Raw genomic sequence first — 252,772 nt, 5'->3', positions numbered from 1 at the left:
TCAGTTGGTCACTGTCACTCGGTGACTATTGACTGTCATTTCTGAGAGAACCATCTTTGGAAACAGAATTCTCCTGTGTTGACTTAATACCCACATGCAAGTTCAAAAGGAGAAACATGAGCTAAAAATAAACCACTTCTCTTTGAACATGAGAAAAATAAGAAAAAAGGAACCACTTCTCCAGTGAGAAAAAACATATTGGAGACTTCATAAAAACAATCCTAGCACCACAGCAGCTGAGCTTTGCAGTCTGCAAAGTGGCCTGGGGAAAGGCATGGCATCCTTCCAAAGGAAACTGGAGTTGAACAGCCTGGCTGGTGTCAGGTCACATTGTGTGTGACCCAGGTCAGAGCCCAGGTCCCTGAATCACTGAGTGAAGTGGTACAAATGTTTATGTCTAAGACTGCAGTAGGATGAGGGTGGCTGAGCCAATAGCCCACTGCTGCTGTGACGGGGTCCTCCTGTTCCTCCCAGCCTGGCCTGTGCTCTTGCTGTTTTCCTGTGCCCATCTAATACCAAGTGTGTCCTCAATAAACCAATTCAGAGGGCTGAAGCTACAGGAAACAGCCCAGAAAAACTACTGTGTTTTACTCCCACTAAAAATAGTTTGATGCTGAAGTTAGCAAATGCACTGGCACCCTAAGGGGTGAGAAGAGTCTCCATGAAGGAGGGGTGGGATGGGAATAGTGGTACAAGAAGTCAGCCAGGAAGGCTGAGAAGCTAGGAGAGAGAGGGTTTCTCTCTGCTGGTCGTGGAAGAGCATCCCAAGCTGCATTTGTAGGGTATGGTTGCATTGCCACATAGAACTCCAGACACAGAGCAGGGACGGTTTAAATACTGCGTTTGTATCTCTGTGCCTGGCAGCAGCAGCTTGCATATGGCACTTATCCTCTGCTTTCAGCTGAATGTTTTGTAAACACCCTGTTTGCTGCGTCCAGGGGAGAATCAGTCAGAGCATTGAGATGCAGCACACCCAGTTGGCAAACATTTCAGTGAGCCTTTTAGGATGTTTAGGAAGACTTTCTTTCTCTGTGACTTTTGCATGGCTGCCAATAGACATGTTGCATCTCCAGTTGTTGGTTTCCTATTCGAGATCCTGTTGCCTGCATCCTCAAGCTGACGTTTATGGAGTAGTTGGTGAGTGTTGGGAGGAAGAGCTGTATCTTGCCTTGGGTTTGGCAGCACGAGTGATGCAATTTCACTCCTGAGGAGCCTGCATGGCTCTGAGATGTGTGAGCAAGTGTGATATTTACACATGGATCCAAGAGATTACTTGCCTTCTTATGCTGAACCCTAAGACAGCAGTCTTAGTGTTCAAACTAATGTGGGTATTCAGTCCTGGGTTTAAGTATTGCAGGATAAAAACAGGAGCTGTGTTGTGGCTTTAATCAGAAGTTTAAAGTGTTTGAAAATTGCATTGCCAGGGGACACTGAAGTTTTACTGGCAAAGATGCAGCTCAAATTTGAATGGAGTGAGCTGATACCTCACATGGCACTCCTGCCTTACCTACAGGTCAACTATTTGATGAGTTCTGCTTCAGGGGTGCCCAGAATCACTTAAATAAAGCAGGTCAGATGCCTGTTTCATGCCTTGGTCCCATAGGTAAAGAGATGCTGCTATTCCCATCCCAGTCCTGGGAAGCTGATCCCTCCTTTGCCCTGAAGTCGCTGTTGTCCTTCTGCTGGGGTGGAGACCATGTAGATGTCGGGGGTGACTTGCCAGCTTATGCAGCAGTGAAGCAGCCAGAATGGGTCCAGGAATACTGCTCATTTCTTCCCTCAGCTCATCAGCACTCAGACTCATTCATCCCATATCGCCAGCAGTTAACCACACACTCAGGGACAGGAGTGGGTGCTTTCCCAGGAAGACCCCTGCAGCACAACAGAGCATTTCACCGACAGCCTGCCAACATCAAGGCTAATATTCTTCCACCACAGAACTGTTTGTCCTCTGGCAGTGCAGTTTGTATTATCCTGTGGGATCTAGTCCAAGTGCCAGGGTTTTTAGAGGATTTGTCAAACTTCTACCTGGGAATTTTGCCATTTCTTTTTTTTTTTTTTTTTCTATTGAGATTTCATCCAGAAATGTCATTCCAGTTCTGCTTGGCATATTTGACTTATGGAAAGAAGTAGAAGGATACTTAACACAGTTGTGTAAACAATTGTCATTAACTCTATAAACAACAGCAAATTAAGTCAAAAGAAGCTTGAACTAATAACATACACACACACACTATAATTTCACCTCCTAAACTTTTTAGAAGGATCTGTAGATGTCTTCTTTTCCACCTCCCCTTCACTCACGCTGTTTCTAAACTCTTCCTACTTGTGGTAAAGAAGCAGGATGTGTTATAATGGTCTTGGACATGCCTGGACATGGAAGAAGCTGCTGGTTTATTTCACTTGAACAGAATTGGAAAATAAATTCATACAAAGAGATTCTGGGACTTGAGGAAAAATAACTGAACAGAAAAAAGACTTAAGCCCTTTACATTATGAGCCAGTCTTTAATAAATAACAGCTGGATCATAGCATGTAAGTGGTTGGGGGAAGTAGGCAAGCAGAAAATTTGTGATGTGGAAAAAGGAAGATCTGCTATTAAAAGACTCAGAAAAACCAGAGAATATTTACTGAAAATGAAACTTTCAATCTCTTTCTGCAAGACTATTTTGAGAGTATTGAAACTGAGCCTGAAAAAGGTATTGACTTGAATTCCATGATTTTTCCTGTATATCCATATACTTCCATTTATCAGTGGAATCTCTTCATCCTGCTTTTCTAATACACAGCTTCTAATAGTAATAATATCTGTCACTTTTCTACTTCATCTAAGCATTTTGTCCAAGTTCCATTGCAAACTGGGAGATGGCATGTAGAGGTAGACTCAATAGCTGATCTTAATTGCACAGGAATTTAGAGATTTTTGATGTCTGTATCCTTGAGTATTATCAGCAATAACAAAGGTGAAATCACTTCTGTATTTGTATTTTGTATATAAACAAGTTTCTTAAGCTGCATGTCATTTCCTCTCAGCAATGTCTGACTTGGTAGCTTAGAGGGCAAGGTCACTGAGTGATTGCCTTGGTGTTACATTATCCATCAGTGAATAAGATGTGTGACAGAATCCAATGCCCAAGAACTCTGGGGTTTGCAGGAGCTAAACTGGAATATGAAAGTTGGAAATAATAGCACCCTTATTTCATATGTGGCAATGTACTGGGGTCATACTCTGAATTTGGACACGGCCTGAGCAATGGGTGTGACAGGAAGCACTGTGGTTGTGATAGACAATTAATTCACTGTTTACTCTTTACCATTCTGGCCCCTATGACTGTCAGGCTGTCACACCAAACCATTGAGGTAACTGAAATGTGGGCAGGATCCTGCCTTTCCTTCTGAAGGGGAATGGCCAGTAAAATGCTGCACTTCTCTCTCCTCCCAAGCACAGTCTTTTATGGTCAAGGACCTGTGCGTAGAAGACCAGGGTGTAATTTATCAGCTTTGTAATAAAAATGACAATGAAATGTTTTAGTGATGTTCTAGAACAAGAAGCCACAGAGCAGAGGGCAATTGCTAAATATAAGAAGCCGAAAGAATTGTATACAAATTGTACGTCTAAAAGATGAAAAATATTTATTTAGTTTAAACTCTTGTAAAAAAAAGGCTAGTCAACGTCTCAAACCACTTCTTTAAAGATGCTGACTAGTGAAGTTGCTCTTATTGTGCATTTGTGGAAATGCTAAGCTAAAAGGAAGTAATTTACTTTCTACATCTCTTTTACTCCTGCATACCAAAGAATATTCTTATTTTGAATACCTGTTCAAGTAATCAAATACCACAGTTAACACATTAAACTGCCTTGGAACATAATTTCAAAATGTTTCTTGACTAAAAAAGAGATGCATTTAATAAATATTGCAAGTATTAAATTCACAATCCATTTAATTTATATGGAAAAAAATTACCTTGAACATATGATTCTTGTAGTTAACAAAGAACCGCTTGTGATTCCAAGGATGCAGAGTCAGGACAAAGCACAGATATGAAATTACTAACTAATATATTAATAAGACACTTTCCAGCAGTGTCTTTCTCCTGCTCACCACTATGTGCCTGCACAGGGATTGCTGAATATCTAGCTGAGGTATTCAAATGATACCTCATCCAAGATATGTTGAACTGTAAAACCTTTACAACTTTAATTGCTAATTAAATTCAAGTGATCTGAGTGAAGCGTGTCAGGGAGGGAGGTGCGCTGCCATAAAGCAGAGGAAGAGGCTTCTGGGCAGCAGTTTCTCCAACTGTCACTGCTGAGGATGGCACATGGGCCAAGCTAGCATGCACAGTCATGAACATGGACAGGGATTAAGTTTCAGATAATAAATTAAATTATTTTTTCATGCTCACAGTGTTCTCAAGGAATTGGACTCACATGACTTAATTGGAAATGATTATCCAGTGGCCTCCAGCTAATTAAAAAAAAACACAAGACAGGCTCATCAGGATGTTGCTTCACTACAGTTTTGTAAGACTTGATCACAGCCTTTTTTGTCCAAAATGCCCTGGGATATTACTTCACATGCTAAAGTCATGCTAAACTGTTCCCAGATTTAAGAGAAGTTCTTCAGGTGTATGTGAACAGAAGGAAGTGCTGTGGGTTGTCATGGAGTTTGAGGAATGAAGTAATAGGCAGCTGTGTAATTCAGAATGACTGATTTTTCCCTAGATCATGCATTTACAAGACACACAGGGCTTGTCAGTGCATCTCCTCTGCCCTTCCTGTAAACACTTCATCATAAGCCCAGTATGATTTCCAGATCATAGGTGAACTTCTTGCAGAGGAGGGCACTTCATCCAGTGTAGCATGTACTCTCTCAGTAGCTAGCTGGGGTAAACCAAGGGAAGCTTACACAATGTCTTTGACAGATGCATTGGACACCAAATCACACAGCTGTGCTCAATACCAAAACCCTCAGTGTCAACAGACACACGATTAGGGCACATATTATTAGCTCCCTCCCAGTCACTACCCACTGTCCACAGGTCAAAACTTGTCTTTCTCTTTTTTTTCCAGTGATAACTATATTATTTCTTTTCCATGGGAAATTTTGGTTACCCTTACCTGTATCTTTGTTTCCTCAGCCCCACATATGGCAATCATCTTTCCCTATAGACATAATATAATACACCTGTAGCTAAACTATAAAAAAATAATCTCATATTGCATTTTATTCTAAAGTCATCTGCTTCTCTTTCAAATCTCCAAAAAATTATTTTTACTCGCATGAACATTTTACTATCTAGTAAGAGTTTCTTTTATCTATGCAATTTAGCAAATAGATACCTGCAGCATCAAAAAATATTTAGGAGATTCAGTTTAATTAATAGTACAAATGTCAAAGGCCATGAGGAATTTGCTGTGGGTTTTTGAATATACTTTACAAATTTATTTTTTTGATAATTTGTGTTCTTGAAGTGGTTACTGATCTTTGGACTTGCACTGCAAAATATAGAATTAGAATTGTCCAATGTGACACGGGATTATCCTTTCAAACACAATAATTCTCAAAGGAGCTACACTATAGGGAATTTATCTTTGCAGTATCCAAATTTTATTTTGTCAAAACTGGGATGCTGTGTAAAATGGATCATTAGTTCATTTCTCTAATATCTGTGTCATATAGTCTCTCCTTATGCTACTTGAGAACACAAATAATATTTGTGAAGCAATTAAAAAGGCAAGAAAATAGAGAGGGATATTATAATTCTATTCACAGTACATGGAAAAGAATAAAGGGAATAATTGTTTTTGTTGTCAAGGTATTATTAATGTTAGTTGAAGACATGCAGTGAAAGGAAAGCAGGGACATTTTAAACCTTGGTTTCTTTTTAATCTGAAAATCCTCATTCTTTTGACCTGTCAACATTCTTCAAGTGACAGGGTATCTTCCTTTATATTCTAGGAAAATGTAAAGGTGAGGAAAAGATATTTGTTTAAAAAACAGTTCATCCCAATACATCTGAAACCAACTTCTAATACAACATCTAGCAATTATTTCCATGGTTTATTTCTTCTGAGAAGAAATATTGTGTATAGTTTGTTCCCAAGTACTGCAAAGAAAGGACTTCTTGTCCCCCTTTATGATTATTTGAGAATATACTCACTTGTCATTGTAGGATAAAATTAAGAAAAGTATGATTGACATGAAACATTGTTCATTTAATGTAAAGTGAGAAAGAATCTGGTGTGAGTTTCCTTTGGTGTTAATAGAGATTTCAGTGATGGAAGAGTGAAAAAATTCTCCTGTTGCAATAAGGGCTCAAACATGGCTCAATTAGAATAAAAATCATAGTTGGAAAAGAAAGTGAAATAAATTGCTGCCCATTTGGGAAATTCCATAATATGGAATATGAGTTAATCATGAATATGTGTTAAAAGTAATCATACAAGTCTCTTAAATTGTTAATAGAGAATTTTTCGTTATTTCTTAAACATAATATGCTTGGCAACTCCTTGTTTTTCTTTGTTCCAACAACAAAATTTCCCTTTCCCTTAAAAATATATAATAGTCAAAACCACCCAAAATTTCCCACATTATGTTTTAGCTCTTCCAAACTACTACACCACTTATTACTTCACATATTCAGAAACCATTTCCTGCTCAAAGCTGACAAATAAAGGGAAAGGGTTATTTAAAAAAAAAATTTAAACCACATTAAATTCAGAAGGTGTTGAGTAGCAAGAGCACTGAAAATATTATGTATAGTTTTCCTCCCGAACTTGGAAAATTTTGATTTCTGGTTTTACACATTTTAAAATACTATTAAATTAAGGCTACTATTATTAATACTATTAATAGTACTACTACTAATAATAATAGTAGCACTGCTACTGTTTAATACTATTGAGATCCAGTCAAATATATATTGCTTGTAAGATACATTTCGAATTTAACAGGAAAAAAATTTCCATGAAACACATCATATAAAAGAGCAGTAATGTTCAGCTAAGTGCTCAGGAACAGAAATATGTAGTTTCTAACCTTACACTGGTGCCATAGCTGATGTACATATCTATCCATGCTCTTTACTTATGAACCTACCTCATACAGAGCAACACAGCCATAAAGAGAGGCATATAGATGGGTAATTATGGTGAAAGAATAAAGTTCAGAGCTCTGATGTTTCTCTCTCACAGTCTGTTTTTTCTGTACTGGGGTCAGGACAACATCCTTACAACCAAAGTATTGTACTACAGATGAATAATCACTCTCAGGCACACAAGAAAGATTGAAACACAGCTCTAAAGCAAAGAAAATGAAAGTAGCAATCTTTGATGAAAACTGCCTTGTAATCCCCAAACTGCAATAATTACATCCATCAGAGCAGGGAAAGACCAGCACTCAAAGCAGCACTTCTGATTTCACCTGTCACAGCTAATAAGGGCTTAAACAGAACCTGTCTTTGTGCCTAAAGGCAGATGGACAGAAGGAGAGATGGACAACTTCAGTAGCTGCTTAGACACCTTGCTCATCCTGTCTACCCTAGACAAAAACTAGTAAGATTTTGCATGCACAGTTGGCCTTGGAGGGGAGATAATTTACAGGAAACGGAAAGGATGTCCTTTCACTAAACTAGCAGAGCCTGAAGGAGGAAGAACCTGGAGGGAGGTCTTTGTACCTGCAGACAAACTGCTTTAGAGTACTGGAGTATTTTTCTGCAGTCACGTCCTTTGTTAGTACTAATCCCCACACAATAAGCTTGAGGCTCAGTTGCACTTTTATCTGTGCAAAGACAGGGATAGACTTTGTTGGTAGTGCAGCTCCCATTACTCTTAAGAGGTATCTAGGAAAGAGAATTCACTGAAACTGCTTGAAAAAACTCCTTGAAAACAGAGTGAAACAGCACTTAGAGAGTTTCCTCTGTTTGTCCACTGACCACAAAAAGGCTTTTATAACAGTGACATAAGTCCTTCCACGAGAGATGTTTCACATTTTCATGCAGCTGTACAAGCAATTCTTTATTTTTCCTTTTAGTAAAACAGATAGTGCCAAAACCAGCTGGCTGTCATATTAACTACCAACTCATTAGCACAGAGAATTGGAAACACAGACCAAGAGCGTGTTCTACTCACAAGCAATTTACAGATTCCTATATATATCTGACCAGTTATATATTAAAGTGTTGGTACAAGAAGGATAATGAAAAAATGAAAAAAAAAAATCCTGTTTGCTATTACACAAAGACTGATGTGGAAAGTACAATAGGATTTTCATTGTCCTATAGAATCTTCCCCAAGAATAGAATCCTATAGAATCGTCCCCAAGGCAGTAAAAGAAATATATCTAGTCAATTTTTCTGGGGAGATTTTTAGGAAAAAATTCTTTAGTGCTGTCATTGGTACCATACTTCAGTGCCTCCCAGCAGGCATTTAAGGAAAGGAGCATTTAACCTAAATGTATTGTTAAAATATCATTTTGTCTCAGTAATCCATATCAATTTTCTTGAAGCTGATTCTTTTGTAAGAGCATTAAAATGATGCATGACTCAGGTGTTTACAAATTATTTAGCACAGTGAGTCAATTAGAAGAATCTGCTCGAGGCTCTGTTCTGGAGTGAAAACCATTGTGAAGAATTTACATTTTGCTGAAGCAGTCACGTAGCCACTTCCACACCCTGCAGAGCAGATCTAGTGGGGACTGAGCAAATGCCCAGGAAACACAGGTCTGTGGGAATGAGGAAACACCAGTGGGACAGGGGAATATTCTGAAAATCATACAAGCTTTAAGGAAGGCCTGGGCACTGATCCTTCCCAAGATCCCAAGGCAATTAGATCAGGGAATTTCCTTGAGAGAAAATATTCACTGTGTGTCTCCTTGAGTCTGGGGCACAGGTAATTTCATAAGTAGTGTCATTGGTATCAGTTCAGGAGAGGCAGCACCACATGTGTGTCATGTAGGAAATGCTCTGCACCCACTGGAAGCCTCCTGGGGACACCTACCAAGGTCAATAGGGAGTGTCACCCACTGGTCCTGGAAAGCACTGTGTGCCTTGTGCCCTCCTGTGGCTGAGCTTTTGTGCCTTCCCTGCTCCAGAATGACCCCTTTTAGTGGAGCTGTTGGCCAGCGTGCCTGGCTGTGCCCCAAGGCTCTGCCTGCAGTGTTGCAGCTGGCCCTGGGGCTGAGCTAAGCCCTGAACCCCACAGTCAGTCACCTGCTCCCCTGTCCCTGCCAGCTGAGTAGCCCTGGTGTCTCTTTGGACCAGGCCAAAATTGCCCCACAAGCCACAGTAGCTGCCAAAGCTGGTAACTAGTTGAAGTCAGGAAAAGGCTCCTTCCTTCCTTTTCCCAGTGCTGTGCCAGAGCCCAGGTTCCTCAGTCCCCATCCCAGGAGCAGAGCCTGCCTGAGGAGCAGCTGCCACCCCATACAGGCTCCCAATGAACTCAGCAGAGAAGCCACTGCCCTCATCTTCTCTCTTGCTAGAACAGGGGAGATGGACCTACAAGCTCAGCTGGAGTCTACTGAGGTCTCACTTTAGAATGCTTAACTGGAGGATTAATCTGGGTTTGCCGCTTGCACAATGTTGATCAGCCTGGGCTGTTTATTTTCTTTGTAATAACAAAAGCTCTATGAGAAAAGATAAAACTTAAAGAGGTGGAATCTAGCAATCCCTCAACAGAGATTTGCCTTGCCTCCATTTCCCTGTTATCAGTAACAGCTAAAATTTGGCTTATATCTGTCTTTTCCCACACTTCTACACTATTTGTCCAAAAGCATTATTGACCACAGAGGCTTCCTGAATCCTTCTGCATCATCTGTTTTTTATGTCTTCAAGCGTAGTTGGAAAATATTTGTACAATGAAGATTCACTTATTCAAAACAATTGTTTGCAAGCAAAGATATCGCTTCTCTTCCTTTTTGCTATTATATGTTATTTATTTTATTATATATTTATATAATAAATATAAATATTTATTTATATTCTGCCCAATCCTTATTAATTTAAGTTTATATATTCTGCCCAATCCTTATTAATTTATTTTTTCTCTTGCATGATAGTCCTGAATTTTAACTCTGGATTTTATTAACTCAACTCATCTTTAATTTTTGACTCTAAACAGAGACAGACATTAAAATGTTGAAGGCTTCCAAACATAGTAGATAGTATCTCAGAACAAGAATCCAAGGCCAAAGTTAACAATAACATGACAGAACAAAAGTATGAGTGGAACATAATTATTCATGTGTGCTCATTGTGGGCTGATGTGAGAAGCAAGAAAGGGAGGGATGATCAGTTAGCCTTAAGCATTATGATATGATGGAATAAAAACAAACAAGTCACTTCATAAGAAAAGAAATGTATCTGGATCAAAATTTTGTGCAATTGAGTATCTGATTGAGATCCCTGTGTCGACTCTGATCATATTGGAATTCTTTTAGAGAATTAAAAGCTATGAAAGTCATCTCCAGGAATGAAATTAATTTGCCTTAGTGTTGGATCTTTCCTTTTTAAAAGTTAGCCTACAGAGAATGTGATTCATCTCACCCTAAAGTACACACTTAAAATACATTAAAAAGTTTATACAAAGATTCTCTTGCTGTGCTTTAACAAAAGCATAAGACCAAGGGGGATAGAATGGGTTTACGTTTCATGCCATCTTCCTAACAAAAACCAGCTGCAAGGTCCAAACGGACCTTGGTATTATAGTCAACATGGTGATTAACAGTGACCCCATTGTGAAGTATTTATATTTTGGCTTCAATTTTGCTAAGTGACTACAAAGTATGAAATGTCATTTACTGTCTAAGTCATAGTGTCTTGAATTTCATTGAACAAAATCAATGAATTGATCAAAAGTTAGCTGGAGTAAAATGTTCAGGGACTTGACTGAGAAGGGATCTGAATTTTCTGGGGCTCTAAAGGTGAAAAGAAACTTTATGCCCCAAAGACAAAAACTTTTAAAAGTATTTCAATGTATCAGAATGTTAGTTATTCGATTAAAAAAAAATTCAAAACCAGGGGTGTTATATGTAAAGTCAGAAACCTGGCTAAATCTAAGACAAATCTTTCATAAATGTAGCAGCTTCTTAGATTTATCTAGGCTAGGAGCTCAGTCATCCAGTTTCCTAACTGCAGTCAATGAAGAAAAACAGATGCCTTCAGATAGAAGCTGAAATACTAGTGGTGTGAATCACTTTCTGTCTACCTTTCTTCATTGACTAAATGGGAACAGAGGACAATTTTATATCTGGCTTAGCATTTCATTTAGAGGTCCTTACTCTGCTAAAAGTTAGACTATGTGGTAAGAAGCTGGTGCCCATGCAAAGAGAAGGGGACCCCAACAACACCCCAACATGGCATCACAGGAGCACATCTGGCCTCCCAAAGGCTGGCATGTGCTTGCTGGGAATATGTGACCAGCCCAGATATGAGAAAGATCCATCTTCTTAACACCATATTCAGTAGGTCATGATGGCTTCAGCCCTTTACCTCTGCTGCGGCTCAGTCCTCAATCTACACAAAAGGAGATACCTGAAGAAGTGAGCCATTGTTGAACAGTGGAGGCGATTAAGCAATTTGTACAACCTCAGGGATGCCCCAGGATTAGAGAACAAGATTGCAAAATAACCAGAGTTCCTTAGGTAATGTAAGTCAGGTTTAGCTGATGAATATGAATGAAGTGTATTGTCCTTATTTAGAGCATTAATCTACCTTCAAAAACAGCCAAATCTTTCTAATTTCTTTATGCATTTAGCCAGAAAATTTTTTTGCTTGGTTTCTGGCTTTATTTGTCTCTGTGATAAAGATGAAAATTGTTTTTCTTACATAGCTCATGGTGCCAGTATGACCAGCCATGGGACATGAGGAAATGGAATGAAGCTGCATCAGGGCAAATTCAGATTGGACACCAGGAAAAGGCTTTTCACTGAGACAGCTGTCAGTCACTGGAACAGGTTGCCCAGGGAAGTGATCAATCATGGCACCAAGGCTGCCAGAGTTCTGGAAACTAATTGCCAAGCCACTGGGTTTTGCCTTCATATCAATAAATACTTACTAAAACCAAACTCATTCTTTAAGAAAAGTAATTTATATCTTTTTAAAAGATGAATTTATTTTTCTTTCACAATCAATCAGTTCTACTTGAAAGATACCTCACTGTAGCTATAGGACACGAAAGAACACAGACGCAACACCGTTCTCAAGGTGAAGGAAAAAAGGGAAGTTTTATTTTTGACTCTAATATTTATAGTCTTACAAAAGTGACAGCAGATTGGAGGGTGACAGTGACACCTCTCCAATAACACTAGTCAAACTAAGTTTATCAACTCTCTCTTCTTCTATAAAAGAACACAAAACAATGAGTTATTTACAGAAAGTGTGTGAGAAATCTCACTACAAGAATGTCAACATCAAAAAGCTTAAAAAAATTTAAAAACTAAGGTGACACCTCACCTTAAGCTCAAATTGAAATAATGCGCATGATGTCTCAGTTATCTGACTTTAAGCCTACCCTTGCCCAATGAATGCAAATAATTTAACTCAGAAGAGATTGCATAGACAGAAGAAGTATTCACTATTAATAAAGAAGTAATAACTCTACTGTGCTGCTTCTCTTGTTTTTATCTCATAGCTAAGTATAAAAAAAGGAGTTTTACAATTTATCTTGCAGCTCTGATTGTTTCCTTCTTTCTCTTACACACCTAGCTGATTTTCATCTTTTCCTGGAACACTATGGAAGCATTTCATCAAATCTGCTGAAAAAAGTCCTTATGCAAGTGCATGTTCTTTTCTGGATTTTTACTTTCTCTTACTTCCCTGAAGGCTGTCCTGTACCTTCCTTCACTGATTAACTGTTTTGCAATCATTTTTTCAAAGAAGTGAGTCCCTTACATTACATCATCTGCCATCATGTGTCATCACCTGTTCACTGCCAGGTGTTCTGGGGACAAGAGTGTGACTGAGAAGTGTTTGATGAAGCCTCAGGACACTTGTATTACACCACCTTACCTGCAGATGTTTTCTGCTGGATGATACTTGAATTCCTTTCGAAGCCTTTGAAACTAAACAACATGAAATATTTAAGGCATTGTGGGGTGGGCAAAGTGGGAGGAATGAGGTGCCTGATTTGTGTCATTTATGTGACAGCTGAGCCCAGGGAATCCCATCACGATGGAAATCCTGCTTGCTTCCATGACATCGAAATGCAGATATTGCTACAGAAATCACGTATCAGGGAAGGCACAAAAGCTCCTCTTTCAACACTAATCCAAACTATATTAATCTCCATTCGAGTCCTAGCAGGCATTATTTCCTGCTGCATGACGTAACTCAGCCTGGTGCATTTGTTCTTTTGCTGGGTGCAGAAAGGCCCTCCAGGTCTTTGCTATTTACTCCATGCCAGCTGAAGCAAGAATGTCTGACACAGCAAATGAGAAAGAGTTTTGGCACCTGAGAGCTGAAACAAAATTAAATCTGTGCAATCTGCTTGATGGAAATATCTAATGATTCAAAGTGAGGAAGCAGACTAGTCAGTGGGATCATGCTAGACAAGTATTACACCCACACAATAAATCTGGGATATTCCCAAGACAAAAACCCAATGGTTGCTTGTGATGATCTCCAGTATGAAAAATAATGAAAATACTGCCGAGCATGTGGAGCAGATCCACTTTCTCAGACCTGCACAGAAAATTTGTTTGAATTTGAATGTGTTTTAGCTACTTAAGGCTTTGAAATACAGTCTCAGATACCCCAGAAGTGTAACAATTTTTTGATGTGTTATAAGCTGTGGGAATGACCACAATGACTCTACCTGTGAAGGCACATCTCTGGCATGATCACTACCACCAGCTGGTGTGCTTGCCTTTGCTCTCCTTTCATTGTAACAGGAAAGAATGAAGACAACGCAACCTCCAACCTTTCTTAGCCAATCTCACACATGGGGTTACACTGCTTTCCTTGGCATAACTTGTGTTGAGTAGCAACAGAAATTTTTGCAGAAAGATATATTATAGAACTGAACACCAAGTCCCAGTAAATCTCTCCTTTTGAGAATGCAGGATCTGATAAACCAGCTAGCTCATGGAAAATATTTACTGTTTATACAAAAATAACTCATCCTTCATTCTCTGAAACTTCAAACAGGAAGATTTCAGCCTGAGTCTGAAAAAGTTCTGAGAGAATAAACAGGCAGGCTTGGAAAGCTTTTATTTCTCCACATCTGCCTAGAAGTCTGCTGCTTTCTTAGCAAAATGTCCAGTACAGACTATAATCTAAAAACTCAGTAACAAAGCACTGTAAGTATGAAAATTTGAAAATAAAATGCCATGTCATTCAATGAAACTTTTAACAAAGCCAGGGCACTTTAGCATCTTCCTTACATCTAGGCAAAGTGGTCTGGGAGCAATTCCTGGCTCTGAGTTTCACTTTCCTCTAGGGATCAAATGAAGCACAAACTGTAACATTGCCATAGGAAGGAAACTGAGCAGCAAAGGACCCACTCAGCATTTCCCATGAGTGGGATCCATTATAGCATTGAGCTGCCCCACAGTCCAGGCCAGTCTGAGACAGTCACCCATCCTTCCCTTCCCTTCCCTTCCTTCCCTTCCCTTCCCTTCCCTTCCCCTTCCCTTCCCTTCCCTTCCCTTCCCTTCCCTTCCCTTCCCTTCCCTTCCCTTCCCTTCCCTTCCCTTCCCCTTCCCTTCCCTTCCCTTCCCTTCCCTTCCCTTCCCTTCCCTTCCCTTCCCTTCCCTTCCCTTCCCTTCCCTTCCCTTCCCCCTGAAGGCCTTCTTTTTGGTGGTCCTTGTCTCTGATTTTCCCTTCCCCAACCAAAAGCATGCCATCCAAATTTGGGGTAAAGAAATACACCATGGATTGGCTCTGGCTCCTGCAGGCTGGAGCTCTGCTCATGGGCTTATACCTGCCAGCTCACTGTGTGTTACATCTCCGTGGAGCATAAACTCTTTGGAGGAGGAATTGACTCATCCCAAACTGGAGTTTCAAAGACTGCTGTTCCCTGGTCCACGAGAAGGAGCATGTCTGTGCTAAAACAGAAACCAGTTTACCTCAAGATGTGTGGCCTCTAAACTCTACCTCTGCTTCAGCCCTAACATTTCAGAAACAAGAGTCCCTTTTGGTCATTCTCATGGCAAGTCACTAATGATACAGTAATCACCCTATCATATAGCCTTGCAACTTCTGTCTTGGCTGTGCAGACACACAGTGTGTTGTTTAGTCATCTGACACAGAGGAAGTGAGGTTAATTATGTCATTGGGATATTTTAAGAAATAGATATTTTACATGCGCACTATTTTCAGTAACAAATTGCAATGCTAGTAATAATAGTGACATTTGTTTTGATTATATCATCTCATCAAAATTTAGTCTACCCACCCTGAGCCTAAACACATCTGTGCCACCTACACAGATGTGGTTGCTCTAAGGTGTGTTGGGGGGTGGTGGTGTTGGAATTACAGCCCCATAATCTTGTAGCCAAATCTGCGATGACGGGTGATTTAATCCGCCCATGCATTTCAGCATTGGATCAAAGCTGTGGGTCTCACATATTTGTAAAGGTTGGCTTGACATTTCTTGCTCCTTTGAGTTTTGTTTTCGTGTATCATCTCTTGTAAGGATAACAGCTGGTGGAGTTTACTGGTAGCAGTAACCTTCGCACTTTTCCTGTTGCCACAGTTTGTTCCTATCCTGTACCCCAAGGGTTCCATTCCACACATTCATTAAATCTCTACCCTGTTATAAAGTAGGTTATTTTCCCAGATCCTTTGCTTCCCAGAAGTGTACTTTCAGGCTGCATTTCTTGCCTTCTGGCTGTTTATAAATTCATTTTCTAAAACCTGGCATCACAAAATTGGTGCAGTAATCTGAGCGGGTAGTACCCTTTAGTAAGATGTATCAGAGGAAGAAAAATAATTCCTACTTTTACACAGGTTTTACCAGTGTGACTTTGTCTCATGCTAGTATTTATTACTTTATTCCTGAGTGGTTTTGCTACAACAGGGTGGCTGGGCTTCTCTGTGATTCAGTTCTGGCAGTTGGTGTTGATGCATGTTGAACTTGTAAATCTCTGATTTTCAGTAAACACAGAGAAAATGGTAGATTGCAGATAGCTAATCACTGGAGCAATACTGATGATGTCCTTGACTCCTGCTTATTTTCCTGTAATTCTGGGGGAATTTCTTAAATTTGTGTTCCTGTGGCTTGTCTTAGATGAAGTATCTTTATTAGATGAAATCTCTGTTAACTGGGATTAAAGTAAACCTTTCATAACAACTAAAACCAATACATGTCTACAAAAAATAAGGCTATAAAGTGTAGAGGAAGAGATTAATGATAATTCTAGAAACATAATGACCTGATTCCATCTGACCTGAATATTGTGTCTAGCTCTGGTCACACAGTCTTACAAAGCAGATAGCAGAAAAATGTCTACCAAAGCTGTCAGCAGAAATAAAAAATATTGCTCACATCAAAGGGCAAGAAATTGTAACATCAGTTTTAAAGTTAAAACAAATAAGAGCTCTGCTAAAGATACATAAGTAAGAAGGTTACAGAAAGTAGGTCCTCTTATTTACTCTTTATTGATATAAGAACACATTCAGTGAACAAGGACAATAGTTTAAATATAGATCATAGCCTTTCATAATGAACACAAAAAAATCAATGTTGAGTTTACTGTACTATTTTAAATCTGAGATTCGGTTGCGAATGTGGATATTAAGAATGCCTGTATCTATGCAAGAAAGAACTAAAGAAAAACAATGAAAAATTCATCAGCACTTGAAATATCACAGGACAGGATCTTGTTTACTCCTCATTTCCATTATGGATAGAAAAGAAAAGGACCATCTGAGATGGCCTGATTTGGACAGCTGGGTATTGCTGACATTCTATGACTCTAATGATTAGATTCAAAGAGAAATGTCACAATTTAAACACATGTCAACATAATGCAAGTCATTCCATGGGGTGCCATGAAAATTCTAATGCAGAGAGCTATGATTAGAGCAAGTGGAATCATAACAATTAAAATTTCCGGTGTTTATTTGAGGCTGCATGCACAGCACTGGACGGTTTAAGCCTGAAATTTCAACAAGCATTTTCCTTCTGGAGTTTATGCTTGTGTAGCCTCATAGAGGGAGAAGAAGCCCACATCCGATAGTTATTTTGTGCATCAAGTGACTCAGTTTCAGAGAGTGTAACTCATACTCTAAGTCTCCTGAACATAGCACAGAAAATTCCCGAATGCAAAGTTCTGAGCTGAGTGTTTCCTCCTTGGCACTCAGCAGAAAACTGCCAAAGGGCTTTTGTTGCCCCTCTTTTTAAATGCTTGAATGGTACCAGATTCAGATGCTGCTCCAAAACATGTGTTTGTAGTCGCTTCTCTGAAATTACTATTAACTTTGAGACTGCTTATATGAGAGCAACGATTTTCCCCAGCAGTTTGCGCATCTGTTATCTGGGCAATTATTCCCTGAACAAAAACAAAGTGAAGTCTATGTTAAGATTTCTGTTTTGTTTGAATTGTGGTTCAGATCCTAACAGGCTCTTATTGATTATTTCTTTCTTTATATTCACATTTCAGCTACTAATACTAATTTTACAAACACAGTAACTGGAGATAAGCTGGTGCTATCACTTGCTTTATATTTCCTACAACATCCTCATTCTCCTGTTAGAGATCTCTATCTCCCTATTGCAATGTCATCCACTGTTTTCTACCACTGTAGATAGACTTGGGTGCATTTTATTTCCTGCCCCATGATTTTCAACAGAATTTTAGACAGGACATTTCTGTGGTACTTTTGAGTGTGTCATTTAATTTTTGTTTCTCTTAATTTGAAATTGATCTCAGTTGGAAATGTGTTCTCATATACAAGAAAACTGGTGAGCCAGTGACCCTAATGGAGCTTCTTTCCCTGTGTTTTGGTGCAGAATATCCATATTGGAAGTATAAAAATCTTCCCAAAGCATTTTTTAAAAAATGGTGTGCTAAATTATTAGTGTTACAGACCCAAACTTTCCACAAGGAAGAGTCCTTGGGAGATTCTCGGAAAGTAGAACTGGAAAGCCCAGCCGGAAAGCCCAGCCATCAGCTAAATCTCTGGTATGGGCTACTTTGAGGCATAAACCAACCTTGTGTTTAGGCTCTGCCAGAATAATGAAAATGGCTTTCCTTGTGATGGTTTTTGCCTGCGGGGTCTAATCTAATCAGCTGAGACCAACAGATCAGAATATGTAGCCAGGAGGAGAGCAAGCATTTTACCAAGCTCAATTATTCCAGCTACCTGGCCACATCCTGGCTGCCCCTTGTTGAAACTGCACTTTATGGCACTGCACAGACCACTCCAGTGGTCCTGGCTTACCTGTACTGCAGTTTTCCTTGGGAGACCTCAAACATGATGCTTTATCCCATGGGTCCTTGCAGCTTTCATGACCAAGTCTTTTCTGGCATTTGTCTCATCCTGTCCTCTCTGTACCACTGATGCCTTTTGACCCCATCATGCATGGTTTATTTACCATTATATCACCAATGTGCTATAGCAAAATAGCACATAATTTGGACCAGTAGTAAGATTTGTATGTTAAATTCTTCTCATTCATCTGAAGACAACCTGGGACCATTAATTTAACCATAGAACCACAGAATCATAGGACAGTCCAAGCTGAGTCTGAAAAGGACATTTGCTAGATAAACAGAGTGGAAAGGACACTGTGAACTCCAGACCCTTCAGACATGGCTGATTCCCAACAGACTTTCACAGGTTCTTCTTAGGATGACAGACTCTGAGGAGAGCTGCATAATTTTTTTTGTTCCTGTGAAGAATTTATTCAGACAACAAAAATGCAGAAAGGAAATTTCTCTTACTTCCTTCCTAGGGTGGTAATCCCTGTAATAATGAGATTACAGAGTATTGTAATAATGTCATTTGGGCTAAGAAAGCAACACTTGATCCTGGACATGACCCATCTTCCTCTTCTAAGAAAAGCAGAGCAGGATCATGTAAGAGCATGTATGGTCCAGCAGAGACTACACAGTATGGCTGTGACTATTCTGAGGACACTGCTCCATCTGTGGTAGGACCCTGCTGTAGTCCTGCAAAAAGTCAAGACACAACACGGATGGCTCACTCTAATACACACAGAAATGCACCATCCTGTATTACTGTGGCAGTAGGAAATTTGTCATGTGATATTTAAATAGGAAACTGAAAGCTGCTTGTCTGCTGCCTGCTGAGAGTTTCCTTAGATAAAGATATTCTTTGATCCATTTTCTGTGAGTTAAAGGGGCAGGGGCAGAGCACACTCTGTAGCACAGCACATGGGAAATCGGTGAAGTGAGAGCCAGAGGTAGTCCTGAACGACACTGGCTGGAAATTCAAACTGCAGTATGTAATTGAAAAGCTGTGACTAAAATGGATGTACCAACCACATCCCCTGTGTTAAGCAGGAAAGAGGAAGATCACAGGCTGGAGGCAGTCTGTGTGGGCTTTGTACCCTCTGCATCATCTTAGGAAGAGCTACTGAGGTTTTCCTTGGAAAAGTTTTTCATCAGAAGCAGCAGAAGCATCAAACCCCAAAACTGGTATGGACTCACAGTTTGTGCAGACACCCAACTTTGTGCAAAAACCCCTAAACATAATGGACAGAAGGTCTTGATCCTACATCCCAAATAAGCTTTCTGGTTAATGGGCCATCAGTATTTCCACAAAGTACTGTTTAATTGTATATGTGTAAACAGAAATCATCTCCAACACAACAGGTGAACACACACTCACCACAACAAAAGTGAATGTGCAGTTCTTTGACCTAGGCTGAAGGCTGAGGTCTAGATCCTTTTTTAAGTCAGTGTGCGAAAATATTGAAACAATAAGTTTTCCTCTCCAGACTCAGCAAGAATCCATGAAGGGTTGCCATGTTCCCAGGCAGTTAGAACATGTCTATGTACGTGTATATGGAATTTCCCAGTGAATGGGATTAGAGTAAGGGGCTGCATTGTGCCTAGGACAAGACCGTACTGTTCGAAGTGCTTTGCATTGGATTCTGGAAAAGAGTAAAGAATTAGTATCCCTGATAGTGAATATATCTAGAAGCTTCCTGAACATTATTATATAATAACTTTTTACTCAGAGATCTGCATTTCAATAGAATAAATAATTAAATTCTATTTATTAGTGTCAGGTTTTTTTACTTCACATAATGTAAGAATTCACTATAGTTATCTGTGGCTTCCTCACCCACCACTACAATTTTTAACTCTGTGCAGAATCTCCAAGAAGCAAAGCTGTCACTGCCACCTAGTGTCTTCAGAGTAGGTTTCTGGAGATTATGCTAAAGGAAAAAAAATTCTTGTAACTTTGAATTCCTTCTCAAGTTTCTCAGCTACTAGCTACTAGTAGATCTCATGTAGTTCATGGAAATACTTACAAGTGTTGCCAAATTTCTCACTTTGGAAAGTTTAGATGATGTTTGCTCACTTTTTTTCCTCACCTGCAATATATATTTGCATCCTCTAAATCCTCCATTTTCAGGATCATGTAACCAACACAGAAAACTCCCTGAGGAGAATCTGGCAGATTCCTTTTCTTGCCTTATCCTTTCTCTCCCTTCAAATGACCATTCCTAGCAGATATCAACATGGATATAAAAGATGCATTAATCAATAACTGTTCATGTACTAGTCACAGAATCACAGAATCACAAAATCACAGAATATGCTGAGTAGGAAGGGACCCACAAGGATCAAGTCCAACTCCTGGCCCTGCACAGGATACCCTAAGAGTCACACCCTGTGCCTGAGAGCATTGCTCAAATGCTCCTTTAGCTCTGTCAGGCTGACACCGTGACCACTGCCTTGGGAAGCCTGGTCCAGTCCCCAGCCACCCTCTGGGTGAAGAACCTTTTCCCAATATCCAACCTAAACCTCCCTGACAAAATTCCCTACTATTAGATAGGACTATTCTGCCCATTCCTTACAATTAGGTGGATTTATGTAGTTCCATGTAAAAAATTTATGTAGTTCCACTGGCAACCTGGTGGGAAATTATTAGTTCTGCTTGTATTACATCCTGGGGGACAGCTGCTTCAGCCTCCTCATGGTCCTTTCTCCACTCACATCTCAGGGAAACCAGTCAGTTCAGACTCTGCCTCTGGAAAAAGAATTATTTCTTCTCAATTCTTGATGTTCTTGGGTGACATCCATTTGATTCTCACCACTCACCTGTGCAATGCTATTCTCGTGTGGTGGTAGTGGGTGCCAGGGCACAAGGAACTGTGGAGAGTTTTCCTTTCTGGCTGACAGCAGCAACAGGGTCCCTCTGGCTCTGATCTCAGCCTTCAACTTCCACAGCACAAGAAATTTTTTTTATTTTTTTTTTTCTCAATCAAATGCCAGGAACTGGCAGCCTGGTACTTTTCTCAGCTGAGGTAGAGCTAACCACAGAACAGCTCCCATCTCTCAGCGGGCATGCAGACACAGAAGCTGGAGCCGTGACTGGATTTGTGCCAAAGGCTGCTTCCAGTCAGCTGAGCAGCTAACAGGAATCTGTCTGTTTGGGCTGGAGAGCAGCTGGATATGATCATGCTGAAGGCTTTTGAAGGTCCAGCTTCCGATGCAGTACCTTTTTCCCCTGACAAGTGCTCAATGTTAGCAGAAATTCAGATAGATGTGAAAGACATTCATTGTTTCTCCTTGCTTCCCCGTCCACATTTGCATTCCCTTACCCAGCGCAGCTCATGTCAGACCTTTGAAACTCAGAAGACTCAGACTCAACAGCTAGCCCTTATGGAAGATTCATTATTATTTTGATATAATTTTTCACCATATTTTTGCCGAGAAAAATGAGGACTATGTCCAGAGCCTCATTTCACTGCCAAAGTAATTAAGTGAAACTTCAGCACAATATCAAACATTATTTTTTTTCAGTCATACTCTGTCAAAACTTTTTATATGTAATTGAACCAAATTATGCTTGTTATGCTTAGAGAATTGTACTGACTTTTTGCCCAGAAGTATTCTCAATATTTTATCATAAAACAGAACTTTGATTGTAGTCCGCTTTAAGTTTTTTCATTTTGTACAGCTTTTTTCCAATTCTATTTCCATGCATTTCTTTTAATCATTATAAGGTCTGGAATTCACTAGTTCACAATTTTATGTTCAGAAGACAGCTCTCAATCTGTTAGGTTATTGCAACCAACCATCTATGCCGTGTGAGCTACAGAATTAACCACACCTAGCCCACCACTAGGTAAGCCTGGTCATTTATGTCTGTTTAAAGACATTAATTGTTGGTCAGCTTTGCTTGGCAGGCCTGGCTGATTGATCGACTTAGGGGTTGTTTTTGAGAGAAAAACCCCTAACAGGACAATGAAGTTTTAATTAATTACTAATATTTAACATTCAAACTAAGGTGTAACTGTTTTTCATAGTATTCCTTAATAGTTTGCCATTATTTCTGTAATGATAAGATCTAATTCCAACTTAGTTCTTGCTTTGCAGATTTGAGGGTTTTTCCAGTTTTCCCTCTTCTGTCTTTCTTCTTTTCCAAAAAATTGTTTTTCTTGAAGGGACAAAAAATAAATTTTATTTTTAAACAGAGATGAAAATCTTAATGAATAAAATGCACAGGTTAAGGATCTTGATTTCTTTTGCTCAATAGCTCTGTATTGCTTCTGTGACAGGGAGCATAATAAAAATTTAGTAATTTCACAATGTCAGTTTATTCTTCCAGTTTATTAAATATTATTTTTTAAAATCAAAATAATCACAGTTCCACATCATTTGCATTGATTAAAACAAAACAGAACAAAACAAAATATTACAATATACTGAAACAATTACTATAGATATTAAAAGAGTGGCCAACATGAAAAAATATATTCTTTTCAATATTCTGCTTTGGATGTTCAGGTTCTCTTCTGGCACAGGCATAACCTCTATAAATGTCACTTCAGTCAACACCAGCTGAAAACATGTAGGCTGTGATATCAGATGTAGCATCATGCATGTTTCAACCTAAGTGATTCTTTTGTAGCTGCTTCCTTCCAGTTTCCCCAGTATCATACAGGTTTACAATTTTTCCAGGAAGCACTTTTCCCTTTTCCTGCTTTCCTGTCTGCTTTGGAATGGCATGTCACTGCTTCTGTACTTTCTCCTTGTTCTAAAGATGACATAAGCACCTGCTTCCAGGGGCACATTCCCATTCAAAACAGTCAAATACTTTTGAATTCCCAAACTTCATCATTGCTGCTTGGTATTACTTGCTCAGGGAGTCACCATACAGCCTTCCCTCACTCACTACACATCTGAACTACCAGTATGTTAAAAGGAATTTCAAAAAGGGAAGAAGAATTAGTTTAAAGATATAAAGTTCCTGGGTTTACCAGGTGTATTTCTTGGGACATGCAAGGAGATCCTTGAAAGGTGCTAGATATGCTCAGAATACTGGGAATTAGTAGTGTTCATGAAAACAAGCGATGTATCCAGCATCACTCCAATACTAGACGAACTTTAAATGGTGTAATGCACCTTGAAGTGCTAATGATTCTTCTCTCCTTTCCTATTAAGTTAAACCAATTCCAGACTGACAAGCAGTTGTGTAAGTCCATATATACACTGTACATTTGGTGGTAGGTAGCCTAGTACCTGTTCATAGAACCTTGCTGTCCTTTGGTAAACCTAAATGCCCACTTTATTAATATACCTATGTGCTACAAGTTGCTCTGCAGCCTGTGACATGGCACTCAGTTGTAATTAGCACCAAAACAGGGAGTTAGTATGCAGGACACGGACAATTCTTTGACTCCAGATGCTATATTCAAACTGCAGTGGTCCATTAAAGAAGTAGAGGTAACCTAAGGAAAAAGAAAGTTAGAAAGAATTAACACTAAGAAAATGTGGTGGCATATCAAAATTATCCTTAAAATAGTAATTATCTTGTTTTCATTTTTAATCACTCAAATGCAACATTTTCATATTTAAAATGCTGAGCTAATTTTTTAAAAAATCCTCATTCCATTTGCTAGAGCTGGATCAGAGTTTTAAAATGACTGATATTTAATCTTGTGTCAAATTCTTACATCACTTGATCAGGAAGATGCAGGACATTTTAATTTTTGAGACACAGATTCAGAAACACGCTCTGAAAAGCTGGATAGGAATGGGCTCCAGTTATTACATTACAACACTTCTATATTAAACATGTCACTTTAAGTTCCCTAAGCAAGAAGATCGTTTTTTGGCCAGAGCATAATTTAGATTGGAAAACTGATTCAGTCAAGAAAAGAAGTATTGATGTGAAGAAATTAAAATTACAAATGCACAATTTTATACAAGACATTAATCTCAAGTTTCAAGGGCAATTAATTGTAATAAAGTTTCATTATCAGATTATGTACCATTTCTTTCATAGACTGCATCCACTTTATCACCAATTCCTGCAAATTCTTCCTCTATCAGCCTGGGGTAGCCTGCATCCATAACTTCTGACTCTTCATCATAACTATATTGAAAACAAAAGAAAAAAAAGTTAGGGGATTTAAACAGCCTAGGAGTCTGGCCTGTGCCCCTTATAAGTTTGGAAGCTACCCACATCCAAAGCAAGCCAGCAGTCTTTGGGTGCTTTCTGCCTAGTGCAATGGTAAAATTCAGGGTGATAAACAGGGCACACCTCCACCAGAAGTGTAATAAACACAAAGAAAATAGAGCTAATTTTTCAGAACTGATCTATAAGAGTATGTGCTTTATGGAGATTATTGTACCTGGATGTATTGGTGCTATGAACCTATCCTGAGGCTGCTTGGCCCAGTGATAGTGGGAAGGGATGGTAACGTTTTAATTATGCGTGAGACCTGGTTGTGAGCCCCACTCATGGACTGTAAAAAAGAGACACCCTAGGGTGGGACAGATTTCTTGCGCACAGCACTGATACCATTTCACTTCACAGAAGGTACTCAAGGAGGCAAGAAATTTGTCTAGCAGGCATGACCTCATTGGAAATTCTCCCAGATTAGAGCACTTTGTTCTCATTTCCTTACATTCATTCAGCTTTTAAAATCTGTGCCCATATTTACAACATGTTGTACAGAGCTGTAGCACCAATGAAAACCACAGCCCAGATTGGCCAGATGCCTGGTTTGAACCAGACTACTGATCTTTCCACATATCTGGACAGGTTATGACCAGGGACACCAAAGCTGACCTGTCCCCAGCTTACCTCCAGTACTTATTTCCAGTAAAAAAGAGAGTCTTGCCAGTGTCTTTAACGTGGACGGCTGCGTCTATTCTTTTCATTTCTTTTGGGAATCCCATTTCATAGATCTTTTTAGGGAAGTCTTCAACTATGTCATAACCATTCAGAGCCCAGACTTTCTTTCCTGAAAATATAAACAAAGCATGAGTGAGTCTTTTGTAAGTACTCAGCTGTGAGTGAAGAATAAAATGAGGAAACTGTGATCCCTATTTTCATACAACAAACAGATTGTTAGGTCATGTACTCAGTAGGTATTATACTATTTGTAGTCTAGATTCTGGGCATCCTAATTAAATTTTGCATCTCCCAATTCACTGAAAAATTTTATAGATGTACATATAGAGGTGAAATAATTTGTTTTTCAAGCAAGGAAGGTAGGATGTTTTATTCTTCTATCGTTTACCTCTGCACCACCTGTTGAACTTGATTAATTATGGGTATTCTTCTACCAACAACAGAATCGAAAACTCACCTTTAAACATGAACACAAGATCTTTGATGGGATTTTCATAAGCTGCATCTATTTTATTTGGAAGCTCTGGCCAAAAGGACTTAAGTAACACCAGTTCTGCCTCAACCATCTGAGGGTGCAGTCGCCAGAAAAACCTAGTTCAGAAAAGGAAGATATATTTTATGTTTCTTGTCATACTGTAGAATAGCAGTATCTTTGATGTCCTATAGTTAAAATAAATTGCTGGTGAATTAATGGCTATCATATAATAGAATATTGAATAGATTGAGCCCCTCAGACCTTTCCTTTCCTCACAGCCATCAGCTGCAGACTATTTCTGTCACTCACACAGTGATCATCTCAAACAATAAAAAATGTTAAGCTTCTTTAATTTAGAATAAGAGAATCACTGCTGTCCCATGTGAATCTTCACTCAAATACGTCTTCACCCAAATAAAAGTTAGCAGATTTATGTGTGTTGAAGAAAGTCACGTGAATTTAAAAATGTGCACAAAAGTGTCAGTCTTCAGCCATATTATCTTCACATCATATTGCTGGGCAATCAAGTCTGTAGTTGCATTACGAATCCTGCCTAAAAATATATATGATACAGTTTCTTAAGAGACATCTGTATTGATTTGTGCTCTTTTAAATATACATTTACCCAAATCTTTAGTGAAAAATGAAATGGTGTTTTTGCTAGCTCAGACTTTATCCAGTACACACCATCCTTGACATGGAAGTGTCTTTACCTGTCCTTGAAGACCAGCATTTCTCCACGAAGTTCTGTTATCGCATCAAGTGATAATTCCACATCACATTTCTCTGGTGTTTTGGGATGTTTTGGGTTGGGATCTTTGTCTCCAGCACCTGCAATGATATCATGTGATGTAAGCTTGACAATGTTAATTTTCTACCTGTCGATCATGATATCATGATCTCCCAAGATCATGATGAATAGAACCATAATGGGTAAAAAAATTTTTACAGAAAAATCTGTTCTCTCTTTCCTCTAGCCAAATACATTCATGAACTTTGCAGTTCAAGTGTGCTGCAATGGTGTTAAATAAACTTCCTTTCTTTATTCCAAGTTTTGAAGGTCCCCAAACACTTTATGCTTTCCATAATGAAACGTGGATAGTTCTGTTTCTATCTTTAGACTCTGTTTTACCTTCTCTTTTCAGACAGGTCAAATAGTAGAAGGACTCTGGTCCCCATCACCTACTACTAAAGGAAACAGGTCAGTGACCAACTGTGCTCTCCAGAATTAGTTAATTTTTTTCCCCTCTCAACTACTGAATCAAAGCATCTCCTGTATCAGTAAATAATTCTTAATCAGTCATGACTTGTGTTATTGAACATCTGCAGCTCACAGTAACTGTGCAGTGCATCTGCAGCAGGCTATAATGATACACGAGATAAATATTATATATTATACAGACTTACCATAGAGCTCTTGGATCCCTTGCACGTCATCATCAGGAAGCACAAAACCAGTTTTTCCAGTGTATGTGTAGATTGGGAACATCAAAGCTCCAGGGTCTCTAGAGTGTTCAAGTCCCAGTGAATGTCCAAATTCATGGGCAGCAACAAGAAACAAGTTATAACCTATAACAAACCACAGCAAAAGTAAATGTGTATCTCCTTGCATCACCATGCTGTGCTTTAACATATGGGACAATGAATGAGACAACTGAATACATGGAAAAATTCTGCATAATTCATAAAATCATAGAAGGATTTGGGACCTTAAAGACCACCAAGCTCCAAACCCCCTGCCTTGAGCAGGGACACCTTCCACTAGATGCAATTGCTTGTCATTTTTGAACTGTGAAGGGTTTTGCATTAATAAGAGCCTAAGAAATCTAGTGTCTCATATCTGGTGTTCAGCCTAACTCTTACATGACAGTGTTACTGTGCAGGGAGACTTAGATCTCTTGAAATTTCTTAGCTACATGGGAAAGCTCTAGGGTGAAGTCTTGGTCCTACTCAAATCAAGAACATTTTGTTGTGAATTAATCTGCAGTAGAGAGTCCAATATTGCAGAAATTAGCGTTAATGCCAGGAGGGTGACCTAATCCAGTGCTGAAAAAAATAGTGTTTTGCTCTATTAAACTCTGTCCTGAACAGGCAATGTGAGGAATTTTCAAATTAAATGCAAGCAGACAATGTGCAGCTGAGGTATGTTTGCCCTAGGCTTCAGTAAGGCAATGCCCATCAGGCTGTGATCAGAACTAGCTGCCCTTAGTGAAATGCCAAAATGACAGAATCTTATTTGTGTAATTTTTTTAATCACTTCACTTAGTAATGTCATATCTTAAAATTTATGCTAAGCACATGTTAAACCTCCATTTATGACTGGAGGTTAAACTCAGCATTCCATGTGTGAACAGTGAAGATAATGATGAACAAACAGTCAACAGACAAAACAAACCATCTACAGGTATCAAACAGTGATAAAATTTCCATCTATCACCATTTCAAATAATCTCAGGAACTTCTGTTACCTTTAGAATCATCTGACCAAACTTCATCATCATCGAAATGAGCATCTCCTCCATAGTCTGGGCCCGGGGGAAAGGCATGTGCCAGTAATCCAGAGGGTCCATCAAAAGGGTAGAAGTCACCATGTTCTATAAAGCAAAATTCAAACCTGTTAAATTAATGACTGCATCTTATGTATGTAAGAACACAGTTAACTTATAAAATGAAAGCAATTGGTTCTGTGTTACCTTTAGTGCCAAAGGAGATCATGATATCAGCTGTACCACTTCGTATTCTGGTGAAGTTCAGTGGTGTCACATCAGACCAAACTTTAAATGCTTTTTTGAAAGCTCTGTCTACTTCATTACGTCTCAGATCTGAAGTGTAATTCATAATTCTGTCAAACAGATTAATATCTCTAGTTAAATTGTGTGAATTGTAGAAATATGCAATGCACTTTTATCTGACTGTACACCTCATTAAAAGTTTTTGCTTTTGTCATATGATCTTATCACGTAACAAGGAGCTTAGTAGCTGCATACAGTTTAAAAAAAATTATATAATCACTAAAATAATTCAGAGATATCTGAAATTATCTAACAGCTTTCAGTAATTGGTTTTCTATGCACCAGAAGATTTAGAAAGTGTCAGATATATTCGGTATTAAGTAAAATAATATCAGTAACTTCAAAATTTTTATGACACATAAAATATATCAAGATCCTCACTTCTTGGAGCAGCAAAACATTATCCAAAGTGATTTTTAAAATGCTATAATTATCCATATTGCAGTACATTTATTACTAGCTATGGAACTAAGAGATTTTAGTGATTTCAAATTTGGAATCTGCTAAACAAACTCAGTCTGTAGCTGTTGAAAGCCCCAGATATATGACATTGCAGAATTAAAAGAGAAGGATCTACCCTGTGTACTGTCAGCCCTTCACCTCCCAAGGTCAACCTTTCTGAGGTCATGGTACAGGGATTTGTCTGAACAGAGATCTACATCTGGGATGTGAAATGGAAGAGCCTGCTCTCACAGCCACACTGCACAGACTGGTTTGCATCTACACCTCTCTGTCCAGAACAAGACAGAAGCAAGCATTAAACGAAATCCAAACAGAGCTAAGGAGTGACCCAGAGAAGTGCACGATCTGAGCCCCTACCCCCCTTTCATTTGGCACCATGGATGTGTCCTGAGTGTCTATATGGAGGTGAAATGAGGATTTCTGGCTTACAGCTCATGACAAAGTGCAATGGAAAAAAATAATGTTTACTTCCTTGGGCTGCAATGTAGGCTGGGAGCACCTTTCCAAGAGTGGGGCTGTAAAGGTTTTAAACTGCAACATTAATTTAGTCAAACTCAAATGCACCCTTCTCACCCCAGCCTCATTGCACTGAGCAACCCATTGGACAATGCATGTGGAAAGAAGGTAATAACAGTAATAATACTCAAAATACCAGGCATTTACCTGTATGTCAAATTCATTTTTGACCATTTGAGCTTTCTGGGGAAAAAGTTATATTCCCCCACATCTGGGACACCACATCTTGGTTTCTGCATCAGCTCATATGTTTCTTCATCTAGCTTGCCTGTCACCTCCAAGCCAAAAAAAGCTTGCATTTCCCGAAGTTTGGCTGCCACGGTGTTTCCACTCTTCCTCATTATGCCAGCAGGGTTTGGATGGAGGTCATAGTGAGTCCTGAGATAGCGCTAAGAAGGGGAAAAGGAGTAATAAGTATAATTTCCAAACAGTTGTAACTGCACAGCTTACTGTTATTGGAACATGCAAATGAATTATTTTACACCCTACCTCTGCAAACTGAAGGTCTTTTTCTGTGAATTCATGGCTGTCTTCAAGGGGAATAGGGATTGTCAGGCAAAATGACAAACCCAACAAGAAAAAGAAAACAGCTGCAAGTCTTGATTGCATCATGTTGGATTTCTGAAGTCTGAAGCCCTGATGTTTTAGAGAGCAGCTACCTTTACTTTTATAGTCCCGGCCCAGTGAGTCACCACTCGGGGACAAGTTAGAACTCCCTTGTTGCTGGAAGTAAACATGCTTAGATGGCTGGTTTGTTTCTCCTCCCCAACACTGTGGTTTAGGCATCCGTTCTCCAGCTGAGGCTCTGAAACTGTATCTTTGTATAAACATGAGGTCTCTGAATATTGACATAGGCTGCAGGAAGAAATGGGCATAAGCAAACCACACTTGTTGATTATTTTGCAGTAACTTCCACTGGCAATAACTGGCAACAATGCTGCAATAACTTACGTTCCTGTGCTATAAAAATTTTGCTTTTTTACCATTTGTAAACAATAATACATAACAAGGGTAATTATTTTTAAATAGTTACACTAGTAGTAGTGTAACAGTAGTTACACTAGTTCAACAGCAATTTTTATTGAAATAACATTATAGAATATACAATATGATATTGTTTCTTTGTTTCTGTAAAGAACTATAACTCCATAGCATGAACAAAAATTTTACTTCAGAGATGCTTAAAGAGAATTTCTATCTATATTACAATACACTTTACTGTCTAACACACTCAAAACCAGAAATGCTAAATATCAGGAATAGTTAAGAACATTTAAAAGCTTTTTTTGTTAGTAATAAAGCAAGTCATGTAGAGTGACTAATTTATCTTCAAAAAAACTGAATTTCATTTACTTTATGAGAAGATGACAACCACAGATCAATGCAAGAGCTAATTATTTGAGAGGGGCTATCTACCAGCTACAGATAGACAATGGATCTGTGTGTCTGGAATAACTAAAAAATGTGGGTTTTTTTCTCTTATGAGATGGATAGCAGGATAAATCTGGCATTATGACAGAGATGGTTATTATTATACCTCAAACATAAGGATTATTTCTATCTCCCCAGGATCACCACAATCTCAGCTCTTGCTATAACTTGTATCATATCACCTGCTGACAAGCACAGGTCCAAGGGGAGATGTGGTTTCTGCTGAATTTGCCTTGCTCTTTCATGAATGATTTCTTTTGCCTGTATGGAAAACCTCAGGCAGCTTTCTGTTAGACACTGGGACAGGCATCCTGGAATACACTACCCTGATGTGGATGTTCCCTTGTTGACAAAACAGGAAAAGGACAAAAATCAGTGAAGCTGAGTGTGTAAAAGCTCTATTACTCAAACAATGATAGCCGTGTCTTTATGATGACAAAGAGCAAAAGCAAATAAAACTGAGGAGAATTTGTTTTGTAGGCTGTTTCTGCCTCTCTGTCCATCTCAGCCACTGCTAAATATGGTCACACCACTTAGGAACAGACAACATCTGTTAAAGCAGTTTGTATATTCTACTTTACATTGTCAGTCAGCAGCACTGAGACTTTTACTCAGCAATGGACATAGAGACTGTTAATTAGTTATTCCACCTTTCCACCTCTCCTTTTCCACCTATTCCCTGAAGTGCTTCAGGACAAGGACTGAATCCACACTGCTGATCCTCTCGCTGCACTGCACTCCTGGCTGGTGCAGACTGCCAGATTACATCTATATCCAATTTCTTTCCCTCCAACATTTCTGCATTGATAGTTGCAGCACTGCTTTTATTAATGTTGGGGTACCCAATTAGCAGATAAGCAGTGTTTACAGTGTGTTTTCCTTGCTTTGTGTGGAGCTTAGGAGCAGTAATGCTGCCTTGTCATGCATTTTCTGGTTCTAGTTTCTGCAGTGTTCTGTAAGGAACACTTCCCTGGAGACCATGAAGCTGTGGATGTTCAAGCACTACCAGATATAGCTTAGAAATCTTTGAGTAAAATGAATAGCTTAAAACTCCATGGGTAACATTCTGGTGAATTCCAAATTCTCTGAAATTAGGTTCCTTATGCATAAAGAAGCACAGTTTTATACCACCATTTGTGTATCACTGCCCTTTACCAGATGTAGTTAAAAGGTTTTTATTATGTGTCAAGTACCTATAGAACTACTCTTTCTCAGCTCAGACACTGGAGTCTTTCAGGAGAGATTTCTTAACCAACTGTTACCACAAAAATGTGATCAGTCCACTACACTTGAGGAGAACGTGATCCCAAATTATTCCTCTGTTGTTTCAGATTTACCTTAGTAAACATAGGTCAGCTTACTGCCAATTAAAGGTGAAACCAAATATTCAGAGACAATATTTGAATGATATAAATGTAGAACTGAAAAAAAATATTTAGCTTGGCTCAAGAGTAAAATTACAATGTTAGCCTACCCAACAATGCTCCAAGGTGATGTGGAGCCCAGTTTTTTAAAATGTTTAAGCTGAAGTCAACAAAGCAGTAGTAATTGTAATTGTAATTGTAATTGTAATTGTAATTGTAATTGTAATTGTAATTGTCTTGCATGAAGAGAATGATATATTAGGCAGGGAAGAATGATTTTCTACTTTCTGGGATTTCTTTTTTCACAAATGCTCTGAAGTCCTTTGAAGTTCACCGTGAAATCTCTTTCAAAAACTTTGCTTTTTGTGCCTCCAGAGAGCTGTCCTGGGGCATTTCCAAGGAATATTTTAAAAAGTGGGCAAAGTAATTACAGGAAAAAACTAGAACAGGTAGCTTTTCTGAAAACAGCTTCTCTTTGTGTAAGAAAAGATAAGTAAAGCTGGATCTTTCCTACAGTAGGACAATGAAATGAAATAAGCAAGTGAAGATAGTCCACTGTAGTGAACAGATTCTGCATATGAGTAGAAAAACATACAAAGAGGAAAAAAAAAACCAAAACAGGGAGTCTGTAGCTGTTTTGTCACAGGGAGTAAATCAAAATGCTAAACCTGAACCTGGTTCAGTCTGAAAGACTGTGTGCAATGAGCCATGTGAGGGTGTATTATGGCTGAATCATGTTTTCAGAACATTCAGTTAAATCCTTTGGGAGTCCTGGCAATGTAAAAATATAGACTCCAATATGTTTTCTCACACATTTTATTGCTACTTATACTATATCTGTAGCCAGAAGCCTAAATTGAGGCATGGATTTATGTCTTCTGTAGACAAAGTGAAGAAACAATGGTGAAAGGCCATGGAAGCCAGTAAATAAAAGGCTCAAAGAAAATGAGCTTTGTTCCCCCTTTTTCTGAAACAGTGTCACAGATGCAGTGTATGATGGTATTTTTAAGGGGAGACAAATTCTTGACTGAGCTGGGAAGTAAGTAGAGACTTCTGAAGGTCTTACATTTATATATAGTGACTCTTTAAAGCCTCACACAAATGAAGTTTTAAAAGTTGGCACTTACAAACAAGAACATCAAAGGCAGCCTGTGTTGGGCATTGCAAGACGTAAAATCTATGGATCAGGTGATACCACTGTCTGAGTCAGAAAATTAATTTAAAACTGAAGAGAGGTGTAAATGAAGGTAAAAACAGTCAGCAGTGGTTCATAGACCTTGTACTGACCCCACTGCAACTAAGCAAGCTTGGAAAGTTTTATTTTAAAAGCTCTGAAACCCACAAAACTGCTGAATAGTAAGATTTTGACAAGCACTGCAAAATTTCTGCAGTTCTGTCATCTTGTGGGTGTGGATAAAGTTAGCTGGACTGATGGTAATTTACACAGGCACAGCAGAGACTGGAATAATCATGATGGTCTTTCCCTCCCAAGGAAAAATGGAAAATGGGGGATGGAAGATGTGTCAAGAAATGAAGTACCTTAAAGCAGCATTTAGGCACTATTTATTTGAAAACAAGAATTAAGCCAACCATGTGATTTCAACATACCTTTTGCTAACACAAATAATTGAAAGGTGTCCTGTTTTGATTTACAGTCTGTGTTTGGTGCCCAAAATAACAACATATAGTGAATGTGGTGAATGATCACTGACCCTGAAAGAGCAGACACTTCACTTAAGAAAAATAAGCAAACGTCAATGGTCCCATTTGTTAATGTTTCTTACCTCAAGGCAGTTGTATTTCAAGTGAAACATTTCCAGTGCCTGGGGCTGTGCCATCATATTTAGATGAACTTCCTCTGGGAAAAAGGGTGTTATTCTGAGGCCCATTGTGTAGATGGGTAAATGGAGTCTCAGAGTAGTTCCAAACACATGGAAATACTCTGGCTCTGCCTCTCCAGGTGGGACTCCATCTCTGGGACCTGTGGCAAGAAGTGGGGGCCAAGACAACTGAGCTGGGATGACACAGGCTGTTACAGCAACTCGACTTCTTTTTATATTAAACAGCAGCATCCCTGTGCCATTTGATGGCAAAAAGATGTAATTGGGGTGCTCAGAGATGTTCAATATGGTCCAGTGCCAGAACCAAGAAACAGATAAACATGCTCCCAAGAGGCAGTGACTCTTGCTTGAATGACATACAGTATACTCTGCAGAACGGAGATGAAGGGCACCAGAGATGGACTGGCTTTTTGTCTGCAGAACTAAATTTGAGCACCCTCCTGGGTGCTGTGTCTGAAGTCTCATATAATCATTGAAGTCAAAGCTCTCTCTAATCCCTAGACAGCAGTTTAGCTTATTACACTGAGGTAGGCACCTTGGGATTATTTCAGCTGCCTACAGACAGATTTCTAACGTTGCCAGAAGGACAGAGAGCTCTCATCTGTCCTGTGTCATATCTGACTGTCCCATACAGGTGCCTTGGTTTTCCCCCCGCATCTCAGCTGGCATTAGATGACTTCCTTTAGGCTCCTGTGCTGAGTCTGCTCATACCTGGGCTCTGCTGACCCTAGTGGAACCCCAGCTGGTTCACACAGAGATACTTCAGGTGACCTCTTCTGGAGCTGAAGAAGCCAGGAGCTATCACACTGCAGGGATTTGTTGTGTTGCTGTGCAAGGTGGCAGCTCTGCAGCTGGTGGGCAGGTGGGCAATGCATTCCTTCCAGGACAGTGCTCCTGCTCATAGCTACACCTGACCTGGGAGAAGCAGGGATTCCTGCCTCATGCCCACAGACAAACTGAAAGAGAGAAAATGCCTCAAAGAGGTACATGAATCCAAATTTTCTTTGTCCAAACAAAGTGACTGGCCAGATCAAGTACAAAATATCTACTTATCTCTATTGCTAGAAAACTGTAGGCAAACAATGGGTTCATGAGTTTGTGTCTAGCCAACATAATTTTGCTGCTCAGGGGAAGGAGCTAGTCAACAGTAAAACTAAGGGAAAATGAAACAGCAGGAAAATAGATTCAAGCTAAATACTTAATTTTCTATTATTTAAAATACATCATCATCTTACACCTATTTTTAAATTTGATATTTAGGATAGCACACAATCTCAAAAATACATTTAAAGACTATCTTGGTGGCACTGTGGATCTCTGACACCCATAAGTAGGTCTTAGTATATTTTGATGTATTTTATTTCTTGTATCAGCCCCAAAACACATATATTATGTCCTTAAAGCATTTTTATTTTAGTTCTTCCATCATGATAAAAAATGTTGTCTGCCCTGTCAATTTACTGTTTAAGTACTTTGCTGTAGCAACTTTAGCCTTAAAACTTAAGACCTTCACTGTGAATGGATAGCCATTGTTCATAGAAGAAAAATGTTAATTTTAGTTAATTGTAGCTGTTAAAAAAGTCTACATTAGGAAGAAAAATGCATTTGATGATTTATCTATAAAGCGATTCAACATTTCTTTCTAAAGTTTTGGGGACTTAAAAATTTGAATAAATTACCCAGAGGAAACAGAAATTTTGCATGTTAAATATCTAAGTGGAGTTTGAACTTTGAATTTGTGGATTCTACACCTTTAGGGGGGAAAAATGGATCCTTCAGGAGTGTGAAATAAAAATTAATGTAATGTACTCTGAAACATTTAGGTTCAGAGTACATACTATTTATGAAAATTTGGGCTAGGAGCCTAATAGAAACACACAAGTCTTTTTCCTGCCTCCACAAGCCCTTTTCTCTGATATATGTTAATACATTTACTATTGATAATGAAGACTCATAATTTCTGATTTGAATTTCACTTGGTCACTTCTCAAGAGCACTGTATCTGCAGCACCTCTTAAATAATAACAAGCCATAGCTGTCTCCACTGGATCTAGACATGTCAAACCAGTGCTGGCTGTAGTACCTAACCCCATGAAGGCCTTTGTTTTTCTAGGTATTGTAAGAAGAAATGCAGCAGAGGAACAGGGAAGGTTTGGTTTGGATTTTGAGGGTGGAGAGAAAGCCTCTCTTCAGCACCAGTGAAAAATATGAGAGTTGTGTCCATTGTTCATGAGATATGTTCATGTGTACTGAATGAGGTATTACCTGACTCCTTCCAGAGGCATCAATCATTAAAGGTACAGCCTAATTGAACTGTATTCCTGATTCCTTATATTTTTCCAAGCCAATGTCTATTGGAATTTCCATCTGAGTGCTACAAATTTCTTTTCAAGATCAGAGCTTCTCATATATGCACACAAATAATTCAGAATGATGTCAAATTAATTTAAAAAGTTGCATTGACAATATCTGAAAGAGAAACATCACAAATATTTTGGACAGGTGCCTATCCTTCACGGAAATGCATGGAAGTAAAGTTTACTGTAAATTTTTGATTTGTAAGGAGTTTTATGACTAAAACCATACATTTTAAAAACATTTAGGAAAGGAAATGTAATATTTAAAGCCATGGGTTTTGCTTGCCAGCCACATTCATGTTTATACAGCTGGGCTGTTTACAAAGCAGTTTCTCAACCCCATTGCAAAAGCTCTTGAGGGTAAGGGGGCCATAAACTAGAAGACTGATGCGTACAGTTTTATAGAAAGTAAAACAAGCAAGTGGTAAGCTGAAACACATTAAGGTTTAGATGACTGGTGAGAGATTACTAAAGGTGGGTTTAAGAAAACTCCTGGTCCTACCTAGCAAAGTGCATGTTTTCAACTATAAAGTGATGTGGCACAGAAATAACGGTCAAAATTTTTCCATTAGAAAGAAATATAATAAAAAGGGGGTTCTACATTTAATCAAAAATCTCACTTCCCCATTTGGATCAAATTCAGGGTAGGCCACCAAGATGATGAGGCTGGAGCCCTTGCTCTTTGAGGAGAGGCTGGACAGCTGGACTTGTTCTGCTCTGCCTGGAGCAGAGACAGCTTCAGGAGGACCTGACAGCAGCTTCCCAGTGGCTGTGGTGACGTTTCCTTTATACCAGTAACCAAACATCAAAGTTAGGTATTTTGAAAACATTTTAGTGAATATGCTTATGTGACACTTTAGGTATACTCAAGTCCCATACATTACAGATTTTTGAGTGAGAATTAGTAATAAACCCAATAATGTGGGGCTCCAAATGTTGGCTGTCATTTGAAATCTTCAGAGACTTCTCATGTTCAAATTTCTCAGTCGATATCTTCATGATATCAGTGAATTTTCAGTTACTGTAAAATACTGCTCAAAAAGTGATCTAGAAAAATTAAGCAGCCAAAACAGTTTGCAAATGCAAATTAATGTGATTCAGACTAAATTCTCAAGTATTTGCAATATTTTGAACATCTTATTTAGCCTATCTAATGCCTTAACACTATCTTGCACAATAACACTGCTCTATGTGAATTATATGAATAGAGTGTTTTCAGCAATTTCTCCAAATGTCTTAATTTCTCTGCCATTCTGACATTCTACCCTTTTCACCCTGGCTTCTGCTATATAAATGTCCTTCTGTATTCGCTTTTAGAAGAAGACAACAGCTTCCATTCCTCTTTTCCACATGGTAGCTGTGGGATGGAATGACAACAAAAGAGAGGAATTTCTGCAGTGCTCCTGATAAGTTGTTAGAAATGTATTTTTCATCACACTATCTCTGTTCTTATGTCAACTGAAAAAATCCATTCATGTGCCCCCTAGACTTGGCATTCAGCATTTTCTTTTCTGTACTAGCAGATAACAAGAAGTGACTTTCACTTACTTCTTCCTCTTTCCTCATCAGGCAGCATGCTCTGATTCACTGCAGTGATAAAAACCAAGTGCTACTAATTCAAACTGGTTTAGTGGGGGTTAAAAGATTACAGAAAAATAAAATTATCAGTGTTATTGGTTCAGAGAAGAAGACATACAAAAGCTGTGATGCTAGAAATCCTAGTTCATGTTCATGCTGAAAAACAAAGTTTAATAGCTTTGATGTTGCAGAAGATGCCTGGAGATCATGGTTCAGATAGGATTACCTAGATCCAGCTGCCCAAACCAAAAATGATCAGAGGCAGGGAGCACGTCTCTTGCAAAGAATAGAATCCACTGAACAGTGCACCATCAAATCACTCTCTCTCAAGTTTAGAGAGCAGGGCATTGTGTGGGCCTATGTCAAAGGCTTTACAGAAGCCCAGACAAATGACACCTGGAGCCCTTCCCTTGTCCACTGCTGCAGTCTCTCCACACTGGGTTGATCAGGCAGGACTTGCCCTGTGTGAAGCTGTGCTGGCTGTCACAAACCACCTCCATATCCTCAGCATGCCTTAGCTCAGAGGACCTCACAAAATGCAAGCAATATCCATCCCATTTTTGAGAATTACTCTATGATGGCTCATACTTGCAGATTCATAACTATTAAAAAGCTCATTAAATTACATAGGGCTTAAATCAGAATAGATTCTATCCCTGACTGTTTAAAAAGGGTTGGAGCATCTTCAGCCTTCACTATCATGATATTGGCAAGGCCATGAGACAGTCAGACCAAGGTCTTGGGAAAATTTCCAGCCACATGATCCTGAACCTTCTGCACTTTCATTTGTAAGTCCACTTTTCTCTAGCCAGATGTGAAGTGGAATTTATTACATAAACAAATTAGGAGGTATCTGTGCATAGTGGTGTCAGAATCTTTCAAGTTAGTAAAAAATCTGGTTTTCTATGTGGGTTGGTTTCCTTAGCATATAAAATGGAAATTCCTGCCTGAAAGCGAACCATAACAAATGTTCACTGAACATTTCACAAAGCTTATGTATTAAGTTGAACTATTGCTTTATGTCCTTTCAATGCAAAATAATTTACAAAACATGTTCAAAGTTGACATAGAAAACTCTGGCAAGGAAAAATACTTCTATTGCTGTCAAATAATGAGATTATTAGACTGGTTAAAAATAAGGTTTATGTATTCTTGTTTTTCTTTATTCCTGAATGAGGAAAGAGGAACATTGAAGAAATACTTTTCAGCTTTATCTAAAAATGTTACAAAATATTATGAAAGATTAAGATTTTCTCTGAAGGTTGCTTCTCTATAAATAACTACTTGAAACTATTCAAACAACTATGAATTCATAGTTATGAGTTTTTATAATTTATTTTTAGGAAATATCACATATAGCAACTCCTGACTTGCACCTGAACAAAAAGAACAAGTGTTGTTTCTATGCAATATTAATCCAGTTGATTTCCAGAAACTAAAATTCTTCAGATGGAAGAGAATGTTGCAACATGACAGATCCTGACAGATAATTTTTGATTATTAGGGAATTTGACTGAGACAAAATTTTACATCTATGCACCTTACAAGGTAGGAACTTGAGGTTCACCCACATCCCAGATTAATGCTCCTAACCACTCAGTAAAGGCAGAATCAGTTTCTCCTGCCTTTTTGTGAGAAGGGATCAATCTAGTTTTTAATCTTGTTTCACAGAGTACCTAATTCTCACAGAACAAAACTTTGATTGTACCATTAAATACAATTGCTTTCATTAAGTTTTGCTCAATTGCTTCAGTTTCTCTATTTAACGTACAAATGACTAAATGACCCATCTATCTCAGTATTCTGTCTCTTAGCAATGATAATTAAAGACAATATCTAGGGAGAACATGAGTTTGATGAGTTTTTGACTGATGCTGGATGTCTTGACAACCTTTTGTAAGAACAAATTCCAGATATTCACTTACTATTCTACAAGAGATGGTTTAGTTTCTCTATCTTTAATCAGACTCCTGTAAGCCTAATTCAATGCCCTATGCCTCTAATATTGTACAGTTTGGTCTATAGCCACTTTACACTGAGCTTCTGATGTACTTTCATGATTTCGCACATCTTAGTTTTATGAAGGTTTTGATCTCATCTTGCCCAAAATCCTCATTTGGTAGCTGGTCCTTCAGTTTAATGATTGAAATTGCCTTCTGGGTACATTCTTCACTGCCATTATTTCCTTTCTGAGACCTGGAGAACAAAACTGCACTAAGTTCTCAAGAACTGGACATTGGGAGTTTTGATATAGTAGGAAAATTATTTCCCATCACTCCCTCTCTCAGCACTTATCCTGATGGCTTCCAGTACTTTGTTGACTTCTTTTCCCTGTCATTGCATACTGAGCCATTGATTTCTGAGTGAAGATTTAGTCTTGTGGAGTTCACTCTTTCTTTCATACAATGGGCTGTTTAAATTCCAAATCCAGAAGGCAGAAAGAATGTGAGCTAAAAACAGAAGCAAGTTTGACATGGTTACAGATTTTTGGTGGCAAAACAACTCCTCTAGAAGTGCACACTGTCTTCTGACTTAATCACAGCATAAGGATTGTTTTACCTTATGGTGCATTTTTGGCTGCATTGCCTCATTATCATTTACAGGAAAAGAATAAATAACAGGAAGAAAAGATCAATTTCCCATTCAAAGCTGACATGACCAAAACCCCCCATGCGGCTAAATAAACCATAAGATAAATTATAGGATATATGATGTGCTGTACACCACACAAATGTGTGGGTTTTTTCTAAAACTGTGTGAATAACTGATGGTTTTGTTCAGTCAGAATAAGAAAAATTGAAAGCCTCAATGATTTAATGTGAAGTATTTTGTGTTTATCTTTCTTGTCAGAAGGAAAAAACCACCCATATTTCATGTTTCCTTAATGAGAGTTAAGGCTTAAGCAAGCCCAGTTAAAAACCCTTGGATAGTAACTGCAGCCATAAGATCCAGGGAAGTGATCTTCTCACACACTCTGCTTGGCACATAAGAGACCATGTCTGGAGTGGTGTGTCCAGATCTGGATTCTTTAGTGCACAGAGGACCTTATCAAGATGGTCAGGGGGTGGAGCACAGGGGAAAGAGGAAAGGCTGAGAAAGTTGGGTTTGTTCATGCTGGAGATCAAAAGGTGAAGGAGAAACCTTACTGATATCTTCAGGTACCTGACAAGAAAATGCAGAGAAGATGGTGGCAGACTTTCCCTGGATGTGCACAGAGAAAGGACAGGAGGCAATGAAAACAAAATCAAACATTGGAAACTCCACTTGGGTGTTAGGACAGTTTTCTTTGTCATGAGAGATGTAAAATGTTTGAAAGGCCTGAGCTTTGGTACTTTGTCCTTGGAGGTGGTCGAAATTCATATAGTCAAATCCATTTGTCTAATTAAATTTGAGGCAGTGGTAGTCTGTATGACATCTCAAGGATCCTTCTAAACTAAATTAACCTATATTTCTGCATTTCTTTGAGTGATGGTTGTTGCTGGTCCAGTAAATGATTGGAAAACCTTTCAGAAGGAGCCTGAGTATTTTACATCTGAGCTGCTGAGAAACAACATTTAGCACATTTGCTGGCTTTTGTCTAGGCTGGGTCATGTTTCTTCCACCCAGTTCAGATTTGTGAATATTATCAGGTCCACTGAAATTGTATTTTGTTGTGAAAAAATAATTGTCTAAAATGTTTTTAAGCTCTAAACTTTGCCCAATTTCATAGTAGTGATTCAACAATAAAATTCTAAAAACTAGTCTTCTAGCTTCTGAATGTTTCACAAGCATTAGATGATTAATCCTCATATATATATATTACACAACTACGCATTTTTATGCAGGGCAAATAGTAAAATTGAGAAAATTGGTCCCTAACTTCAAAGTTATCTGTCAGTTCCATTCATTTCTGGCAGTTTTTTAAGCCTCTCACTTTGGTCCTTAAATCCAGATCAATGAAAATTCAGTGGTAGGTGTATAATAGAGGATCCTAAAGCTATTAGTTAAATCCTCAATAAATATTAATTTACAGACCAATAACATCAGCAAACTCACTAATGACAGCCATAGTGCAAATTCCAGTACATGATGCTCAAATGAAGTTTGCAAATTAATTCTTCAACAAGTAAATACAACAAAAGTATATCCACTGCTATTGGTCTTACAATCCAATCTCCATGTAATCACAGCATGTTGATATTCCAGCTCCAAATAAATATCAACTTGACAACCCAAAATACATGTATGCCTTTGGTAGCTTTTTCCATTTAAATTCTATGCCAGGCTCTCTAGTGATTCATATGCTTAGTACATTCCTTTAAGAAAAAAAAAGTCAAAGTGACTGGCTAAAAAATTCTTGAAAATCCTATCTACAAACACTTTGTAAGAGGGTGAAGTGTTCAAAATGGGCTGTTCTTAATTCTTTCAGTCTGAAGTGTACATGTGTGGGTGAGGACCATGCATATGAGTTAGAAAATGACTGGGGACATAAAAGAGTGAGTAGATTGCCAAAGCCAACATGCTGGTGTTATTGTGCCCACTTTAACTTAAGACAATGGAAACTGTTCTGTGATTTGATAAGATTTGATTAATGGTTCTAGGAGTTGCTTAAACTATGACTCAAGTCTAAGCCTGAAACTCAGTCAGTATTTTTAGATTATTAAAAAATGGGAAGACAGTTGAGGCAGGGAACTCCTTCATATTGTTTACCTAAGGAATGAAGTGTAAGGTGTTTTTCACAGGCAATTGAAAGCAGAGGTCTGTTCTGTGAGTCACTAGTGGATTTTCCACAATTACTATTAAAAAATAACTAGAAGAATAACAACAAGCAGCTCAATTGCTAAATGACTTGCAAGTTAAAGAAGGGTCAAATTAACCTCTTCTAAATATTAATTATTTCTCTTTAAAGCACTAGAGACTCAGACTCTGTCCAAGCACAATGGAGTGTTGTCATTTTTGCAAATACTTTAGCTGAATGATCCATTTGACATGATATTATTTTTAGTATTCTTTTTTTGAAGTCTATGGTTTTAGACAGACACTGCTCTGAACTTATAAATTTTTTGCAAAGAGTCAAAAACTGGTGTTAAAACATCTGAAAGATATAGTTAATTTATTCACACTGTATTTTCAGACAATCTCTATTGGATGTATGTGGTAAAATGTAACCAACTTTCTCACTTTATCAGAATAGTTCCATAGTTCTGGGGCTCTGGTAAATCTAAAACTTTTATGATTAAAAAATATGTTTTTTAACACAGTACTGTGCAGGCAGTGAGAGCAACATGATATTTCTGCAGATATTTAGATACTCAGTTATTTAAATGTTTATTCAGAACTATTTTCTGAAACATCTGGATCTCTCTCCGTGTGATTTGACTTGTCTATGCAGACGCTGAATATGTGTCATGGGGAAAATCCGGTTCAGTTTGCCCCAAATGCCTTTTATCTGGGAACATTCTGTTCAGAGTAATCATCTTCTGTTTCTCTTAATAGATTCTGGTGATTCAGCCAAGACATTATTGATAACAGGAGCTGCAAAATACTTTAATAAGGGCATTCTTTGCTGATAGGAATGAAGCTACAGAGATGTTGATTTCTCTGAAGAGCTGCTAAATACCAGGGGCTTTTTTTTAGATGTTTGAGTATTGTCTGACTCAGACTGAAACCAAACCAAAACAAACCATCACAAGGGGTAACATTACTGTCAGTCATCTTTACAGAGTAAGTGGTTAAATTCCGATGCGATGACCCCTGTCTTGATCAACAAGAAGCAGACTTCCAGTGGTAAAATGTTGAGCCTTGAACAGCTCAAGGCTAAACCCCAAACCTGAGATAGTAGAAGTGATACACATACTATTAGAATGGGCATGGCACAGAGGAGGATGAATAACATTCACTGTAATTATTTACTCCTACCCAACCTGAGTTAATGAAATTTTTGGCAGCAGTATTGGAAAGAGAGGTCAGTCATGCATTCCTCTGAATAAAAGCCAATAAAACAATAGTTATTAATAAAACAGTGATTACAGTCTTTATACTGTGACATCTAATTAAATGGTTACTTGAGGGGACTTTCCTAAAATGTATTCATCTGCCTTCCACACCATACTTATAAACACATGTAATTCCCTAATGCAGAATGAAAGTTCTCAAGATTATCTCATTTGACATAAACTTGGATCTTAGACAGGCCTGGGGTCTGAGAAATATACAAATATGGAATAAGAAAGACCATATTTGCAAACTAGACAACATCTTATGATTTAGGCATTAAGGACATAAGGCATTCAGATTAAACGGAGGAAAAAAGAAGGTAACAGTGTACACTATTCATAAAGGGGCATAGATTCCAAAATTAATTAGTGTAATTAATTTGGGTGATTTATTTGGATTATTATCATGGCACCAAGGGAGAAAGATTTGATGGAATTACTTCCTTTTCCTCCTGTGAAAGATTCTGCATGTTGTCCCAACTACAGTCCCGGACTCAAGCAGAGTTAAACAAGCAGCAGTCTTGCTAGTCAATGTATTTATTTTTTCCCAGAATAAAAAGATGCAGAAGAAAAACTTATTTCTGGGTTTAAACATTTTCTTCACATATTCCTGGGTTTAAGCATTTTCTTCACATATTCCTGGTTTCCCCTGTTCGTTTCTCTTGAAGGACTAGCCCTTTTTATATGAAATTATGTACAAACCAGTTGTAAGCTGTAATTTACTGCAGATGAGCATGTTAAAAATGAGACTTTTTGAGAAAGATATGGCTCAAGAAATTTTGATTCATTAGATATCTGGAGGTAACTTCATAATTTACCATTTCTTGGTAGAAACCCCTTCCTAAATAAACATAAATCTAATAATAGCAAAAGACAGTGTAATTGTGTTCATTGTCTAAAGCCTCTATCGAGAAGCATTAAAAAGCTTATTAGTGTGAAATTATTAAAATTAAAGAGGGAAAAAAGTGAGGGTAGAAGGAAACTATGGCCCAAAATTTGGCTTAATATCTGCAATCCTAGGTGTGCTGGAGCTGATGGCCTATATTATATCAGGAAATGAATTTGAAATAAAAGGTGCAGTAAACATAACACATGATTCACATCTTGGTACTGAGCTCAAGAGAGCTAGATATAAATAGAATAAGAAAAAATATTTAATGAAGCAGCAAATCCTGATTTCCAATGTACCTTGAACTTGTTTGTTGTGTCCTCAATTGGAATGACTTTTTGCATTCCAGTGAAGAAATGTTTATTGCCTATTACAAACCAAGATACTTAAAAACATTGGACATGAAAAACCCTGCATCTTACATGCAGCACTAGTCATCAGAAATTAATGATAAAGAAAGGAAGTATAGCAGCCACATTTATAGCAGCAGAGCAGCTGTTAAACACTACTTGGCAGCTCCAACATCATAAAACCAGAGATGGAGCACGAGTGATCAGGGGTTGTAAATGTGCCAGGTTCTCTCTCTCTCTCTCTCTCTTTCTCTCTCTCTCCGGGTCTGTAACTCATGAAGGAGCTTGAAAACTTTAGAAATGTGGATTCAAGTTTAACATGTAGGCCCATAGTTAAAGTGCAAGTGCATGAAATTGCATGTCCATTGAAAAACATTGCTTATAAATAAAGGGATTTGAGCTATGTAGATACTGACATCAAGGATGAGCTTTTGTGGCCCAAGGGAATATAAAACTACTGAGGTGGAATGCTGTGCTCAGCCTGTGGTATCTGGGACACAAGTACAGGTTAATTATCCCATAGTTGTTTTGGCTAATAGAATTGGACATTTTAGGTAAGTCTAAAATTCTTGTCTTAGGTTGCAAATGTTACAGGACAGATCCTCGTGGACATTTTACCAGATCAAGCGAATTATGTCTCAAACATCTGCTTGCTAAAATCCAGTGGACTTGAAAAAATGCATTAAATATTAATAACATTGTCAATGCTTTAGAACTAATATTACTAGGAATAATAGAGATTTCAAATATTTTAATTCTCTATTCAATTACTAGATAATTTAAAAATATAGGCCATATTTTGAGTTTCTGGGCTTGATTCATAGTGGGTGTGGAGGACATTTAATTGTTCTAGATAAAATTTGCACATACTACTACTGATACTTACATTGTTCTACATCAGTCATGAACAGAAGCCCACAAAGAATTTAAGATACCTGGCCTCAAAACTGGTGCCCTGCCCATGTGAGTTACAGGACAAGGTCTTGGATGCCTTCAATGTGTATTATATAAAAACTTGGAAGAGAAAAAAGATGATAGTCTAAAATAGGAGGGAGATTTTTCAGAGTGACAAAATTCTACAGAGCACTTGTCTCAACAGCTGCACAAGAGAAACATTATTGATTAATAAATAATTTTTCTTCAGATCAGTACTTTGCCTGTTGGACTTCAGTAAAAATATTTTTTGCATGTATATAATCCTACATTTCTGTAATATCACATCTCTCTGCTGTACGGAACTAACAAAGATATATACTTTTCCCTGACTAACATTGTCTTTTTATCTTTAGTCTCCCATTTATAATTACAGTATTTGAAGTGAGATTGAGAACTATCTAGATATCTTTCATATCTATATTTTGGGAAAAGATATTAGAAAAAGAACAGATGATTTACAAACTCGTTTTTTGTCTGCTAAAATAAAAGACAATTATTCCATCAATCTTCTATTTTTTTTTAATTTCACGAATTTATTTGTGGTAATTTCTTTGGAGTCCTAGCAGGATAGCATCTTCCCCATCATATACCGAGGACTTATTTTTTCTGGAACCAAAGGAAAGACAGTGAGAGTACAATGTAAAAAAACAGTTTTTAAGATTTTTAGGGCAAGTTACTTCCCAGTGTCATTCCAGCAGCTGCTGCAGAACAGCACCACTGCTGGTTTCCTCCTGCCTGAGGATGATTCTGTTATGTGTAGTTGTGGAGTGTGACAAGAAAGAGAAGCTATTTGTGGCTTTCCCATTAATTCAGTACTCATTTTGGGAAGTAAGGAATCAGCAAACTTTATCTTGTTTTCATCGGACCTAAGAAGGAAGGGAATGTTATTAGGCACTTTGTTAAATTCTTCCTTTATTCTAGCTCTGGTTTCCCCCCAGAATTGCTACACTGGTATTGGCAAAACTATGCAGAGTGAATTGAAATTATTGAGAAAGCCATCATCACTGAACATCCCTGCCGTTCCCCCATGCTGCCCTCAGGAAGTGGAAATTACAGAAGTATTTACCATATCAGCTGTAAATAAAATGTTTGCCTTAAAATAATTCAGCCAGTTAAATAAAAAGAATTCCAGTGGGAAGACAACTGAGCAGCTATGTCATCTTAGCAGAAAATAAGGCTAAAGTTATCACCAGTTGTATTAAGCTCAGCCCCAGAAGAAGAGGTTTGGAGCAGCTCAGCCCCTTTGAGCCCAGCTGGCAGAAGCTTCCAGAAGGTGCTGTTTTTTGCAGGGCATGACAGGGAGCGTGGAGCCTGAGCCAAACCACAGCAATGGGAATGGCTCCAATGGCTTCCAGACAGCCTGTGTGGAAGTCTGTGACCTACTTCTTGCAACACTGCAGTGCACAAACATACTCCCTACCTAGGGGAGCTCCAGGGTAATTTCCAAGAATCATTTCTTGATACTTGTATCTTGATTTCCCCTTTTCTGTCTTCTCTCCTGCTGCCTGGCCTGAGAGTACCAGCCTACGGTGGCCTCTCCCCAGCCCTGTTTCTCAGTTTTCTCAGTTTTCTCATAATTAAAAGTGAAAGGAATATATGCTTATCATTCATCCAAATGCACTAAGATATTCACACACTTCTCTCCAAGGTACTTTCCCCACAAGAGTAAAAGCCTTTTTAAACCCCCCAGTGTCCCTCAGCAGAGTCTGGAAGGTTTTCTTTATGGAAGGCCTTGGTCTTCTCCTTGTCATACCCAGAGGACTGAGAGACAGCTCCATTCCCGGAAAGCCTGAGATGGAGAGAGAGAAACCTGGAATGAGGGGAACAGTGCCAGAGCATGCAGCAAATCCCTGTGTTCTGACTGACATCTCCATCATGGTCATGGGGCAGGATGCTCCTGAGGGATAGCTCAACAAGAGGAGCAGAAAAGAAGCTCACCCTCACTTTATTATTAAGATGTTGTACTAGAAGGAAATCAGCAAATACAGGTACACCAAGCTTGTGGGTTTTATCCCTGGCTGAGCCATTCACTTAAGAGCTGGACTTGAAGGTCCTCATGGGTCCCTTCCAACTCAGAATATTCTATGATTCTGAGAGCAAGGAAGGACATGCATAATAAAAACATAAACCCAAGAACACCAATTTTTCTTGCAAGGAACCATGACAAGTGAACTAAACAAGGAAAATTAATTTTCCATGGAGTCGTTGTATGTTCTCTTTTATCTCTAGAATACTGTTGAGCATGGCTTGCTTTCTGTAATCTCCTCTGAGGGTTCTCCAGCCTCTGTGAGGGTTTCTCCAACTTCCTCTGAGTATCATATTTTTGCTGTGATGTCTACTCCTGTTTATGACTTCTGAGTATGGTTTGTTTCCCATTAGCAGTATCTGGGCTTCCAACTGGATTTCTGATTATGAATCTTACCAGAAAATTAACTTGAATAAATTAATGATAAAAATTACCTTGAAGTGGCCATACAGCCCCAAAATCACAGCTACAGTTAAGCCCTGCAGAATGTGGATCAAACTTTAGAAAAAGCTTAAACATCCCTATGTGGGGGTGAAGATTCTGGACTGTGAGGTATGGGGCTGGTGAAGCATTGTGGTGGTGTGGGCACATCTGTGCTGTGTGCCCCAGACACGCCATTCCTGGCCGTTTAATGGAGCAGTGTGGCTCTCCTGCATCTTCTATGCCCTTTGGGAACAGTCTGATATATGAGGCTGCACAGCCAATATGTAACAGGTATGGAATGGAGTCATGTTCTCTGGGCATGCCTATGGGTATGATGTACAGCAGAGCTGTGGATCCTGTTGCAACTGACTTGGCAACCCTGAGGCTGTGTTGTACCTCTCCAAGGAATAATCTGCTAGAATCGCTTCCCACATTCTTCCCTTTTTCACTTCTAACTGACATCTCAAAATCTTGTCCCACTATCTTGCTGCAAGATAAATGCCTAGTCTGTATAGGGTAGTTAAAAACTCAGTTTGCATGCTGAGGTGGTGGAGAGGTGTGGAGAAGAGACCCGACATCAGGTCCTGTAAATCTGACTCCTAAGAATTGTGTAACTCAGCAGATTTTTGAGTAACAGCATTGGTTTCTAGTCCATTTAGTATGGGTGCTGTAATACAGACTTCTGAGTGGCCCTCACTGCTTTTTCCCATTTTCCAAACAAAAGGGTTTTTTTTCCTAGAAGCATGACTTTTGCCAAGAATGGTAACCACAAAAATTGCTGTTTACATCAGGAATTCAGAGGCACAGACAGCAAGTCTCCCTCTTGTCAGGATAGAGAAGAGAAGAAGTTTGAGGCTCTGGGTTACCTTGGTGGGGAGGTTTGGGTTAGCGTGGGAAGAGTCCACCACAAGGAACACAACATTAACACTGGTTTTGCTGCTGCCAGTAAGGACCACAGAGTGCCACAGAACAGAACATTTTTTGGCCTGCTTTTGTTGTTGTACACTAAGGTTTAAATGAAAAATTCACCTTCCTTCTCCAAATAAACTTTGCCCAGTTCGAGAATCCTAGTCACTATAAACAGCAGGTCTGACAGCAGCTGCTGACAGTAACCTGAACTAATTACAAAGAAATCAACTTCATGGAAAAGAGGTAAAACATGCCAATACACAAAGCATTCAAGGGCAGGAGGAAACTGGGTATGCTTTTAAATAGTTCTTCAGATTTGTGTCATTTACTCCGCTGTTTAAGTTCCACAATACTGCTGTGGAGAAATCAGGTTTGCACAAATACAAACAAATATGCTGTGGGTTCAATCCTGCCAGGGTGCCTAGCAGCAGAGCTTGCAGGGTGGCAGTGGACCTCCTGCAGATGCTGGGAGCAGGAACACAGTATTCTTCACTTCAGAGCTGAGCTCTGGAATGCTAGGAATAACCCTCTGACTGTTTAAAAGGGACTAATTTCAAGGAAATAATAATTCTTCATCCATTGTATTGAAGCCAAAGGATCCAGCCCCTTTATATTCTATATCCAGTACCTATATGTTCCTTAATCCACAAAGCACATTCTAGCCCTTCAGCTTTTCATGACATGCAAGTTGCAGCCCTTGTAGTTTCTTCTTCTTTGTTTAGTTGACATCTTCATAACTGAAGTTGCCTCTGATCTTTACAAGTCCTGTGAAAATGTTTATGAGAACAGAGTTTACTTCTGGATTTCTTGCCTAAAGTATTTCCTTCCTTTCTTTTAACGTTTATCACTCAGATAATGAACCTGACTGCTAAGTTTCAATAAGTTCTGCTAAGACTACTAAGTTACAGTAAATTCCAATAGTGTTTAAATTTCATCCTTTTCATCCATTTATTCTGGTATTTAGTGCTACAGTAGCATTACCATTCTGTTAAAGGCATTCAGTTATTTAATATAAATCATAATTTGTTTATCAAATGAGGTAGAAATTATCTCTCTGTGGTGTTTTTTATACAAATTTAAGTAAATAATAATTTCCCTACATCTCAAATGTATTCTTTTTATAGAACTCTCTTGGCTTCTTCCTAATGAGTTTTACAAGGTTCTCTTGTATACCTTTAAATGTTTTAGGGATCTTTGGAAGTGAAAAGAAACATATTTATAATTGTCAAGAGAAATTAATAGTGATATAATGTTTCATCCACTTCTGCATAAGTGAAAATGAAAATGAAACAAATGCTTTAAATTAAAATAAAGCTAAATATTACTCTCAGATCTTATCAACCCTTTAGATCATTACACAGCAACTGTAGCTGCTCTATATTGTTTGTCACAGATTCATTTTTTCTGCTGTATAGTCTATAAATTTGGTTTTGGAAAGAAAGAAGGAGGAAATAGGAATAATTGGTTTCAGAAAAGGAGACCGCAAGAAAATCAGGGAAGTGGTAGATGCAATCTTTTGAGAAAATAGTCCAAATCTAAGAAAACAATCATGCAATCTTTTGAGAAAATAGTCCAAATCTAAGAAAACAATCTAAAACTCTTCTGAAGTAAGACAAAGGTGAAAAGAGGTACCATTATACTTGAAGATAGCTGAGAATAAGAAGGAATTGAATAAAAGCAGAAACACTATTAAGTATGAATATAGAGCAGCAGCAGTAGCATGTGGGCATAAAATAAAAAAGATTAGAAGACTAAGACATTAAATATTGTTCGGGGTCACATACAGCAAAGAGTGTAGATCATACAATTTAATTAGAAATAAAAGAAAGACAAATGTAAGTTCATTCTGTCCTTAGCAGGTGAGTGAGCCATGTGGAGAAGGGAATCATCAATGTATGAACATCACCATGTGGGAGCACAAGGGGCTGCCAGTGAGACCAGGAATTCCATGTATTTTTATTCAACATTTGCACCAAAAGATGGATGGAAGAATGAGGATTATGACAGCATGTGTTCCTACATGTGTTTATACATGTCCTAGGTGGCTTTCTTTGTCAAGGAACTTGACCCTCTTTTTCTAACTTTCTCTTTTTTGGCCATTTGTTTGTTTATTTGCTCATTTTGTTTTGGGGTTTTGTTTGTTTGTGGCTTTTTATTTGCTTATTTTGTTTTGGTTTTTTACTTATTTTTTTGGATGTGTTTCTTTGATGTCGAAGTTGAGGGGCAATGTATAGTAAACACTTGAGGTGCTGCAGGATAAGGCAAAATCATGAGCACCTTTGTGTCAAAGCATAATTATGCATGGATGAGCAGGCTATAGCAGCAGCAATGTTGTTCCAGCTACGCCTGGAACATGCTGCCTTTGTTTATCTGTGATAGAACCTAAAACATGAACAAGGCAGTATATAATCTCTGGGAAATTACAGAATCATTAAGGTTGGAAAAGACCTCCAAGACCATCAAGTCCAAATTTTCACTGAACAACACCTTGTCAACTAAACCATGGCTTCCTCAGCTGCTCCTCATAGGACTTGGTCTCTAGACTTTTCACCAGCTAGACCAATAAATGGCATCACATAATTAATGAATAAAGCAATCATCAAACAAATTCCAATTTTACCTGTGTCTGTATGCTTCAAATACCAGTCATTCCCAGTCAGGTTCATAAAATACGTCCATTCAGACGAGACAGAATGATCTAGATTCAGAGTATAGAGCTGTTGAACTGAAAACAGGCCTGTTTGGGGACCTGAGTTGATGGCAATACTGGAAAAATGACCACAAGCTGCTGGACCAGACATCTGAAGGCAAAGTTGGAGTCATAGGCAAAGGAGAAATCTTTTCTGCATCCTTTTACTAGGACTTCAGTTTAACTTGTGAGCAGCTGCTGCTTCCTGTCCTTCTATCAATTACAGATGCTAAAAATTCCCTTATTTTGCAACTTATGAATATTCACAAAGTAATTTTGAAGGATTTCTTATGAAATAATGTACAGATGGACTTTGATTTTTTGGACTTCTTACATCTTTACCAGCCTAGATTGCTGTACACCATCTCTAAGATCATAAGCTCTCACTTCACTCAGAAACATGTGGTTACTTGTTGTGCCAGAATAAACTAATGACTACATGAAATGGTTCCTCTCAGAAACTCCCAGTCATAGTGAAATTAGGCCCTTTTGGATCCAGGACCTTTGTATTTCTAAAAACAGCTACTGGCTTCTGTTTTCTGGCATGCTGAGTAGCACTTGAAAGTCAGTTCTATTTAACAATTATTTCAGCAGTCTCTCAGTGTACTGTGGAAGTTGCCGGTGCTTAGTTTTCTTTTTTTAATTATATAGATCCTACAGTATGGCTAATATGCTGTCAAGAAGTATTAGCACATCATTTATGGATAAATATCTTTGCCCAGGTGGCAGAGAAAATCCAAATATTTATACGAATCCAAATAGTACACTAAAAATCTGATTTTGTCAGTTGTTTTGCGCAAAAATTTTACCAGTATTGAAAACAGTAAATCTTTGGTCTTCTTAGGATTTCAGATTTCAGGATTTAATTTCAATACATAGACACTGATTCAGAATTGTGAGATAATGAAGCTGACAGCCACGCCGCTGAAAGGAAGGATTGCTAAGACACACAGTTTTGGTTATAGCTTTGTCTTTTATCCTTCTGGTGTATTTTGTGATGAATACTGCATATTTGATATAATGTGAGTCCTATGGTGAATCCTTAATTCACCTTCTTTAATGCACTAGAATTCAATGTAGTTAATACAAAGAGCAGAAGTACAAGAGGGAATGTTTTCTCCTCAGTTATAAATCCATTAAATTATTCAATTAATGACAGTCATGCTGAGCACTTAATTGCTTAGCAGTAGGTATTGCAAAAAGGTTTTACCTTAACTTTAGCTTATCTGGGTTGAAAACGTCTGTTCTGCCCTTTCCCTGGAACTCATTCTCATCACATACTTTTGAAGCAAGTTCAGGAGTTGTATTAAAAAATGAACATTTGCTAAATTTTTATCTAAGGATAACTGCAAAAAATTACTATATTATGTGTTTATTGATGCCTTTGGAGCTTCCCCATATTTGTGTTGTTAATTAAATCTTTTCTGCTTTGGGAAACCATCAATGGCAGCCCAGAAGGATCTAATGTGTTCTATTTGCAGGATCAGCTTCTTTGGCCATAAATACTTCTAGATGGAAGAAAAGAATACTGTTTTGTACTCAGCTGTTCCTGGAATTAGCTTGTTAGGGGTAAGGTTGATAGTTCTTGACATATCTGAAAAAAATATTTTAAATGTGTTTCCAGGAGCAATTTAAGTGTGATCACAGCTATACAGTCATGCAAGAGAGAAGGATCCATCTGTGAGCTTCACAAACTCAATCTAATCCTGTCTGTCCCTCACAGGACTTGGTGTACTGTGTTATCATCAATATCATTTGTAGTCCCAAAAAGAACAAAGAAATGAAGAATGAGGAGACAGGGTATAATACAGACTAGTAAAATGGCAACAGAAGTAGATACTTTATATATTACATTCATGTAATAAGAAAAATGATGACACATCTCACAAAAAAAAAAAAAAAAGGGGGAATGAGTAGTAAAATGAGCAGTAAATCTTGATTTCTGACTGTTTATACCCAAACAGCTGTGACTTTGCTACTCTCTGGTATTCAGAAGAAAAGGATTCTTCCAATTAGAGACAGACAACAAAAGCAGTCATTAAACACAGCTATAAACAGTCTGTAATGGGCTGCCAAGCAGCAGGAGGGCTGTAACATGCCTTCGCATTGAGGTGGAAGATACAAAGCAATCAAAGGAGCATTGAATAGTGCCCATTACTTAATGCATAAATGTAACAATAAAATACGACTTCAGTCCCTTCACAATATAGAACTAATTTTATCTGCTCATTGCTTTGGTTTGTGCTCCAGATTACTCCTGGCTCTGCATGCAAAGAGAAAAGATTAACTGCAGCAGTTGCAGTTTAGAAGAGCTCATGGCTTACCAGGCTAGACAGAATCTCCTGGGCTGCAAATCAGTGCCCAGCCCTGCTGCCCACCAATAACGAGCAGGTGGCTTTACTTCACTTTGCTTGTGCCAATGTCTTCTCTGCATAAAGAGTACCTGGAGATGCAGAAACATGGAGCTGATATTCTGCAGTTGAGCCAACATGCTTCTCTGCCAACTAAGAGGTAGCCTTCTGCTTGAATATTAACACAAATCATAAAAATAAGAGATGGGGAAGAATACTGCGATGAATCATCTGATCATTCTCCTTATCAATGTAGGATTATTATCTACCGTGCCCAAATTAGAGTCCTTGTGCCAAGGAATTTTTAGGAAGCCTGAGCTTTGTAGGGTTTGCTCTGGAAAAAATACCGTATTTATTTTCCTTCTGAGATTAAGTTTTCAACTGTGTAATGCTGCTATCAATTACGACTATGCCAATCATTAAAAAAATGTCCAAGTATCTTCATTCTTCTCAGTGGTGTGAAAATAAGCTGATTATCCAGCTTTGACCAAAAGTTGTACCTGTGGTTGTATATTCCATGCCCCAAGATATAGAGATGATGAGAACAATTGAGCAGTGACCTATGAGCTAAGCTCTTTTGGTTTTTGGAACTATAAGACTTCATGGACACAGACCAGTTTCCTACTGACACTTTTGTCTGATACAGGATAAGGAGCCAGCTTGTCAAAGTGTCTGGATACTTAAAAATGCAGAGTCAGAAATGGGAGCTAGGTACTAAGGTTCTCTATGCATTTAACACCCAGTTGCAAGGAAAACATTGGCATGTTTTCAAGACCAGTCATGCCCACCAGTTGAGTTACCAAGTTAAGTGAAATACTGAACAGAAACTTCCAGGAAAGACTGGTGTCTGTAGCTGAAATGTCTATACAGAATTACAAGAGCTTTAAAAACCTTTGAAAGTATTAACATTTTGTACATTTTAGGAAAAAAGAATATCCTAACTGCTAATGGCTTCAGTAGGAAGCAGCTCTACATTTTGCCCACCTCAGTGCCTGAATGCCCTACTAGTTTCAGAGAGCCCTTGTACACTAACTTTCAACTTACCATAGTCTTTATATATGACTTAGCTCTCTATTTTTAGAAGAATAAGTTTCCCAGACAATATTGTGATATTGTTATGACAATAACAGAGAAAATATGGCTAATATAATACAAAAATAGATTCTTTTAGATATTTGCTCTTAATAAAATAAATCTTATAGTTGTAGGAACACAAATCAGTAAGTAGGTATGACAGTTGTCTGACATAGTAGCTAGCTACCTATGAGGACAGAATATATTGTAATCATAGAAATCAGACTTTAAAACACATTATTAAATTTCTAGTGCTGTCTATTACCAGATCATTAGGATTTCTTAGTGTGATTTTTTTTTAGTTATAATTTATTTAGTCTACTTTAAAATGTTGCAAAGTTGCTTCTATGACTCCTCTTGGGAGACTGTTTCTCACTCAAACAAATCCTACATTTGCAATATTTTGGCTATTATGTCTTAAAATAATTCAGTTCTATTGGTGGCTGTTAATCTCAAATGCTTCATTATAGCTATTTTTATACTTCAAGTTTATTTCTGGAGTATTTATTCTCTACACTAAGGTTTTCAATCACCTGAACTCTTGTAAATACATTATGTTTTTTCTTAGGCTTTGAGCCTATACAGAAGCTATATGTATATAAGGTATTCCCAAGCTAAAATCTTCAGTGCACCAAATATATTTGTTCTATTATACTCTCTATGTATGCTATCTAAACACTTTATAAACATATACCTACATATAAATATAATGTATTTACATACAAAAGCCTGGAAAAGGGAATTGTGCTCAAGAAAGACAACTTCAGGATTTATTATCTGGAGGGCCTGTTCCCAGACTCCTGGACCCTGCTCAGGGCTGCCAGATGTGAGCTCACTGTCCATGTACAGAGACAGCAGACCTTGAAGCATCACAACTGAGATTAAAATAAAAGCCCTGTGCCTTTTGCCGAGGTCCCGCTTCCTGTGTGCCAGTATCTTGCTTCTCCATAGGATGCTGGGTTGTGAGACAGCCCAGGGAGCACCAGGGCTGTGTGTTAAACACCTCAGTGGTGTCCTGGGGCTGAGGCTCTATGTTTGCCTGTCTGCACCCTAATGCTGAGCTCCACCTCACCCTGCCATCCAGATATAAGTCAGTAGCTCTGCTTGTGGTTTGGAAACTTCCCTGAATCACAAAAACTATGCAGTTTTCCTATCTGTTTCTCATTTCCATTAGGAATCACTTGCATATTCATCACAAGATGCAGAGCTCAGCAGTTGAATCAGCAGGGGAAAGAGCTGTATTCCATTTCCTTTGAAATTGTCTACTGCAGCATGGTTTGACCACTTAAATCAGTTCACAAGTCAGTGTATTATGGAATGTTTTCTAAAACAATAACATCTCTACTCTGCTAGGGAGTTTGCAGAAGCATTAGAATTTTAAAGTAGCCAGATGATTGTTGACTATATTTTGATTATATACTTGCAACAGACATGCCATATGAAAAAGTGCAGGATGAAAGTCATCAGGGAAATGTGGCTGTATGGAAAGGAACAGAAGAGTGGCTTAACTGGCTGGTCAAACTGGTTTATTTCAGTCCCTATAGTGGCAGTGGCACATTTAGCCTACTATATATAGGTATACAGTGAGTATGTGAAATGTTCAAATTTCCAGATGGTTTAAAATTCTTATTTTATTGTAGCATTTGGGGCAGAGTTCCACTAGAACCCTAGGAACTTAACATTAGACATTTCACATCACTGAGTGGGATAATCTTTTTATAAAAGTTTCATGCATATCAATATTCCAATTAAAAAAAAAAAGTTGAAAAATAAGATTTTTTTTTTAATTTTCAGCATTTCCAAGTATAGGAATGAACAAAATCCTACTTCTGTGGGACAAGATGCTACTCTTTGTGTCCAGCTAAGAGAGTGTAAGACAGAGCAAAATTATATGGACACCATGCAGCTTTAGGTTAAAAAGGGATATTGTCTTCAGTTTTAAATCTTATTTTCAGTTTGTATTGTTGTTGATGTTGGATTTTTGTGTTTGGCTTGTTGTTGTTGTTGTTATTTTTGTTTGTTTGGGTTTTTGTTTGTTTCTCGAATGTTAGGGACACATCTGTAAGTGTTTAAGGAGTTAGGTACACAGTGTTTGAGAAACCCCCCACTCCTGCGTACTGCCGCACTAAATACTCGGTGTCGCATGAGACTTTCTTTAGGCTTTCAGCCAACGCATTACACTTGAAAGAGCGAAAATAATCCAAAATTCACCTTGTCCATATCCTCATGTAACTCGAAGAAAGCACAGAGCCGGTTTATCTGAGGAGCCTTATCAGCGTGGGATGTTTTCAGCAGCCGATGAGTTCCGTGTGCCAGAACGAGAGAGCGCAGTTTCCCCTCTCAGCGCCGCAGCGCTGCCTGCCCCGCACGGAGCATGGCGCAAAGGCCGGCTGCGCTCCGCTGTTCCGTGTCGCTGTGCCGCATACCGATGGCAGCTGGAATTCCGACGGCAGCTGGAATTCCGATGGCGACAGGCCCCGGCATGGCTGGGGACACGGCCCCACCTGGCGGCGCTCCGCTGGCATCGCGCGGCTCCCACAGCGCCTGATCCCGCCCAGAGGGAGCCAGCTAAAAACAGCCTTCCTCCAGAGCTGGAATTGCGAGGGAAAGATCCACAGCAGTGTCACCCAGAGGTTAAAAACAGGTAAGTTAATTTTGGTTGCCCCCGTCCTAAAATGTATCTCTCCCACTCACAGAAGCAAATGGCATGCACAACTGAAGAAACCATGAATAAAAGAAGAAATGTATGAAGTTCACAGTTTTCCAGCATAAAATATTTAGCAAAAGCCCTTAACGTTTCAGTGTTTCCCAGTGGTATAGACAATTTATGGCTATTTTTATGGTTAAACAAAATACTGGAGTTGTCCATGTTCACTAACTCCTCACTGCCATCTGGATTCTCTGGGACCAATGAAAGAGTTTCACTTTGGACAACATACTCAGGAACACAGGGTGATTCTTGGGGGGCCTACTCAAGGCCAGGAGTTGCACTTAATAATCCCGATGGATCCCTTCCAGCTCAGCATATTCCATGACCGTGATTCATTCAAAGTTTTAACAGAGAAAATGGGCATGGAGAGATGAATTTACCTGGCTCTCAGCTGTCTTGATTAAAAGAGGGATGGAATAGCAGACAAAAGCTGGGAAAGAGGCACATACACTTGGTGGAAGAGAGAACTGGTAAGGCCAAAATTTTGGTGGCACGGGATATGAATCAACGTTGTGCTTTGGAATAAAACTACCAAATGAATATAAACTATTTCTGTATTTATTTAGACTTGCAACTATAGTAATTCTTAAAACAACAACAAGAAACCCCTGATTTATAATCCATGATGGGTTAATGCTGAATAACAAATCACAGTGTGGTACTAATGGCAAATTGACATGTGTAACTGGGCTTTCTTAAAAGAACACTATTGTAAGCAGGTTGTATACAGACATCACCCACTCCTGAAGTGAAAAAATTGGCAGCTACCCCAAGAGCACTTAATAAAATTGTACAGCATCCAAGTAGGTTAAGCCCACAGTACTACTGCATTCATAGATGCATGGGTGCTAAGACAGGGTGGGACTAATGTGGTTTATTTCTAAATTTCTTGGGCCACATGGTATTTTCCAGTGACTCCTGAATCAGTGGTCAGCTTACAAAACAAGTAATAAAAATGTGTCATTCTTACAGAAGATGTGCATATAAGGTAATATAGAATACAGATTAGAAAATCAATAGAGCACATAATTAAACTATGTACATTTTACAGCATTTGCTGTAGAAGTCTTCTTCCAAAATTTCCCAAGGAACCACAGCCTTCTGAGTTTTTTGGGCTTACCTATCACAGGGCTGATGCATTGTAAACAACACTTCCCATTACAAAATACTTAGTAAAAGCAAAGACTGATGAGTTACATCAGTGACATATCAAGGCTGTGAAAAACATGAAATATTTGCAAGCAAGCATCTCTGTATGAGGCATGAACTTTAAAAGGGACTGTATCATTGCTTACTTAAAATATAACAAATAAGTGATAACTTTAATGACCTTTCTGTCATCAAGTCCACTTCAGATGAGGTTATGAATATGACTTCCACGGGAACAAAATGATACAGAAAGAGGGGGAAAAAATTCTTTCAGATAATGCCCAAGACCTCAAGAACTAACACGTTCACTGCCTCCATCCTATAGCTGGGACAATAATGCTGGCCCAGTCTATGCTGAAATGCTGATCTATCTAGTCTGTGTTCAGTATGGTCCCTTTAATAAAAACCCTCAGCCCGTGATCAGGAAAATAAGGAACTTCCTGACAATGTTACTTTAGGAAGAAAAATCTGCATGAGATTAAGGAACCACTGATATTTTACAGAAGTTATTTGAAGTTTCTATTCAGTAAGAAGGTTCACAAATGAAATGGTCCTCATATTTTTCAAATTATATATGGATAAAGTAAAGTTAGAATTTTCTTTGAAATCATCTTCTTATAGATATCAGATCAAGCCATAGAAGCATTTAACACTATGTCCTACATGGATTGTAAGTAAAATTCCCACTTAAGCAACATTCATTGTGCAGCAGTGTTAAGAAACTCAACCTAGCCAGAATAGGCTAATCTGAATAGCAGAAGTGGGTTGTGTAGATGTGATTCTTCACATGAAGTAATTTCGCTTGCTTTCATTTCTTCTTTCTAGTTTTCTACAAACAATAGAGGAAAAAAAAAGGTACAAATTCTTAAAAGTTTGTCCAGGTCTGTATGTCTCTTCAAATAGAACAAAATTACAAGAGACAAAACAAAAGTGATGAACAGAAATGTGTTTGAGCATGCTCTTTTTACTGCTGTTAAAACCACCATGTCTTTCTCCCTGGTGGCCCAACCTCTCAGCTCATTCTTATACCTGTGACAGTGCCTTAAATCTGTTCATTCCATTTTTATTACACCTGAACTTCTGCAGGCCTTGGGCATATGTTTAATGAAAACCATTAAACCGAGATGGACTGGATCAGATCTCCAAGGAAATTGTAAGTGCTGAACAAAGTAGTTTTGGAAGGTCTTTCTTCTGAGAAAGAGGAAAGGTCTCTTTCTGAGAGATTCAGAGCAGAGATTCTTCTGAGGATCTTTCAGCTGATCCAGTGTCCCCTGCTTTGTTTTGGTCGCAGGACAGCTAGTGCTGCCATCTCCCATGAGAACTGGCTTGCGACCCATCTGCTCTAGCTTCCAATGGTCTGATGAACTCACCCAGTGCCTCTGAGTCACTGTTCCATCAACTGACAGATTATGCTGAATATGTTCAGTTATAAACATTATTTCTTCTGTTGAACTGGACCAACGACTCAGAGCAAAAAGTGATATGAAGAGAATTTGGAGAGCAAACTTAGTGAGTGCCTAAACTCCCTTTGGTACAGAGTGCACTTATCAGAAATCTAAGCCCTACTAAAAAGGAATATTCAAGTTTATAGCATTTACCCCTGAGTTTTCCTGAAAGCCACAAAAGCTCAGTAAGCTACTGTACAAAAATAAGACTGTTTTCTCTGTTTGTGACTGCTGCTCCTGAGTGGCTCAAACAATTAGGTATATTCTGGGATGCCTAATCTGTTTTGCACAGAAACAAAATAGCTGCCAATCCCCGAACTGTCATTAGAATTAGACATGACTCAGGCATCTACTGACTCTGACATGTCAAATGCAGCAGTTCTGGGGACCCCCATCAGCAGGTACTTGGACATCTGGGGAAGCGGTAGAAAGAACCTGAGGCCATTAGAGCTATAGTCACCTCTGTGGTTAGATGTTGCATAGGTGCCCAAGGTCTGCCTGAAGCCTTAGGAGCATCTGGATGCTGCCTCCAAACCTTGCTCCAGATGGAAGTGTCTACTGAGGGAATGGTGTTCTCAGGACCACCCCAACACACCTTGCACATCAGTGACTATTGGAAGAAAAAAAGCTTTGTTTACAGATGGACAGAGAGTTTCAGGATCCAATTCAGGGACATGGGGAAACTATATTGCTTTTGCATTACCAGAGAACTCTACAAACCCATCTCCACCCACTACCTGAAATTCTATAGAACACAATAATGACTTCAGTATATACATTTAAAGGCCTAGAAAGAGGCATTAAAATCACATGATTGTAAAAGTTGTAAATATAATGAAATAGTATTTCTTCCATTTTTTTTAAGGATTCTGTGGGCATGGAGGGTTATGCTTTGTGCATGTATTGCCTTAACAAATTTACAACCAGGCTTGAATAATATTGCCCCAAGTGCATTCCTTTATCTGGGATCATAGGTGTATCACTGTGATAGCCTAAAGATAGCCTTTCTGGGTCTCTTTTGAAAACATTTTAAAGCATTTTAAAGCATTGAAAGCATTTTAAAGTTGTAGTCCTACTAATAAGGTCTCTGATATTGGCTTCTTGGAGTATGTAGCAGGACTCTTGCTATTCTTTGCTCATCTTCTAGCATGTATTTTGCAAGGAGACAGCTCTGAAGACTGATGGGCTCTGGTACCATTAAGAGATTCTGTGGAGCAAAATTTAGGTGCGGATTTAGTTGTTAAAGAAATCAGTCTCAATTTAAAAAACAAATGGCCTTCTAAAAAAGCAAACTGTGCTGTTGCACTGCAACATATGCAAGATGTTTGTTAAATGCATCCTTTAAACAACAATGAATGCCCATTGATTCTTTTCTAGTTATATTTACCTAAAAGTCAACTTGCTCAGCTGCACTGTTAAAAGCTCCAAATCCTCTCTCTGTGTTAAAACTGAAAATAACCTGTTGTATTTCCAGTATTCTAAAATATAACCCATTTTCCTTGAAGCCAAAGATAGTAAGGAGATATTTATTTCTGTATTGGTTACAACAGTGGGTTGCACTGATGGCAAACATTAAAAAGGCCCACTGGATAAGGCAACAGAGTTCTATTAAACCTAATTAATTTCATCTTTTAAAAAATAATTTTTAAATGACTGTTCAAAGTCAGTGCCACTGCTGAAAGCCTGAAATACTGTAATATGTTTATAACACAGAGTCTGAGTTCAAATTTTTTGGTGGAATTTTTTTCAACTTGCTTTAGCTAGAAACCAATGTTTTCAATATTCTTCCAAATAGAAAATTATTCCTACTCCCTCTGCTCAGTCTTTTTCATCAGAGAACTTTGCTTAACTATATCTAGCAGATTTTCAGTTTCAGTTTTTTAAGTTTACTCACATTATCTAAGTGAGAAACCACTACTTTCTGTTTGCTTTGTACTACTTTTTTTCCCATTGGATTCTTTAAGCAGAGAAAAACTAAGAAAAATTAGATGGAAGGTGTAATTTCAACAAAACAGAAATATTTAACTTTGATGGTCAATAGTAACAGTCAAATTTAAATATTTCCTTGAATGACCATAGATTCTCTATTGTCTTTTATTGGAACGAAGAAGAAAACCACAATTATAACTATACAAGCATGACTTCTCTAAGATGTTTACAAAACTCATTGAAACTATACACTGAAATATTATAACTTCAATTCACTGCACTTTATGAAGCTTAACTTCCAACTCCATTATTTTCCAATCAACCTCACACCTGTTTCAAACTGTAACTCAAGTGACAGACAGGGAATCCAATGGATGGATGGCCTGCACTTCCAAAAGTGGCCTGCAATCTAAAAGTCAGCACTTCCTCTGTCTTCCACCTGGAACTGCTCAGCAGCAAAAGCTTGGCAATTAGTGTGCACCGATGACAGCACTGTTTCAAGTACAGCAGAAAATTCATTTTAAAATACCTATTAAAATCTAACAGAGAAGGGCATAAAATAAATGTCTGTTCAATCATTAGGAATCTAATTTCCGTAAAGATGAAATCTTAAAATGTTCAGAGAACCAAGTCTATGTTATTTACTTCTATTATTTACTTTACCAAAATAATTTTACAGCTTGGTTGGAATAATCATTGGTGAATTTAACTATGCTAATACACATCAAATCTTTGAGTTTAAAAAAGGCAAAAGCATTCAGTGAACATATAAACTAAGCAAGACATGGAAATGAGGTGATTCTTCTCTCTAGCATTTGTTACCACCAAGACAACAAGAACCACACAAGTTCTTGGCTTAATGATGTTTTTAATAAATACTGAGCAAAAAATATTTACTATTTCAATTGCAGAAATAGTCTAGTTAAAAGACAAGTACTACACAAAGCAGAAGCACAGTGTTAGTAGGACAGTAGTATCATTAGGTTGGAATGAAAGTTTTACTAACAACACAGTACCCAGTACAAAGAAATTTAAGCCTTGCATGCTAGGGCACTGGCTATCCAGCAAACTCTCAAACTGATAGAAAAAAAATAATATTCTGGTATTAAACAAGGACTATGAACATGTTCCCTGATGAACAGTGACCCTTTAGGAAAACAAAATGAGCATAAAAAAATAAAATAGCAAATTAAACTCTGTTTGGAAGCTTATTCCAGCTTCAAACTGCTCCTAACACTTCAGATGCTTACCCATGACTTCATAAACCATTTTCCATTGAGCAAAGAAGCATACTCACTATGTTGCAAAATTATGTGAAGAAGCCCCACAAACTGTAACACACTACATCATTAAAACCATAAGCTATGCATTTTAGAAGTACACATTGTAATAAACTTCAGTACAGCACAGCCTCAGTTGTACAGCACAGCCACAGCAATATCCTTGTGTGATTTAATACACGACCTAAAATCACAGCCCCATGAACAAATTAGAAATAAAGTCAAAAACATTGGCAAAGGGTGGGCCTTGGCACATAAATATCGCAGTGGTTCACTCAAGTGACAGTAATAATTACTGTCTTCTGATGAACACTTCAACTCTATAAAGACGTTTTTCCACATTAGAATATTCATTCTCTAAGCCAGTAATCACCATACCAGGGGTGAAAAAACCCAACAAGCCAACCCCAAACCATAAAAAGTCAGTCACCAGGTCTGGAATCAGTTTACTGAAGATTCAAGAAGGAAACAGTGTTTCACTATCAGAACTTTAAAGAGGCTCCCTCCTAGGACAGAACCACTCAAAGGTAGAAAAAACACCGTCAGGGTAGATTTGCATAGGACAGAAAGGTGACTAGCCACTTCCACAGCCTCAAAGAAGTACGTATGATTAGGAAAGCTGAGCAGAACAGAATCTCCTTTCTAATTCTCCTTACTTCAAAAATATTCAAAATCTTAGCTTCAAAATCTTTCTGAGCAGTTTCCACCACATTGAATGCTAGATGGGTAATAATTATATGTTTATTTTTCTATATAAAAATGCATGTGCAGGTATAGAGGCTACAAGTCTGAAACAGAGATAGAGCATACCCCTGGTTACATCAAGAATCATGGAAATACAGGGGAAAATGGCAGGATATGACTGTATTTTATTTGGAAATATATTTCCTATTCCTTCCCCTATGTGCCATCAGTATTTCCATTTCCCATCTTGGCAGAAGCACCATGTCACGACCCATGCCCAGTCCTCAGAGCTCCAGCAGTGACCTTTTCTTTGCATTATACTCAGTCCTGATGCAAAAAACACCTAACATGCATGAGGGAATAAACCATTTCCTTTGTTTTGTAGACAGAACCAATAGCTGTAACTACTACACAAAGCATCGCTCCAGTGCAAGTGTCAGGTGTGCAGAGAACCTATTTTTCATGTAACAAATGTTCCTCTTCCTAATGTTGTAATCTGAAAAAAATTAAAGCCATTACATGTGTCATGGATTAATAATGACTTTTTTTTCGGATGTGTCCTAACATTTTGTATGTCTTCAAATTGACATAAGTTGAGCAGTTTATGAGGATGAAATATACAGCAGTTAATCATATTTCTTTTTAAGTTTTAATTATTGAGAGACATATTACATCGTAAGATACTCATTCTTTTTTCATTAGAAAAACTAATTCATAGTTAACTGACTTTCAATGCTAAAATAATTTCACATTAAGCCTTTGATAGTTAGGAGGCTAGATACCACATCTACCATTTCACTTTATAATTTAGTTATTATAATAGGCGCAATAAACCTTTCTGAAATATCCTAATATTTAAAAGATTTAAAAAACCCTCACCTCAGTGCTATTTACCAGAAAAAAGTAGCTAGCAGTCTATGTTCTAGCCCTTTAATTTACTACCATAAAATGAAGAGTCAAAGTAAACAAACTAATTCTGAAAACACTAAGGAAAAAATTAAGTTGCACATTAGCTAGAATTGAAATCAACCAAAAATACCTTTATTTTACAATCAGCACTAATTCACGACTGAGCTGACAAAAATACACTCATGGATAAATCCCTGAAACATAGATTCTTTTTTAAATTGTCATAATTAGGCAAGAAATTTAATTCAAAAAGCTAAGAACTTTATGTGTCGAAAGCAACTTTATCAATATGCGGTTTCTGGAGAAACAGGACACAATCATTACATTTTCATAACTTATAAAGTAGTAAGTGACTCAACAGAAACACACTGGAACCAACTTGGATTAAAGAAATAGTGTTTGGCTCATCAAGACAAACATCTGTCCAGTCTAAGGCCGATAAAATAAATTCAGTAACTCACATCTTCTGTCATTGTTATGGTCACAATTCAGGGGAAAAAGCCAAGGGGATCCAAATATGTAGAGTGTCATACTCTGGTTAAATAGAACAAAATCAGGAACAAGATTAGAGTTTAGAATCCAGATGACATGATACACCAATTTCATTGTGGTGACGCACATGGCAGTGGCTTGACATTAAAAATTAAGGTAACACAGGCTACATAACCTTGCAGTGCATGTTCAGGCTACCTATTACTTCAGTGCCCTTTCTCACAGAGACAGGAAAAAATACAGGAAGAATGATAATACAGATGGATAAAGAAGTAACAAAACTCTTGCCATCACTTGTAGATATGAGATGCCAGCTGTCCATATACCAGTAAACTTCTACTGGCTCAGGAAGGCATCAGGAACTTGTCAAAACCAATATAAAGCAGAAGCATGGAGGCAACAAACAGGCATTGCCTTAGGTCTCAGAGAGACTGAGGGATGGCATCAGACCTCAACACATAGGAAGTGTCAAGAGTCGAGCCAGCTGCAGCTGTAGGGAAAGCAGTGCTATTAACTCAAACGTATGACAGGATGTTGTCTTTGATCTGTAATGGGCTCTGAAAGACCCTATGGAAGAGTATATTAGGAAACACCAAGTCCTTTCCTAAAAACACATATGACCCAAGAGATCCACTGGGGGAGAGTGAAGGGATGCAGCGGGGGAAGACAGGAAAGCTCATTCCCTGTTCATTCACATGCACTGCAACAGGTTGTTGGAACTGTGTTCATTCAATGAATAATTAATGAGAGTCAATGTCCAAGATCATGATGTTCTATCAGCATCTAATAACATAGGATCTAGTCAAGAACAGTGTTTGTTGTTACTCACAGTTGTGATAAAGTTCTATTTCCTACATCTACACACAGAAGCAAAGAAACTCTTCAATAAGGTTGACTTAACAATGAGGCTGATCCATCTTGCTGGAATTAAGTTACCTCAGTGATTTTATGAACAAATACACATACACAAATAACACATAAGGAAAAACTAAGAGGCAGCATGACAAAATAAGTTTTCTGCCCTATTACATACCATTTTATTTATCACACTTAATAAAGCTAAACCTGTACAAGTTTCTACATTTTGCTTTGAAGGAACTGTTTACTAGCTCAAAATATGAAAATATCAGAAACATTGAACTTATGGTCCCTTTTGCAATTTCTGTGCAGTCACTATCAATGTATCAGCACAAAGCTTTTGCCAGATAAAAAAAAACAACCCTGAACAAAAGCCACAGAGACCACAGAGCCCTCATCCAGGCTACCCAAAACAGGTACCAAGCTGATGTCCATGGTCATCTCAAAAGCCAAATTCAAAGTCTGTTACACAGAAAAGTGAAATTATAGCCATTAGTAAAGAACTTAAGAAGCTAATATAAACAGTAAAGAGAAATTGGATCAAAACTACATATACAGTTAAAGACATAGGTAAACAGACACAACTGTTCAATTCAAGATCACATTTTTACACAGGAGAAATACTACATTCTGATCTACCAGTATGGCTTTTCCCATGAATAGGTGGGTGTTTTCAGACTTTAAACTGAAAACTGTTAGTTGCCTAAGAAAACTAGAAGTGATTAATTATGCTAGGAAGAACTAATGTCAAGAAGTGAAAGTGAGATTAATGTGAAATTTATAGCATTAATATAGACACCACTATGATTTAATTTTGGAAGACATTTCACCTTCAATTTGTCATACTGTGGCAGCATATTTCACCTGTGAACTTTCATCTTAGAACACTGAAAGATAAGGCATAACATTTAAAAAAAATTTCTATAGACTGAAATACAACTGAACAAAACAAAAATTAAAGTTCAAAGACTAAAGAAAGCAGAAGTCAAGTTTTGGCTTGTGGGCATGCACAAAATTAACAAAACAAAACCAAGTTAACAGCTATTGGCACTTATCCACAATAAGCTGTAAGGTGATGTAATAAAACACAGCTAATAAACATGATTGGTTCACAATGAAACTGTACAAGCCATTAATTTTCACTGAAACAATACACCTGACCGCTGTTTCAAGCAAAAAAACAGGACTTAAAATTCTATTTTATTCAAACTTGAAAAACTATTTCAACTAGTTCAAATACATTAATCCCCAAAGTTTTAGAGTAACTAATGATTTTCAATCACTCACACAACCACATTGTAAATCCCTGAAACATGGATTTATTATAGGAATGCTGATAAAACCTTAACAGATACAAATGATACATCACATAGTGTCTTACACCTTAATGGCAAGTACTTGACTCAGATTGGTAGGTGCATCACTCCTACTTTTACACTCTAATATCATCCTCTAGGACCAAATGGTTTAAATTGAACTCACAACAGCTTGCAGTTACCTAAAAGCAATGATTTTTTAAAATCAAACTATAAAAGATTCTTCTGACCAGTATTTCAAAAGTTTTGGAAAGAGAACACCCTAGTGGGGACTAAACACAGTATGCAAGGAGTCATTGCAGTGAACTTGAAAGTCATTTCAAAATCAGCATCCCTGAAGAGATTTAGTATACAGCAGTACATCCCTTGACATCAGTTACATGGTGCATGTTTATCTGTGCATCTTAGGACCTTACAGTACCAGCAGGTCTTAGGACTGTTGAAATTAATCTCATTCTGGCACAAGCTTCCTGTGGGGTAGGGCAATTCCTAAATCAAAGGCACTCTCTTATGAGTGAAATCAGAATTATCAGCAATGCAAATGGATAACTTGTAACATATTAAAGGGAAATGCTGCAGCTTACATGAGGTCTAAAATTAGATACTTTCTGTAAAATAGGGAGAAAAATATTTAGAGCAGCTGTAGTGCGCCTGTTTACATGCACAGACACTAGCCATTGTACAAGCAGAAATCCTCCAAGTATCTTTTCCTCCGGTGCTTTCCTCACTTGGGTGAAACCAAGCTTCTACAGTTCAAGGTGACTCGCAGAACAGCCCACAGCCCAGCACTGCACTGTGTCCTGCAGCCCACAGCAAGCACATCTCTAGAGAAGCTGCAAGTGTGGTCCTCAGTAGTAGAAAAAGAGCACAGGCACACATTTGGTTGGTACTCCTTATTTCTCTTCATACCTTTCCTTTTTTTCCACCCTCCTTCTTAAAAAAAAAAAATCATCTTGGAAATACAGCTTTCCTTAAGGACAGGAAAACTCATGCTTCTTAGTCTGATTAAGGGATGTGCAAAACAGAAGTAATTTCCCTGAGGCAAAGATCTTCAAGTCATGCCTAGCTTACATTGTCTATTCTTATTTCACTTGTTAAAATATTTGGCACACAGGCCTTGATCACTGACTGAGTCTTCCAGTATTATCACAGTCTGTATAATACATTTATATAATAAAGCAGAAGCTGCAAATGCTTCATTCTCTCATTCTGGTTTGGTTTTTCACATTTACTGATTAAAATCCCTTCCCTTCTCAGTGGTGGCATTATGTCTCCTGGACATGGAGGTAGAGTGACAAACTTCTATATTTAAAGGTTGTCATGAATCCTGAATGCCTAAAAGGGCAATCACAGTAGTTTTGGGACTCAGAACACAGAGTAACAGGGTGATACTTAATATCCTGTTACATACAGCCTGTTACTTTGTCATATGTAGGTGATTAAATGGTTGCTTCTTGATTTATATTATAAAAACCACCCAGAGAGGAAAAAAAGTCATGTTATGAGTGCCTCCAGTCTAAAACTTGTAAGAAGAAAAGCCTGAAACCAAGTCTTCCCAGTTTTCCCTTTTAAAATATAAATTGCACTTGTACAAAGCAATCCAAAAAGCCTAAACAGCAGTAAAAATCTGAATCTGCCTTGCTGCAACAAAGAGTTATCTGTGTTCAGTATCTGAAGTACAGGCAACCAGTTTTCAGCCATTCTGCACACAGAGCCATTTGCTCTACCCCCTTCTACTTTGAAAGGGCCTGCCATTAAATGCCATGCCACTGGGTGGGAAATAAACAAAGAAATAAAAAACAATAGCAGGAGTTTAAGGCCTTTATCTCCACGAGGAGCTGAAAACTGTGGCACAACCCATGACCAATACTTACTACATAAATTAGCACACTCCCACCCAGGGCTTCTAAAAGTCATTCTTTCTAACATCTGCCACACAGACAATCACACCAACAGCAAGCAACAGCGCCAATTAAGCATTTTAAGGTCTTCAAAAATTCATAGCAAAGGGCACTTCTGAGAAAGATATCTTATAGATTTGGTTTTAAAAACAGACACCACACTCACATTCAAGGGACATCCTTCACTTTTAGGCCTTTGTCACAAATCTGAATCTTTATTGTTCTGAAATAAATGCTATAAACATAAGACTCAAAACAAGAACTCCAACTTTCAGTCTCAGAAGAGGTGTGGTTCAATGCCCATATCACATGTAACAAGAAAGTCTCCTTAAAAAAGGAAAAAAAATTACTGTAAAGTCTTTCTTATGAATGAAAATGCAATCCTTTGTTTTTCTCATTACTTTGTGTGTACAGGCGGGCACCAAAAAAAAACTTTTGCATTTTCTTTTGAATTCTTGCTATGACGCTTGACGAACTTTCTGCCATTCAACAAATTCATCCAGAAGTACAGGCCCTGCAAACAGACAAAACTTGGAGTTATAATTGGCAATGCTTTGAAACACCTTTGTTTTAAGTATGAGGGTTAAAAAACTACTACTCTAGGAAACATCCACGGGAATCCCATGGCAAAATACTCATAGATTAGTACAATCATTCCAATCCAAGAATGACAAAAAGTGAAAAAAACCACCATTTTATGGAAAAAATTGTTCCCGATATTTGACAGGTGGAGTGAACTGAATGGAAGGCATAAAAATAATCCCATAAATCTTGTAAATCAGCACAACTAATTCCTTCTTCCCAAAGTTTTCAAAATTGTGAATAATTAGAACATGGACCAAAACAGGACTTAGGCAATTCAGTCATGGCATGACTGACTACCAGACAGAAGGAAAGTTGTTCAGCCCCAAGTACCAGCAGGTAGGCAAAAATTGTTAAGCTACAGTTTATTATATATTAGTACAAAATGAGTTAGCTGTTTATAATTCTGCTTGCAAGTCTACAGTTGCATGCAGCAAGCACTTTCAACTAGATTCTCACTGAATACAAGCTGGCTCAAATAAATCATACTATTTACAAACTCTACCTCTGAAAAACAATTAGGAAAAATTAGTATCTGCAGCTTGAAGATGGATGGTTATCAGGGCTGTTTTTGTATTCATTGTTGGAAAAAAATTACATCTTACAGTATTGTTTCTGTAATAGAAATTGGTTTTATGCAATTTTAAAATTCTCTGCTAATATTTGAATAAGCAAAACATTAAGAATACTTACATGCACCATCTTCATCATAGTTGCTAAGATCTGCATGGACAGTTCTGCTGAACTCTAGTACATTGTACCACTGATCCTTGTTCATAACTCTATACTTCGATTGCTAGGAAAAGTAATTTCAAAATATTAAAATGTCAAGTGGCATTTGGTAGTCCTGCATCGCATTTATCTTTTTATCTTCAATGAGTTCCTAACAAGCTATTTAATGGGTAACAATGACGATTACTTACTTGATTTTCCATTTTTAAAAATACTACACATGAACACATTTCATAGTTATGAAACAACATGAAATGATTTCTTGGAAGATCGGAACAGAATCAAATTCCCCAAAACCTGGAAATCAGTTAAGCCACCACTCTAAGCTTCAAAAACTGGTATATTTTTGCCTTGCCCTAAAGTGGGGCATATCTATCTCAGATGTATTTCCAGAAAGAACTATTTAAAAAATAAAATAAATCTTTTCTCCAGGGTACAATACATTATGATCAAAAGGACATGCAAAGCAAACTTGAAATGTGTGCAGATGCAGCTGAAGAGACTAGTGGGGCTCTACTACTTACTTTCAAATTTATATTTACAGTAAAACCAAGATGGAATTTTAGCTGCCTTTGATAAGAAAGGGGCTGGGGCACAGGGAGGAAGACAAGGATCTGCAATGCATACAAGAACATCACTGTTTCATAAGCACATTGAGCAAGGTAAAAGGAGCAATACGGATACATTCTTGAGTAAAAAAGCCACAATATTCTCACAGAACAGTCCAACTACTCTGCCAACATTCACAAAGTCAAGGAAACTTGTACCTCCAGGTATTGATAAAATACTGAAAACAGTGGCCAAGTTCTTCCAAGCAGAAGAGCTAACATGGACTTTGCAGTATCAATATCAAGACTTCGCTGGTCTTTTTCCTAAGGTTGAATAAAGAAAGCACAGAAACCAGTCAAGGACAAGCTTGTTGAATAAATAAAAGTAAGAACTTTCCTAACATTTCAGCAATCTTACCCTTGCAAAATCAAAGGCGTATCTGTAGATATTCTTAAAGGATGAAATGTCATTCAACTGTGACCGTAAGAAGTCAAATTTACTCTGTAATTTTTCTGTACAGTCACACCTTAAAAAAAACAACAAAAAACCAAAACCAAAACATTAGGAGTTCAAAACACAACATCAGGCAACAAAAAAAAATTGCCAGCAAACATAAAAAACTAAAATCGCCAAAACGCAATCATTAGATATACAGGAGTAATACTGTAAAACTGACTTGAAGAATCTTTAACATGCTCAATATTTGCAGCTTACTGAAATGATGAATGCTGGCTTCCATAAGCAAGTTTTTTGTTTTAAATATATCAGCAACATAATACAAAGTGCATGCTTCACATCTCAAATAATAGTTTTTTAATTCCAAACTCTGTAATCTATATTCATACCCAGCAGTATCTTATCTTCCAATCACTATGAATGTTTGAAGACAACATCATTCAGTGGGCATTAAGGGGTAAAATCCAGCTGTAAATAATGGGAAAATGTAAACCCTAAACATGTAGTTTTCAAGTGTATGTTTACAAATGGCAGGATTGAGCAGGCACTCTGCAAAACATACTAGTCTGCTCATGTTTTATGACTGATAAATGCAAGCTCTGATAAAACTTTAATCGCCTGATTAATACTCAGTAACTATTCAACTGAAAAATCAAAGGCTGTATGAGAACATACAGGTCCACTAGTCAACAGGATAAAGCCTTGGCAAAAATAACCCTCTGGCAGAAAGATCTCTTTGTACTTTACTCAGCAAGGAAATAGAAAATGGGTCAGATTCACCAACAATGGCAAAGGAGAATGCAATTTAACTTTGATAATCCTCCAGAAAATACTCACTCAATAGAACAATTATAACAGGACATTCTATTCTTATAAAAAAGCTGCCATGACTCAAAAAGAATAAATTAAAAAATCTGCCTTGCCTTGTATCCTTCATGAAGAAGCATACTTTCAGAAATGCAGCTGTACATAAATACTTCCTCTGGTCACGTGTCCCCCTTTCAGCAGCCTGCCTCTCAGAGAATACATTTGCACCTCTAACAGCTCCACATGAATTTGTCACACAGGCCCCCAGCAAGGGCTGCTGAGACGCTGGGCTTTGATGCTGTACTTTGCCCACAGCTGATACTTCCTGTTCCTCAGATCTGCCAGCCTTTGTGTGTGCACAGCTGTCAGTCAGTCTGCCTCTCTCAGACTGTGACAAGAGAAATGTAGCAATTCCAACTGATGCAACCTTTTATTATTTCTTGTCCCTAGCAGCATCTACCTAAAGCAGCACTAAGTCCTAGCCAACACTGGTGTTAAATTAATAAAACTATTAGCTAATTAGGCTACATATTCAGATGACAACTAGTATATTCTGTGATAACCATATAACGTACTGAAAAGAACCCTTGTTAAATGAGATTTGGTAAATTTAACTAAAAATAAAATTACTTTTTTTGTCTTCAGCCATCTGATGTGTCTATATTCTACTATTTAACCCTTAAAATGGCATTATGCTATGCTAGAATGGCATTGTGTTTTTTATTCATATCTCTTCTAATGCTGAAAGCTTCATATTTCCACCAGAATGTTCTACACATTTGAGGACAAATCTACCAATTTAATCTACCTAAATGCTCAAGTTTTAAGTGTACTTGTGACATATAAAATATTTATAGTGGGTTTATCACACACTGTTAAATATAATTTGATAGATCATTTACCATATCATGGGTAAACTCAAATTTCAGTATGTTTAAATTTCTTGCAAACTACTTTGTTAAAATTGTTCAAGTAATCATAAATCTAAGAGCAAAGTAAAATGCCAGCTATTGTCTACAATACTATTGGCTATGTGTATTTTAATACACAATTGATTCTTTTGAAAAAGTTGGTATGAAAATGAGGAATAATTAAGTGTCACGACTCCTAAGCAATTTATTATCAGTGCATTTATAACCAAAAAGCCAAAAGGATCATGCTCAGACCAGCACCAACCCCTGGATCCCGACACACAGACATGTTTTGGTTAAAGCTGTTTAAGGCATTTTTGTACCTAGCCACTGACTTTCCTCCCAAAAAGAGGCAAGGAGTTGTCAAACTCCTCTTTTACAGAGGTACAGCTGCCTGTGTGTCTGCACCATAAAAAGATGACTGAGGTCACCCATACTTGGAATAATCTTCCTAATAACCAGAACAACCTTCTAATTAGCACAGGTGAATTAACACTAAACTCCTGTATAGACACTAGAAAAAGATGTGATTTCTGAAACTATCTTTACTGAAAGATAGCACTGAATAGTGTTACCTCAAGATCAACAAAATTAGACATTAGCTTACTACATTCTCTTCTCATCCCTATGTCACATTTTTAACAAAACTCAAATTAGCACTACAAAGTGAATGTATTTTAATTTCTGTTGAGATAGAGAGATCATCTGAGGCATAGCTAACACGGACAAAGTGATGATTCATTAACTCCTACTCAGATATTCCAATGTTTTATATTTCATAGCTATTCACATATACTTGTCTTTTACTAAAAAGAAAAATCAGCAAGATGTATACAAACATTAAACCAAAAGCATTTAAGGTTATTATATACATTTCAACCTAAGATGGATGAAATAATTGGCCTAGCAGAGGTACTTGATTCTCTCTGCCATGAAGAGAGCTTGCATATATACATACATATATATGTATGTGCACACACTCATATATAGGGCAGAATTCACCCTACCCACACAACATACTGGAAACCTCCCAGCCTAAGTTGCTTATGTCTCATAAGATATTTAGGGTTGAATTCATTTTGACAGTATCTACCTCACCACACATTTCTTTTTCTCATCTCTAAACAGCAAACTTCACCAGTGTATTACGAAACAACATGCCAAAAGAATGTCACTTCAAGATTCAGGCACCCAAATGCTGCCATCTAACTGTAGATTAGAGATGTTCTAAGCTTCAGGTGTTGCCATTCATACAGGACTAGCCAAGCAACCTCTAAGAGCAATTCAGGTGACCAGCCATTAGGTCTTCGGGCAAACTGCGTATTTCCCTGGGCTCCATTACACTGACTGGATCTCCAAAGATTGCAGTAAGAGCTTAAGAAATCCAGCTCTTGCGTATAAACCAAACATTTAGGTATCTTACCATTGAGCTGAATCCCACCCTGTGGGATAGCACCGTTCATGCAATTATCTTGTGTAACATTTCACGCATTTTGAAATAAAGATTCTATACAGAAGTCTATTAGAATACACTCTAGGGTTTTAATGCATTTCAATCTCATTTCTTCATACAAAAATTACAAAGAAAAGAAATAAGCTGTGTAAGCATGCAATAATATTTTACTGTTTTAAGTGTAAAACCCTTTCCCTCCAAACTTCTGTCAGACCTTTCAAGAGAAAATAGATAACCCCATTCCAGATGGAATCCCATAATATGATCCTCCCTTCTTAGTAAGCAACAACAGCACAAGTCTACAGCTTTGTATTTTCCTTCATCATGGTTTAACCTCAGATGGTAGCTAAACATCACAGAGCTGCTTGCTCACTCCCAGCCAAAACCTGCATGTATTTTTTAGCCAATGGATCTTCAGTTGTGCTATGTGAGCATCTCTGCTTCACTCAGCTGCTCAGCCAGCTTTTTAGAGAGCAACAGGGGAAGCAAAACATACATAGCAACTGCTTTAGGCTTAGGCAAGTGCTCTCACCAGAAGTCTGTTTCTATGAAAACACACAGCAGTACCCTATTTTCAGTATTAAACACATTTAGACTACAGCATGACCAGCTCTGCTCTGAAAAGAACGAGAAGATTTCCAGTAAGCAAATTATTAGAAACAAACTCTAAAATATGGGCTCTGAACAGGTGCCTGATTTCATACATCTATGTGCTTGCATTCTGTGAGACTGGTCAACTCTCGAAAGCTTCTATTTGGGCATAAAAATTAAATACTTCAGATAAGTGACTAATACCCATTCACTGCATCTGAAAAATCATGCACCCAGAATTAATCTGTCACCCTGAATTTCAGGCAATTTAATAATTCCCGCTCCTAATTTAATTTCTGGTGATAGTCACAAAATAATCAAGGCATCTGTCAGAAGCCTGATCCCAAATCAAGTAAGAGTTGAGAGTCAGTCCAAAGTCACTTACTCCATAGTTTTGAGTAACCAGAGGGTATATGCCTGATACAATCTCCCAAACCAATCCTCAACTGACAGGGCACTGTGCTCTAGCTGCAATAGGAGCTCCCTATTTGTAATATTAAATGCAGTGTCATAAGACACCCTTAAAACACTAGGGTACCATAAGTAGTTACACAAAGAACGAACAAAAAGTAACAACTGACTTAAGCTTCACAAAAAACTGATTACTTTAATGTAAGAAATAATCTCTTTAGGCAGAGCATTAACTAATCAAAAACTCAAATGCAAACAGAAAGAGCAAGAAGTTAATTTATAAATTGAAAAGGTGTTATTCAAACTAAGCATTAAGCATGGCTTCTGATGTGCATCTAATAAATAACACCACTAGCCAAAATTACTATCCATGCAGTCCTCATCTACAAAGCTCAGAAATCAGTAAAATCTTTCCATAATGTCAGCGCCGAGATATGCTTATGTGCATCTCCAGATCTACTTATTTATATCTGCTAACTAGAATGGTATTTTAACATATTATTGCAAGAAAAGGAAGCCATCAAAACCTGACTTAACAAGGTTTAGACAATAATTTAATCCTTTGAGTGAACTCAGATTAATTTTGCAGTTGTGGACCAAAACAAGAACTAAAAGCTTTTTTTGTGTCTTATTTCCAACATACATGAAACAGAACAAGAATAGTTAAGTTATAGGTACAATCATAAAATTAGAACATTCTATTAGATATGTAAAAACACTCTTACTGTAATGAGGTCATTCCTTTTAACCATTCTTCCTTGGTAAAAAATCCCATGCTTTCAGCCTCTAGTTTCCAGGCTAAAACTAACATAATAATCTAGGGGAAACAAAAATAAAAATAAGGGGAGGAAAAGTAGTCAGTACGTAAGAAAAGGCTGATTTACTAATGTCCAAGAACAAAACTCTAAAGCATTCAAACATGGTAAGTATTGTGATACGTGCTTCGTCTTCATATTTGTTACCATTAAAAAATTCAGCTACATGCAATTTTTCCCTCAATTTCAATTTTTGGAAATTAAGTATTACTATAATAAACCCACCCAAAAAACCTCACACACCAGCCAAGTAAAACTGATGTATTCAGCTGAAATATCTTAGAGCAGCTCCTACAAGGAGGAAGATGAAAAACTCTCTGCTTAGTGGAGTTAAGAGTTATACACAGCATTTAACCTTATCAAATATCCCCTTAGGTGTTATTAGCACTATGAAAGAAACTTACATTTTCAGGTTCAACACCGATGTCTTCACAGAATTTTTCCATTCCTTCAGGGCCTACAACTTCATCAGGACCTTCAAAGCAAAAACCACACCAGAGTGAAATCCAAGTAACATTCACTGCTCATAAGAGTTATGAACAATAATTAGGCTATATTGCACCCAAAGTATTTCTAAAAACATTGAATTACACTATTAAGTAGCTTTTAAGCAAGACCTATTCTATCAAGTGCAATTGTGTAGACATGTATGTGCTACAGCAGAATGTTTGTGCTGTGCACTGCCTCCCTACAATAGCAGTTGAGCCCTTTTAGTTTTTTATCTGAGTTCTCAAAAGACTCCATTGAGCTTCTTATTGATGCAGCTCAACTCCAGTAACTGTGGCAGTCAATTGTTTTAAAACAATTTGGGTACTGCTACTCTCTGCTGAAGTTACTTTATGAATAATGTTACTTAAAAAATTATTTTATCAACAACAAAAAAACCTAATTCTGTCTGAGCTACTATTACAGATATTCTTTTGATGGTGCTAACATTATGGGTTTACACTAACACAGAGGGTGAATCTGCAAATAATGTAAGATGAGTTTTACAATGCTGAGTAAAATAAACAAAGTGAGAACAATAAATTGAAGAAATGCTGAGCATGTTAGCCATATACAAAGCAAAAAAAAAGGTTCAGGGCTACAATGAAAACAAATTGATTAGGACCACAACAGTTAGTGTTATGCTGTCATTTCTCCATTTTAACAGGAAAGTCTCTAAAATGCAGCAAAATACCGCCTTTAAAGAGTGCATACGGACACACACACTCCAGGGCATTTGTTCCTCTAATCTCTCTGGCTTCAGTTATTTTGACTAAGCCTCCAAAAATGACTCCTACTGGGCAGGCAAATATTATTAAAAGGCCTGTCAACACAGTATTTTAATGTCCTGGATCATTACGTTAACATTTAATGAGTATGAACTAATGTAAAAGGCAAAGGTTTTAGCTTCCAAAACAACATACCACTTCACAACTTTCTGGCAAATTTTGCTACTTATAATAGGCAGAGTCCTTGATGAATCTGTCTCCACTTTATCTGCTGCCAGTGTAAGCAGAAGCCTCTTTAAGAGTTTGGGCAATGTGCTTTGAATAACTACTCACTGTGAGATAAGAGCATTGTCAATAAAACCTATTGAGAATGGCTACTTTTGCAGAAAAATAAAATCCAACTGACACTTAACATCATTAATTCCTACCTCCTGAAAAACATTGCAAAGGACATTTTGCCTAGGTAAGCAAGGCCAAACAGTGTTAGACAGAAAATTCTTTAAAAAAAACCCAGCAAGTTATGAAGAGAAACACATACAAGGGTTCACTGGTAATGACAAGTAAAAGCTCGAATGAGTGTTTCTGGTCCAGAAATCATACATAAAACTCATACACTTATATGCATGTATATAATTTTATCTTTTAATGGAACCATATTATCTTCTATTGTATATAATTTAAATGGAATTCTAGCTCATGCTAGCAATGTGGCATTCTTTGATTGCTGGTTAACTAAAAGTATAACCTCTTACATTCAATTCTTGACTCAATAACAAAGCCAAAATTTACAGACATTAATTCTGAAGAATGTGCAAACAAATTTATCACAAGAAAATTAACTTTGAATTATTATTTCCCTAGAAAAGACTCCACTCCAGAACTCCACTCCAGAAGACTACGCCTCAAACCTAAAGTATAGAGGAGATTACTATAAACAAGAGTAGTTCATTGGTGTGAAAAGACTGCAAGGAAAATATCAGTCCTGATAAATACTCAAATTGGCAGATAAATCAGCAGCTCTCTCCATACTAAGATCTGGCAACTAATGAGTTTTAATCACCAACCAGTTATGATGAACTTTAAGTAGTGACTAGACAAGAAATTAATAATAATTCAGAAGTCATATAATCCACAAATAAATATCAGCAATAGCGTAATAAATTCAGCAAAATACACTGCATTCACTTCAAGCAGCTATTCAATGGCAATTGTGAGTTATTCGAAAGAGGCTACTTCAAATATTTCTGTAATGAAAACATTGGTATTTAGAATATAAAAAACGTTAGTACAAATTCTCAGATGGAAAACCAGTATAAACCTCTATTATTTTGTTTTGTATAACAGAAATCCAAGGAGCTTAAATCATGACCTATATCATTAGCCTTCCAATATGACCACAAAGAAGATATAGACACATAAGCATCAATCTGAATTATCTCTCAATGTCCTGACTTCTACTTGACAATTTCAAAGCAAGAAGTGAATCACTCAATATATCCTGGCTCAACATTGTACTGCTCAACAAATGTTATTTCCTTTAAAGTTATAAAGCATAGAATAAACAAAAATAAGTCAAAAAGAACAAATACCAAGAATGTAATAATAACAGCTATCCTAATTCAAGTGCATGTTATAAGGAAGCAAATATGGACATTTTTATGTCTACATCAGCATACAAAAAGCAAAATGCAAGTAGTATTTTATGTATTGCTTTATTTAAAACAAAATCATATTGTTTCAAACATGAATGCGTTGCATATTACCTGCATATTCATAAAACCAAGCCAGGCACTTTTTGCTTGAAAAATGTTCCTCTCCACTTATTACTTTACCAGATGCTTGTGATCTGCAGTAGCAAATAGAAATACAGGGATGAACAGCATTATTTTAATGACACATATGAAAATGAGGAAAAATTAAATTACACAACATTTATTATGAATCTATTTAAATTGTTTAATGAGGTCAGTATATATCTGGAGTTATGCTGAATTTCATAAAAGGCAACTGTGTCATCCTCAACTGCTGCTGGAACATAAAATTACCTTTGGATTACAACCACCTCATAGCTCAATTTATTACAACTATTATCTTTCCTGAAATGCAGAAGTACTGTTATCTTGTAGATATTAAACAAAAAAAATCCCCACACAGATGGCCAAAATATCACTCCTCAGTAATTCAAATGCCTTATTATCTGTTTTTATTTATACATACAGGCATTTAATGTTAGGTCTCTAATAAGCAGCTTGATTTTCAAGAGTGCTGAACATGCACAGATCCCATTAAGGTCAACAGAAGCTGCAGAGTTTGACATATTTAAAAGTCAGGCTATTTATAGTTAACCATCCAAATCTGGGAAAAATACCCGGTCAATTGGTTTACATTATACATGTAATTAAGCATCTACAAATTCTATAGCCATTTGGTACGTATACCAGAATAGCAGCGTGCAATCTGTGGCAAGATTGAAGCTGCTCAGCACACTGAGCTTCCCCCCATCATTGTTTTCATTATGTAACACACAACCCAGTTTGCCTAGGAAGTGAATTCTCTAATTCATCATTCATTAAAAGAATGCACAGAATTTCTTCCAGTAAAAACAGCGACTACACAAAGGCATCTTCAGTCAGTAAGGAGTTGCAGCACCTTTTCAAGGCATCCTCCTTTCAAACACAAATTACAGACTTTTAAAACAAGCTAAGGTTATTTCTAACAATGAGGTGAGAACTAATCATATGAGAGGCTTTAAAATTATGCAGCTCCCACATTGCAATTTTAAAATTAAAACGTCAAGCAGGAGAAGAATAGTTCAATTCTGAGAGGGGTGAACAACTTTAACTCCCATGTATCATTTTTAGCTTCACTGGAAAAGACAACACTTAAGAAGAAGCATTCTGTGCTGAAAGCTAGAATTAAAGGAGTCCTACGAACATTCATCCATCCATCCAACTGGCAATAGGAACACAAGTCACCAGAAAGAGGCAGAGTCATATGGTGTGCTATTGCTTATTGGCTTTATCCAGATTAACATAGATCTATTTGTAATCACTGATTTTACTAAAGAATATTACCAATAACTTGTTGTGTAAGAACATAATGCCAAAAATGCTTGTGTATCCAGTATTTTCTGATCACCTAGCATGAACTCTCACTGACATCACAGTTTCTGCCCAACAACTAGCTCCCTGTAGAAACTGTTTTTTTCCTTTTCCTAAGCTAAAAAAACACTAAGTAAAAGAAATTAAGATCCTAAGTTTCAGTTAACAGTGTTCTAGAAAGATAAACTGAAAGTGAACACATGCAGACAAGTGCTAAGATGAGCAAGGAAACTGAAATTTGGTACTACAAACCAGAATAACTTAGTTTTTAGAAGTATACAAGTAAAGTATGAGAAAACAGAAGTGTTCCCTCTAAATATACTTTGAGGCAGAACCATGAGGGAGTAGAGTAGCACAGATGATAATGCTGCACAAGAAGAGATTTATAGGCAAGGAATAACAGATAGAAACTAAAAGGTCATCAATGACTACAAAAAGTGAGATCTGGAATGGTTACCCAAAATGAACAGTCATAACAAAATAAGAGCCAGGGTGCTTCTAAGCTCAAGTTTGGCCAGCCAACGAGAAAGGCCATACACCACAATTTTTTGCAATAGCCATTCCCGTAGTGTGGATTTCGCAAGTCCTTTGTTATCCTCATGTCCTCAGGACGCTAGTCCTAACTACTGTTTTACCAGCATACTTAACAAGGTCTAATAGATGAGGCAGGCAGTTACTTCGAGGAAGCCACACTGTAAGCTCCTGCTGCACCGCACTAATGGTTTATCATTCTAAAAGCAACTTTCGGGTATCACAGCATAAAGCCATCGTTTTATAATAGTTAACGAACAAGATGTTCCCGGCTCCTATATTTATTAGAGAAACCTTTCCTGCTCTTGTTTGCCAGTATGCTGACCAATCCTACCAATTCACTGCGAAAAAAAAAAAGAAAAAAAAAAGGGGGGACAAAAAAAAAAAAAAAAAGAGGAAACGACGATTTAGCACACACAGACCCTCTGAGTACTGGCAACCTTAAAGCGAGGAGAGCCGGCCACCCCAGCGAGATAGAATGAATATGGGGATAAATGCCAGAACAGGCCCTTGAGGTAGAGCCAAAGGCAAAGCCAGCCGGGAATGGGAGCCGTTCCGTGGCGTTTCTCGCCGAGGCGTGACCATGCCGCACGCCGCCGCACGCCGAACGAGCGCCGCACCTGCACCGGACGTGCCCCCCGGCACGGCCGCGGCCCTACCGGGCCCCACACGGCCGCCGCAGCCCGGGGCCCGCGGAAGAGTGGCCCGGGACGTGCCCGCCGGCACCGGCCGCCGCCCCGCGAGACGGTACCTGCCGAGTTTACATTTCTTGAGGCCGGTGTCGTCCGCCGCCGCCGCCCCCGAGGACTTCCTCTTCTTCTTCACCGGCATCGTCCTGCCTCGGGGCGGGGCCGCCCCGCTGCCGGGGCCCGCAGCCGAGGCCCCCCCGGGCTCGCTTCCCCCGGCCGCCGCCGCCTGCCGAGACCGGCGGTGAGGAAACGAGATGAGACCCCGTTCCTGCTGGTCCTCCCCAGCCCCACCGGGCGCTGCCGGCCCCCGCTCGCCGCGGGTAGACGCCGCCGCCGCTCCGTTCGCAGAAGCGGGTGTCGTGCCGGGGGCGGGAGCGAGCGCGGGCGGTATCGGCTGCGGAGAGAACGGCGAGAACGACCCGGACACAGACGGCGCCGGGCAGGAAGTGGTAGCGCCGCCGGGCGGGGCCGCGCCAGGACCTGCCCCCGGGAGGGCGGGGCTTCCGCGCGCGTTTCCCGGCCGGAGCGGGGGCCGCGCGCCTGCCGGTTACAGCTCGGCGTTTGCAGCGAAATAAACGGGGGAGCGCCAACCCTTCCAGCGCTTTCGAACCCGCGCGGGCACAGCCGACAGCCAGGCGGGAGCTGGGTGTCCCGTCAGCGCTGAAGGCGGGCTCGGGGCTGGGACAGCCGCCTGCCGAGAGCCGCGAGCGGTGGCCGAGAGTGCCTGCCGAGAGCTGCGAGCTGCTGGGCGGGACGGGAGGCGCTCCGTCCTTCCAGAGAGCCTCTAGAGAAGCGGCCGGGATCGCTGAGTGGGGCGCGGATCGCTACGCCCGCACTGGCCCGCGAAACCACGGGCAGCCACAAGCTTGTGGTCCCGGTGGACGGTCTGAGCATTCTCCCAGGGCTCCCCGGGGCCGGGATCAGTCCTCCGCCTTTCTGTACCGGGCACCACGGGCTCCCTAGCGGAGTGGGGCGGGGGCGAGGGAAACACCCGAAGTACTGGGGCGGCCGTGACACCGTGGTGCAGCTGATAGCAGGAGAGCTGCTTCGGTGAATCCAAGGGAAGCCTGGCAGCGGATCGGTCCGGCCGGGCCCCGGGTGACTGCCGGGCGCTGCTGCCGTGCCGAGGAGCAGCGCGGCACCTCTTCCGTCCCGCCCGCTTGTCCACCCCCGTCCCGCCCCGTTCCGCTGATTGCCGAGCGCGTCGACCGCCGCCTCCCTGCCCGGCGCCACCCGCAGCTAGGCCGCCTGCGCGCCGGGGCCGCCATCTCCGGTCACCATAGTGACGGGCCCCGACGACGCCGGGACGGCTCCGGGCCTCTCTGGAGCCCTGTGCCCCGGAGCGAGCCGCCGTCCTTCCCGCCGTGAGCATTTTGGGTCTTCTCCCGCCAGCGCCTGCATGTGCTCCCGTGGTGCTCTGCATCCGCCCTCGCCTTGATCCTGCCTGGCGGGGTGCGCGCTGCCGCCATGGCCGGGGAGGGAGACAGGAGGAAGCGCTTTATTTCAGCCACGGCTGCCAACTACTTCGGGCTGGAGCCGGCGGGCGGTGCCGCTGCCCTGGCCGCGGGGCTGCATTCCCGTCCGGAGCTCAGCCGCTTCCTCGACGACGGCAATGAGTTCCTGCTCGTGGTGCAGCACTCGGGCGCGCAGCTCAGCGCCTCCAATAAGGTACCGTGGCTTCCGCCGCGTCCCGGCGTGCGAGCGGGGAGGCAGAGCCCGCAGACTGCCCAGGCTTGGTGGCCGTAAAAACTAGTGTCAGATTTGGGAGACATCTCCCTCCTGCGAATATCTGTGCAGGTCTCTGTGTCTGCTGCAAGCTGCTGGCGGCTGCCGTGGTTTAACCCCAGCCAGCAGATAAGTACCGCTCACTGTCCCCCCACCTCGCCGTGGGGAGAAGAATCGGAAAGAAAAGAACGCCGTGGCTTGAGAGAAGAACAGTTTAATAACTGAAACGAAATAAAATGTAATAGCTAACTACTTACACGCTAATAACAAGGTTAATAACTGTAATGAAAAGGGGCGAGAGAGGGGAATAAAATCCAAGAGAGACAAGAGATGCACAGTGCGGTTGTTCCCCACCCCCTGACTGATGCCCAGCCCGTCCCCCAGCAGCGATCGGTGCCTCCCGACCAGCTCTCCCCAGTTCATACACTGAGCAGGATGCTTTGTGCTACGAAATATCCCTCTGGCCTGTTCGGGTCTGCTGCCCGGCCATGCTCTGTCCCTGTTTCTTGTGCCCTCCTCACTGGCAGAGCATGGGAAACTGACAAGTCCTTGACTTTGGTAACTACTGCTCAGCAACAACCACTGTATCAGTGTGATATTAGCATTATTCTCATACTAAACCCAAAGCACAGCACTGTAAGAAAATTAACTCAATCCTTGCTGAAACAAGAACACTGTCCCCAGAGTCCATGAAGACCATATGGTCAGCTGATGGTACATTCGTTAGTGGATTGTGCCCATGCTGGTGCAGTTTTAGTGTGTTGTATATTGTCTCTATGTGAATGGCCCGGGGCATGGAGTTGGATGTATGGTTTCCTCCTGGGCATGGCTGCATGCACGTGTCCCAAAGGATTGCATGGGCAATGTCTGTGTAGGGAATGGGACCCAATGTATGGCACATTGGCTGATATTTGACAAATCCAAGCTGGGTGCTTGTCCAAAACATGCATTTTTCAATTTGATGTGTCCAGCTGTAAGCAAATCTGAGGTTCATTGTGTGAAATGTCCTCCCTTGAGTCTTGTGTTCAGCAAGTGACTCTTGGGATTGCTACCACGGGCATGTGATGTGCACTCAGTGTCACCATGTACGGAGGGCATGGTGTGGTGCCAGCCACTCAGAGTGTACAGGCAAGGTGTGGGTCTTGACAATGGGACCTATTGTTCTGCAGTGAGACCAGGGACTTGGTGTCTCTTATGTCAGTGGCTTCACACATGGAAGAAGCATGTAAGGAGTCCTCAACATGTGGAGTGCAGACCTGTAACTTACATAACTCCTTGGTTAATCCTCTGTGAAGTCTAGTGCCTGCTGTATTCAGGCAAGAATGAACATATATGTGTACCAGTTTTTGGGAGTGCTGCTGAGCCACTGTCTAAAATACAAAGCAGCTTTCAGCAGCTGTGGAAGATCAGATGCATATTGCTGTTATACTCTGTATTTGTTGTCTCAGTGAAGGTATGTCTGTGGGAGTAGGGCTAAACACTTGATAGGAAAGTAAAACTGATACTGTACAATAAAACTGAAAACTGTTCTTACTACCCTTTGTTTCTCTTATCAGAAAAACAGTACACAAATGTTTTCAATGGTACAGGATCTGAGATTTCACTTAGCATATTTTTGCTATAAATTTATCAAATGTTTAATAAATTTTCCTGTTCTATGAATTCTCTTCAGCCACAAATAATTTCAGTAATTACTTTATGGCAATTTTTGGAACTTTACCCATAAGTTGGGCTGTGGATGGAATGTTCATCAGGCTACAATTTATGATTTCAGTGATGAAGGAGCATGCCTGTCTCTGTTCTTGAGAAATCTATGAATAATGTATTTACAAACTCAGGAGAACCATACAGAATATTTAGAATATATAGAAAAATATTCCGAAAGGTTTGTAGCATAAAAATACAATTAAATGCAGTTGGAAGAAAAATAGACTTAATGCTTAGTTTCTCTAGACACAAGATAGAGTTTCTCTTTTGTCCAGAGAAAGTGGTAAGTGGAGTTTTCAAAATGTAGTAAGAAATGATGATATTTGCAGACATTATATGCTGTAGAAGGCTTTATGTATTTGATGTTGGAAGTCAGGTTCCTATGGACTCAGAAATGAGTATCATAAAAATTATAATTTTCTGTGCAAATCAAATACTACCAGAATTTTATCAGAGCCCAGAGGGAGTAATATGGCTATTTTATATTTTTTCTTGATGCAAATTGTTTGTGTAAATGGTGTATGCAGTTTAGCAGTTAGTAACAGCTTTCTAAACAAATCCTGTTTTCTTGATTATTACAGATTGAAACTACTGATTCAAAGAATAATGTGTTGGTGTTCTTTAAGCTGAGACCTGATGTAATTACTGAAGATAATCTTCACAGTAATATTCTTGTGTCATCTGTGCTAGATTCACCAATCAACACCCTTTATCAAGCTGTACGACAAAGTTTTTGCACCAGTATTACTAAAGGTGAGCAATATACTACTTTAATGTTCTGTAGATTTATATTGAGACATTGGAATTCAGTAGGATGTTACCTAATTCTGAGCTAAATATTTTATGTTATGAAACTAAAATGTTTGAGGAGATTAAGCAATGGGTGATAGCTATAGTTGCTAAGTTAAAGAAAGTACTTAAGCTCCTATCAGTAAGGATGAGAGGAAGCTTCTGGTCATACATATGCCTGACTGGAAATGTGGAATACACTGGCCATTGGTGGTTAATGTGGAAAAACAGCTCACATGCTTTCAGGGTGCCTTTATGAACCTGGCAACTGACTTTTGATTTTGTAATAAAAATGTTTTTTGTAGTATTATTCTGAATTGTTAAATCAAAAGAATGAGGTGCTCTTCCTTGACTTTAGGGAAAAAAATGCTACATTGTCCCACCATGTGGTTGGTACTTTATCTGAATTTTGTATTTTTTTAATGATTAATGGGAAGAAAATACTAATTGCTCTATCATGTGAGTCATAATTTTTGAAATTTTCATTACAGGATGAGAAATGGAGTAAAACATTTGATCCCAAGCTCCAGAAACTTCTAAGTGAGCTTGAAGCTGGCTTGAGTACTGCTCTCAGAAGATCAGATCCCAGTTACACAGGAACAAAATTCAGTGAAGATGATGTGCGAGGTTTGTTTTGCAATTATGTCTTTTATAGTTAATTTTTGAATTCAGAGTAAATAATTTATTTACAAGTTGAGAGTTTAGGTTTCCCAGTGATTTCACAGTGTAAAATATAACTGGTTGTTGTTAGTAGACTGGAATTACTTATGGTCTTGCCAGAAGACAAGGGTTGACTTTTATACTGCATCTAGTCAGGATCAGAAGTTAAAGGATATTTTCATAACCATATGTATAAAATAGCTTTAGAAAGTATGACTGAATGTATTTTATAAACATTCATTCATTTAATATATAAATATTTTCTATTTTATTTGCAGCTATACTTACACCAACAGATGAATTTCAGTTCTGGAGAGAATGTGCTCATCGTGGACATAAAAGATGTAGTAAAGAGAGAGCTTCATACTTTAGAGACCTATTTGAGGACATTGCAAAAGTATGTTTTATTTTGTGTGATCAGGGAAATATTTCTAGACTTAGTAAGAATCACTCTTCCTATGAAATGTATGTCAGTATGTGTACACTCTTTCCAAATATATGAATATATAACTATTGAGTTATTTTTTGTTAGGCAAAGTTTTAAATGATATTCATGTAGCTTGTAGTGACAGTGGTGCGTGGGAATGCTGACATTTACTTGGGAGTGGATTTGGTCATTGAATACTAGGAGCCACTGTGGAAATACAACTGTCTGCTACAGTTTGTGAACTGGGGATTGACTCATGAGATGAAAAGGACACTATTAATGCTGTTATGCAACACTTCAGGCACTCTCAAAGCACTTCTTTGAATAATGTTTCAGATAGCAATGAATACTTCACACGAATAAACTTACACAAATACTTGGTTTTTCAAGAGGATTGTGACATATTCTGTTATGCAGTAAACCTCAGGAAACTACAGCACTTGCCAGCTTCAGAAAAGTGTAAATGTTTTGACAATGCTATTTGCAAAGTAAACATATTCAGGATATTTTTTTCTAGGATTATTACAACTTGGATACTCTCTCATTATTTGAAGTTGTGGATTTGGTGGAGGCTACCAAGGACACTGTTGATAGTGTGTGGAGACAAACAGAGCATGATCCTTATCCGCAGTCTCGCATGCATAATCTCTTGGATGTGATAGGTAAACCTTTAAGTTTTTATGAAATGAACAGTTGAGAAAAGTAAAGTGATTCCTTGAGCAGAGACCTTCTTCCTTGTAAAGGCACCAATAACAGCCCACAGCATGAAGGTTCTTGCTTCTTGTAACTATGATCCATGAATATTTGCCTTTTAGTATGTGGTAATTCAGCCAGTTCTGATGCCATTACATATGCATGGGAATAGCTAGTTAGAAGATAGTTGTAATAGATAGTTAGAAGATGGAGTTGGATATCTTTCAGCCTGTGGGCTGGATTTGTCATGCTTCTGTTTGACTCCCTGTCTTTCTTTCAGAGGAGAAAACTTACTTACATAAACTCCCATTAAAGGTTGGTTCAGTCTGTGTGAAGATGAGAGCAGGATGTGCAGACAGGTTCTTCTCTCATTCTCTTTGACAGCAGCCCCATGTTTGGGGACAGGCATAGGACAATGAGTTTGTGTGCTCCTGCCAGATGTGTGTGTGTGTGTGTGTGTGTGTGTGTGTGTGTGTGTGTGTGTGTGTGTGAGGAAGAGTTGTGGAGAGCAGCCAGATACAGCCATTGCTGCTGATAAAGACAGGTGATTGTGTGTGGAATCCAGAATCCAAATCCATCAGCTTCACATGTTGGACCAACTTCTTTTTACCTTGGAGATATTCAAGACATTTATTGAATCGGAAACAAAATAATCAGTTAGTGCTGCATTTGTGTGGTTTGAAATCAAGACACTACACTATATTTTTTTAATGTGATTGGAATGTGGTGTAGCTTTAAAGTAATTATTTTAAACAAACATCTTGTTTTTTTATTTTTTTTTTGTCTTCTAGGTGGCTCACTAGGTAGATTTGTTCAGAGAAAATTAGCAGCTTTGAATTTGTGGGAGGATACTTTTCACAGTGTTAAAGAAAATATACAGGCTGGCATCTTGGTTTGTGAACAATGGGTGTCAGCTTGTGAATACCTAACTGGACAACTGTGGCAACATTACACTCTACATCCATGGAAAAATGAGAAATATTTCCCTGAACTGATAGCCAAACTTGGCCAACGTCTTGATGAGGTAGAGGTTTGAATTATACATATTAGTTTCATTAGACACAGAATTAAACAGCATTGTTTCAAGTTAAAAAAGGGAATTAAAATACTTTCATGGTCTTTTCAGAGTCAGATAGTATTCTATAATCCGTTTGTCTGAGTCTTTCAGAAATTCCTTGTAGAAAGGAGAGACATGTGTGCTTGTAAATATAAATTTTATGTAAAAATACATTTGTTATATCAAATACTTTCTTTCCCTCATAGGTGCTAACTGTTAGAACACTTCATGAAAAACTTATGTTCTTTTTGCCAGCTGGAGAAAAAAATTCTTTACATCTTTCCCATGTGTTTGAGCCCTTTGCTGGCCTAAATCCTGTACACTATAATCCTTACACAGAGGTATAATGCTTATTTTTAATTTATTCACATTCTTTCTGTGTCTTTCTACAATGTATATCGCCCTAAACTAACACATGAACTCATTATCTCTAGCCATTATGGAGAGCAGCAGTCTCTCAGTATGAAAGAATTCTTGCACCAGTTGAACAAAAAATAGCAAGCAAATTGAAGAAATTTATTTCAGAAATTCAGGACAGTCCACAGCAGGTATGTGTAATTCTGTATTCTGAAAACTTTCCTGAAGATCAAGTTATTTAATTCCTAAGTGGTCAGTTTAGGGGATAAGAGTGAGTACTTAGAGCCAAAGACAGCACTACTGGGTGGTATCAGCCTCTGTTTAATTTTTTTTCCTAAGAAAGTGATAACTTTTAAAAATCTTTGTATTCCAGCTTCTTCAAATATTTCAGAAGCATAAGGAACTGATAAAGCATCCATATATAAGCAAAGAGTTGCTTTTTGAGAGGGAAACATTGCTGGCAGCACTTCAAGATTATGTCAAAGGTATTTAATTGCATTCGTTTTTTTGTGCATGCAGGGATCTTTATTTACTTCTAGAATTATGCCAGTTTTCCTGGTATATTTTTATAACTACAGTAATATTTTTATAACTACAGCTCTATTAGATTTCTGTTCTAATTAATCTTTTCCATGTGTTAGACTATGAGACAGATTTTGGAACTCGATGCCATGGTGTTCCTGGTGATGTTTCTGGACCACTGTCAGGCAAGAACCTTTCTGAAGTTGTCAATAATATTGTATGGGTACAGCAGCTGGAGCTGAAGGTAACAGATTCTGTTACTGTATACATACATATTTTCATAGAACGTAAAACATGGTATTTGACATTTCTGTGGGGAATTTCACACAGAAGAATTGTGGGCTTCTCAAGAGTTATATAATCAAGGTTCCTTATCAGTGGTGCTGCTTGCTAAGTTGAATTTTATTAGCAGACCCAGAATGTAGTCTTTTTGTAGTAAACTGAACTGCCTCTTAAAAAAAATCATACAGTAGATGTTTTTGTTAAATTTTACCCTCCAGTTTGCATTTTAAAAATGTATTTAGGATTCACAGATACCCAGATTCTGAAATCCTAATCCTCACTTGTTATTAATAACCTTTGTAGTGTCTTCTTGAAATCGAAGAGTAGCACATTTTGAGCTTGTGCCTGCCAGGGAATTTGTAGTAAATGTACAACAATTCTGTTTTAATTTTGTTTTTTTTTAGTTTGTATTTACACTTTAGTAGAAAATATTAAACATTTTTTGGACAACATTGACCAGTGAAAACTAAAATGTTTTTTGTGGACATAAGTGCCCTATGCAATAACTCTAAATTTGAATAAGAAGATATTTATCCCAGAATAACTATTAGCCTGATTCAGCTGATGTATGTCAGTTTTATGTCTGCTTTAGGCTGTGCTCAAATTTTTAATTGCTCTCAAATCTTCACTGATTGTATTGACTAGGATTTTAATTTGTCCACTTGTAGATATGAAATTCCATTTCAAATACCTTTGAGTATTGTCATGGACCTTATAGATAAAACAGAAGACTCATGGGAGATCTGTACCTTTACAGAAACTTAATTAAAGACCAAGTGTGATATCCTGGGGTATCTTAATAGAGGTGAATGCAATTGTCAGTGTTGTCAGTGAACAGCTTATTCAAACCCAGTTTACAGTAAAGAGAATTCAGACATTGGGACACAGTTCAGAATTCACTTTTTTTTTTCCTAATCAGCTTTTGAATCCCGCTTGGATGTTTTGTAATACTGATTTTTATTGTGATGATTTTTCTTTTCTGATTGAACACTGGGAAGTTAACTTTCTTTTCTCTGTTATTGTGTTTAAGGTGGATGATTCTATCAAGCTGGCAGAGGCTTTATTGTCTGACTTACCTGGATTTCAAACTTTTCATCAAAGTGCCAATTGTTTTCTGGAACAGTTGAAAGTATATGAGCAAGAACAATTTGATGATTGGTCTAGGAATATCCAGTCAGAATTATCAAATCCCAAGTCAGGACTTTGGTAAATACACTCTTGTTTAAATAATGTTTATTAAATAATGATATCTGTGGTGGGGTGTAATTCATTAGAACTTGATAAAGGAAATAAAAAAAATTACAGGATTGAGAATGAATGGAGAGACAAAATGGAGCAATTTATTTTATTTTCATCATCCTGCCAGTCTGGCTTGGTAAGGTGAAGTATACAGGACAATATTTTTAATTATTAATTAACAGCCAATATTGGAGATCAGTAACTAATCTTGAAGTTTCTGTTAGGACCTGGAATGAAAGACATGTTTGGTTTGCTCGTTGTTTTTATTTGTTACTCGTTGTAGTCCTTATAGTGGTAATGTATAGAGACTAGATGGGAGTATAGCTGTGATATACAGATAACACATGTAGAGTAACAAATTAATTGTTATGCACAAGAAATTCTGCAGTCTACATAAGGCAGATGAAAGAAGGGTAAGCAGATCAATTTAAACCTCATGGATTTTTTTTCCCAAAATAATAAAATTTCTGTATGGGGTTTTAAAATATATTTTAACAATTTTAGTTGACTGGCCACATATCTTCTGTCTTCAACTCTGAGTGTTGCAAAATTCCTCTGAAAAGAATTTGTCCACAGTTACAGGGGATACAGGAGTTTATGCTTAAGCAAAACCTTTTATTTTAATGAAAATACTCAAATATATAACAGCCATCTAATTTATCAGTACTATAAAAATTTGTTATTGTGAGATTTTAAAAGATGTGAAGTGGTTTATTAAAAGAACCAGAAAAGAAGTAGGTCCCTACAAAGGGGAGTCCAATGGATATGGGAACTAGAAAAGAGATGAGGAAAGAAAAAAAGAAAAAATTGAGTAAGGCTGAAGTGTTTATGAAAGGATGGTGATAGAAGCATTGCTAAAGTAGGAAAAAAATTAGAATAAAGTCTGAAGACAAGTTGATGTTCTTATTAGCATCTGGCTGAATATACCAAAATGCTCCATTGATGCAAGTTCTGGTTCTTAGAATTGATTCCTTCATTATTTTCTCCCCACTTCGCAGTGCTGGAGACTGGGGCTGGTAAGGCTCCTGCTTGAGAGACTGTGACAGATACAATGTAATCTAGAATACTGTCTAGCTGTGAGTTACATGTTAACTATCGTCACAAACCTGAAAAACTTCTTAAGCAAAAATGATCTGTCTTATCTTCATTGGCTTTGAATTAAAGGAAAGGTTACTGGAATAATTTCTGAGTAAATGAAAATGTTAATATGCATAGAAAAACAAAATAGAATGACATCAAGCTGTTTAGAATAGTTTGTTATATTATGGTAAGAAGGGAGAAATATCAAATTATATTCAGTAATATGATTGATTTTGGTCCAGTATCCAAGCTAATAGCCCTGTGATGGAGTTGGATCCCATTTCTGGAACATTAAACATACTTTACTCAGATCGTTTGGTGACTCTGCTGAGAGAAGTACGTCAGCTTTCAGCACTTGGGTTTGCTATACCAGCTAAAATACAGCATCTTGCAAACACTGCACAAAAATTCTGCAAGCAGGCGGTCGTCCTCAAGCAGGTATAAGATTATGCCATAATACCTTCCTGTTCTGACTTCCCTGCTTGAATTTCTCTACAGTGCTGTCTTTTCTGTCTGTGGGGTTAAGCTTTTCGCTGTGCTTGTCTGTATGAAAGTGACTTCTTTCTTGAGCAAATTAGTGAAGCCCATTAAAAAAAACAAAAGTAAAGATATGCTTTACAATTTCAGAATGTGTCTTCTTTTGAAATATAATATTAAAGCCATATGAAGTTACTGTATGAATATACAAAAATACGAAAGTAATTAGTTGATTACCTGGTTTTAGTTTCAGTTTTTTATCATTATCACTAAAGGGAATTCTCATAAAATGTAGCAACTTGTCCTCACCATTGCTAGTTTTCAACAGAAAATATATTAGCAAGAATTTTAATGGAAGTATGTGTGAGGTTTTGGGGGGTGGGTGGTCTATTTTTTTGGTTGCACTGAATGCCACATATGTTTTTGTTTGGCTTATATTTCAGTTCAATTTCACATGAGGTGTCATTGATATCTGGGATACCCCTACAGCTAGGGCAAAGGTGACATGAGACTTTTTATGTCTTCTTTTAAATTTAAGCTCTCCTTTTTTTACAGGTGGCACATTTCTATAATTCTATTGATCAACAAATGATTTGGAGTCAAAAGCCAATGATGTTACAATCTGCTCTAGCATTTGAACAGATAATTAAGGTGAAAAAATTCCCCTATCTTAGTCTTTTTAATTTCAGTGGTATCTGTGCATATTCTGTGATGCTTTTTTTACATTTATTGCATTGTTATTAAAAAAATAATTTCTTGATAAACAGGGGAAATTGATTAGCAATTATTAATGTCACATTTTTGGTTTTGATCTGTGCAGAACAAAGACCAGGAGAGGTGTTTAAGGTGTCCTCTCATCTTCAGATGTCTGCTTATGTTTGTGGCGCAGCAGTCTCAACATCAGTTGATCTATTTCAAACTCTGTTAGGAGTCTGTCATGAATCCCTCTCTAGTGCACTGATGTAGCTATAATGCTATGCCCCTACATGTCTGTGATTTGCCAGAATATTTTGTCTCTATTGCAGCTAGGGAAAGAGAGATCCTCCATTTGTTTTGCTAGGAATAAAACCATTTTTGTTATATTATCACTTCTGGGTGTTGGTTGATAGACTGTCATTAAATGCTACAAAGGTTGTGTGTTTTTAAAGCATCCAAAATCAGGTCCTGGAGGAAAAGCTCAAATAACATGGGATAATCCCAGAGAACTGGAGGCTTATATCCAAAAACTCCAAGGTGCTGCTGAACGGATTTCCACTGAAAATAGAAAACTAAGAAAGTGGCACACAAACTTCATTCAAAAGGTATATTTTCCAGATGAAATTAAAGTCATGTCTGTTACAGCATACCTTAACCTTTCTTTAATTTACATGATGATGAGTATGTTTATTATTCCTTAAAATTATTTTAACAGGTCACGTCACTTATGAATATTGATCTACTGCGGCAGCAGCAGCGTTGGAAAGACGGACTTCAGGAACTCAGAACTGGTTTTGCCAGCCTCGAGTCACAGGCAGGGTTTGATTTTCCTACTGCAAACTATGAACATTTGACTTTTCAGTAGTAATCAAGATTTAAGATTCTGATTAAGGAGTTACTAGTTGTCTTAGGAAAACATCTGTGTCCTAGTTAATGCCAGATGTAAGATAAAATCACAGATGAGGAGGATGGAGATAATTTTTTTATGTCATACTAGCAATGGGAGAAGAACTTTTGGTCAATGACAGATGTTAGATGTGGAAATGGGAAAATCTTGGGTAAGGTAGATCCGTTGTGTCTGAGCCATTAATGCAAGATAAAATGAAGAAATTGATACAGATAATGACTGATACACGCAGAATAAAACAAATGTATAAAATTTGGAATCAAAATGCATTTCTGCCTGAAATAATGAGAAAAACATAGTTTTCTTTGTTCACTTATCAACCGACAACTTTTTGAGTAGACTCATAGAATTGCTAAGGTTGGAGCAGACCCTTAGTGTCATTAAGATGATAATGATTTTGATTAAAAATACCATATTTTTAAAGTAAGCTATTTTTCAAGCCAGATATTATTCAAGCCACTTTAGTTTTTCCTATAGCCTTCAGCAATCAAAGGACTGTATTCTTGGATGGATATGTTGTTCTTATCCTTTATAATGCAAATGCAGATTACTTTTGTTGGTATTTGCTAGTCAAATAAATGCAGTGTCTTTACAGTATTTTACTTCTAATTTTGTTTTCATTCTCTCAAGATAATATAAAAATAATCTGGCTTGGTTTCTTTTCAAGTTTAATTTGTGGATTTTTATCTTTAAGTTGGTATATTTTATGAAAAGAATCTAGATTTCCTTTAGGACCTGTTGGAAAATTATTTTGATATTACAAAATGTTTTTAGATGGAAAATTACCTGAACTGTTTTCAGTCACTCTTCAAAAATCTTTGAGTAGAAGTGATAAAACTTAACCAAATGTATATTTTTTTCACGTTCCAAAAATAATAAGATGGTGTAGTCTTACTGCTGTTGTCATCAATATGTTACATATTTCTTTAAAAACCCTGTTATAATTGTCTTAAGGCTTAATTAAGACAACTTCAGGTTTTCTTAATCTCTAGAATCTTTATGTTGGAAGAACTCCTATAGGCAGCTTTGGATTGTAGGACAGACCTTAACTGTAAAATTTCCTGCAGCAACCCTGGACTGCCTCCAAAGCCCTGCCTAAAAATCTCCAATTAAACAAAAGAACCTTTTAAGCTGGGCGGAGTTTGTAGCTTTTTTTCCTAGCTTCTGTTGTCCTTCTGCAAATCCCTTCATGACTTGCAAATGACCATTTAGCTCAGTTGATCAGGGTGCTAATAATGCCAAGGTAATGGGTTTGATCCCTGTATGGACAATTCACTTAAGAGTTGGACTTGGTGATCCTTCTGGGTCCCTTCCAGCTCAGAATATTCTATGATTTACAGAACTTGACTGTATGGTAAGACTTTCCATGTCCTTACAGTGAAGCAGATTTCAATGAAAAACTGAGTTCTTTAGGTAAAATTTTACATTAATTTATTAGTTAACATTGTTCTGTGGAAACACACAAGAATTTTTATAAATAATATTTAAAAGGTAGCTTACATACTATGAGAAAATAGAAGGTGTGATACAGGTTTAAGTCTCATATTTAGCCAGCTCTTTATGTTATTTCCAACAGAGTCCTGTGCATTTTAGAGTAACCCTGAAGAACATTCTGGTTAAACCAATGGGTGATGAATATCAGTGAAACTGCTATGTTGATTTACCACAGAGACTGTTTGATTTGTATTTTTTTTTATTCCTATATTAATTTGAAATAAATGCAATAAATGCAATAACTGGTCACAAAATCGAAAACTCATATCTTGAGACAGAAGGGGCCCACAAGGACCAACTCCCTGCTCCTCGCAGGACTATCTAAAACTAAACATTGTGACTTAAGTATGTTGTCCACATGGTCCTTAAACTCTGACCAGCTTGGTGCCATGACCTGGTCTGTGCCAGCTGTGTGATTACTGAATTTTAATAAGATTCTGGTATTTGGATTTTATACCGTATAAGTTTCATCTTATAATTATGGCTTGAGGAATAAAATAAAAACAAACATTGTTAAATTTTAGGGTTTCAAATCGAGTGATATGAAAGCTTGGAGACAACACTGGAATCATCAACTTTACAAAGCTCTGGAGCATCAGTATCAAATGGGCTTAGAAGCACTCAATGAGAATTTACCAGAGATAATTATTGATCTGACATTCAAGTAAGAATTTTTTTTTCCTTAAAAGAAAATATTCGGGTGCAGATTACATTAAGGTACTAGTTTTTCTGTTATGTGTTTCACTTTTTAGGCAAGGTCGCTTGCAATTCAGACCTCCTTTTGAAGAAGTACGAGCTAGATATTACAGAGAAATGAAGAGATTCATCTCTATTCCAAATCAGTTTAGGGGAGTAAGTGAGGCAGAAGATGAGTCTATATTCACTGTTATGACCGAAAGAAATGCAAATGGATTTCTGACCGCTTTCAGTAAAGCAGAGGATTTGTTCAGAAGGCTGACAGATGTTTCTAATCAATTCAAGGTATTTTCCATAGTGGACCTACTCATACTTTTTTTCACTTAGATTTGCATCATTTTATGCTTTAGACATTCTAGAAGTAGCTGAGCAATGACATATGTGAATTGTTGTCCTTTTCTTCAAGGCGTATAAGCAAAAGCTTAGCAAGTCCATCCATGTTAAGCCAACCACTTCAGCACATGTCTGACTTGAAGTATATCTATAGTTCCTTTTGAATACTCTGTATAATAGCTGATTTGTCAGTCTTTCTGTTTGAATATCCTTAAATGTGTGAACTGTTTTCTACCTCCTGATTTTTGCACTAAGAAAATGTACAGATAATTGAAGAAGCACAAGGGTTAAAGAGAATGTAACTTGAAAACATTATTAAAATATTTTAATGTTATTGAGAAACATTTTTTTAATCTGGAAAATATTTCTTTTCCATGGAATAAAAAATAATGTTGGAAAGGAATGGATTGTAATTGGCCAAGTAGATATGGAACATTTGGTGAAGACACACCTTTCTAGCAAACAGGACTGGGAAAAAAATTTCAAGGCATTAAAAGTGAGAGGGAAAGAAGCAGAACGTCTTCCAAGGTATAGTGTAACTCTATTCTTTTGTTTGAATGATGTATTCTATCAGATATTTTAAAGGTAATAGTAAAATAGAGATGAAGATATAGATAGAATTTCAAGTGTTTTTAAAATGTGTATGTAGTTTTAAAATGTTTAAATGTTTTTAAATGTTTAGATTTCGATTTTTCATTTTTATTTTTAGATACTCTCTTTTATTTGTGTCACCTTCTCTGAAAATTAATTACTTCCTCCTGATATAACGGGAAACTTCCTCAGAATTCAGGGCTAGTTCTGAAATATTCCACAACATAATATTTTAACAAATCTTTTAGATAAGTCCTGTACATGTGAAATATATATGGGAGTTAGGAACAGACATAGCAAATGTTTGTCATGAAGCAATTCCTGTAATGAAATATTTGATTACCTCTTATAATCTATAGTTTAAAATATGGTAGGGTAGGCTTTTATTCCTATGTATATTCGCGTGAACCTATTGTACTGCATGGTTAGAGTTCTAAAGTAAAACTGGTAGGAATCATGTTTAGAGCAAGGAGAAAGATGTGACATTTCATGCTGGAGAAGTAGAACTTGCTGGCTAGTGATACTATAGTGAATAGTAAAAATTCCATGATTTCATGGACAAAATGAGGTGAATAGAAGAGAAGCTGGCTGATGTGCCTCATAGGCAGATGGAACATGTTGCTAAGAAATCCATGAGGTGAAAAGATTAGTGTTGAGGGAGGACAGTCAGGAAGATATCAAGTAAGGTAGACCTTCTTCATAGTGTTCTTTAGGTATCTGCTTATGGTCACTGATATATTAGATATGGGGCCTTGAAATCACTCTCTATGGCTTTTCTTCAGTTCTTATTGCTGTTGAAGGCTGAGTTAGGAAACTGTGATGGAAATCAGAGAATTAAAGACATGAATATACAAATAATGAAAGTATTTTTCTTTTGAGTATGGTAATAGCCTTTCAGGATTTTATGACACTGGCTATATAAAATCAAGCCATTTTCTAACTATTTGGAGAAGCAAAGCATTGGACCTCAGTCCCCATAAAACTGAAAGTATATATACATAATTGTAAAAATGTCAATACTGTGGCTTAATTTCTCAAGAAGCTATGACTTTCACTTGTAGAATTATAAGGGAAATTTCTGATTAAACTATAAGTTAGGGTAAACTATACTTGTGCATAGATGTAGAGATACTAACGTGTAAGTATGCTACTGAATATTTGCTGTCTTTTAATATCTTTTTTTTGAAGCACGATCAGAATAGATTGTTTAACTGTGAATTGCAACCCTGTGAAAACTGTGATTGATGATTTTATCCAGAAGTTGTACGACGTTCTAGTTGTTTCTTTGCGAAAATCTATTCAAGGTAAATAATATCAATGAACAGTATTTTAGTTTTGTTTGTTTCTGTTGTACTTGGGCACATTTGTGTTAATGTAAATACGTTCTTATAGAAATATTTTACTTTCAGGCACAGTGAACTGCAGAAATCACAACGCAGAGAAAGTAATCTGTTACAGCTGTGTATTCCTCAATATTACTTTTTCACTACAGACATAGCCTAGGACCCTTTGATGTCCATTGTGTATCTTTCCTGTTTTCTTGTTTGGACCACCTCTGTTACAGATGTAAAAGAACACATATGAACATGGTTTTGCCTGTTTCTTTTATCTGAAGAAAAATTTTGTTGCTTCAGAGAAAAAAAATTATTTAATGTTTGAGGGAGGAAAATTTCCTAGGTGCCTGAGAAGGTGTCATAAAATGTAATAAAAATGCTATTAGATTTTTCTTTTACAAATTTGAAATACTTCATGAAGAGTCTAAAATAATCTGGATTTATTCCATAGAGCTGCTTGTCAAAACTGTTAAAACCATGTTGAAGAACACAAAACATTTCCCTGTTTTGGGTGGTTGACCTATATGTGGAACAGCAGGTCAAAGTGGAAAAAAGCATAGATGATGGGGAGCAACAGTGCTTTGTGCTTTAAATCTAATGGTTGTCACAAAAAACAGATAACAGAGATTGTGCGTGAAAGTGAATAATTTCATAGCCTGAAAGGTGAATCTTTTCTGAAAGATTTCCTGGAGGTGTACAGCTCTTTCTCAGTATCAAAAGAGATTTACCTTGGCAGGTAAATACAACATTATAGCTTATGCAGACATTTGTTTGTGAGTCTTTTCAATATGTAAAGCAAGGTGGGTTTAGTTAGTTAGCCTCTTTAAAAGACTCAAACCAAAATAAACAGAAGAAACCCCCAAAGAACCCACAAGCAATTTATATCTGTTTACCTAAAAAAAAAAAAGACCTTTACAGCCTTTGAAAGTATTTCAATAAATGCCTCGTATTTATGTTTAATGTTCAGAAGGAGCTCTGATACTTATGGTCTAAATCATACACTGAATGCAGTGGATTACATTTGAAAAGCTACTTGTAAACATAAATGCACAGTTTTTGTTCAGGTAGTAGACAAGATTGGAGTCTGCAATTTTCAAACAAATACTTTGCATACTTATGACTAATGCTGTATATTTGTGCATTTTTCTGACTTGGATTTTTAAAACTAGAAATATTCTCTCCACAATAACTTTGTTTTCCATCTTTGTGTAGCTCACCTCTGTGATGTTTCTACATTTCTCACTGATGCCATGGAAACACTAGTGATTAGGCCCCAGACTGTAGAGGAAATAGCAGAAGACAATTTAAAATATTTAAGCCTACATGAACGAAAAGAGGGGGTAAGATACTATTTCATTCCATTCAGAGCAACAGGTGTAAAACTGTAATTACTTTATAGTATGGAAACTTACATTTAATAATAACTAATAAAGATCATGCTCAGGTCACATAGGGTCAGGGCAGTAGTCCTTGTAGCACAGTAATTTGTGTCCAGCAGTGGAGTGATTTATTTAGGGGAAAACATAAAGTCAGGGTAGCTTTTTTGATGCTTTTGACTTCTAACCTTCAACCTGAACCTTGTTGAGTTTTATGTGGTTCCTGAGCATATAGTAACACTCAGTGGATTTCTTTTCCACAGCCTTACCTTGTCTTCTCTTGAGAGCAGACATGTGTTTGACATCCAAAATATACTCTGGTAAAGTGTAGATCAATTACCCATTACATCTAGAACCCCTCTTTTTATTCTTTTTTCCAACTGGCCCCTGTTAACTTCATACCATTTATGTCTTATATTGGAAGAGATATGGACCAAACAGTTCCTATTCTTCCTTTTCATGGCACATGACTGTATTCTACTTTATTGTGTCTTATATCAGTGATCTCTCTTGTAGATTGAAGAGTGTTAGTTAGCCTCATGTTTTCTTATTCATAAGCCGCTCATAACTTTGATTATCCTTGTTGCCTTTTGAGAAGCCTTTTCTTTCTGTTTCATTTTTCTGTGTGATCAACATATTTTTCTAAGTATTTAAGATCTTAATAAACCATGGATTTACATGATGAAATTGTAATATTACCTCTTATTATCTTTTTGGTGTCTGTGACTCATAATATTTTTTGCTTCCTACTCCTTAGATTAAGCTCACATTTTGGTAAAACTAGTTCTCATAACCCTAAGATAGCAGTCAAGTGCAGTTTTTATCTTAGGACTCAACTTGTATATGTGAAATTTATTTTTTCACATTTATGTCACTTCATGGCTATCTACGTGAATTTTGCTTGTCACCAGTATCATCAGTCATTATTTCTTATGCATTCATTCTGTAGTTCTTCTCAGGTGAAGTATTTTAATGCCAGAAATAACATAGTATCACCAGTAAACTTTTTCATCTCACAGACTGGTCTCCTTTTCCAATTCTTTTATAAGCACTTTGAGCAGTCCAGAACATGTACTAAGAGAAAAATGAACTGCATCCCAGCCAAAACCAGCAAACATATGCACAGATTTATTGCATCCTGTTGCTCTGCTGCTCTTCTTCAATTTAACTGAGTTGATCTCTGCAATATGTAAGGTGGCACTTATCTCTTTCATAGCTGACATTCACTTCTGTATATCTCATGCTAGGATCAAGGTTTAGAATTTCTCTAAATACCTCGGATACTATTTTTTTTCAAATATTTTAATATTATTCTATAAGCAATATTAAAAAAGCAATTGTATATAAGCTTATTATCTGTGCATACAGAATTGGTGATTCATATGTATTTGCTTTAGGTAAACAGGATTTGCTGAATTTTTACATGCACACTTATTTTTGATCTTTCCAATTTTAGATTTTTCTCCTGTTTCAAGAGGCTGAAGATAAAAACAAACTTCTGCGAACTGTGGCTGGTGCAGGTTTGGATAGTATCAGTAACCTAAGAGCTACATGGGATAAATTTGAGTTAATGATGGAAAGCCACCAGCTTATGATTGCCGAACAGGTACAAATGAAAGCTTAAAGTTTTACTTGAAAATGTTGAAATTATTTTGAATATGTCTGGAACAATACTTTTTTTTAGATTAAATCCACAAATATTGTCAGTTCAAAAATAACATGAGTATTACTGAGTTGAGGGAGAGCTGTCTAAGGAAGAATACTTAGACTCTTAAGAAGTAACTGTTAACTCTGAAGCAGTAACTAGGGGAAGCTTTCGTTGAACTGATGCTAAAATAAGTTTGTATTGTAGTAGTTCTGTCTCAAAACAACTTTCTGGTGACAGAAATAGCTTAATAAATGCAATGGTTAACAGAGGAAAAGAGGATAACAGTTTAAAGAGAGCATTTTCATTTCTTTATCATGATTTTAGTATTGAAGCATTTTATTTTCTTTTCACTCAACTTTGCTAACCTATGCACAGTCCTGTAATTCAAGTCCATAGGCAAACCACTTAACTCATTTGAAGTTCTACTGAAGATATCAATTTGCCATACATATAGCATTTTTCCTATATGCTATGAGAGGCAAACCTAAGTAGGTAGCATAGGCTGAATAAATGGGTCTCAAGTACTAGCATAATAAAAAAAGTAGTGCCCTCTTTAAAAGAAAAACAGAGTGAGGAGAATAAAGTTGAACTATTTCTTCAGGTATTATACAAGAAGTTTTTTGAGTTTGATTTTTGATCAAGTAGTCATTATCAAGTTTTGAAGTTGATGCATAGATTTTGATAATAATTGTAGATACAAACCATTAAATAATGTAATTTTGCCTATTGCTTTGCAGATGGAAGTGATGAAAGGAAATGTGCTTTCACGTATCAATATATATCTTCAAGATGTGGAAAAATTTAAAGCTCGCTGGGATCAGCTAAAGCCAAGTGATGATGTAATTGAAACAGGTGGTCAAGATGTACTCGAGAAAAGTGCTCAGATGATAAAGGAAAAAAAAAAAGAATTTGATGAACTTAAAACCATCAAAGAAAAACTCATGTATGTGTGTTTATTTCCCTGTATATCTTATTAATTAATGTTTTGATCTTTTACAGCAATAGTATCTCCGAAAATGTTCACTAATTTTTATCACAACAGATATTGTAAGTAATTCAATTTGTTTTATATGTTTTTCATTAGCTTTTCAGGGTCCTTTTTGTTGGTTTTACATAACATTAATTTCTTAAGCTAAGTTTTTCTAGGTGTTTTTGGATAAATAAATTGAGAAATCTCTTAAGGTCTTGCAAAAGGAAGTTTGTACGCTAAAGGCTTATTTCTGACTTTTGAAATTCTCACTAAGAGAAGGTTTGGGATATTGGTCCAAAAAGAACCTCTTGTAACTTAAGTGGACGGGAGCTCACCTCTCCCAGTAAGTGTCTGGGCTCATTATTGCAGATCTTGAGGATGATGTTTTCTATTTAACTTACCTTGGCATGTAAATGATGGCAAATAAAATTAGTATATTTTTTTACCACCAGGAACAAATGATCAATTCAACATTGTTTTCTTTCCAGCTTTGATTTTGAAGGCACAAATTAATTCACCTTTCTCATAAATAAAAAATAAATGAAAGTTTATGGAAAATAATTGTGAATATGGGAGAAGGTTATTGTGTAAAAGAGTTATCACTCATATTTCTTTATTATTTCTATTCAAGAAGGAGATTATAAGGAAAATACAGTTGGCAGCAATATTCTCCAATAAAGCCAATGACTTTTCTTAAAAAAAGTATGATGATTTCTGTATGGTAACATTTCTTAACCCACAAAAGTACAGTGGAATAATGTAATGCATAATGCAATGATCTTTTTATGCAGTGAAGAATGCCGTCATTTTAAGTTGGAAGAGCCTGACTTATCATTGTCAGAAGCTGTAAGTCAAGATATTCAGACTTGTGCAGACGTCTGGGCACTGTATGAAGAGTTTTATCAAGGTTTTCAGGAAAAAGCCAAAGAAGACTGGATTACTTTTAGGTGACATTTTGTTCCTTTATTTTTAATGGGTGTACAAGTGTGGTTGTGGTATTGTGTTTTTATGACCTTTTTATGTCTGATTTTCATGCAGAAGTAAGATATACCTATTTGAAGAATTTTTGTTTAACTGGCATGACAGACTAAGGAAGATGGAAGAACATACTGTAATGACAGTAAAGTTGCAAAAAGAAGTGGACAAATATAAAGTAAGATGCTAATTACCCCGGAAATGTTTAAGGCTAGGTTGGGTGGTGCTTGAGCAACTTGGTCTAGTGGAAGGTGTTCCTGCCCACAGCGAGGGGGTTGGAACCAGGTGATCTCTAAAGTAATTTTCAACCCAAATAATTCTGTGATTCTATGAAAAAGGCCTGTGAAACAAAAAGCGTTTTGGTATTACCAGGTAATGTACTCCATTCTATACCTCATTGTTCATTTCTTACAATAAAACCATGTTAATATTTAACAAAATGTCTTCTGCTAGTGTTTTGAACATTTCAATTAATTTTGGGAACCTTTAGTTCTCTACAGTAAACAGAATGGTCATTACAGCTTACATAGACACAGAGTTGTGAGTTGTCTTCAGAATCATACTCCCAAACTTTAAATTCAGGAACTGGAAAAATTGTACCTCAGTTTAAGAATTTAGATTTTATTTTTCTTTGGGTAGCATGTCGCTCCATAATCAAAGAGATGCAATTTTCATAACGACTAGATGGATTTACCTGTGTGTTTTTTATATAGATGATAATTCCACTCCTAAAATATGTAAGAGGAGAACATCTTTCTCCAGACCATTGGCTGGATCTCTTTCGTCTTCTGGGTCTTCCCCGAGGCACTACACTTGAGGGTCTGCTATTTGGAGATCTATTAAAAGTGACAGACGCCATTATTGAAAAAGCAATGGAACTTAAGGTATAAAATGAATAATTTTAAATACAGGATCTATAGATTTTTTATGGCTTACTTTATGTGGTATATGTTGTTCCATGTGCATATATTTTAAATACTGTAGAAGTAGAATTTGTGTTATATTTTTGAATGGAGAGTTTATTGCAAGCTCTGTAGTTTCATATGAGATCTATTCTTGCTTTGAAATAGGATTTGAATTGTCGAGCTCAAGGTGAAATCACAATCAGAGAAGCATTACGTGAGCTTGAACTCTGGGGAGTTGGAGCTGTCTTCATGTTAACAGATTATGAAGATAGCCAAGGCAAGACTATCAGGCTTATTAAAGACTGGAAGGACACAGTCAATCAAGTTGGAGATCATCGCTGTCTTCTACAGTCTCTTAAGGACTCTCCATATTACAAAGGTTTTGAAGATAAAGTGTCCATCTGGGAAAAAAAGCTAGCTGACTTGGATGAGTACCTGCAGAATTTAAACCAAATTCAAAGGAAATGGGTCTATTTGGAACCAATATTTGGTCGGGGAGCTCTACCCAAAGAACAAGCTCGTTTTAGCAGAGTTGACGAAAACTTTCGGTTAGTGTTATGGAATGCAGCTTACCTTTTGTAGTATTTTTGACATGTAGTCTGGAACATTCTTCATGGTGAAAATATATGGAACAATTGGCATATGTATGCACAAGAAGGTCAGTGGCAGGAATTCAGAAGATGTATATGTGTGATGGCAACATATATCTGAATAAAGGTGGTAATGTTTTCATTTAATGGGAAACATGTGAAGAAAGGAAGGGTGTGAAGCATCAAAGGTTGTGAGTAAGGCAGGCAAACACAAGGTTAATCTTAGCAGCAGAAGTAGAGGGGATGGAATTGTTTTTTCAAGAATCATGGTGAAGACTATCACTTTGTTCACTAAGAAAGTCACACAGTTTTGGAGGAAACAGATGATTTATTTGTTCCAAACAAGTAAAAAGATAAAAAAGGGAGTAGGTTTTAGAAATATGGAAAAATATGTACCATTATCTGTCTTGGCCTGAGTTGAAATGACTTAAATGGAAATAAAAGTCAAGATTTTAATTTTCTTTGTTCAGGGTAGAGAAATTTTAGTGAGAAACTGTTGTTCTTAAATTACATTGGAGAGACGTTGAGGTAAATTCTGAAATGTTTCATCATTGGTACCAAAACCTAAAAGTTATATATCAGCTGTTTATATTACTTGTTTATGTGTTAATTTTTATTTACATAACTTTATATATGTCATATTTAAATTAAAATTATAATTAATTTATGATCTTTTTTTCTGTCAAGGTCCATTATGTCAGATATTAAGAGTGACAATAAGGATAACTTCACTGAATGCCCGGGCAGGAATAAAAAATACCTTAACTACCATACTTGACCAGCTTCAGAGGTGTCAGAAATCTCTGAATGAGTTTTTAGAGGTACAGTGAACATTAATACATTTTTAATAAAGAAAGTCAGTAAGCTTGTGTTTAAATCAACAAAATTGGTTTATTCTGTTTTTATATAGGAAAAGCGGTCAGCCTTTCCAAGATTCTATTTTGTTGGAGATGATGACTTATTAGAAATTTTAGGACAGTCCACAAATCCTTTGGTTATCCAGATTCATCTTAAGAAACTTTTTGCTGGTAATGCATTAATCTTTATTTGTGAAATTTACTTATTTAGAGATAAGCGTCTTTGAAGCCAAATAATATGTTGCAGTTTCTCTCTTTCCATGACTGGACACTTAGTAATTAATGTTTGACTTTGAGAATATATAACTTTATTGATGTTTTCTGATTAATAGGCATTAATAGTGTGAGCTTTGACGAAGAATTTAAATACATAGTTGCCATGAAGTCTGTAGAAGGAGAAACTGTGCCACTTAGAAATAAAGTTCTTCTATCAAATGATGTGGAGGTAAGAAAAATCACATCCTAGTGTAGTTCAAACATCATTGAGATATTAATTCCTAATGTAATTTTGAGGTTTTTTGTCTCTTTGTCAGGTGTGGCTAAGCAGTTTGGCTTTGGAGATGAAGGAGACCCTGAAAAAAATGTTAATTGACTGTGTTGATGCTGGAAAAAAATCACAAGGTTCAATTGATCCATCGCTCTTTCCTTCCCAGGTAGTAGTTGATCCAACAGTGCCATTGTGTCGTCCTAGAATTACCAAATAAGTTATTTTTTTTTAGATTTGATAGAAAATAACCCAAATCAAATCCATTTTACTCACTGATCATGTAGAGCAGTTCTTAAAAATATGTGCTCTTATTAAATTCCTTTGCAAACATTTGAAATATTCAAGTCTTTTGCATGGCATTTTGACATACCGCTTAATGAAAAAGACTTGCTGTATTTGATTATGTTGTAAGTTTAGGCAAAATTTTGCTAGGTTTTTGGATGGCTTTATTTGTTCTTAGGTCATAGCAAATGTAGAACTTTGTTTAAAAATTATACAATAAAATATTTTAAATATCAGACATAGTAAGCAATTGCAAATTAATTGAAAAACTGGTTCATTTTTATATGTGTTCAGTATTTATAAAATATAATTTGAACTTTCTCTTCCAAAGATTCTTTCCTTGGCAGAACAAATTCTGTTCACTGAAGATGTTGAAAGTGCTATCAAAAACCATAATCTGCAACAATTAGAGTTAGAACTCACGGCTAAACTGGACCATTATACTAGCATTGGTAGTGACATGGAAGATACTGGGAGTACAGGTAAAAAAATGATAATTAATATATAAGTCTTTATTATGACTGCAGTTGTGTAGTATTTTACATTGTTTATTTAAACAGGAAATTATATAAATGTGTTTTGAGTTCACAAAGCTGAGTTACATACAGTCACCTATTGCAGCCAAGATTAGAGTAATTAATATTTCAAAGTAAACAAAAGGATTTTTGTATATATCTTAGAAACTGTCTTGGAGAATTTATATATTTGGAGACCTCTTTTCTGAACTTTTTTAGTAAGTTTCTATCTTTTAGCTTATGTATCTACTGTTTCGCAGGAAGTGGGTAAACAACAGTTGAGGTACATTGTGTCAAGCCAGTATATTCTGTACAACTGTGTAGGTGATTCTCTTTTTCTATATTAGATGTCCACATCTGCCTCTGAGCTACTAATTTTGAGTACCTTTGAGGCAAAATAAGCTAATTATTCTCGAGACATGATTGTTCTAAATCTTACGTAGTCTGAATGGGTTAGAATAATTATGCCTCTGAGTGCTTTTTTTCTTTTTGACAAGAGGTGGGGCTTTGAGTGACTACTTCAGATAAAAAAAGTCTACACTGCAGGTTAGGTGAGATGGCTTTTATCTTAGGTATAAAAAGACTCAATATGTAGTTGATAATCTTCAACCATATTTGTATAGCTGCTTACTGCATTAAATTCTAGCTTACAATTTGTGAACTGTAAACATCTGATACATTATTTAGAATCAGGATTCATATCACCTACCTCCAGAAGTATGTAAGCGTATTTCTTTATCTGAACTCCCTTTCTGTGCTCTTTCTATAGCTGTTTGAGAAATTCTCTCAGTTACAGAAGAGTGTTCGTTTCATCTCTTGTATAATACAGTACATTTATGTTTTATTTTGGAAAACAGGTGGGATTATGAAGTGAGTCATGATTATTCTCACTTACTTTGATTTAATTCTCATCATGAAATGGTATAGAAACACATAAACATTGATTTCTTTCAATGAAACTAAATGAAACAATATGCTCTAAGAGTATACTTAATTTACCCAATCTGTTAATGAACTTTCACTCCACATCACCATAATTATTCTGAGTAAAATCTCCAGAGTGTGTGTAGTATGGTTGTCAGATGCTCAATAGTTCACTCAGCAGGTTGAGCCACACTGATTGCTGAAGTGGGCATGGCTCTTAACACTCTTGGCATAAATTGCTTGGCAGAAAAGCCTCTCCCTCTCCTTTTTCCTCTCCCCCTCTTCCTCTGTCTCAAACCCCACCTTCCCCCCCGCCCCACCACGTAGAGGCAGACAAAGTCACATCAAAATGACTAAAGTTACATGATTTACATTGTCTGTCAGGATCTTATTTTATGCTGCTTGCTTTAGGAAATAAAAAACCCCTTTATATAGTTCAAACAAGATGTAAATAAAATCTGCTGATAATAGAAAGCAGCACAATGAACTTGTGAATGGGTAATGTGTGTCTTCTTTGCTATACAAGAATGATTTTTTCTTTTGGTGTGATTATTTGTAGAATCTGGAATTCTTGAGCTCAAGCTTAAAGCTCTGATTCTTGATATTATTCATAACATTGATGTGGTGAAACAGCTGAATCAAGCTGAGGTGCACAGTGTTGAAGACTGGGCTTGGAAGAAGCAGCTGAGATTTTATATGAACAACCAAAAATGTTATGTTCAGATGGTAGATGCTGAACTCCAATATACTTATGAATATCAGGTGTGGTATTTTTACGTAGTGGCTTTTATATATGACTCAAACACTTCCTCATTTCATACATGCTGCTGATTGTCTCCGAACTGTTGTCATTTTTCTAAACTTTGTTATGTCCTTAACATGCTATTTCATAGATAATATTAAAAGATAGGGTAATAATTTTCATTCCTAATGCTGATGGGGTAAATGTAAATTGTATCAAATTATCATCTACATAGTTTTTAATATACTTGCTTTTATGTATCCGAGTGCAGTTGCATCTGTAGTTGTGAAAAAAATGGAACAAAACATTGGCATTTGACAGAGAACCAGGACAGCTTTGTAAACAAATTTGTGTTCTTAATGAGACAGAAATTTTGGCGGTTGCTTTATATTATCAAATTAATTACTTATGAATAAAATTAAAGTAATTAAATTGCCAGTATTTTCTGTTTACCAATCAATATAATTTGTTTTGTTTCTGCAGGGGATTTCCCCAAAACTTGTTTATACACCTCTGACAGATAAGTGTTACCTAACTCTTACTCAGGCCATGAAGATGGGCCTTGGAGGAAATCCCTATGGTCCAGCTGGAACTGGGAAGACAGAATCAGTGAAAGCCTTGGGTGGGATTCTTGGAAGACAAGTATTAGTCTTTAATTGTGATGAGGTGAATATGGTTTAGTTTAATTTCGGAAATGGATATCTACACCCATACTTCATAAAGCAATATTATATTCCAGAAATAATATTAAATTATTATTATTATTATTAGTAGTAGTAGTAGTAGTCATAGTTGTAGTAGTAGTAGTTGTATTGAAATTATTATGGAAATTATTCTGATAATTTTTCAGTTGCCCTTACAAATTTGTGGATATTTTCAAGGACCTGCTTTTTAGTGGATGGGAAGACATTCTTTTATATTTTCTTGTTATTTGAATTTTGACAACATTTTTTTCAATTTCAAGGGCATTGATGTGAAGTCAATGGGACGCATATTTGTGGGCTTAGTGAAGTGTGGTGCCTGGGGATGTTTTGATGAATTCAATAGGCTCGAGGAAGCTGTTCTGTCTGCAGTATCCATGCAGGTTCAGACCATTCAACATGCGTTGAAGAAACACAGTCCTGTATGTGAGATGCTTGGCAAAAAGGTACAGCAAAACTTCATTATCTTGTTTCAGCCACGCTTAAAAACTGACTTCTGTAATGAAGCATACTCCACCCAGCATTTCTCAATACTGTTTCATCTGACAATATATCATTACAATGCATTTCTAATGCTAGGTTGAAATGGATCCGAATTCTGGAATTTTTATCACTCTGAATCCTGCTGGAAAAGGTTATGGAGGAAGACAAAAACTGCCTGATAACCTCAAGCAACTTTTCAGACCAGTTGCCATGACTCATCCAGACAATGAACTCATTGCAGAAGTTATATTGTATTCAGAAGGCTTTAAGGATGCTAAAATACTGGGTAGAAAATTAGTGGCTATTTTTAATCTAGCAAGGTAAGCTTTCACCTCCCCCCGCCTCTCCCCTCCTTAGTAAAGTTACCTTTCTAACTTTCTACCCTTGTAGCTCTTAAATCTAAATGGTTTACCATGCAAATCTCTGTATGGATACTTTTAACTTATAAAGTTGAAATACTGCAATATATTGGGAGGTTGAGATGTGAAAATATCTTGAATTCAGTTACAACAAGGGAGCAAATTGCTGCTCCCCTGGGATCTCACTAAATATAAATGTGAGCATATGAATGCTGACAAGCATTGTGTTGTATTGAACTCTCAAAACTGTTGAAATGCAAGTGCCTGTTTGGTTAAAACTATGTGCATTAGAGAGTACAAAGATCAGAAGTTATAGTGAATGCTGTTAGAGTCAATAATAAATACGTGTTGAATATAACCACTGAAAATTCCAGAGTGCCATTGCGGTATTTCTGAGATGCATTTCAGATGGCACTACAAATATGTGACAGTTTCTTTTTTGATCAAACCTTAATTATAAGTGTGTTCATTCACCAACCCAAAATTTCAGATGCTGTCACTTAGAGCTTATTGCAATATTGTTGTTTTTAAATTCAGGGAGCTTCTGACACCACAGCAGCACTATGATTGGGGTTTACGAGCACTGAAGACTGTTTTGAAAGGCTGTGGCAGTCTTCTTCATCAGCTGAAGAAAAGCGATGCAAAGCAAGAAGGTAAGATTGACCATACCAAACTTTTGATTTTTTAGGATCTTATACAAATATAATTCACTCCAGCTTTCTTGTTCACTTGAGTTTTAAAAAACCATGGCTTGTATCTGTAGGCAATTTAGGAAAGAAGAAAATATCTATGGAAGCCCACCTTCACCAGGAGATCACAAAAGATTTATCGTAGTCTAGATTGAGTTTTTATATTATGATAAGATCACAGATTACAGTACTTCATTTGGGAATAATTTTAAATGATTCTCAAAGTCTTGTTTTCACTTGGCTTAGGACAGGAAAGTTGATCATCTGATGCTGTCAGTATTCATTAGTTATCAGAGCATTTTGACTCTGAGTTTTGCAAAAATTGTCACATGGCACTAGATTCAGATTGGTAGACAAATATAAGGATAGGTAGGAATGATAGAAATATATTGGACTAGACTGTGTCACTGCATTTTTTAAATATTTTTTTAAGTTATTGTTTAGATGTTAAATGAGAGGGAATTAAAGAATATGGAATGGATGAGCATTTCACATCTTTAGGAGACAGCTACTGGTTTCTGTTTGCTTAACCAGTATATATTTGAAAGTTTGCAGATTTTGACATAAAACATGGTCTGCATCCGACCAACATCATAACCTCCTCATATCTGTATAAAATGCATTTGTGGGCATATATTGTACTTAAAATACCTAGCTTGCAAGTAGAATGGTACATGAACTGAAATTCTGGAATCTGTGCTCCAATTCTACTTTCAACGTATGAGCAGTGTTGATACAGCTTAAACTGATCTGTTTTCTTTGTTTTTCTTTTCAGTTAATGAAAGTCACATAGTGGTTCAAGCTTTGCGACTGAACACCACATCAAAGCTTACATTTGCAGACTGCACTCGTTTTGATGAGCTGGTTGAAGATGTATTTCCTGGCACTGATTTTAAAGATGTGGAATATGCTGAGTTAACTGCAGCTTTACAACAAGTCTTTGAGGAGGCAAACTTGGAAATTATAAGCACACAGGTAAACATCAACTACAGCAACAAAACAGTATTATTCTGAATTAGAATTGATTCATATTACATTCATTTAACTAATTTGTGTTTTCTTTTGAAAAATCATTTCTAAAAAAGTGAGAATAACTGGTTGTTAGATTCTAATCACATGTATACAAAAAATTAGATGTATGTTCAAAGCGATGTAGATCAGTTATGTAATTGAAACAAAAATAGTGCAAGGAAAATTAAGATGTGATGATGTGATACACAGTTTGATTCAAGCCAGATACAAACACCAGTGAAAATTTTGGACCGTGAAAGAATGAAACATGTGAATATTTGATTTTTGCAAGCAGTTCTCTGCCTAGTTTTTATTTACTGCAGAACTGGATGAAGTTTTATGACTGAAGATTTGTTAAATTCTCATTAAAAATATGCCCAAAGATAGCTATTACTTTTGTATTAGTAATTTAGTGAAATGCTTCTAAAATGTAAAATAAATTTCTTCATAAACTTTAGTATCATAATTCTAAATATATCTGCTATTATCTATTATTTAAAAAACCAAAATTTTAGAAAGTGTCTGCGTGCAAAGTAAATCTGAGAAACACTGTAAAGGAACATGTTTCATTTAGCTTTACAGTTTCACATAGCCATTATCTCTTTCATTGTCTAGATCAAGAAGGCTTTGGAATTATATGAACAACTGCGTCAAAGAATGGGTGTAGTTATCGTAGGTCCCAGTGGTGGAGGTAAATCAACGCTCTGGCGGATGTTAAAGACAGCCCTTGGTAAAACTGGCCGAGTGGTGAAGCAGTACACAATGAATCCCAAAGCCATGCTTCGGCATCAGCTGCTGGGCCGGATTGACATGGATACCAGGGAATGGTCTGATGGAGTGCTTACAAACAGTGCTCGGCAAGTGGTGCAAGAGCCCCGAGGTATGTCTGAGAGGGACTTGCAGATGTTACACTGAAATTACTGAAATTGTTCCTTTTCAAGTGCTTCTTCATATTGTGGTATTGTTTGTGGATAGCATAAGGCAAGAAAAACTTCTGGTAACAGTTGTAGCCAAATGCCTCGGTACATTCTTTGCAAATTTTGTTGTAAGAAAACAAAATAGGCAGCAGAAGGTAAAGCATGTGAGGAGTATCTTCATAGATGTAAGCCATAATGAAGAAAGAATAATAAATAACATTAAGATAGCAAGCGGTGATATTTTTGAACTGTTTCTCTTGGGTTTGATATTTTATTTTTCTGTCTGAAAATAGATGTTACTTCATGGATAATTTGTGATGGTGATATTGATCCAGAATGGATTGAATCTTTGAATTCTGTTTTGGATGACAACAAATTGTTGACTATGCCCAGTGGAGAAAGAATTCAGTTTGGTTCAAATGTCAACTTTATATTTGAAACTCATGACCTTAGCTGTGCTTCTCCTGCTACAATATCTCGAATGGGAATGATCTTTCTCAGGTAAGCCAGAAGAGCATTACATTCTTTTAAAGTGAGCAAATATATACTTACTTGAAAGATGTTCTCAAGTGAAGGGAGCAGCTGCTTAGTTGCTTACATTTAGGAAGTCAATCACTGAGGAAGTTTCTTTAGGTCGCATATCCCTTCTGTGGTGTTTGTCGTAAAGTTTGACTGAAATATCTCAGATTTTTTCTACAAAAATCACTGTGAATCCAGTAAAGAATGAAATTCTTTACTGGAGAGCCCAATATTCTTTAAATATTGGTTAGAAATTGTTAAAGTATATTACTAGACTTTTTCTGGAATTTTGTTGTTCCTTTAAAACAATCTATCCAAAGACATTGGTGTCTTGTATTTATCTGAATCTTGTTTTGTTTTGACTTAGTGATGAAGATACAGATCTTAATGCTCTAATAAAGTCTTGGATAAGAAGTCAGCCTGAAGAATACAGATGCAACCTTGAAAATTGGATTGGGGACTATTTTGAAAAGGCTTTAAACTGGGTTGTAAAGAAGGTTAGTAAATGAATACTTAATCAAATTTCAGCTTCTGTTAAGTATGATTCATTTTTCTAGTTTATCACTAAATGTCATTCAGATTAATTTTTGAACTGTAATTAAAAAAGATCTCAGCACTTTTTAGATAGAATTATAGAATTGTAGAATATCCTGAGTTGGAAGGGACCATCAGGGATCACTGAAGTCCAATTCCTGGCCCTGCACAGGACCACCCCAAGAATCAAGCCATGCACCTGCAAGCATTGTCCAAACCCTTCTTGTACTCTGGCAGGCCTGGTGCTGTGACCACATTAATGCTGCTCCCCATACTCCCCTTCTGGAGGACTTGAATTTGCATTGATCAAGTAGCTTATGTGCTGAAAATATTTTTTAGGAGACTTTCTAAAGTGGCCAGTCTGGTAGTGTGCTGTGGCCAATGTGCTAGTGTTTAAGAGATGTGCATTATCTCCTCCTGGGCAACATACATGGTCCTGTTGTGTTCTTCTAATTATTTTTCCTCCTAAATCTTTTACCCATGGCATTTTTTTAACTTTTAAAGTAATAAAGTAAAAGCCATGTCATTCTTCCTGAGGCTGAAAATTCCCTTTGATGCCAAAGAGCAAAATCCATAAATAATCTGTTCAAAAGGAAGATTTCCAGTGTACAGTTATGTTTATTCCTTATAGATTCTCAAAATCTGTGAGGAAAGTTCTGATTGCTTATCCTAAATTACGTTAACTCATAGTCTGGAACTAAAACCACCGTATCATTGCTTAGAAATAATTTAATGTCAGGTTAATTTTCTAGAACAATAGCCATGTTGAGATCTTACCTCATTTGTGTAAATGTCAAAAAGCAATGAGTAACAAAAGCATGCTAGCAATACATCACATTTATATTGAGGAATATATTTAAATCTACTATAAATTTCAATTTACAGAATGACTTTGTAGTGGAAACAAGTTTAGTTGGAACTGTGATGAATGGACTGTCTCATCTTCGTGGAAGTACTGATCGTGGACAGTTTATTATTAACTTGTTACGTGGTCTTGGTGGCAATCTCAACATGAAGTCACGACAAGAATTTGCAAAGGAGGTAATCTCTGCGCTCTAATTTGATTTTGATTTGTGTAATCTGTAGGGAAATAGCTGAGAAGTGAAGGAATGTTTTATGTGTCACTGATACATTGCATCCATCCCAGATAGCAATCGTTTGGTCCTGCACCAAGAGACAGTGAAATGCCCTTGTCCATGCTGCTTAGTGCCAGGACCCACTGCAGCAGACTGTGTTTGGCTATATGTATTGTATATGTAATTCAGATTTATTTTGTGGGTTTTTTTTCTGTTCAGAATACTTGAAATAGAAACAGGACTTTACCTCCTCCACATCAGGGAGGTATTCTTAGGTATTCTTCTTATTAGGATGCCTAATATAAAAAAAATTAAAGCTTTTCTAAATAAAATTTAATTTCTTTATATTATGAAAAATGGAAGAGTAATACAGTATTGTATAGTTAAGGACCTAATCATAAAGCATATGCCTGATATGATTTAATTTTCAAAGGCAGCCTCAAACTATCAAATCAAAGAATTATGTGTTTGATTTTATGCAAGTATTCTTTGAACATTCTTTAGACTTGCTTGAAATGTTAGATCTTGTTGTTAGGAATATGGATTTAACTGAAGTTTTATTTTTATTTTTTTAAAGATCTTCAGTTGGGCACAAGAGTCTCCTCCTGATCCAAGGAAGCCCCTGGACACATATTATGACATTGACACTGGAGAGCTAATGCTGTATCAGCTGAAAAAACCTGAAAATCTAACAGCTGATGACTTCAGCAATCTCCAAACACTTCCTGTCATCCAAACCCCTGACATGCAGAGAGGTTTAGATTACTTTAGACCATGGCTAGATATTAATAATGAACAGCCATTTCTTCTTGTGGGTCCTGAAGGATGCGGAAAGGGGTAAGAATAGTTTCTACTTTAACTAATATATACTTCTAGTTTGACAGAATCTGTAATTTTTTTATAATGCTTTTATCATATGAGTTTCTGATAGAATATGACTGGTTTAGGTCATTAATTAAAAAAACCTTATGTAGTGGCAAGTAAGTAAATTATGAAGCTCTACAGGGACAGTTCAGACTGTCACTGTGCATTCAAGATATGTGAATGTAGCTTTTAGATATGAAACAGGATCTTTGGAAAACCAAATGTCATGGAGCAACAGCTTAGAGCCACATGAGATCCAGTCTCATTTCAAGAGGCACTAGATGCCTTGTGCAGGCAACTCAATTTAGCACATCCTGTTGCCTTTATTAGATTCCTTATTTAGATGGTTTGGGTCACTAAACCAAGGTATTGAATTAGCTATTTGTTTTGTGTAGCTGTATACACTACACTTCCATTGAATTTTGTAAATGGAAAATGTTACAGTTTTAAAGGCAAGAATATTGAATTCAGCAAACTTCATGTTCCACCTATTCCATTAATATAGGATGTAGTAAATGCATATTAGTTCAAAAACTATAAAATATCTTTGGATACACAGCATTTTAATTTATTTATGCCTATATGTATATACATGTTTGGTTTTCTAGGATGCTGCTTCACTATGCATTTTCTCAGCTCCGCTCCACTCAGATTGCCACTATTCACTGCAGTGCACAGACTACTTCTCAACATCTTCTACAGAAATTAAGTCAAACTTGCATTGTAATCAGCACAAACACTGGGCGAGTGTACAGACCAAAGGACTGTGAAAGGCTTGTTTTGTACTTAAAAGACATCAATCTACCCAAACCTGATAAATGGGGAACAAGCACTCTTGTGGCTTTTCTGCAGCAGGTGAACACTCATGTCTATTATTTATAAAGAGACTCAAGTATACTAGATATAATTTAGTGTATGCGGTAAATACCTACATTGATTAATTTCAGTGTTAAAATTCTGCATCCTGTATTGACATTGGTTTTGTTTGTGCTTTAATAGACTATGTAGGTGTCAGCCAGAAATAAGATACCATTTTTATTTGGCTGGTATTTATAAACAAATAAAGACATCACTCATCTCAGTGAGTTACAGTGCAGTAGACATATGAATGACAAGAAGATTGCCAGGAGCAGTCAACATGGATTCACCAGGGACAAGTCATGCCTGATGAGGGGAAGAGAGTGACTATAGTCCACCTGGACTTCACTGAGACCATTGATGCTGTCTCCCAAAAGATTCTCACAAGAAGAGCTGTTGATACAGGCTGCATAAGCAGATAGCGAGGTGGATTGAAAGCTGACTGAAGAGCTGGGCCTAGAGGGTGATTGTCAGTGGTACAGAGTCTATTTGGAAGCTGTGATCTGTTTTAATATCTTCATAATGATTGGGACAATGGAGTCCTGCAAATGTGCAGATGACAAAATTATAAGGAGTAAGACACCTCAGACAGTTAAGAAAGCAGAAATAATGGTGTATTTTTCACTTTTTTATGATATTTTATTTTGTATGATACTCTGTTGACTTTCCTTTAATGAAGTATTTATTTAATTATTAAAGGTTCTTACATATCAAGGATTTTATGATGAAAATCTGGAATGGGTTGGTTTAGAAAACATCCAAATTGTGGCTTCCATGTCAGCGGGAGGAACATTAGGAAGACATAAACTTACTTCCAGATTTACCTCTATTGTTCGTCTCTGTGCAATTGAGTAAGTACATGTAAATTAGTCAAACTCTCAGAGCTCAGATTGAGCCTCTCTTTATAAGGACCTCTTGTCAATTTAGTGTTTACAAAGATGGGGCTATTTCAGTCTTTCATCTTTTCTCACAGTTTGTGATTGTCAGATTTGGTGCTTATTTGGCGCTTCTTGGTACCAGAGTCCAGCTAAGAGGAATCTACAGGTGCCTATTGGTAGTGAAGTGTTTGAAATATGTTTCCTGTTGGATAATTTTGCTTACAGTAGACTTCTTTCTGCAGCTTTATGTTAAGGTGGTATTTGGTTATAAAGTTAGAGAAATTGAAGTTTATTTATTTAAATTTGACCATATCAACAGATGTATTTAGAAAATTTCATTGAGTGGCCTAGTGCAATAAAATGATGATTTTTCTTAGCTGCTTGAAGTGCTATTCAATGAAATTTCTCAGTAATTGTGTATATAAGTTTAACTCAGTTTTAGTTAAGCAGAAAAGGTCCATAATGACTAGGTTTTTTCCCTTTTTAGCTATCCAGAAAGAGAACAACTGCAAACTATTTATAGTGCCTACTTGGAACCTGTACTACAGAAAAACCTAAAGAATCACCCTGTTTGGGGTTCTTTACCAAAAATACATCAGCTAGCAGGATCTATGGTTCAGATCTATCAACAGGTATGGAAACCTTTTTTCTTTCTTCAAGGAGATGGAGAGTTCAGATATTTTATTACAAATAATAAGCTTTTGATATTAACAAGCAAGTAAAAAGGTTTATCAGTATTAAAATCTAAGCTAATATCTTTTTAATAAAGTTGATATCAATTTTTGAACTTCTTATTTTCAGAAAACCCTAGGTATTAGAAGCAAGCAGAGTAAGCAGTAAGTGCTCTTGCTTTCCCACAGATTTGTTTTAGGATTTTGGCACTCTTATCTTAACACTTCTGTACTTTCAGTTCCTGATTTATAAGATGTGGATAGTAGTGTTTTACTACTTAATGGATGAGGAGACAGTGCAATGGATGATTGTGTGTCTAGTTGTTACAGATGCTGTTATGAACACAGAAGGAGATATGAGGGGGGCATCCTTTACAAACATCAAGGACTAGCTATTACAATGGTACAATGTTAAAAGCAGGTGTTTACAGCTGGACACATGTTCATTTTAGCCTCCCACTTGAAATTTTAAGAACTTCTGTCTAGTAAAGTTCTTAACTACTTGCTTTTCTTAATCAGTACATGGCCTTCCTGGGGAAGGTACTGTGTGGTGCTCGCTGTAGAATGTATCAGTGTCCCCATCCAGGCAGAAGCATGATAGAGACTTGATCCTTTTGACTACGATGTGGGCTCAGTCGCTGGCTGGCATGCACCTCTTAGCAGGAGTTTTCCTGTATTCCAATGACATTATTGATGTATTCCAGGAAATATGAGTTGACGTCTCGTTACACTGTGATGAAATAACTGATGAAAGTAGTTATTCCTTGAATTAAAGATGTAGTTGTAAATTCGAGTATCCTCTCTGGGCAAAGAGTAATGTGAAGTATTTTGTAGTGAGAAGGTATTACTATTTTAGGTAGGTTTTAGTGAGAAAATGTTAATAATTTAGGTAGGTTTTTATTACATTTCGGTATTGCCTTTGTGTTTCATATTTGGTATTGTTTAAAAAAATTATGTATTTTGTCTAATAATACTGCACTAACAGTCCTAGGTGAGATGTGCAGTTGTTTCCATCATAAAATGATACAGAAAAAATGTTCTGAGAAAAATCTTTCATTGTCAGAAAACAAGACTTAAACAAGGAGTACATTCATAGAATATCTAAAAGTTCACCAACTAGAAAACTAATCTGTCTGGTACCTTAGAATAGTACTTTAAATTTTACAATATAATTTTTTTTTCCTTTCCTTAACTCCCATTTTTAGGTACGAGCAACATTCACAGTTGATGATCACAGTCATTACCTTTTTACACCATGTATTCTTACTCAGTGGGTTCTTGGTTTATTCAGATACGATTTAGAAGGTGGTAAGTCACTTGTTTCGTTTTCATTAATAAAGTAGTTCTAAAATGGGCTAGATTATCATTGATGTCAGTCTTACTGTTGGCACCACATTCATCTTTTTAAACTGTGAACTGTCTGTAACTCAATGGAGGGAAAAAAAGCCTGACAGTTCATTCCATAACATAAGAGTAAACAAGTTAAAAAAAATCCAATGATGTTTTAAAATACGTGTGGGAGCTATTTATGGTTTAAGGGAAGTTAATGGTTTGAGACTGCATTCTTACTATGGGAAATTCCACTGTGCCCCCTACTCCTCGCTGTTTTGTTATGTGTTTTTTTGTGTTTTGTGTTGAGGTTTTTTTGAGCATATGTGTTGTTTTCTGTATTCCCAGAGCCTTGCCTCTCATGCTTGTCCTGCTGTACCTGGTTGTATAAACCTGGTTTATACACATACTTCATAGGCTGCTTTCTAATCTTGTTTTGTCTCTGAAATTGGTATTATTACTACATCACAAGCAATTACTCATTATGTTTTAGCTTTTACATTCACTAGAAGGTTGCATAGAGGGCTGCTTAAAGAGGATAAAAGTGATAAGAATGCTGTGCTCCCTTTCCACTTATTTTCTGGGATCATGAGATGGTAAATGCAGCTTGAATGATGTCAGAAAAGCTGTACCGACAATCAATGAATGGGTAATCTCAGCTGATTTAAGGACTTCTTAGTTGTATCTAATGTTGACATGTGCATGTGCCTTTTCAGTGATGAACAGCAAGGTTTGTTATTTACTCATCTTCCTTTTCACTTTTGTGAGGAGTATTTAACATTTAGAGTCTCTGTTGGCATTTTCTAATACAGACTGTTTTGGATATTTATTATTATTTTAGTATTTGTTATCAGTCTTTCTCTTCCCTTTTAAAAATATCTTCTGGATTTTCTAGGTTTCATTGCCTGGAAAACTGACTTTTAATTTTAACTTTGTGTGCAACCCCTTGTTCATTTTTGTTAAAAGCTGACACTTGTTTTAATAGAAAGAACTTGCTTTAATTGAATATATTTCATTTTATCTTGTAATGATCCAGAAAGAAATTATTAAAAAGCACTTCATAATGTTTACTTTTTCTCTTATTTCTTCCTTCCCGATGCTCTCCTGCTGGTATGTAATTTCTCTTGCTCATTTTCAATTTCATATTTTAAAGTAGAAATTTGAAAATCTATTATAAATATATAAAATTAATTCTCTCATTAAATTTTGTAGGTTCATTGATACAAACTGCAGACTTTGTATTGGAAGTTCTTGCTTATGAAGCACGCCGCTTGTTCCGTGACAGAATTGTTGGCACGAAAGAACTTCAAGTATTTGATAACATTTTGACCAATGTGTTTCAAGGTGATTGGGGCTCAGATGTTCTGGACAATATGGCAGGTAAGCCATTTGAAGCATACCACACAAACCTGAAATATTTGTTTAGGAAATGCCTAGTCAAGTTAGATAGCATATGAGTTGAACACCTGAAGTTTCAAAAGTTTCCTTTTCTTTCACAGATACCTTTTATGTAACGTGGGGAGCTTGTCAAGAGGCATTCATCACACCAGGCCAGGCACTACCACCACATGGGAGGCCACTTGGCAGACTAAACTCAACAGACCTGAAAGATGTTATTCAAAAAGTGAGGCACGATTAAAGAATATACACAGCAATGATTCTAGAGAGTTTTGGCTAGGAGTAACATGCCAGCAACCAGGTTTATTGGGGGGGCTGCCTCCTGTTCAAAGAATCACTTTTTGCATTTGGTGAAGGGAATACTTGTGATGTTATGTGGCAGGCAGTAGGAAGTATGTAGCAAGGTTAGGTTGATGAAAGGACATCAGTTGCCTTTCCTGCTGATTTACAACAGTTCGATGAACCAACATTTTGAGAAACATTTATGCCCATATATATTTGTGTATTGTTTAAGTACCTAAGTGTTTTACTAAATGATTTCTTTTTGAATTTGCAATATGGTAGCATAATTTTTGTTTGAAGAACTGCTGGAGATTTGGCATGCTTTTAAGCAGTTAAAGTACAAAAAAGTGAGCTTGATGAGGAAATGCAAACATTTTAACTCCTCCAGGATATCCGATTTTTAGGATGAGAGTTTTGAGATTGTCACCCTTAGTCATAGTGTTTGATGGCCTGCAGATGGGAATCTAGCACCTCTCCTTAAGTGCCAACTTGTGACCAATACACTATATGGGAAATTATGAAATTCAATAGCCTCAGTAAGCAGGGAGTTTGTTGGTTTTATTTTTTTTTCCTGACTGCAGGATACATTGGGCTTCAAAGATGAAGTTTTAATGAGTATAACAAGGCCATAATTTAATCATAGGATCTGCTGTTGTGTGTCTTTCACTAGGAACTTCCATAATAAGCAATTATGCAGCAATTAGGTGCCTAAAACACTCTCCTGAGTTATTAATGAATCTGTAGTCAGAAACACAGTGCAGACTTCGTTCTGGTCCATTATTCAATTTTAATTAGTTCAGTGGTAGATTCCTATTTCAATATATCAAAGACTTCCAAGGTGTTCTGGTGCTGGGCGTAGTGTGATATGTTAATTTTTGATATATTTATTACTCATAAAGGGTATATGAGGTTTCTAAATTCTGTGACAAAAATATTTTTTTTCTGAATGAAGCCCAGTGTGGTCTCTTAAGCTTTTAAGCCCTTCTTTTCTAAATGTTAAAAGGTTGGGTGTTTGCATGTCTCACTACTTATATTTATTATTAGTGATCCAATTTTTTTCCTCTTTTTTTTTAATAGGGTATAATTCATTATGGACGGGACAAAAAAGAGATAGACATTTTACTGTTCCATGAGGTCCTCAGTTATATGTCCAAAGTGGACAGAGTGCTGAGTTTTCCTGGAGGATCACTTCTTTTGGCAGGACGGAGTGGTGTAGGTCGTCGGACAGTTACCTCTTTAGTCAGTCATATGCATGGAGCTGTTCTGATTACTCCCAAAATTTCCAGAGGTTATCAGCTGAAGCAGTTCAAAACTGATCTTAAATATGTAAGTCACTCAGTTTGATCTATTTTGTAATGCTGTAGGTGTATGTTAAAGAAAAAATAAAGAATATGGGAATTTTGAAGGACGCCAAAGGTTGTGGAAAAGAGATATTTTAAGAGAAGAAAAATGATAGTCTAAATGAAACAAGTAATTTTTTTAGAAGTTCTAAATGTGTTTACTGTTCTTTAGAGTAACTGACTGAAAATCCACTTTTTGGAATCCCAAAAATAATTTTTTAGAAGTTCTAGTTGTGTGTACTGTTCTTTAGAGTAACTAACTGAAAATTCACTTTTTGGAATACCAGAGTTCTTTTTGATTGTTGTAGAACTTATAAATTTGAAGTTTATTGTGAATATTTATGTGAAAGGCTTTTTTCATGTATATATTTCCATGTTGGTATATACTTTTATTTTCTGTCTCTACTATGATCTGCCAGTTAATAGTAGTTAAATCAAATAAAATTTTAGTGATTGATGAAAGTGTACATATTATTTAAAACCAGATGCAAGCCTTGAATCAACAGTTTCTCATTACCTTCGGCTATGCTAAGGAAAATTCTAGATCTTTGCCTACACAAAAGAGTGATAGAATTATATCATTGAGTCATATACATAAATGTACTCTATGAAAGAGCCTGTTTTAATTATTTTTTCATTACTAAGCTGTATATCTAGGTAAAATATTCCTTATATTTGATATCTCTTTTAACTGAATCACCTGGAAATCTTTTGTAAATATATAATAGTGTAGATGCTGTGGAGAAAATGCGTATGTGATATCTAGTCAAGGAAAGATTATGATCTGTGCCAGTCCCTGCTAACTCAGAATATTGTATGATTATCATTCACTTCCGGACAATACACTGAGATTTAAATGTCTTTCCTGCTTCTAGGTGATGGAGCTTGCAGGCATTGAAGCCCAGCAGGTGGTATTGCTGCTGGAAGACTATCAGTTTGTTCATTCCACTTTCCTGGAGATGGTAAACAGTTTACTGTCCTCAGGTGAGTCAAGTCCAAAGAGTGTATGGTACTACTTTTACCATGCAGACTTAGCCCAAGGAGGCAGAATTAGATGATATTTTCTAATTTTACGTCTCTATCAGAAGGTTTAGTTAGCTTTCTATGCTGTTTTAATTAGAGTACTTGTATGTAAGAACCTGACTCAAGGTCCACTTAGCTGTCCTTTAATTTACCATATAGTACACTGCTTTTCGTTCCTCTAATTCATTTCAAAGGAGTTTTTGATAACAGTGTAACAGCAGAATGAAAATGCATTCTACTCTTCTGCTTCCCTTTTATAATAAAACTCAAAAGTGAGAGGTTTCCAGTGCTTTACTAGATTGTATAGACTGAGTTCTTTAATTAAATAGTCACCAGCAAAGCTCACTTTTCTGAAGTGAGATGATAAACAACAGTAACAAATAACAAAAGTGACTTTATTTTAGTGTCCAGCTTTGTTCCTGGATCAGAGAGAGGATCATTGAAGGACTGAGTCAAAGTTGCTAAATGATTTTTTTGGAACTGCAGTAGTTTAAGAGCTGATTAATAAGTGCACCAGATTCTTCTGTCTCTTATGTGCTACCCCAGATCTACTTACAGTATCAGATCTTGATTATCCAGTGTTAAAACTTTATGTCTGAGAATCTAGACAGCTACTCACTTTCATGTTCCTGTGTCCTGGTGTATGACAGTTTGGTTTGATTTGCTTTGTATGCTGAACAGGGTCGCTGTCTTTGGGTAGATTTGAAAGAGCCTTTTTCAACCACGTTTCAGCAACATAAACAAAGTAGACTGTTAAATAGAATCACTGTAATTTGTTTTTTTGTTTTCATGATACCATGAAAAGAATTATTAAGAAAGTGGGATAATAGTCAAGAAAGTATAGAGGTGAAAACCATGAAATTTGAATTCTCTATACAGAGGATTCAAGGGAGACCTTCAAAGCAATTTAAAGAATTCTAGTGTATTTTATCTCATTCAAATTCATTCTTGAAATAGGAGAAGTTCCTGGGCTGTACAAAATAGAAGAATTAGAACCATTGCTATCTCCTTTGAAGGATCAAGCTTCGCAAGATGGATTTACAGGACCAATTTTCAACTACTTCACATACCGTATGTCAACATAGTTATAATTAAAATATGAAGTTTAAAAAGTGGTATAATAATGTACAAATAATTTCTAACATAGTCTTTTTATTGTGTGCAGTTTTTACTTTTAATTAGTAATCAAATAGCAGGCAGGAATAATATTTGTGATGTTTGAAGGCACAGAACTCTCAGCTGAAAATTTATTTTTCTGTCTGAAATTTTGTATTGATGAATGTTCTACAAATGTTATGAAATCTGCTGTTGAAAGTAATTAGAAGGAAGAAAGATTTTTTCCCATTATTTTCTGCTTTGTATAGCTTTTACATTTATCTAGTAACAGATTTCTTCTATTGATCAGTTATACCATGAAATCACTTTGGATTCTGAGTAATTATAAGCAAATTTAGAGATAGTTTTCTTAATTATTTATGTTTCTTCCTTGGCCCAATGAGAAGATTAAATAGTTTAGAAAAAAATCAAAGACTATGACAGAAAGAATACAGTTATAGCAACTAGCCATGGAACTACTTCTGATTGGTTCTATTGGTCTACATGAATTAGAATGAGAAGTAGTGCTTTCTGCTTAAATACTGCCAGCTCTTCAGAATTAAAAAATGCACTATATTATAGAGAATGAGAATTCATGGTACTTAATAAATTTCTACCTACAAACATTCCTTTCCTAGTGTGATTTGATGTTATAGGCTCTTTTTTTTTCAGAAATTGCCTTGTTATAAGTATTTTAAAAAAGGTAAATTGTGTTGTATTTGCAATAAATCTACCATCATGTAGTCAGATTGTTATTTACTAAAAATTGTTGCATTTTCTTAGGGATCCAACAAAATCTGCATGTTGTCTTGATCATGGATTCTACCAATTTAAATTTCACAATAAACTGTGAAAGTAATCCAGCACTATATAAAAAGTGTCAGGTTTTATGGATGGAAACCTGGTCAGAAGACAGTATGAAAAAGGTAAGTTGCATTAATTGTGACTTACTTAAATTAGCATCTCTAGATATAACTGAGCTCTGGTGAATAAGGTCAAGATATTTAAGGTTGTGAAGGAATAATTATCACTGTACTTATTCAATCCCTTTGTACACTTATACAAAGATGGAAAATTCCACAGAACAGTGAAGCATTATTAGCATTGTTATTTTATCAGTAACATTATGTTTTGTTCTCTCTGTGGGCTGACTTGAACAACATGCTGACTACTATGGCTCTGACCAAACACAGCATTTAAGAACAAAATACAGACTACAAGCGAAATGTTAAAGCCAGTTGTATTTTGTTTGTGTGCTGAGGTTTTGGTGTCAGGTTGGCCTGCAGGGGTGACTTCTGTGAGAGGCTGCCAGAAGCTTCCCCCATGTCAGGTGGAGTTAGTGCCAGCTGACTCCAAGAAGGATGTGCTGCTGGCCAAGGCTGAGCCCAACAGCAGTGGTGGCAGTGCCTCTGGGATAAATATCTTCCACTTTAGAGAATAGGAAGTTATCAGTGACATGGAAAGGCAGAATTTATCTTTCTAATGCTAGAAGTATTCTGTAGATTCCTTATTTTAAGTGTATAATTTTCAATCTTTTCAAAAGAGAAACTAAATTGAAGGTTTGTGTTTTGGTTTTTTTAAAATTTTAACTCAAAATGTCATTGTTCATAATTTTCATGCAAAAAATTATGGGGTTTTTTTAGATACCTGAAATGCTTCTGTGTGATTCAGATGAACAAGAAAAGACTGGAAAAACACATAAAGAAGTTAAGAAAAAACAGTCAGGTAATATTTATGTAGACCTACTAGTTATTATTATTGTTATTAAACACTCGATCCCATGTTGGGCATAGATAATAACATAGATACTTTGAGTATGTGTTTACCAGCATATTCATAGACTGATGTTATTCACATGGCAGGCATTTTGCACAAGGGAGCATTAGTCTGGAACCTACATCCTGGCTGATCAAATGCAGTCTCTTCTGTCACAAGCAATCATTGTATATATATATATATTCAGTTTTATACACTGATTTAGCTGTATCTTGTTTTGGTCAATCTCTTCCTTCTATGTGGATATTATTTCATAACCTGAAAATTTGATGTTTTGAGAGTTTTTCAGTTTATATATTTCATTATTCTTGTTGTAGATTTTCATTTTACTTTATTAATTTCAAAAACAACTTTGTTGGAAGTGATGCCCCTTTTTTAGAATAATTAGTTTTTATCATAAGGCTTCAAATATAGTCATGTTAAAAAGAGTGTCTCAAACATAATCTAAGAGACCCGTGCCAGCACTCACTTGCAGAATACTACTTTTAGCCACTTTCTATAAAAGTAGTACTTAGAGGTCATGGTACTAACAGAATATAAGATGGTAAGTAGATCACTTGGAGTTTCTTGGTTTACATTGCTTTTTAATAGACCAATCAGAATAATGGGCTAAAATAGTATTTGGTGTTCGCATTACCATCCCTCTTTATCATAGATCATCGTAATTAATCTAGGCTGCAGTACTTATTACAGACATTCATTTATATATAGATATGCTTTAGCAATTTTTTCTTTTGTAGGGTAATGCGGTTTATTTTACAGTGTCTTTGAGCTTTTTTTGAGAAACTGTTCAATAAACTGAATGGCAGGAAAACCTTTTAGTTTGCCTGTCATCAGAGATAAGGGAGAAGACAAAAACACATGGGCTTTATTTCTAAAACAGTCCCAAGTATTTTAAAATTCAATTTTTATGGAAGTAGTTTCTTATATGATTAGCCTTCAGTAGTCTGCAATTAATTTTGCTGGCTTTTCCAGACATCAAACAATTTCATTGTATTTCCTTCTGAGAAATAGGCATTTCAAATGTATTTCCATGTTGTTTCCCTGAGGGTACTATAAAAAAGTATAGTCTTTGTGTTGTTTTGAATACTCTTAATTCATATCTCTAAAAGCAAGCATATTCTATTGCTTTTTCTTAGTTATTTTAATGTGAGATAAAATTCAGTATAATTTTATCTGTATAACAAATGATGTTGTACAGGTCATTCTGATTTTCTGAAGTCATTTTTGGCAATCCACGAATCATGTAAAATGTATGGAGCAACACCCAGCAGGTATATGACATTCCTTCGTGTGTACAGTACCATCAACAGCAGTAAAAGAAGAGAGCTAATAAAAAGGCAGAACCACTTGCAGGTATGTGTTTAAAGCCCTTAACATATGACTTTTCAATATTCTTGCATTAGGAAATGTCTCTTGTATTAATGCGCTGTAGCTGCTAGCATGATAATGTGATGTGTCCTTTATTGGCAAATGCTCATGCTCTGGTTTCAGGAGAGAAAAATAGTATCAATCTTAATGCTCTTCTCTGTTCAAGTGCCTGAAAGAGTGAAAAGTGGTTTTCTTGTTTTTGTTAAGACTTTTCCTTGAGAATGTATCAGACTGGGCATGTTTCTTGTTAAATGCTCTGTTAAGTAAAGGTAATAATTTACTGGAAAGTTAGAGATGTTTATTCTCAATCAAAATATTTTCCAGATAATTTTTTTTCAAATATATCTTGAAATATTGGTATTATATAAATAGTATTAAGTAAAAAATGTAGAAAGTGTGAATAAACAAAATAGTTAATTTTGAGCATAATTGAAACTTTATTTTATATCTATGTTTTTTAGTGTTCAAATATGTAGAAATCAGATAATCTATTTTATTTCATTCTGTTTAACTTTTATTGATTTGCTTTTAGGGGAGATATAGTTACATTGAGTTAATATCAGTTAACTGAAATGCTATTGAATTACTGGGAAAAATATTATATGCTAGTTGTTGTTTCATTAAAAGGTTATTTTTTTGAGATTTTTTTATCTTCTGCCTGTAGTAATAGATCTTAGAGCAACACAGCTAGAACTACCAGATCTAATTTTTAGGTTAAATAATATCAAGAAAATGTGAAAAACAATTAAAAAAAAATAGTCTACATTATTCTTTGTTTGTCCATACTATTTGTAGCAAGTGTTCATTTAAATTCACTTCAAATTTGTTCCTAAATATTTGCTTCTTATAAACCTTTATAGGCAGGTGTTTCAAAGCTGAATGAGGCTAAAGCCCTGGTAGATGAACTGAACAGGAAAGCTGAAGAACAAAGCATTTTGCTCAAAACGAAGCAGGATGAAGCTGATGCTGCTCTTCAGGAAATTACAATATCTATGCAGGTAGGTATACAATCACATCAAAAGTGGGGGGGGGAGAAAGAGAAAAAAAGCTGTTTTTCTATCTTTGGTCTCTGTAACTGCCTATGTTTTCTGTTCTTTTCAACTGTTACAAAACCTGATGCATTTACAAGAATTTACCTAAGGGAAGGTGTGAGCCCAGAGGCTTGAATAAAGTTGCAACAGGACAGAGGATTATGTAATTTAAATCAGGTTAGAACTGGCTGAGTAGGAAGAGATCAGTGCAAGTTTTGTACCTGAGTAGTGTTCACTGTTGTAGTTTAGTCTGTCTGAAAGTTTTCCTAGAACTTTGCAAGTCCAACTGATGGGTTTTATGTTTATCCCAGATAGGGAATTTCAACAAAATACTTACAAGTAGCACTATTTTAAGTAACAAATACCAGGAATTAAATTTGTGAGCTATTAGAAAATATGTATTTCATGAGGTCTGGTTCTCAGAAGTTAACCTCAGACAAGGTTAGATAATATCTCAATATTCATCACTCTTTGAATTTTTATTCTTCAGCTCAGAGGCAGACTTTTTTTTTCAAAATTCTATAATTTTCTTTAGTAGTGTTTTCTCAGTCAAGTAAAATAATTGTATAGACAATAGGTCTCTACATTGATACTTCCTGGAATTATAAATGTAGGATAAACTGTAATGAGTCTACTGTCACTACACTGTTGTTTTTGGGTTTTTTAATTTTTTTGTTGTTACTGTTTAATGTGGTCACTCTGAAGTTTGATGTCAAAGACATTCTCTATATGCAGTAGAATAAATGCCTAGTCTTTCAAACCATTTGTTTCACAGTGCTTTAAAGGTGCATTACTTCCATTCTTTGTAAGTCTCTTCCTGTAGGCAGTTTTTAATATTTTTGGGCTCGATCTGTCTATAGTACATGAATTTGAATAATAATGATTGGCTTGGTGTATTGATGATTTCAGTTTTAAATCTGCTGTTGTCCTGTAGAGTTACAGATATGTGGGTAGCACATACTACACTGTAGGAGAAAATCAAAGGATAGGCCAAAAGCAATGAAACATGATGGCCCCATTGACATCAGAAAAATTACAGTGGAAGTTATATTATTTAGATTACCATAAAGTATAGGTGCCCTCTAACATTTTAATGTCACTTCAAATGATCTAGCTTATATAACAGAGAGAGCTCTAATACATACAGGCTCTTTTAATCTCCTTTCAGAGAAAAGCTTTTGACCTACAACTGAATGTTAAGGTTTTGTTATTCAGAGCAATCATTCAGTACATGTTCATTTGCATGAAATGTCTAATCTAGTTTTATGTAGCTAATGTTTTATGGATTTGAATGTAATCTTCAATAATATGCTGATCTGTAGCTTGGGTTAAGTGCTCAAAGGATTATTATTATTTTAAGATTTTCTCTGCTTTTATGCATCTGTTACCTTCTGCTACAGCTTCAACTCAGCAGTTGGTGGTGATAACGTGTTATATACTGGAAAAACAAACTCTGGGCTTCGCTGTCTTTATCTTTTAAGTGATCTGAGCCTAGAGTACTGATATTTTATGTTATACTTTTATCCTCAATGAATAAAAGACTTTTAAGGTCCTTTCTACTGTGGTTTAATGTACTGGATATTAATTGTTGTACTGAAGTGTTTAGGATTCCTGGAGATGGCTAATAGCTACTGTCTGCCTGTAGACACTGGTAGGTACAGTACAAATCCAGAAAAAAAAAGTGTAAACCTAAACAATTTACAATATAAGTTTATGACATAAGACAGTTATCCTTACAGACAGATTGGTACAAAATTGCAAGTAAAGAATCCCTACCATGATTAGGAATTCTAGCTAATAAGCTACAGTTCCAATACTGCTGCTTTTATGAACATGATAGAAAAAGAGTGTTTTAATGGTGTTGTGAAAGAAATTGAAATTGAAATGGGATCAGGATGAAGACAGTGAAAGGAAAATAGTACTTTCAAATGTAGTAAGAATGTTACAGAGGCTGTCAGCCTTATACTTTTACAGGAAGGCTGACATAGGAATGCAAAATCAGAAGGAAGGGGAAAAAAGTCACAATGAGCCTCACAGATAGAGGTACAGATCTGGTCTATGGTAAAGAAAGGGAAGGACACACTGTAAAAGCAAATTATGCTTATTCCATATAGTTTATTTACTTAGCCAGCCTGCCTAATATCAAATACCCTCAGCTATTTTATTGTAATTGGTATTGTGCAAATTTTTATAATGACGACTAAAAGAAATAAGAGACCTAAAGGAATAAAATCTATGTAAATTTGCAAGCTAAAGGATTTTTTTTTTTACAGAGTGCTAGTGAGCAAAAAGCAGAAATGGAAAAAATAAAACACCGAATAGCAGAAGAGGCTGCAGAAATAGAACAAAGAAAAAGAAAAATTGAAGATGAACTGAAAGAGGTTCAGGTAAGAGCTGATAAGTAAAAGTAATATTTTGCAGTCTGATTTTATCTGACTTATGTCCTGCTTTGCAAAATAGTTTTGCAGAATTTATCCCTGCAATTCTTAAATTTTACTCTAAATTATTTTGATATCAAAATGTTTATGCATTAGAAAACAGTATGCCATGTGGCAAATAGAGATTGTCGTTCTGGCATTTGTGTTCTGTTAGATAGTAATTACAGAAAGAGTTTTCAAGCCAAATCTTTCCTTCACCTGCTGTTTCTATGCTGCCATGCTCTCCACCTGAGTTCTGCTGATTTTATATACTGTTTTTCAATTACTCATATTTTATATAAACCAAATACATTACTTTGATTTGATCAAGCTGGTAACATAGGGCTTTGTATGATCAGCTGAATGGACATAGTTTAGTGGGAGATAGTTTACAGTTATTACTAAATCCTGAAAAGTGTATATCTAATGATGATACAGCAAATTGCTTGTTTAAGAGATTTTAGAGCTGTTAAGCATCAATTTTTTTGGGAGGCATGTGTGTTCACTCATTGCTTTTAGTCTGTGTTTTTCATACTATGCATTTAAAATTTATACTAAAGACTAGGAGAACAATACAAGAACTTAATTTTTTTCCTTTTAAATATCATAGGTACCAAGGAATTATATCTTTGTATTGAAGGAGACATAGAACTACAGGATTAGACCCATTCTGTGGTCTTTGATAAATACGAAGGATGTGCAAAGTGTGCACAGTCTTTAATGATAATCTGTAACTTTGTTTCCTCACTATTTTGTTGCTTTGTTGATAAGGGTGAAGGATTTGTTTAGCCACTGGAAATAGAAAGCTCTTGTGGCCTGTACTTCTGCGGATGTTTGCAAAGAGTTCCCCTTTCATGCCTATAAATAGTGGTTAGCATCATTATTAAAAGATACCTGTATCACAATGTCAAGATTATATGATACTGTTTTATATGGAAGTGTACTGATTATCACTTAGTAAATACATGGCAACTTTTTAGTAACTTGTAAACATGAATCTGCATCAATGTTAGTTTCATAGGTAATAAAGTATTTAAAAAGAACAAGAAATTGTGTGAAAACTGGAATGGGAAATGTTCAGTTTCTCATATGCTCATCTCTCTTTTTAATGTATTTTCATGTTTTAAGCCATTGGTTAATGAAGCTAAATTGGCTGTCGGAAATATAAAGCCAGAGGCTTTGTTAGAAATCCGGTCACTACGGATGCCCCCTGACATAATCAGAGACATTCTAGAGGGAGTTCTGCGCCTGATGGGGATTTTTGATACTTCATGGGTGAGCATGAAAAGGTAAGAATTTTATTTAACCTTTAAAATTAAACAATGAATAACAATGTGAACTACTTTCTATTATATTCTGGAGTCTTGTGCTCAGAATTCCTCGGTATCATATGGAAGTAACCTTTTTAACATTTGTTTCTTCTTTACTTATTTATTTAATTATTTTCACAGTTTCTTGGCCAAAAGAAGTGTAAGGGAGGACATAGGATCATTTGATGCCCGTAATATTCCAAAAGAAATACGAGCAAGTGTTGAAGAACTTCTTTCTAAAAACAGAGCATCTTTTGACCCAAAGGTAATTCCTGGTTCCATTACGTAAAATGAAAACAAGACCAAAAAAAGACCAAAAGAAAAGACACAATTGCCTGGTTTGCGAGAAAAAATTTTAGGATGAACAGTTAGAGAAAAAGTGATGAATTCTGCTTACAGAATTTGTCAGTATAAACAGATGAAGATGTAGCAGAGATTACTCTGTTACATACTGCCTCCTAAAGTGAAAGTTTGGTTGGCAAGTGTGAAGGAGTGGGATAAGAAGTCATTATGGAGTGGGGTACTCAAAGATTTTCCTACTGCTATAAAGTAAAACTCAGACCAAGGAATATTAACTGGCTCCTTTGGCGTCCTTGTATCAGTAAGAGTCTAATAAATCATTCATTGATTTACAAGTTGTTAATTTCAGTTTAGCTTCATAGTTGTAAAAATACCCACTGTGGTTTTTTACGTGGATTGATGGCCTTCAATGTAATCTTAGTAACAATTTAAAAGATTAGTTCATTAGAAGAGTTGGCTTATTAGCATATTTAAGTTAGTAACTAGAAAATCTGTTGCCGTTACTTATCCTGTATTTATGTCTTCTACATTATACTTCAAGGACTTTCTTATAACAACTTTACTTGTACTGAATTTTTCAGAATGCTAAACGAGCTAGTGCTGCAGCTGCTCCATTAGCAGCTTGGGTGAATGCCAACATCCAGTATTCCCATGTCTTAGAACGAATTCAGCCTTTGGAAAAAGAAAAGGCTGGCTTGGAAGCGTAAGTTAGACCCTATTACAAAATCAGTGCTTTTAATTCCAATGGTGGTGGGTGAAACTGAAGCTGCCAAGGAGGAATTTGAGTATGAGGAAAGGCTTCTTTACTTGAGGGTGACAGAGCGCTGGAACAAAGTGCCAGAGAGGTTGTGGAGTCTCCTCCTCTGATATTAAAATTGTGCCTGCACACGAACCTGCTTTAGCAGGGGGTTGAACTAGATGATCTCCAGAGGTAATTTCCAACCCTAACCATTCTGTGATTCTGTGTGAATTGAAGTTTATTAAAAACAAAAGATAAAAGATAAGCTCATCCAGAGGCAATAAAATGTACATCCTGAGACAGAAGAAGTAAGTGTGCAATAGTTTCTTTTTCCTGGAAGCTATGCCTTAGATGTTTTTTGTACAATCATGAGTTACCTGTCTCAGCTGAATACTGTCAAGGAGAAATGAGCATCACAGATATGCTTAAAATGTAATCTGTCAGTGAAACCCATGCTATTTTATGAGATATACAGTTCCTCTTTTTCAGTCGTGTACTGAGTGTTATCAGTTTCTCCTTAGGATCAGAAAGATAAGACGTAGTCCTCTTACCATCCATAACCTGAGGAATCTGTACTGATTGTTTTTCCAGGTCTTAAAATTCTGTATGAGAAGAATTTGTTCTGATCTTTAGGAATGGGGTGTTTGGTTTCCATTTTAAAAACTATGCGATGAGAAGCTTTTACATGTGAAAATACATATTTCAATATAAAACACAATGAAGAACATCTTTGAACTATCTCTATGCAAATTACTTTCCTGTTGTATTTACTCTTTTTTTTTTCCCTTGGTTCCATAGTCTTAAAATAAATGTTACATTTTTATAGTAATCTCAAGAAAACCGAAGACAGAAAACGGAAGTTAGAGGATCTTCTGAACTCTGTTGGTCAAAAAGTATTGGAACTGAAAGACAAGTAAGTTGGATGTGTTTATTTCAAGATATAAAGAAAAAACATGGATGATTTTACAGTATAAATAATGAATTTTATCTAAGGAAATCTAACTTCCTGTCCTGCAAGATATTTACATCAGAATTAGTGATGCTCTGGCAATCTGTACTCTCAGTGGAGATAAATATTGTTAGATCACAATTCATCTCCTTGATCAGACGAAATAAATGCTCCTTAAAAGTACCTGCTTCTCACTTCCGACTGTGTTGGTAGCCTTTATTGGAGACATTGTAGATATCAAAGGGAAACAGTGTGTTTATCACCTTCTGAATCACAGAGGACTTCAATGACTCCTTAGGACTTTGGAAACATTCCTATACAAAACTTCTGCTGATCACAGCTTGAAGAGAGGCAGTATTTCTTTTAGGATGGCCTACTTTTCTGACAGTTAGCTAGTTAGCTATCTCCTTTTTTCTTAGCCTCTCATCAAGTACATGACTCACAGAGGCATAAAAATAGATCTGGTAAACATTTATACTTTCTCCAGATTCTGTTTAATCCAAGTTTTTCAGTTTAATGTTTTTATTATGTACTTAGTATAGGAGATACTTTGCAATCTGACATATGTACATATTACTAAAAGTCATGTTTTGTGGTCTGCAAAGAAAAAGAAATAATTATCGAATTATTGTAAATCAACTATACAGTGATTTGTTAGATTAATTAAATACTATATATTAGAGTTAAATGTTATATATTATCATTATATATTATATATTTATAAAGTAATGTATAAATATATTACTTTGAATAGGTGAATTAAATGTATTCATTATTTTATATATTAATCAAACGAAATAGATACTGAACAGTGTGAGATAATACCTAAATCATGCCTGTTTTTTGGGCATATTCTTACTTCATATTAAATTACAAAATAGACTACTGTGAATTAAACTGGAGTCATCCATGTGAATTATTAATACTATTTTTTAAACATTTGATAGATAAAATTTGCCAAATAGTTACAAATCTATGGTATGGCGTTGAGCCTGCTGTTGTCCTGACTACATGCAGAACAAAGCTTTACACAATCACTAAAATTGCCAGGCTGTTTAAGTAGAAGAAGGAATGATTTTTAGACATTATAGTCTGTATTTCAAATCCATTTTTAAATCTCACCTGTGCATCCATCTAGACTTTGTTAGCTAAATGTCTAACAAGCCCATCTACCAATTAGAAGCAGAAGGTATTAAAAAAAGAACTACTGCAGTTGTGTTCTTTGATAACAATAAGCCAGGCATTCATGACAAATTCAATCAGTTAAAGTTCTTTGAAAAGAACTGTTGGCAAGTTTAGTAGTTCATGATGGCAATTACAAAAAGTATTTGTTTTACAGGTTTCAGAATAGAACAACAGAAGCAACAAAACTTGAAGCAGAACTAAGTAAAGCTCAGAAAACGTTGCAAGCTGCAGAGATGCTGATAAATCAACTTGATAGGGAGCACAAAAGATGGAGCACTCAGGTTAGTGAAAATTTTCAAAAGTACATCTTATAGCTGATAAGTTGAAAATACAGTTTTGCACTGCTGGAGAATGTGAGTTACTGCCATTCTGCATGTCTCCCAGTGCACATTTTTTTGATTTCTCATTAGAAAATAAAGCTTTAATTTTTTCTGAAACTTCTTTTTACTTCATCGTACTTATAACCTTGCTACCAAATGTGTAAAAATCCCCCAGTATTGTATTTCATAGAAAACATACAAAATTCTGTGCTGGTTTTCAATCTCAAGAATGTAATTGTTATGATGGCTGAACATGTCAGCAGTTGGACTTTTCAACCTGAGATACAGCCAAAGGGACAGATTTTAAACAATTACAGTCGTAAAATGTATCACCTTCATGGCATTTGTGTTGTAAATGTGCATATAGGTATACCCAAAATGTTGTTTTGCTTTTGAAGTCTTCACTTTAATGCTTGAAACTTTTCTGCTGCTGAAGTAGAGAAGGTAAGTATATCTTACTTGCTCAAATGATATACATGAGAGAAACTGGCAAATCTTGGAGGCACAGACCCTTCTACAGTCTGAAACAAAAAGGAAAATCTGAAGATACATATAAGCTGAAAATAGCTGTCACTTCCAGAAAGCCCTGAGTAACTTTCATAGGTCAGAAGATCATAAGTCTGAAGAAATCTTCATGCAGAGATACATACTTCTGTGTCTCCACTGATACCGAAAAAAGCCTCGGCAATTAGACTATGCCTGCATTTTGGAGAACCAAAGTTAAAGTTAGATGAATCCTTCTTGTAGGTTGACTACCATTCTGGAAAAATTGGAAAGATTTTCCTCTGAAAGTAGCTTTATGTAGCTACCTGCTGTAGTAGGAATTGGGTATATTTGAACCCCAGCGTTTAAATGCTTCTAAAAGTGATTCCTCAGTTTTTCATCTTGGTACATTAGAAAATTCAGACTATCTGTTAATGGTATGCTGTAGACTAAACTGGCAAATAGATAAATTAGGAACTCATCCCATAATGAAGACAGTAAAAAGGCAGTATTTCTCTCCCTTTAAAGTGAGGAAGAGCCAATAAAAAGTTGCCTTTATTTTGTCTATCAGCATTTATTTTTAATGTCAATTTGATTAAAATAAAAGGGACAGGACTTTGAAACCAATTATGGCAGTCACATATGATGTTGATACACTGTTTTTTTTCTTCAAAATACTGGAACATTTCAAAACAGAGTTGATTTAGTGCAGATAAATTATTTGAAGATATATGATAAATTTATTTTTATCATGTGAGTGTGCAGTGAGTAACAGTAAGTATAAAAGTTGCACATAGTATTTTTTGTCTGTATACATATTGTAAGTTATACTTACAGCCTGACTGTGATTAGGATCACATATTTCTTGTCTTTCTTACTATAATATTTATCCGTCGGCTTATAAGTTGAACTGTTCAAGAAATTCATGGATTTTTGTCATCTACATTCTCAGAAATATCTGTGCTATGCTCTGGCTATGCTCTAGCCCAGAGCTGAAAGGATTTTTTTCCATACTTCCATGTGTCTTAGCTAGGTATAGATAACCTGAAATGCAAGAGGAGAAACTGTCTCAACTATATTACCAATGGAAGGCAAACTTAATTCTGACATTTTAGTAACTGATGAGACGTATTAATGCAGGTTTTGTTTGCAAAGCACCTGTACTTTCTGTACTTCTTTTTTTGAAGGTGTCAGAGATAACAGATGACCTGGCAACGCTGCCTAAAAGAGCTCAGTTAGCAGCTGCATTTATTACATATCTTTCTGCTGCTCCTGAGGATCAGAGGAAAAACTGCTTGGATGAATGGACCAAATCAGCTGGCCTTGAAAGTAATTTTGTGTGTATGTTTGTCAGTGTCTGCATGCAAATAATTAAGCTTGATTGAGGAAGTGAGAAATGCCAGTGAGTTCTAATAAACTGTCTCAATTGTCTTTGTACTCCCAAATGAGAAGAGACATTTTCTTACTCAATAAATATTTCTAGATACTGACAGACAATTTCATAGAATCATTCTATGAAATTATTAAGATTGTAAATATTTATAAATAATTGTATCTTTATAGTCCTATCTTAAAAAGAAAAGTTTACAGAAATGAATGTGTTCACATTAACTGTTGTAAATTTGCCAGTGCATTCTGAATGCTTCTGCTTTTTCAGTAATCGTTTTTATCTGTGTGTTAGCAAAACGATAAAATATTTCTATGACATCTGCTACTTCTTAATAATAAGTTAAATAAAAGCAATAAAATAATAGATTAAAGGCAAGTCTACAGACTTGCACTCTATTAATAGACAAAGTCTCTGTTCTATATGGACTGGTAAATGCTTTTAAACTATGCAGACTGTAAATGATGACAGAAACTTACACTTTCATTTGTCAGAGTTTGATTTACGACGGTTCCTGTGTACAGAAAGTGAGGAGTTAGTTTGGAAAAGTGAAGGTTTGCCTTCAGATGACCTTTCAATAGAAAATGCTCTTGTCATCTTGCAGGTAAATTTGCTTTTTTGTCTTGTCTTGGAAGGATTTAAATTTTTACAAATTTCAGTAACGTGGCAACTTGAACTATTTAATTTGTGGGGGTTTTTTTGGCATCACAGAGCACACACACATACAGAAATAAGTACTTATGTAACAATGGATAATTTGTAGCAAAAGGAAAAAAAAAGTAAAAGAAAAGACATGTTTTCACTTTTGCTGCCACTATTTTATTCCATATCAGTCTATTCAGGTTTAAAGTGTAAATGGTCATTAACACCAATTCAACCAGTGGAAGATATAGCCTATATATGTTCACTTTGGCATATAATTTCTATTGCTTTTTTTCTCAGAAAAAGGAAGAGGCTATGTGCAGATACCTTTAAAGACCTATAAATATATATATATATATATATATATATATATATATATATATATATATATGTCTAATAATACTTGAGAAAAGGAAAATATCCAGTTTTATCATATATATAGATACATATAATACATAATATATGATTATGTATGTAATATTCTAGTCATTTATTAGATCTACTAACAAGATTCAAATCAGTTACCGATTTTTCTCCAGTTTGAATTTATTTTGCTTTATCATCCTTTTAGTAGATCTGTATATTCTTTTCTCAGTTTGATTAAACAGATTTTCAATAAACACTGTCTTGTACCATTAAGGCTACTTATATGCTACAATAAAACCTTATTTTCATCTTTTTCATTAATTTAATAGATTGAGCTCTTAAAAATCTCACCATGTGTAAAGAGGTTTTTGAAACACTCAATCAAGTCAAATAATTTTCCTTGTGTACATCCTCATAAAGCTGAAATTTGACATGATATTTTACCAGTGTGATCTACAGTACAGTTCTCAACCGTTTGTGCTGATCATCTTTTGATGCTTGAATACTCATCACGTTCCCCCATCTTTCAGTTTGAGATCTGTGTAGCTACTCAGTTTGGAATACTGGAACTCAATCTAAAAAAAGCCCCACACTTGGAAATGCTTTTCTATCAGACTGAACCAGAGAATTGCTGAAAATACATGTTTAAACCTTCAGCAAATTTGCTGACACAAAACTGGGAGACATAGCTGATATACCAAGATGGCCTGATGGCTGGAGCATATCTGCTATGAGGACAGGCTGAGAGAGCTGGGGTTGTACAGCCTGGAGAAGAGAAGGCTCTGGGGACACCTCGCTGCAGCCTTTCAGTCCTTAAAGAGGACTTACAGGAAAGAGGGAGAGCAAGTCTTTTCATGTGCAGATAATAAGAGGGGAAGGAAGAATAGTTATAAACTAAATGAGGAGAAATTTGGATTCGATGTTAAGAAAATTTCTTTTACTTAGAGTGTAGTGAGGCAGTGGCACAGGTTGTCCAGAGAAGCTGTGGATGCCCCATCCCTGGAAGTGCTCAAAGTCAGGTTGCATTGGAACCATGGGCAACCTGATCTAGTGAGTAGCCTTGGTGCCCTTGGCAGGGGTGTTGGAACTGGATGATATTTGAGGGACTTTCCAACCCAAGCCATTCTATGACTGAGTCTTTGATACACAAGAGGGTAATTCTGAGACCCAGAGGGTCCTTGACAGACTGGAGAAATGGGCTGACAGGAACTTCATGAAGTTCAGGAAAGGGAATTACGCAGTCCTGCACCTGGACAGTAACAACCCCATGTACCAACATGTTTTGAGGACCTACCAGTTGCAAAGCAGATTTGCAGAAAAGGACCTGGTGCTCCTGGTAGACTCCAGGTAGTCCATGAGACAGTTATGGGCCCTTGCCAAGGAGAAGGCCAATGGTATCCTGGACAGCTTTAGGCAAAGTATTGGCAGCAGGTTGAGGGAGGTGATCCCTCCCCTTCACTCAGTGCTGGTGAGGGCACACCTGGAATTCTGGGTCCAGTTGGGTGATGCACAGCACAAGAGAGACATGGACATACTGGATCGAGTTGAGTGTAGCTTTGTGCCTGAAAAATACTTGTATTCATGATTCTTTCTAAAATGCATTGAAGTCCAAACCCAGAAGTATTGTACCTTTTCCCATCAGAGGAAGGAAAAGGAAAACTAATAATTCTTCTAAGTTTAAAAGCAGTTGTGAATAATAAAAGCTGTAGATTGTACTCATTGAATAGAGACTCCTGTTTTTAAGAGAAGGTGAAGAACTGCCTAACTTCAGCAGGACAAACATCTGAGAATTTTGGATTTGGGTGGTCTCCTTGTTTTTTTAAAGAAGAGATAAAATGAAAGACATACATTTCCTAGTCTGTTATTGTTTCTCTAAACAGTTTGTTAATTAAAAAAGTTTTGAAAATACATATTCCATTAGTTTGGGGAAATGAAAAAATTCCAATTTTGTTCTTAAAATAGATTTTAATAAAAATATTTATATTTTTTCCCTAGAGTAAAGTGTGCCCATTTTTGATAGATCCTTCTTTCCGGGCTACTGAATGGCTGAAGACACATTTGAAGGAATCACGTTTGGAAGTTATCAACCAACAGGTGCAGTATTTACTCTTGGTCTTTTCTCTTCTCTATTCCACATTTTACAAAATAGTGTTTAAAGGTTTGTGATAGAAATAACCAAAAATCAGTTTATATTGTGTGAAGCATACAATTCCCCATAGAGTTCTAGGTTATTTAAAATTGGAGGGTCAGCATCTGGTATTATTTCTACAAGTTTGCCTCCTTGTCCTACTCTCTGATAATGTCATATTCCCTGATGAGAGGAAGATAGAAAGGATTTTCAAATAGAGAGGTCTTTTGTGTACTTTGTTGCAGTTCAGTGGATTTCAGGAGTATATATACGCTTAATTCCCTGTGATTGCTGTGTTGTATTATCTACATTGGAAAGAGTAAATTTGGTTTCAGTTGAAGATTAGGGTACCTGAAATTCATCATGTACGTGTAACTTCTTACCTGAGTAGTGAGGTGCAGCTCAGTTGCACACACACAGGCAGGCATCTGATGCTCTTCAGAAGTCCCTTACTGAACCCCCCTTGGCCTCAAAATATTGTTTCAACAGCATGTAGCTCTTCCACAACTCCCTCCTGGGTCTGTGGCACCCTTGTAGATACTCTCTGATGGTAGTAGATAACATATCTTTGGGTAATTGATAGTTAGTCCTGCTAGCTGACTGGCCTGATTACCTTTCAGCCTCTGTTGCCTAAATTTTCCAGGATCTCTATTGACTAAGGGGATCATAAGCACCACATGCATGTTTAAACACCTGTGTGCAAGAAAAGACTGCCTGTAGACCTCTTAATAATGTGATTCCTGTGCTTGGTTCAGTTTTGAGACATAGCTACATATTAAAATTTGAGATAAGAGACCTGACCAGGACTTCCAGGTGCACCGGGCAGACATGGCAGTGAACCTGCTCTCTTCTGTTGCAGCACTTAAAGATCTAGGCATGTTATATAGGTTTTCTTGATCAGTGGATCAAGTTTATTTAAACTAAATATTTGTGGCTAAACCCTGAAATATATGCCTCTAAAGGATTTTTCATCTATACTACTAATTTTTAGATTTGGATTATTTGGTGTAATGCCTTCCTAATCATTCTGAAGTGTTTGTGTTTTTGAAAAAAGCATGAATCAAAGGAATGTGTTTCTATTTATCCAGGACACCAACTTCCTAACTGCTCTTGAGCTGGCAGTGAGATTTGGGAAGACACTTATTATACAGGAAATGGATGGAGTGGAACCTGTGCTTTACCCATTGCTTAGAAAAGATCTTATTGCTCAAGGTAAATCACCAAGATCTTTGCATAAACTTGCTCAAAACTTTTGTAGGTTGATCTATTTATATAAAACTTGATTTTTCTGAAAGCATAATATTGTGTAGTTTTTTTCCTCTGTAGTATTAACCTGCTACTAACACTTCAGTGTATGAAATATGTTGGAGATATGTTCTTATTTAGTAAGTGGAAAAATATTGGAAAATATTGAATTGAAAGTTATTTAAAAGTAAATTAAAAGTATTAAAGAGTCTATAAAGAACACATTTTTGTGAAGTTACAAAAATGTCTTTTTTATAGACTCTTAAAATTTAAATTTTAAGTTGATTTCCTGTGATCATTTTAAACACATAGTTTTAATTGGAAACTTGGGCCTTAAATAAACTAGAAATTGCACAACTGTTAGTGCAGTTAGGAATCAAAGGTTTAGAATGTTGGTGTTCCTGCTTCTCTTGGATTTCTCTGAACCTAAAGAAGACAGACAGGTCTGTTCCCAAGGTGCCCTTGGAATGGGAAGGGTCATATGGATCAGCAAAATGGTGGAATTTCATGAAAGGAGTCCCTTTAACCAATGCAAGAAAAGTGAAAAATCACAATGTTTAGGTTTTGCAATATCATATCTTTGTTTTGGACAGATAACATGTTCTACCTAACTGTTTCTTTGACTGCTTTGGACTTAGGTGCTTTAAAGAAATTTGTTTTTAATACGAAAAATTATGATAAAAGTTTAGCAAAAAAAATTGTAATTATGCAAGTATCTCAGCATAAATTTTGTTGAATTATGTTACATATTTTGAGATTATAGCAAGAGAACTTGATGAATTAAAAAGTACAGCAATGTATGTTTTAGGTACTTTCTAAATTAAAGTAACTAAAATAGATTTGTATTATCCTTTGTAATTGTATTTCTGCCTCAAGTGGTCATTCCTCAGCATGTGACATGTAATTTACTGTATGAACTTTGGGTACTGAAAATAGCTCAAGACGTTTTTTTTGCTGTCATTTCATCTACAATTGAGATCTAATGATGTGTGAGGTAGCAGTAATTCTTCAAATATAAGTAGATGATAAAAATAAATGCAAATACCATAGGATTCATATATACATTTATCACCTATATAAGAAAGATCTATTTAAGGAAAAGAAAGGTTATTTTAAATCAGTCTTGCATTACAGATGCACCTGCTTGTTTATTCTCATTAAAAGAATGGAACCAAAGTAGTGATTTCAGGGATCTGTGGAGGGTTAGGTAGAACACTGTAACAATTTTTTTTGCCCCTCTAACTTCTGCCAAATTTTGGAGAGCTAATGAGATACAGTAAGAAAGATGACTGTGGCTGCAGAACTGTGGAGAAAGCAGATTAAATTCAAATATACTAGTTTGTTCAGGAAAATTGCTCATAACACTCAGATGTCCTCTTTTGCTTTTTAATGAGCTATGTTAATGCCAGGTGCTGTGCAGGTCCAAACTAAAGAGCTGTTGTTGGAAAAGGAAGAATGGATCACTATTTGAATCTTTTCCATCACTTTATTAGCAAGCATACACTCCTTCTTTTTGTCAAAATGTGGGTGTGGGGACCTGTCTGCATTATTTTGCTTGTGATGACTGTACATCTCTCCATTACTTGGATTGAAATGTTAAGAAAAAATGTGAATCTATATACTGCAGTAAATTCGTCTTCGTACAGCTTCCATTTTCTGTTTGATGTTTTTACAACAAAGTCTTAAAATTTATTCTGACCTTTGGCATAGAAGGAAAATTGGTATGTTATTTTCATCTCTACCAGTGTTTTAGCAAGAGATTTACATTTCTGATCTGCACCCAGTGCTAAAAATACAGAAGCACCTAAGTTTGCCATCTTGGAAAGTTTTCTGGAATGGAAATTTTCACTTTTCAACTTATAATTCCATTCTTACTTGTTTTTCAGTATCAGGAGGCAAAATCTTAATCTAATAATGTAATTTTCTGAGTCTATTCTTTTCTAACGCTGCTGGAATGGAAACCTGTTATGGAAGAGGGGTGGAGGGGGCTGTACATGTAGTTTTATTCTGTAACAGACATATAGAGAAGTATGAGGAGTATAAACAGACTGAGACCATGACATCAGTTATTTAATAAATCACTTGTTTCTTTCATAATATGATTAAATTAAATATATTTATAATAATACAATATGGGATATTTCTCATGGAATATTTTTCTTTCATGCTGCTGTCCAGATATTCCATCATTTTTAGTTTCATTGACGTGCTCTATAACAGTTATTGTAGAAAATAGTATCTTGATAGAATTATGATTATACAGCAACATCAACCTTCTACAAATAAATATAACAGAACCAGAGATTAAATCTAATGGGTTTGGATGAGGAAATACTGAACCATCTTAGTTAGCTAGTATATAATTATGGCTAGTATAGAGTGGTAGACCAATGTTTAAAGGTAAAGAAATATGTTTAAATTATGACGAAATTCTTACACATAAGTGGGATTCTCAAGGTCATCTTCTGTGGTGTTTTGTCTCCTATTCATGGTCTGAAGATTTCAAAAAGTTGTTAGTATTACTTTTACTTCAAATGCATTTTTGTCCTTGATGCTTTGTGTTCTGGGTAAGGATATTTAAACTACTCAGGTGTATTAAATATTCTTACTAGGTTATTTCCTATATTATTATTATTTCCTATGTTATTAATTTTCTGTCACTTAACAATGCAGGTTAGAATGTGTTCTTTAAATTTTTTGAATTTATATTTTTTTCCAATCAGATTATAAATATATATTGTGAAATATATTTAGATCCATTCATCATAAAGTATTACACAAATACCATTGTTTTCAGATCATTATAGAATGTTCCAATCAGAGTGAGTATATCTGCTTGTTGTTTACAGGACCCCGTTATGCCGTACAAATAGGTGAAAAAATGATAGATTATAATGAAGAGTTCCATCTTTTTCTATCAACAAGGAACCCAAATCCCTTCATTCCACCTGATGCTTCTTCTATTGTTACAGAAGTAAACTTTACCACAACAGCAAGTGGCTTAAGAGGGCAGGTAGGCATTTAGAATAAAACCAGTGTATGTATAGTGAACATGCATAGGTGCATCCAGCATCTGGAATAAGCCCTATGGTGCAGTTTGCATTAAGGGTTATGGAGGTATTTTCAATCTCACAAATATAAATAGTAAAATTTTTATGTACTTTGGAAACAAAGAGTGAGTCCAATAGAGAAAATGAAAATGTTCTCATTGCAACAGATTAATTGCTAAGTCTTTGCTTTCTGTTCAAGATGCATTTATGGTACCATGGAAACATTTCTGTTACAGCTCTCCAGTGTCCTACTTAGAGAATGATGCTGGTATCATCAAGGTATTTTGTGTATAGAAAAAAATGTAGTGAAACCAAAATACTGTGTATTTTATTTCCTTTAAAATGCTAGTAGCTGTTGAGGTTTTATCTATAAAGTCTAGGAATCAAAATGTAACATACAAATGGAAGAAAGCAAAAAAAAGAAAGAGATCAGTTAAGGGAAGAAAATCCCCTCCTTATTTGGTAAGAAACAAGTTTTTCTACGCTAACAAGGGGCTTAGAATGGGATGTGGATAAGATGTTGATAAGTAAGCTATAATTCAAAATGTGAAGCATAGATAACCGTATGAATTTCCTCCTTCCTCTGGAGGTATGGAATTGGAATCATGCAATGTATCCAGGAAAACTGACTCCTCTTGAAGTGGAAATGCAAAAAAACCACAACTTCCTTTTTGTTTTATCTCTTTGTTTTTAGCTTCTGGCTTTAACAATTCAGCATGAAAAGCCTGATTTGGAAGAGCAGAAGACAAAGCTGTTACAACAGGAAGAAGATAAGAAGATACAGTTAGCTAAACTTGAGGATTCTCTTTTGGAGGTAAAACAAATTTACCTCTTTAATATCTGTTAGACCAATAAAATGATAGTCACATTATTGTGTGTTTGAATGGAGATGTTGGAAGTGTTGGAATAATGAGCCGTCAGGGTTTTTGATTAGGAAAAAAAAAAGCATTATTTGCCTGGACCTGTTTGAAGAGTAGAGTAGATAACAAGGTGCGTCTGTCATGAAACTGTACTATTCAATACATTAAGCAGTTTCATAGTTAAATTTATCAATTTGGTGACATAGATTTAGGCTGATTTAGGTTGATTAGAAATTTCAGTAATTTTAACACACCAAGAAGAGAAAACTTTATTAAAAATTATACTGCTTCATTTTGAAATTATGAGTTTTTAAAAAAGCCACACTTTTAAGCCTGTGAATCATACCAAGTGACTCTTTCTCAAGTTGAGAAATGATCTTGTGTTGTAAAGAAAATGAAAAAAATCACCCTACAAAATGGAAAGGTTGCTGAGAGAGACATTTAAAATTTTAAACCTCTACAATTGTTTCCTATTAGCAATGAGCTATAATATTCTTTACAGTAAACACTCCCTGTCTTGCATTTAAAATTAAAGTTCTCAATTTTTGGTTCGTCTTTTTATTTTATTGAAAGTACTTATGCTCAGAAACAGATGTTCACCTCTATAAAAAAAAGGTAGCTTCCAAGGAAGGACTGTTTTATTTTTTGTTTATCTCTAGCCATGGTTTTCACAGAAATTGTACTTCATGCTTGTAAGAATGGGTCCTCGAATCCTGTCTTTCTGAAAGGTCAGAGATGCAGGGAGATTGACCTGGTGCCCTAAACCCCTCAGTCTGTAGCTAAATCGCAGAACTTTGTGGTATTGAGTGCAATGCATTAGCATAAAATAATAGTTTTGCAGATTAGACTGGCCCGCAAGAAAGCTGGAGAGGGGTTTATTACAAGGATATGCAGCGACAGGCCAAGGGAGGAATGACTTTTAAAGAGGGTAGGTTTAGTTTAGATATTACAAGGAAATTCTCTGCTGGGAGGCTGGTAAGGCACCAGTTCCTCTGGGAACCTCTGGGAATAGGTTCCCCAGAGAACTTGGAGATGCCTCATCCCTGGATTTGTTCAAGGCCAGTTTGGATGGAGCTTTGAGCAACCTTATGTAGTGAGGGTCATCCCTGCCCATGGTAGGGGAGTTGGAACTAGATGGTCCCATCCAATCATAATTCTGTGATTAACAGCTCAGTTTTAGAATTTTGTACATAATTATTTTATGTGATTTGAATTTCCACACTTACTGTCCCTATTGAACTCCCTAGTAATTCTCAAATACTAAGGTCAACCCTTTCTTAAAACTCTGGTGGGGCAGATTTCTCTTTCAGGAAGAGGGAAACTTGCTTTCTAATAAAATTCCATATCCAGATTTGACCATTTTAGCATCTTATTGTCTAGCAGAAGCTGAGGGTTCAGAGATACAACAAAGCAAATTTCACTATAGAACACACTTTTTATGGGATCTTGGAACTCAAAAATCCTTTTTATTTGTCTGATCTGAAATATCAAGTACAAAACTTAAAGAAGTTCCTGCCTAAAGATGTCTGCAACAAAAAGCATCTGAGTAGTAACAGCAAGGTTGATTTCAATTTTGGAATTCTTGTTAGCAAGTTATCCTGAAATCAGGATATCTTTGACCCTGAAGAAGGAAACCTAAGGCTCGTTGGAAACTGGCAGGTGGACTTTATTGTCAAAGAAGTCAATGTTGGATGAGGTCTGGATAAATTTAAGTTAATCTTAAAGCAACATTTCCATTCTCTCTGAAGTGCTGTACTGATTTCCTTCTAAAAGCCTCAGAGTAAAGACATGGGTGCTGTCTCATAGCTCACAGTATGATTCCTCATGGATGAACTGGACTATCTGAAAAAGCAGGTGATCTTTTCCTAAACTTGTTTCAGGTAGAGAAGTAAGTGCATTCTACTACTCTAACTGGTGAATCTGTGTCTCCAAATATTCTAAAATTATGTCCTACAGGTGGTTGCTCAGAACTGATTTGTCTGACAAGCAGCCAGTTTTCAAAATAAATATCTTGATGTGTATTTACTGGAGGTTAGTAAAAAACCTTAGATATAAGTGAGCTATTCAACCTTTCCCCACTTCTTAGAAGTGAGATTAATTGCTTAATCACCTAATTTAATGAGAACTCTGGGAAAATGTGGGGCAATCCCAAGGATTTTAAAGTGATCATTGATTATGAAACTTAAATTGTTGTAATGTGAATATTCATCTCAGTTGGAGATGAGAGTTCTATGAGAACTAGAATACTTTTGAAGGAAAATGAATTAATGAATGACTGAGTATAGGAAGTTTTTACAAGTTGCCAACTTCAGCTTAAATGAGAAGTTAAACACAAGAAAGAAATACTGTAATCTGTATTTACCATGGGAATGTTAGTGCCTAAGACTCTAAATCACAGAAATCATTCTCAAAAGCCTGCTGATAACCTATGTTTCAGAATAAGGCAATGTGGATTTTTTTGAGTATTTTCTTGAGCTGTATTTTCCATACTTCTTTAAAAAATGTCTCTGTTTTTGGAGTAACCATCAGTTTTTGAGAACTCTAGAGATGCGTTCAATGATTCAGAAATACATACAGATCAGAAAGATAGCTTCCAAAATGGTTACTTTAGAAGATTTTTTTTAATGTAACATAGATGACTTTCTTTTTTCCAGACACTTGCCACATCACAAGGCAATATACTAGAAAATAAGGATCTGATTGAATCTTTGAATCAAACTAAAGCAAGCAGTGCACTCATCCAAGAATCACTGGCTGAATCTTTCAGACTTCAGAGTTTCCTTGATAAGGTAGAAGAATATTTTAATCTTTACAGTACTGTTTTTCTCCTGCTAAAAATATTCATCTTTTATCTAGAGAAGATACATACATCCATGGGGTTATCGGATGAGTAACATATTATATTAGTTCTTTTTGGGTAAATGATATTTTGAATATGAAAGTGCATGCAGTATTTTCAGTAATTAAAATGTTTTGTTTTGTATATGCTGAGTACTTACACAGTTTAAAGTCTGTCAGTTTGAACTAAAGGAATTTTGGCAAGTAATGGGTTTTGACTTTATTTTTGCCATACACTATTGCAAACATTATAGTTCATGTGGGTGTTTTTGCTTAATATGCCCCTTGCTATTGGAAAAGTTTAGATAATTGCTGATGCTATTCATCTGACATGCTGTTTTTGTGACAGATTGCAGAGTTTTCTTCTGTGATCTATGTTTAGTTTAAAATTTCCCATTGAATTTTGGGATGTGCTCTGTGGTGGGAAAAGATCTTATTGCCCTAGGGATTAATTTCCAACATGTTCTTCATAATTTAAAGGATTTTTCAATAAATTTTTTTTTTTCCAATTTTGAAATCTCAGTACAGTGTTGAAGTCTGGAGTACTGATCACTCAATTTGAAGGCTTGGAAAAGATCCTGTTTTCTGAATCAGTGGGAGTTATAGGAATGTTTTCTCGGTGGGCTAAGTAAATGTTTATGCAATAATCAGTAGGTGGCAGTAATGCACCTGGCTTTTTTATGTGTGTATTGTTTTCCTCCGCAGGAGAGGGATGCCTATCTTCCTTTGGCTGAGAGTGCTAGCAAGATGTACTTCATTATCTCTGACTTGTCCAAAATTAATAATATGTACCGCTTTAGTTTGGCGGCGTTCCTGCGGCTTTTCCAAAGGGCTCTGCAGAGCGAGAAGGTATTTGCTCTTCTTCTGAAGCTGCTAATGCTGCAGAAGTGTCCATCTAAAATTTATTAGTCACTCTGGACATTTTTTAAGAATAGCTTAGAATAACTGATGATGAAGTGTATAATAAGTCGTGATGCTGACCTGTTGTGCTTTAGATGTTCAGAATACAGGCATGTGGACTTCTAAATTATGTTATATATAAATCACAGAATTTCTCTACCATCTGAAAGCAAAGTAACTCTTTGTGATTTCAGGCTTGTTCTTTGTCTATGGTGAATTAGGAAAACAAAGGCTGATTATAAGGCTTTGTTTAAATAAATTAATGTTGTAAAATGCTAATAAAGCTAATTCTATCAACAAGGGGTAGAATAAGAAAATACCTCTATTTCTACATGGTTCATTTACCCGAAGGAAGGTCATAAGTTTATCAACTTTTTTACAGTTTGTAAGCATGCCTGCATCCTGTCCTGTTGAAAATGTATTTTTTATTCTTCTGCATTCTTAGGCCAGTATATTCTTACTGAAGCAAAGAATGGATTTATCCCTTGTCACCTCACTCCTTAGATCAAAATACCCACAATGAGTAATAGTGCATTTTCTTTTTATTAAGCATCTCCAAAATTCCTCATATTTCTCTTTGGTTTTACTTAGAAAGTCATTTGCCAGCCTTTCATCGTGTTTCCTTTGGATTCCCCTTTGTTCTGACATCTGTGATTACAATTCTCTTTCAGCTCCAGTCATTACTAGGAACACAGTTCTGTCTATGTGAACTGTCCCTCTTTGAAGTTCCTATTACTTCTTTTCCACAACATGATGTTTTAACTTCTTGTTCTTACTCTCACACTCCTTCATAATTTTTTTTCCTGCCTGTAATGTTACCTGTTTAAAGCTCAACTTCTGTTTTTGCCTTTGTTACTTGCTTTCTTTTTTCCTTCTCCTCTATCCAATTTTTCACGCCATGGAATCTATTAGACATCGGAAAGGTATTAGGCAAATCACTTGCACAATTGCCCTTCTTAAACTCGTCTCTTCAAATTCCAGCATGGTAGAAAAGAAGTCATACTACCTGTAACACACTCCCTATCCCCCAGTCCCTTTCTTCTTTTGTCCTATCTTTCAAACTTTTCCCTGTTAGAATTATTTTTTCAATCTATGAGCTTTGAAGGGCAGTGTACACTTACTGTTTTCTACATTGTTCCTTTCAGTTGGGCCAAATTTGACCAGAAGTTTCATAATTACACTTAAGATCAACAAACTTGTTTAGTAGTGTTAAATATAGTAATTCAATTAATAAGCAATTTTTTATCGAGTGACAATGATGAGATTTCAATGATATTAATGTTGGGAGAAGGAAATGTACTCTCATTCTCAATGCATTTCTTCTTATACACAAAGTTGTATCATGTTCATAGTCAAAATATTAAATGCCGAAACATTAATTCCTTAATACTTCAGCATGAATTTCCCATTTAATCATTGATAGCTGCAGATGAATTTAATATATTTTTAGAACTTGTGTCATGTAGAGTCCAGATTATTTCTGTCATTTTGCTGAAATGTACAAAGGATGTGGAAAGTTTTTTACTTCCATGGGAATTTTTGAAATCTGAAATTTCTTTTTTAGGATTCAGGTAATACTGAGGAAAGAATCAAGCTGCTTATTGGCACATTGAAACATACAGTGTATGAATATGTTTGTCGTTGTTTGTTTAAGGTAAGATTGTATTTTTCTGGCTTTTATACAGTGCACTGGGTTTGAAAGTTTTCTTTCAGCAGCCAACACTTGATCTACTTCAAATAAATAGTATTGTGTAATAGATGCAAAACATTACACTATCAATAATTAACATGCTAAATGAAGACTTGAAATCAGTGTATGACCAAATTAATATTGCTGATGCACATTTCTCCACAGAGCTCTACCTCTCTGCCTCATTCTGGCTTCAGAGTCAGTCATGGGCATCGCAGTTTTCTGAGCACTCATTTTGTGTTTGCTCTTATTTCTTGCATTCCTAAATATAAAGTTTTGTATGATTATTTGGGAGTTTTTTGTATTAAGGTTTGGTTTTTTTAAAAAAGAAAACAGAAGTGGGTTTGTTAGGTTGATGTTTGGACTTGGTTATCTTAAAGAAATCATCTTAAAGAATCATCTCTTCCAACCTAGATGATTCTATGTTTCTAAAAGCCCTACATTGTGATATTCACCTTTTTATTTTCATGACCTTTTCCAAAGGTCTCCCTGCTACCTTTTTTGTTTCTGTCTGTTCCTTGTTCTTCTTCAAAAAAATGTTCTTAGTGTATTTCTTCTTAATTTCAGTCAGGTGTCTTTTCACTTCTTACTTTCTTACTGAAAACCTGGGGAAACTAAGCCTTTCATTTTTAGTTTTAATTTTTACTTACACATGAAACTGTCATAACAGGAGGTGTTTGTCTCACAGTACCAGGCTGAAGAAAGCACAGTAGCTCTGCATATATGGTTTGAGCAGTACAAATCATGCAAGTCTGTGGTTTGATCTGTGAGAATGGAAAAATCTTGAAAATTTTACACCACCTCCTACCTCTGTCCCCCAATCTAGCAATGCTGTATTGAGGATATAGGGGTAGCAGTTCTTTCTAAGGGGTTTTGTTTATCAAAGTCTAAGTGGAATCTCATTAAATAGTCTCATAATAATCAATGTTTGTCTTTGAAGTTGTAACTATGTGAAGCCTTCCACTAAGTTATTGTGAATATGGAAGGCAGCAATTTTTATATGTAAGAAGAGTAGAGAGTTCAAGTGCAAGGCAGAGAAGAGATTTCTAGTAGGAAAGATTTTAAGTGTGATCAGACTGGAGTTTAGAAAATACTGAAAATGTGTTCACTGAAACTGTGCAACTTCAAACTAATGGTCCCTCCAGCTTACTATTGTGTTCTAATAATGGAGAGAACAAATAAATTCTTCACACCATCTACAATTCACTGCTAATTCCTCCTTTTATCCATGAAAATTTTAAAAGACTGCTGTGACATTGAGGCTTTACTAGTGTCTTCATAAACAGTATAGCTGATATGAGTTCATACCCTTTGGAATCAAAAAGAAGGATTTTGTCTGTTTGTGGTTATTATATTTATGTATACATAGGCTTCATGAATGCTGCTAAATGAAGTGGTGCCAAGAAATTTACCTGAGCACTTGAACTGGCCCATCTTTCCTCTTTAGTTTGTTTAAATGTTCAAGTGTTCCAATTTGTTTAAATGTTCAAATTTGTTTAATTTGCTTAAATTTGTTTCAAAGCTGGTTTGGTCTAGGCTACTCAGTGTTCTTCTAAACAATTCTTGTTCAAATTTTGGATACTAGTTCATCCAGGGAGCATCCTGATATGCAGTTATGATATGGATTTGCTTGCAGACCTTGTCGGAGAAGATGAAAAATTTAAATGGTGTGGTTTGTTCTCAATGTTGTATGATGTTCATATTCATCAATAAAATGAGAACTTCAGTGCCTTGCAAAACTTGATGCTAATTCCTAGTAGGGACCTCTTCACCCTCTGCTCCACAGCCCACTTTAAGTTTTCGTCTGTAACTTGCAAGGGTATATAGCAATTTTGCATTAGGATATATGTCACTAAGTCATTACTATGTAATTGGAGGTCTTTTTTTAAGGAAATGTTACTTATAAAAAAGAACTAGAAGTAGGACTTTTCCTGAGTATATAGATACATTTTTACTGCTTTTATTACAGGCTGATCAGCTAATGTTTGCTCTACATTTTGTACGAGGAATGCACCCTGAGCTTTTTCAAGAGAATGTAAGTGCTAAAGAAGAAAATCCCCAAGTATTTTACTCAAACTTAATATGAAGAGTAAATAAGTAGGTAAAAAGTTTTTGTCAGCAAGTGTAGGACTTTGTTGTTGTTGTCTGTAGTGTAGTCAGATTAATCCTATAAAGTCTGCCTGCAGTGAAACAGTATGCTTAATTGATTTAATACAATTGCTTAAATATGGCTGATTATCCTGAGTCAAGACACATTTAATTATCTAAAGTACCTCCATGGAATGGAGAGACAAAACTATGGCTTTCTGTACTAGAAGCTGAAGACAAAAAGGGACATCAAATGATAGAAGATGTCAGTTCAGTAGAGTCCATTATAGAGGTAAAGGTAAAGATCAGATAATACATTTGAAGGAAATAATGAAAATTTAGTATATTAAATGTGTGAGCTTAAGGTACAAAGTTCAAAACAAGTTGTTTGGACCCCTCCAATGAAGAAGTAGTTTCACTGTAGACATATGGATTGACAAAGCAATGATGTGGCCTCATAAAAATAACTCATCTTGTTAGCAGAAATATATCCTGGCTGCTCTTCATTATCCAAAGTTTGCTATTTGATATTTATTATTTTATTTGAGCTTCTGAAAATATGTTGCTTTATCTTTCTTGAGTTTCTAAAGTCATGAAGGCAGCAACCTGGAAACAGTTTTCTGACTGAATTAAATCCTGGCTTCTTAAGTGTTTGTAAAGTACAGCCCTAAGTGTTGGTTTCTATTGTTAAGCATGCATTTCCATCAGCCATTAGAGCGCTTAGACAGCTTAATCTAGGTTATATATAATGCATATTTCTACAGTATCTGAAGACTCAAGAGAGAAAGCAGACGAATAATAGCAATACTTTTTTATTTCTCTGAAAGGTGAAAGTTATTTTCGTTAAATTGTTAAGAGAAAAGTGCTTATACAAAATATTTAGTGAAGAAAATGAAGCTGAAGTGGTTCTTCTTTTAAAATTATTTCTTCTAAAGCTTTTAATGTGATAAGACTAGGAGTTGCTTAATATGCTGCTAGAGAATTTAGTATTCTAAGTCCCTGTCCCAAAAGAATTGAACCTTCTTCACTTAAATATTTTTTTGCATAGCGATATGCAATTTATGGTACAACTTCAGCAATATACTATAGAATGGCTTGGTTCTCAGTAGGGACATTCTGAATCAATATGTATAGATTTTTCTGAGGTAGTTTTATATTCCCTGTATATTGTGCTTCTTCTTTTCTTCATAACAATATTGCACAAACCAAAAAGTGCTCCATGCATTTTTGTGTGCACAAGCATTTTCTTTGTAACTGGGAGATGAGCATCAGTTTGTAACTGAAAGAGGGAGCTGTTTCAAGACTTAGTTTCAAAATATTACGCTGGGATTTGTATCAGCAGTGTTACTCTTAGTCTCAATTGACTTTTAAATTTCTGATGTTACTGTTCTCTTTAATGAAAAAATCTTCATCATAGAATATAGTTATTATTTATGCAAAATTTCAGGACTTATGAAGAATTTTTGGTCTGTTTCTTGCCACCTCCAAATACAGGATTATGTAATTTCTAGTGGTTTTAAATACTTGTCAAAACAATTTAAAATTGTCTTCCTGGATACATATACAAAGTCTAAAAGTTTTAATCATACATAAATTCAGTCATGCTTTCTATAGTTACCTGTTCTGTGTGGGCTGCTGATGCCCCACCAGGCAGGATGTGTGTCCTTGCCAGCCACATTTGCTGCTTCCTGATAGTCTGTAGATGGGCAGTCTGGGTAGGAACTGTGGGTGCTGAGAAAGCATAGAACTTCCCCTTTGCTTTTTTTCTTATAAAGCACTGCAGCCACTTAGATGGAATTCTACGAAAGGAATTACATTCTGATAGCATCTCCTAGCAAGACATTAAAAAATGTCTTGGAACTCTTTCAGAATCTAGCATTTTAATTTGTTTGTCTTCCTACTCTGTCTACATGCTATTACATATTAATTCTTAAATGTGTCTTGTGACTTATCTGAGTTGTTAATTTATTCCACCCAGGAGTGGGAGACTTTTACAGGTGTGGTCATTGGAGACACCGTCAGAAAATCAGTAAGCTACATTTATTTTCATATTTTGAAATAAGGAACACTTACTTTAATCCTGAAAAGTTAAAGTTTTATTCTTACTATGTTGTTTAATTAATTGTATTCATACATTAAAGAAAAAAGTAACTTTTCACATAGTAATATAAATTTATTAAAGAATTTTTGAACATGGAGTAGTTTTTTTTATTTGAATATCTTTTTGCCTGTGTTGTGTATTTTCTTTTATTTTTTCTGTGGCCAGGATGGCAATTTGAAATTGCATTTTTGAGGAGGTTTTCAGCCCTCTTCTGTAACTAAAGTCAGTATTTCTGAATCCCTCCTTCTCCCAGAGTCATGTATGAGTTGTACTTTAAGTACGTTTTCTCAGGCAGCTGGTTGCTAAAATGATCCTTGAAATCCAGTTTCTCTAGCCATTAGATGGCTCAGCTACAGGCTTTGCATTTCAGTGTGACTGCAGAAGTCCCCCTTCATCTGTCTGGAGTCATTGTAATTCAAGTAAATGTCTGTGAACTGAGTGATTGTCAAGTATTTCTTTCTGTAGGCCATTTTCAAGGAACGTGAGATCTGATTGTATAATGGAATTTAATACCAGTCTTACCTCTACCCTATCTAAGGCACAATCCATAGGTTTTGGAAAGATTGTGCTTGTGTGCACAATGGAATGGATACTGCAGACCCATGTCAAATTTATTCCTACAGTTGCTTCCAAATTTCCTAGTTTTGTTTCTCAGACTTTTTAACTCATGGCTGAGATACCCTTTCACAAGAAAGCTTCTGTTTTTCTCTGCTGAGCATTTAAGATTACTCTTGAAGTTGCTCACTCCTTGAGAGATCCAAATGTATTTCCATGCAGAGACTCCTCAGACTGGTTAATGTGTAATGTAAGATCTTTTAATAACAGATAATATAGTGAATACAGAAATTCTACTGGAGCTTAAGCAGTGTTGTTCATCCTTAGAACTTCCTCCATGCCAAACATCGAAAGAGCAGAAAAATAAAGCTGTTGCCAAATTACCAGTGCAGAGATGTTCAGAAGTGTTGTTTGGCTCTTTGTGTGAAGAGCCAAGCCATTTTCATGATTGCAAATATGTCCAATGGAGTTGTTTTTTGAAGCCAGCTTCTCAGAGTGCCTATGCAGGTCATTTGTGTCACTTGTTTTCAGTAAAAATTACTTGGAATTGAGAATGTTATAAGAATACTCTAAATGGGTAAAATATTTTCAGGCTCAAATAGCTGAGCAAATGTTAATGTGAACAGTATGTCTTGTGTTTAAATATTTTGGTTACTTTTTTGATATGCCATTTATGAACTTGGCAAAAGACAGCAGAAAGATTGCTGTTGTGAGTGTTTTTATTAAAAAAACATGGGTTTCACAACCTTATTATTGAATATAGTGTTTCATAAAAGATTGTGTAGCTTACATGCATGATATAACTTGCTTCCATAAGGATTCACAAAGAAGCGCTCGTGACCAGGTTCCCTCTTGGATAGAACAGGACCGAGTCTGGGCAGTAGCATCTTTGAAGGTATACATCATGTGGTCTCTTGAATTTAAATTTGAAGAACTTTGGTTTTTGGCAGATAGCAGATTGCAGATAGCAATTTGGACTTGAATGCTCAGATATGTATTTGTCAGATCAAAAGATTTCATCATTTTAAGCTGTTTATTCTATCTTCCAGAAACCATGGCTTAATATATAGTTGCCTAAAAAAAACAAAGGTGTTTTTTGTTTTTATTTTAATCTCATTTTTCTGAGCCTTTTTCATGAACATTTCTACCCCATCTCTAATGAATTTCAATACATTTGAGTGAACCTGTCATCTTACTGAGATTAGAAAATACTGCGAATCTATCCAAGTTCTACAATTTTTATAGATAGGATGATAGAAGAAAAATTGTAAAGAATATGTAGTTGTAGATTTCATAGTGTAATGACTTTCAAAAATCACTTCATATTGTATTAAAAGCCACAAACTGTTGATTCAGAAATTAATATTCAGAAATTAATATTCAGAAATTAATATACTCCTCATCAGATTTCTCTGTACATCTTTATAGGTGTTATAGAGTTTGCAATTGCTCAGACTGAACTAAAACAAAAACTCTTTCTTGCATTGGTCAATGTTGAAGTCCTGTGATCCTGAAGGGAACTAAAGGAAAATATTAGTCCTGAAATTCTGTCTTAGCCTCTTCTCCTCCTGCATGTAGCTCAGCAGCAAGGAAAAAACCCTTGACTGCTCTTTGGCAAGGATGCTTTTTGCTAAACCCAGAGTATTTAACTTCTCTTTAATCAGAAATCAGGAATGATCAAATAATGGTGTGGCAAGCATAATAGTTAGAGGTTTAAACAAACAGAAATTGAGTAACTGAGTGAATCAGTAGCATGCACTGATAGCCATTACTGATACCAGATAGCAGATCATCATTAGAGGAAAGGACTTAAAGGCAAAGCTCAAAGTTTAAAATCAAAGAATCTAAAGGTTTAAAACTAAAATTAGAGTGCAAATACAGATTTAGTTTTTCCTGGGAATAGGTAAACAAGTGGTTAATTGTAAAATGTACTCTTTTCTTCCCTAACTCCAAAGATAAAATTGAATTTTGTGATTTGCACAGTAGTGATCATAGTGATATTTGGAAATAAATTAAAATATGCAATGCCCAAATGGCTATTTTTCTTTACAATTAAATCTACACTATTTGTTTTGTAGCTTTCTCTCCCAGGTCTCTATCAGACACTTTGCTTTGAAGATGAAAGTCTGTGGCGCACTTTTTCTCAGAGCTCTGTATGTGAGCAAGACTTTCCGTCTCCTGTTGTACAAAGAATTTCCTTGTTTCAGCAGGTAATCTTTCCATTCATAATATTAATTATGAGTTCAGCAGTGAAAGTAATTTTTACATCCAGGCCTGATTGAATTATAAGCAGTGACAGTAGCTACACTGTCCTGCAGTTTAACTTGTTTTTTTAATCTTACTTAAAATTATGTATTTTTTTAATATAGTGCGTATTATTTCTCTGTTATCTGAGTCTTTTTAGTGTTGATATATTAGCTGCAAGTGAGTACACCCTCTAAAGTAACAAGTCCTTTAGAAATATGCACAGAATTAGTTTTATGAATAGGTATTAAAATTCCTTCATGGTTGCCTTGTTACTGCTGTATGTGTCAGCTTGTTGAGCATCTTACTTCACTGAATGTACAAGCTCACACATCTGACACAAAATGCAGTAGCAGCCTCTGCTTCTATAGAATAGAAGAAATGAAAAATGACTTCTGAAAAGCTGGTGATAAAGAACACACCAAGAATATGGGAAAGGCAAGTTCCTTCCTCAACCTGAAGGTTGTTTTCTGCTGGAAGAGAAAAATATAAACACTTTTGTGTTCATGGAAAGTAAGTTGTTACTTACTTTCAAATGATGCTGTGATTTTTCTTTTGAAGTTACTTTATATGAAAACATCCAGAGAAAGGATGGGGTGTTAGACAATGTAGTTCCATGTTGATTGGCACTTAGCTACTGTCTATTTGGAGATTTTTGTGGAGGAGGAAAATTTTTGAACTAGCATACATGCAATCTAGGAACAAACCATTTTGGAAAGGAATTTGTCTGAGTCATATTTGATTCAATGAGATGCTGAAGACCACTTCTTATGTGTGCAGTGTGTTGTCAGAAAATGTCTGCATTTATAGGAAAGTAAATCTGGAATGATCAGTGCATCTTGTTTCTTGTACAGAAAGTATTAAGAATTTTCTGTTTATGAAATATATTGAAACTACATTGTTAGATTGATATGCTACTCATAAATTAGTTTGAACTAAAACCAGAAATATTTCTATTCCAAGTAGGACATTGCTGCCTATATGTGTGCACAGAATTTAGATGCTAGTACAAAGCTAAGTGTGCTTTCTGTCATTCTAGCTACCCACGTAGCTACTTTTCTTCTAAAATATTGTAGAAAAGTTTGTAGCTCACAAGTAGACATTAGGTATAGATCTATCTTCTGATTCTATTGATAGAACAAGCTACTTAGAAAAGGACAATTACAGTCAATCATCTTGGAAAGCAATGATCAGATAGCTCTAGATATTCAGAGAAAATAACTTTGTTCTGAAGATAAATTCAAAGAATTCATCCTTCTTATAAGAGTGCTGCATTTTACATTATCACTATATATAACTCATCTCCTCTGAATATATTTTATTTTAAGGTACTTGTGGTCCAGGCTGTCAGACCAGACAGACTACAGAGTGCCATGGCTCTTTTTGCATGTAAAGCCCTAGGTAAGTTAAATTTTCACCAGGGTATTTCTGCACAACAATTAAATAGGTTTTTTTGTCCCGTGTTCCTCTTTTATATTATAGTTCTTCTGGAATCCCTAAGTTTTAGTGTATGAAAATATACTGTAAATGATTTGCTGATTTTGTTCTTGTAAAATATTCTTATAAGTGCTTTTAAAATGGTTTGGCTTATTCTGCACAGTGATTGAAAATATAATAAAAAAATCTGTCACATTCTTGTAATTAATTCTTGAACACTGGAGTAATCAAGAAAGGAAGATAACTGGTTTTCTCTAAGTTTTACACTGCAGCACTCTCCTTAAGACTCAGATTTTCCTTTAATATTACTTTATGTAATTTACCATTTAAAGACCATTAGGTTTGAGATTTTATAAATTGAGTCTTAAAAGATTATTTCATTAATATCAGTCATTTTTGTAGAGCTCTTGGTCTGTAATACTTTTTACTGTCTGTTTAAAAATACACGTGATTTAGAGTGGTTCAATGCTACAGTTGTCTATTTATTCTAGTCAGTCAATTTCCTCTCTCATATCTATTATATACAAAGTTTGAAACCTGTATGCCAGATAATCTTAATATTGCACTACAGCACACAAAACCCTTTCTTCAGTTTTTAGCAGTTTTGAGTGTCTCATCGGGGTGAGCACTGTAAGTTTTAAAAGTCACTTTATCTTACTCCCGTATGCTGTCTGTGGACATTATTTGTTGCTCAAAATTGGCTCCATATCTGTCAGCCAGACTGGGATTTTCAGCATTAAGGTATAGCTTATCTGTCAAACATTATTAGTAGATAGAGAGGGTATGTGGGTCATGGTGACATGGCCCATGCTGACAATGTCCCTGCCTGCTGGACTCAAATGACAAGTGATCTACAGTGTCTGTGGCACAAAACCAACAGAGACCTGAATGCAGAGTAAATTTATTTGCTTGCTTACTGTCTTCCAAATCTTAATGTATTACATAAATTACTTGTGTTGGGGCCAGTTCCTTGGAGGAACGCTGCACAAAGGAATGTTTTTGATGAGCAAAGCTACAGCTTTACCAAGGAAAGCAGAATACCATGGACTCCATTTGGGTTTTCAAAACCAGTAAATCATCCACAAATCAGCCACAGATTTTTCATGTGTGTCAGTAAGATTGGCAAAATCCTGACTAGCACTTTCTAACCAATAAAAAATGCCATGCTTGTATGAATATTTTTTCATAGTTTTTTTCTGTCTTGTCTTTTTGAGTGTCCTTGCCCTGAAACAACTTAAACAAACTGTTTCACATAGTTCTAAAAGAAGCTGTTAAGTTTCCAATCTCATTTGGCAGCTTTCCTGTGAGAAAAAGTGAATTCCAAAAGAGCTGTATATCCTAAAAGAAAGCCTTTCAATTCTGTTTTATCCAGATATTTTTTTCTTTTCTCATTTTTTACCTATGTTTTGAAATTTATAGGTGAAGAGGGAGTAAAATAATTTCTTTTGAGGATAATGCTCGTAAGAATTTTCTACGAATGTATTTTGTAACACCTGAAGCATGCTTATTTCTTTTTTTTACATGGTATACAGAAATGCACCATGGTAACAGCCTTCCAGTACTTAAAGGGGCTCACAAGAAGGCATGTAGTAGCAGGACAAGGGGGAACAACTTCAAACTGAAACAGAGTAGATTTAGATTAGATATTAGGGTGAAATTCTGTCCTGTGAGAGTAGGGAGGCACTGAAACAGATTGCCCAGAGAAATTGTGGATACCCCATCCCTGTAAGCATTCAAGTCCAGGCTAGACAGGGCTCCGAGCATCTCCGTCTAGTGGAAAGTGCCCCTGTCCATGGTGGGGGCTGGAACCAGATGATCTTTGATGTCCCAATACAAACTGTTCCATGATTCTATGGTACAAATGATGTGATTGTTCTATGTGCAACATGCAATAGCTCAAGTCTGAAAACAGACTGCATCCTCAAGGATGTGTGTATTGCATCTTTTAGTAGTTGTGGCATAGTTGTCACTGATTTGAGCTCTTCTGTCTTACTATATGTTCTGATTTCCTGTTGCACCCAATGCTACATTGGTTAAATGCTGGTTTAAAGATGCATGAAAATATGTGGTTTTATTTATTTAATTTATGATACACTTACACGTGTATCTTTGGCTTCATGTATAAATGCCTTGCCTTTACTTGATCAACATTCTAGACATTTAAGTTGTATATTAAAACAAATAATAGATGTAAGTAATCATAGTACCAAGAACCATGTAAGTCAAATAATTAAGGCTCTCAAGGCAGTAAAGAGAGAAGTTCTGTATGTGGACATACACACTGCAATTACTATTAGTAAATAGCATAGCTTCTCACTCCACTCCTCTGTTTTTGTATGTTTTCCTCAAGACTACACTCTAAATAAAGACTGCAATTTGTCAAGCTGGAAATTCAGAAAGACTTTTCTTCTCAATATGGGATGCCGTATACTTACCTGCATGTTGTAAGGATATTTTCTTAATTTTAAAACTGGTTTTATGGTGTCTGCTGAACAGAACTCTTGACATCCAGATGAACTCTAGAGTGGATAATGAAGCACTCCATCATGTCTAGTCACTTTATTTCCATAATAATTTGAATTCTAATTATAGGAATAAAAGAATTATCTCCGTCACCTCTGAATATGAAACGTCTGTATAAAGAGACACTGGAAATTGAGCCCATCTTGATTATAATTTCTCCTGGTGCTGATCCTTCTCAAGAATTACAGGAACTTGCCAGTGTTGAAAGAAATACTGAGTGCTACCATCAGGTCAGTCTTAGATAAGTGTAGTGATTAAAACCCACAATGTGTAAAATTTTGTAGTAATATCTGTTTTACTTTGTTTTCCAAGGAAGTTAGTAAGTAAAATCATAGTTTGGTGTCTGTGGTGTTTTGTTGTTCCCACCTGTCTTGGCACTAACTTCTCATTCCACTGGCAAAATGGGCTGGAGAAGAGACACACATTAGTCATGCTCACAGAAGCAGAATCCAAATAAGAGACATTCCTCCAGCGTGGAGAAGGAAAAAATGAGAAGATGGATGGAAAAGAACAAAAGAGGTTGAGAATTGTTATATGTGCTGCAGCATTATCTTTTTTAGTGCAGAGTAATTGAAACAAACAGAACCCACTAAAAACTAGACTTCATCATTTCCTCTGCTTATCAGATTTGCACATTTCTTTCTTCAATAGAAAACACAAATCGGGTGTTCAGTGTTTGTGAATACTTAGGTATTTCGTGAAATTCTGTAAAATATTTTGAGATATTTTACATCCTTGAAGATTTCCAGGAATCCACTGAACAAAGCCCCTAGCTCCTGATTTAATCTTTCATACCTGGCCCTACTTTGAGCAGGAGATTGGACTAGATACCTTCCAGGATCCATTCCAATTAAAATTATTATATGTATCAAGTGGTTTCCTAATATTCCCAATGCACAGTACCAATATGCTTTATAACTTTCTCAAAAATATTATTTCCTTCTTTCATTTAACATATTAAGGGGAGGGAAGTTGTTATCTAGCTGATAACTGGTTAGCACAGAAATCGAAAATGTCAAGTTTAATGTTGCTTTTAAATAGTCCTTGAAATTGTTCCTTTCCTGAAACATAAACTGGTATAAATTTCTCCCATCAAACTGTAAATATTTAGATCCTACTGCTATCTTAGATAGCTCTGAACATTGCAGAATGCATATTTCTTACTCTGCCGCATGGATTCTCATGTTTATCTCTAAATATCCTTTATATGTTGGACTTTCAAAATGTAGCATAGTATGGCATTCAGTTAAGGATCAGGACTCAAAGTTAAATCACTTGGAATTGTTACACTATGAGAACTTTTTTTTGGTTTTTTCCTACACTTTCTCATGTAATTTGAATAGAACATAAAAGATAGAATTTTCAGTTGTCATCTTTTGGCTATTTTCAATTATTTTAAGATATTATGGTCAGTTCTACTTAGTCAGAGAATCATAATGCCAAGACGAGACTTTTCACATTGGCTATGACCTCTTTATTTTCAACTTGTTTGGTTCAGGGTTTTTTGTTATCTTTATCTTCCAAATTGATTGTAAGGTAAAACTAATATGGTACTATAAAAAGTGAAGAAAGGAGTATATGTTAAACTATTCATATATCCCAGCAAAACTGAGTATTTCTCTTCAAAGGAAGTACTTCTAACTTCTAGTCAAAAGAAACTTAGTTCTCATTTCTCTCTTATATTTGCAGTTCTGCAGTAATGCACTTTAGTCATTGTTATTTAAATTACTTTTTGACTTCCCAGAGAATATAATCACTGTCACCAAGTGATGTATGGTTTTTTCCATTAAAAGACTAGGTAATGTTGTTTGTAGAGAAACTGGCTAGATAAGTTGCAAAGAAAAACTTGTTTTCCTTAGTCTTTTCCCTACGTTAGTAACCTATCACATTAGAGAAAATTCTGATTGTCTTTAGTGCTCTTTTTTTTTTTAATGTATGTACTCCTAACTTGAAAACACGATTTTGTATGTAACTGTTAAATGAGGTATGAGAGATTCTTGACACAACTATGTCTGTCATTCCAGATTGCCATGGGCCAGGGCCAAGCTGACCTGGCTATTCAAACTTTAAGAGAATGTGCTCAAAATGGAGAATGGCTGTGTTTGAAGAACCTGCATCTCGTTACATCTTGGCTTCCTGTATTGGAGAAGGTGAGGGTGAATAGAGAAGATGATACAGGAAACCAGACAAAATTAGTATGCAACATTTCAGAAGCATTTCAGGCATTTCCATGGTGATGTTTCAAACTGCAGTTTAAAAATACACTTTTGTGGTTTTCTCAGTTGTGAATAAGGTGAACTGCTTCAGATCTAAGCAGCTCCCTTCTATGTGTGAGTGCTTTAATTTTCGTACAATGTACAGTATTTCTACCACAGTGAGTGAGCAAATGCTCTAGTTAGGACTTCTGGTATTTTATGGGATACTACCCATATTTTTACATGAACTATGAATCTATGTATGGTTGAATTTAATTTCCCCCCCCTTAGTTCTAGGACTTTCTTTTTAGTAGGTTTTTTTTTGAAGTGCAGACTCAGGCTGAGTCACTAGGAAGTTTTTGCTAATTTGAAATTTAAATGTCTCATATTTTATAGAAACATGCACTTTTGGCATAAAAAATCACTAACTTGCTAATTAAAATTGATTTTATATTATATACTTTTCATGAACATCACCATGAAATCCTCAAAACAAATAAAATCAGAAGAAAATAATGGAATTCCTTCAATAGTTACTATAGTCTTAATTTTCCAATATTCAATGATTTTTGTAAAGCATAGTCCATGGACATGAGCTTGGAGTCTGTCATTTGTCTCACAGTAACCATGTGGCATGTACCTTCAGCATTCCTCTAATCCATTCTGAAAAAATGGAAAGGCAAAGCAAGATAACGCTGATGTGTGTGTCATGTAGTCTGAACAAGGCAGTCAACAGTAATGAAATCTTTGTAAGCTCCTTGCTGAATACAAAATTTCAGATCTTGTAAGTATTAAAATATGGATATGTGTCAGGAGGGTCTTATTCTTTCCACATGAACTTAATACTGAATGTGTTAAACTTCTTGCTGAGCTTAATATAGACGAAGATCTGCTGATGTTTGACTCTGCACATCCCCTTGCCTGTTTTGCATACCATTAGCAAGTGTGAGGCTATGTAATTCTTACATTTGAACATCCTCTCAAGAGACTGCTGCATATTCATAAGTCAGTTCCATCCAGGTACAGAAATTCAGTTCTCTCAGTCTTTGAATGTGGACCCAAGTGTACCACTGTGAGGTAGATTGAAATCTGGCCTAATCGTGTTACTCAAAGAGTTACTTTCAGCATCAAAAATTCCAGTTGAAGCCAGTCATCAGCATTGTGATACTGTGGCCAACATTGTTTAACATCCTAATTAATGAGGTGAATAATGGAACAAAGTGCATCCTCAGCAAGCAGAGATGATAAAAAACCTGAGGGAAATGATTGATGTAACAGATGAGTGTACTTTCATTCAAAAGGACCTTGATACACTGGAGAAGTAGGCTGACAAGAACCTTGTGAAGGTCAGCAAAGGAAATGGCAAGTGCTTCCCATGAGAAGGAGTAACTCCAGCCACACAAACAGTGTGGGGACAAGCTGGCTGAAAAACAGCTTGGTAGAAAAGATCTGGGAGTCCTGGTGGGTAAGAAGGGGACCATGAGCCAGCAAAATTACTGCAGCAAAGACCACTGGCATCCTGGGCTGTTTTAGATGATGTTGCCAGCAAGTGGAGGGAGGTCGTCCTTCCCCTCAGCACTGATGAGACACGCCTGGAATTCTGTGTTCACTACTTGGCTAGCCAGTGCAAGACCAACATGAGCATACTGGAACCAGTTCAGTAAAGGGCTGCAAAGGTGATGAAGGAACTGGAACATGTATCATAAAAAGAGAAACTGAGAGAACTGGGGCTGTTCAGCCTGAGAAAGAGAAGCCTCAGAGGGAATCTTAGAATTTTGTGTATTGGCTGATGGGAAAGAGTACAGGAGACTGAGTCAGACCCTTTTCAGTGGTATCCCATGACAGGACAAGAGGCCATGGGCATAAACTAAAATACAGGAAATTCTATTTAAATATATGATAAAACTTATTTTAGTGTGAGGGTGGTCAAACACTGGAACAAGTTGCCTAGAGAAGCTACCGAGTCTCCATCCTTGGAGATTCTGAAAACCTGACTGGCTACAGGTCTGGGCAACTTGTGTCTGGCTCTGCTTTGGGCACAGAGTTGGACTAGGAAGTCTCTAGTGGTTCCTTCCAAGCTTCATAATTCCATTATACTGTGTACCAGTTATAGTTGTCATTTTACTTAAATAGCTGAACAAGTAACAGTTTTTCAGATTATTTTCTTTTCTAAAAACACTGAAAACAAAATGATAATAATTGCGGTCCAGAGATTATCAGAATAAATGGCTTGTGGGAAAGTCTTTCAAGAAGTTTCTGAGCTAAATTTCTTTCAATACACATACACAAAATTCTTGACTTTGTTCTGAAGCCACTTGTCAGGCAACTTTGGTGTCTTTGATGACAAATATGTGGGTTTCAGCTGAGCGTAAAGCACCAGCAGTGTGTTTCCATATATTCAATAATTATATATTTTTGTGAAGCCTTTATATTTGAAATAACTTTTGACAGTATTTCTCTTAGAACTCAATTTTCCAATCTTCAGTTTTCTGTGAATCATGATACATGGAGGATTCACGCAACAAATACTTGAAGAAAAAGAAATTAATATAGCTGTACTGGTGTTGAAAGTCATTGAGATCTGTTGTTGATATGCAGCCCACATTGCAAGCCTTCATCATTTTTGATGTAGCCTTCTGGTGTTATTTTACTTAAAAGTAAAGAACTGCTCCATATTTTTATGTCCTGAATTTAGTGTCTAAGAGAAAGGTGCAAATATTTTGACACAGCTAGGATGAACTTCAGATTTGAGCACAGCAATGATATAGAATGTGTGGAGACAACACATCTTGAACTATAACCTTATGTGTATAAGCAACTGTCGATTTTTTAAATAAACCCAACTTTCTAATCCAGGATATTATAGTCTTGTAAATACTGTTCTATGTATAAAAAACCCCAATCACCTCAAAGCCTATTTCAATATATAACATCTCTTTAATAGGAACTGAATACATTGCATCCTCAACCAAACTTTCGTCTCTGGCTTACTACAGAAGTTCATCCAAAGTTTACTCCAATTTTGCTTCAATCAAGTCTGAAAATAACTTATGAAGTAAGATCTGTTTGGAAAGCTTTTATTAGATCTTACATTGAATGCACCTTGATGTATAGCAAACTATATGTTTAGATAGTATAAATGGTTTTACCTTATACTTCAATTACATGTAATACAAAAAATACGAGTTTACCTTGAAAGATTATTTTTTCCTAGATGCTTTTTCAAATGTAAGTATGAACTGAAAATAAGTTTACATCAGAGAACTAGTTGTTCTTTTTTGTGCTTCAGATTATTTTGTTTGTTTATCACTTTTTCTTAAAAACCAATATCTACTTAAGTGTTGTTACATGGATTGAAATCAAGGAATTTCTCCTTGATGAATAGCCTCATCTGAAGATCACAGAATTCCACTCTCTCTTCCTTATTTTCCTTTTTGGCCTTAGAGCTTTATGTTCACTGGACTCTTTCAAGAAAAACTGGCTCTCCTTCCGTACAGCATAACATACAGTTAAAAGCCTTTTCTCAAAATTGAGAGCTTTGCATTTGAAATGGCTCAGCTTAAGGAATAACTGGGACTGTGTTCCTCCAACTGATTGGAAAGTAGTCTAATCATGAATGCACTTAAGCAGTGATGTCCAAAGTGGAAATCATTAGTAGGAGTGCTCCTAAGTCTTCCATTGATAATGGAGTCTGGAGATTTTGCCTGCAGCTAATCCAAGAAACTTTGACCTTTAAGAGTCCAATGTTGCTGACTTTATAGAAGCTGAAATAGTTACACTTTTGCATTGACTGCAGGTATTTTAAAGTTTTTGCAGTACTTTCTTGCTTATATTGAGGTCTTCAATGGTACAGAAACTGCAAGACTGTGTTACTCATTCCACTATCTTTGGAATAATTGGAACTTTGCACGTATGCAATATTCTAAATATTTTTTTCCCTTTCAAATTGCAGTTAATATTTTGTTGCCTACATGATAGGCAATGACTTGGCAAGTGGTATTTGATTATTGTATGGTTGTAGTATGTTGTAATGTATGTAGAATGTTACCAATGAAGATACAGATATTTTAAAAAAGTCAATTTACCACAATATTTTGCAATTATTTGTCAGAAGCAACAATGGTAATCTTATGGAAACACTAAAAGCCATTTTTCAAAAGAAAGAAAGAACAACAAATATTTTTAGAAACACAAAATTGTAATTTCAATATCTTTAAAATTTATGTTTGTCTTCAGACTTGTAAATAATTTGAGAATGGGTGAGTATCTAGTTGTTTTTACTTTTAAGCACTTTGATTTTGGCTACTGCCTACACCTAGAATGCAGTTATTTCTAGTGTTTGTGAACATTACCTACCACTAAGTTATTTTAGTGTAGTACAGTCGTATAAGTTGGTCCTGGTTACCGTTTCCTCCATATGTCTATTTTCACTATAGAATCATTCTGTTTTTAGGTCATTTATTACAAACTTTTTTTTCTTGTTAAATTTTATTCTATTAAGTACTGTTTGTCATTTCATTAAGTTACAAATTCCAGGTTATAATCTAAGAAAATAGCACATAAAAATACCAGGTTTTCTGTCTTGAACAGTGTTTTTCCTTCCAATGCAGGCACCTCCAGGCCTCAAAAAAAATCTCTTGCGAACTTATGAATCTTGGACACCAGAACAAATCAACAAAAAGGGAAATTTGTCTAGAGCACATTCTCTCTTCTGTCTAGCATGGTTTCATGCTGTATGCCAAGAAAGAAGAAATTATATCCCTCAGGTAGTAATTTATTTGCTATATTGTAAAAAATTTGCCCCATTTATTAGCTTTTATACTTGGAAGTATTTCTCATCATGTATACGTTGGGTCATATTCAGAAATGAGAAAAACGTGTATATTTCTGGTGCCTTTATTGTCTCTGAATTAATTGCAAAATAAGATCCTGATAACCTCAGTTCCCGTCCCTCTGAAAATTGCTTCTGCCTCCATGAGGTTCTTTTGTGATTCATGGACTAAGTGATACTGCTAGAGAAGTGTGGAAAAGATTCTGTGAATCCTGTTTGCTTGGGACAGGCAAAAATATTATGGAAACACAGTTGAATGAAAAGAGACACTGGAGGAGATGACATGGTCTACAATTTCTTCATACAAACTCCTTCAAGCAGAAGGAAGAGCAAGGGAAATCATTAATTTCTTGCAAGGATTATAATGATTTTCAGAGATGCGTTTTTGCCTTAGCTAAATTTTTGATTAAAGTGAACGTTTTTTTCTGGCTGCAAGATGCTTAAATTAAGCAGACCAAAATAAACACCAAACAGCAAACTACTTTATGTCTTGTTTATTTTCTTCTGTATAGACTAGATATGCAATTACTTTGTCATCTGAAGGATTTGATCTGGCATAGTCTGGAATGTTTGAGAGTTTTTTGCTACTTTTGACTTTGTGATTTTTTTGAGGTTGATTGCCTGTTGCAACCAGAAAGGCTTTTGAATATGATGTTCAAGAAGTACAGTAGGTGAAAATAATTAAAGTGTTTAACTGAATGAATTCTCCTTTGTTCTTGTTCAAAATCATGTTCATTTGGCCGCAGTTTTTCAAGTAACACAAGATAGGATTGGTGCCCTCTTTAATTCCACTGCACAAATATGCATACAGTGATGGGTTTCTATTTCACAATTATTTTATATTAACATTGATGGACAGTAGCTAATTTCAGGTAGAAGCTCTTGCATTTTATAATGAATTTTGAGTTGTTTTGGGTTCCTGTACAGATTTGTCCAAAAACCCCAACATAGTACTGTTAGGAGCATCTTTCCAGAATATGACCTTCAGGGTGGCTGGCTGATAGTTTTTTGTGACCTGGGGAGCAGCTGCAGTCTAGACCTCAAGCTGTATTCATCTCACTGGACCATGTGCCTGTTGCTGACACATTTGCATTTCTCATCATGAATCATGTGCACTGTTGCTATGCTATCATCCATATGCAAAGTACACTGTAAAAAGATAGAGCAACAGGACATACCATTGAAATTTGGATTTCCTAAATGATTTCTCATATGTCAGTATCTATTTATATTTATCCATTTACACTGAAAGCTTTTTGTGAGAATTACATACACAGTATGCATTCCTGCTATATAAAAACTAATGCCCCAAGAACCAAAAGGAGGTACAAACTGCAAATGATTGAAATATATATGGAGGTCAGCATTTTTATGGTAATAGTAGCAGTAATTAATAATTTTTTTGGTCAGACAATAAGTGAGATGAATTAAGGAGTAAGGTGATGGAAGTATTTTAAAGACTATGTTTGAAGAATCAGTCCTATTTATGAAAATCCTGTCTGTATATTGAAATACAAAAAACCCCTCAGAAATAAAAAATTGTAATTCAATGCATGATCTAGTCTCAGATGTCAGCAAGTTTTAGTTGAAGTAAATATTGACAGGAAACAAAATAACCTTAAGTTTATATTTTCCATACTCAATGGATTCTGGTTTTTATAAGTATATAAAATTAAATGCACTGTTACAACTGAATTTTTTTATACTACTGCTATTGTATCTTTCAAATAATGCACTTTCGAGGACACAGGTTGTTTCTTTTTTCCTTAAGTATTATACAGCATTCAGTGACCACATGATACTAGTATTTTACTTCATTATCATCCTTGATTAAATGGTCAGTAATTAAATGATCAGTAATTAAATTCTTTGGATTTCTTTCTATGATAGGGTTGGACCAAGTTTTATGAATTTTCTTTGTCTGATCTCCGTGCTGGTTTTGAAATTATTGATGGACTCTTTGAGGGTAAGTCACTTCTTAAGGAAAGTCCCATTAGTAGGGATGTTGCATGAGGAGATTTATCTTACTATAACACTCATATAAAAGTGGAGATGCTGTAGAGCTCATCATCAGTAAGCAAAACTAATAAAACAGAATGAATCATAAATCCATTCTTTGTGTGATTGGGCAAACCAATAATTCCTGGTGCCCAGGGAGTATGCTGCTCAGCTTCTTGTGTCTAGAGGAAGAAATAGGAAGTACAGGGCTTCCTGTAAGATGAAATCTTGCATGTCCATTCCTTCTCAGTGTGAGTTCCCCTAAATATTGAATAAATGAATTGACTGTGAATTGGCAATGAAAGAGCTCTTCATATTGAAACTCAGTATCAGATAGATCCCACTTCATTGTTCTGTTAACCAGTGTTGGAATTTCTAATATTAGTTAATATGGTAAAGGTAATTTTTTTAACTCCTTGCATTTTGTACAATTTCAAAGTAAATTTAGGAACAGGTATGTAGAGATAATTTATGACTGTTGACTTAGATGGGATTCGTGGATGGTTAGTACTTCTAAAATCAGACTTTAGTTGTGCAGACTTGAACCACACAGAGAGGTAAAGAGATTGAATCATTAACTGTCAATGATAATCATTAGTTGTGACTGTGAAAATATATTTTCTTATGAGGGAATGATTGAAGCATTGGGAAACAAGAGTTACCACCAGTAAACACTTATAGTAAATGCCACTTCCCCCCTTCAAGGGACTTCAGGGAGTACCTTTCTGATCAAGCTTTCACCTGCACATGAAAGCTGTAGGATATAAGTAGATCATTGTGCCATGTAGTTATTTTGGGCAACAATGATAGAATGGAGGAAAAATAAGTTATTTTGAACTTATGGGATATGTCTAGGTCAGAGTAATCTAATGTAACATCAACCTGACCATCAACCAAACACATCTTTGTGTTTGAAAGATGACATTTCCAGTAATGTTACCTATTTGGAGCATGATCTGCTTTTGGTTTAATCAGTCAGTTTTTTTACGAGATCAGATGGTACTGTGGTAGAAAATAGTGTATAAAATTTTATTTATGACAAAGAAACACAAAATTAAAATTTTAATAGCATAATTTCTGAAATGCATATAACTAATTAGTTCAAAAAGCACTTCAAGTCTAAAGCAAAATTTCTAATATTTTGTTTGCAACACACTAAATATTCATTTTTTTCTATGCCAAATATTTAAAAACTCTTTAGAGTTCCCGCAGCTTTTACTATTTGGTCATATAGAAGAATGATTAAAAAAATGTAATTATTTGATGTGTTCATCTTATTAGCATAAAGAACTGCAGTGACAAGAAGAAATGCTTACAATGCAATGCTATTCAGTGATACAAAACTAATACTAATAAATTAATTCATAGGTTCCAAAGATTTTCAGTGGGAATTTGTTCATGGCTTGTTTGAAAATGCAATTTATGGAGGTCGTGTAGATAATTACTTTGATATGAGAGTTCTTCGGTCCTACTTGGAGCAGCTTTTCAGTTCACGAATCATTGGCAGTTTAAATACCAGAGGCAAGAAGATGAATACTTTCCCATGTTCCATCTCTTTACCGAATTCCTGCAGCATTTTGGTAGGTATACATCTTCTATCACCTAAAAAATTATTAATTTTCAAGAATTATTCTTGAAATATTTCCACAAAGAAAACCCAAGTTACAATCCAAAGGATACCTCTGTTTCTTCAGAAAAGTATCTCTCTAGCATGGAGCATTAACTCTGTCAGTTTACTATTCTGTTTTATGGTATCTGATTGGACTGTGGTGCAGAGCAGCCTAGCTATGAAGAGTTGTGTAAAAGAAATTGGGTTAATTTATGACAAAGATATAATTATGTTTTATATAATTAGTATTTTAACATAAAAGTGTTTTTTAAAGACTGCTAAATATTCCTACAACTTCTGGATGAAACAGGAAAATCTGAAAAATACCTTCTTGCTTCCAAAATTTGGTGATAAATTTGGATTCTGATTCTTCTTCAGTATTTCTCTAGTATAAAAGAGAAGGAATTCAACAGTCTAAACAACTGATGTCCCCTGTCCTTTCACAATATAATTATTTTTGTTACTGTGATTAAGATTCGCTTGCATTCTAATGGAGGACTCCATACTAGACCTCTAATATGAACGGATATAAATAAATAGTATTATCTCAGTTATAGTAAATTGCTGTGATTTGGCATTCTCTACCTGGATTTTGACTGCTCAGGTTTGGTTTGGGTTTTTTCTTTTATTACTTTATTATGACCATTATTTTTTATTTTCTATAGATGTGCTGAGGTAATAAAAACAGAAGGGATAAACAAACCAGGCTGGTCACTGTTCTTGTAGATAATATGGTCAAGTAAATGAATCTTTTTTTCTATCCTGCACAGCATTAATACCTCTTGATATCTTACATGATTATGTATGTAAGAATTTATGGTTCTGTGCCTTCAAGTAGTATTTCCTCAGTGTTTGGTGTAGAGTTCTGCTACTGTTGTTACCTCTAAAGTGAGATTTCATGTTAAAGTGAACTGTGCATATCCAGCACAATTTGCTTACTCCTGCAAGCAAAGACACAAGCACATGGCACATAAGCAACAGGGTGTAGCCAGACTTTCAGATTGTAAACATTTTGCCTTTAAATCACAACAAAAGAGATGTCCAACACCGTTAGTCTACCTTAGTCTGCAAGGCTCTGTTTTATGCAAGATAGCATCACTAGCGACTATTACACTGTAACCACTATCGATACTATTCTGCATCTCCAATTATTATGCAAACCTATTTTTATCTAAACTATTTCACTTTCTTTGAGTGAATATTTTTGTAGATTTGAATAGAAGTGAGTGTTCTTAATTTTATAAATATGTGTTTTATTAGAATTCCAAATGCCAAAGTTTTTTTTTTCTGTATTGTCATTAATCCTACCTTTAAGTTTTCAACAGAAATATTGTACCTACTTTTCAGGAACAGTATTGGCATATTTTTGTTTTCATTTGATAGCATCACTGTAATCAGAATTGCTTTTTGGTCTTTTAGAGTGAAAATGTTGCATAAAAGGAGACAGTTTCTGATAAATAAAATTAAGAAATCTATAAATGAGGTTACCATAATATGTCATGTCGTATGTACTTATTTTAATCTTTGTGTTGTGCTCTGCACTTAATGAAATTCTTTTCAGCATATTAATTTTCATGAGTGGAATAAAAAGTTCCCTCTGTTCTGTCTATTCTTTTCTTCTTATGCAGGATTATCGTCATATTATTGAAAGCCTCCCAGAAGATGATAAACCTGACTTTTTTGGCCTGCCAGCTAATATTGCTCGTTCATCACAGCGTATCATCAGTTCCCAGGTAAAGTTGGCATTTTTCATTGACCTCTGAATCTTTTCTGCAGCCATTATAAGATGAAGAACCCAACCACCTGTTCATAAATGCCGTTTCCATAAGAAAGTCAGAGTAAATTGGTGTATTTTTATTATTTTGATTTTTATCTGTAGAATATTTTAATATAATAACATATAATCTTTAGTTACAAGAATATTAATTTAGAACTCAAATGAACAGATAATTATTGAGAAAGTTTCCAATAATATAATTCAGTTCACATTGAAGAGTGGTACGATAGTTTTGCACGTGGAATATGGGTAAGATTTTATGCTTTTGCTGAAATAGAAATTCTGAAGAATTTTTCCAGAAGTTCCAGAGTTCTTCCAATTAGTCAAAAAATTCCATTCCAAATAGAAATACGATTTTTAAGTGAAGTCTGAATGAGAGCATACAATTACTGTATAGGCGCAGTTAAACAGTACAAATCTTTTAAATACTCTTCAGCATAGTTTATTTGACTGGTAAATTAGTTGTGTCAGATAATGTGAAAGTTGATGGATTTGAGACTCTTAAATTGGAACTGTGAAGTGAGGTGTTCTATATATCAAGGCTCTCTGTAATTTCCTGCCCAGCCCTGGTGTGATGTCCTATGTACAGACAAATTATAGAGGGGAAAAAATAAAATTACAGAATCATAGGTTGGCAGAAGCTTCAGTGTTCATCTGGTCCAACCATTCTTGGCAAAATCAGTTGTAAGTTCCCTATAACTGAAATTTCCTATGAATTCAAGACTAAGAATTGCAGTTTAAAAAAAGTATCTAATTGTTTGCTCACAGTCACTTAAAAAGGGCTCCAAGCAGAAATTTCCTATTGGTAAGACCTCTGATCTACTGAAAAAAAAAAAGAAGCCTTTGAGTATTGCATTTGTTGCCAGTCAAATACAGTACTTGTAAATTTGTTTAAATATTTCTTCTCACTTAAATCCATAGCTGTATTGTCAAACTATTTGTGGTTTCTTTAGAACATGCAAACATAAAGGCATGTAAAGACAAATCAGTAGGATGAAGGTGCATAAGGTAATAACTTGTCTAATACAAAGCTAATGTATGCTCCAAGATTAAATGTATCTCTCTTTGATTTTGTCTTAAACTCATTTACATAAACATCCATTTAGATGCTTTTGTTTCTCTCAGATTCACTGTAGACTGCTGATTATTATTTCAGCTGGGCTTGCATAACTTATTAAAATCTGCAGTTGTTAAAAATGCTAATATTTGAAAATCAGAATAGACTCAGAGTTCCCATGTGAAGGGAAGTAGATAATGAGTGCATTGACATGTAAACTCACATTCTTCTGGTCTGCCATAGCATTGATTATAAGCTATAAACTATGGGTTATGATCTTGAAAATGTGAGACTGCTCTAGTTACAGTTCTGTGAGATGTTTTTTTTTTGTCATATGAGATATTTTCTCATCCTTCCGATAATATTTTGCAGTATTTCTTTAAGTCTTAGGCAATTTAAGTAAAAGAAATGCAAGATTTTTCTTAAACTGTGCTTCTTCCTCACTGTGAATGCTATTCTCTTTCCATTTCTGACAGTTTGGCAGCTGTTTTAGATCCATAGGTGATCCCATGGTTCACAACTGGAAATTCAGTGGTTGTTTTCTAAGAGGAGTGTTTCTCAGAAATCCATTACCAAGCTAAAGGTAATGGACAAGGGTAGTCAGAAATCAGTTGATACCAGTTCAGCTGCCATGTCTCTAGCATTAGAAAGGTGAAATGTAGTACCATGTCCACTACTTCACTGATTCTCAAGACTTTCTATGAATATTATTAATTTTTCATGCCTAGAAGCGGTAGCTGGTGTTGCTGCAGCAACACACTTTAGTAGAAATAGGCTGCAGCACAGTGCAGCATTTTAAAGTCATGCAGATATCTCTTCTGTAACCTTTGCATTACCAGTGTTTGGGCAAAGCCAAAACATCAATAAAAAGAAAGGATCTCTTTTCAGAAATTTTGCAAGTGTTGTTGTGTTACTATATTCACAGCTTCTTATCAGCAGAGAACTTTTCTAGTTTAAAAGCTGAATATTGCTACCAGTATTATTTTTACACTGGAAATTACTAATTGATTTATTAGAAATTATGTGTTGCAGTATTCTGTAGTGTAATTCAGAGAGAATTAATACTGAATTCATACAGGTAAACAAATTTTGTTTAAAAAGACATGATCTTCTTAGAAGCATGACTTAGTGTTTTTTTTCTGAATGATGTGCTTAGTTGCTCTAAGTAGATGAAGATGGGTAAAGATTTAGAGCCTGGATTTCCAGAGTTCACTGTGTCTCTTTGTTTCTGCCTCACCTGATGTTAGAATAAGCCTTTGACGCATCTCTTATGTTGAATATGGTAATGAATAATCTCACATCCCTTGCTATGTTCTCTTTGCAGAACAGTGCATTAAAATAAAAAAAAATCTCCACTGCTAGTGCAGCTGCAGGAGTCAGTATACCTCATCCTACCTGTTGCTCACCTGTAGAGAGTTTCTGTACTGCAGCTCAGTTTCCTCATACTCAGCAACAGTCATCACGCGTTAGTTGCAGTCATACTCCTTCCTCCTGATCTGATAAACTCTGTATTTTGCCTGCATATTGGCCTATATTCAGGCGATCCAGCTCCCAGTCTAAGTTATAACCAATGATTAGACCAATCAAAATATATGGAGCTTTGCTTTAGGCTTCCTGTGCAATGAGAAGAGTGTGCAATTTAGACACTTGCAAAGTGGGCTTTTGGTGACAGTGGACTCATCTCTTACTCTTAGTTTTGTGCTTTTATGAATTCTTATCAATAAATCTCATCCTTCATTGTAATTTACTAGAACTATACATGTGTCATCGTCAAAATAAAATTTATCCTATGTGATAAATGGAATTTTGACAGATTTGATGCAGACAGACCTGCATATGTATTTTTAAACTTTGGAAAAGCAATAAGAACTATCCTGTTCTGTGCAGGATTTACCATACCTGCAACTAATATGACTTATTGCCAGTAACCACCCTAGGAGGATGAAATGAAAATGCAGAGGTATTGTTTTGTCTTCTTTCTTAGCACAGCAGACATATTCACTGCAGGCACTCTAGAGAGTGTAGCATGTGTTGAGTGATCCCAACAAATCCTGCCAAATGCAAATGACTGCAGCCTGTAAGTAGTAGCTATATATGATCGCTCAACTGGGTAATCTAAACATTCTTCACTAATGCAGTAAATTATTTTGAGAAAAAAGACAATCAGTAGCTGGCAAGTTGCACCAGATTCTTCAAATATGACTGCCAATGATAATGAATATGGCTAGCACATGGTTTGCTCATTGCTTGTTTTTGTATACAATACAATGTTTAATAATTCTAATAATATCTTGCCTCAGGAATTCAGCATTCTTTTATACATTATAATGCTTCACAGAGAGTATCATATGAGATAGGTTAAGTCTCAGTGAGGTTGAAGATTAGGTTGTTTTGGATATTTTCATAAATGAATGAGTACTCTCACATTATCATGCAAAGATAAAGGATAGTTACAGTCTCTCTGTACTTGGACAGCATCTTGATTCTTTTATGTCCACCATCTCAGTGATGGCACAAGTGGAAGGCAAATCTGTGGATTTGCAGTAGCTTTTTATGACCTCCTTAGATTGATTATGCATGCCTAATTGAACTTGCTTTTTAAAGTGAATGGAGTACTATCTCAAGTGAGTGGAGCCCTGTGCTGGAGCAGGGAAAGACAGTGAGGAGACAGAGACAATGTGTGATGAACTGACCACAGCCCCCATTCTCTGTTGCTCTGCACTACTCGGATTGGAGGAGGTAGAGATTTCAGGAATAAAGTTGAGCCCAGGAAGAAATGAGGGATAGTGAGAAGGGATTTGAAGATTATTTTCTCATTATCCTAATCTGATTTGATTAGCAATAAATTAAATTAATTTCCACAATTCAAGTCTGTTTTGCTCGTGATGGTAACTGGTGAGTGATCTCTCCCTGTCCTTGGCTCGACCCATGAACCAACTTACATTTTCTTTTCCCTGTCCAGCTGGGAAGGGGAGTGATAGAACACCTGTGGTGGGCACCTGGTGGCTAGCCAACGTCAGCCCAATACACCTTCAAAATACTTAAGGACATCAGAGATGTAAAAGAATCCTTTGGGACTCATTGCTGAAGAGTCCACAGACTGTAGCTTTTCACCAAATTTTCAAAGAAATACTACAAAAATTATTTATTTGTAGATTTTTATATGAATTAAAAATTTTGAGGTCTGAATACTTATAACCTAAATATTAACTGGGTTCCAGTTCACTTCAACTGAACTTGCTGGAAGTATTTCTCTTCCTGTATTTTGTCCTGTGTAATTTTATTTGCTTTTCAACCAGACCAGTGATACTCTGCAGTTTAAGTGGTTCAGATTTTGCAACAGAATTACTTGCTTTAAGAACCTTTTTCATACTAATTTTATAGTCTCAAATAGAATCCAAATTTTTATATCATTTTCTGTGACAGGGTAGAGGACACAAGGTAATTTATTTTTCTCAGATTTAATTTTTTAAAATTTTTCTTCTTGCTTGGAAGTCACAAACTTTCCCTTTTATTTACCAGAACAGACATATTTTTTGGCTAGTCACTACACATTGGCAGCAAAACTAATAAAATATAAAAAATATTTTTTAAGTGTGATAGTCATCTAACAGAGCTTTATTGTTCTCAGAGTTATGTGCCTAATCTAATTGTTATCTAGGCTCCTTGTGTATTAGAGTCCAGCTCCGAGATACCGAATTCATACCTACCAGGGAGTGAATTATGTAGATGTGTGAAATCCTGGTTTATTCACTGATATTATCTTCAGTTAGTGTTTTAATATTTCTTAAAATACCTCCTGTGTTAACACCAAATTTTTTATTCTAAATGTTATTCTAACATTTCCCACAAGTCAATGGTATTTTAAAAACAGATATTGTGGAATTAGAGTTTATCTTTGAAATACACAGAAAGATTTTGTTAGATTTCTAGTTCAGCTCTTAGAGGATATTTTGTTTAAATCCTGCTGGAAAAACTTGTGATGTATTTATTGATTCAAGCATCTTCAAATTCCCCATACTGATATTGGAATAATTTCTTATGAGTTTGTTTTTCTTTTAAGTATTTAGGTACTGTGATAGAAAAATATGATAAGCCAAATTCAAAGCCAATTGAAATTAAAACAAAGAAACCCCAGTGTAATACCTCTCAACTAGCTTCAATCACATGACTATTATCCACCTCTTCTTAGCTAGTCATCCATTTTATTTTTTGTTACTAAGGAAAGACAAGCAGCTATAGGGAATAATTTGTGCCAGTCTTAGATAGGCATCTAAAATAAAGGAGTGAATCACCTTTTGGAATTACCTATTTCTTTCCATTGACCTTTGAATCAAGCTTTGTAATAATGTCAGCAGCATTTCTAATACTTGTATAATGAACATTTTAACGAGCATTTAAGAGATTAAAGAAAATACTTGTAACTATGAAGTGTTGCTTACTCAGAATACAGGAGGGTTTCTTTTCTTCTGAAAACTGGACTGCTTGAAAAATTAGATTTTTATTAGAACAGGATTTTGAAAATAGTTGTTTTTGTCATTTCCACATTGAGTATTGTAAGAATGTAAATGTAGTTGTTACACTTGCATATCACATCTAAGTATTCAATTTCAAATTGAAAAGTTCAGGATAAGGAAGTGAAATTTCAAGCATCCTAAAGTATGCAAGTTATTGTGCTTGTCTCAAAAACAAAAGAGGGATTTTATTAATTAGTAGACATATTTTTTTTCCTTATTTCATTTTCCAGGGCAGTGAAAGACCAACACATTTCAAAATTTCATTTGTTCGTTACCAGTTTTATTTCATTCAACTGCTAAAGCAAGTGAATGGTTCCCACCATTATGCATCCTCAGGCAAGGCTATCATTCACATTAATGGCAGAGAGTGTGCTTGTGAGACTTGCCCACTATCTGCCAGGGCGCTGAGAGTGCACTCAATCTCCTCGTTGAGATCATTGATAAAGATATTAAACAGAATTGGCCACACTTGTGAGCATCAGGAGCACCACTGCTAACCAGCCAACAGCTGGATTAAAGTCCTTGTTAGTATGTTCATGTTCTTTGCATGGGCTGTTTATTTCCCAATATTATCTGCTCCTTTGCTTCCTACACCATGCACAGAGGCCTTAGAATACTTCAGGTTTTATGTACAATGCATCACTTATGTTCTCTTACATTTGGCCAATGCCTCATGTTTTCTTTGAACTTTTTCATGTGTGTTGAAACCCATTTCACACCTAATTGTTTCCTTCTGGTCCTATCTCCAGCTGGGCTTTTGGCTTTTCTAATTTCATCTTGAATTGCCCGAGCAGTTCTTTCACTGTCCTTGATTTTACTTCTTATATGTTCCTTATTTTTTTTATCTTTCACAGAGATACTCCATGCTTACTCAGTCATTTTGCTAAAAATCCTGGCCTTTCTACACAGTGAGGCGACTTGTTCTGAAGCTCATTCAAAAATAATCTTTTATTTCTCATATTTAATCAACTGAAATTAATGTACTGTCCTCAAATTTTCCCTCTGCTTACTATACTGTATCATATTTTCTCTCTCCCTTATGTCCATTAAACTAGTGTCTTATTTCCTTAAGTCCAAAATCTTAATTCTGCAGTTTACTTCATGGCTATCCTCAACATATATATAAATAGAAATAATAATTTTTACCTGTGTTTGCAATATGGGCTGTTAATCAGCACTTCAGAAATTTTCTTCAGTGAAGTCATCATTAATAATACAGCTTTTTCACATATATTTTGAAATGTAAAGATGCAGAGTTGCAAATAATGGTATTTAGAGGGCTTCTGTGACTAAAAGGTAACTCTTAATTTAAGATTTTATAAGCTGTAATTCCCATGAGAAAATTGTTGATGCAGTTCTTTGATATAGTATAAAGCTTGTATGTTTTTTCTTAATCTCAGTAAAAATCTCATCTTGCAGATTGCTGCTATAAATATAAATTTGTTTTTGTACAGAGCTCCAGTGCACAGTATTATACTACAGGGAGTATTTAAAAATGCCTAGGAATGATCTGTGCCTGTATTCATACTTACTTTCATGTGGGAGGAGTGACTGATACCGCAGAGGGCTGTGCTGACATTCAGTGAGACCTGGACAGGCTGGGAAGTTGGGCAGAGGGCAAGCTAATGCAGTTCAGCAAAGGCAAATGCAGAATTCTGCACCTGGGGAGGAACAACCCCAGGCACCAGCAGAGACTGGGGGTGACCTGCCGGAGAGCAACTCTGTGGAGAAGGACCTGGGGGTCCTGGTGAACAACCAGCTGTCCATGAGCCAGCAGTGTTCTTGTGCCCAAGAAGGCCAGTGGGATCCTGAGGTGCATCAGAAAGAGCAGTGCCAACAGGTCAGGGAGTTGCTCCTGTCCCTCTGCTGAGGCAAATCTGGAGTGCTGTGTCCCGGGATGGGCTCCTCAGTTCAAGAAAGATGAGGAGCTGTTGGAGGGGGCTCAAGGGAGGACTATGATGCCTGGAACTGGAGCATCTGTCTTACAAGAAAAGGTTGAGTTAGGTCTGTTTCACCTGGAGAAGGGACAACTGAGGGATTTTATCACTGTTTACGGGTATCTTAAGGGTGGGTATCAAGAAGATGGGGCCAGAATGTCTTCAGTGGTGCCCAGTGACAGGACAGGGGGCAGTGGGCACAAACTGAATCACAGGATGTTCCATCTGAGGAAGAACTTCCTAAATATGAGGGTGACATAAAACTGGAACAGGCTGCCAGAGAAGATGTGGTTGAATATCTCCTCTTCTGGAGATACTGAGAACCTGTCTGGAGGTGATGCTGTGTGGCCTGCTCTGGGTGAACCTGCTTTGGCAGGGGTTTTGGACTAGGTGATCTCTAGAGGTCCCTTCCAACCCCAACCATTCTGTTATTCTGTGATTCATATAATGACATTTCATACTCATCATGAATGGCAGCTGAATAATTTCAAAACTTGGGAGATTGTTCTAGCAGAAACTTGACATAGGGAATTAATATTCACAGATGACATCAGCATGACTTAGAAATTATGGTATCTGAACAATGTCAAGTTTAAAAATCAGGCAAAAAACATGTTGCTGAATTGAATACTCCACAGGAATTAATACTAGCACAGAAATCTCATACTGAATCATAGATGGGATTGCTTAAAGAGAAACAACAATTTCTTTAATGAAATCCATCAGAAATCAAAAGGACTAGCTAATTGACCCTTAATGTAGTGACTAAATATAGTATTTATTTAAATAAATACTCTTGCTCTTCTGTCTGTACTTGAAAATGAGAAATTTTGTAGGAAAAACGTTACCTTTTTTATAACTATTTTTTATTATGTGATGGATATTTCTCAAGCTAAAATTAATATTAAACTAATAATGAAGAACAGTGTAGAGCAATCTAGTAAAGTAGACAAGGTACAAGTCAAGGTCAGGAAATGTGAAGCAAATTTTGCCTCATTAAATGTAATTGCAATGATCTCATTGACTTCAATAGAACAGCTTTTTACAATTCTTTTTTTTTTTTACTTAGTTTCTGATGTGCTTTTATTTTCAGCAAGTCACTGTCTGATTCTGTACCTCTTCCTACTATTCCTTGCATATCCTTTTACTTAGGTTAAAACTGCTCTCTGTCTTACTAAAACTGTGATCAGATATATGGTTCCAGTGATGCTTTTTGCCTTGTTTCTGAGAGCAACAGAGACAGAAGGTGTAGGGGAGGGTGTATGAGGACACTGGCAACTCTCAAATTGCTGGATCATGCTTGAGTTTGTACACCAAAAATCCAAGGCTGTCATTACCCAAGTAAGATAAAGAAAAGTATGTACACCCGATATTGCAGTCATACATCTGACTGCGGAATTTCTACTGTATATAGAATAGGTGGGCTGTGGGGTGTGATTTTTTGTCAAGGTGCAGCTGTAATTATAGCTGTAGCTTCTTGATTGTTTGTCAACAGACACAATTTTCTCTTTCATAATCCAGCTCAGCAGGACTCAGAGCATGAATTTTATATTTACTGTTCTTCCATAATTCTAATTATGCCACATAGAGTAATATGTGTATAATTATGGAAAAGTGTTTTCGTTATTGAAAAGGAATTTGTATTATTATTGAAAATCTTATGTTATTACTATAGATTCCAGATGAACATGAATTTATTTTCCTAAAATAATTTAGCAGTTATATAACCTTTCAATTGTTCAGAGCATTTAATTGCTGACATTTATTACATCTCACATCGCAAATACATGACTAAGAGTCTCTAGTAGAAATTGATGAGTAATGTCAACCTGTATTTATTACCCTGCAACTGAGAGATCTGAGTACTTAAAAGGAATTTTGATATATGGGGGGTATTTTGAATACACCTGTGGTGATGCATGAAAGAAATGTACTGTGCCATTAATGGAGTGGAAGCCACAGTACTGTACTCCAAAAAAAAGAGGTAGAAAACATCTCTACCAATTTAGTGAATCAATGCAATGCTTCAAATAACATTATTAATTCTCGTAGGACTATTGCTGTGTATATGAAAATATATTGGTGGTGCTCTGCATATGAGAAGTTGGTTCTCTTCAAAAAAACAGCTGCCATTTTCCAGTCTCCTTAAATTTTGTCAGGATGTGTGATTAGTTAAGGTCAACCACCTTTTCTGGCACTCCTTTTAGCTTTATGGTCTCCGGGTAATGTGTATCCTGTGGACCTCTATGAAGTAAAACTCTTAGTTATTCTTTAGGAGAAGGTTCAGCTAGGGCTTGTGCTGTCCATCTACAGCATGCTGCTGACTTTCCTCCTTCCTCCCCTGAAGACCTGCTATCCAGAAGGTCTTCCTGTTGTCAGAGGTATATGATACATGATCCTGTTCTGTATAAAGCAAGATACAGGTGTGGATAATGTCTTGCCACGTTTACTTTGTATTTGATGAGAAGGCAGGTATCTGGATAGAGTCCAACCCTACTTCAGATCCTTAATAAGTGGAAGTGCAGCTTTGAGGTGGCCTTGATGGAACAAGAAAAGAGCAGGCATAGACCTACACTGTCTCTTACTGATCCACACGCAGTAGGAATGATTTGCTTACAAGTGCCATTTAAGTGCCTTCGTCCTATCAGCATCCATGGATCCTGTTCTTGCAGAGGGGGTAAGGGACACAGGCAAGGGCTGAAAGTCAGAGAGGTTTCAATGCCAGCTGAGTCTTAGGCTGCATTCTCAGCAATGAGGGAACAGCAGGCAAGCTGTGAGAAACAGGATGGAAGCGCGTAGTTCTGGCAGAAGGGATGTCACACAGAAACCTGCTCCCTCTTGTGACACAGTAAAGACACAGTTGCCCTGCACTAATTAATACTTTCACAGTATTTACCAAAGTAATTAAGCTATAGCTTCAAATTTTACTTTGAGCTCTAAAGTCTTATAAAACCGGAAATATCTCCTTAAACAGCTGTGTAAATGGATATATTGTTTCATTCAGAGAAATGGAGCGTAAAAGTGTATCACAGACATCTTTTTATGAAAATCCTTTTCTTGGGATTTTTTCTTCCTGAGAAGCTGAGAGGCTTCAGGAACAAATGCAAACAATGGTTATCTGCTGCTGTGGAATGCAACAGGTCTGTCTGTGATTGGTCTCATGTGCTTGTTTGTAATTAATGGCCAACCACAGCGGAGCTAGCTTGGATAGAGAGTCTGAGGCAGCTGCCTTTGTTTTCATTCTTGTCCTTTCTATTCTTAGCTTAGCTAGCTTCTGAGTTGAAACTTTTCCTTCTATTCTTTTTAGTGTAGTTTTAATGTAATGTAATATCATAAAATAATAAATCAAGCCTTCTGAACATGGAGTCAACATTCTCATCTCTTCCTTCATTTGAAAACCCCTCTGAACACCGTCAGAGAAATGGGTTCTGTGCTAATACTACATCCTTTTAAAACTGGTAGATGGCAGTAGAGTATCTGCTTTGACATCTGTAGATTTACAGAGAGGACTTTGCTTGATTTTTGTACAAAAATAAAAATCCTTTTTTATATGTTCCATAATCTTGAAAAAAATAGCAGTTATCTGACTAGCAAATCTTTCCAGCTTTGAATTCTTAGAACAGTAATCATATTGAGTTCAGAAATGATCTGGTTTTTTTTAAATTTACTGTCAGAATTTCACAAGATATTTTTGACTGTATTACTTTCCTCTTTTTCAAGTCCTAATACTGTGTATAAAATTTGAGTTGATTCTGAAATGAATACAAGATTTAGATGTAAGTCTGCATTTATTATATATTGTATTTGTGAAGTAGCATTTTTTGCAGTAGCGTGAATGACTGAAAGCAAGACTTTTTCATCTTGTGGGTAAAGAACAGAAATAGATTTTGTGTTCCTAGAAATCTGTCTTGTCTAGGTTTCAGAGAAGGAATAGTTAAAATCTTGACATTTTCTCATTTTTATTTTTTCCAGTAATTTTAATTTTCAGGTAAAACATGACTTTTTTAGTAGTTCCATAGGAAGTCACATGAGAACATTCATTATCTTTATAGCTTTCCATTTTGTTCATTATCTCTCATAATTTCTCTAGATGCACATGTTTTCTACTCTAATGTGCTGGTCAATATCATAGCAGCATATGTCTGTAGATGCACCCAAAAATGTGTAATAGATTAAAAAGCTGAGATGCACAAGTAATTTAATATCTTGGTAAATAAATATTGACATTCTTAGCTTGACCACTCTACCTTTCTTAATATATGCAATTTGTGTTTTTCTGTGCTGATAACTCAGAAAAAACATACATGCATCTATTTTCCACTAAGAATAGAGAAAATACCTGGTAACATTTTCTCTAGGCTGTTCATCAGTATTAGATGCATTGTTCACAAATAAATTGCTCTATTGAATTTTTTGCCTAAATACTGTTGTGATTAGTTAACCTTGCTTAAGACAGTTTCTATCAAGATTTGTGATTCTGAATAATCTTCTTGCCCCTCTTTAAACAGACCATTTTTGCTGATTGCTTTTATGTTTTTATGATCTCTTTTTCTATCTCTCTCATATTTTTAATGAAGGTACTCTTTTCCTGCTTAATGGTAGATTTTTTTCACTCTTCTCATTATTCAGAATATTCAGATTTGCATTTGGTGTGGACTAACACAACATGTAAGAGCTTTTAGTGTATAATATATAAAAAGAATACATTGCAATAACAAAGGAGAACATTCAAAGGTTAGGTATTGTAAAAGTACTCTTACTTTGAATACCCTGTATTTTACATCTGTGATTGAATTTTCAGTTCCCTTAGTACTATAAGTACCTGCCTGGGTTAGAGTGCAAAGGATAGGATTCCACAGACCTGGATGTATGCATCTGTGCTGGTCACTTCTGATCTCACTATGTGCTCGTAGAAACACCATGTTTAAGGCAAGCTTAATATAGAGTAAGTTTTGAAGTTGATTATAGGTTGGCCTGATGCTGTTGTATATATATTACATTGAGAGTAACTGAATTCTTCTCAAGTTTTGTAGCTAGGCTTCTGGGAAATTAAATTAAAATCCTCATTCTAATTTCTATGGCATAGACCCATCTATCTGAGGTACCTATGTAAAAAACTTAGTTTTCCTATGTACTCAATAAGAGAACCTTTAAAATGCAAGTTATCCCACTGAAGATCTGTCTACTGATTATTTAGGGAGGCTAAGGCAAAGGTGATAATATTTTGGAGTAAGTTTTAAGTAAGCTTTAAATAAGTGCCTAAGGATAGGTAAGGGTGAGTTTGTGCTTGCCTAATGTGACTGTACAGTGCCCTCTTTCAACTCAAGAGTTGTTTCATCTTCTTAAACACAGATTCCTAATCATATTCCCTTTGTCATCTGAATCAAGGTCTCCTTCCTTCTAGGTACTTATCTAGTCTATGTGTTCATTCCTGTCCTGTCGCTTTGGTTTTCATATAATCCCCTGAAATGTGTTCCTGATAGTCCTTTTCCTTTTAAATCCAGTTTCCCTTCCAACTCAAAACTTATTTTTGTTGCCTGGAGGTGAAAATAGTTAAGTGGAGCAGTTGCAAACAGACCACAATCCTTTGGACACTTCTGTGGTGCACCTGAGAATTCTGATATATCCCACTCATGGTTTTATTCTGGTCCTTCCTAGTACTAACACATTCTTTGTCCCAGTCCATTCATTTGACTCTTATTTTTACAGGACATAAACCAAAACAAGAAAGGTCCAGATTTGATATTATGGGAAACCTTTTAATTATTAGGGTGGAAGAGGTCATCCAGAGACGTTCTTCAGTCTCTGTATTTGAGATTTTTCAAAACCAGATAAAGCCCTGAGCAGCCTGGTCTGGTTTTAAAGCTCATCATGCTTCCAACAGGAGAGTAGACTAGAGACCTCCCTAGCTTCTTTCTACCATTAATTGTTCTATGATCCTATTAAAAAATACATTTCCCTTTTCATTTTCATAACAACCAGACAGAGACTGATTTGAGACAACAAAATAAACATTTTCTCAAGCTTTAGCTGATTCAAAGTAGCATAGAGTAGTCAATACTGTAAGGAACGTCACTGAGATTTGTGAGAATGAAATACTTGCACCATTCAAGTTCTAATATCAAACTTGTAATCATACTTAAATAGTAATAAGTGTAACTATTTTACAATCTGTAATTCTTTCCTAAATTTGGACAGATGTCCTGCCATCAAATTCACAGCCCATTAGCAAAAGTTTGGGGTGTTGAAGCAGTTCAAAGGTGAGGTTAACCTGAGTCTTTTGACATGAATCAAATGTATTTTCATCTGTGTCTTGAACGTGAATGATTATTCTAGGTTAAAATTTTGAAAAAAATATTCAGGCTGAAAGAGCCACCAGTACAAAAAGTTTCAGCCCAACCCATTAATTAAAAAAAAATTACAGTGAATTGAAAATTGTGCTGTCATGGAAACTTTAGGAGTAAAGTATGCTACCATCATGCCTGCTATACCTGAGAAAAGAAATGGGATGAACTGTAAAGAGTTAATGTTACATGAACATTTGATGAAGATCATTGTATGCTACAGTACTCCAGGACACAGAGAGTTAAGACTTGATTTCTTTGATTCTGTACCTTTAATTTAAGTGTTTAAATTTTGATAATGATAACCCAATATTTTTGAACTACTTTGATGAAATACACAAAGCAGAAACACATATAGGCACACTAAGGAAAAAAAAATTGAAATAAAGAATAGGTACTATATTTCCTATTTAAACTATTGACAAATTTTATAATTAGATAATTAGAAAAAGACAGATAACACTGTACAGTAGAGATAGAAAAATACTTTAATTACTTGATCTTGCAGTCCCTACTTCTCAAACTCATTTCAGCTGTATGGAGATACGTGTTTATACCTCTAAAGGCGCTTTGAAAATGAATACCAGAGTTAATGTTTTCAGTCCCCCATATTCACAAAGCAATCATATAAACATTTTTCAGCTTTATAGTATGCACTATATGCAAGTTTATATGAAGTACTACATACTGAATTACCAGTTAAAGTGTATTTCATATAAATGTTTTACTGCTTAGCAAATGATGGCAGGCAACTACCCAAAAACAAATTAAAAGACACAAAATTATAGCTAAAAGAATGGTATCTGGAAGGCACAAATGTGTGTTTATTATCTGTATTGCTTGTCAGAACATTTGCATATGTGCAGAGTGAAAATGAGGAAGAATAGCTGGAATGATAAAGATACTATGATCAAAACATTCATCAGAGAAATTAATTTTTCGCTAAATTAAACAAGAATCTTTTTTGATATACACAATAGCTGGGGCACACAAAGGATTATGAAAGTTTAAAATTAAGTTATGAGAATGAGAGGGTGAAATGTTATTTTTTATAACGAAAGCTATAAAGAGCAGTAGCTCATATTTTCATTTTAGCTACTAGAATACTGCCAGAAGCCCTTTTAGGCCTTTGCATACACTGCTGCTTTTAAACCCAGATGAGGTTTGGTTTTCCTTACTTGACCCTAACACAACTGAGCACTGTCTTTCTACTCCTGCTGGGTGGTCCATCCTTGTGCCCATCTTCTGTGGGGGACTTCGCTACAGCCTTCAGCTTCCTTGCAAGGGGAGGAGGAGGGGCAGACACTGATCTCTTCTCTGTGGTGACCAGTGGCAGGACCCGAGGGAATGGCCTGAAGCTGACTCAGGGGAGGTTTAGGTTAGACAGCAGGAAAAGGTTCTTCACCCAGAGGGTGTCTGGGCCGTAGAACAGGCTCCCCAGGGAAGTGGTCACAGCACCAGCCTGACAGAGGTCAAGAAATGTTTGGACAATGCTCTCAGGCACATGGTATGACTCTTGGGAATGTCCTGTGCAGAGCCAGGAGTTGGATTTCAGTGATCCCTGTGGATCCCTTCCAACTCAGCATATTCTAGAATTTGAGGTCACTGACTTCCTCTACATCCATGATTATCTTCTGTCATGATTGTTCTTTGACTTGCTTATCATGCTTGTTTCCTCTGCATCAGAAAGAACTGGTTTTGTGCCTTGAGAATTTTTTTCTTGAGGATTGACCAGCTCTCTTGGCCCCTCTTTGCTCTCCAAAACAGTTGCCTACTGCTTCCTGCTAAAAAGATCCCTGACTAAGCTGAAATCTACTCTCCTACATTCTGAGATTGTGATTCTACTACTGCCCTTAAATTCTTTCAGGATTTTAAACCACAGTCTCATGGTCAGAGCTTGTTTATAGAAGTTAAAATGATGGTTGGGTGTACTATCATCTTGTAGTGTTTCACAGTCCCTATCAAGGCTGATAAATAGGAAGGAGAAGTTTGCTTCCGTGAAAGAAAATAAAAAACAAAAGAAAGCACTTCATCATTGCACATCTTTCAAGACTAGAAAATAAGTCAAATCCCAGCAGAAACAACTTGACTTTCTCCCTCCGTCTGTGTTACAATTAAATAGTCCAGACCTTCTGAATGATTAATACATTTTTGCTATGAAGCTTAATTCTTTATTGTCAAGTGAAAGAGGAAAGAATTAATAAGTTGTTCTCTAACATGCCTTGCAAAAAATACACTGTGAAAAATAACTAAAATTTAATGAAAATGCCTCAAAAATACCAGGGGGTTATATACAGTTTAAGGGACAGACTGCAATATCACTGAAGAATTTTAATTTCAGTGGCCTTTGTTCCAAATGTATGTATGTATTTTATCAGTTGATTTGTGTACTAGGGTTGCTAACAATAAAAGGCAGTTGGACCTAATGAACTAGAAGCTCCCCTTCTTTCTGGAAGGTTTGCAGTTATTTTTTTAATTTCATGCTTTCTTTTTTTAATAGGTATATATTTAAATAGGTTGAGTTAGCATGAATATGTAAATAAAAGATCCTGGTCAGATCAGATTGAATTTCCTATAATTGTCTGGAGTTTTGGTCTGTGATAATTATTGTATTTATTTAGTAACACATTTTGGGAGTTCGTTTCCCCTTAAATTTTCAGTTACAGATGGAGCCTAGTTAAAGGCAGAGCTTGAGCCTAGTTAAAGGCAGAGCTCAAGTTTTGTCTCTAAATTTTGTGGAAAAGAGGCTTTTTACTTAATTATGCCCCTCATTAGTTTTTAAATTATAATTGGATGAAGACAATTACTATGATAAGAAAATATATAGGGTTTTTTTGAGGTTTAATATGAATGAAGTTCAAGTACGTTTTGTTCTTGAATATGGATATTGTTTGTGTTTTGATCAGACCATGATCAGTATTTAAGTATGCAGAAAGGGATAGTTTGTAGATAAATTGAAGAGTATTTGCTACTGTATGGCATTTTTGTACTAAAAGAAGTTTGTTTATCCTTCTTCAAGAGTGCATTTGTATTCTCATCACTCAGGTCATTTCACAGCTTCGGATCCTGAGTAGGTCAGTAACTGCTGGCTGCAAATTTGACAGAGAAATATGGTCAACAGAACTTTCTCCTGTTCTCAACCTATGGAAGAAACTTAATCAGGTAGGACTGTACCTAATTTGAAAAGATGACTTTTTTTTTTCTGGTAAATACATTAAAAATATAGTCTAATGAATTATCTCAAGTGTTGAAACACAAGAAGAGAAAAAGTAAATTAAATGCATTTGAGGTAGAATGTGCAATGTTAGGTGCATAATTAGCTATGAAGTCTGTATGCAATACAGTAGTCATTCACGTTTTTTCTCCATATGGAGGTGAGGCCACACGCAAAACATAAGACTAGCATCCTTTGTGTGTTTCCAAGAAAAATGCTAATGCACTTTAGATTTTTATTTAGTCTCTTCATTTGTCTAATATTCACAAGATAATGTTTAATGATTTCAAATACAATGAAGTATTAATAGTGTTGAAATATGATGTTAGCTTTAAACTGAGGTTCATGAAAATCCCTTCTGCAGTGTCCAGTATCACTCTCTTTAAGTTCCTTTGTTGGTCTTGCTTAGTTCAGTTTGTTGGTGTTTTTTCACTTATGTTGTAAAGCTTGGTTTCCAACCATTGAATTCTTATTCCAGGCATACATTTAGATATGATGTGTGTGAATGCAGACACTATGCACACTTGAGAAAGATCTCTCCCACCTCATGCTAGCTGCCCACTTGGACATTAGGCCATTATTTTCGTCTCCTCAGTGATCAAGTAATAGATCAAAGATGTTGTGGCCTAAAACTATGTCTTTTACACACCCACACTGTTGTGGGAAAAACCTTTCCCTTACTCAAATAACCACATACATAGAAGTGACATGAGGTACATTAGAATTTACCATTACATTTTGAAGCATCTCATTGAATTCTCATCTAATCCATGCTGAGTGGGTAGGTCTAGGTTAAATATTAGGAAATTCTTTCCTGAGAGGGTGGTAAGGCTCTGGTACAGGTTTCCCAGAGAGCTAATGGATGCTCCCTCCCTGAAATATTTAAAACCAGGTTAAATGAACAGACTGGTCTATGGAAGGTGTCACTGTCTGTTCAGGAGGGCTGGAACTAGATTATCTTTAAGGTCCCTTTCAACCCAAAACATTCAAGGATTCCGTATTATCTTGAAGTTTCTTTGATTTTCTAAAGGTTTTATGCCAATAGCAGATAATTAAATTAATCTTTTGAATATATCCTTTAGAATAGGATGGCTTTTATCCTTTTATATCTTATAAAAGGATAAAACCTTTTGTAGGTTTTATTTTTGTGTGGAGGACATTTTCTTGAGCGTTTCAAAAAAAATTTGAATAATAATATTTTTATCAAAATTAGTTTTCATGATCTGTTCAACCAGTAATTGCTTCCAGCTTTGAAAAAGCCTGGACATCTTTAATATTTTACAGACATTGCATGCAGTACTACATTCTCATTCTAGATGGATAGTTCAATGAAGGCATCATCTTTGTTTGCAGAATTTTTAAAGACCTGGAAATTGGAATGAAGAAGGTCATTGAATTGCTGCTTAAGTTAATAGTCGTAAATTATTTTATTTATGCATGAATGGGCAGAGAATATGAAACTAATACAGTTCCCCAGATATGAAGAAGTAAAATTTAAAAAAAAGTATTCCTGAAGCCTGTAAAAAAATTATTCCAGAGGCAAAAAGACCCTCAGAAGTTTGTTAATATGTAGACAAAGATTAAGTTGTTTTGAACATTTTTATTCCCATGTTGAGTGTGTAAGTCAAGGATTAATTAAAAAAGGATTATCTTACAAATACCTTGCAAACAGTTGTTGTACATCTATGTACTGAAAATTCTGAAATTCAACAAAATTTACCATTTGACTTACGTATATCCTGTAGAATTTACTTCTCAATGATTGATCATAATCTCACAGTGTGGACATATTTTTCACTTTGCACTCTTAATGAAATTCCAAAGCCAACTAAACCTGATCCAAACAGAAGCACCAGGAGGAAGTGGTAAGGAAAAGCAGTGAGCAATTCCCTGGAGCTGGGGGAAGGATGCTCCCATTTTCTGACCTCATCTGTTGTTTAGGAAGTTTTCCTGCCTTCCAGGGGCTCAGCTGCGGGATGTTGTGGAAAGACTGCCAAGGCTAGTCTGGCTCTCAGACTGTGACCCCTTGGAGCTTCATTTGCTCCACACTAACCCTGGCAGTTGACTGGAGTCTATGTGGAAAAGCTGCAAGGGGTCATATTTTTGGATGGAGACCAGATACAGGTCTGAGAAACCTGCTGTAGCATTGAGCACCTGGCAATCTCCAGAGATTCCTTCGAACCTTCAGCTGTTTTGTGGTTCTGTGAATAGGAGTTATTTTTGTTCAGTTTTCAGAGCCTATAACATTCTTTGTGGCCAAACAGCAAAAATGGCAGATATGCTTTGGAAATTTTAGCTTTTTTCAGTTTAGACATTTCTAAATGGGATATGATTCTTCTACATTAATAGGGTAGCAAGGACTTACATGTTGTTACTTTTTCAGAAATATTTCTGGTAATTTGCAGGGCTTCATTTTTTCTCTCAGACTATACATGATGCAAAACCCTGTTAATTGTTGCTACCAATTATTCAGATATCCTGAAATTGTTGAACTGGGTGGTTTATTATTCTTTATCTATCTATAAGAATAGAATCATGGCAATTGCCTCTCCTTCATCCACTGATTATTAGTCTAGCCAGAATTCAGACTCTGAAATTTTTGATTGAATTTTATTTAAATGAAATAGATACTTAAAATGTGCTTCAAATCATTGTGCATCAGTGTTGAAATTACAAAAGCAAAGCCCTTCTGAACTAATGCAGAATGTCATGACCTTTTCACCTATATTAGCCTCATTTGAAAACATACATATTAATTCTTGTGATTGAAAACATCCTTGTAATGAATACTGTCCTAAAACTGCTTTTACAGTGTTTTGCAGCATGATTTAATAACAGCTTGAAACATACCAAATTAATTAAACTCTCATGAACCTGCCATTTAGGTTGAAGTCCAACTCCTGGTACTGTGCAGAACAGCCCCAAGAATCACACCACGTGCCTGGTACCTCATTAGCTATCTCAGCTTTAAAAAAACTACAGGGTCTTTTCCATGAAGGAAAATCAGTGAAACAGAAATATAGGGTCATTCTTTATTTTATTTACAATGATGAAAACCAAGTGAAAAACAGTGAGAGGATAATATCTAAAAAAAATAGGCAGAGAGTCTCGAAGGAGGAGGCAAAACAGGTATATCAAAAGGGCAATTGAGATTTTCTACAACCCACCACCACCAAAATTGCATTTTGAATCAAATGCAGAACTAGTAAAGGTATATGAGTTTATTTTCATTGCATTTGTTACATTTCTGAGGAGGCAGTTTTCAGAACATACTGGAGTTTGCAAAAGCTTGTGTTTGAGAAGGTAACAAAGTAAGCTCTGGAACAGTTTAGGTGAGACTTTATGAAGTCTTATATTATACTAAGATAGCAACACATACAGAACTGAAAGAGGGAAAATTATCAACATCTGAAAATACACCTGATTAATATTGGTAGTAAAATACAATATTTAATATTAAATCTACCTTCAGTTTCTTATGATTATGAAAAACACCCAGTACTTCCGCAGTTCTTTGTCTTAATTCCCAAGCAGGTCTTGAGCATACACATAAATTTAAAACCTGATTTGAGTTATATACATAATGGATTTTAAAAGAATGTAATAAGACATTAAATGTATAAGCTGATATTGGTTTTCATGTTTAATTTTCCCATGGAAATGACAGATGGGTTATTTCAACAAATTCTCAGGGGAAAGCACTAGAAAGAGTGATGAAATGAATCTGAAATTCATAGGAGACTCTTATTGTAAAGGACAATATTGTGGAATTTAAAGGACTTCTTTTTCAATAAGCTTTTGTGAATTATGAGAGTGTCAAAGATTGAGCAAAGCTTCCAAGGTGGAATGTCTTGGGTTTTCTTTATTTTGTGCAATTAAACAGCTCAATAAGAAATTATCAACTAGCTTATGCTAGTTTTGTATTACAATTTACATATCCTCAGCAAATTATAGTCTCAGGAAAACTGATGTAAAACTGGTACTGTGATTTTTGGATGCATGCAAATTAAAAATGCAAAGCATAACAATTGTAAATGCTGCATGCTTTGGCACTTTGATCAGTAACTTTCTTGTATACCTTTTTAACAATGTTGGAAAACTTTATCCTTAATTTTTCTTTTGGTCAGTGATAAGCTGAAATATTGCTCATTCATTTAGCTTTTCTCATATTTTAGCTTGGTAGCTGAGTGGAGTATGAGCTTGAAATTAAAAAGGTAAAAGTTCTGACAAACGCATAGTGCCTAGGAAAGATTATAGATGTAAATATTCTCTGTCTTCTGGAAAGCAAGATGCCATGTGACAATTCAGAAATTTATTTAACCTGAAAAATAATCAAAACTTGTTATTTTAAAAAACATTTCAGAGAAAGTAAAATCTGATTTTGTCTTTACAAAATTAGTAGAAACTGAAATAGCAAAATATTTTTTCCCCGTAATCTAGGGTTTACTTTTTGTATTTGTGCCTTACAGAATTTTCCAATAAGTTTTTAATTCTATAACTGGAATTCATTGCAGCATCTTGCTACATTACAGGTTGGAGTTTCCCAACACATGCAAAAGTATATTTATGTAATAATTTGCATCTGAATTAAGATTTGCAAAATTGCACCATCTCTTGAAATATTTGAATAAATTTGGGTTTTCAGTGGCTTTAATGGAAGGGAAGTAAGCAGCAAAAATGGCAATGTAAGAGCAGCAGTACTTCTCAGAGTCTAAGTTACTCAAAATTTACACATAAAATTATATTTATTTTGTATTTATAGTATTTAATTCAATTCCACGTTGAACTAGTCTCAGGAAGCAAGAAATGGCAGCATAGTTTACAGTAGCCAGTAAAATCTTGTCGTGCTGAATTACATTACTGCTTTTTATATTAACAGATTAACACTAATACTAAAAGCAGTGATTCAGCTAAGTGAAGATTTTTCAGCAATTCCAAGAACTTTTGAAGTAACTGGGTAGGCAGACTTGTTTCAGAAGAGAGGTGCCTTTATTGAACATGTCACAGAGAGTACTGGAAGTATCACTATAGTTATAATTCAGTGTCAGAAAAGGGATGATATCACTACTACTTCAAGGCTAACAAGGTCATATGAAGTATCATGAATTAAATAAATAATGTGTTGTACAACACCACAGTTTCCCTGAGTTTATTAACTGGATATCCCATGTTTTTTCTTAGAATTCTAACCTGATCCATCAGAAGGTGTCTCCTCCTGCAGAACAACAAGGATCTCCCATCTTATCGTTCATTACCCTTGAGCAGTTCAATGCCATTCGCCTTGTGCAGAGCGTCCATCAGTCACTTGCTTCTTTAAGTAAAGTCATCAGAGGCACCTCACTGCTGAGTTCTGAAGTACAAAGGCTAGCAAGTGCTCTGTTAAACCAGAAGGTAAGTCATTTTGTAATGAATATACATTATAATAAGCATTGAAAAAACCCAAGGAACTGAACTAATAAGTCATTTTCATGTTCTAAATTTTTTTATTGATAAAGACTTTAAAATGGAGTTCTTTTAAACGTAGAAACTCTAAAACAAAACCCGTTTTTTCTGTAAAATTTTTCAGAAGTATTTGCAGGGTCTTCTGAATGTATTACTCTCTTATCAAGCTTTCTCTAAGAGACAAATCCAATAAGTTTAGAAGTTGTGGAATGCTATTTCAATTTCAAATACCAAGTCATGCTAGATAAGTCAAATACATTAGCCAGTAGAATATGTAAATCTGTCCCCTTACTTAGTTTTTATATTTTCTTAAAATTTAAATTGTAATAATAGTTCTCTTTGCATTTATTTGGTATGGAGTATTGCCATACCTCACCAGAAAATCTGTGCCTGTCATACCAACCTATCATCTCACCCTATATTCTTGAGATACAAGAAATCAGTCAGAATTATATGTACTTTCTCCATCATTTTGGCATCACACTGGGCATGTTTATAAACTGGTACAATTAGTGACAGCAAATTTACATGCTCTATCATTAATATCTAGATAATTGAGTTAAAAGATAGTCAGACATTGATGTGACATGAAACTCTGGTTTCGTTTTGCCTCCAGCAACTGATAAATTCTGTCAATGCAAATGCATAGATAATGAGATTGCTTCTGCAATGAGCAATAATTCCTATTAACATCCTGTTTATCTTCATGTGACAAACAAGTACTGTTGAAAAGATTGTTATGCATTTATTGATAAATCAAATTCTAATCAAAACAATAATTAAATTTGTTGTCTTTTCAGATTCACAAGACAGCATTTGTTAGCAAAATTGCTGTACAGTTAGACTAAATTAAATTTTCTTGTTAGCAATCTCATTGCCTTTTAAAACATGTTTTGACTATGTGCTAGAAACTGGCACTAACTCCAAGTCATAGCGAATAGAAGGGATACATGTAATGGCTATTCTTTAGCTCTTACAGTTACATTTATTGTTATTGAGCAAGAGAACATGGCTTGCCTGTGTGCTTTAGCTGCACTCTTCTATTGGAACTGGCAGGAGCTGTGAAGCTGATCACTGCCTCAAAAAGTTTCTTAAAAATTCTGTGCATTTTAACCTCTCACAAGCATCGGTTCAGTACTTCCTGATGTATTGACCAGTGCTTCTGTCATTTCATCTGCTTACTTACCCACTTTCCTTGACATGGATCATTTCATTGGATTGTGACCATATAGCAATTTTTTCAGCAGCCTTCCAGAGGCTAATGCCACATTCTTGGCATGGCAGCTAAACCTCACTCGATTTATCATCCTAAAATTATTTTCTTCATGTGTTTTCTATATACTCTTCTTGTTTAGTGTTTTCATGTTTTATGTAGCAAAGGATTATTTTTCAAAAGCTACATTTTAAACCCACAAGGATTGTAGCTCTTTTAAGATTATAGCACCTGGAGAAACTGATGGATTATGAATAGGAATGTAAAATTCAATAAATGTATGACTTGTAAAGGTTCAGCAATGTGCTGTATTTATGTAAAATTGATATGTTAGCCCCATACTATCCACTGTGAAGAAAATTAACTCCACCCTGGCCAAAAAGAGCATAAACACATCTGAGATACACTTGCATAATAACAATTAGCTAAGCAATTTCTTTAGACTTAAAGTAACTTTAAGAGTGATATATTAACAACATTAGGCAAATGCCTTGTAAAGGATAGATTGATGAGCTGCTTGTAAATGTGCATCTAGTAGAAGAGGCTGCAAAAAATGCAAGGACTCAAATAAAAAATAATTTTCAAAAAATCCTATTTAGGAAAAACCCCATGGAGTTAACTGTCTTTTATTAATTATTTTGTATGTTTTCTAGTTTATTGAATTAATTTTTAATTAGTATCCTTGAATCTAGTTACATTTTCATTTTTATCTATAAAAGGTAAATACAGATTATTTACTTTGCAAACTTCTGGGATCAGAATTAAATATCTGTTCAGTATATATTCTGTTAGAATGGGAACTTCCTGGAAAATGCAGCTGTAAATATTAAACAGTATAAACTGTTGATTCTGCTTAGCATCTTCAGTAGTGTGCAATATTCCACAGGTACTGATTTACATGAATTCTCTTTCTCATAAGTAGGGGAATCTTGCAGTCACTTTCAGTGTGCCTTAGATTCCTGTGGAGTAGGTAAAATTAGTGTTTCTATCCTTATCTTAGAAGGAGGGAATTTAACAGATGCCCTTTTAAGCCTTTCTTTTTGAAATCAATGAAAAATTTATATGGGGAAGTCTTGCAGGCCTTTTTTTCTCGGGTGTTGCTCTACAAAAGCTGTAAGTAGATGAGAAAATAATCATGCAGAGGAATTGTACCAGATTCTCTTCATCATGGAGCCACACAACTGCATTTTGAAGTCTGAGGAGGCTACAGCAGAGGAGTGGGAAACTGGCTGCAGTTGAAAGATGACATTGTGACTTCCCAAGACATAATGCTCTTAGGCTTTTTGGAAATATTTATGGAACCAACTTATGTTTCCTTCTTGAATAGCAGATGTTCTTGCAAGTTCTCCATTAATGCTGTGGCTGGGTCACACAAAGAATTAGCAGGAAAACAGCCTTTCTGTTTGAGGTTGTATGTTCTTGACCATTATATTGCTGGTGTTGCCTTTTTTTTTGTAGATATATTTGATCTCCAGGTTATTTATTTTTATTCAAGTTGCCAACTTAAAATGAAATGACAATGGATTTGATACTTTCAGTGTTTATATTTTTATTTCAGTGTCCTGTCACATGGCAAAGCAAGTGGGAAGGTCCAGAAGATCCTTTGCAATATCTTAGAAGTCTTGTAGCTCGAGCACTTGCTATACAGGTAATTTTAAAGAGTCATTTTTTACTCAGTGTGCTGGTATTCAGTGACACAGTATATTATGTAAATTCCACTAAAGTAGACCTTTACAAACACAGGTTCAAAAGAATTTTAGATGTGTGAAAAGGTATATAAAAATCTAACGATCAAGGAATAATGTGTTAATATTGTTAGTTACTTCACAATAGGTTTACATCTTAGTCATTAGCCTTTATGGTGAGCTGTGGGGGAAAAAGACTTTTTTTACCCAGGTGACACTTTACATTTAAGTCAAGATGCACTCTTTAATCTGGTAGGAAGATGCCCATCAAGACATGCGTGAAGCATTTCTAATAAAGGTAATGTAGAAATTAATAGCTGTGTAGTCTTGGAAGAAATTAATGAAAATTTTAAAAAACTTTGCTTTCTCAAAGTTTTCAAGGGGACATAAGAGAAGGTGTCTATCCACAGTGTGACAGTAAAGAGGTTAATTTTTAGTTAAGGTAAATCTATATATACTTTGATTGACGGAAGTGGTATATTTAAGGTAATACAAAGACAAATAAAAGTAATTTATCTAAATTAATTAGTATTTAAGGAAACAGATTCCTTATCTGTGTTGGATACATAGAGAGAAAACTGAGAGAACCTGAAAGAGAGGAAGACTACTTTAGAAAGGACAGATCTTTGTTGCCTCCAGGCAATAAGTAGAAAGCTGTTGGTTTTGATCTTGATTAACACATCTTGTCCAATGGGATACCAAGATTTTTGTCAACATATATGTTGACTGTCATATTCAGAAGAAAGATTTGAGTGCCATATGTCTTCCAGGCATTTCTTTTTCTAAAGAAACTGTCAAATAAATGTCTCTGAAGTATTAATAAGATTCTTGTTATGCAAACAGTTTCTTTTGGCTAATACTTATCTTTTCTTTATCTTTTCCTTCTAAAAAAGTTTAAAGTATAAACCAGAAAAAAATATAAATATGTATAGCAACAAGTGATAATGCATGTTCCGATGTTAATTTGTCATATAACTGGAGTTGAACTTCATCCCATCTCTCTTTTTCCTGACTATTTTAGCCTTTAGTATTAAAAAACCCATCATTTGTGGTAATTCAGTGTGTGTTTATAAGCTTCAAGAGTACGTTACTGTTTGCAACTTCTACTTTCATTTGGTTGTGTCCAAACTGCATGCAATTTTCCTTAAAAATATTATTTATTTTTAGTGGAAGTCTGAGATTAGAGTTTGAGCTTCTGTGTAGAGTGCACCTCCCATACAAAGTATGCAGAGGTAACAGGATGAAATTAGTGTTAATAGTAACAGATGACTTTCAACCACACATATTCCAGAAGTTTTTATTTCCATAAAATACTCCAGTCAGCTATTGACTAATGTGTTACATTATATTTGCTGCATTACCATGATAGTAATCTTCCTTTCTCATTTCTCAAGCTACTGACAAAATGGTACATTTGGATTAGTCATTTTTATGGAAATAATTATGAAGGACTCATTTACAGTTTTTAGCAGTTATTTATTGCAAGAGAGAGAAAGATTATTAAGCCACAGCTTTGCAGTAGATATTTGATTGTGTCCATAAGCAGTAAATTATGTTAAATTTTTTTTAGTGATAATAGGTACTGGTTGTCTCATTTTATTTCTTTAATGTCAAATATGTAATATAGTTGTGTTTGGAGCCATTCTTAATAATAAAGTATCAGTCTGTTTTGCATCTCAAGCTTCTAGTCAAATCACTTCCAAAATACAGTGTCTGTATTTCTATATTGTACATTATTATAAAAATGTTGATTATTTCTAGTTAGGCATTTCAGTTGAATCATCTTTTTCCTTAAATGTGATTCCAAATCCTGATTGTACCCATTACATCTTCCGGATTAGTCTTGATCATTTTTTAATTATCTTTTCATTATTGATTTTATAAATGTAATTAATCAGTAGTTAACTCTAGGTTTAGTATTCAGAAATTCAATAAGGGCTTCAATAAAGATATCTCATAACTCTGAAAATTATCTTCTGATTTATATTTCAATAAATGCCATATTTTGGATTAGTTTTATATGAGCAACTTTATAAGCTTTTTTTTAGTTACTCTTATGTCCCTCTCTTTTATTGGCTGTAAGATATTGACTTACACTTTACTGTTTGACAAAGGTTTGATTTTAGGCATTTTTAAGACAAAATAGAAGATTGAAATACAGTGACAAAATACAACATTGAACGATCAAAGTTGTACTGAAGGATTACATTTACTAAGATGGAGTAAGTCTCTGCCTAGGCTATTAGTTAAAAGCTGCCTTGTCAAGAGGTTTGCTGCCAGTGCAGGAAACAATAAAAGCAACTGCAGCAAGCATTTAATGGGGATGGGGAGGAACACAAAATATAGGCCAGATGGTAAAATATTTATAGCAGAATTTATAGAAGTGTAGAGATGTTCTGAGAGCATTACACAACAACAGGCAGAAAAACAACAGGTGTTGCATTTTTTTTAGGTCTGAATTTACTCAGTAAAAAGCAAAATTAAAAAACAAAAAAAAAAAAAAACCAAAAACCAAAAACCCAACCCCAAAAAACCCCTGCCTAATGAAAGTGTGAAGAAATTTGCATATGCAAAATGCAGTAGAGGCATGTGTTGCTGTGTACTATGTTATGCTGACAGACCTGATGTAAATAGGTGATTTCTTTCCAGGTGAAAGTTCTGATATTTGGATGGTAGCTTTTGCATTAAATTGAAGCAAAATTTATGTATTGAACATTCTTCTATGATGGAGTTCTGAATACTTTCAATTAGCAGTGCTGACATTGAACTTTATAATACTGTGCTTCAACTTGTCTGTCTATAATGATATATTTGCTACCAGCATTAAGATATGAAATGTATGAATCATCAGTGGTCATTGTATAAGTTTTAATTCTTGGTCCTTTTACTGTCAGTTTCCTCATGATGGCACCCTAAATGTTTTCTGTGGTTTCCCTCTCCTGTGGTTCATGATCATAGCTCAGCATTAAGCACATCAGACTATAATGGTATTGAATATATCCCAGTCTCTAGATAAGTGCCTTCTCATGGCTGTGGATACCAGCAAGAGAGAAAGAGAGAGAGCAGACTCAGAACTGCAGCTGCCAAGAGGCAAAACAGCAGCCCAGGCAAATGTCAGCTGAATAGCTGCCTTAATATTTGTTTCAGGTCAATAAATTGGAAATGGATTTTTGTTTCCACTAGAACTAAATAAAGAGCTTAAATTCTCCTTTTCAAAAAGGAATCCCAAACTATTCTTACTCCAAGAAGACCTTATATTTCATTCTTTTGGACTCAGCTGATTTTATGTCATTTACAAAAACAGTTCTTCCTTTGGATGACTGTTGAGTTAGAATGCTGCTAGAAGTCTTGCAGTGTACATTCTGACCTCAGAATCATAAGCACTAGTTTCAGAGTTCTAATCAGGGAAATGTTTATGAATACTGAAAGTTTTTAGTTGCAAAATTTATGAAAGGTTTTGTTGAAATTGTGGATTCATCTAAAAAGTACTCCTAGTATATAAAGAAGTTAAATTTGCTATTTTTTCAAGAGACTTATGTTTTTCTGAGATGTTGTTCTCTTGTCCGTTTCCATCCTGAGTAAAATCTAACATAGTAATATTTAACTTCAATACCAGTTTGATCACCTAGTATAAGATTTTTACTATTTTAATGGTCTTTTACTGTTTAAGGAAGAATGATTTTGTTCCTGTTTTGGAACCCTATTCCTCTGTTTCAACAATTAGGTCTCCAGAAAGGTGAATTGGATGTCCGAGGTAAATGAGGTTTGAACTCTTGGAAATTGCCTGCTGAATGTACTATAAAACCTTCTGGGAATAGGAACCCCAGGATTTCTCCTTTGCACCCCAGACATCTAGGCAGAGATATTAAATATTCATTCACTGATAACAGGCAGAAAGGCTGCTCTTAGAAAACCAAGGGAATCAAATCCTCTCAATTTTCACCAGGTTAAAGAACTCACATAATAAATCTTGTACAAATCCAGAATAGTCATGCTCAGTCCTGCTATTCATCCGCTTCGGCACTCCATAATAAGGCCTATCCCAGTCCAAGTAATCACACTTAGTTTTCAGAGTGTTTTCTAATACATTGCCTTAGCAGAGTTTGAAGCAGGGACAATAGCTTAATTGTTTGTGTTTTACAGTTTTAGGAGAGGCTGATTAATATAGATTAGTTTGGCTGGTTCCCCACCTTGTCATTGTTCCTCTCATGACTCTCTATTTGAAGAGCTGTTACCTAGGTATCTGTACAGTGCAGAATACTCCAGATTCAATATTCTAATATTGAAGCACAAAAATTCATAAAAGTAATGTGTTTTAAATCCACCCATTCCATTATTTTACTTCAAATTTCCACATTATTCTGAAGAATTTGCATTTTTCTGCTATTTTTCTTGGCTTCTCCTCTTTAGGTGTCATGAATATCAAAACAAAAATACAACTGCAGCCAAACATTATCTGCTAAGGAACTGATCTTCAATTGGCTCCCTCAGTTCTCATCATGTTGCAAAATGATTTTACTTTGTTCCAAATTTATCAGCCAGGATATGTCTTTTAAGACCTTATATCTAATTGATAACTGCTTGGTAAAAATTGGCAATTTGCAAGTACTACTAAAAAAATGTTTTGTTTGTCTCTAATGGGCAAATTTGAAGTTCTCAGCAGCTGTTTTATCATGTTGCTTCTAATCACTGTCTCACTTAGATTGCATTGATTAAGTAATATAGATTAAGATGCAGATATAGATGCATGATTAAGGCTGATATAGAGCAGTAGTGCTTTGTAAAAATGCACCATCCAAACAAGGGACCAAACAGAATGTGAGCTAAAAGTTTTGGACATGGATGGGTAATAGTTGTCCATTGAAATAAGATCTAATATCTGAGGAAATTAAAGCAGAAGCTGAAGCATTTCTTGTACTCTTACAGAAAGCTGTGTTCACGCATTGATGCAATTTCCCCTCCAGGCCCTTCACCATATTTGCAGCCCTCCTTGGGACACTCTCTAATAACATAATATTTTTCATATATTGTGATGCCCAAAATTAAATATAACTTTTTTTTTTTTAGTGAAATGTTTTTTTCCTCCAAAATACTGTAGATTTTAAATCTGCAAACTGTGTTATTTCAAAGGTAAATAATTTCGGTTGCCAATGAGCTATACTTATCTCAAGTTTTGAAAAAACATGCCTTTTGCACAAAAAAGAGTTGCACAAAAAACTGGAAAAACAGTTTTTAAAAAGCAGCATTGGAAAAGGGAAAATATCACTAGCTGCATTTCCTTTGGTTTCATTGTGAGCTGTTGAAGCTTATTCCCAGTGAGTGTTTGGTGCTCTGTTAAACTGAGGCATCCACAAGTTATAGGCATTTTAATAAACATCAGGCTTAACTGTTGAGAAAAGTAATTTGTTTCAACAGAATTCAGCAGCTGTTCATTAAACTCTTGAAATTCTAGGCATGTTTTGTGAGAATGGCTCTTCTGTTGAAATTATGAAATACTACCTTGTAACTAGAAGTTTGAACAGTACCCCTAACCAATACTGCTAACCAATTATTCAGCTCTTTGATTATAAAATATTTATTGCAGGAGATAATTACTCATAAAATGACTTTTTGTAAGTGTTGAATAAAAGAAGACAAACCCAGGTCATTGTCTCTACAGATATTATGTATGAAATTACAGTATTTTAAAGAAAATTATCTTTCTTTCCTAACCTAGGTTTAAATTAAAAAACCTAGATTTAGTATTCTGTATTTTTCTATGAATGCAAGATAGTATTTATATACTTAGTAAATTGCAAAAAGCTGTGCTATATATTGTAGAAGATGCAAAGCTGTAGTGGATATCCTTTATTTAAACTAAAAACGTAATGATCATTTATTGATTTTTCTCTTTAAGATACAAGATACATTTTCACAATACAGGAAGAAAACTGAAAAGATGCAGTGATAAAATAGTAATCAATTTTGTGCATTTAATCTGTCAAAATTAAAAGTGTAGATTGCTCTGTTTCTAATAATTTGTTTTTCACTGTATCTCTTTTATCATGGACAGAGCTGTCAACAAAAGAGAAAGAGTAAAATGGATAGTCTTGTCTGACAAAAGCTCAAGCAAAAAACGTTAATTTTAGTACAAGTGGTAGAAAACGATGTTATTATCATTCACATATGAAAATGAGTCCTTATGTTATTCTGTCAAAAACTGGTAATTTTAAATTCCATCCATTAATAAATGAGAAGGCTGCAGCACATGCTAATGCACCAATTTGTAGGTTCATCCCATCAATCTGCTTTGCTTTTTTAAGACAACTTAGAATTAGAGAGAGCTCATGGCCAGCCTCTCTCCCACCAGCACCCCCACATCTCCATCTGCTCATCCCCAGCCTGTGCTGGTACCAGGGGGTGCCATGACTCAGGTGCAGCACCTTGTAGTTGGTCTTGTTAAACCTCAAGAGATTCCAAGGACCCCACTCTTCAAGCCTGCCTGGGTCACTCTGGGTGGCATCCTGTCCTCCAGTTGAGGAGGGTACACCTGATCCCTTTATCTATGTCATTAATGAAGATATTAAGTAACACTGGCTCCAGTATGGACCCCTGGGGGGACACCACTTGTCATTGAGATTCCCTGGGACTCTGAGTCATCGATCAGCACCCTCTGGATTTGACCATCCAACCAATTTCTTATCAATCTCCCAATCTACCTATCAAATCCATCTCTCTCTGGCTGAAAGAGAGGGATGTTGTGAGGGACCATGTCAAAGGCTTTACAGATATCCAGATAGATGGCTCGTAAATCCCAATATGTAAATCCCTTGCTCAGTGCTATAGTCAATCCATCATAAAAGACCACTGGCTTGGTTAGGTGGGACTTGTCCTTGGTTACAGTAACTTGCTGTTCTGATCACCACTAAACTGACAGAACATATTGTATCTACTAAAAGTAAGCAATCTATTCAAAATCCATTGTTATTGTTTTATTTGTAATTCTGATTTCATAGTTAGAAGTTCATACATAGAAATAAATTTTGTGGAATATGAAATAAATTCGCCTTGTAACAAAAAGGTAGTGTGATCGTGGCTCTTTTTTAACCTCCAGATGGTTTGCTGGGAACTGGGTTGGTGTAGCAGTTTGCAAAATATTTTATCTCCTGTTTTGAGATTTTAATAGGTCAAAATCAATGGTAACATGCTGTAACTATTTCTCAAATATCATTTGCAGATATGTATTAAAAAAAAAGCTCATTTTTTATTAGAAGCAGATTTCCATTCCACAAGCAAGCATCATCCCTAATTAGCAATCTTTTCTTTGGGGGAAAGCAGAAATGTAACCTCATCTTGACCTTTCTCTCTTTGAAGGAGATACCGTATTACTGAATTTGAAATTACAACAGTTTCATATTGTATCCATTTGCAAATATATAAAAAATATTTAAAATTTTGGAGCCTTTTAAGTTTCAAGGCTGTCAATTCAAATTTCATTTGTGAAGGAAAAGAGTCATAAGAATAATTCTTGACTAAACCCTTCTTTATCTGTTGAGTGTGCAGTAGTTTTACTCTTGGGAATTCACAGTCAAATAAAGCAATCAGAGCAGGATGAAAGTGCACTCAGCAATTCTGTAAACAGACATGACTGAATTTTAAAACTGAAGTCAACAGAAAGGCATTCAGATTTGGGGTTTTGTTCATTTTGTTGTTTGGTTTTTGCTTAGTAGAGTTCTTTTTGGTGTTGGCTTTGTCTCTAAATGTTCAGCAAGGTACATAATTGAAGAAAAAAGAAACCAAACCTTGAGTCAAAGTAGAAGAGTTGTTAAGAGTGATGGGAAGCTTAGATCCCTATTTAAGGAGTGTAAGTGATGCTTAAAGGCAGGGAGGATAAATGCCCTCCTGCTCTATGATGTTTCCCAGTGTGTTCAGCTGAGTGCTATAAATAGCAACTAAATTAGAATGTGTGCCCCTACATGAAGGAGAGTATGCAAAAGCATATTGATATATTTGTAGTGGTAATTCCACACAGTCACTCTGAACTAAGAGCGTTATGATCCAATGAGAAATCTGTTCTCTACATCTGAACTTGAATTTCAAAATTCCTGTCAGGTTTATACTGTTTCAGAGTATTGTATGTGCTTTTCCTTATATGCACAGTGTGTTTTCTTATATATTTTCTATAATTAATAGTTTCCGTATTATTTCTAATATTTCATTATCCCATGCAATAAATTAAGCAATTGAAATTACTTATATATCAGGCAAAAGGCAGTAAATAATTTAGAACTAAACCAAACATTGTTCATTCTTCAGATATGCAGATTACAAAGCTATGAAAAAGATTTACTCTGTCATGTGTATTCATGTATTTTATCACACTGAGAAAGAGCACTGATTTGGATATATCAACAGAAGCATCCATCAAATAAGGAACACATTAAGATATTACTAGAATAATAAAACTGAAACCAATGTGTGAATCCAAAGATACCATAGAAATGCAAAATTCCTAATGACCTTACTAAGGGTCAAAGGCAGTTATTAATTCTTCTACACTTTTGAGGCCACATCTGAAACGCTTCTCTAGTTTTCAGCTTCTAAATTAAGAAACATTACCCATATTGTCCAGAGGTGTTTGTGGAAATATATGATTTGTGGAGGCATCTTTGGAGATACACAGAACTACAATAGACTGTGCGCTGAGCAAGCTAAATTGGTGTTGAATTTGGAGCTACTCTGAATTGCAATTGGATTGGATGCCAAAATGTTTAATTTTATGAATAAATTATTTCTATAATAGAAGTAATTTAAAAACTAAATCCATTATAGCTAAATAAAAAGAAAACAAAAATGAATTTTAAAGTATAACAAAAAAAAAGTGTGGTGTTTAACAAATTGGGCAATATTTTTTCCTTTAAATTGCTCCCTAATGCATGTTTTTCTGGCTTCCTGAGAACAGGTGTGAATGAAGTTTTATGCCATGCTAGTGCTCTTCAGCATTCTCTTAGCTTTCTCATGTGACAGGGCATCTGAAAGAGACCTACAGCCTTTATGAGGAGCTGTTCGTTTGGAATTGACCATAACAAGAGAAATTTGCTTTCGGGTTTAGCAAAAGGTTTTATGAGCTTGAGAGAGCTTTTGTGCTGCACTTGAGGTACATTTATGCTAACTGCCTTAGCTTTACAATGTAGGAGCAAACAACAATCCATACTAGCATACTGCATCAATTAAAAAAAAAACCAATTATATTCTGCATCTACACAAAGTTGTTCTTTTTTGAACAAACTATTTGCTAGTCTGAGCAGTAATCTCTATTTTGAACAAACTATTTGCTAATCTGGGCAGTGTTGGAGTGTTCTGTTTAATGGAGTGTAAGCAGCGTGAGCCAGCATGATGTGCCAGGATGCCACATCACAGACTATCCATGACATCATTTACTTCCTTTGTTTAAATGGAGTGGCACCAGCCACTGTTTCCATTCGGTAATCTCTTTTTCTCATGTAAAAAACCCAGATTTGCTTCTTTGCCTTTTAATTGTGGTATCTTCTAGGCATTTTGGGATATGGGCCCCACAGAGTTAAGCAATTTCTGATTAGATTGCTTTAGTCTGTTTGATTAACATTCTTACTTATCTGAGAGTTAGGTTAAGCCTCAATAGTTACTAATATAGTAGAGTTCTGTGACACAGGCATGGTGAGAGATTTTCTCCGTATTTTGACAGCCTTAAGAGAGGATGTTAACAAAACATAAATGACTGGTAAACAAGAATGAAAAAAATGGAGAGAGACTGGTGACTGCTGTTCAAGGGGTCATTGTTTCAGTAGAGGAACAAGGACTGTGAGGGAGATGCTAATGGAAAATCTGTATTTCATGGAGTGTTACCAGGGAAAACGAGTCATGGCAAAGTAAGCAGTTTTCTGTTGGCTCTCTTCATTGTAGTATAGCCTTTGAGCTGGTACTGTAAAACAAATTACTGCAGTGCATCCCATCATTACCAGTGGCTAATATATTGAGTATTCTGTATCCCTGTTTAATCACACGAGCACCATCACAGTGTAGATTTCAGCATCCCTGCTCCAGAGCTCTGCAAAGGATTTCTATCTGATGTAGTCCTGACTTTGTCCAGGTATTATTGTAGACAGTCTAGTCTTTTATCTACAAATGAATATTGTATGCCACTGTTTTCTGTCCTCTGCAATTTATTTTTGGAGATGGGGAGTTGATTCCACCAAGGAATAGTTCCAGTTCTTAGGCTTCCTTACCCAGTTATACACTTGCTGTGAAACTGCAAATACAATCTAGTGCTTGGTGACTGATGTGCTTGAGAAAGAAGAGACTAGAAGGCATGAAGCATAGGAGTATTGCCTAACTGGATTCTGTGTTTAGTGGTCATACAGGAAATATCTGGAAGTAGGTATTTTTGGCATATGTCAATCATGAACTTGTAGGAATGTTTTTGCAGTTCCTATGCATCATTCTGATATCCATATTAAATGTCAGAAACAAATTCAGGGGAAGTTAAGTTCCTGTTTTGATAAAAAATGAACTAATACAGTAGCCAGAATGAGATCACATCTGCTTATGTTTCTGTCAGCTGTACCTTACTGTCTATCTGCTTCTAGCAGGTGGTTGGCCAGCATGCTGATGCTAAGGGACCTAGAACATTCCTGCTGTAACACTGTGCTGTTATTGCTCAGACTTCCTGAACAAGCAGGGGGGCTCTGAGGTGTGGAAAACTGAAGTAAAGCTTTAATAGTGTTTGGTTTAAAGCAGTAGCCAGTGGTTTTGGTCTGAGGGACAGGACAGGACAGGACAGGACAGGACAGGACAGGACAGGACAGGAAGGGAAGGGAAGGGAAGGGAAGGGAAGGGAAGGGAAGGGAAGGGAAGGGAAGGGAAGGGAAGGGAAGGGAAGGGAAGGGAAGGAAGGGAAGGGAAGGAAAGGAAAGGGAAGGAAAAGGGAAGGGAAGGGAAGGGGAAGGGAAGGGAAAGGGAAGGGAAGGAAAGGAAAGGAAAGGAAAGGAAAGGAAAGGAAAGGAAAGGAAAGGAAAGGAAAGGAAAGGAAAGGAAAGGAAAGGAAAGGAAAGGAAAGGGGAAAAGAGAAAAGGAAAAGAGAAAAGGAAGAAGGAAAAAAAATCAAACCAAACATAAACTCCAAATTAAATTACTCTGTTACTTATCATTTGTAAGTATGGGCCAACACCTTATCATATATCTGAAATACTGCAATATTCACACATTCATTTAATAAAGGATATCTCCCTCAAGAATAATGGCTCAAGGATTTCACATACAAAGAATTACCACGAGGGAGCGAATTGTTGTATACCTGTTGTTCCTCAGAACCCTATGCATTACCCTCTCTGGGCTCAGTGCTTGCAAAAGTCCATCTGTTTCATTTCTTTGAGCTGTTAAACTGTCATTCCTGCTGGTGTTTATCACTGAATGCCTGCACTTTGGAGCAAACCTGTAGAGCAGCTGCTGCACTGGGAGGAAAATGGGATTGTAGCATAACTGCTTGTTTGACCTTGGCTCAGTCTAAACTCCAGTTAACTGAGTACTGACTCCCCTAGCAGTGCTACTCACCATCATTTACTCTCAGACTTAGCCAAAGTTCTGCATATTTTTCCCTAGTAATGTGGAAAACTTCTAAAACTTGTAGAAAAACAGAATTATACTGTTTGGTTCCTGGCTATGCATATGCGTGTAACACTGAATACAATTTTCCATCTAGGCACAAAAATGAAATCACCTCTGTGGTGATTTATATGATTTTCTTTTTCAGAATAAGTTCTCTTTGGGGACCACAGCAATAGAAAAATGCAGTAGAAGAATATACATTTGGAATGAATTAAAACTGGTGAAGGAAGAGTACTTGCTTCATTTTAGAGGAATTCTCTGATCCTAAAGCTGTATGAATAATAATATGAAAATCTGGCAGCCTCCTTATTCCTTCCACTGTTCAATGAGGCACTCAGTTTGCTTTGGGATTATAGATGATAAGGAAGACTTCTCTCTGAAAATGGAATAGATGTTTATTGGATGTTAAGATGCATGAAAAAATATTATTTGAACTACCTGAGACCATGCTAAGAGATTGTTTATGTAAGGGGAAAAGAAAAGAAACGAAAATGTTTTTATTATAGCAGACAGAACCCTACATTAATGGAAGTTTTGAAATACCCTGCCAGGAATTGCTTTGCAATCATTTTGGGAATTGCTGATAAGTTTTGATATAATAATAATAATAATAATAATAATAATAATAATAATAATAATAATAATAATAATAATAATAATAATAATAATAATATTCTAAATCAATCTATCACAGACAGTTGAATTTCTGGTGTAATTGTAATGAGAAATAATCAGAAAATATTGCAATAATGAAATTTTGAAATAAACAGTTGCAAAGAAGAGTGGATGATCGATTTTTTCTTACATTTTGGAATAAACTTATTTTCCGGGTTAGGATATTCGGACTTGTAGACCGCATTGTTGGTATAATAGTTATATAGTTATATAAGAGTTGGTGATGGAAGAAAGCCCTTCAGACTGAAATGCTGCATGGCCAACCAAGATGAATAAGTCAAACAACTTTTCATCACTTTGACAAATGCAGTCATTACATGTTTCTATCAGATTTGGGTGGGGGAGGGATTTTTCCCTTTCAAGAAACATCACTTCAGTCTTTCTACAGCTTAGCTTAAGTTTCCTTCCCATCAACACCTGATCTCTTCCAGCCCTATGGCAGTGGCACTACCAGTGACAAATGATCTGTTAATTGAGTGGTGTTGTCTTTTGAGACTGTAGCATTTCCCTAATAGGCTGTCATATGATCTTATAGAACTAAAATAAAGATATTTTTTACAATTGGGTTGTAAAATACATTTGATTGCATCTAAAATTATTTATTTAAATGGATGTAAATGAGCTACATATTCAGCTTTATATAGAGCAGTACAAGACATTACAATTTTGCTTTTGTGATCTAATGAAAGTTTTTGTTATTGTGTACATCCTAGTACTACTAATTATATGTGTTCAGAATTAATATTACCCATACTGGTCTTTTAATTGGGTGGAATATAAACATCTGTGTTCCTGACAGTGTTTCTCCTTAGCAGTTACATTAAAAGTTTATTTGATGACAGCAATATAATGATTATATTAATTACAAGTTGAAGTGATGTCTACTTTTATTACACAAAACAATTTACAAAACCTCTCCTAATCAGAACACATTTACTGCTATATGATAAAAGAAATTGAAGTCATGAGTTTCATAAAGTTATATAAAGTCATTAAAAGAATCATGCAGATAAGAGTCATTAACTGTGTACATTTACCTAATGAAAATAGAAAGCAGAAATCTCTGAACAGATTCATAATCATTTGGGTTGAGGGCTCGTAATCAGTGATGTGGCAGATAAAAAAAATCAAAACTGATTAAAGGCTTTAACATGGTGGAAACATTATGGAGATGTTTGACACATTGCCAAAATAAAATAAAACTTACTGAGTGTTATCTACTTGCATTTTCGATGATTTTGTCACTTCCAAAATGGTTCTATGGAATTATTCATCTGTCAGCAGTTCAAACAATACAATAAAGTAATTTTTAAACATGATATAGATGCTTGGCAGGTACATTGTGTGATGAGAGTGTAACTTCCAAGATTTTTTATTCAGTGACTGCTGTAATTTTATCATTTCCTGGGAGCTGGTATCTAGAAAGGAGTGGGGCTTGTCTTTCTCTGTTCTGTTTTGATATTATATTTCATGTGATAGCATGTGGAATCTTATTCTCTGATTAGTTTCTATCTTAGTATTTGCAGGATCACAGAATGCTTTGGGTTGGAAAGTACCTTAAATATCATCTGGTTCCACCCCCCTGCCATGGGCAAGAACACCCTCCACTAGGCCAGGTTGCTCAGACCGCCATCCTATCTGGCCTTGAAGGCGTATCTGTGAAGAGCTTACTTGTAGGGTCAGTTATGCAGTTTCTTCAGGTTCATACTGCAGTGCCATTGTAAGGACTGTGACTATATCATATAAATAAATTGTACCAAAGAGATACGTTTTAAATGTTTCAGAAGAGGATTTTTAGCGTGAACTGTTGCATAACCAGTCAGGTTCCTAAATATCTTGTCTGAAGAGAACAAAGTCTTTGCTTGAGATTGTTAATGTCTTGAGAACCAAACTAAGATTGCATTTCTTAGGATTATAAAGATGGCATGGTTTATAAAGATGGCGAGGTGCAATGTGTGTCTCTTTTCTCATGTTGGCACACAAGGTGTTGCATTGGTGAGAAATTCAGAGCTGGCTGCTCCTAACAGACTTCACAGCTGCCAGTAAGAAGAGTGAAAGAAGGTTGAGGCATGTGCTCTGTAAGGATAATTGAGGACAGTTATTCTCCCCACCTTTATTAGATTCATTTATTGCCACGTATAACAGAGTCCAGTTTTTATCTTCTAATCAATTCTGTGAATTCATGTCTTCAAATAATATACTAAAAATGGCAGCATCAACCTAGTAGTAAGGAATATTTTAAAAACCTGTTGGCAAGTAGTTATAGAAACTGTTACTGCAGATTGAAAATCAAGTGTTTCTTCAATATAATGTGCTATTTATACAAAAAAATGATCTTAAAGTGTACCTAAAAGGAATGATGTTATTTTCCTGAACTTATTAAAGCAAAGACAGAAATGGCAGCTATTTTGATGGAAAACATAAACCCCCCAGTAAGTAAAGGTGAAATAGGGATTCAACAATGATAAAATTGTTGAAATTATAATTTTCATCATACAACAATAACTTTTCACTGTACAAAGTAAGCTTCAATGAACAAAGAATGAAACATGAGTTTATTTAGAATGGGTGAGTCATGTTATGTATAAACTGCTAATTTTCTTTATATTTTAAGAGGGTATTCATTTCTTTTTCAGTGTGAAATAATAGAAATTAATATTAAGCTTTGAGGTTACAGTATGTTTACGCAAACATTTTTCATTAATCATAATAATTGACATACCCACATTAACTCAAAATGTTAAAAAATCAAATAATAATTTCAGTTATTTCAGGATTTCTTTTCTTTTCTTTTTTTTTTCTCTCTTTTAGAATTGGGTAGAAAAAGCAGAGAAACAGAAACTGTTGTCAGACACCCTTGACCTTTCTGAGCTGTTTCATCCAGACACATTTCTCAATGCCTTACGCCAGGAGACTGCAAGGTGAGGGAAAAATAATGTGCCTATTTGTGTTAATGTGCCATTGTTCCTTATGTGTGAGGATGGTTATTTCATTTTGAGGACACAGAGCCAAAAAGTTATGTCAATTGCTGTCATCAGTCATCTTTTTTTTTATTTCTTGCCTTGAAGTAAAGTAGCTGTTACCTATTTAAATACTTATTATTGGGGTTTTTTTCAGTTAGAGATGTATTTTTCTTCAAAGTAAGACTTAGTATCATACGGTGCACATTGAAAATACATAGAGTTTGGTTTTGTGTTTGATATCCTGTTGTTTCACATCTGTAAGATTTATTGTATGTGTGTTTCCATTGCAGAGTAATGAGGTGTTCAGTGGACAGTCTTAAATTTACAGCTTCATGGAAAGGGCGAATAGAGGAAGGCAAACTACAAGTTAAGGTATTTTACTAGGATGTTTTACTAGTATTTTATGAGGATGTTTTATCACTATAGTCCAAGTCATCTGTCCGTAAACTTCCTAGAAAACTGAGCTATAAATAATTGGTGTACCAGAGGTAAAAAGGCTGGTTAATGGTATACAGCTACTAAAATGACAGTGCAAAATTCCACAGAAAATAGAAAAGGAAAGCAGTTATCTTTTGTCTTCTCCCTGGTCTCTGTTGTCGTTTTAAAATTAAGCTTATTCCTCCATTCTCTTCAACCACCTCTTAGATGAAAATTGAAGCTGCAATTTTTATGAGTTAGAATTTTGCTCTTGTCCAGATAGACGAGTGGCTGGTAGCCAGAGGAAATAAAAATGTAAATCTGTAAGTCTAAGGCATGTGCTAAAATTTCTTTAATCACTGGAAGCAGACTACTAAGGAAATAAACCAAAGTAAACTATTAGATGACTAGTTTTTGATATTATAAAAACCCAGGAATTTTTAAATGTTAGTTAAGCCTACAGCCAGCAACCATAAAGTCACCACTGATTGCTTTGACAGCAAAGTAGAGATGAATCCCCAAATGGTTTAATTTAGCTTCTTAACATTCCAGGTAAAACTGCCACTTTGGTCAGCACAGGTCTCTGTGCACCTTTTTTATACTTAATTTTGTAGGGAATTAACAAAGTAAGTTTTCTGTGCTGTCTTCCTACAGGTATGTTGATCCCAAAATAATGCTGCACAGCTCCACGTTCTGTGTTCAGCATGGAGCTTGGCCCTTAAAACCACATCCCCACAGAGACACTTGTGCTCAATGCAGGACACTCACCAGCAGCTGTGGGGTCCATGCAGCTAAAGCAGAGATTGCTGCATTAGGAGAGAGAGAGAGAACAAGTCTCTAGTCTAGTAATGCAGACAGACACAAGGGTGGGGGAGATATTAAGGTTCTGAGCTGGCTTCTGACACTGTCAAAAATTATTAATACAGAATATGTAAGTTTTCATATTCCTAAAATAACAATATATTGTAAAGCCAGTAAAGATAACTGTAATCATCCAATCTGCCCTAAATACAGTGCAGTCTTTTGAACTTTTTTGAATTAATTCCTGTTTGAACTAGAGAATGTAATTTTGAAAATTCTTCAATTTTGATATTTAAGTAAAAGTAATGCCTGCCTGCTTCATTTCATAAGCATGAGAAGAGAGGGCTGTAGAAGTTGGAGATAAATAAACCAGGGAACTTTTAGGGCTTGGTTTAAATCTGGTATATGACAAATATACCTGCAAATCACATGATCTGAGGTTACAGATTCAGCCAAGGCTTCTAAGGCCATAGCAGTAAGTCAAAACAGTTTCACATCTCAGACCAGTCATTCTAGTAGGCTAGCTATCAGCTGCAGACTGTAGGAGCTTGAAGTTCTTCAAAACCGTGTTAACATTTTTGAAAAATGTCAGAAGTCAATGTCAAGTACCTCAACTCCTAAATAACATTAACTCAGTATATTCATATATTAAAAAATATCACAGTGTTTTACAGTTGCCAGATTGAAGGAGCTTCTGGGCAAATAGAGTGAGAGGAAAGAATTTTGTAACAGTACTCCAGTTTTTATTAAACTTCTGACTGAAATTTAAAATGTTTTACTGTCTGAGAATTTATGTGGCAATTTTTTGTCAATGCTAGTTAAAGTACACTGTTAGCAGTCTATATCATGTGTAGGCAAAAGGTTAATGTATATGATCTATTGCTTTACAAGAATGTGTCATGTTCTAAGAGGGATTTAAAATCAAAAGAGAATTTTGTTTAAGAAGAAATTCTCTGCCCTGAGAATAGAACAAACAGTTAGGTGATTGGTTATTTTTAGCGTAATATAAGAGTCCTGTCAAGTTTCTTCGCTTGATTTAAATATTATCTTTTCCTCTCTAAGAGAAATACTCATTGATTCTCTATTAGTAAGAAATCACTAGTATTTTCACTGCTCCTTTTAATCTTTGATGAATGGAAAGGCTTTGGAACCCTTTGCAATGCTGAATATTTAGATTTCTCTACCATAAGTCCTTCCTCATGTTCATGGAGAACTGAGAAGAAACTTTCCCATTAGTAAAGCTATATATAACAGAGGCTATAACTAGGGCATGAAAGTGTCATTGATTCAGAAAAGTAATTCTCTAAAATGTGTCTTGTTTGATAAGGATCCTCTGGATTGTACATTATGGTTGGTTCACCAGAGCAATATGAATTTTAATACTGGTAAAGTAAATGTTGTATTGGCAGTTTCAAGAATTCAGGATAACCTTGTTCAATGGGAAGCTATTCTGGTGGGAACTCAAAAAAAGAGAATTCTATCAGCAAAAATAATAAGTCCTTAAACACATACTGTGGTGAGATAGCTGGGACTTGTTTTATCCCACCTAAATAAGAAATTGTAGCTTACCAGACTCCCCTGCAGGAAACAGACCATGGTATAGGCTATTCTGAGGTTTATCAGTCTCAATTGATGCAAATGGTATTATTTCACTTTATGTAACTAACTCCACCGAGAGACTTGATTTTGTACTCACAGAGTTGGGGGACTCTCTTTCAGGGTGTTGGAGAGTTCTGCTCAAGTCTCTGAATCAACAAATACTTAAAAACCTAATAGAATGTCTCTGTTGAAGGAAGTACAAGTAGGAATACAGGTGAATTTAAACCTGATAGTCACACATACTTCATATAACTTTCTTAGGAAAATTGTCAGGCTTCGAAGACATGTTCTTCAAGATTTTTTCTTACTTTTTATTTTAAAAGGTTTTGATGACTTAGAATTTATTCTATGATAAGGAAAAAAGGAGATCTCCTTATAGTCTGTATGATGAAAATGCTTTCTTGGTCTTGCTGTGATTTTAAAAAATGGCATCAAGCTTCAGCAATTGTAGATGGTTGATCTTACTATGCCTAAAAATACAAATAATTTACCCTATGATCATCTGTAAGTTAGAAGTGTGCAGTTCTAGAACTGTCAGTGAAACTGCAAAGTAGGCAGAGGAAAAATCAGGCCAAGAACACACCTTAGTCTTATGTGAATTATCAAATGAGATGCTAAATTATCAGTGTTAATTCAGGTGATGGTTTAGATGTATGATGTGGAGTGGATCTCCTCTAGTAATATGTGATGAATATTTGATTTAGGATCTAGCTGTATAAAATTACACCTTCCTCAATATCACTTAGAATCAATCTGTATGAAATTACATCTTCTTTAATGTCACTCCAGGTTGCTTTTACAAAAGGTACTGAAAATGTATGGCTATTGGACTAAAATTACATATTGATATGCAAATACTTCTTTTCTGTTTGCTTTGTGCACTGATTGTGCTGTTTCACGACAGCAGGTAGTCATTCCTTTTGGCATTCAATTTTCTGTATTGTAGAAAAGAGTGAAAGAAAGGAAGAAATATGGTAAGAAACTTACTGGGTAGTAAGTAGTATGTCCTTGGGTAGGACTTAATATACATAGTAAAAAATAAAAAATTACTGAGAGTCTCAAATCCGCAATATGAGTATTAATATCAAAACTATACTCTTAGCAACTGACAGATATATTATTAAAAGCATACTGAGAGGTATTTTTTTACGGTATACCTCCATCCCAAAATGTCAATAAATTAATGATGGAGGCCTGTAGAGGTAACGAAGTGAAAAATATGACTTCCCAAAGTCTGCTGCAGTTTGGATCATGTCGTGGAAAATTATGGCATTAATTAGTAAGGGAAGATCTGTTGCAGAGAATTTGAAATTTGGAAACAGATGTGCTTTAAACCATGGTATCAGCACACTTTCTACAAAGGTATTTTAAAGAAACGTAGTCTGTAATGTGTAAAAATAGCTTTTTTGAACCTAAACTAGTACTGATAACTATGAACTGCCAAATTCTTTGAAAGAGTTAAAAATTATGGTCAACTTCTGCCATTACTCTCTGGTGAGTTTCAAAGATACTATGATTATATTACAGATGCTGTGAAATTCAAGTCTTTTATAGTACTTGTAATTTCTCTATAATGTTTATTATAGAAATGAAAACATGGCTATTGGTGTACTCAGTCAAATGGTATAGAAAGTACATTGTTCTAGTATTATTGGGTTTTTTTTCTTAATGTCTTTTCATGTTGAATAAAAGTAAAAATTTGGTCCTAATCTTCAAAGGAGTTTCTACCATTGGTTTCCAGGAGAAGTTTTCCAGGAGATCAAATGGTATTTTACACAACTGTAATGTCAAAGGGACTGCAAATATCAGAAGAAGAAAAGTGCACTGAAAAATTTTTTCAATAGATAACCCACTTCTATAGAAATTTCTTTCAGAGATGTTCAGGATAGCCAGACCTTTGAACATCCTAGCAACAAATTTTAAAACCTCTTCATCAGACCAATCTTTGTCCAATAACTTTGCCATAGTTATTTATTAAACTGTGGTCCCTAAAAATATTCCCTGCAGAAAGCAAGAAGGATGGAAAGAATAACATAGGAGATGAATCTTTCTAAAATTTGTGTGAAAGTTAGACAAAAAGTCTACTCTGAACTTTCCATCTGGGATTGTTTTGGTTCAGGTTATCCACAGCTTTGGTGGTTTTGCTGTTAGTCCAGTCTGTATGAAGCACAGATTGCTCTAAAGAGCATTGTCACTTCTCTGGTCACTGTCTGTCCAAGGAGGAACACAGCTTTGTTCTATGTCTTTTTTAAATGCCATGTTTTATAATATTTTTTTTCATATTAGAAGCTGTACATCTGCATCTTGCACATTGTAAGGAAGATTCTCCAGCCCAGTGTTAAAAGAGAAATATGAGTTTAAAGAAGCAAATTCTTGAAGTGTAATGCCTGTCTACAATCAAAAGAATAACTAGAAATTAAAAATGCAAAATGTAATCTTAGCTAATTTACACTTAATATATTATTAATTAAAAACCCCTAACACTGGGGAGGACAGCATGGCTTTTCAATCATGACAGTAACCCACACTGTGTTACTGTTTAATTACATCTTTTGGTGTAAAATACATAATTTTAGAATACTAAAATTACCTAAGGAAATTATATCCATTTCATCTATGATACTAATCTTCATTGTAACATCATACTTTAACTCCTTTATGCAATCTGATGGATGTTTCAAAATTTCTTGCAAGGGAAAATATATTAGAAAATGACATTTTTTTCCATTTTCCTTATGTGATCACTTCTCCAATATCCAGCAACATTGTATTTCCTAATTCCAGCACTGCTTTATGAACTATACATTTGGTGAAAGTTAACCTCAGTATGATAAATTTAATTCAGGCTTTAGTACAATAGTGTAACAGACAGATGATTTTCAGATTGTAGCTTCTGTTACATATCTGCTGCAGCTAGATAGTTAGCCTTTTGAAAAGCTGAATGAAAGTTATTATTGAATTAAGTTTTCCTACTGTTAAAATGGAAGTTGTCACTTCAGCAGGCCAAAATTACTATTATTATTATTATTATTAGTAGTAGTAGTAGTAGTAGTAGTAGTAGTAGTAGTAGTAGTAGTAGTAGTAGTAGTAGTAGTAGCAAACTAGTAGTATTTGTACTGAGGAAAATAAAGCTATCAGCAAATATTGGAATTATTTTTAAAGGAATCTAGAATAGATGTCACCAATTTATGGAAGACTCCAGAGAAGAAAAAATAGAACCTTTAATTCAGAGGCCGAAATTACTTAATTAAAAGAAAACACTTGAAAGATGTTGCAAATAAAGCACTGCATAGTTACTTAAAGAAGCATCTGTGATTCTTATTTAATTTTTGGCAAAACAGCAAAATGCTTGTCTAAGAAGTTTTGAGTTTGTTAAATAAAATTTTCTCTCATATTATTTCAATATATTTTGTTTGCCTCTGCTGAAGCTCTGTAGTTGCACATTCCATTCTTTGAAAGCTGGACTCAGACTTCCAAGCAGGAAGTCCTGCTTATTGCAGTGATTGTTCTTCTCTTTTTCTTGACATTGTAATGGTTGTGAACTTGGCTGTTGTTATCATAATTCCATTAATGAAATTCCAGGCAACTGCAGTTTCATAATTAATGACATTTACAGGTATTTTTCTCCGGCATTTCAAAGAATGTGAATCCAAATCAGAGGAAGTTCACAGTGAAGTGTGGTCCAGATCTTGCTTTTAAATCATGTTTCCTATTCTCACAAAGAACATAACAGTAATTAATTTCCTGTCATTTAAAAATTTGGTCGCAGTAAAAAGGTTCATCATTTATTAAAGCACAGTGTAATCATTATTGACATTTTAATTCTGTTATTTATGTTTGAATATTTTATATTTCCATGGCAGATCAGTGGCTTACAACTGGAAGGTTGTCGTTTCGATGGAAATCGACTTTCAGAAAATCTGCATGATTCTCCCAGTGTGTCATCTGTTCTCCCTTGTTACATGGCCTGGATTCCACAGGTACTAAATTATTAAAAGCCCTAAACTTTCAAGACCCATAATTTTATTTTTTCTGTGTAGTAGCTTTTCACTGTGATGTTGCTGACCTGTTTTCCTTTCATTTCAAAATAAAAATCACAGTCTTTACTAAGAAAAGCAGTTACATTATTTAAAACTGAAAGTTATTGTAATTTTGTTTATATTCTTTAGCTTATATTGCTTAGATGAAGGCAAGGGCTTTATTTCAGTCATACCTTAGTTTCTTTGTCTTTTAAAAACATTAGCATGTTTTCAAACCTTTATGAGTAAATATATACATGTGTTTGGGAGTTCATTCCTAGAATGTATTTTCTTTGCTTTTTAAATATTGAAGCAAAATGCAGCGGCAATAAAAAAGAGAGAACATGATGTGAGCTGTAAGCAAAGAAAGCCTTTCACCTACTTATACTAATTTTAAAAAATGCCAGTGCTTGCAGATTTTAAGATGAAAGAAAGTAATCCAAACAGTAAAAACTGTTACTGCTTCTGCCCTCCAATTGGCATAGCAATTGCTGATAAATAACTCAAAAAGTCACATAGAATATATTCAAGGCTGTGTCTTTTAACAAAAAATTACTTATTATGGAATTCGTCTCACATTTAGGAAGCCCATCCCATCAGAAGACATCTGGGATAAATCTGTCCAAGTGTGACTCTAGAGACAGCCTAGACCACCATGATGACCTTTCTGTATTGTGACAGATAATATGCAAAGAGCTCCATTGCTAACACACTGCTGTATCCCAACTTGGTTTTTCTCTCATTGTTATTTCCAGCAAGGGAAATAGAGCATTATATTATAGTACAGCATTAGAAGTATAAAGGTTGACAGATTTAGACCTTGAACACAGAAGTAAATGCTAGCCACCAGCTGCACCATTGCTCCCAGCTTGGTTAGGAAAGAAAATACTGAAAATTTTAAAAAAAGGACAAAAAATGAAAAGATCACAAAAGCTCTTTCAAAGTTGACCAGTGAAAGATTTTTCAGTTTTTTGGTATTTAGAGGGTTTGGTTTTTTCAGATAAATAAACAGATTCCTAATTTACTTGAGAGGTGGTGCATGGGATAAATACTGAATTGACAGACATTCTAATATATTGGCTCAGTGGTGGATGGTGGAGGTTGGTAATATGTGTGCTTTTCCATGGTAACACCAAATGGAAACACATTTTAAATGAAAATTCAAAGTAGTCCTCCCATTGTTCTGAAAGACATTTATCTTGTGTTTGAAATAAAACAGATTTTTTAGTACTTTTCTGAATAACACTATTTTTTTAAACTCCAAAGGTAGGATCCAAAAGTTATATGTGAAATCAGCAGAGAGCTTTATCCATAAAATTAAAAATTGAGATACTTCAATAATCAATGAATTAAACTTTCTCAAATGTAGTTATATTTGAAATGAATAGCAACTGGCATCTTTGTGTTGGAAAAAAATATAGTTCTTATAAAACACAGACCATAACTTGTCAACTGCCCACTTTTTAAATACAAAGTGTCTCTAAAGAGAGTTTTTCTGAATTGGTCTACCCTTGAGTTGTTTTACAATCACTGTAAAAATTGACTATAATCAAATACTGTGCTCAGAAACCAAAGCAGAATTGGATATCATTCATTTTCCTTAATTTCATTACCTCTCCTTAGGAGAAGAGTGCATAAAATTGAACATATTATCTTAGAATTCTTAGGTTTGGAACTTGTTTTCTTTTCTCCATAAATGCATCTTTTGAAATCTAGTGAGCAAGAGTGTATGTATAATGTAATGCTTTGAAGTAATTGTCAACCAAATTTAACTTCAACCTAGAGAATTTCTCTGAGAGAATCCCCTCAAAATCCTGCAGTGCTCTAAACATAATATTTTTAGCTATTAACACTATGGTTATTCACATATTCATGCTTATTCTCATAAGCTTATTCTCTTATTCTCACATTAAACTGTGAAGGTCCTTTTCATTTTTAATCCACTGATGGATCCCATGCTGTGAAGAGTGTCACTAAAGGGGATGGAACTGTGTGTGAGGCAGTCTGACAAAGAGAACTTTTGGACTGTACTTAAGCCAAGGACATAAGAATTTGTGACTTAAAAAGACTTCCACAGAATGGCTTTAACCCTCCAATAATGTGATTCCTTAAAACATCAGCAGGATTGAGAAAGGCACAGGAACAGATATTTTATTCCTAAAAAGTGTAAAACCAGGTCTTTGAAAGCAAACTGGCCAGCTTCTGGCTCCCAGCTTTGGCAGAATTTAAATTCTCTGATTAACATTTTACTCTCAGTCTGGCCAGCATTTTGTTTTCTTCAGTAGTGTTAACAAAGGAATAAATGGACTAAGTACAGTCCTGAGAACAGCTGAGTTCCTGATTATAAATTACTCTATACAAATATTATCACACATAAATCTTCTGCAAGGATTGAAACACTGTTGTCCAAAAGACAGGAGAAGTTGATTTTCACAAGGAACAGAAAAATTCTTCAGTAATGACTTTATACTTCACATGCAAGGCAAAGTGCTTGAAGCGGTTATTGTTTGCATGTTTCCTTTTTCCTGTTTTTAGTTATTTTCTAATATTGGAGCATCACTAACTCACATTTGATGTGATTTGAGTTAAAATGACACTCATTTTTATTTAAAATTCTTTTCTGACAAGTGTGCTTCTTTGTTACTTGGTTCTTGAAAATTTGACATTTTCCTGTTGACAGGATGGGACATTTTGAGTTTGACAGAAAACATGCTTAATATATATCAGTTGAATCAAACCCTGAACTATTTGTAGTAACTAAATACATCATGGGTTGAAATTAAGTGCTGTAGGAAGTCTTGATGGAGTCTTTGAGCTCAATTCTGTGGTCACACATATGGACAAGGCCCCATGCAAAGCCCAAGGAGGAAACCATCCAAGGCAGTTTGTAGTACAGACAGCAGAGAGGAGCAGTTCAATAAAGTAGCCTGGAACATGTAGGGTAAGGATTTTTGGATTGTAGTTCCTGCAGTATGATGCTTGCAGGTATCTCAGATGACACCAGGGGCTGTGCCACAGGAGGAGGGCAGGGTTTGCTGCAGGGATGGAGGGGGCAGTAGGGTCTCTGCCAGGGCACAGGCACCACAGCACCCCAGCCTGCCAGGAGAGGTGCTCCCCACACTACACCCTGGGGAGGCTCCTGGGCAACTTTCTCTCTGCAGGAAACTGATCTGCGCTTCCCTTAGCCTGGTTTGCAGACACTTTTGACGTGTGATTTTTGGGAGGGTTTTAGCTGAAGGAATATTTTTATATGTAGTTCATAGGATCACCCCTGTTATTTCCTTCCTGGTGTTTGAGTTATGGAGAGAGCGATTTTCCTGAAGTCTCTGCTTCATTCAATTCTTCACCTTAGTGCCCTGAATGAAGACTTCCTTGTCCAAGGCTGCAGTGTCCAAACTGTATCTTCACTTTAGATACCATGCCAGTGGAGAATATTGCTTTCTCATGCTTTGTTGTCTTTTTATGTGATAACTAAGAGCTTGTCTATTGACAGGATGCATATGGTCCATATTCTCCAGAGGAATGCATATCTTTACCAGTCTACTCTAGTGTGGAGAGAGACCGTGTGGTGACAAATATTGATGTACCTTGTGGAGGAAACCAAGACCAGTGGATTCAATGTGGAGCTGCTTTATTTTTGAAAAATCAGTAATCTGAAACTGCATCAACTTGTGAAGTTAAGAGACATTTAAACATCTAATTTCTTACATACTAAAAGAGAACTTTAGATTCATAGCTTTTATATTTTTAAAGAAATGGTTTATTAATTCCTGTTTATTTTTTTAAGATGTATTTAAATAATTCTACTTGACAGAACTTCAGTGTATCTTTGTGGGATATTGTAAAAATTGACATGGCACTATTCAACAAACTGCTAATTTGGATTGTTTCTCTAGATTGTAATATGCTGTATTTCTTTCTTGAAGTTGTTGAAATCTCTTCTGGTTTGCTCAGAAATATTGAACAAAAATTCAAAGTCAGCATTTTTTCTTTGATCTTTTTTCATTATCCTTTTGAAACTGTTATTCATATGTCTCTGTTATTTAATAAAATAAAATTTTAAAACTTACCTTTTGTAACTGAAATTTAATGTTTTACTTGAAGATAAGAATCAGGATAAATGTTTCAGTCTCTTTTAATGATGTTTTACTTGTATTTGTATTTCTTTGTATAGGTAGTAAATAATAGGATTTTTATGAACTTCATGTGGAGTTACAAAGTTAGATAATATCATGAGTATTATCCAGAAGTTACTGAAAAAAATTATGGAACTGTACTAAGTTCCAGTAGAAACGCGCACATAAAAGCCTGCAATAGCCAAACAGACAAAAAAAGAAAAAAAGGAAAAAAAGATATTTCCATCCAGTTGTTAAATGAAAGACAGAGGGATCTAATAGCGCTTTTGGTCTGTGACATGAGAAACACCGGGAATCTTGTTCTTAGCGCAGGATACCCAAGTTTGATTTCAGTGTTTCATGATGTGTCAGGTTGGGATGCTGTCGTAGCATTGGAGTGCAATTAGACAAAATCCTAAAATCCAGCAGGAAGCAGCATTACTGATGTCTCAACAGTTGAAAGTGTCTAATTTTTAACAGGAATTAGACACCTCATGAAGATATTTTTAAAAGCCAAAGGCAAAGCACTTTCTTGGTTTGCTTGTAAAACAAAATAGATTGTTTGGCTCTGATATATCTGATAGATTTTATATTCATTTTGAATTAGTATTTAAATTAAGACTATATTTCACTTTCCTGATATTTTTCATTGATGATTTGAGGGAGAGAGAAGGAAAGCAGAGAAAAGATTGGTCCCATTTTCAGGTCAACTTCTGGAAGCAAGCATTTTTATCTCCTCTATTGTTCATGCCTTAAAGTTGGTCTTTCATCTCTATTTGGAAAGTTTTCCATTTTAGTTGTTCTTCTAATATATGTCCTAAAATAATTTGATACAATTGAACATACATTTTTAAAATTGAATCCTGTCTAAAAGCAGAATAGACTTACTTAATACTTTTCAGATAATTGCCTTATCTTCCTTTATATATTTCACTCTAATTCACTGAAGAGTAAAAGGGTAGAAAATTTGGAAAAAAAAATGTTTCTGAAGAAGAATTGAGGGGAAAATGACAAAGTCTCTATTAGAACAAAAGCACTTGTGTAAATCTATGTACAAGCTCTGTAAAGATTTAAAGGGTGACTTGTCCAGAGAAAATATTCTGCTGTACTAGACTTCCTTGAAGATGAAGAGTTTTGCAGAGGGCATACTTTTAATTCCCTTAGGCACATGTAAAGAACATGCTGCAACTTTCCCTTTTGGATCCAACTTTTTCATAACCTAGACTGAATTTCAGCTCTCATATATCTCAAACTGAGGGATCAGTATACTGGCTCTTATGAATTCCAGCTTCTTTTTAGTGTCAGGTAGAGAAATACAAATGCTCAGCTGTTTGGACAAAGATGTCTGGAAAATAATACACCTTCTTTTAATCTACCTTGCACAGAAAGTAAAGACCAGAGACATAGTAGGTGGTTTTGATGACCTATCTTACTTATAATGGGAAATAAAAGTCTGTAATGGGAAATAAAAGTGAGTGATAGAAATCATGAAAGGAATCATTAGAAGAATATTATAGGAATTTCCTTGTTTTGTTGGGTTTTTTTTTAATTTTTCTTCTCTCCTCATTATAAGCTTCAAAATGCCTTCCATATTGCCAAGTGAAATATGATTATTATTTAAAGTCTCTCAAGTCTCCTCTTGCTATATATTTAGTCTTACTGATTCTACTAATATATAGCTATTGATCCTATCAGAAAGAACAGATATAAAAGAGACTCCTCCCAACCTACCACACCGTATTTCTATTTCAGGGTCAGGAACTGATTCTTACTGATGACTTGTCTGTATCCTAATCCCTCAGAACTGGCCTATCCGTGGAGGTTTGTAACCTCTTCTATCAGCCACTACTGCCGTGGATTTAGAACTGTGTAATATTTCTCAGCTAACAGCATCAGGAGTTTTGTTGCCAGACACACGTTCATGCATTTCTGTCAGAGCCTTCTCTTAGCCAGCTTGATTAAATCTCATTTTGTTTGGTTGTCCTCTCAGTTTAGAACCCCTTCACATTACTGGAACTGTCGGTTTGCTTCTGCTTTTTCTAAGGCCTTCCCTGACTGATATGAAAAAAACCTCAAGCTTCTTAATGTTTAGCTATAACCGGAACATTGAGTTATATTTTTATTTGGACAGATATCCTGTGGGAGACCATTGAGGCTGATCTTTGTTACACATGTGAAAGGCTCTCTCTTTTGAGGTGTCTTTGATGTCTTAATATTTTTTTCAGCACAGGACAAAAAACTGATTTAAATGTCAATCTAATTTTTCAGCTTGAAATCTAGTAGATTTTTAATTATATAATATTATCATCACAAAAATACCCCCAAACCCTGAGAGCTGTATTTTGCACTTACAGTGCATTAAGCAGTGTGTTTGATACTTCTTTTGTTTAAGTGATTTAAGTTTACTAATCTTTCCTTCTCCTAACTGGAGTTATGAACCTAATGTTTTAGATGGCTCACAGATGACCTAAAGAGGAAAAAAGAAATTACTTAACATGTGTTCTTTGCTACGTATTGTCTGTTTGCATTGTATAATATGCTGTCTTTCTACCCAATGTTGTAATTTAAATGAAAGATACTATAGGTAATTGCTACTCTAGATCATAGGAATTGTATTTTTGGCAGTAAAAACAGAACTGGAGAGTTTTTATTACCACCAAAGTGCAGCTGTATCACATGCATAAGCCATTGAGAAGTATGAATCAGTAAACACAAGAAATAAAAACATCAGAAATGCCTTAATGGTCTGAAAAGGGTTTGAAAGAGTCCTTTCTGCTATTCAGTTTCAAGGGTATAAGAACTTGTAAGACCAAAAAGAGATATATAAAGAGATCTTAGAAAACACACATTACTGCTCTGTAAACACTTTCTTTTGAAGACTTGAGATCGGCAAATCTTCAGGAAGTGCAAATTGTTATCAACAGAAATCAAAGTGACAAAATGCAAAGTGAAAAAACCTTAAAAGATAACAAAACCTTTGAAAATAATAAAGATTATGCACTAATATCTGAATGTCTTTAAAATACAAATTTTTTTTTACAAATGCATGTATTTTAACCTTGAAATGAACAGTTTCTTCCTTTTAGACCTTATAGCTATCACATTTCTGTGAGATATTGGTGCTGTCCTCCATTGGAAGACGTGCTGTCACTGCAAGTCTACTGACACAAGGTGTGCTGTGTGCCCAAACAAGAATACAGATTTGTTAAAGCGTCAGACTCACTTTGTGCTATTTGGGGTAAACAGCCTTTCAGAAACAAGACCTATGATGTTGATAGAATACCTCACATATCTTAGTGCTAAGTTAAGTTGACTTAGAATTTTTTCCCATAAAATTTTTTGAATTTCACTAAAGTCCAAATGCTGCAGTGGAAGGCAAGTTATGCAAGTTATGCTGAGTATAAATAGAACTGGTGATGCAAATTGTCTTTCCCCTTTGTGTCTTTATTTCAGCTTTCAGAGACCAGTACTCAGAACAGCAGTAATTTGTCCCCAAGCAGCTATATCACTGTTAGAGTTGAAGGGGGAATAACCTGAACTCCATGCTCAAAAGCATCAAATATGCATTATATATATGCATTATATGTATCAATATGCATTCTTAAACTGACAGACTGTCTTTCAATGACAAAATGGGTCTGCATAAATTCAACTTAATATTGGTTACCATAATAAAAATGTGCAGCCTTTACCAGGACTAGAAATTTCCATATGAAGATTTACATGGGCATTTTTAATTCCCTTTAATTTTTACATTTTTAATCCTTTGCAAATGAAAGGTCTGAATAGGAAACTACATGTGGGAGAGTCTGAAGACCAATAAAGAGTGGGTCATGCTTGAGAAAACATGATGAGCCTCTGTGGGTTCTTATGCTGTGCTCTTCTCTGAAGATGTGCAGCTTCTTCAGTGCACTGGAGTTCTTCACAGCTCAGAAGCTTCCCTGGAAGCCCACGTGCTTCAGAGGCCATCCTCCTTCACCTCAACTCATGGCCTCCAGGCAGTGAGGCTCATAACTCAGCCCCATCTCCTGGAGCTGCATTTCATTTCAGATACTGAAGCCCCTTACAGCAGAGCTCACCAAATGAGTGTGTTTTAAGAACTGCCAGTCTTTAAAATCTAGATTTCCTCCTAGTCCTCATGACCTAGAAAGCAACAGAAGAGGCTTTTTTCACTTTTTGTATGTTTGGCACAAACAGAAATACTTTTCACTGGCCTGTTTCAGAAAATCAAGGAGCAACATTGATGTTCTTTGAAGATCTTCACAACAATTACTGTTAGTGTGGGCTACAATGTGCCTCACAAGTAGTTCTTAGGATATGATCTTTGTGGAAATTGAGGTGGCTATTTCTTTTTATTTTAAAGTTGAATTAATTTGGCTTAATTATAGCACATAAATAATGATAGAATATCCAGAGATCTTCGTATACAGGCTAGTTCTAGAATGGGTGTGTAGGCATGACAGGTTACTCAATGCAAGAATTCAGGTATTCACCCTGATTGAGAATATGTTGCAACTCTATTTTTTCCTCATGAAAGCCATCTGCATTGCAGTGTCTTGTCCAACACATAAATTAACTGAGAGCACATGTCATTTGTGCACAGTGTAAATACCCCATCTGGTGCTTATTCCTGCTGGGTGATCCTGTACGGGAAGCTGCCTGAACTGCAGTAAGCAGATGCCCTAGGTGGGTGTCAGATCTGTGTACTCTAACTGTGAGCAGTTTCTACAGAAGTGTCAGAATTGCTACTGCCTTTGCATCTCAGGAGACAGCCAGCTGCCCCAGCTCTCTTTAGAAGAAGTCTTAGATATATTCTTCATCATTTTCCCCCAGTGTTAGATCTACTTAATTTTTCAGACCAGCAAATATGGACTCTTCTTATTTCTATTATTTTTATTATCTTATTATTATCTTCTTATTGTTCTTATTAACAGATCAGCCTTGGAAAAAGTAATTAGTAATCATGCTTATGAAATGTTTCAGATTGGCAATTTCATTGTCAGAGCTGATTGACTTGTCTCAGCCCCTGGCAAGGTGAGTTCTCCTCATGCAATACCGCATGGTACTACTGCCACGCCTAAGAGGATTTTCATACAATTTACCTACTGAGATCGGGAAGAAATGACAGTTTCTTGGGATGGTCATGGTCGTATCAACATTTCCCACTAGATGGTACTGTGGACTAGACCCTGGTGAGAGCCTGGCACAGGGGACTGAGATGGGTTTGGAAGGTAAAGACAATTTATAGTCTGTAGAACATTGTATCAACAGTCCGTTCCAAAGGAAGTTTCTTACAGCAGTGCTGAATAAGCAGCTACATCTTTAAAAAATGCTTCTAGTTAGTTGTGATGTAGTTCTTTTTAGAAATAAGTGATTCAGCAAGTGAAATTCTCCTTCCTTCTAGATGCCTGGTTTCTGAAAGTGGAAAAGGCACTGACTGACCACTCTAAACCATTTTGCAGCTATTTCTGTACATCTTCAGTGCCTGCATAGGAGAAGGAAGAATGAGGAGAAGGGTGTCCTTGCAGTATGGAAGGCCACCAGCCTCCTGCTCTGCACCAGGCAGAGTGTGGCCAGCAGGCTGAGGAAGCTGATCCTTCCCTGCACAGTACTGGCAACACATTTCTGCCATTCTGAGCCCAGTGCTGGGCTCCCTCCCCAGTGGAGACACAGACATATTGGAGCAGGTCCAAACAAGACATTGGAAAACTTGAGACAGTTCACCAAGATGGCCAAGGGGCTGGAGCAAATGAATTATGGGAAAAGGCTTAAGGAACTGGCCTTCTTCAACCTGGATAAGAGGCAGCTTTTATGGGGAGGGACTTGTTGGCAGCCTCCCATTGCCTACATGGAGGTTATCAAATTTCATGGCAGGAGGACAGGGGACAAGATGTCATAACTGCATACAGGGAAAAATATTCTCCCCCTGAGGACAGTCAGGCACAGGTTTCCCAGAGATGTTGTCCAGTCACCATGCTTGGAAGTATTGAAAATTGTACTGGATAAGACCTTGAGCAATCCATTCTGACCTCAGAGCTGACCCTGCTGTTGGGGACCTCCTGGTGTCTCCTCCAACCTCAAATATGCCATGCCTCTGTCTGGATTAGTTACATGTTCATCATTTCAAGCACAGTGTATAAATTACAGTAAGAAAATAATGTCCTTCTGCTCTTTCTACCTTCAGCTCCATATAGAAATGACCTGCAAAGTCCTTCAGTTTTACAGCTGCCTCATAAGCAATCAGCAAGTTCAGGGGTTAGTCAATGGAAAATGAAGCAGTTCACAGAATAAATGGATGAATGAAATGTTAAACCATAATAGAGCAAGCCAAAAACAATTTAGAGGAACTTCAAGACATAAAACCAAAAATAAATGTTCTGAACACTTCAGAAGCAAGATGCTTGCCAAGGGGAGTATTGGGTTATTAGATTAAGTGCAAAAAGAGTATTCAGAGAAGACCACAACAGAAACCTAAATTCTTTGCATCAAAATTCATTTCAGAGATCCTGAGTGTGATTCTCATTGGATGTCGTACTGACATCTCAGTCTGTGTTTTTTAAATAAGGGATGAGCCTTAGGGATCATCTTAAACTGACCCGCCAAATAAAAAGTTTCAGAAGAAACTAGAAAATAGTTGTAAGAAATAATTTGTTAAGTTCTCATCCAAGAGTCCTTAAGAAACTCAAGGAACTCCGGGCCAATGTTGCTTCACTAGCCAATATGTGTGTCTAACCTATCTTTTAAGTGGGTTGTGGTTCTAGGGGAAGGAATTGTTCTCTTTTTTTAACAGTCTTCCATAAAGACTTTCTTCTGTGTCACACCTACTGAAATTGTAAACCAAAAAATGTGATACTTTAAAAAAGCTTGAATTTATTGATGGAGTCAGAAAAATAATTTGATACAGTATACAGGGATTTGCACAATGTGGGAAAAGTTGGGGGAAGGAACCAATCTGTACAACAAGAAAAAATGAGAGACAAATGGAGGGAGAGAGTGAGTAGTGTTGTGCCATTTTACAACAGCTGAGGGTCTCAATTTCCTACTTGATCTTTATCAAGGCAGGAATCCCAGGCAAGAATATTTGCTGCAGCTCTTCAGTACAATGGCATACTTCTTTAAGAAGTCTGCATTAATTTTACTGCTTTTACTACATTCAGACATGCTGTACCCAAGGGTAGGTTATCTCTTGACCTGTGTGGCCTTTATGCCTCTCTCTTGGATGCTGTGTGATTGAGCATCCTGAAAGGCAGCAAAGGTGTAATCAGCCAGTTTGTTCTTTGCCCTTCCTTCCTTCCTTCCTTCCTTCCTTCCTTCCTTCCTTCCTTCCTTCCTTCCTTCCTTCCTTCCTTCCTTCCTTCCTTCCTTCCTTCCTTCCTTCCTTCCTTCCTTCCTTCCTTCCTTCCTTCCTTCCTTCCTTCCTCTACATCATCTAATATATGATTGGCCATTAAGGTAGATAAAAAGAAGAAAAACTTCACTGAAATAGGTGTTAGGAGACAAGAGTTTTTATCACATCTTGCCAGTTATGATCCAGTTCATATCAAAGAATAGACTGCATCACACCTGCTCCTAGGGATTGCCTGGAGCAGGAACAGCAGAATCACAGGAATTAATACAAATGAAAGTATCCTGACTGCACTTCCTGGTCAACTCCTGAAGTAATAAGGAACAGACCTGGAGGTTTCAAGCTGATCACTTCATAGGACAAAGCTGCCTCTAGGAGAGAGCTGATGAGATGTGACATTTTTGTTGCCACGAGCAAGTCAAAATTACCCTGTCCTGTGTCTGTGATGCCAATTTAACTACTCCCTGAATATCTGAGTTTTAAACAACTTAAGCTAGATATTTGAAATATTTTGATGTTTGATATTTTTTATTCTACTATTACTGAATTAATTGTATTTCACTGGATGGAAATGAAAAGGTCCAGACTGGTGAAACTGGAAACCAGCCTAAACTGAGGTAGCAGAAAGGTGATGCAGATTTCAAAAAAGCAAGTGAAACATGGCAAATTGCTAAGCAATAGAAAGTTGAACAGAGCAAAATTAAATAAAGTGAAAGCTAAAATTTAAGGGGCAAAACCCCTAAAAAATGTTGAAGAATCCCAAATAATGGATTTGACATGCTTGTTGAGGAATTGTGGTGATGCCTTAAGTTTTAGCTTTCATATTTTCCAGACTCTACACTGCCTTAGTGTGTGACCCTGGACTTCATATAAAGTGTTAGCAGGTTCTCTTCACAGTTCAGTTTGACAAAACAATCCTTTTGCAGCCTGAAAACCAAGGACAGTGTTGCAGCTTCAGGGCCAAAAAGTGTAAACAACAGTGAAATGAGGTGAGCAGTCTGAGAGGATGTGATTTTTTTAATCTGAAGCTGAAATTGGACAATTAACGCAAATATGAAAATGGACCAAAACTTATAAAAGTGTGAAAATTTGTGACTGGTGATCCATCTTGCATCCATCTGAGTCCATATTGGGCAGAGCCATGGCTGGGCTCTTGTACTGCCCAAGGTGTATCTTTTGAAGGCCGTTTAATAAATACCTACTTTGTTCCTTTAACTCTGTCTAGTCTCTGCTCCAGGTCAGCCTCTTTGGGCAACAGTGGAATGCTTCCCTACTGGAATGTGAAGCAACTGCAGTCAGAATAGCCAGACACCCACTGGCATCATGCCAGCTATCCTGAAGAGTAGTCCACACTGAAAATCTATCAATTTGATGAAGAATTGTATACCTTGTAATCCAGAAAATACTTGTGCAGTGGAATAATGCAAAGATGATTCAAAATCAGCATCCAATTGGATGCTGCCACCATGAATGGAAGGTGAAAATTGCTGGTTTAGATCCAAACTACATGTCAACTGATCCAGTATGCTGCCACAACAAATAGTTGGGGGGAAAAGAAAAAAAGATAATTCACCCAGCAATAGGCAAAAGCAGTAAAGTAAAGCTGTGTATATTTCCTTCTCTTTCCTACAAACTAAAGGTTTTCTCCATTTTCCAAAGCACAGAATTCATTCCCTTTCCAGGAAAACATGTGTTACCCAGAATATCCCTGAATATTTCTGTGATGCTTATATATGTATGTGTAAACCTTCTTTGAGGTGTCTGAAATTTTGAGCCCGAGACATACTTTAAAAAAATGGATTTTTCTTTTGAGATTCTTTACTTTATACATGTTTATGATATTCCCTTGTAATAATTTCCTTCTGGACAAAACAATCACAGCCATTCAGAGTCTGCTGATAGAAAAAGTTATTTTCCATCTAGCCATCTTCTACTGCTTTTGCTAAGTTTTTCTGAATTTTGAACTATTTTTTTCTTCTTTTTTAATGATCAGGTGGTCACAAAGTTTCAGGTAACACCATGTAAAATTTCTGATTTTATTTGATATCCATACACTACAGTAAATTGCTTCCCACAGGTTTCATATCCTGTTGAATAGCACTCTCCCAGTGTTTCTTCATGAACAGGACAAATATTATAAGGTGAAGGGTTGCTCATGTCCTTTCATTAAATGATGGGAGTTGAGCCAAGATCCATTAGGCAAATACTTACTTATTCTTGCCATTTTAATTTAAAGGAGCACTAAATATGAATAAATCTTTACAAATTTGAATTTATATTTTAATTTTCAAGTAATTTATAAATAGATCATGTTTCTTTCCCACCTACAGATGGAACTACTTCAGAGGTAGGTGTTTAGCAGACAAATTTTTATTTTTCTGAAAAAGTACTCAAAAGAAATATTAATTCTTAATTATTTTGCAACAGTACCAGTTTCTGATGTAGCGGGGTTCCTGCACTCTGTTTTTTTTGGTTTTTTACCTCTGTCCTATTCTCCAGAAGGTCCCTCAAACTGCAAAAGTCTACTTGTTTCCCAGGTGGAAGGTCACTCCTGTTCTCCAGAGGTTTCAGCTGCCCAGAGCAGGCACACATCCCTTTCCACTGCTGCCAGGCTCCAAACTTTTAACAGAACAGAAATGGATTAAGAGAGAATAAGAACAGGCAGGATCTATATTTTCTCTCAAAATTGCAAAACCACTTTTATCTTAGCCTATTATGAACAGGTTTTAACATTATGAAGGACATTTGCAAAGTATAGGAAGAGCCTTGTGGTGATTTTCTTGGAAAGCAATGAAGGGAGTGATGCATCTGTTGAAGGATCATCTTTGCTCTCAGCTCAAAGCATCTGCAACAGAATGTTGCTGGAGACAGGAGGATGAGGAGTTGGATCCACTGTGTGGGTTGTTTAATCCGAGCAAGGTTCTACAATAGATCTCATATGATAGCTCAGTTGGTTGGAGCGCGGTGCTGATAATGCCAAAGTCATGGGTTTGACCCCCACATTCAGTCCAGAGCTGGACACGAGTATTCTGTGATATGACATAAGTTATTTGTTGACTGTATTCTGTTATGGCCACCTTGAAGACCTATCTGGGGCAGTGTGATTAACACAAATCATCAAAAGGAATAGTGCTGTGGAAAACTTAGAAAATTTACATGCACACTCTGAGCAGCCATAAGTCAACACATCTCTGTTTTCTTCAGGGAAATTGTGCTGGATCACATCAGCTGATAAAATGTCTCACTGAGCTAATTTGACCTTAAACAATTCTGTGCAGTGGGGGCCATGGCTGTGGTGAACAGCAGAACTTATTGGTTGGGATTTTTTTTGTGGGCCTGTTAAGAAATTTGTGCTGATTTCTTTTTCCTTTGGAAAATCATGATTCACTAGAACATGACTTCTGAGAAGGAAAGTACATTGAAATCAGTCCTAAATAAGAAATTCAAAAAAGGTTTTAACACTTTAGACTGTCCCTCTAGGGTTGCTGCAATGCAGAAGTTTTTATCCCTCAATTCATAGGAATTTTTTATTTTGAAATCTGAACACATTCCTCCATATTTAAAAGAATACCAGTATAAATGAAATATCAAAACCACCAAAGGATACCAAAACAAATAAATTATACATCTGAGATTAATCTAATCCAGTTTCTCTAAAAAATTATCCAATCACAAAATAAAATTGCTTCAAACAGTTAGTACTAAAATTATATGTCAAGACAATTAATTTCCTTTGTAAAAAATGATTTTTTCTAATCAAAGATACATGAGTGCAATTTTTGTAAACTACAGGGAACCATTCCTGCCATAATAAAACTTAGTTTTCAGTGTCTGGCCACTTTCAATGTACATAGTGTAGACTTTACTTTTAGATTTCTTCTGGATAAATTGTCTGCCAGCTTATAACTCCAAAACATGTGGCGCAGGAAATTCTTCTCCCAGACTGTAATAGCATGAGCAGTTGAGACCTATGATAGGAGATAAGTTGCAGTTGCTGTCTTAGAGCATGTGCCCTGGATTTTCATGCTATTTGGTTCCTACAGATTGCTGCAATAGTTGGGGTTTGCTCTTGACAAGTCATCCCATCTCTACTGAAAGGTCTGTGAACCATTAAATAGTGCAGAAAAGCCAGTGAAAAAAGGAAAAGGAGAAAAAATAACACATATTTTGAGTTACAAAGGCTCTACTTCTGGATGATGGAACAGAAGTATAAAAAAAAATATATATTTTCAGACAAGCAAGAAGACTACCAAAAATTTCAAATTCAGTTACTAAAATAGCTGTTGCCCACAGTACAAAGTACAGAAAACAATCTGAAACCACAGATGCCAATATTTCCCTTCAGAATTCAGAATACAGGATGTGATATTTTGATATTTATGAACAGGACTTTGGAAGTGCCTCAGGCTCATTAATCCTCTGGAGTTATGAACCTTATGAAAAATCTGGTCTTGTGCTTTTAAGGATTTCATGAGGATTTGACAGTCAGCAAACCTCAAGTCTCTCAGGTTTTTGCTGAAGTGTTGACACAGGCTTTTACTTGGGAGTAATACCAGGGTATTTTTCTCTACACAAAATGACTCTAATCAGCATTTGAGCGTTTCCAGCCAAGTTATCTGGTCCAAAGTGGGACCAGATATGGCTTTCACTTGGCCTGGCAAGTCATGCTCATCTGTCAAGATGTGACCTAAAATCCTGGTGCGGCTGTAGGTCCCAAGGGCGATGCCACAGCTCCTCACACCACGTGGGAAGGGTGGCAGGGCAGCTGGCTTTGGCACCAGCTGTCATGCAACACTGGGCTTCACTCACCATTATATTGCAACCCCATTTTTTTTTAAGTGAAAGTATAGCAGTCCTTTCATCCTATGCTGAAATTAGTTTGTAAAATAGGTGGAAGGAACCATCTCAAGGCAGGTGGGCTATACCATCAGATGGCCCAAGGAACTAGAACTCCTGTCAGCCTAACCTCAGTGCTGGGAAGGCCATGGAACAGATCACCCTGAGTGCCAATACTCAGCACATGCAGGACACCCTGGGGATCAGGCCCAGCCAGCACAAGTTCGTGAAAGGCAGGTCCTGCCTGACCAGCCTGATCTCTTTATGTGACGAGGTGACCCCCAATGGATGACAGAAAGGCTGTGGATTTTGTCTACCTGGATTTTAGTAAAGCCTTGAATGCCATGTACCACACAACATTCTCCTGGAGAAGCTGGGTGCTCGTGGCTTGGACAGGGGCACTCCTTGCTGGGTGACAAACAGGAGGCTGTGCTCTGAAGTGCACTCAGTCACTTTGAAAGACAACTTAAAAGTCACTGAAGATTGGTGTATGGAAATGTTGCATTGTGCTCAAAAGAAGTGAACAAGTAGAGCCTTTGTAACTCAAAATATGTGTGATTTTTCCTCCTTTTCCTTTTTTCACTGGCTTTTCTGCACTATTCAATGGTTCACAGACCTTTCAGTAGAGATGGGATGACTTGTCAAGAGCAAACGGGTCATGCATATCAAGCTTTGGTAGTAGGAGACAGACCTTGTAATGTTTTCCAAACACAGATGAAATGAACTGGCTTTGGCTTTTTTCCTTTAATTCCTCATGCCTAACTCAAATCTTGTGAGGTCCCCAAACCCATAAAAGAAACACTTCGGCCACACTTCATTGGTTTCTTCTGGTTCTGTTGGGCACAGAGGGGCATTCTGCCAGAAAGAGTTGTAAATGGCACCATTCCTATAAAGGACAGTTATAATTGTGTTTTCAAAACTCGTCAGTTGTGACCAATTCTTCCTAAAGACTCTTGGGCTTTTCTGCTGGAAGACCAGCTGACAGGACATACAGAGGCAATAAAAGCATTTAAACATTGTCAGTACATCAGGCTACGGAGCCATGCAAGCAGCAAAGCTCTGGCAGCACATCCAGACTGTGAATTTTTTAATGGAGTCCTGCATGGCTTAGAAACAGTAAAGGGTGCAGGAAAGGGTGGAGCCAGTAAGTGATACCATTGCCCATTATAATGAAAATGAGCTAAAAGAGGCTGAGAGACTTCTCTGAAACTTGTGCACTAAGGAATGCAAAACACGGCAGGAAAACTCAGTGCCTGCTATTTCTCCCTTTTCTCTTCTTTTTCAGGAGTTCATACAATGGAGATGACTTACCTTAATAAATTTTCTCTTGTGAACTTTTATGTTGCATTGAATTAGATTTTGTATTCTGTTTAAGAGATAAAGTAATAAATTAGAGGATAATTAAGAGATATGTTCCTACATATATAGCTGACACTGGCAGAAAGGCTTTGAGATAGAGCAGTGAGGCAATGTATTAAAATTATTGAATAATTGTAATATACAATAATTATTAAATAATGCATAGTCTGGGTTAATTCTCCATAGTGATTTTCTTGGAAAAAATGGATAATAGCAAGGGACAGTACAAAAGAACACAGCAGATGAAGCCATGTAATTATTCATCATGCTAATGCTTTAGAGCCATCATAGTGACAAGGTGAGATCAAGTATGAAGGGGTACAAACTCATGGGTCAGAGGCAGGGTATGGCCTCACCTGCATTGTTGAAAACAAGATTAACTCCTGTAGTCAACACATATGTGCTGCAAAAATGACATCTAACATTGGCTATGGGAAGTTTCATCCCAATGTATTGAGGTACAGGAAAACAGTTAGGCCAAGATGATTTTCACTAGACAGTCTGATATACTGACTGAATGGAAGCTTGATTAAAACCAAGGGCTGTAAGAACATGTTCAATATTTAGGATAAGAAAATTACTAACCAAAAAATGAAAACAAGAAACACATCAAGGCACCAGAGGCCATATTTGCACCTATTGACTATTTTTGTATTATAATAGAATCATAGAGTCTTAGAATACCCTGAGTCGAAAAGAGCTGACAAGGGTTATCAAAGTCCAACTCCCAGCCCTGCTCAAGACAACCACAAGAATAACACCATGTGCCTAATAACATTGTCCCAATGCTTCCTGGCCTCAGGCAGGCTTGGTGCCATGACCACTTCCCTGGGGAGCCTGTTCCTCTGCCCAGTCACCCCTCTGGGTGAAGAACTGCTGTGTAACCTAAACCTCCCCTGACACAACTTCAGGCCATTCCCTCAGGTCCTGTCACTGCTCACCACAGAGCAGAGATCAGTGCCTGCCACTCTGCTTCCCCTCATGAAGAAGTTGTAGACTGCAATGAGGTTTCCCCTCAGTCTCCTCCAGGCTGAGCAGATCAAGTTACTTCTGGTCCTTGTATGGCTTCCCCTCCAGACCCTTCAGCATCTTCATAGCCCTTCTTTAGATGTTTTCTAATAGCTTTCTATCCTTCTTACATTGTGTATCTGTTCCTCCTCCTACAGCCTCACTTTGCTTGTAGTCCACAAGTGAAACAGGACGGAAATTGCTTTACCTGTAATGTTTGTCCATGATGATGATGATTGTGGTTCCCCATCTTGGTGGCTGTATAGGCACCACTTTAGAAAGCAGCATTATTACAAAAAAAAACCAGGATGAACTATTTCTCTTCTCTTACAGGTTTGAAATACGTAATTTTCTGTATGTTTGTTTGTCTTGCTCAGTATGCATGTTGCAATACAAATTTGGATCTTCCTAGTAATTTTTAAGGTTTCATCAGTGTCTGAATGATTCAGTTAGATCCATGTCATCCTTTAAAAAGCATAAGTTAACTTCTTTTTTTTTGCAGAAATTGAGGAACTTGATACCTGGGAAAAAAATATTCATGAGCACAACTCCAGATGGATTTGCTTGGTAGAGAAATATTTTTATCTTGTTAAAGAAAATGCATTAATGCAAATGTGAATACGAGATGTTATAAACATTAAAGGTAATCCCATCTCAAAGCTACTTACAGAGACAGAAATTATTACCCAGTCTTTATAATGCTGTAAATTGTGTCTGATTTGAACTTCATTTTAAACTCCATAGTGAAAGAGAAATCAAAATTTTCCGTTAAATACAAAAGATTAAATGAGAATTCAGCACACAGGAGACAGCAGACTGACAATATACAATCTCACTGAAGCTTGAGTGTGCATAGACTAGCGCAGTTAATCAAAAACCCCACTCATCTGCCAACTCTTTATGCATTCATCAAAGCTCAGCGGAGAGTTATCAGCACAGAAGATTCATACATCAAGGCTTCAGCTCTGGCTTCCTTGACATGCCAAGCAGATTAGTCTGTGACAGATTTCTGTGGCCCAGCAAGCATCTCGAAGTGGAGCTACCATGGAGATGACAAGTGAATCCTTGGTGTCTGATGTCACGTCCACTTGTTCCATCAAAGCCAGCAAGGTTTCACTAAGGTTATTGAAGTCAGGCAGGTTTAGGAGCTGTGTTTTTATTCAGACAACATGACAGGACAAGTCCTCAGCAGCTCGATGCAGGAGATAACCTTTCAGAGACCACATGAATAAATAAATAAATTCCGTTCAGACTCCTTTCAAACCATCCATGTGTCTCCCATGCAAACAGACCAAAGGAGGGCTGGATCACAATAACTGCTCAAAAATGCTCTTTCTGTCCTCACGAGGTATCCCAGAGGAAATCACAATGTACTTCTCAGTGCCTCAAGGAAGCAACAGTAGAGCAATTACTTCCCCATGTGTTTGTGTGCCTCCTGCAGCTGATGCTGGGCCTGTACTGGCTGCATGCAGATGTTTTGATCTGGGTTTGAAGCCAAGCATTAAGGGGCATGCTGCTTGGGAAAAATCCCATGGTATGCCTACGTAGGAGGTAGGGCAGTCTTTTATATCATAGAACTAGGGCTGAGGTAGAAGAAAAGACCATCACTATCTAGGGATCTTGGGACTAGGCTCTGGGCAGGAGCAAGTGTTCCTGTCTTCCTCTGTAAGAGAAAACTCCCAGCCCATTCATTTTGCTTCTCTGTGTGAGACTGTAATGTCTCTGTTTGCAAAGACAAACCATTGTACCCCATTTTTCTTTGGCATGGGTGCAAAACCAACACCTCTGGGTGTTCAGCCTGGAGAAGAGAAGGCTCTGGATAGACCTTATTGTGGCCTTTCAATATAAGAAATATGGGAGGAGGTCTTTTACCAGGGCCTAACAGGAAAAGGGGCGACAGCTTTAACAGCTACCTGAAAGAAGGTAGATTTAGATTGGAAATGTGAAAATTGTTGGGGTGAGGCACTGAAACAGGTTGCCCAGAGAGGTGCAACACTGAGATTGCCCAAGGCCAGATTGAATGGGGTCCAGAGCAACCTAATCTAGTGGAAAATGTTCCTGTCCATGCCAGGGGATTGGATTATATGAATGGTCCTTTCTGCCCCAAGCCATTCTATGATTTTATGATCATTCCACTGAGAATTTGCAAATGGATCCAAGGCAGTAAATTTACTACAAAACCTCATAGGTCCTGGTAATGACAAGTTAATATCTAAAGCAAAAGCCATGCACAAAAGCAAGGCAAAACAAGGAATTTGTTCCCAGTTCCCATGAGCAGGCAGGGGTTCAGCCATCCCTAGGAAAGCAGGGATCCATTACACATAGCAGTGACTTGGGAAGAGAAACTCCGTCACTCTAGATATGCCTCCCTTTGCTTCTCTTCCCCCCAGATTTCTATGCTGAGCCATATGGTCTGGAATGACCCTTGGGTCAGTTGGGGTCAGCCATCCCAGCTCTGTCCCCTCCCAAATCCAAACGCCCAGCCTCCTCACGTACAGAAAAGGCCTTGGCTCTGTGTAAGCCCTGTTTGGTCTCGGGATCTCTTGCTGGTCAGAGTGACCCCGAGAAAAGTTAGAAAGTCTCTTTTCCCAGCCTGGCGCTTGAAGAAGAAGTCAGGGCTCTTCATTTCTCGGTCTCAAGGTTGTTTATTGTATCTTATCTATAAAATTCTTCCTTCTGGCCTGCCAAGGTCCACTCAGCAAGACAGTCAGAGGCATTCTGCCTGACCCCAGGGTGGTGTTATCTTTTTATACTAAAAACTACGTGTACATTATTTACAATTACTTTCCAATACCTATCACCTATGTTAGACAGTGCGCTTCTACTCTAAACCAATGTAAAAGTGCCAACATCACAGCAGAAGATGGAGGCCAAGAAGAAGAAGGAGAAAGGCTGGACACACCCAGATTCCTCCATCTTGTCCCCTGAACCCCCATTCTAAAACCCCAAAAATCTATTTTTTCACCCTGTGATAAATTCACTATCATTCTACTTAAACTGTTGCGGCTTGTAATTCTTCATATACGGTTGGTAATTGTTTTTTCCAAGGGCTGACTCAAAGGCACAGGGGTCTTGGACTCAAGTCCTCCAGGGCAGCCAGAGGAATTTCCTGGGTTCCAACAGTTTGGCCACTATGAAAACATCCCTCAGTTATCAATACTGTTTCCAGCACAAATCCAAAGCATGGCCCAATACCAGCTACTATATATAAAATAACCTCCACCCCAGCCCAAACCAGCACACCCCCTTTTGCCCATCCAATTATCTCCTGCATCCCACAGAGAAAGACTGAGAAAGTGTCTGCTTGGGGCTTAGCTGCCTGACCAGGTTGAACCCCACCTGTCCATAGTGGTGTGCTGCTGTTGGAAGGATGAGGCAGCAGCCAGACTCGTTTTGGTATTGCCTTGTAAGGCTCGTTAAGGGTAAGCTGCCAGCCAGGTATTAGAACAGGATGATAGATTAAGGTATTACAAGAATCTATAGAATGATAACTTTCCTGTGCATGTGACTGACCAAGCATCTCCACATACAGAAAGGGAGAGAATTCTATGCTCTGTTACTTCCTCCAACACACCAAGAAGTCTGAATTACATGAGTTACATGTCATGCCTCTAACTCACTCAACAGAAAGTAAATTCTCTGGAACTGATATACAACTTGGACTAGAGTCACACCACTCAAAAGAATATTTTGTTTACAGGGAGTTCTCCACTTTCCTTTGTTAAAAGTGAAATCATCAATACATAAAAAATTAATTTAGCAATGCTTTTGTACATAAGCTTAGATTTACTGTAAATGCTGGAATTTTCAAGAGACACTGCTGCTTTAGAAAGAAGCAGGTAAACAGATGCCTTTAGGGGTCCATGGAATGCTCTTTTACAGACAGCTTTAGGAAATGTCAACTCCAAAAAGACATAGCCTGTAAAAATTCTTGAAAGAGTGGGAATAAATCTTCAGAGCACTTAGCAGAATTTTCTTCCATATTGATACTCTGAAATGGACTGAATAGATTTTAAAGGTGTTTTTCCTCAGAGGTAGCTGTACTTCGAAGGTCTCAGACCGGTGAAGCCCATTCAAAATGGAATTTAAGCGCACATGTAAGTAATGTAGAGAAAATGGATTTTGGATATTGATGAAGATAGATACATTAAAAAACTATTCTTTCTGGAACCGTACCTATTTGCAAAGAAAATTCTTATGGCTGCACATTTTAACAGGGTCACTAATTCAGTTAAAAATGGAAATGTAACAGGGTCTAGGATTATTTCAATCCCCTTTAGGAATGCAAAGTGCTTTAAGAACATATTTTGCTTTCCCAGCTCAGAGCCACCTCATCTTAAGAAGAGTGGCAACTGTTTAAACTAGCAATAAACTATGGAAGCCAAGAATTTGAGTCAACTGGGCCAATAATCCATTTACCAGAAAATGGCATTTAATGGTCATGTAAAAGTGTAAACACTGTAAACTCATGCAAATTTTCTCTTCATATTTTATTTCATGCACATACAGACACACATATTTCAGTTGTTTTAAAGTATTTCTTTCATCCACATGAAGGCTGTAAACCTCTTACCTCTTACCTCTTACCTACAGTTCTGTTTGGGATCAGAGACTGTTGAGGGTTATTACAGATGTCCCTGTGAAAAGTGTGAACCCCAAAATCACTGTACAAAATGGGGTATACATCAGGCAGTGATACCCAGGTCTGTCTGAGATGAGGAGCAGAGAGGTGCCACCAGCTGGCTCCAGAGGATATCTGGGTAAGGAAAAGTAAGACCTTCTGCAGCAGGAAGTTCCTGGCCAGCACCACATCACATCCACGTTAACAAGTGGCTCAGTTCATGAGGAACTAGTGCACATCTCACCCAAGGCAAGGGAATTCCTGGGTGTGGCTGTGTCAAGCACCTCACTTGTGAGAGGGAAGCTCTGATATCTTAGTATTGATCTGAACCAGTGAGTTAAAAATGTTCAGTGGTAAATGCAGTAGTGGTTTAACAAGATTTGATGGCAAGATAAACTTGGTTATTAACTGAATGCAGGGTCAGAACTACCAGGAAGACCCTCCTGTTGAGTTGTGGGGCTTAGAAAGGACCCCCTACCTAACTAAACTGTTCTATCTCCTTTTCAGAGAGGAACCTAGCTTCAATCCTTGTCCCAGCTTGCTCAACAGTTTATGTCTGAAGAACTATATGCACACAATCTCTTATCCAACTACAACTTCAAAGTTTAACATGCTAACGTTTCTGAAGATTTCAAAGTTTAGTGTCTGATGCTATAAGAACTTTCTAAACACTGAGAAATAACCTTGACATCCCTACTCAAGGGGAGATCCTGCCATGCAGCCCGCTGCCATGTAGGATTGCTCAGTGGGCCCTGGCTTATCCACTAACTATGGAGAAGGATGACTGACTTTTAGTTGCATACCAGCAAGATGTTAGGGTCACCATTCCAGACCACCCTCAGCAATCCTGTTGACATCTGCTCCCCAGATCCCAGAGTGAACTGCATGCCTTACTGAGGGTTATGGCTTAACCCCGGGGCTGGGGGAGGACACTGCCACAATATGCTAATGTGCTTTGTCTCCAAAACCAAAAGCAAAGAGAAAGGCAGCCAGACTGAGTTGAGGAGAGCAGCAACACTGCAGACACAAAGCGGTGCCCCAAGTGCCTTCTGCAAGCTCAGGCAGGTTCTGGTAGCACCCGCTGTGCCTGCTTTGCCTTCACTACCCACGAGGCAGAGGCTGGACGCTGCTGGGGTGTGAAAACCCCCTGCACAGCTGTATCCAACCTCTGGACAGCAACTTTTGTTTCAGGGAAAGACCAAGCACTCCAGTAATGTGTTAGCATCTGCTCTGGGCTCTTCAGGCAGCCGTCTGAAGATAAATTCTTGCCTTGCATCCTGCTGCTGACCAGCTGATGCCTTCAAGCAAGGAATTTCATTACTTCTATCTTGTCTTTACCTGCCCACTTGCAAATGCTTAAGTGATAAGACTTTCAGCCTTTCTAAAAAGCCAGTCACAGGTTTTACCACTGTGAGTTCCTATGAACAGGTAAAGCATTTCCCATGCTCCTTTTCTCTCTCTGATTCATGTAGTTCATACCTGGACTGCCCTCTCAGCTGGGATGAGAGGGTCATGCTGCATGGCCAGGGTTTGCTTTAAGGACAGCTCTCTGAAAAAGGAGAGATATATTTTTATATTCATAAAATAATTCATCACTGAACAATTCTGTCACTGGGAATATTAAAATATGATCAGAGATATTTTATGCAGCTGTTATTAAATAGTCATTAAACATTTCTGGAAATAATACTCCTCAGGGATTTGACATTGAAGAATAGACTGTCGAGGCCCAGTCTGAGCCATGACTTAGAAAAATATAAACCTACCAAATGCACTAAACTTGTCTTCATCATCAATTATCTCTGAGTTCAGCAGTTTTCTACACACTGAGCAGAGCCTGGGGTATCTGTTTCTATGCACACCTCGCCCAGGACCATGGTGTCTCACAGGCACATGTAGCACATGGCATTGCAGAGGAGTCTGCAAATACATCAGAAAAACGTCACTTTTCTGAGGATCTCAAGGGTTATTTTTGGATTTAAGGATAAAGAGGCAATTGTCCTAACCAATTTTATACGTACAAAACAGGTGACCATTCCAGTGCTAGGAGGCAGTGTTTGGGACCTCTGGGCAGTGAAATGACATAAACTGATATGGGGCACTGCTCCCAATATCAGTCTGACCTGTCAGATGTACTCCATGGTGGTTTGACCTATGCTTTGATGATGGCTGTTCCTTGGCCAGCTATGAAGGTAAGTATCTCAGGTGATTGTTTCAGGTGCTCAGACTTTGTGTCTACCAGGCTCTCTCATTTAGAGATCCAGGTGCTGCTTCTTCTACCCCTCAAGCCAATCACAAACTCCCAGCAGCAACTCAAAGTTTCTTCCCTGAATGCCAGTGTTTTCACCTGGAGATCGATAAAGACAATAGGAGGTTTTGCACCTCTTCCAAATCTGTTCTCTCCAGGTGCAGAGGTAGCAGTCTCACATCGCAGTAAGGGGAGCACACAGCAGATTTCTCTATTTTTACCCAATTTCTATATGGCTTCAGGAGAAAATGTAGTGCTTCCTGCTGTCCCTTTAAAATCTGCAAGGATTTTGTCTGCAGGGAAAATCCCCTCTTATTTACAGACTAGTCCAGATTCTCGGGGCATTCAAATTCTCATTCCCACTGGCAGAGATGTGGCTCAGTTGTAACCAGGCAGTTAGCCTGATTCTGCTGGAAGTTTTGGTCCTCTGCTCTCATACAGATTGCTCTGCTAAGGCAGAACTATTCTCCTTCTTAATGAATATGCAAAAAACCAATTTCCACACTCATAAGTCTCTCAGCTGGTTAGTTAAAAGCCTCCACTGGTGGTATACAACAACAAGAATAACAGTTTGATTAATCCCCATCTACTGGTCTGAACTAAAACCTGTGCCATTTTGTCACATTGCAGTGACAGAGTCATCATAAAACAATACAGCTCAAAATGGCTCTCACAGATTCAGAAGGTTGTAATGGCATCCCCACTGACCAAAAATATCTGGGGGTATGCTAATTTTCCTTTGCTAAAAAGAACAGGGAACTGATTTTGAGATTTCATTGTTATGTAAATATATTCTGCTCAGGACAATTACATTTGACTTCCCCCACTCCCCCTGAAGCATCAAGAATATTTAATATGCTACACTGATTAACAGTGTTAGTCTCCTGTTTCTGGGATGATTTGTCTAGGCAATGTATGCACAGAGAATATGGCAGAGGAGAAACTGTGGTGTTTCACTGCTGATCCTATTATCAGATTTGCCTGAAGAAGACCTACTTTTCCACAGGGGGGATTTCAAAGCATGACTATCACTCCTTTTAGGGCTCTGCTTTATGACATTGATGTTCCTTAGTTACCCCAGCCTGGGGAGACACCCATGCTACGAGTGGACCTTGAACCACTGGGTGGGATAAAGGCCTGGACATGAGTTATCCATGGAAAACTTCAGGCATCTCTTCCTGTGCCTGTTCTTGGCTCTTTGTATTCAACAAGGTGCTGTGCGAAAGAGATCAGAATTGCTATAAAAGCCAGTGTGCCTGAGACTGAACAGAGCAGTTACTTCACCAGTAGCATATTTATAATTTTAACATGGTTTGGAGGGAGGTTGTGAAAAAAACCAAACCTCAGTGACTGCTTAGTCAGATCTATATATGTGAAGACACTGGCAACTCTTTTTGTTTATATTGGGCCATCTGCTCCAGCAGTCCAGCTGGATTCTGCCAACTATACTGGAGCCACTGCTGTACCCTGGCTTCAGGCTCATGCTCCGCCTTTCCTATTGATTTTAACGAGGCAGAAATATCAGGACATACAAAAATATGCATAATATCTGCTCTAATTATTTTTACCATATATTGTTTTGGGTTTGATTTACTATCTGAGGGATAAGCATACAACCGCAAAATGTGAATCAGCTTGCCTTTTGTGTGGTTTTGCAGGTTCCATGTTGAGGCTGAGTTCCAATTCTCTTTAGAAAGAAATGACAACATTTCAAGCCTTTTGAATGACAACATTTCAAATCCATTTCAAACCTATTAATTATATATATATATATATATATAATTAATATTTGAACTTAAGCTGCAGTTCAGTGCATGCCTCCATATGCAATACGCAACTGCATTTCCCACCCTGAAACTGTGTATCCCGTTGTGTTAATCCCTCTTCCTCTTACACCATTTCCTTTCAAATATCTTCCCTGAAAGCAAAACCACACAGCATCTCCATTTAAGAAAAAGGAAAAGCATAACCTAAACATATATACCCCCCATAAATTTTACATGCATAACATATAAAATTTAAAAAAGAAAAACAATCCAGTTCTGAATGAAAGACTGAACATATGGAGGTAAGGATGAGATACCATAAAATGGAACTTGTAGTAACAGATGACATCACAGTAAGGGTTTTTTTCTACAAAACAACCTTAGGAATGATATTTCTTAGAGACAGTAGTAGGGAAGGATAAACAAGAGCAGAGAAGATTTGTATGAACAAACAGATACCTACATGGCTGTGAGTAAGATCAGACAGAATAATGGGTGTGCTCCTGACTGCAAGAGCAAGAGGACACTAGGATATATTTTCTTTCCAACAGGAGCATCCTTCAGCACTTCATGATGGACTGTGCTTGTGCAAGGATTGAGTTTATGTTAGGGAGCCTGCAAAGACTGTTCCCAGCTAGAGTCAGTGACCCCACAGTCCACTACAGGTCCTGTGCTACTGTGATAATTCACCCTTCCTTTTCTGATCCTCTGACACCTACTATCCTTCTGCATCCTGTGCCGCAGATATTGTGCTATGTCATCTCAAAGTATGTTGTTTTTAGATACGTGTCTCATTCCAAGAGAATGATAGAGAAAAGGAAATTTTCTGCAGTCCCCCATCCCATTCACTTCTATATACCATGTATCTCTAGTTCATTTCTCTTGGCCAGACCAATAAGGTGTGGTGGGAAGATGGGAAAACAAGTCAGCTGAGATCTGGTCTGTTTCATCAGTTGAAGAATTTCAAAATTCTCTGTCCCCAGTGGAACATGATATATTCAACCATCCTCCCCAGGACAT

At 36.4% G+C, this 252,772-nt stretch overlaps 3 protein-coding genes across 3 annotated transcripts; 1 reads left to right on the top strand and 2 right to left on the bottom strand.

The window, feature by feature from the left end:
- Nucleotides 1-22,886: 22,886 nt before the first annotated feature.
- Nucleotides 22,887-30,153, bottom strand: LOC115902178 (collagenase 3-like). The gene is made up of 10 exons (XM_030945461.1): nt 30,022-30,153; nt 29,680-29,921; nt 28,456-28,604; nt 28,231-28,356; nt 27,170-27,331; nt 26,476-26,593; nt 25,745-25,878; nt 25,237-25,396; nt 24,419-24,522; nt 22,887-23,875 (listed from the first exon to the last, which is right to left on the bottom strand). The coding sequence occupies exons 1-10, from the start codon at nt 30,142-30,144 to the stop codon at nt 23,775-23,777; spliced, it is 1,419 nt and encodes a 472-aa protein (XP_030801321.1). The 5' UTR covers nt 30,145-30,153; the 3' UTR covers nt 22,887-23,774.
- Nucleotides 30,154-67,336: 37,183 nt separating this feature from the next.
- DCUN1D5 (defective in cullin neddylation 1 domain containing 5) lies at nt 67,337-83,673 on the bottom strand. The gene is made up of 8 exons (XM_030951248.1): nt 83,303-83,673; nt 80,683-80,765; nt 78,110-78,180; nt 77,616-77,707; nt 72,679-72,787; nt 72,480-72,584; nt 71,674-71,776; nt 67,337-70,912 (listed from the first exon to the last, which is right to left on the bottom strand). Exons 1-8 carry the CDS (start codon nt 83,380-83,382, stop codon nt 70,857-70,859), a joined length of 699 nt encoding a protein of 232 aa, XP_030807108.1. The 5' UTR covers nt 83,383-83,673; the 3' UTR covers nt 67,337-70,856.
- An 83-nt stretch (nt 83,674-83,756) lies between these two features.
- DYNC2H1 (dynein cytoplasmic 2 heavy chain 1) lies at nt 83,757-228,455 on the top strand. Its single transcript, XM_030946228.1, is given in 91 exon segments — nt 83,757-84,908; nt 87,254-87,400; nt 87,402-87,425; nt 87,953-88,088; nt 88,400-88,518; nt 89,066-89,210; nt 90,033-90,265; nt 90,505-90,639; nt 90,733-90,846; nt 91,029-91,140; nt 91,297-91,421; nt 92,490-92,665; nt 94,021-94,216; nt 94,811-94,906; nt 95,404-95,556; nt 95,667-95,765; nt 97,877-98,016; nt 98,105-98,333; nt 98,782-98,909; nt 100,161-100,276; nt 101,519-101,646; nt 103,139-103,288; nt 104,068-104,273; nt 105,092-105,247; nt 105,339-105,453; nt 105,989-106,159; nt 106,346-106,728; nt 107,458-107,488; nt 107,490-107,591; nt 107,681-107,798; nt 107,960-108,072; nt 108,161-108,280; nt 108,728-108,878; nt 110,395-110,597; nt 111,061-111,243; nt 111,542-111,724; nt 111,858-112,081; nt 112,658-112,773; nt 113,585-113,784; nt 114,436-114,700; nt 115,031-115,238; nt 115,624-115,753; nt 116,676-116,831; nt 117,444-117,703; nt 118,339-118,585; nt 119,288-119,439; nt 119,954-120,098; nt 121,343-121,445; nt 122,679-122,846; nt 122,966-123,090; nt 124,224-124,472; nt 125,362-125,470; nt 126,467-126,580; nt 127,388-127,530; nt 128,248-128,329; nt 129,582-129,736; nt 130,612-130,749; nt 133,056-133,169; nt 134,328-134,488; nt 134,651-134,774; nt 135,391-135,512; nt 136,375-136,461; nt 137,837-137,963; nt 139,673-139,814; nt 140,367-140,476; nt 142,876-142,974; nt 144,097-144,220; nt 147,103-147,266; nt 147,998-148,117; nt 150,818-150,952; nt 151,707-151,850; nt 153,466-153,555; nt 155,561-155,626; nt 157,658-157,708; nt 159,153-159,230; nt 160,414-160,545; nt 161,908-161,980; nt 164,609-164,769; nt 166,564-166,689; nt 169,679-169,789; nt 171,345-171,500; nt 173,456-173,531; nt 174,932-175,143; nt 176,801-176,905; nt 193,850-193,966; nt 199,200-199,409; nt 202,232-202,321; nt 217,467-217,576; nt 217,909-217,990; nt 224,299-224,415; nt 227,948-228,455. Coding segments are annotated over 91 exon segments (12,921 nt in total). The 5' UTR covers nt 83,757-84,707; the 3' UTR covers nt 228,107-228,455.
- The last annotated feature ends 24,317 nt before the right edge of the window (nt 228,456-252,772 follow it).

This window comes from Camarhynchus parvulus, chromosome 1 (genome assembly GCF_901933205.1).
Source record: "Camarhynchus parvulus chromosome 1, STF_HiC, whole genome shotgun sequence".
In the NCBI taxonomy this organism is placed as follows: Eukaryota; Metazoa; Chordata; class Aves; order Passeriformes; family Thraupidae; genus Camarhynchus; species Camarhynchus parvulus.
The sequence above is the reverse complement of the archived record's forward strand: the minus strand, read 5'-3'. Positions and strand labels throughout refer to the sequence as shown.

Excerpts from the sequence above, each read along its gene's own strand:
- LOC115902178 (XM_030945461.1), bottom strand. The coding sequence starts at position 30,144 with ATGATGCAATCAAGACTTGCAGCTGTTTTCTTTTTCTTGTTGGGTTTG. Across the intron at positions 28,357-28,455 it reads GATCTCCTTTGGCACTAAAG|AACATGGTGACTTCTACCCT; the intron begins GTAACACAGAAC and ends TTTGCTTTATAG. Across the intron at positions 25,879-26,475 it reads ATGCTGGTCTTCAAGGACAG|GTTTTTCTGGCGACTGCACC; the intron begins GTAAAGACACTT and ends TTTCTGAACTAG.
- DCUN1D5 (XM_030951248.1), bottom strand. The coding sequence starts at position 83,382 with ATGCCGGTGAAGAAGAAGAGGAAGTCCTCGGGGGCGGCGGCGGCGGAC. Across the intron at positions 72,788-77,615 it reads AAAGGAATGACCTCATTACA|GTGTGACTGTACAGAAAAAT; the intron begins GTAAGAGTGTTT and ends GTTTTTTTTAAG. Across the intron at positions 71,777-72,479 it reads TATTTTATCAATACCTGGAG|CAATCGAAGTATAGAGTTAT; the intron begins GTACAAGTTTCC and ends TACTTTTCCTAG.